We start from the raw sequence: 288,358 nt of genomic DNA on the forward strand, positions 1-288,358 counted from the left end.
AGTGAGTGCAGCTTGTGATTACTAGTGCCTAGGAGGAAAGGCAGGCTCCACTGCTGTGGGGATGGGCAGGGCTTTAAGTGGGATGAAAAACCTGGGGGTCTCTCAAAGGGGCGGGGTCAATGTAATTAAGGGCCTGGCTTAAAACACGTAAGCTAAAAATCTTTAGCACAGTGTGCCGCACGACTTGTATTTTGCTGTTCCTGCCTCATCATGCCTGCAAGTCAGGACTATTGGCTTTGTCAATGGTTGTTAGTTGCATAAGATAAATAAGCAGCAATTATGGCTTGTATATAATATTGAACAAAGTTCCACTTAAAGCCCTGGTGACACCACAACAATGTTGCTGCTCCTGAGTTTCAAAAAGAGAAGGGAAATCCAGAGAGAAAATGGCTCTCTTTAAAGGATTTTGCTTCCTTTACAAAGCTCACCTGGCGTGACGTCATGCCGTAACTTCTCCACTAGTGAGAAGTGAGCAGTGTGAGCAGCACACATTGATGTGCCGCTGTCACTGCAGTCCGCCTGTGCTTGGGCACAAAACAGAGGTGGATAGAGACCCGTTTGAGGCATCCTTAAAAAAACTGCCGGTGCTCAGACCGGTGAGACCCGGCACACTTAAAGCCCTTGGGCTGGGGTGGAGCAGGGTGCACAAATATTTACTCGGGACCACTCTGTGTTTTTGTGGCGGCTCAACTGGTGATTTGATTTGCCTTTTTATTTTGCTGAAGGTGAATGTCTTGTGGGGTTCAAATGGGAGCTGGAGTGTGTATGTTGATGTGTTTTGTTTCATTGCTGGTGGGCGCATGCATGTGGTAGTCGATTGTTTGTAGGAGGGTTGCAGTACTGAGATGGGTGGTTATAGGTTAGTTGAGGGAGTGTGGTTGTGGTTAGACACCATGTTGCCTTATCTGTGGTGACCTGTAATGGTCTAACAAAAATAACAACTGGGACTTTAGCTCAGAAAACTAATAAACCTTATTCGAATGAATACTTTTGTTGGCGACAGCTTGCAACGTGTCGTGTTCTATACCATCAGGAAGTATGCAGGACACGAGGTTTCATTTAAGGTACACTTTATTGGCTTCATCAATACAGCTCTGCAGTCCCCTGACCTCTCGCCCGAGGTCCTCCCTGGAATGTCCCTTGTCCCCTCTTGCCCCTCCCCTGCACCGGAAGCGGTGTCCGGTGTCATTTGGCCTCTGCCCTCTGTCCAGGGTCCTAGTGCCCCTGTCCAGGGCATGCCATCTCCCCCTTTGTTGCAAAATAAACATTTCGCCTGGATGCTGCCTGTGATCATGGAGAGATGTGTTAGAGATGGATAGAGAAAGATATAGCGATACAAAAGGGGGATGATGGACGGAGCGTTTGAGCAAATCAAACACTCACCCCCAGTCAACAGATCTGTGTTTAATCCATCACCATTCTTTAGCCCACTCAGCCACCCCAGTTCAGACATGGCTATATGCAAATCAGTCTGACCCTGTGCCTCATGGGAACAGTCCAGCCCGAACGGTTATTTCAGTGAATTTCAAAGGTTTTTTAAATGCTAATTCCTAACTATAACGAATGTGAAACCTATGGTTTTTTCAGTGAATTTCAAAGGTTTTTTAAAAGTTAATTCCTTTGTATATCGACTTTGTAACCTACGATTTTTAAAGTGAATTATTATTTTTTTAGTAGCTGTTTTTTATAACTATTATTATTATTATTTTTTCCCAAAATTTATTTTTTAATGTATTTTTCATGTAGGTTTTTTTTTTATCATTTTGTCTCGGAGCGCTCAGGGTACGCGAACCGGTAAGCTCAACCGGAGAGCGCAGCAAGAGCGCTATTCCCACGTGCGAGAAAAAAAAAATTTGTATTTAAAGTAAAAAATAATGCAAGACATTTAGTGGCATACTTATAAAACTAATATTTTTGATTTTAAATACCCGTATTTTAACTTTAAACGTATTTCCGAAAAGGTAGCAAAACGTCATTTAGACGCGCCGCGTAAGCGCCCCCGGAAGCGCCTACAATCTTGCTGCGTAAGCGCCCCCGGAAGCGCTCCGGTGCGCGCAGCGTAAGCGCGTCAAGTCATGTGACCTTAAAATAACACTTTTCATTGGTTCTTTACAGTTTTTTTTACAACTAATGAAAACCCCACTCATTTCCTTCACTACCTCTTTCACTTTGGAGAGAGAAAGACTTGTTCCCTTCTGTTCTTCAATTTAGTGGAAGGAATTGCTGCCAGACCACCCAGCAGCAGTGAGGACTCTGATGAGTTCATCCTGGAGGAGCCTCCTCAGCCCAAGGTGAAGGAGCACTTTATATGGAAATTTTTTACCATACCACCAGGTGAAAAAAAGGTTAATGCTCCAAAGGTGGAGTGTAAAATTTGCCAAACAGTTCTTTCACGGGGTGACCCTAGAAGAAAGTACAGTTTTGGCAACTCCACAATGATCAGGCATGTTCAGAGGAGGCACCCCCAGAACTATGCCCGGGAGAATGACAGGGACCTGGCACGTAATCCCCCAAGAGATGGCGCCTCAACATCCACTGGAGGAGCAACAACATCATCCGTGAGAGGAAGACCTGAGCAGCTGATCCCGAACATTCAGCCTGTTTTCAATGATATCACTATCAAGTGTAAGCAGTGTGATGAACTGCTTTGCTACGAAGAACAGAGTATCATGAACATTGTACAAGGAAGGGGAGACCGCCGCTGCCGTCCCCAGCCCTATTTGTTCCCCTTTTTTTGCTCCTGTTGAGCAGTTTGGCATTCCCTGTTTTTTTTTTTTTTTTTTTTTCAGAAAAAAAACCTAAAAAAGAAGAAAAAAACAGTTCTTTTTAGAACTACCTCCAATTCTCCAAAAAGAGCTGTATTCTTTACAAATTCAAAAGGAGTGAGTGAAGTGGAGTACAGTCAGAGAGCAAAGGAAAATGAGTGAGGGAGCAAAGAAAAGGACGAGAGGGGAAGGGAAGTGAACTAGGGGGACTGAAAGAAGGTGAGTGTGGGAGGTGAGTGAGGAGAAGGGGAGTGAACAAGGGGAATGAGGATAAGTGAAGAAACCGGAGTAAGGGAACGGGGGTGTGGAAGGGTAAGAGAAGAGCAGTGATGTTGAGGAAAGAGTGGTGATAGAGAGTGGATAAAGGCAAGTGAGCGTGAGACAAGGGGAGTAAGGGAGTGAGGAGACAGAGGAAGTGAAGGAAAAAGTGACAGTAGAGGACTGAGTGAGGGAGGAAAGAAAGATAAGTGAGGGAGTGTGGCTGAGTTATAGGGAGTAAGCGCAACAGAAGAGGAGTGAGAGACTAAGAGGACGGAGAGAATAGGGGTAACAGAGAGAGAGTGAGGGAAGTGGAGTGAGTAAGTTAGAGGACAGAGGGATTGAGAGAAGGAGTTACTGAAGTGGAGTAAGGAGAGTAAGGGAAGGGGAAAGAGTGAAGGACCGAATGATGGGAAGAGAGAGGAAGGAAAGTAAACGAGAAGGACTGAAAGAAGGTGAGTGTGGGAGTATGACTGAGTTATAGGGAGTGAGCGTGACTGAAGAGGAGTGAGAGACTAAAGGGACGGAAAGAATGAGGCTAACAGAGAGAGAATGAGGGAAGGAAAGTGTAGTACTAAGAGGACAGAGGGAGTAAGAGAAGGAGTTAGTGAAGTGGAGTAAGGAGAGTAAGGGAAGGGAAAAGAGTGAAGGAGCGAAGGAAGGGAAGAGAGAGGAAGGAAAGTAAAGGAGAAGGTTTGAAAGAAGGTGAGTGTGGGAGTATGGCTGAGTTATAGGGAGTGAGTGTGATAGAAGAGGAGTGAGAGACTAAGGGGTCGGAGAGAATGAGGCTAACGGAGAGAGAATGAGGGAAGGGGAGTGTAGAACTAAGAGGACAGAGGGAGTAAGAGAAGGAGTTAGTGAAGTGGAGTAAGGAAAGTAAGGGAAGGAAAAAGAGTGAAGGAGCGAAAGAAGGGAAGAGAGAGGAAGGAAAGTAAAGGAGAAGGTCTGAAAGAAGGTGAGTGTGGGAGTATGGCTGAGTTATAGGGAATGAGCGTGACTGAAGAGGAGTGAGAGACTAAGAGGACCGAGAGAATGAGACTAACAGAGAGAGAATGAGGGAAGGGGAGTGTAGAAGTAAGAGGACAGAGGGAGTAAGAGAAGGAGTCAGTGAAGTGGAGTAAGGAGAGTAAGGGAAGGGAAAAGAGTGAAGGAGCGAAAGAAGGGAAGAGAGAGGAAGGAAAGTAAAGGAGTAGGTCTGAAAGAAGGTGAGTGTGAGAGGAGTGAGGAAAAGGGGAGTAAACGTTGGGATTCAGAAAAAGTGAGGCAAGCGCAATAAGGGAACAGGGGTGTGGGAGCATGAGAGAAGAGTAGTGAGGTTAAGGAAAAGATTGTTGAGAAAGTACATTTTGTACGTCAAACTTACCTTATAAGTAATATAAACTTAATTACATATTTTCAGTAAATTTAATATCTGTGAAAGAGAAAAAAAAATAAGTTAGAATATTTATAATATATATTTTACAATACAAGAGACAAAGTAGGAGATTAAAAGTCATAAAAGGTTAGTAAGACATAAAGTAGGAGTGAAGGACTCAGAAAGAAAAACAAAGGAATGGTGAAGGTCAGAGAGAGTTAAAAAGAAATAGAGGGAGAGCAAATTACTAAAAGGATAATGACATGAATACATTCAGTGACAGAGTAGAAGAGCAGGAGAGAGAAATGAAGTGAAGGTGAGTAAGATACTAAAGGAATGTGCATTAGGAAAACTAAAGGAAGAAAGGGGAGTAAAGAAAGGGGAGTGAGTGACAGAGAAGCAGGAGTGAATAACGGTGGATTAATGAGAATGAGGCATGGAAGGTGAGTGAGGGTGAATGTAGGGTCGTAAGACAGTGAGGAGACAACGGAATAAATGTAACAAAGAGGGAGTGAGGGAAGACAAGTGAGAATATGAGAGAACAGAGGGAGTGAGAGAAAGAGTGAGTAAAGGGCAGTAAGGTGAGTAAGGGAAGGACGATGACTGAGAGAGCAAAGGAAGGGAAGAAATAGAAGAAAAGTGTAGCAAAGGGACTGGGAAATGGTGAGTGCCTGAGGAGAGAAAAAGGATGGGTAGTTAAGGATGATGAATGAGGATAACTGAGGGAATCAGAGTAAGGGAACAAGGGTGAGGGAGGGTGAGTGAAGGGCAGTGAGGTTGAAGAAAAAGGGAAGATAGAGAGAGGATAAAAGCAAGTAAGCATGAGACAAGGGAAGTGAAGGAGTAAGAACATAGAGGTAGTGAAGGAAAGAGTGGCAGAAAGGGAGTGAGTGAGAGAGCAAAGAAAGGTAAGTAAGGGAGTGTGGGTTAGTTTTAGGAAGTAAGCGTGATGGAAAAGGAGTGAGAGAGTGAGAGAATTGAGAGAGTGAGGCTAAGAGAGAGGGAGTAGAGAGAGGGAGTGAGGGAAGGAGAGTGAGGATGTGAGAGGACAGAGGAAGTGAGAGAAGGAGTGAGTGAAGTGTAGTAAGGTGAGTGAGAGAAGGGGAATTATTGAGGGAACAAAGAAAGGAAAGAAGGGGAAGGGGAGTGAAGTAGAGTGACTGACAGCTGGAAAGTGGTGGATGGGAGAGAGGGAAAGTGCCGTGAAGGAGTGGAGAATGAGGATAAGTGAGGAAAGTGGAATAAGGGAAGGGAGGGGAATGCTGCTTGATTCATCTATCAGTGTGATCTTAGGCACATGACCAGGATAATACATGTAATCTACCATGTCTTTAAAAAACATGTACTTCCATATTTTTAAAGACATCAACTAAGCATTTTATTCACCCAGATCCATTTAAAATCAAGCTTGACTCACAGTGTGATCTTAGGCACATGACCAGGATGTTACATATAATCTACCATGTCTGTCTCTGCAAGCAGTATGTGTATTTCTGCTCATATTATTTCACTGTCTCTACTAGCAAAAAACAGGCCCCCTATATATAAGCAAGGCATAACATTAATTTCTGATTACATGTAACATCCTGGTCATGTGCCTAAGATCACACTGTGAGTGAAGCTTGATTCATCCATCAGTGTGATCTTAGGCACATGACCAGGATGTTACATGTAATCTACCATGTCTTTAAAAAACATGTACTTCCATATTTTTAAAGACATCAACTAAGCATTTTTTTCACCCAGATCCATTTAAAATCAAGCTTGACCCACAGTGTGATCTTGGTCACATGACCAGGATGTTACATATAATCTACCATGTCTGTCTCTGCAAGCAGTATGTGTGTCTCTGCTCATATTATTTCACTGTCTCTACTGGCAAAAAACAGGCCCCTATATATAAGCAAAACATAACATTAATTTCCCATTACATGTAACATCCTGGTCATGTGCCTAAGATCACACTGTGAGTGAAGCTTGATTCATCCATCAGTGTGATCTTAGGCACATGACCAGGATGTTACATGTAATCTACCATGTCTTTAAAAAACATGTACTTCCATATTTTTAAAGACATCAACTAAGCATTTCATTCACCCAGATCCATTTAAAATCAAGCTTGACTCAAAGTGTGATCTTAGGCACATAAGACACATGTCATGACACACACACAAGGAGAGAAATGACACACAGAAAAAGAGAGATTATACACGTGCAAAGTGACATGAGACACAGGCACAGAGTACCTTTTAACCTAAGAGAGGCAAACTGTTACAAGGCACAGGTGACATTATTGAAAAATGTGAAAATATAATTCCTTATTTCACACAGACACTCAATGTGATCCTTCACCAAAATTTAAAAAACTGACTTTTTACCAGAAAACATTTTCCATAGCAAATCGTTTTGACACAAAGCACAGCTCATTTAAATGACCACTACAGAAACAAACCAGAAACCTAACTCATTTTCAAAATACATTTCCAATATGCACCATTCTATTTTTAAACAGCATTACAAAAAAGCATGACACAAAATGCAAGAATAAAGAAGCACAATATGCTTCTTAATGTTCCCCATAGTGCATACAGCAGTCTATCTTTATTAAAAGAATCATTACTCACCTTTAAAAATGCTTTGAAAGATGTAGAACAGTGTCAGTCACACACAACAGATTTTCTTAAGCAGAATCTCTGAATAATGCTTCTGTCACTGCAGCCTCAGAATAATGGCACAGATTCCCTCTCATTTCAGACCCATATTCTTGTACATAACCAATCAACATTCTTCCCACACAAATTCAAAACCAAACTGCACATTTTAATTGGTTGTACATTTGAACACTTTTGAAACTCACATAATATTCACCCATCCCCCCAGTGCCCATTCACCCTGTTACCATGGTAACTCCCTCCTAACCCACCACACAGTTCAAAAGTTCAGCATAGTATGTTGCAAAAGAATCCAGCAAGGGTGTTTGACCTCTCAATGTACTAGCTAATCATGTGCAATGTTTCTTTCAATGACTTTTTCTTCACCATTAAAATGACTTCTTTCAAGAAACAAAAGCATGCACCCTAATTTTCAGTGGAGAATGTAAAGAAAGAACCAATCATTTCTTGTTTTTCAAGTGCACTGAATCTCAACCACTTTTTTTCATAACTCGTACTTTCAAACTGCCATTTCATTTCCACAACTCATCTGAATACAAGCACATCTACCTTCAAGATGCCAAAAGTCTGGTTTGTGGGTCATAGCTTTGTCTACTGGAGTGAAAAATTTGCAAGTAACAGAGGTATTTACAACCGTGATTTACCAAATGTGGACATTGTGTGGATTGGACAGAGAGGATTGAGAAGTCACCAATTGATACCATTGATAAAATCCTTTATGCATCTACCACAGCCTGACCTTATAATTGTGCACAGTGGTGGCAATGACCTGGGCACTTTGACTGGGGTAGGTCTGGAAATGCTTTTAAAGGACATCTTTGGTCAATTGATGTCACTTTTTCCAAAAACTGCCTTGGTATTTTCTAATATATGCCAAAGGCAAAAATGGAACTGGTCCAACCAATTTTGTCCACAGATTGAGAAAGCAAGGAAACATGTAAATAAATCTGTTTCTGCTTTCCTCAGAGACTATGGTATGGGTTCCATTTACCACAACAACTTGCGTTACAACATGCAAGGCATCTATAGGAGAGAGGGTGTACATTTTACAGATGAGGGGAATAGAGTCTTCCTCTTGAATTTGAGACTCTGCATTGGTACCTACTTGCAGGTACAAAAAACACCCACATAACACAACAGCTCTTTTCAGAGCTACCCTACCTCTAAGCACTATAAATTATTTTTTTACTATATTTTTTTACACTGTTTTTTCCCGTGGTTCGCTCAGGGTGCACGTACCGGAGAGCGCACATAAGAACGCACCCAGCGCTTACCCCGCGAAAACTTAAAAAAAAAAACGTTTTTTTACCCTTCAGGGTCCTTCTAGGCCCCCCTCAGAAAACCTAGGGAGTCAGGGGGTGTCTACCCTGCCCCCTTTTAATCATTTCCCCCTTTTTATTTTCACCTCTTGTGTCTCGATTCTACCGAGACACAAGATGGCGGACTCTCAGGACTGTTTAGAATGTTGACAGACACCCGAGAGCCAATCAGCTTTCCACTCGCGCACTCCCGTAGCGCGCCAGGTGCGCTCCCTGGTACGCGCACCGGTGAGCGCTCGTAGCGCGCCTATAGATATATATGTGTTTTTGAAGTTAATTTTCATAAAAACCACTGGAGCAATTTTCACCAAATATAGCAAAGGCACATCTGCGTACCAGTCCCTACAATTTTGCCAAGTTTGGTGTAATTCCGTTCAGCGATTCGGGCTGTAGACTTGTCAGAACGTCCTATGGAAATTAACATGGGGAAAACACGTTTTGGGACCCCCCTTTTTTCTCAGCCCCCACTTCACGAATCCCCCTGAAACTTACAGGGAAGGAGCGGAGCGGAGCTGGCCAAAACTTTGGAAAATTACACGCACATTCCTCAACAGGCGCCAGAGTTATTCTCAATAGAATGTTCCTATGGTAGCTAGGTCCTAACTATAACTACCTGCTGGCGACCGCCAGTAGGTAATATATATATATATATATATATATATATATATAGAGAGAGAGAGAGAAAGAGAGAGAGAGAGAGAGAGAGAGAGAGAGAGAGAGAGAGATTGATACAGAGAGAGAGAGAGAGTGTGTCCACAGGTCTCCGTATCTTTACATCTCCTCAATAAGTCTCTTGGTCTTCTTGCATTCTCTTTTTGGTCTTTGTTCTCTTAGGTCTTCTTGTGCTGCTTCCGCTTGGGCGTCTTCCTTCAGCCCATGTTTCGGCAGCTCCTCTTCTTTTGTCCTCAATTGTCTAAAGTGCGCGATATTTCTGGTGATGTTGTATTGTCCTGCTGACGCCGTTATCATTGGCCCTTTCACTTCCGTCACTGTCAGTGCGTCTTTTGAGAAAGTACTGTCTGACTTCCGTAGTTGTCTTTGTCGGACTAACACAATATCTCCTTCTTTCACTTTCGCGTCTGTTGCATGTCTCCTCCGATCAGCATACGCCTTCATTTTTGTTTTCGCTTCTTTGTCTCTTTCAGCTATGTCTTTTTGTTCCACCCTTTCCACTTCTTTCACTTGGGGCAACCTCGTTCTACTTGATCGCCCCAACACCAGCTCTGCAGGGCACCTTTCTGTGGAGCTGTGAGGGGTGTTTCGATAGTGTCTCAGCACCTGGCATAGTGCTTGTCCAATTGAGATCTGTGTTAGCTTGGCCCTCTGTATTGCCTTTTTGATTGTTCCCATAAATCGTTCGGCCATTCCGTTTGCTTGCGGCCACAGAGGCGTTATTCGTTGATGGTGGATCCCAAGGTACTCCATGAACCTTTTGAATTCTTCACCAGAGAATGGTGGGCCATTGTCTGTTTTCAGTGTCTGGGGTGAGCCCCATGCTGCAATTATGTCATCCAGAACTGCAAAAGTTGCGTTTGCTGATGTTGATGCCACTTGTCTCACTATGGGGAATCTGGAGAATTCATCTATTATTACCAGTAGGTAATTTCCTGTTTCTAAAGGCCCATAGAAATCAGCTGCCAGCTCTGTCCACACTGCTTTTGGAAGTGTGGACATTTGCAGTGGTTCCGGCTTTGATGTGGGCTCCGTTATTTGGCAGATGCGACAGTGCATCACACTTTCTTCTACCATGTTGTCAAGTCCCGGGAACCATACTTTTTCTCGCAGCATTTTTTTTGTTGCCACAATTCCTCGATGTGACTCATGTGTTAATTCTACTGTCCTTCTTCTCAGCGTACGGAGTATTACTATCCTGGTGCCTCTCATCACTATTCCGTTCTCGCTTTCTGATAGTTCTTCGCTAATCTTTTTGAATGCCAACAGCTCTTCCTTCAGTATTCCTTCTTCCCAGCTGCTGTTGTTGTTTACGTGCCTCCACCTTTGCTGTTTGGTCACTTTCATTATGGTCTGCATGGTGAGGTCTTGCTTTGTCTCCTGTTCTAGTTCTTTCATTGTTATTGTTGCCGGTGTGTTGTGTTTGAGTGCAACGTTTAGATACTCCTCCGCCATGGTTGTTGCTTGGGACACTTGTGGTAGGGGGTGCCTTGATACATAGTCTGCTGGATTGTGTTCCTTCCCGGGCTTGTGTATTATTTTGAAGTTATAATCCATCAGCCTTATCCCAAACCTCTCTATCCTGGGTGGTATCTTTGCGTTTGGGTTTCCATATATCGTTATCAGTGCTTGGTGATCTGTTATGATTGTGAACAGCTTTCCGTAGATGAACATGTGGTAGTGTTCACACGCCCACACTACCGCCAAACTCTCTTTTTCCGGCTGGGAGTATCCTTTTTCTACGTCTGATAGACTTTTGCTCCCATATGCCACTATGTGTCTTGGGGAATCTTTTCCTGGTTGGTGTTGTGCCAATATTGCTCCCAGTCCCACTGGGCTGGCATCTACAGTTAGTTCGGTGCACAGTCTCAGATCAAAATACGCTAGGTGATCTACTGCCGTCAGAGCATGTCTGATCTCTTTGAAAGCTTTTCTGAAATCTTCGGTCCATGTGAAACCCTTTCCTTGTTTTGTCAACTCCCTCAGTGGTGCTCTTACAGTGGCAAAATCTAGGATGTACCTTGCACAGTAGCTTGCAAGGCCGAGGAATGACCTTACTTCTGCCACATCGCTTGGTTCATTCGCCTTTTCCAGTGTTCTGACTTTGTTGTGATCTGCCGCATTCCTTTCTTGGAGAAGATGTGGCCAAAGAAAACTAGTTTGTCCCGCTCCAGCTCACATTTGTCTTCATTTAGTGTCAGACCGGCCTGCTCTAGGTGTGAGCATACATCCCTCAATGCTTTGTCATGTTCCTTGTCTGATTTTCCAAAAACTAGAATGTCGTCGCTGTAGTTTAGACTGTTTTTCACTGGTCTTATTATCTGTCTTATGGTTTCCTGAAATATCTCCGTGGCGGACGATATTCCGAAACTCAACCGTTTGTACCTGAAGAGACCTAGGTGTGTAGAAAACGTCGTGATGTATCGTGACTGAGGATCTAGTTCTAGCTGGTGGTATCCCTTGCATAAATCTAGTTTCGAGAAACGTCTTGTGCCTGTTAGGCAGCGGATCATATCATCAAGATGTGGTCCGGGATGCCTCTCACATTCAATAGCCTTGTTTGTTATCCTCATGTCGACACATATTCTTATCTTTGACATGTCTTTCTTTGGCACGGCCACGATTGGTGACACCCATGGTGTTGGTCCTTCTGCTGGTTCTATGATGTCTTGTTTGAGTAGTGCTTCAAGTTCCTCCTCCACTTGTGGCTGCAGGTGTATGGGCACTCTCCGATGGTGTTGTGCTATTGGCCTGACTGTTTCGTCAATGTGCAGCGTTATTTGCCGCCCTTTCAATTTTCCTAGTCCCTGCAGCAGTTTGGGGTATTCTTTTAGGATGCTTCTTTTCTCTGACATGTTGTATGTCATGGCCATGAGACCCATTATCTGAGCTGTGATGTTGCTCAACAAACATGGCGCCGGGATGTCGCCCTTCAGCACGTGAATGTCCTCTTTGATCTTTTGGTCTTTGTATGTCAGTTCTTCTGTAAATTTCCCCATGTTTGTCACTGGTTTCCGTGACCCCCAAGTGAAGACCTCAACTCGGGACGGTCTCAACATCGGCTTTATCTTCATCTTTTCGTATTCCGATACACACATGATGTTACATGTTGCACCGCTGTCCCGGACAAACTTTGTTTTGTGTGATCCTACTCCTATAGTCACAGACTCTGTCTTTTTCATTTTGCTTTTGTCTACCAGGCATATTCTTTCTTCTTTTTCATCATCATCCATTGACTCTGTGGTAACATCTGTCATAAGATAGAGTCGTTCAGTCTTTTCTTCTTCTTCTTCTTCTCCTGATTCTAGTGATGAGCTCCTTGTTCCTGTTTCAACATATCTGACATGTCTGCTTGTTGACACTTGTGGTGTCCCTGTTCTTCCTCTGTCGTTCCTGAATTGCACTCCTTGGCACACGCTGGCATAGTGATTCCTCCCATTGCATTTCCTGCACGTTTGGCCCAATGCTGGGCATGGGCCTCGATGGGGAAATTCAAGTCCGCACCTGTAGCATGTTCCTTCAGGTTGTTTCCTTGTGGCCTGTTCATTCCTGTCTTTTTTCCAGCTGCCCGCGCGATTGTTATTTGTTATGCGGTGTGCTTGTTCCACTCGTTTTTGTCTTTTCCTTGCTCCATTTCCTTAGCGTGTGCTGTCGCTCTTGCCACCGCTCTTGCTAGCGACAAGATATTCTCTAGTGACGTTGGTTCTTTCAGGATCCTTGCACGGAACTCTATGTCGCGGCAGCCCTCAATGATACGCAGCCTGATTGCTTGTTCATTATCAAATTTGTCGAACTCATAGTGTGTCACAAGCTTTCTGAGTCTCGTTGCAAAGTCATCTAGCGTTTCGTCCAGCTGTTGAAACGCGATGGCAAAGGTGTATTGTTCAAAATCGACATTTCTCTGTGGGTCAAATTTGGTTGTTAAACACTTTTTTAGTCTGTCATAGGTGGCACTTTCCTCATGTGGCAGTGTCACTAGAAGGTCTTTAATGTCATCACCTACGAGATTTAGGAATAATCCTAGTCGCTTTGCGTCTATCACATCTGTCGCTTCCATGTATCTCTCAAAACGTCTGATCCATTTCTCCCATCTAATTCCTACTTGTGGCTCAGACAAGTTGAATGCTAGTGGTCTTCTGTATTGTGCACTTTGTCTTTCTGGTTTAGGTTCTGCCATCTCTTCTTTTCTGTGTCCTTCCTGGCACTCTTTTGTTGTTTCCTGTGCTCTTTCTGGCACTCTTCTATTGTTTCCTTTGTTTTCTATTTCTTTTGGCCTTCTTTTCTTTGTTGTTTCTCTTTTGTATCACTTTTGTATCCTTTTATTGCATTTGCCTGTGCTTTATTACTTCTTTGGTGCTTAAATCGGCACTTTTTAACTTTTTCTTTCGATTTTTCCTGACTCTAAAATGGCCGCCGCGCTGTTCTCTCTTCTCATTGTTCAGTTCGCCTGACTCTAAGATGGCCGCCGGAGTGAGACTTCGCGCCCAATCAGCGCTCTGCCTGGTTCCAAAATGCCGCCCGCTTTTCCCTCGCGTTGATTGGCTCTAGCCGCCTGATTCTAAAATGGCCGCCGCTCTTCTCGATATATCTCGCGTTCTAATCTTCTGATGCTCGCGCTTGTTTTTCACTTATTAGTCAGCTTACCGGGTGATGCAGACGAACGTTTCTTTGCTCGACGGCGGTCGGGGTGGGCTCCCACGCAGTTTCCTCTTCAATCCACGAGACAGGGTGGGCTCCTGATCTCGATGATGTCGGCAATGCAGCAGCTCTTCTTTTCTTCGGTCCTGGTCACACGACAGCACGCCTTCGTCGCCAGTTGTCGTGTTCTATACCGTCAGGAAGTATGCAGGACACGAGGTTTCATTTAAGGTACACTTTATTGGCTTCATCAATACAGCTCTGCAGTCCCCTGACCTCTCGCCCGAGGTCCTCTCTGGAATGTCCCTTGTCCCCTCTTACCCCTCCCCTACACCGGAAGCGGTGTCCGGTGTCCTTTGGCCTCTGCCCTCTGTCCAGGGTCCTAGTGCCCTTGTCCAGGGCATGACACAACGTAATATCAATTAAATTCAATTGAATTCAGTTAGTCTTTATTTCGATCATCAAATCATTAAAGACATTATACATCATTAAAGGAAATCTAAAAATTAATTATATTTGACCCTTAAAATCCGTCATGCACTGAAATATATAGCATTCATACAGATACTCTTGTTTATTCTCCAAGAAGTCCTTCGTCAAAGCAGGGCTCGTACTAGCCGGAAATCGTTTCATCCTAATCTTGTGCCAGTGAGCTGTCTTAAGCTCTTTCTTTGAGGGGGAAGTGGTGCCTGCGGGGTTTCCCCATGTCACTCAGGGTGTCTTTTATCCTTCTAAACCAGGAGATCTTACATGAGCAGTCAGCCCGCCTGGTTTCAAGGAGAGCTTGGGCATATAGGGATACCGTAATATCACCTTGCAGCAATGTGACGCCGTCTCTCATCTAAATGTAAACAAATGTAACACGCGGCAGTCTTGCGCTCTCGCTTATGTCCACACACGTTGCGGTGGGTGCGCCTCAGCATGACAGCACTTGAAACTCACACACAAACCTCTGCTGGAAATGTATCTTTTGACGCCTCTCAGTGCAGCCTCTTTGCATAGCACACCGAGCTGCTGCTTCCCTCGGGCTGACTTCAGTGTTTGGCTTTCTTTTGCCAAACGTACGCATACCTAGTGCAGTTCGTTTCGGTCTTTCCAGGACAAAAGGTTGGCACGTTTAAGCCTTTATCTGCTAGCCCAGATGGCCGCCAAAGGCTTCCCTGGTAAAGTGAAAAGGGCCGTTATCGGAAATGTGTTCCGGGTTGTGTCTGTGTGCATAGAAGTGTGGACAGTACGGATTTGTGTCTTAGCAACACTTCGGCATACATAAGGAAGGATGTCACGTTCTCCAATATGTCGACATTTGGGGAAATGTGGGGGGAGATAAAACTATCGCCCTATTTACAAGAGGGTGCGAACATGCATTAGCGCATGTTAGCACCCGTTGTCCCTATGCTTCGCTTTGCATCTCTAATGAGATGCAAAGTGGGCGTCACTGGGCAGTACTGCTTGTAAATTATCGCTGATGTGCACATTGTGATATTTACAAGGAGGCCCACGCATTTTAGCAGATGTTAGTTTTTGGCGAAAACCATGGTTTTTGCCAAAAACGAACGTCTGCTAAAATGCAGACTTACCTATACTTAATATTGGGGGTGGATTATGCTCATACAATCACAGCGTCGTATCAGCAAGGTTATTGCTGTTCATTGGCAAACACTGTTATTGCTGGAATAATTATTGCCATTGCTCTATGCGTTGTTAATACAGCGCTAGCATGGCGATCATTTCCAGCGATAGCAGGCGATAACAAATCTCATGCTAGGCGCGCCAGCGATAATTATCGCTGTTGCTTGATATTATGACCCGTGGAGTTTTGTGTTGCTCTGCTGTCCCCCTGCTCTTAACGTTTGTGTTTTAAAATCCCAAATTTACTCAAAATCATACCGTTGGTATTTGTTTTGGGCTCTAAATGATTATGTTTTGTAAGTCTAATTTTATGTACTGTAGCTTTAAGGTTACTACTTCGTTTTTCTTTCATAGAAGATTGTGAAGTTTTGCCTAAAGGAAACCCTTTTGCTTTGGAACAGCGTATCACGATCATTATCATCTTATTTCTCAACCATGCCACTATTTTACTAATTTAGGAAAATGGAGTTTGAGGCAAAGCTGACCTTCTTTGGCGTTTACATGCCCAGGACAAGTCATGTGTGGTTTGGATTGCTGATATTAGTGCCAAGGAGGGAACTAGGAATCAGATGGATTGTACCTCATTGAGGTGTTGTGAAAGCACTTAGATGGTTGCATTTATATATATTTCTTATTTTTAGAAGATCATTTGCGTCGTATTGTATTGGTCTCAGGATAATGTGCAGCACAGCTCAACACGTATAAGGTCCAAAAGGTGAGATCCATTGGCTATGCCAATGTTTGTTCCCTCTTGTACTCTCTGGAAATGTTGGATGTGGGAATATAATTTCCAGTCCCAAACAATAAGAACTGGTGGGCCTCATTAGCCCCAAAAATGAGTTGTGGTGGCCCCCGCTGGCTCAAATTAAGCACTGGCCTACTTTTTTAAATGAGGTCATTTGTAAATCATTGTTATTCACATGTGCTGTGAAACCTAACTAGAGCCAACCACCCCGGTACCACAGTGATTCTCTAAAAGCAACAACGTGCCAAGGTGAGTCCCCTCCCAACCGTAGGATGAGCGCGTTCATTCAGGGTCTACCAGGTGGGAATGTTAAAGTTCTAGGTCCAAGCCATGAACTAAAGCCCATGGTTTACACAGGCCCAGGCGTGAAATAAAGCCCATGGCTTCCACAGGCCCAGCTGTGAAATGAAGCCCATGGTTTACACAGGCCCAGCCGTGAAATAAAGCCCATGGTTTACACAGGCCCAGGCGTGAAATAAAGCCCATGGTTTACACAGGCCCAGCCGTGAAATAAAGCCCATGGTTTACACAGGCCCAGCCGTGAAATAAAGCCCATGGTTTACACAGGCCCAGGCGTGAAATAAAGCCCATGGTTTACACAGGCCCAGCCGTGAAATAAAGCCCATGGTTTACACAGGCCCAGCCGTGAAATAAAGCCCATGGTTTACACAGGCCCAGCCATGGAATAAAGCCCATGGTTTACACAGGCCCAGGCGTGAAATAAAGCCCCTATTTTACACAGGCCCAGCCATGAAATGAAGCCTATGGTTTACACAGGCCCAGCCGGGAAATAAAGCCCATGGCCTACACAGGCCCAGCCGTGGAATAAAGCCCATGGCTTACACAGGCCCGCCATTATATAAAGCCCATGGTTTACACAGGCCCAGCCATGAAATGAAGCCTATGGTTTACACAGGCCCAGCCGGGAAATAAAGCCCATGGCCTACACAGGCCCAGCCGTGGAATAAAGCCCATAGCTTACACAGGCCCGCCATTATATAAAGCCCATGGTTTACACAGGCCCAGCCATGAAACAAAGCCCATGGCCTACACAGGCCCAGCCGTGAAATAAAGCCCCTATTTTACACAGTCCCAGCCGTGAAATAAAGCCCATGGTTTACACAGGCCCAGCCATGAAACAAAGCCCATGGCCTACACAGGCCCAGCCGTGAAACAAAGCCCATGGTTTACACAGGCCCAGCCGTGAAATAAAGCCCATGGTTTACACAGGCCCAGCCGTGAAATAAAGCCCATGGCCTACACAGGCCCAGCTGTGAAATGAAGCCCATGGCCTACACAGGCCCAGCTGTGAAATAAAGCCCATGGTTTACACAGGCCGAGGCGTGAAATGAAGCCCATGGTTTACGCAGGTCCAGCCGTGAAATAAAACCCATGGTTTACACAGTCCCAGCCGTGAAATAAAGCCCATGGTTTACACAGGCCCAGCCGGGAAATAAAGCCCATGGCCTACACAGGCCCAGCCGTGGAATAAAGCCCATGGTTTACACAGGCCCGCCATTATATAAAGCCCATGGTTTACACAGGCCCAGCCATGAAACAAAGCCCATGGCCTACACAGGCCCAGCCGGGAAATAAAGCCCATAGCCTACACAGGCCCAGCCGTGAAATAAAGCCCCTATTTTACACAGTCCCAGCCGTGAAATAAAGCCCATGGTTTACACAGGCCCAGCCGTGAAATAAAGCCCATGGTTTACACAGGCCCAGGCGTGAAATAAAGCCCATAGCTTCCACAGGCCCAGCTGTGAAATGAAGCCCATGGTTTACACAGGCCCAGCCGTGAAATAAAGCCCATGGTTTACACAGGCCCAGCCGTGAAATAAAGCCCATGGTTTACACAGGCCCAGCCGTGAAATAAAGCCCATGGTTTACACAGGCCCAGCCGTGAAATAAAGCCCATGGTTTACACAGGCCCAGCCATGGAATAAAGCCCATGGTTTACACAGGCCCAGGCGTGAAATAAAGCCCCTATTTTACACAGGCCCGCCATTATATAAAGCCCATGGTTTACACAGGCCCAGCCATGAAATGAAGCCTATGGTTTACACAGGCCCAGCCGGGAAATAAAGCCCATGGCCTACACAGGCCCAGCCGTGGAATAAAGCCCATGGCTTACACAGGCCCGCCATTATATAAAGCCCATGGTTTACACAGGCCCAGCCATGAAACAAAGCCCATGGCCTACACAGGCCCAGCCGTGAAATAAAGCCCCTATTTTACACAGTCCCAGCCGTGAAATAAAGCCCATGGTTTACACAGGCCCAGCCATGAAACAAAGCCCATGGCCTACACAGGCCCAGCCGTGAAACAAAGCCCATGGTTTACACAGGCCCAGCCGTGAAATAAAGCCCATGGTTTACACAGGCCCAGCCGTGAAATAAAGCCCATGGCCTACACAGGCCCAGCTGTGAAATGAAGCCCATGGCCTACACAGGCCCAGCTGTGAAATAAAGCCCATGGTTTACACAGGCCGAGGCGTGAAATGAAGCCCATGGTTTACGCAGGTCCAGCCGTGAAATAAAACCCATGGTTTACACAGTCCCAGCCGTGAAATAAAGCCCATGGTTTACACAGGCCCAGCCGGGAAATAAAGCCCATGGCCTACACAGGCCCAGCCGTGGAATAAAGCCCATGGTTTACACAGGCCCGCCATTATATAAAGCCCATGGTTTACACAGGCCCAGCCATGAAACAAAGCCCATGGCCTACACAGGCCCAGCCGGGAAATAAAGCCCATAGCCTACACAGGCCCAGCCGTGAAATAAAGCCCCTATTTTACACAGTCCCAGCCGTGAAATAAAGCCCATGGTTTACACAGGCCCAGCCATGAAACAAAGCCCATGGTTTACACAGGCCCAGCCGTGAAATAAAGCCCATGGCCTACACAGGCCCAGCTGTGAAATGAAGCCCATGGTTTACACAGGCCGAGGCGTGAAATAAAACCCATGGTTTAGACAGTCCCAGCCGTGAAATAAAGCCCATGGTTTACACAGGCCCGCCATTATATAAAGCCCATGGTTTACACAGGCCGAGGCGTGAAATAAAACCCATGGTTTACACAGGCCCAGCCGTGAAATAAAGCCCATGGCCTACACAGGCCCAGCTGTGAAATGAAGCCCATGGTTTACACAGGCCGAGGCGTGAAATAAAACCCATGGTTTACACAGGCCCAGCCATGAAATAAAGCCCATGGATTACACAGGTCCAGGCATGAAATAAAACCCATAGTTTACACAGGAAGAGGCGTGAAATAAAACCCATGGTTTACACAGGCCCAGCCGTGAAATAAAGCCCATGGATTAAACAGGCCCAGGCGTGAAATAAAGCCAATGGTTTACACAGGACCAGCCGGGAAATAAAGCCCATGGCCTACACAGGCCCAGCCGGGAAATAAAGCCCATGGCCTACACAGGCCCAGCCGTGAAATAAAGCCCCTATTTTACACAGTCCCAGCCGTGAAATAAAGCCCATGGTTTACACAGGCCCAGCCATGAAACAAAGCCCATGGTTTACACAGGCCCAGCCGTGAAATAAAGCCCATGGCCTACACAGGCCCAGCCGTGAAATATAGCCCATGGCCTACACAGGCCCAGCCGTGGAATAAAGCCCATGGTTTACACAGGCCCGCCATTATATAAAGCCCATGGTTTACACAGGCCCAGCCATGAAACAAAGCCCATGGCCTACACAGGCCCAGCCGGGAAATAAAGCCCATGGCCTACACAGGCCCAGCCGTGAAATAAAGCCCCTATTTTACACAGGCCCGCCATTATATAAAGCCCATGGTTTACACAGGCCCAGCCATGAAATGAAGCCTATGGTTTACACAGGCCCAGCCGGGAAATAAAGCCCATGGCCTACACAGGCCCAGCCGTGGAATAAAGCCCATGGTTTACACAGGCCCGCCATTATATAAAGCCCATGGTTTACACAGGCCCAGCCATGAAACAAAGCCCATGGCCTACACAGGCCCAGCCGGAAAATAAAGCCCATAGCCTACACAGGCCCAGCCATGAAATAAAGCACCTATTTTACACAGTCCCAGCCGTGAAATAAAGCCCATGGTTTACACAGGCCCAGCCATGAAACAAAGCCCATGGTTTACACAGGCCCAGCCGTGAAATAAAGCCCATGGCCTACACAGGCCCAGCTGTGAAATGAAGCCCATGGTTTACACAGGCCGAGGCGTGAAATAAAACCCATGGTTTAGACAGTCCCAGCCGTGAAATAAAGCCCATGGTTTACACAGGCCCGCCATTATATAAAGCCCATGGTTTACACAGGCCGAGGCGTGAAATAAAACCCATGGTTTACACAGGCCCAGCCGTGAAATAAAGCCCATGGCCTACACAGGCCCAGCTGTGAAATGAAGCCCATGGTTTACACAGGCCGAGGCGTGAAATAAAACCCATGGTTTACACAGGCCCAGCCATGAAATAAAGCCCATGGATTACACAGGTCCAGGCATGAAATAAAACCCATAGTTTACACAGGAAGAGGCGTGAAATAAAACCCATGGTTTACACAGGCCCAGCCGTGAAATAAAGCCCATGGATTAAACAGGTCCAGGCGTGAAATAAAACCCATGGTTTACACAGGCCCAGGCGTGAAATAAAGCCAATGGTTTACACAGGACCAGCCGGGAAATAAAGCCCATGGCCTACACAGGCCCAGCCGGGAAATAAAGCCCATGGCCTACACAGGCCCAGCCGTGAAATAAAGCCCCTATTTTACACAGTCCCAGCCGTGAAATAAAGCCCATGATTTACACAGGCCCAGCCATGAAACAAAGCCCATGGTTTACACAGGCCCAGCCGTGAAATAAAGCCCATGGCCTACACAGGCCCAGCCGTGAAATATAGCCCATGGCCTACACAGGCCCAGCCGTGGAATAAAGCCCATGGTTTACACAGGCCCGCCATTATATAAAGCCCATGGTTTACACAGGCCCAGCCATGAAACAAAGCCCATGGCCTACACAGGCCCAGCCGGGAAATAAAGCCCATGGCCTACACAGGCCCAGCCGTGAAATAAAGCCCCTATTTTACACAGTCCCAGCCGTGAAATAAAGCCCATGGTTTACACAGGCCCAGCCATGAAACAAAGCCCATGGTTTACACAGGCCCAGCCGTGAAATAAAGCCCATGGTTTACACAGGCCCGCCATTATATAAAGCCCATGGTTTACACAGGCCGAGGCGTGAAATAAAGCCCATGGTTTACACAGGCCCGCCATTATATAAAGCCCATGGTTTACACAGGCCGAGGCGTGAAATAAAACCCATGGTTTACACAGGCCCAGCCATGAAACAAAGCCCATGGTTTACACAGTCCCAGCCGTGAAATAAAGCCCATGGTTTACACAGGCCCGCCATTAGATAAAGCCCATGGTTTACACAGGCCGAGGCATGAAATAAAACCCATGGTTTACACAGGCCCAGCCGTGAAATAAAGCCCATGGCCTACACAGGCCCAGCTGTGAAATGAAGCCCATGGTTTACACAGGCCGAGGCTTGAAATAAAACCCATGGTTTACACAGGCCCAGCCATGAAATAAAGCCCATGGATTACACAGGTCCAGGCATGAAATAAAACCCATGGTTTACACAGGAAGATGCGTGAAATAAAACCCACGGTTTACACAGGCCCAGCCGTGAAATAAAGCCCATGGATTACACAGGTCCAGGCGTGAAATAAAACCCATGGTTTACACAGGCCCAGGCGTGAAATAAAGCCAATGGTTTACACAGGACCAGCTGTGAAATAAAGCCCATGGTTTACACAGGCCAAGCCGTGGAATAAAGCCCCTAGTTTACACAGTCCCAGCCGTGAAATAAAGCCCATGGTTTACACAGGCCCAGCCGTGAAATAAAGCCCATGGTTTACACAGGCCCAGCCGTGAAATAAAGCCCATGGCCTACATAGGCCCAGCTGTGAAATGAAGCCCATGGTTTACACAGGCCGAGGCGTGAAATAAAACCCATGGTTTACACAGGCCCAGCCGTGAAATAAAGCCCATGGCCTACACAGGCCCAGCTGTGAAATGAAGCCCATGGTTTACACAGGCCGAGGCGTGAAATAAAACCCATGGTTTACACAGGTCCAGGCGTGAAATAAAACCCATGGTTTACACAGGAAGAGGCGTGAAATAAAACCCATGGTTTACACAGGCCCAGCCGTGAAATAAAGCCCATGGATTACACAGGTCCAGGCGTGAAATAAAACCCATGGTTTACACAGGCCCTGGCGTGAAATAAAGCCAATGGTTTACACAGGCCCAGGCATGAAATAAAGCCCATGGCTTACACAGGACCAGCTGTGAAAAAAAACGCCCATGGTTTACACAGGCCCAGCCGTGAAATAAAGCCCATGGATTAAACAGGTCCAGGCGTGAAATAAAACCCATGGTTTACTGAGGCCCAGGCGTGAAATAAAGCCAATGGTTTACACAGGACCAGCCGGGAAATAAAGCCCATGGCCTACACAGGCCCAGCCGGGAAATAAAGCCCATGGCCTACACAGGCCCAGCCGTGAAATAAAGCCCCTATTTTACACAGTCCCAGCCATGAAATAAAGCCCATGGTTTACACAGGCCCAGCCGTGAAACAAAGCCCATGGTTTACACAGGCCCAGCCGTGAAATAAAGCCCATGGCCTACACAGGCCCAGCCGTGAAATATAGCCCATGGCCTACACAGGCCCAGCCGTGGAATAAAGCCCATGGTTTACACAGGCCCGCCATTATATAAAGCCCATGGTTTACACAGGCCCAGCCATGAAACAAAGCCCATGGCCTACACAGGCCCAGCCGGGAAATAAAGCCCATGGCCTACACAGGCCCAGCCGTGAAATAAAGCCCCTATTTTACACAGTCCCAGCCGTGAAATAAAGCCCATGGTTTACACAGGCCCAGCCATGAAACAAAGCCCATGGTTTACACAGGCCCAGCCGTGAAATAAAGCCCATGGTTTACACAGGCCCGCCATTATATAAAGCCCATGGTTTACACAGGCCGAGGCGTGAAATAAAGCCCATGGTTTACACAGGCCCGCCATTATATAAAGCCCATGGTTTACACAGGCCGAGGCGTGAAATAAAACCCATGGTTTACACAGGCCCAGCCATGAAACAAAGCCCATGGTTTACACAGTCCCAGCCGTGAAATAAAGCCCATGGTTTACACAGGCCCGCCATTATATAAAGCCCATGGTTTACACAGGCCGAGGCGTGAAATAAAACCCATGGTTTACACAGGCCCAGCCGTGAAATAAAGCCCATGGCCTACACAGGCCCAGCTGTGAAATGAAGCCCATGGTTTACACAGGCCGAGGCTTGAAATAAAACCCATGGTTTACACAGGCCGAGCCATGAAATAAAGCCCATGGATTACACAGGTCCAGGCATGAAATAAAACCCATGGTTTACACAGGAAGAGGCGTGAAATAAAACCCACGGTTTACACAGGCCCAGCCGTGAAATAAAGCCCATGGATTACACAGGTCCAGGCGTGAAATAAAACCCATGGTTTACACAGGCCCAGGCGTGAAATAAAGCCAATGGTTTACACAGGACCAGCTGTGAAATAAAGCCCATGGTTTACACAGGCCAAGCCGTGGAATAAAGCCCCTAGTTTACACAGTCCCAGCCGTGAAATAAAGCCCATGGTTTACACAGGCCCAGCCGTGAAATAAAGCCCATGGTTTACACAGGCCCAGCCGTGAAATAAAGCCCATGGCCTACACAGGCCCAGCTGTGAAATGAAGCCCATGGTTTACACAGGCCGAGGCGTGAAATAAAACCCATGGTTTACACAGGCCCAGCCGTGAAATAAAGCCCATGGCCTACACAGGCCCAGCTGTGAAATGAAGCCCATGGTTTACACAGGCCGAGGCGTGAAATAAAACCCATGGTTTACACAGGTCCAGGCGTGAAATAAAACCCATGGTTTACACAGGAAGAGGCGTGAAATAAAACCCATGGTTTACACAGGCCCAGCCGTGAAATAAAGCCCATGGATTACACAGGTCCAGGCGTGAAATAAAACCCATGGTTTACACAGGCCCAGGCGTGAAATAAAGCCAATGGTTTACACAGGCCCAGGCATGAAATAAAGCCCATGGCTTACACAGGACCAGCTGTGAAATGAAGCCCATGGTTTACACAGGCCCAGCCATGAAATAAAGCCCATGGATTACACAGGTCCAGGCATGAAATAAAACCCATAGTTTACACAGGAAGAGGCGTGAAATAAAACCCATGGTTTACACAGGCCCAGCCGTGAAATAAAGCCCATGGATTAAACAGGCCCAGGCGTGAAATAAAGCCAATGGTTTACACAGGACCAGCCGGGAAATAAAGCCCATGGCCTACACAGGCCCAGCCGGGAAATAAAGCCCATGGCCTACACAGGCCCAGCCGTGAAATAAAGCCCCTATTTTACACAGTCCCAGCCGTGAAATAAAGCCCATGGTTTACACAGGCCCAGCCATGAAACAAAGCCCATGGTTTACACAGGCCCAGCCGTGAAATAAAGCCCATGGCCTACACAGGCCCAGCCGTGAAATATAGCCCATGGCCTACACAGGCCCAGCCGTGGAATAAAGCCCATGGTTTACACAGGCCCGCCATTATATAAAGCCCATGGTTTACACAGGCCCAGCCATGAAACAAAGCCCATGGCCTACACAGGCCCAGCCGGGAAATAAAGCCCATGGCCTACACAGGCCCAGCCGTGAAATAAAGCCCCTATTTTACACAGGCCCGCCATTATATAAAGCCCATGGTTTACACAGGCCCAGCCATGAAATGAAGCCTATGGTTTACACAGGCCCAGCCGGGAAATAAAGCCCATGGCCTACACAGGCCCAGCCGTGGAATAAAGCCCATGGTTTACACAGGCCCGCCATTATATAAAGCCCATGGTTTACACAGGCCCAGCCATGAAACAAAGCCCATGGCCTACACAGGCCCAGCCGGGAAATAAAGCCCATAGCCTACACAGGCCCAGCCGTGAAATAAAGCCCCTATTTTACACAGTCCCAGCCGTGAAATAAAGCCCATGGTTTACACAGGCCCAGCCATGAAACAAAGCCCATGGTTTACACAGGCCCAGCCGTGAAATAAAGCCCATGGCCTACACAGGCCCAGCTGTGAAATGAAGCCCATGGTTTACACAGGCCGAGGCGTGAAATAAAACCCATGGTTTAGACAGTCCCAGCCGTGAAATAAAGCCCATGGTTTACACAGGCCCGCCATTATATAAAGCCCATGGTTTACACAGGCCGAGGCGTGAAATAAAACCCATGGTTTACACAGGCCCAGCCGTGAAATAAAGCCCATGGCCTACACAGGCCCAGCTGTGAAATGAAGCCCATGGTTTACACAGGCCGAGGCGTGAAATAAAACCCATGGTTTAAACAGGCCCAGCCATGAAATAAAGCCCATGGATTACACAGGTCCAGGCATGAAATAAAACCCATAGTTTACACAGGAAGAGGCGTGAAATAAAACCCATGGTTTACACAGGCCCAGCCGTGAAATAAAGCCCATGGATTAAACAGGTCCAGGCGTGAAATAAAACCCATGGTTTACACAGGCCCAGGCGTGAAATAAAGCCAATGGTTTACACAGGACCAGCCGGGAAATAAAGCCCATGGCCTACACAGGCCCAGCCGGGAAATAAAGCCCATGGCCTACACAGGCCCAGCCGTGAAATAAAGCCCCTATTTTACACAGTCCCAGCCGTGAAATAAAGCCCATGGTTTACACAGGCCCAGCCATGAAACAAAGCCCATGGTTTACACAGGCCCAGCCGTGAAATAAAGCCCATGGCCTACACAGGCCCAGCCGTGAAATATAGCCCATGGCCTACACAGGCCCAGCCGTGGAATAAAGCCCATGGTTTACACAGGCCCGCCATTATATAAAGCCCATGGTTTACACAGGCCCAGCCATGAAACAAAGCCCATGGCCTACACAGGCCCAGCCGGGAAATAAAGCCCATGGCCTACACAGGCCCAGCCGTGAAATAAAGCCCCTATTTTACACAGTCCCAGCCCTGAAATAAAGCCCATGGTTTACACAGGCCCAGCCATGAAACAAAGCCCATGGTTTACACAGGCCCAGCCGTGAAATAAAGCCCATGGTTTACACAGGCCCGCCATTATATAAAGCCCATGGTTTACACAGGCCGAGGCGTGAAATAAAGCCCATGGTTTACACAGGCCCGCCATTATATAAAGCCCATGGTTTACACAGGCCGAGGCGTGAAATAAAACCCATGGTTTACACAGGCCCAGCCATGAAACAAAGCCCATGGTTTACACAGTCCCAGCCGTGAAATAAAGCCCATGGTTTACACAGGCCCGCCATTATATAAAGCCCATGGTTTACACAGGCCGAGGCGTGAAATAAAACCCATGGTTTACACAGGCCCAGCCGTGAAATAAAGCCCATGGCCTACACAGGCCCAGCTGTGAAATGAAGCCCATGGTTTACACAGGCCGAGGCTTGAAATAAAACCCATGGTTTACACAGGCCCAGCCATGAAATAAAGCCCATGGATTACACAGGTCCAGGCATGAAATAAAACCCATGGTTTACACAGGAAGAGGCGTGAAATAAAACCCACGGTTTACACAGGCCCAGCCGTGAAATAAAGCCCATGGATTACACAGGTCCAGGCGTGAAATAAAACCCATGGTTTACACAGGCCCAGGCGTGAAATAAAGCCAATGGTTTACACAGGACCAGCTGTGAAATAAAGCCCATGGTTTACACAGGCCAAGCCGTGGAATAAAGCCCCTAGTTTACACAGTCCCAGCCGTGAAATAAAGCCCATGGTTTACACAGGCCCAGCCGTGAAATAAAGCCCATGGCCTACACAGGCCCAGCTGTGAAATGAAGCCCATGGTTTACACAGGCCGAGGCGTGAAATAAAACCCATGGTTTACACAGGCCCAGCCGTGAAATAAAGCCCATGGCCTACACAGGCCCAGCTGTGAAATGAAGCCCATGGTTTACACAGGCCGAGGCGTGAAATAAAACCCATGGTTTACACAGGTCCAGGCGTGAAATAAAACCCATGGTTTACACAGGAAGAGGCGTGAAATAAAACCCATGGTTTACACAGGCCCAGCCGTGAAATAAAGCCCATGGATTACACAGGTCCAGGCATGAAATAAAACCCATGGTTTACACAGGCCCTGGCGTGAAATAAAGCCAATGGTTTACACAGGCCCAGGCATGAAATAAAGCCCATGGCTTACACAGGACCAGCTGTGAAAAAAAACGCCCATGGTTTACACAGGCCCAGCCGTGAAATAAAGCCCATGGATTAAACAGGTCCAGGCGTGAAATAAAACCCATGGTTTACACAGGCCCAGGCGTGAAATAAAGCCAATGGTTTACACAGGACCAGCCGGGAAATAAAGCCCATGGCCTACACAGGCCCAGCCGGGAAATAAAGCCCATGGCCTACACAGGCCCAGCCGTGAAATAAAGCCCCTATTTTACACAGTCCCAGCCATGAAATAAAGCCCATGGTTTACACAGGCCCAGCCGTGAAACAAAGCCCATGGTTTACACAGGCCCAGCCGTGAAATAAAGCCCATGGCCTACACAGGCCCAGCCGTGAAATATAGCCCATGGCCTACACAGGCCCAGCCGTGGAATAAAGCCCATGGTTTACACAGGCCCGCCATTATATAAAGCCCATGGTTTACACAGGCCCAGCCATGAAACAAAGCCCATGGCCTACACAGGCCCAGCCGGGAAATAAAGCCCATGGCCTACACAGGCCCAGCCGTGAAATAAAGCCCCTATTTTACACAGTCCCAGCCGTGAAATAAAGCCCATGGTTTACACAGGCCCAGCCATGAAACAAAGCCCATGGTTTACACAGGCCCAGCCGTGAAATAAAGCCCATGGTTTACACAGGCCCGCCATTATATAAAGCCCATGGTTTACACAGGCCGAGGCGTGAAATAAAGCCCATGGTTTACACAGGCCCGCCATTATATAAAGCCCATGGTTTACACAGGCCGAGGCGTGAAATAAAACCCATGGTTTACACAGGCCCAGCCATGAAACAAAGCCCATGGTTTACACAGTCCCAGCCGTGAAATAAAGCCCATGGTTTACACAGGCCCGCCATTATATGAAGCCCATGGTTTACACAGGCCGAGGCGTGAAATAAAACCCATGGTTTACACAGGCCCAGCCGTGAAATAAAGCCCATGGCCTACACAGGCCCAGCTGTGAAATGAAGCCCATGGTTTACACAGGCCGAGGCTTGAAATAAAACCCATGGTTTACACAGGCCCAGCCATGAAATAAAGCCCATGGATTACACAGGTCCAGGCATGAAATAAAACCCATGGTTTACACAGGAAGAGGCGTGAAATAAAACCCACGGTTTACACAGGCCCAGCCGTGAAATAAAGCCCATGGATTACACAGGTCCAGGCGTGAAATAAAACCCATGGTTTACACAGGCCCAGGCGTGAAATAAAGCCAATGGTTTACACAGGACCAGCTGTGAAATAAAGCCCATGGTTTACACAGGCCAAGCCGTGGAATAAAGCCCCTAGTTTACACAGTCCCAGCCGTGAAATAAAGCCCATGGTTTACACAGGCCCAGCCGTGAAATAAAGCCCATGGTTTACACAGGCCCAGCCGTGAAATAAAGCCCATGGCCTACACAGGCCCAGCTGTGAAATGAAGCCCATGGTTTACACAGGCCGAGGCGTGAAATAAAACCCATGGTTTACACAGGCCCAGCCGTGAAATAAAGCCCATGGCCTACACAGGCCCAGCTGTGAAATGAAGCCCATGGTTTACACAGGCCGAGGCGTGAAATAAAACCCATGGTTTACACAGGTCCAGGCGTGAAATAAAACCCATGGTTTACACAGGAAGAGGCGTGAAATAAAACCCATGGTTTACACAGGCCCAGCCGTGAAATAAAGCCCATGGATTACACAGGTCCAGGCGTGAAATAAAACCCATGGTTTACACAGGCCCAGGCGTGAAATAAAGCCAATGGTTTACACAGGCCCAGGCATGAAATAAAGCCCATGGCTTACACAGGACCAGCTGTGAAAAAAAACGCCCATGGTTTACACAGGCCCAGCCATGAAATAAAGCCCATGGATTACACAGGTCCAGGCGTGAAATAAAACCCATGGTTTACACAGGAAGAGGCGTGAAATAAAGCCCATGGTTTACACAGGCCCAGCCGTGAAATAAAGCCCATGGTTTACACAGGCCCAGGCGTGAAATGAAGCCCATGGATTACACAGGTCCAGGCGTGAAATAAAACCCATGGTTTACACAGGCCCAGGCGTGAAATAAAGCCCATGGTTTACACAGGCCCAGCCATGAAATAAAGCCCATGGTTTACACAGGTCCAGGCGTGAAATAAAACCCATGGTTTACACAGGCCGAGGCGTGAAATAAAACCCACGGTTTACACAGGCCCAGCCGTGAAATAAAGCCCATGGATTACACAGGTCCAGGCGTGAAATAAAACACATGGTTTACACAGGCCCAGGGGTGAAATAAAGCCCATGGTTTACACAGGCCCAGCCGTGAAATGAAGCCCATGGTTTAAACAGGCCCAGCCGTGAAATGAAGCCCATGGATTACACAGGTCCAGGCATGAAATAAAACCCATGGTTTACACAGGCCCAGCCGTGAAATGAAGCCCATGGTTTACACAGGCCCAGCTGTGAAATAAAGCCCATGGTTTACACAGGCCGAGGCGTGAAATAAAGCCCATGGTTTACACAGGCCCAGCCATGAAGTAAAGCCCATGGTTTACACAGGGCGAGGCGTGAAATAAAACCCATGGTTTACACAGGGCCAGCCGGGAAATAAAGCCCATGGATTACACAGATCCAGATGTGAAATAAAACCCATGGTTTACACAGGCCGAGGCGTGAAATAAAACCCACGGTTTACACAGGCACAGCCGTGAAATAAAGCCCATGGATTACACAGGTCCAGGCGTGAAATAAAACCCATGGTTTACACAGGCCCAGGCGTGAAATAAAACCCATGGTTTACACAGGCCCAGGCGTGAAATAAAGCCCATGGTTTACACAGGCCCAGCCGTGAAATGAAGCCCATGGTTTACACAGGCCCAGCCGTGAAATGAAGCCCATGGATTACACAGATCCAGGTGTGAAATAAAACCCATGGTTTACACAGGCCGAGGCGTGAAATAAAACCCACGGTTTACACAGGCCCAGCCGTGAAATAAAGCCCATGGATTACACAGGTCCAGGCGTGAAATAAAACCCATGGTTTACACAGGCCGAGGCGTGAAATAAAACCCACGGTTTACACAGGCCCAGCCGTGAAATAAAGCCCATGGATTACACAGGTCCAGGCGTGAAATAAAACCCATGGTTTACACAGGCCCAGGCGTGAAATAAAACCCATGGTTTACACAGGCCCAGCCGTGGAATAAAGCCCATGGATTACACAGGTCCAGGCGTGAAATAAAACCCATGGTTTACACAGGCCCAGGCGTGAAATAAAACCCATGGTTTACACAGGCCCAGCCGTGAAATAAAACCCATGGTTTACACAGGCCCAGCCGTGAAATGAAGCCCATGGTTTAAACAGGCCCAGCCGTGAAATGAAGCCCATGGATTACACAGGTCCAGGCGTGAAATAAAACCCATGGTTTACACAGGCCCAGCCGTGAAATGAAGCCCATGGTTTACACAGGCCCAGCTGTGAAATAAAGCCCATGGTTTACACAGGCCGAGGCGTGAAATAAAGCCCATGGTTTACACAGGCCCAGCCATGAAGTAAAGCCCATGGATTACACAGGGCGAGGCGTGAAATAAAACCCATGGTTTACACAGGGCCAGCCGGGAAATAAAGCCCATGGATTACACAGATCCAGGTGTGAAATAAAACCCATGGTTTACACAGGCCGAGGCGTGAAATAAAACCCACGGTTTACACAGGCCCAGCCGTGAAATAAAGCCCATGGATTACACAGGTCCAGGCGTGAAATAAAACCCATGGTTTACACAGGCCCAGGCGTGAAATAAAACCCATGGTTTACACAGGCCCAGGCGTGAAATAAAACCCATGGTTTACACAGGCCCAGGGGTGAAATAAAACCCATGGTTTACACAGGCCGAGGCGTGAAATAAAACCCACGGTTTACACAGGCCCAGCCGTGAAATAAACCCCATGGATTACACAGGTCCAGGCGTGAAATAAAACCCATGGTTTACACAGGCCCAGGCGTGAAATAAAACCCATGGTTTACACAGGCCCAGGGGTGAAATAAAGCCCATGGTTTACACAGGCCCAGCCGTGAAATGAAGCCAATGGTTTACACAGGTCCAGGCGTGAAATAAAACCCATGGTTTACACAGGTCCAGCCGTGAAATGAAGCCCATGGTTTACACAGGCCCAGGGGTGAAATAAAGCCCATGGTTTAAACAGGCCCAGCCGTGAAATGAAGCCCATGGATTACACAGGTCCAGCCGTGAAATGAAGCCCATGGTTTACACAGGCCCAGCTGTGAAATAAAGCCCATGGTTTACACAGGCCGAGGCGTGAAATAAAGCCCATGGTTTACACAGGCCCAGCCATGAAGTAAAGCCCATGGTTTACACAGGGCGAGGCGTGAAATAAAACCCATGGTTTACACAGGGCCAGCCGGGAAATAAAGCCCATGGATTACACAGATCCAGGTGTGAAATAAAACCCATGGTTTACACAGGCCGAGGCGTGAAATAAAACCCACGGTTTACACAGGCCCAGCCGTGAAATAAAGCCCATGGATTACACAGGTCCAGGCGTGAAATAAAACCCATGGTTTACACAGGCCCAGGCGTGAAATAAAACCCATGGTTTACACAGGCACAGGCGTGAAATAAAGCCCATGGTTTACACAGGCCCAGCCGTGAAATGAAGCCCATGGTTTACACAGGCCCAGCCGTGAAATGAAGCCCATGGATTACACAGGTCCAGGCGTGAAATAAAACCCATGGTTTACACAGGCCCAGCCGTGAAATGAAGCCCATGGTTTACACAGGCCCAGCTGTGAAATAAAGCCCATGGTTTACACAGGCCCAGCCGTGAAATAAAGCCCATGGATTACACAGGCCCAGCCGTAAAATAAAACCCATGGTTTACACAGGCCGAGGCGTGAAATAAAACCCACGGTTTACACAGGCCTAGCCGTGAAATAAAGCCCATGGATTACACAGGTCCAGGCGTGAAATAAAACCCATGGTTTACACAGGCCGAGGCGTGAAATAAAACCCACGGTTTACACAGGCCCAGCCGTGAAATAAAGCCCATGGATTACACAGGTCCAGGCGTGAAATAAAACCCATGGTTTACACAGGCCCAGGCGTGAAATAAAGCCAATGGTTTACACAGGCCCAGGCATGAAATAAAGCCCATGGCCTACACAGGACTAGCTGTGAAATAAAGCCCATGGTTTACACAGGCCCAGCCATGAAATAAAGCCCATGGATTACACAGGTCCAGGCGTGAAATAAAACCCATGGTTTACACAGGAAGAGGCGTGAAATAAAGCCCATGGTTTACACAGGCCCAGCCGTGAAATAAAGCCCATGGTTTACACAGGCCCAGGCGTGAAATAAAGCCCATGGATTACACAGGTCCAGGCGTGAAATAAAACCCATGGTTTACACAGGCCCAGGCGTGAAATAAAGCCCATGGTTTACACAGGCCCAGCCATGAAATAAAGCCCATGGTTTACACAGGCCGAGGCGTGAAATAAAACCCATGGTTTACACAGGCCCAGCCGTGAAATAAAGCCCATGGATTACACAGATCCAGGTGTGAAATAAAACCCATGGTTTACACAGGCCGAGGCGTGAAATAAAACCCACGGTTTACACAGGCCCAGCCGTGAAATAAAACCCATGGATTACACAGGTCCAGGCGTGAAATAAAACCCATGGTTTACACAGGCCCAGGCGTGAAATAAAACCCATGGTTTACACAGGCCCAGGGGTGAAATAAAGCCCATGGTTTACACAGGCCCAGCCGTGAAATGAAGCCCATGGATTACACAGGTCCAGGCGTGAAATAAAGCCCATGGTTTACACAGGCCCAGCCGTGAAATAAAGCCCATTGTTTACACAGGCCCAGCCGTGAAATGAAGCCCATGGTTTACACAGGCCCAGCTGTGAAATAAAGCCCATGGTTTACACAGGCCGAGGCGTGAAATAAAGCCCATGGTTTACACAGGCCCAGCCATGAAGTAAAGCCCATGGTTTACACAGGCCCAGCCGGGAAATAAAGCCCATGGATTACACAGGTCCAGGCGTGAAATAAAACCCATGGTTTACACAGGCCGAGGCGTGAAATAAAACCCACGGTTTACACAGGCCCAGCCGGGAAATAAAGCCCATGGATTACACAGGTCCAGGCGTGAAATAAAACCCATGGTTTACACAGGCCGAGGCGTGAAATAAAACCCACGGTTTACACAGGCCCAGCCGTGAAATAAAGCCCATGGTTTACACAGGCCGAGGCGTGAAATAAAACCCACGGTTTACACAGGCCCAGCCGTGAAATAAAGCCCATGGATTACACAGGTCCAGGCGTGAAATAAAACCCATGGTTTACACAGGCCCAGGCGTGAAATAAAACCCATGGTTTACACAGGCCCAGGCGTGAAATAAAGCCCATGGTTTACACAGGCCCAGACGTGAAATGAAGCCCATGGTTTACACAGGCCCAGCCGTGAAATGAAGCCCATGGATTACACAGGTCCAGGCGTGAAATAAAACCCATGGTTTACACAGGCCCAGCCGTGAAATGAAGCCCATGGTTTACACAGGCCCAGCCGTGAAATAAAGCCCAGGGATTACACAGGCCCAGGCGTGAAATAAAACTCATGGTTTACACAGGCCGAGGCATGAAATAAAACCCACGGTTTACACAGGCCCAGCCGTGAAATAAAGCCCATGGATTACACAGGTCCAGGCGTGAAATAAAACCCATGGTTTACACAGGCCCAGGCGTGAAATAAAACCCATGGTTTACACAGGCCCAGGCGTGAAATAAAGCCCATGGTTTACATAGGCCCAGCCGTGAAATGAAGCCCATGGTTTACACAGGCCCAGCCGTGAAATGAAGCCCATGGATTACACAGGTCCAGGCGTGAAATAAAACCCATGGTTTACACAGGCCCAGCCGTGAAATGGAAGACCATGGTTTACACAGGCCCAGCTGTGAAATAAAGCCCATGGATTACACAGGTCCAGGCGTGAAATAAAACCCATGGTTTACACAGGCCCAGTCGTGAAATGAAGCCCATGGTTTACACAGGCCCAGCTGTGAAATAAAGCCCATGGATTACACAGGTCCAGGCGTGAAATAAAACCCATGGTTTACACAGGCCCAGGCGTGAAATAAAGCCCATGGATTACACAGGTCCAGGCGTGAAATAAAACCCATGGTTTACACAGGCCCAGCTGTGAAATAAAGCCCATGGATTACACAGGTCCAGGCGTGAAATAAAACCCATGGTTTACACAGGCCCAGCCGGGAAATAAAGCCCATGGATTACACAGGTCCAGGCGTGAAATAAAACCCATGGTTTACACAGGCCGAGGCATGAAATAAAACCCACGGTTTACACAGGCCCAGCCGTGAAATAAAGCCCATGGTTTACACAGGTCCAGGCGTGAAATAAAACCCATGGTTTACACAGGCCCAGGCGTGAAATAAAACCCATGGTTTACACAGGCCCAGGCGTGAAATAAAGCCCATGGTTTACACAGGCCCAGCCGTGAAATGAAGCCCATGGTTTACACAGGCCCAGCCGTGAAATGAAGCCCATGGATTACACAGGTCCAGGCGTGAAATAAAACCCATGGTTTACACAGGCCCAGCCGTGAAATGGAAGACCATGGTTTACACAGGCCCAGCTGTGAAATAAAGCCCATGGTTTACACAGGCCCAGCCGTGAAATGAAGCCCATGGATTACACAGGTCCAGGCGTGAAATAAAACCCATGGTTTACACAGGCCCAGTCGTGAAATGAAGCCCATGGTTTACACAGGCCCAGCTGTGAAATAAAGCCCATGGTTTACATAGGCCCAGCCGGGAAATAAAGCCCATGGATTACACAGGTCCAGGCGTGAAATAAAACCCATGGTTTACACAGGAAGAGGCGTGAAATAAAACCCATGGTTTACACAGGCCCAGGCGTGAAATGAAGCCCATGGTTTACACAGGCCCAGCCGTGAAATGAAGCCCATGGTTTACACAGGCCCAGACTTGGAATAAAGCCCCTGGCTTACACACAGCAGGCACCAGAGAAATACTCTGAGGCTACATCCTCGCCCCACCAGCTCGCCTCACTGCAGCCATCACACATCTGGGCACTGCTCCTCACTCTGCCGCTCCACCTCCCAATGAGTTAATAAAGTCTGCTTGTACAGAACAAGTCTTTCCTTTTGGTGTATCACCACTAGAACATCCATTGTCTGTAAGTAAGCAGTGCACTTCTTGATTAGTGAAACACCAGGTACCCATACATACTTGAGATTCAAAAGGGAGCAGTTACCAGAATAATCCAGATCATCTACACCATGTTAACACTGTTAGCTGGTTAGCTCCCATAAAACATGTAAAGACCTATACTACTTTGTGGGAAACCTGTGGACTTGTGGCATTGCTCCCCATCATTGAGTGCATGTGCTGTGATAGGGGTGTGGAAGTTGTGAGTCCAGGTGCAAGTCAGCCAGCGCTTGAGTTGTTGAGGATCAGCGGGTTCGTGAGAGTGGCAACTTAGCTGCTGCCGCCTGGATACTCTCTAGCCTGGTAATCAGATATCCAGGTGATTCCAGTAACAGGGCATTGCAGTAGTACAGGCGACTAAGAATGGTACTCCTGACTACAGTTGTTCTTGCCTGGACCGGTAGCAAAGGTAGCAGTTTCCGGAGACCTCGTATTAGAGTGAAGCAACTGCCCACCAGTTTGTTAACGTGGGTCTCCAGATTTAGATTTTCATTGAACTGACCCCCAGATTCCGCACCGTATTCACTGGTGTCAGTGGTCCATCCGAGACTAGAGGCCATAAGTCTGCTGGCAGGCTTCTGGCAACCTTCCCAACATTGCATTGTAGGATCTCCGTTTTTCCGCTGTTGAACTGGAGCGAGTTTTCCTTTAGCCATGTCACGATTTCATGCATACAGGCATGGAAGCTATCAAAAGAATCCTCCTGGGCGCCATTAAGGGAGATCATGAGCTGTGTGTCATCAGCGTAGTTAATCACGCTGATGTCATGAGTTGAGATGATAACCAGCAGGGGTTGCATGTAAGCATTAAACAGGATGGGACTAGTGGATGATCCCTGTGGAACCCCATGTGAAACTTTGGCAAATTCAGATTGGTATGGAGGGAGTGCCACTGCCTGCCATCTGTCGGACAGATACGATCGTTGCCAGTTAAGAGCCATTCCTTTCACGCCAAAGGTCTCCAGCCTAGTCAGCAGAATGTCGTGGTTCACCGAATCGAACGTGGCGGACAGGTCCAGCAGAATTAAAATTGCTGACTCGCCCCTGTCCGCCCTTATTCGTAGGTTGTCCAATACCATCACAAGTGCTGACTCAGTCCCATGGGCTGGTCTAAACCCAAACTGTTCCTCCTCTAGATTGTTATTTGTCTCCAGAAAGAGGGACAGGGACCTGCTAACCAGGCGTTCCGTGATCTTGATCGGATATGGCAGGAGCGAAATTGGTCGATAGTTCTTGTAGCAGCCAGGGTCGAGAGTTGGTTTCTTCAGAAGAGGTGTAATAACGGCTTGCTTCCATTTAACCGGTACAGTTCTGTACTGAGGGACAGACCACATGTCTGTCGTAGAATAGGAAAGAATTTGGACCTAAATTCCTTCATGATTTTGTGGGGCAGAGGATCCAAGGGGGATCCCGAGGAGATGCTAAGGGCCACCTGAGCAAACTCTTTCTCAGAAGGAATTACAAAATTGTCCAGGCAGGTCCTGTGGGAGGGGTACTCAGTCATTCCATCTTCATCCTTACTTCTTGTCCCTGTGCTCTGATGGAGTGGTATGAGCGGAGGTGGGTCCTTCATACTCTCCACTATTTTATTTATTTTGTCCTGGAAAAAGGAGGCCAGTCCATCACACAGCTCCTGGGAGGGTTTGATGTTACTGCTAGTGCAGTCAGGGTGCGTCATTTCTCTCACTATTTTAAAGATGTCTCTTGATTTATTGGCGCTTTCCAGTATGATGGCTGGAAAGTGTTCTGCTTTGGCCGTCGCTATTTCCTTTTTGTATTTTATTATTGAGAGTCTCCAGTATAATCTTTCTGTTTCCGTGTAATCCCTCCTCCAGTGTCTTTCGGCCATTTTACAAGAGATCTTAAGATTTCTCAGGCTTTCAGTGTACCATGGTGCGGACGGGTTGCCTCGTTTCCTGATAACTTTCAGCGGGGCAATATGCTCAAGTTTCTCGGTTAAGTGTTCATAGAGAGTGCTGTAGTTCTCTGTGATGTGACTCTCTGGATTAGGGAGGGCTTCTAACTGAAACAGGTACTCCCCTGTTTTCCCCTTTCTTGATAGCCCTTTCCAGTCTCGGCTAAGGAAAGTCCTGATTTGTTTGGTCACAGGCCTTGCGTTGTTCCGGGTTTGGGCATTAAATGTAATTAAATGGTGGTCCGACCATCCCACTGGTAGGATTTCTCCCATGATCATAGCGTCCTCTTCTGCAAAAGTTACGTTTAAAATATGGCCTTCCCTAAGTGTTGGATTGATCACCCATTGTTTCAGTCCCAGATTGGCAGAGGACTGTGTGATATTGTGAAAGGCTGTATCCAGCTTCCCATTAGTCCACAAATTAAAGTCCCCCAGCAATAATAGTCTGGTGTGTGTGAGTGTCATATTGTTGATTGCGTCAATCAGTTCCTGCTGTTGCCTGGCATTGATGGCCCCTGGTGGTCTGTAGCACACCATGCCAGTTAGGCAGTGTCCTGACTCATTTTTAATTGAGAACCCGAGGAACTCTGCGCAGGAGATTTCATCTATGTCCAGCATAGTGATATTCAGCTCTTCCCTGAAAATGATTCCTGTTCCTCCCCCCCCCGTCCCCTAAGCCTGGGGTTATGATGGATCTTATATCCCACCGGGCAGGCTGGTCCCAGCTCTGACTCCAACCCAGCCACTGTCCATGTTTCTGTTAAAAACAGGACATCCAGGTTGTTGGACTCGATCAATAGCTGTGTCTCGGTTGCATGCTTGGGAAGGGATCTAACGTTAAGCAAGCCACAGCTTAAGCCGCCCTTTCTCCTTAAATCGTGTGCTGGCGCAGATGTGTTGTCCGCCAATGTATAATTGCATTTAACTTTTCCTATGTGTCACAGCTGCCGTATCTCCTAGAGACTTATGCTTTAACTGGTCAGCTCGTGACGGTGATTTTATTGGAAGAGGGTCAATGTGCGGCAGACGGATCAAGCAGTTTGGACAGGGATTTTCGTCCGTGGATTGTGTGTTTGGTGTAACTCGCGGGCAGGTTGCCTTTCCTTTTAGAGGGTCAAGTTCCATAAGTGAGTCCCTGTTATAGCGAAGGACCCCTTTGTCTGGGGTAGACCGACCAGGGTGGCCCTGAGCCCGGTCCAAGCGCGGACGGGCGCAGACGGGCTTGCCTTTGGCGCGCCTTTGGCGTCTTTACAGACTAATGCAAACAAGAGGTACCATTTACTATTAACTATAAATATGCTGGAACTACAACACCATTGGTATTCTGTGATTAATAAGATAGATGAGAGGCAACCACTTCAGTCAGACACCCTCCAGGCCAAAGCCTCCTTCGAGGACCTTCAAGGTGAGAAGAGTTCACTGCATCTACTGCAGTAAGTACTCAGAGAAGGGCAAGAAGACGTGGACTGTGGGTGTGAGGAATGCGCAGTGCGTCACAACTACCTGTGAATTGTGGGTGTCAGGAATGCGCAGTGCGTCATCAACAGCCTGCAGCAAAGAGGTTTACGAGATGAAATCCTAAATCCGATAGGGGCTCATAGAAAAGATGACTACCAGAGATGCGTTGTGTGAGTTGCATAACTTGTGTTGCAGCACAGATGTCAGTTACTCTGCCAAGTAAGTGGAGGCCTGAGGCAAGATGGAAGCTAATGACAACTTTTACACCAGCTGATAGCTTCTGTATCGACTAAAAATTCCATTAATAAGCAGGCGGGGATCACACTTTGCGCAAGAGAGACGTGTGTGAGTTTTGGGCAATAAGACTAAAAGGTGATACAAGAAGACTTCGGCAAACTATTCCCTCCAAGAGCATATTAAAGAATGCTCCTGTGATCTATGTACAACCTTCAGGCCATGAACTCCTGTAAGGTTAACTTGTCTTTATACCCCTATGAGGTTAATGTATTAGGTTCTAGTGCATTGAGTTGCAGAAACACCTTTTTATTAACCCTGGTCGGAGTTCGTGAAGTTGCACTAAGCAAAGCTATGCGAAGTGCAAAATAACCTCCATCGCACCACGTGGAGATCCGCAAGTGGTAGAGTACGGTAGAAAAATGTTGTTCGTGGTGATTGTGGTACCAAAAAAGGGTCTGGTTCATAAGCAGCAAGGCTGAGCACACTATAACGACTACCAAAGAACAATTGCCAATGCTGCTACTGTTTAATAAACTTAATCCAAAAAGATATAAGAACTGCTCATCACTATATCTTTAAGCTCATGAATTGCTTTTTATTTTTATTCGCTTTATCTCATTTTTTTGAAAAAGCTTTGTCAATTTTTATATATATACAAAATACTACATAACAACCTACAAATTAACTGTACAAAATACACTTGGTTTATCATTGACATCGTCTTACCTTCATCGACTTTGCCATTCGCTCATGCGCAGTACCACAAACACAAACTCCCCAATCAGTGAAGAGACACTTGGTTTATCATTGACTTCATATTACCTTCATCGACTTGGGTATTCGCTCATGTGCGGTACCACGTACACCATCTCTCCAATCAATAAAGAGACACTTGGTTTATCATTGACTTCATCTTACCTTCATTGACTTGGGTATTCGCTCATGTGCGGTACCACGAACACCATCTCTCCAATCAATGAAGGGACACTTGGTTTATCATTGATTTAATCCTACCTTCATCGACTTGGGTATTCGCTCATGTGCGGTACCACAAACACCATCTCCCCAATCAGTGAAGAGACACTTGGTTTATCATTGACTTCATCTTACCTTCATCGACTTGGGTATTCGCTCATGTGCGGTACCACGAACACCATCTCTCCAATCAATAAAGAGACACTTGGTTGATCATTGACTTCATCTTACCTTCATCGACTTGGGTATTCGCTCATGTGCGGTACCACGAACACCATCTCTCCAATCAATGAAGGGACACTTGGTTGATCTTTGATTTAATCCTACCTTCATCGACTTGGGTATTCGCTCATGTGCGGTACCACAAACACCATCTCCCCAATCAGTGAAGAGACACTTGGTTTATCAATGACTTCATCTTCCCTTCATCGATTTGGGTATTCGCTCATGTGCGGTACCACAAACACCATCTCTCTAATCAATGAAGAGATACTTGGGTTATTATAGACTTTTCCCTACCTTCGTCGACGTGCCATTCGCTCATGTGCAATACCATAAACACAAACTCTCCAATCAATGTAGTGACACTTGGTGTATCATTGACTTCATCCTACCTTCATCGACTTGGCCATTTGCTCATGCGCAATACCACAAACACAAACTCTTGAATCAATGAAGGGACACTTGGTTTATCATTGATTAAATCCTACCTTTATCGACTTGCCATTCGCTCACATGTGCAGTACCACAAACACAAACTCTCCACTCAATGAAGGGGCACTTGGTTTATCATTGGCTTTGTCCTACCTTCCTCGACTTGCCTATTTGCTCATGTGCAATACCACAAACATAAACTTTCCCATCAGTGAAGAAAAAGGTGATTCATCAATTTGCACATTGGCTTTGAAGCTGTTTTGCGTCAAGTATGACAGCACTTCTGGTAAACACCATTGTTCAATAAGTGTGAGAGCTGTCAGAAGTGTCAGACAGCTCCTTTGTAAAGGGTGTGCATCTACCAACCTGTGAGATTTGCAAAAGTGCTTCTAGTAGTGTGTGACTCCTACTCTGATGGGTGGGTGTGGAAGTGCTGCTAGTAGTGCATGACTGTTAGTGTGTGAAAGCTATAAAAATAATATTATGGTAGCGTTTGACTGGTAGTGTGTGAGAGGTGTGTGGATTTCTCTAGTAGAGAGTGACTGTAAGTAAGTCCAAGAGGTGCAAGAAGTGCATCTGTGAGTGTGTGGCTGTGAGTCTTTGGAAGGTATAAGAATGCTTCTGGTAGCATGTGACTGGTACTCTGTGTGAGAGTGCATCTGTGAGTGTGTGGCTGTGAGTCTATGAGAGGTATAAGAATGCTTCTGGTAGCATGTGACTGGTACTCTGTGTGAGAGTGCATCTGTGAGTGTGTGGCTGTGAGTCTATGAGAGGTATAAGAATGCTTCTGGTAGCATGTGACTGGTACTCTGTGTGAGAGTGCATCTGTGAGTGTGTGGCTGTGAGTCTATGAGAGGTATAAGAATGCTTCTGGTAGCATGTGACTGGTACTCTGTGTGAGAGTGCATCTGTGAGTGTGTGGCTGTGAGTCTATGAGAGGTATAAGAATGCTTCTGGTAGCATGTGACTGGTACTGTGTGTGAGAGTGCATCTGTGAGTGTGTGGCTGTGAGTCTTTGGAAGGTATAAGAATGCTTCTGGTAGCATGTGACTGGTACTCTGTGTGAGAGTGCATCTGTGAGTGTGTGGCTGTGAGTCTATGAGAGGTATAAGAATGCTTCTGGTAGCATGTGACTGGTACTCTGTGTGAGAGTGCATCTGTGAGTGTGTGGCTGTGAGTCTATGAGAGGTATAAGAATGCTTCTGGTAGCATGTGACTGGTACTCTGTGTGAGAGTGCATCTTTGAGTGTGTGGCTGTGAGTCTATGAGAGGTATAAGAATGCTTCTGGCAGCATGTGACTGGTACTCTGTGTGAGAGTGCATCTGTGAGTGTGTGGCTGTGAGTCTATGAGAGGTATAAGAATGCTTCTGGTAGCATGTGACTGGTACTCTGTGTGAGAGTGCATCTTTGAGTGTGTGGCTGTGAGTCTATGAGAGGTATAAGAATGCTTCTGGTAGCATGTGACGGGTACTCTGTGTGAGAGTGCATCTTTGAGTGTGTGGCTGTGAGTCTATGAGAGGTATAAGAATGCTTCTGGTAGCATGTGACGGGTACTCTGTGTGAGAGTGCATCTGTGAGTGTGTGGCTGTGAGTCTATGAGAGGTATAAGAATGCTTCTGGTAGCATGTGACTGGTACTCTGTGTGAGAGTGCATCTTTGAGTGTGTGGCTGTGAGTCTATGAGAGGTATAAGAATGCTTCTGGTAGCATGTGACGGGTACTCTGTGTGAGAGTGCATCTTTGAGTGTGTGGCTGTGAGTCTATGAGAGGTATAAGAATGCTTCTGGTAGCATGTGACTGGTACTCTGTGTGAGAGTGCATCTGTGAGTGTGTGGCTGTGAGTCTTTGGAAGGTATAAGAATGCTTCTGGTAGCATGTGACGGGTACTCTGTGTGAGAGTGCATCTTTGAGTGTGTGGCTGTGAGTCTATGAGAGGTATAAGAATGCTTCTGGTAGCATGTGACTGGTACTCTGTGTGAGAGTGCATCTGTGAGTGTGTGGCTGTGAGTCTTTGGAAGGTATAAGAATGCTTCTGGTAGCATGTGACTGGTTCTCTGTGTGAGAGTGCATCTGTGAGTGTGTGGCTGTGAGTCTATAAGAGGTATAAGAATGCTTCTGGTAGCATGTGACTGGTACTCTGTGTGAGAGTGCATCTGTGAGTGTGTGGCTGTGAGTCTATGAGAGGTATAAGAATGCTTCTGGTAGCATGTGACGGGTACTCTGTGTGAGAGTGCATCTGTGAGTGTGTGGCTGTGAGTCTATGAGAGGTATAAGAATGCTTCTGGTAGCATGTGACTGGTACTCTGTGTGAGAGTGCATCTGTGAGTGTGTGGCTGTGAGTCTATGAGAGGTATAAGAATGCTTCTGGTAGCATGTGACTGGTACTCTGTGTGAGAGTGCATCTGTGAGTGTGTGGCTGTGAGTCTATGAGAGGTATAAGAATGTTTCTGGTAGCATGTGACTGGTACTCTGTGTGAGAGTGCATCTGTGAGTGTGTGGCTGTGAGTCTGTGAGAGGTATAAGAATGCTTCTGGTAGCATGTGACGGGTACTCTGTGTGAGAGTGCATCTGTGAGTGTGTGGCTGTGAGTCTATGAGAGGTATAAGAATGCTTCTGGTAGCATGTGACTGGTACTCTGTGTGAGAGTCCATCTGTGAGTGTGTGGCTGTGAGTCTATGAGAGGTATAAGAATGCTTCTGGTAGCATGTGACGGGTACTCTGTGTGAGAGTGCATCTTTGAGTGTGTGGCTGTGAGTCTATGAGAGGTATAAGAATGTTTCTGGTAGCATGTGACTGGTACTCTGTGTGAGAGTGCATCTGTGAGTGTGTGGCTGTGAGTCTATGAGAGGTATAAGAATGCTTCTGGTAGCATGTGACTGGTACTCTGTGTGAGAGTGCATCTGTGAGTGTGTGGCTGTGAGTCTATGAGAGGTATAAGAATGCTTCTGGTAGCATGTGACGGGTACTCTGTGTGAGAGTGCATCTGTGAGTGTGTGGCTGTGAGTCTATGAGAGGTATAAGAATGCTTCTGGTAGCATGTGACTGGTACTCTGTGTGAGAGTGCATCTGTGAGTGTGTGGCTGTGAGTCTATGAGAGGTATAAGAATGCTTCTGGTAGCATGTGACTGGTACTCTGTGTGAGAGTGCATCTGTGAGTGTGTGGCTGTGAGTCTATGAGAGGTATAAGAATGTTTCTGGTAGCATGTGACTGGTACTCTGTGTGAGAGTGCATCTGTGAGTGTGTGGCTGTGAGTCTGTGAGAGGTATAAGAATGCTTCTGGTAGCATGTGACGGGTACTCTGTGTGAGAGTGCATCTGTGAGTGTGTGGCTGTGAGTCTATGAGAGGTATAAGAATGCTTCTGGTAGCATGTGACTGGTACTCTGTGTGAGAGTCCATCTGTGAGTGTGTGGCTGTGAGTCTATGAGAGGTATAAGAATGCTTCTGGTAGCATGTGACGGGTACTCTGTGTGAGAGTGCATCTTTGAGTGTGTGGCTGTGAGTCTATGAGAGGTATAAGAATGTTTCTGGTAGCATGTGACTGGTACTCTGTGTGAGAGTGCATCTGTGAGTGTGTGGCTGTGAGTCTATGAGAGGTATAAGAATGCTTCTGGTAGCATGTGACTGGTACTCTGTGTGAGAGTGCATCTGTGAGTGTGTGGCTGTGAGTCTATGAGAGGTATAAGAATGCTTCTGGTAGCATGTGACTGGTACTCTGTGTGAGAGTGCATCTGTGAGTGTGTGGCTGTGAGTCTATGAGAGGTATAAGAATGCTTCTGGTAGCATGTGACTGGTACTCTGTGTGAGAGTGCATCTGTGAGTGTGTGGCTGTGAGTCTATGAGAGGTATAAGAATGCTTCTGGTAGCATGTGACGGGTACTCTGTGTGAGAGTGCATCTGTGAGTGTGTGGCTGTGAGTCTATGAGAGGTATAAGAATGCTTCTGGTAGCATGTGACGGGTACTCTGTGTGAGAGTGCATCTGTGAGTGTGTGGCTGTGAGTCTTTGGAAGGTATAAGAATGCTTCTGGTAGCATGTGACGGGTACTCTGTGTGAGAGTGCATCTGCGAGTGTGTGGCTGTGAGTCTTTGGAAGGTATAAGAATGCTTCTGGTAGCATGTGACTGGTACTCTGTGTGAGAGTGCATCTGTGAGTGTGTGGCTGTGAGTCTATGAGAGGTATAAGAATGCTTCTGGTAGCATGTGACTGGTACTCTGTGTGAGAGTGCATCTGTGAGTGTGTGGCTGTGAGTCTATGAGAGGTATAAGAATGCTTCTGGTAGCATGTGACTGGTACTCTGTGTGAGAGTGCATCTGTGAGTGTGTGGCTGTGAGTCTATGAGAGGTATAAGAATGCTTCTGGTAGCATGTGACTGGTACTCTGTGTGAGAGTGCATCTGTGAGTGTGTGGCTGTGAGTCTATGAGAGGTATAAGAATGCTTCTGGTAGCATGTGACGGGTACTCTGTGTGAGAGTGCATCTGTGAGTGTGTGGCTGTGAGTCTATGAGAGGTATAAGAATGCTTCTGGTAGCATGTGACTGGTACTCTGTGTGAGAGTGCATCTGTGAGTGTGTGGCTGTGAGTCTATGAGAGGTATAAGAATGCTTCTGGTAGCATGTGACTGGTACTCTGTGTGAGAGTGCATCTGTGAGTGTGTGGCTGTGAGTCTATGAGAGGTATAAGAATGCTTCTGGTAGCATGTGACTGGTACTCTGTGTGAGAGTGCATCTGTGAGTGTGTGGCTGTGAGTCTATGAGAGGTATAAGAATGCTTCTGGTAGCATGTGACGGGTACTCTGTGTGAGAGTGCATCTGTGAGTGTGTGGCTGTGAGTCTATGAGAGGTATAAGAATGCTTCTGGTAGCATGTGACTGGTACTCTGTGTGAGAGTGCATCTGTGAGTGTGTGGCTGTGAGTCTATGAGAGGTATAAGAATGGTTCTGGTAGCATGTGACGGGTACTCTGTGTGAGAGTGCATCTGTGAGTGTGTGGCTGTGAGTCTTTGGAAGGTATAAGAATGCTTCTGGTAGCATGTGACGGGTACTCTGTGTGAGAGTGCATCTGCGAGTGTGTGGCTGTGAGTCTTTGGAAGGTATAAGAATGCTTCTGGTAGCATGTGACTGGTACTCTGTGTGAGAGTGCATCTGCGAGTGTGTGGCTGTGAGTCTATGAGAGGTATAAGAATGCTTCTGGTAGCATGTGACTGGTACTCTGTGTGAGAGTGCATCTGTGAGTGTGTGGCTGTGAGTCTATGAGAGGTATAAGAATGCTTCTGGTAGCATGTGACTGGTACTCTGTGTGAGAGTGCATCTGTGAGTGTGTGGCTGTGAGTCTATGAGAGGTATAAGAATGCTTCTGGTAGCATGTGACTGGTACTCTGTGTGAGAGTGCATCTGTGAGTGTGTGGCTGTGAGTCTATGAGAGGTATAAGAATGCTTCTGGTAGCATGTGACGGGTACTCTGTGTGAGAGTGCATCTGTGAGTGTGTGGCTGTGAGTCTATGAGAGGTATAAGAATGCTTCTGGTAGCATGTGACGGGTACTCTGTGTGAGAGTGCATCTGTGAGTGTGTGGCTGTGAGTCTTTGGAAGGTATAAGAATGCTTCTGGTAGCATGTGACGGGTACTCTGTGTGAGAGTGCATCTGTGAGTGTGTGGCTGTGAGTCTTTGGAAGGTATAAGAATGCTTCTGGTAGCATGTGACTGGTACTCTGTGTGAGAGTGCATCTGTGAGTGTGTGGCTGTGAGTCTATGAGAGGTATAAGAATGCTTCTGGTAGCATGTGACTGGTACTCTGTGTGAGAGTGCATCTGCGAGTGTGTGGCTGTGAGTCTATGAGAGGTATAAGAATGCTTCTGGTAGCATGTGACTGGTACTCTGTGTGAGAGTGCATCTGTGAGTGTGTGGCTGTGAGTCTATGAGAGGTATAAGAATGCTTCTGGTAGCATGTGACTGGTACTCTGTGTGAGAGTGCATCTGCGAGTGTGTGGCTGTGAGTCTATGAGAGGTATAAGAATGCTTCTGGTAGCATGTGACTGGTACTCTGTGTGAGAGTGCATCTGTGAGTGTGTGGCTGTGAGTCTATGAGAGGTATAAGAATGCTTCTGGTAGCATGTGACGGGTACTCTGTGTGAGAGTGCATCTGTGAGTGTGTGGCTGTGAGTCTATGAGAGGTATAAGAATGCTTCTGGCAGCATGTGACGGGTACTCTGTGTGAGAGTGCATCTGTGAGTGTGTGGCTGTGAGTCTATGAGAGGTATAAGAATGCTTCTGGTAGCATGTGACTGGTACTCTGTGTGAGAGTGCATCTGTGAGTGTGTGGCTGTGAGTCTATGAGAGGTATAAGAATGCTTCTGGTAGCATGTGACGGGTACTCTGTGTGAGAGTGCATCTTTGAGTGTGTGGCTGTGAGTCTATGAGAGGTATAAGAATGCTTCTGGTAGCATGTGACTGGTACTCTGTGTGAGAGTGCATCTGTGAGTGTGTGGCTATGAGTCTATGAGAGGTATAAGAATGCTTCTGGTAGAATGTGACGGGTACTCTGTGTGAGAGTGCATCTGTGAGTGTGTGGCTGTGAGTCTATGAGAGGTATAAGAATGCTTCTGGTAGCATGTGACTGGTACTCTGTGTGAGAGTGCATCTTTGAGTGTGTGGCTGTGAGTCTATGAGAGGTATAAGAATGCTTCTGGTAGCATGTGACTGGTACTCTGTGTGAGAGTGCATCTGCGAGTGTGTGGCTGTGAGTCTTTGGAAGGTATAAGAATGCTTCTGGTAGCATGTGACTGGTACTCTGTGTGAGAGTGCATCTGCGAGTGTGTGGCTGTGAGTCTATGAGAGGTATAAGAATGCTTCTGGTAGCATGTGACTGGTACTCTGTGTGAGAGTGCATCTTTGAGTGTGTGGCTGTGAGTCTATGAGAGGTATAAGAATGCTTCTGGTAGCATGTGACTGGTACTCTGTGTGAGAGTGCATCTGTGAGTGTGTGGCTGTGAGTCTATGAGAGGTATAAGAATGCTTCTGGTAGCATGTGACGGGTACTCTGTGTGAGAGTGCATCTTTGAGTGTGTGGCTGTGAGTCTATGAGAGGTATAAGAATGCTTCTGGTAGCATGTGACTGGTACTCTGTGTGAGAGTGCATCTGTGAGTGTGTGGCTGTGAGTCTATGAGAGGTATAAGAATGCTTCTGGTAGCATGTGACTGGTACTCTGTGTGAGAGTGCATCTGTGAGTGTGTGGCTGTGAGTCTATGAGAGGTATAAGAATGCTTCTGGTAGCATGTGACGGGTACTCTGTGTGAGAGTGCATCTTTGAGTGTGTGGCTGTGAGTCTATGAGAGGTATAAGAATGCTTCTGGTAGCATGTGACTGGTACTCTGTGTGAGAGTGCATCTGTGAGTGTGTGGCTGTGAGTCTATGAGAGGTATAAGAATGCTTCTGGTAGCATGTGACGGGTACTCTGTGTGAGAGTGCATCTTTGAGTGTGTGGCTGTGAGTCTATGAGAGGTATAAGAATGCTTCTGGTAGCATGTGACTGGTACTCTGTGTGAGAGTGCATCTGTGAGTGTGTGGCTGTGAGTCTATGAGAGGTATAAGAATGCTTCTGGTAGCATGTGACTGGTACTCTGTGTGAGAGTGCATCTTTGAGTGTGTGGCTGTGAGTCTATGAGAGGTATAAGAATGCTTCTGGTAGCATGTGACGGGTACTCTGTGTGAGAGTGCATCTGTGAGTGTGTGGCTGTGAGTCTATGAGAGGTATAAGAATGCTTCTGGTAGCATGTGACGGGTACTCTGTGTGAGAGTGCATCTGCGAGTGTGTGGCTGTGAGTCTATGAGAGGTATAAGAATGCTTCTGGTAGCATGTGACTGGTACTCTGTGTGAGAGTGCATCTGTGAGTGTGTGGCTGTGAGTCTTTGGAAGGTATAAGAATGCTTCTGGTAGCATGTGACGGGTACTCTGTGTGAGAGTGCATCTTTGAGTGTGTGGCTGTGAGTCTTTGGAAGGTATAAGAATGCTTCTGGTAGCATGTGACGGGTACTCTGTGTGAGAGTGCATCTGTGAGTGTGTGGCTGTGAGTCTATGAGAGGTATAAGAATGCTTCTGGTAGCATGTGACTGGTACTCTGTGTGAGAGTGCATCTGTGAGTGTGTGGCTGTGAGTCTATGAGAGGTATAAGAATGCTTCTGGTAGCATGTGACGGGTACTCTGTGTGAGAGTGCATCTGCGAGTGTGGCTGTGAGTCTATGAGAGGTATAAGAATGCTTCTGGTAGCATGTGACTGGTACTCTGTGTGAGAGTGCATCTGTGAGTGTGTGGCTATGAGTCTATGAGAGGTATAAGAATGCTTCTGGTAGCATGTGACTGGTACTCTGTGTGAGAGTGCATCTGTGAGTGTGTGGCTGTGAGTCTATGAGAGGTATAAGAATGCTTCTGGTAGCATGTGACTGGTACTCTGTGTGAGAGTGCATCTGTGAGTGTGTGGCTGTGAGTCTTTGGAAGGTATAAGAATGCTTCTGGTAGCATGTGACTGGTTCTCTGTGTGAGAGTGCATCTGTGAGTGTGTGGCTGTGAGTCTATGAGAGGTATAAGAATGCTTCTGGTAGCATGTGACGGGTACTCTGTGTGAGAGTGCATCTGTGAGTGTGTGGCTGTGAGTCTATGAGAGGTATAAGAATGCTTCTGGTAGCATGTGACGGGTACTCTGTGTGAGAGTGCATCTGTGAGTGTGTGGCTGTGAGTCTATGAGAGGTATAAGAATGCTTCTGGCAGCATGTGACGGGTACTCTGTGTGAGAGTGCATCTGTGAGTGTGTGGCTGTGAGTCTATGAGAGGTATAAGAATGCTTCTGGTAGCATGTGACTGGTACTCTGTGTGAGAGTGCATCTGTGAGTGTGTGGCTGTGAGTCTTTGGAAGGTATAAGAATGCTTCTGGTAGCATGTGACGGGTACTCTGTGTGAGAGTGCATCTTTGAGTGTGTGGCTGTGAGTCTATGAGAGGTATAAGAATGCTTCTGGTAGCATGTGACTGGTACTCTGTGTGAGAGTGCATCTGTGAGTGTGTGGCTGTGAGTCTTTGGAAGGTATAAGAATGCTTCTGGTAGCATGTGACGGGTACTCTGTGTGAGAGTGCATCTTTGAGTGTGTGGCTGTGAGTCTATGAGAGGTATAAGAATGCTTCTGGTAGCATGTGACTGGTACTCTGTGTGAGAGTGCATCTTTGAGTGTGTGGCTGTGAGTCTATGAGAGGTATAAGAATGCTTCTGGTAGCATGTGACTGGTACTCTGTGTGAGAGTGCATCTTTGAGTGTGTGGCTGTGAGTCTATGAGAGGTATAAGAATGCTTCTGGTAGCATGTGACGGGTACTCTGTGTGAGAGTGCATCTGTGAGTGTGTGGCTGTGAGTCTATGAGAGGTATAAGAATGCTTCTGGTAGCATGTGACGGGTACTCTGTGTGAGAGTGCATCTTTGAGTGTGTGGCTGTGAGTCTATGAGAGGTATAAGAATGCTTCTGGTAGCATGTGACTGGTACTCTGTGTGAGAGTGCATCTTTGAGTGTGTGGCTGTGAGTCTATGAGAGGTATAAGAATGCTTCTGGTAGCATGTGACTGGTACTCTGTGTGAGAGTGCATCTGTGAGTGTGTGGCTGTGAGTCTATGAGAGGTATAAGAATGCTTCTGGTAGCATGTGACGGGTACTCTGTGTGAGAGTGCATCTGTGAGTGTGTGGCTGTGAGTCTATGAGAGGTATAAGAATGCTTCTGGTAGCATGTGACTGGTACTCTGTGTGAGAGTGCATCTTTGAGTGTGTGGCTGTGAGTCTATGAGAGGTATAAGAATGCTTCTGGTAGCATGTGACTGGTACTCTGTGTGAGAGTGCATCTGTGAGTGTGTGGCTGTGAGTCTTTGGAAGGTATAAGAATGCTTCTGGTAGCATGTGACGGGTACTCTGTGTGAGAGTGCATCTGTGAGTGTGTGGCTGTGAGTCTATGAGAGGTATAAGAATGCTTCTGGTAGCATGTGACGGGTACTCTGTGTGAGAGTGCATCTGTGAGTGTGTGGCTGTGAGTCTATGAGAGGTATAAGAATGCTTCTGGTAGCATGTGACGGGTACTCTGTGTGAGAGTGCATCTGTGAGTGTGTGGCTGTGAGTCTATGAGAGGTATAAGAATGCTTCTGGTAGCATGTGACTGGTACTCTGTGTGAGAGTGCATCTTTGAGTGTGTGGCTGTGAGTCTATGAGAGGTATAAGAATGCTTCTGGTAGCATGTGACTGGTACTCTGTGTGAGAGTGCATCTGTGAGTGTGTGGCTGTGAGTCTATGAGAGGTATAAGAATGCTTCTGGCAGCATGTGACGGGTACTCTGTGTGAGAGTGCATCTGTGAGTGTGTGGCTGTGAGTCTATGAGAGGTATAAGAATGCTTCTGGTAGCATGTGACTGGTACTCTGTGTGAGAGTGCATCTTTGAGTGTGTGGCTGTGAGTCTATGAGAGGTATAAGAATGTTTCTGGTAGCATGTGACTGGTACTCTGTGTGAGAGTGCATCTGTGAGTGTGTGGCTGTGAGTCTATGAGAGGTATAAGAATGCTTCTGGTAGCATGTGACGGGTACTCTGTGTGAGAGTGCATCTGTGAGTGTGTGGCTGTGAGTCTTTGGAAGGTATGAGAATGCTTCTGGTAGCATGTGACTGGTACTCTGTGTGAGAGTGCATCTGTGAGTGTGTGGCTGTGAGTCTATGAGAGGTATAAGAATGCTTCTGGTAGCATGTGACGGGTACTCTGTGTGAGAGTGCATCTGTGAGTGTGTGGCTGTGAGTCTATGAGAGGTATAAGAATGCTTCTGGTAGCATGTGACGGGTACTCTGTGTGAGAGTGCATCTGTGAGTGTGTGGCTGTGAGTCTTTGGAAGGTATAAGAATGCTTCTGGTAGCATGTGACTGGTACTCTGTGTGAGAGTGCATCTGTGAGTGTGTGGCTGTGAGTCTATGAGAGGTATAAGAATGCTTCTGGTAGCATGTGACGGGTACTCTGTGTGAGAGTGCAACTGTGAGTGTGTGGCTGTGAGTCTATGAGAGGTATAAGAATGCTTCTGGTAGCATGTGACTGGTACTCTGTGTGAGAGTGCATCTGTGAGTGTGTGGCTGTGAGTCTATGAGAGGTATAAGAATGCTTCTGGTAGCATGTGACTGGTACTCTGTGTGAGAGTGCATCTTTGAGTGTGTGGCTGTGAGTCTATGAGAGGTATAAGAATGCTTCTGGTAGCATGTGACTGGTACTCTGTGTGAGAGTGCATCTGTGAGTGTGTGGCTGTGAGTCTATGAGAGGTATAAGAATGCTTCTGGTAGCATGTGACTGGTACTCTGTGTGAGAGTGCATCTGTGAGTGTGTGGCTGTGAGTCTATGAGAGGTATAAGAATGCTTCTGGTAGCATGTGACTGGTACTCTGTGTGAGAGTGCATCTGTGAGTGTGTGGCTGTGAGTCTATGAGAGGTATAAGAATGCTTCTGGTAGCATGTGACTGGTACTCTGTGTGAGAGTGCATCTGTGAGTGTGTGGCTGTGAGTCTTTGGAAGGTATAAGAATGCTTCTGGTAGCATGTGACTGGTACTCTGTGTGAGAGTGCATCTGTGAGTGTGTGGCTGTGAGTCTATGAGAGGTATAAGAATGCTTCTGGTAGCATGTGACTGGTACTCTGTGTGAGAGTGCATCTGTGAGTGTGTGGCTGTGAGTCTATGAGAGGTATAAGAATGCTTCTGGTAGCATGTGACTGGTACTCTGTGTGAGAGTGCATCTTTGAGTGTGTGGCTGTGAGTCTTTGGAAGGTATAAGAATGCTTCTGGTAGCATGTGACTGGTACTCTGTGTGAGAGTGCATCTTTGAGTGTGTGGCTGTGAGTCTATGAGAGGTATAAGAATGCTTCTGGTAGCATGTGACGGGTACTCTGTGTGAGAGTGCATCTGTGAGTGTGTGGCTGTGAGTCTATGAGAGGTATAAGAATGCTTCTGGTAGCATGTGACTGGTACTCTGTGTGAGAGTGCATCTGTGAGTGTGTGGCTGTGAGTCTTTGGAAGGTATGAGAATGCTTCTGGTAGCATGTGACTGGTACTCTGTGTGAGAGTGCATCTGTGAGTGTGTGGCTGTGAGTCTATGAGAGGTATAAGAATGCTTCTGGTAGCATGTGACTGGTACTCTGTGTGAGAGTGCATCTGTGAGTGTGTGGCTGTGAGTCTATGAGAGGTATAAGAATGCTTCTGGTAGCATGTGACGGGTACTCTGTGTGAGAGTGCATCTGCGAGTGTGTGGCTGTGAGTCTTTGGAAGGTATAAGAATGCTTCTGGTAGCATGTGACTGGTATTCTGTGTGAGAGTGCATCTGTGAGTGTGTGGCTATGAGTCTATGAGAGGTATAAGAATGCTTCTGGTAGCATGTGACTGGTACTCTGTGTGAGAGTGCATCTGCGAGTGTGTGGCTGTGAGTCTTTGGAAGGTATAAGAATGCTTCTGGTAGCATGTGACTGGTACTCTGTGTGAGAGTGCATCTGTGAGTGTGTGGCTGTGAGTCTATGAGAGGTATAAGAATGCTTCTGGTAGCATGTGACGGGTACTCTGTGTGAGAGTGCATCTGTGAGTGTGTGGCTGTGAGTCTATGAGAGGTATAAGAATGCTTCTGGTAGCATGTGACGGGTACTCTGTGTGAGAGTGCATCTGTGAGTGTGTGGCTGTGAGTCTATGAGAGGTATAAGAATGCTTCTGGTAGCATGTGACTGGTACTCTGTGTGAGAGTGCATCTTTGAGTGTGTGGCTGTGAGTCTATGAGAGGTATAAGAATGCTTCTGGCAGCATGTGACTGGTACTCTGTGTGAGAGTGCATCTTTGAGTGTGTGGCTGTGAGTCTATGAGAGGTATAAGAATGCTTCTGGTAGCATGTGACTGGTACTCTGTGTGAGAGTGCATCTGTGAGTGTGTGGCTGTGAGTCTATGAGAGGTATAAGAATGCTTCTGGTAGCATGTGACTGGTACTCTGTGTGAGAGTGCATCTGTGAGTGTGTGGCTGTGAGTCTATGAGAGGTATAAGAATGCTTCTGGTAGCATGTGACTGGTACTCTGTGTGAGAGTGCATCTGTGAGTGTGTGGCTGTGAGTCTATGAGAGGTATAAGAATGCTTCTGGTAGCATGTGACTGGTACTCTGTGTGAGAGTGCATCTGTGAGTGTGTGGCTGTGAGTCTATGAGAGGTATAAGAATGCTTCTGGTAGCATGTGACGGGTACTCTGTGTGAGAGTGCATCTTTGAGTGTGTGGCTGTGAGTCTATGAGAGGTATAAGAATGCTTCTGGTAGCATGTGACTGGTACTCTGTGTGAGAGTGCATCTGTGAGTGTGTGGCTGTGAGTCTTTGGAAGGTATAAGAATGCTTCTGGTAGCATGTGACGGGTACTCTGTGTGAGAGTGCATCTGTGAGTGTGTGGCTGTGAGTCTTTGGAAGGTATAAGAATGCTTCTGGTAGCATGTGACGGGTACTCTGTGTGAGAGTGCATCTGTGAGTGTGTGGCTGTGAGTCTATGAGAGGTATAAGAATGCTTCTGGTAGCATGTGACGGGTACTCTGTGTGAGAGTGCATCTGCGAGTGTGTGGCTGTGAGTCTTTGGAAGGTATAAGAATGCTTCTGGTAGCATGTGACTGGTACTCTGTGTGAGAGTGCATCTTTGAGTGTGTGGCTGTGAGTCTATGAGAGGTATAAGAATGCTTCTGGTAGCATGTGACGGGTACTCTGTGTGAGAGTGCATCTGCGAGTGTGTGGCTGTGAGTCTTTGGAAGGTATAAGAATGCTTCTGGTAGCATGTGACTGGTACTCTGTGTGAGAGTGCATCTTTGAGTGTGTGGCTGTGAGTCTATGAGAGGTATAAGAATGCTTCTGGTAGCATGTGACGGGTACTCTGTGTGAGAGTGCATCTGTGAGTGTGTGGCTGTGAGTCTTTGGAAGGTATAAGAATGCTTCTGGTAGCATGTGACTGGTACTCTGTGTGAGAGTGCATCTGTGAGTGTGTGGCTGTGAGTCTATGAGAGGTATAAGAATGCTTCTGGTAGCATGTGACTGGTACTCTGTGTGAGAGTGCATCTGTGAGTGTGTGGCTGTGAGTCTTTGGAAGGTATGAGAATGCTTCCGGTAGCATGTGACTGGTACTCTGTGTGAGAGTGCATCTGTGAGTGTGTGGCTGTGAGTCTATGAGAGGTATAAGAATGCTTCTGGTAGCATGTGACTGGTACTCTGTGTGAGGTGTGAGGGACCCTCTAGTTGCATGTGACTGTAAGTCTGTGCAAGGTGTGAGAGTGCATCTGTGAGTGTGTGGTGGTTAGTCTTTGGAAGGTATGAGAATGCTTCCGGTAGCATGTGACTGGTACTCTGTGAGAGTGGTGTGATGGTGCTTCTCGCAGTGTGTGAAGGTTAGGAGAGTTCATCTAGTAGTAGGTGACTACTAGCCTGTAAGAGAAGTGTAAGTGCTCATGGTAGTGCATTACCACTGCTCTGATAGTTGTAGAAGTGCTGTCAGTAGTAGAATGCTGCAAGTATTTGAGTTATAAAAATAATTTTGGGAGTCTGTAACCTTTGCTCTGTGAGGTGTGAGTTTGTTTCTGGCAGGGTGTGAGTACGAGTCCCACGACTAGGGGAGTCCTTCCACTAGTAAGTGAGTGGAGTGAGTGTTTAGGGTGGTGTGTGACTGCTACTACGATAGGTGTGGATCTTATCTTATGCTGTATTTATAAAGCGCACTGACACCGGAGGTTTCCTGGCGCTGTGATTAAGATTGAGGGTGGGGGCCATAGCTTAAATGAGGTTTGAGAAGAGCCATGTTTTTAGGCTCCTTCGGAAGCTTAGTAGGGTGCCAGAGGTTTTGATTTGAAGGGGGAGGGAGTTCCACAATTTAGGTGCTAGGTAGCTGAATCTGCGGCCGCCCAGTTTTTTAAATTTAACCATCGGGGTGGTGAGAAGGTGGAGATGGGCAGAGCGGAGGTTACGAGCCGGGCAGTGAGAGTTGATAAGGGACTCCAAAAAAACCGGGCCCTTGGTCTGCCGGGCCTTATATACCAGGCAGCCTATTTTAAAAGCAGCTCGCTGTTCAATGGGCAACCAGTGCAGCTTAGCCAAGAGAGGTCTGGCGGATTGCCATTTGGAAGTTTTACAGATGAGTCTGGCTGCCTGGTTCTGCATCAGCTGAAGGCGATGGAGAAGGGACTTAGTTAGCCCCCAGTAAATAGAGTTAGAAAAGTCCATACGGGAGAGGACAAGAGAAATGACGATTTGCACCAGGCATTCGTAGGAGAGTAAATGAGAGATTTTACGAATTTTTCGTAACTGGAGCATGCTGGCCGAGATGATGGTGCCAACATGAGTTTTAAGAGAAAGGTCGGTGTCGATGGTAACGCCCAGGCTTTTTACCGAATTCGAGGGACTAGGGGGGTGCCTAGCTCGTTTGGCCAGAAATGGAGGCCCCAATATGAAGGGCTTGTGCCGGGCAAGATGAGTTCCGTCTTCTCAGGGTTTAATTTAAGCTGGTTGGAGATCATCCATTGTTGGATGTGGAGCATTACTGCCTGAAAGTTGGATGCAGTGTCAGGGGTGTCTAAAGGAAAAATAATTTGCATGTCATCAGCATAATTGAGGACAGTGCAGTTCCAGGTGCTCAGTGAATGGATCAGTGGGCGACGATATAAAAAAAACAATAATGGGGAAAGGGAAAATCCCTGGGGGACTCCGCAGGTAGTGGGGACCTGGGTAGCAGTGAAGGGGCCTAGGTGGACTGTTTGAACTCTGCCCGAGAGGAAAGACTTGATCCATTCCCAGGCAGGTCCCTGGATGCCCGCTTGTCCGACACGGTGGAGAAGGATGTCGTGATCCACCGTGTCGAACGCGGCCGATAGATCCAGGAGGACCAATACCTGAGGGGACCCTCTGTCGGCATTCTCCCGAAGGGTGTCCAAGACTTTTAAGATGACTGCTTCAGTGGAATGTGCTGGTCTGAAGCCAGCTTGGTTGGGTTCCAGGAACCCGGAGCTCTCGATGAATGCCGAGAGGCAGGTGGTCACGTAGGCCTCCAGGAGTTTAGAGGTGTAAGGCAGAAGGGAGATGGGTCTGTAGTTGGCAGGATTGACGGGGTCAGCTCCCACTTTTTCAAAAGGGGAACCAATATGGCTTCCTTGAATGCCCTAGGGACCGTGCCGGTGCTGAGGGAGGTGTTCAGGAGGGGGAGGATGCTGTCAGGCAGGGCAGAAAAAATCACCCTGAGAACTGGAGGGGGACAGCAATCCCTGGGAGATCCAGATTTGACACGAGTGATGAGCTGAATAATGTAGGAATTGAGCGCATTACAGGTTTCTTGGGTGGGGGCCTGAGTTGGAAGTACTCTATGATCGGATGAGAAATCATTCAAGATTTTAAAAATGTCTTTAGATTTATTACTGGCTGTGTCAATTCTTTCCGTAATATGTGCGGCCTTTGCTTTGGTGATAGCGTTTTTATATTCATTGCGGGCCCTCACAAACTCAATGCGATCCTCCTTGGAGTAGCCCCGTCTCCAGTTGCGTTATAAGTGGCGTAGTTTGGGATGTTGGGAGTGCAAGATTGCAAGTATGTGCAAAGGTGTAAAAATGCTTCTGGTAGTGAGTGACTAGTACTCTGGGGTTCTGTGAAAATGCGTCTTGTAGTGCATGACTGTGAGTCTGTGAGGGGTGTGAGGCTGCTTCTGTGAGTGTATGACTGAGTTTGTGAGGGGAGTGAGGCTGCTCTGGTAGCATGTGGTTGGGTCTGTGAGGGGTGTGAGAGTGCTTCTGATAGCATAAGACAGTGAGTCTGTGAGGGGTGTGAGTGTGCTTCTGGTAGCATAGGACTGTGAGTCTGTGAGAGGTGTGAGTGTGCTTCTGATAGCATAAGACAGTGAGTCTGTGAGGGGTGTGAGTGTGCTTCTGGTAGCATATGACTGTGAGTCTGTGAGAGGTGTGAGAGTGCTTCTGGTAGCATGTGACTGTGAGTCTGTGAGAGACGTGAGGGTGCTTCTGGTAGCATAGGACTGTGAGTCTGTGAGGGGTGTGAGAGTGCTTCTGGTAGCATGTAACTGGGAGTCTGTGAGGGGTGTGAGAGTGCTTCTGGTAGCATGTGACTGTGAGTCTGTGAGGGGTGTGAGTGTGCTTCTGGTAGCATAGGACTGTGAGTCTGTGAGGGGTGTGAGAGTGCTTCTGGTAGCATGTGACTGTGAGTCTGTGAGGGGTGTGAGAGTGCTTCTGGTAGCATATGACTGTGACTCTGTGAGAGGTGTGAGAGTGCTTCTGGTAGCATAGAACTGTGAGTCTGTGAGAGGTGTGAGTGTGCTTCTGGTAGCATGTGACTGTGAGTCTGTGATGGGTGTGAGAGGGCTTCTGGTAGCATAGGACTGTGAGTCTGTGAGGGGTGTGAGAGTGATTCTGGTAGCATATGACTGTGAGTCTGTGAGAGGTGTGAGAGTGCTTCTGGTAGCATGTGACTGTTAGTCTGTGAGAGGCGTGAGTGTGCTTCTGGTAGCATGTGACTGTGAGTCTGTGAGAGGTGTGAGAGTGCTTCTGGTAGCATGTGACTGTGAGTCTGTGAGGGGTGTGAGAGTGCTTCTGGTAGCATGTGACTGCGAGTCTGTGCGAGGTGTGAGAGTGCTTCTGGTAGCATAGGACTGTGAGTCTGTGAGGGGTGTGAGAGTGCTTCTGGTAGCATGTGACTGTGAGTCTGTGAGGGGTGTGAGAGTGCTTCTGGTAGCATATGACTGTGACTCTGTGAGAGGTGTGAGAGTGCTTCTGGTAGCATAGGACTGTGAGTCTGTGAGAGGTGTGAGAGTGCTTCTGGTAGCATAGGACTGTGAGTCTGTGAGAGGTGTGAGAGTGCTTCTGGTAGCATATGACTGTGAGTCTGTGAGAGGTGTGAGAGTGCTTCTGGTAGCATAGGACTGTGAGTCTGTGAGAGGTGTGAGAGTGCTTCTGGTAGCATGTGACTGTGAGTCTGTGAGGGGTGTGAGAGGGCTTCTGGTAGGATGTGACTGTGTGTCTGTGAGGGGTGTGAGAGTACTTCTGGTAGCATGTGACTGCGTGTCTGTGAGAGGTGTGAGAGGGCTTCTGGTAGCATAGGATTGCGAGTCTATGAGAGGTGTGAGAGTGCTTCTGGTAGCATAGGACTGTGAGTCTGTGAGAGGTATAAGAATGCTTCTGGTAGCATGTGACTGGTACTCTGTGTGAGAGTGCATCTGTGAGTGTGTGGCTGTGAGTCTATGAGAGGTATAAGAATGCTTCTGGTAGCATGTGACTGGTACTCTGTGTGAGAGTGCATCTGTGAGTGTGTGGCTGTGAGTCTATGAGAGGTATAAGAATGCTTCTGGTAGCATGTGACTGGTACTCTGTGTGAGAGTGCATCTGTGAGTGTGTGGCTGTGAGTCTATGAGAGGTATAAGAATGCTTCTGGTAGCATGTGACTGGTACTGTGTGTGAGAGTGCATCTGTGAGTGTGTGGCTGTGAGTCTATGAGAGGTATAAGAATGCTTCTGGTAGCATGTGACGGGTACTCTGTGTGAGAGTGCATCTTTGAGTGTGTGGCTGTGAGTCTATGAGAGGTATAAGAATGCTTCTGGTAGCATGTGACTGGTACTCTGTGTGAGAGTGCATCTGTGAGTGTGTGGCTGTGAGTCTTTGGAAGGTATAAGAATGCTTCTGGTAGCATGTGACGGGTACTCTGTGTGAGAGTGCATCTGTGAGTGTGTGGCTGTGAGTCTTTGGAAGGTATAAGAATGCTTCTGGTAGCATGTGACGGGTACTCTGTGTGAGAGTGCATCTGTGAGTGTGTGGCTGTGAGTCTATGAGAGGTATAAGAATGCTTCTGGTAGCATGTGACGGGTACTCTGTGTGAGAGTGCATCTGCGAGTGTGTGGCTGTGAGTCTTTGGAAGGTATAAGAATGCTTCTGGTAGCATGTGACTGGTACTCTGTGTGAGAGTGCATCTTTGAGTGTGTGGCTGTGAGTCTATGAGAGGTATAAGAATGCTTCTGGTAGCATGTGACGGGTACTCTGTGTGAGAGTGCATCTGCGAGTGTGTGGCTGTGAGTCTTTGGAAGGTATAAGAATGCTTCTGGTAGCATGTGACTGGTACTCTGTGTGAGAGTGCATCTTTGAGTGTGTGGCTGTGAGTCTATGAGAGGTATAAGAATGCTTCTGGTAGCATGTGACGGGTACTCTGTGTGAGAGTGCATCTGTGAGTGTGTGGCTGTGAGTCTTTGGAAGGTATAAGAATGCTTCTGGTAGCATGTGACGGGTACTCTGTGTGAGAGTGCATCTGTGAGTGTGTGGCTGTGAGTCTATGAGAGGTATAAGAATGCTTCTGGTAGCATGTGACTGGTACTCTGTGTGAGGTGTGAGGGACCCTCTAGTTGCATGTGACTGTAAGTCTGTGCAAGGTGTGAGAGTGCATCTGTGAGTGTGTGGTGGTCAGTCTTTGGAAGGTATGAGAATGCTTCCGGTAGCATGTGACTGGTACTCTGTGAGAGTGGTGTGATGGTGCTTCTCGCAGTGTCTGAAGGTTAGGAGAGTTCATCTAGTAGTAGGTGACTACTAGCCTGTAAGAGAAGTGTAAGTGCTCATGGTAGTGCATTACCACTGCTCTGATAGTTGTAGAAGTGCTGTCAGTAGTAGAATGCTGCAAGTATTTGAGTTATAAAAATAATTTTGGGAGTCTGTAACCTTTGCTCTGTGAGGTGTGAGTTTGTTTCTGGCAGGGTGTGAGTACGAGTCCCACGACTAGGGGAGTCCTTCCACTAGTAAGTGAGTGGAGTGAGTGTTTAGGGTGGTGTGTGACTGCTACTACGATAGGTGTGGATCTTATCTTATGCTGTATTTATAAAGCGCACTGACACCGGAGGTTTCCTGGCGCTGTGATTAAGATTGAGGGTGGGGGCCATAGCTTAAATGAGGTTTGAGAAGAGCCATGTTTTTAGGCTCCTTCGGAAGCTTAGTAGGGTGCCAGAGGTTTTGATTTGAAGGGGGAGGGAGTTCCACAATTTAGGTGCTAGGTAGCTGAATCTGCGGCCGCCCAGTTTTTTAAATTTAACCATCGGGGTGGTGAGAAGGTGGAGATGGGCAGAGCGGAGGTTACGAGCCGGGCAGTGAGAGTTGATAAGGGACTCCAAAAAAACCGGGCCCTTGGTCTGCCGGGCCTTATATACCAGGCAGCCTATTTTAAAAGCAGCTCGCTGTTCAATGGGCAACCAGTGCAGCTTAGCCAAGAGAGGTCTGGCGGATTGCCATTTGGAAGTTTTACAGATGAGTCTGGCTGCCTGGTTCTGCATCAGCTGAAGGCGATGGAGAAGGGACTTAGTTAGCCCCCAGTAAATAGAGTTAGAAAAGTCCATACGGGAGAGGACAAGAGAAATGACGATTTGCACCAGGCATTCGTAGGAGAGTAAATGAGAGATTTTACGAATTTTTCGTAACTGGAGCATGCTGGCCGAGATGATGGTGCCAACATGAGTTTTAAGAGAAAGGTCGGTGTCGATGGTAACGCCCAGGCTTTTTACCGAATTCGAGGGACTAGGGGGGTGCCTAGCTCGTTTGGCCAGAAATGGAGGCCCCAATATGAAGGGCTTGTGCCGGGCAAGATGAGTTCCGTCTTCTCAGGGTTTAATTTAAGCTGGTTGGAGATCATCCATTGTTGGATGTGGAGCATTACTGCCTGAAAGTTGGATGCAGTGTCAGGGGTGTCTAAAGGAAAAATAATTTGCATGTCATCAGCATAATTGAGGACAGTGCAGTTCCAGGTGCTCAGTGAATGGATCAGTGGGCGACGATATAAAAAAAACAATAATGGGGAAAGGGAAAATCCCTGGGGGACTCCGCAGGTAGTGGGGACCTGGGTAGCAGTGAAGGGGCCTAGGTGGACTGTTTGAACTCTGCCCGAGAGGAAAGACTTGATCCATTCCCAGGCAGGTCCCTGGATGCCCGCTTGTCCGACACGGTGGAGAAGGATGTCGTGATCCACCGTGTCGAACGCGGCCGATAGATCCAGGAGGACCAATACCTGAGGGGACCCTCTGTCGGCATTCTCCCGAAGGGTGTCCAAGACTTTTAAGATGACTGCTTCAGTGGAATGTGCTGGTCTGAAGCCAGCTTGGTTGGGTTCCAGGAACCCGGTGCTCTCGATGAATGCCGAGAGGCAGGTGGTCACGTAGGCCTCCAGGAGTTTAGAGGTGTAAGGCAGAAGGGAGATGGGTCTGTAGTTGGCAGGATTGACGGGGTCAGCTCCCACTTTTTCAAAAGGGGAACCAATATGGCTTCCTTGAATGCCCTAGGGACCGTGCCGGTGCTGAGGGAGGTGTTCAGGAGGGGGAGGATGCTGTCAGGCAGGGCAGAAAAAATCACCCTGAGAACTGGAGGGGGACAGCAATCCCTGGGAGATCCAGATTTGACACGAGTGATGAGCTGAATAATGTAGGAATTGAGCGCATTACAGGTTTCTTGGGTGGGGGCCTGAGTTGGAAGTACTCTATGATCGGATGAGAAATCATTCAAGATTTTAAAAATGTCTTTAGATGTATTACTGGCTGTGTCAATTCTTTCCGTAATATGTGCGGCCTTTGCTTTGGTGATAGCGTTTTTATATTCATTGCGGGCCCTCACAAACTCAATGCGATCCTCCTTGGAGTAGCCCCGTCTCCAGTTGCGTTATAAGTGGCGTAGTTTGGGATGTTGGGAGTGCAAGATTGCAAGTATGTGCAAAGGTGTAAAAATGCTTCTGGTAGTGAGTGACTAGTACTCTGGGGTTCTGTGAAAATGCGTCTTGTAGTGCATGACTGTGAGTCTGTGAGGGGTGTGAGGCTGCTTCTGTGAGTGTATGACTGAGTTTGTGAGGGGAGTGAGGCTGCTCTGGTAGCATGTGGTTGGGTCTGTGAGGGGTGTGAGAGTGCTTCTGATAGCATAAGACAGTGAGTCTGTGAGGGGTGTGAGTGTGCTTCTGGTAGCATAGGACTGTGAGTCTGTGAGAGGTGTGAGTGTGCTTCTGATAGCATAAGACAGTGAGTCTGTGAGGGGTGTGAGTGTGCTTCTGGTAGCATATGACTGTGAGTCTGTGAGAGGTGTGAGAGTGCTTCTGGTAGCATGTGACTGTGAGTCTGTGAGAGACGTGAGGGTGCTTCTGGTAGCATAGGACTGTGAGTCTGTGAGGGGTGTGAGAGTGCTTCTGGTAGCATGTAACTGGGAGTCTGTGAGGGGTGTGAGAGTGCTTCTGGTAGCATGTGACTGTGAGTCTGTGAGGGGTGTGAGTGTGCTTCTGGTAGCATAGGACTGTGAGTCTGTGAGGGGTGTGAGAGTGCTTCTGGTAGCATGTGACTGTGAGTCTGTGAGGGGTGTGAGAGTGCTTCTGGTAGCATATGACTGTGACTCTGTGAGAGGTGTGAGAGTGCTTCTGGTAGCATAGAACTGTGAGTCTGTGAGAGGTGTGAGTGTGCTTCTGGTAGCATGTGACTGTGAGTCTGTGATGGGTGTGAGAGGGCTTCTGGTAGCATAGGACTGTGAGTCTGTGAGGGGTGTGAGAGTGATTCTGGTAGCATATGACTGTGAGTCTGTGAGAGGTGTGAGAGTGCTTCTGGTAGCATGTGACTGTTAGTCTGTGAGAGGCGTGAGTGTGCTTCTGGTAGCATGTGACTGTGAGTCTGTGAGAGGTGTGAGAGTGCTTCTGGTAGCATGTGACTGTGAGTCTGTGAGGGGTGTGAGAGTGCTTCTGGTAGCATGTGACTGCGAGTCTGTGCGAGGTGTGAGAGTGCTTCTGGTAGCATAGGACTGTGAGTCTGTGAGGGGTGTGAGAGTGCTTCTGGTAGCATGTGACTGTGAGTCTGTGAGGGGTGTGAGAGTGCTTCTGGTAGCATATGACTGTGACTCTGTGAGAGGTGTGAGAGTGCTTCTGGTAGCATAGGACTGTGAGTCTGTGAGAGGTGTGAGAGTGCTTCTGGTAGCATAGGACTGTGAGTCTGTGAGAGGTGTGAGAGTGCTTCTGGTAGCATATGACTGTGAGTCTGTGAGAGGTGTGAGAGTGCTTCTGGTAGCATAGGACTGTGAGTCTGTGAGAGGTGTGAGAGTGCTTCTGGTAGCATGTGACTGTGAGTCTGTGAGGGGTGTGAGAGGGCTTCTGGTAGGATGTGACTGTGTGTCTGTGAGGGGTGTGAGAGTACTTCTGGTAGCATGTGACTGCGTGTCTGTGAGAGGTGTGAGAGGGCTTCTGGTAGCATAGGATTGCGAGTCTGTGAGAGGTGTGAGAGTGCTTCTGGTAGCATAGGACTGTGAGTCTGTGAGAGGTGTCAGAGTGCTTCTGGTAGCATGTGACTGTGAGTCTGTGAGAGGTGTGAGAGTGCTTCTGGTAGCATGTCACTGCGTGTCTGTGAGAGGTGTGAGTGCTTCTGGTAGCATGTGACTGTGAGTCTGTGAGGGGTGTGAGAGTGCTTCTGGTAGCATGTGACTGCGGGTCTGTGAGGGGTGTGAGTGTGCTTCTTGTAGCATAGGACTGTGAGTCTGTGAGGGGTGTGAGAGTGCTTCTGGTAGCATGTGACTGTGAGTCTGTGAGGGGTGTGAGAGTGCTTCTGGTAGCATGTGACTGTGAGTCTGTGAGGGGTGTGAGTGTGCTTCTGGTAGCATAGGACTATGAGTCTGTGAGGGGTGTGAGAGTGCTTCTGGTAGCATGTGACTGTGAGTCTGTGAGGGGTGCGAGAGTGCTTCTGGTAGCATATGACTGTGAGTCTGTGAGGGGTGTGAGAGTGCTTCTGGTAGCATAGGACTGTGAGTCTGTGAGGGGTGTGAGAGTGCTTCTGGTAGCATGTGACTGTGAGTCTGTGAGGGGTGTGAGTGTGCTTCTGGTAGCATATGACTGTGAGTCTGTGAGGGGTGTGAGAGTGCTTCTGATAGCATAGGACTGTGAGTCTGTGAGGGGTGTGAGAGTGCTTCTGGTAGCATAGGACTGTGAGTCTGTGAGGGGTGTGAGAGTGCTTCTGGTAGCATGTGACTGAGTCTGTGAGGGGTGTGAGAGTGCTTCTGGTAGCATATGACTGTGACTCTGTGAGAGGTGTGAGAGTGCTTCTGGTAGCATAGGACTGTGAGTCTGTGAGAGGTCTGAGAGTGCTTCTGGTAGCATAGGACTGTGAGTCTGTGAGAGGTGTGAGAGTGCTTCTGGTAGCATATGACTGTGAGTCTGTGAGAGGTGTGAGAGTGCTTCTGGTAGCATAGGACTGTGAGTCCGTGAGAGGTGTGAGAGTGCTTCTGGTAGCATTTGACTGTGAGTCTGTGAGGGGTGTGAGAGGGCTTCTGGTAGCATAGGACTGCGAGTCTGTGAGAGGTGCGAGAGTGCTTCTGGTAGCATAGGACTGTGAGTCTGTGAGAGTTGTGAGAGTGCTTCTGGTAGCATGTGACTGTGAGTCTGTGAGGGGTGTGAGAGGGCTTCTGGTAGGATGTGACTGCGTGTCTGTGAGGGGTGTGAGAGTACTTCTGGTAGCATGTGACTGCGCGTCTGTGAGAGGTGTGAGAGGGCTTCTGGTAGCATAGGACTGCGAGTCTGTGAGAGGTGTGAGAGTGCTTCTGGTAGCATAGGACTGTGAGTCTGTGAGAGGTGTGAGAGTGCTTCTGGTAGCATGTGACTGTGAGTCTGTGAGAGGTGTGAAAGTGCTTCTGGTAGCATGTCACTGCGTGTCTGTGAGAGGTGTGAGTGCTTCTGGTAGCATGTGACTGTGAGTCTTTGAGGGGTGTGAGAGTGCTTCTGGTAGCATGTGACTGCGGGTCTGTGAGGGGTGTGAGTGTGCTTCTTGTAGCATAGGACTGTGAGTCTGTGAGGGGTGTGAGAGTGCTTCTGGTAGCATGTGACTGTGAGTCTGTGAGGGGTGTGAGAGTGCTTCTGGTAGCATGTGACTGTGAGTCTGTGAGGGGTGTGAGTGTGCTTCTGGGAGTATAGGACTATGAGTCTGTGAGGGGTGTGAGAGTGCTTCTGGTAGCATGTGACTGTGAGTCTGTGAGGGGTGTGAGAGTGCTTCTGGTAGCATATGACTGTGAGTCTGTGAGAGGTGTGAGAGTGCTTCTGGTAGCATGTGACTGTGAGTCTGTGAGGGGTGGAGTGTGCTTCTGGTAGCATAGGACTGTGAGTCTGTGAGAGGTGTGAGAGTGTTTCTGGTAGCATGTGACTGTGAGTCTGTGAGGGGTGTGAGTGTGCTTCTGGTAGCATAGGACTGTGAGTCTGTGAGGGGTGTGAGAGTGCTTCTGGTAGCATGTGACTGTGAGTCTGTGAGAGGTGTGAGAGTGTTTCTGGTAGCATGTGACTGTGAGTCTGTGAGGGGTGTGAGTGTGCTTCTGGTAGCATAGGACTGTGAGTCTGTGAGGGGTGTGAGAGTGCTTCTGGTAGCATGTGACTGTGAGTCTGTGATGGGTGTGAGAGTGCTTCTGGTAGCATGTGACTGTGAGTCTGTGAGGGGTGTGAGAGTGCTTCTGGTAGCATATGACTGTGAGTCTGTGAGAGGTGTGAGAGTGCTTCTGGTAGCATGTGACTGCGTGTCTGTGAGGGGTGTGAGAGTGCTTCTGGTAGCATAGGACTGTGAGTCTGTGAGAGGTGTGAGAGTGCTTCTGGTAGCATGTGACGGCGTGTCTGTGAGAGGTGTGAGAGTGCTTCTGGTAGCATGTGACTGTGAGTCTGTGAGAGGTGTGAGAGTGCTTCTGGTAGCATGTGACTGTGAGTCTGTGATGGGTGTGAGAGTGCTTCTGGTAGCATATGACTGCGAGTCTGTGAGAGGTGTGAGAGTGCTTCTGGTAGCATAGGACTGCGAGTCTGTGAGAGGTGTGGGAGTGCTTCTGGTAGCATAGGACTGCGAGTCTGTGAGGGGTGTGAGAGTGCTTCTGGTAGCATATGACTGTGAGTCTGTGAGAGGTGTGAGAGTGCTTCTGGTAGCATATGACTGTGAGTCTGTGAGAGGTGTGAGAGTGTTTCTGGTAGCATGTGACTGTGAGTCTGTGAGAGGTGTGAGAGTGCTTCTGGTAGCATGTGACTGCGTGTCTGTGAGGGGTGTGAGAGTGCTTCTGGTAGCATGTGACTGCGTGTCTGTGAGAGGTGTGAGAGTGCTTCTGGTAGCATGTGACTGTGAGTCTGTGAGAGGTGTGAGAGTGTTTCTGGTAGCTTGTGACTGTGAGTCTGTGAGGGGTGTGAGTGTGCTTCTGGTAGCATAGGACTGTGAGTCTGTGAGGGGTGTGAGAGTGCTTCTGGTAGCATGTGACTGTGAGTCTGTGATGGGTGTGAGAGTGCTTCTGGTAGCATATGACTGTGAGTCTGTGAGAGGTGTGAGAGTGCTTCTGGTAGCATATGACTGTGAGTCTGTGAGAGGTGTGAGAGTGCTTCTGGTAGCATAGGACTGTGAGTCTGTGAGAGGTGTGAGAGTGCTTCTGGTAGCATGTGACTGCGCGTCTGTGAGGGGTGTGAGAGTGCTTCTGGTAGCATGTGACTGTGAGTCTGTGAGGGGTGTGAGAGTGCTTCTGGTAGCATGTGACTGCTCTCTGTCAGGGGTGTGAGAGTGCTTCTGGTAGCATGTGACTGTGAGTCTGTGAGAGGTGTGAGAGTGCTTCTGGTAGCATGTGACTGCGTGTCTGTGAGGGGTGTGAGAGTACTTCTGGTAGCATGTGACTGTGTGTCTGTGAGAGGTGTGAGAGTGCTTCTGGTAGCATGTGACTGTGTGTCTGTGAGGGGTGTGAGAGTGCTTCTGGTAGCATGTGACTGCGTGTCTGTGAGAGGTGTGAGAGTGCTTCTGGTAGCATGTGACTGCTCGTCTGTGAGGGGTGCGAGGGTGATCTTGGTATTCAGCACATCATTTGTCACTTCTGATATCTATCACTGGAAGGTGCCAGGTGGGCCATCATTAATTCCACTGCTGTTCAAGTGCACTCGACTCCATTCATTCAATCCTAACACCTGCACAGGTAGCTAGAAGCACACAAAGTCACTTCTGCCTGCTGAACAATTACCAGCGTGAGAGTTGGACCACACCAAGGTGTGGTCAAGGCGCTGTGAAAATAAACACAACTCACCGAGCAGCCTAAAAGTCTAACATGCGTGGAGTTTAAAAATAGCAAAACAGCACAAGGGGTAATCATGAGACAATTGTCACTTCACGGACCAAGCTCTCACACCAGGGGCCAGCTGGAGCAGAGAAGGCGGAAACACATGCAGCTAATGTACAGCCTTTTTATACCTCTCTCTCAATGCAACTCTGTGGGATGTGTAACGCGTGGCAGAAACTTCTTACTACAGCCAGAGTTATCTAATGAGCAGGCGGCTGGGTCTTGTCAAAGAGAAAACACGAGACCCCCTTAAAACTTAGGAGGATATTCTCAAGAATATGTGATAACCATCGCAAAATTAGCTTAACGCAACTCTTCACATCGCAGTCTATCGCGACAAAATAACACTGTGTTAACGTTGTATTCCCAACACGGTGGCACCATGCAATTTGTCTTTGATCCTGTGCAGAGCCCTGCTGACCTTTCAGATAGGATCATGCTATACAAACACCACATACACATACTCACACATGCACACATGCCTTTGTACAAACACATACCGTTGTACAAACACCACATACAGACAATCACACACACATACTTGCCTTTGTACAAACACCACATGCACACACACTCACACACACACACAAATACCTTTGTGCAAACACATATCATTGCAAAAACACCACATACACACACATACCTTTGTACAAACACCACATACACTCACTCACACAAACACATGCCTTTGTACAAACACATAACATTGTACAAACACCATTTACATACACTCACATACACATGCCTTTGTATAACTACATACCGTTGTACAAACACCACATACACACATTCCCTCACACACACAGATACCTTTTTGCAAACTCATACAGTTGCACAAACACCACATACACATACACACACTCACATACACATAACTTTGTACAGATACATACCGTTATACAAACACCACATACACACTCTCACACACACACACATACCGTTGTACAAACACATACCATTGTACAAACACCACATGCACACACACACACATATACCTTTGTACAAACACATACGTTGTACAAAAACCACTGCACCACATGCAAACACACACCCTTACTGTTGTACAAACACGCACCACATATGAACACACACACATACTGTAGTACAAACACCGCATAGATACAGTTGTACAAACATCACATGCAGAAACACACACTTACCATTGTACAAACACATACCATTGTACAAATACCACATGCACACACACATACAGATGTACAAACACCACATACAGACAAACACACATACCATTGTAGAAACACCACATACTAGACACACACACACACATACTGTTGTGTCATATGTTCAGGCCTCTGAGACTTCTGAACTGGTGGAGATCTCTGGCCATAAAGGGACTTTAACTGATCTGTACCACATGCCAATGATGGCCATCATATGAAATGTACAGTGAACATATGTCAAGGAACACTCCCACATGCTAGTCAAGGCCACACACAGCATGGAGTCAGATAACAGACAAAGATCCAACATGCAGAGATGTTGAATGCCTCACCTAGTGAGTTCAAAGGTAAACCAAGCACCAGAGCCCAAGAAGAGGAACTGCAAAGGGGGCAGCACGCAGGTAGGGCTTGCAGGGGACAGTAAACTAGAGACAGACCCAAAGGGAAGGAGAGACACAGGCTGAGGTGACCAGCACATGCTAACCTGTCCATTCAAACCCTCCTCTCCTAAATTGCTGAGCCTGCAGGCCTGGTAACACCAGTGCTGATGGCTAATCAGTGCATGTACCAGTGTGTCCCTGCATGCTCCTTGTGGATGGGGAGGCAAGGGTGCTCTCCCACTAAATGATGACCTCAGATGGCTTCAGGCCCTCAGTTTACTTATAAGCAGTGGTTACTGGCATGACCGATGGGGCACTGACCTAGGCAGACTGGTGAGCTTCATGCTCTGTGGTTGCAAAAGGATTGCAACCACAATATATGCTGTGGTGCTTTAAACAAGCAATTAAAAACCCACATGAATAAATAAAAAAGGAAATAAATAAATGCCTGGCGCTGCAGAACTATATTCTCTAGAGTTTCCAGAGCCTGATGAGTTTGATTTCAACATCCTGAGTCACTAGCCAGGAAAAATATTTGTGCCCATTCTTTAATATGCCCAAAGGAGAACAACTGACACAATGTTTGTTAGAGAAGTGTATTAATATACACTTAATAATGTGTGAATTCTTCAAAAATATCCCAGGCACTGATTGTGGTGAGTGGCTTGTGCTGTGCCAACCAGGGTGTGGACTGTGCTGTGCCAACCAGGGTGTGGACAACCACAGCACTTTGACGTCACCAATGGCGTTTGGGGTGGAGTTTGGTTGATACAGGATATTGTGAGTCTGTGGATCCTGCCTCTGCAGTGAACAGAAGCCTGTGAAGCACAGTGTGCAATAACATGATGCTGTGCATATTTTGTGATATTATCTCACTTTACTTAAGCAAGAAAAGAAATGTAACTATAACAATACCAGTTTTTCTTATAATACAATGTTTATATTCCTGTCTAGATGTTTTTAAACACTTGAAACTGATGTCCCGAAGAAGGTGACGATCTAATTTGAACACCGAAATGCCGCGTCAACAGTCTTTTTCAAAAAATATTTTTAAGCATACTATGTACTGTATACTTTTAATAAAAGTCTTGAACAATTGTTTTTAATGTATTGTATTAATAATCATGACAAAAGAATTTACTGGTAAATAAAATAAAATAGATAAATAGCACATTCCATTTCACTTGTTTTTGGTTTTTCTAACTAAGAAGCACTGTATAAAAATGTTTTTGTAAATTAGGTAACCTGGCTAAGACTATATCCTATACTAAGTCCCCTTTTGAGAGAAAATAAAGGGTTGTAAGATATCGATCTTTCCCACCCATAACAAAAGGAAAAGGGAAGTTTGTTTCTTGTGCATATTTTCAGGCCTCATCGCTTGCTGCTATCAAGTGACCCCACACCCCTCTCCACACAAACAGCAGGAAGCCAGTGGTGGCACAGGGAGGGAAATATTTTATCCTATTGAACCTCTGTCTGTGTATTGTGTATTCATGTCATAAACTCTACAAGATTACCAAAGGTTTCTATAGCCAGATCTAATGGGGACTCCCACTTCACCTCATCTCTGTGGAGATAAAAAATAACCTACGTTACAACATCTAGAGTGAATCTGGTGTGGGGTCTTTGTGTGTGCTGTAGCTGTCACTGGCACATAGTCAGCAGGCCTTGCATGGGAGACACCGGGTACATGAGGCTTACCCTCAGCTTGAGATACTAGGCCTGCATGAGGTGAAGCCGCTTTGCTTCTGTCTACACTATAACTATAACTATAAGTATAACCAGAACTCGCACCCCCATGATTCTTTAAAAGCATGTTGCAACTCATATTTTTGTAGTATGTTTCTTTAAAAACCATCTTTCAGAGCTATTTTCTGTTTTTGCGGTTATTCGGGATGTCATCACGACGATTGCGCCTTTTCCATAAAGTCTAAAACAAATATCTCCACACATACTACAGTACTTTACACACTAGGGGTTACTTCCAGTATTCTCTAAACTCATGTTTTTCTAGAGACTTTCTATGAAAACCATCTCAAAAACCTATTTTATATTTTTGCATTGACTCCAGAGATCGCAAAGATGTCGGTAATCGGGATCCCCCCGGGTACGTTGTGAAAACAGAAAACAAAAGCAGGAATTCAATAACCACCACTACATTAAAAATGCATAACTATATAATTACTTCTAACCATCATAGTGGATATCTCACTATCTAAATAACTCTATAAAGCCATATATCAGAATCGCAATATGTCTATAACAATGCGTATTACTGATCAACTGATTTAAAAAAATATTTCACTAGTATTCGCAACGATGTTGATAGTCGCGACATCCCCGCCACAGTACAAGGAGGGGCCACGCTGGTGGTCGCAGCATTGTCATAAATATCACACATGATTAAAAACAATCAATTTAAGACACTTAACTTGTGTCACTAACACCCCCATTTCCCAACCATGGGGTCAGAGTATCTCCACCTGGCCCCTTATGTGGGCTTTCACACAAATGTTCAGCCCCTGAAAACATTCCTGATAGATAAAATGGTGGCCACAACTTTCTGTTCAGGTTGCTTCCAGCAAGTCAGAGCGTTCCCGTTGGAGCATGCATTCACAATTCATTTTTAAACCTCAGCATAATATCTACGGCCAGAGATAGTACTTTAGACTTTAATTTCTCAATAACTACTGAACGGATTTACAACAAATAAGCAAAAGGCACCAACATCTACAAACCTGCCAAATTGATATTTTTTGGGGAAAATTTCATGAAGGTTGGTCAAACAACACCAAAGTTATGTCCAAGTCAAAATATGTTTTTCCTAGGGAAACATGGTCCTAATTGTAACTACGTACTGGCAATCGCAATAGGTAATATATATTTATATATATATATATATATATATATATATATATATATATATATATATATATATATATATCCGTAATTAACCATGAATTGGTGAATTGGTGCAGACCCCACTGAAAGGTTGAAAAATAGCAGAAATAAACTAAGTGTTCCAGTATGCATTGCGAAAAATTTCCCAACAGGGAGGCACACCGGAGGCCTATAAAATGTATTAGCATATGGGGACTGTGGTTTTTGCTGACACTGCTGCACCTTCACGCTTGCCTTGAGAAAGAAGCAAACAGCTTCGAAATGCATTGGCAAAAGGACAGAATTATCGGAGGGGAATTGCTGTCTTCATTAAGAAAATAAAAGGCTGTACCTTATCTGATGTGGAGTGCGTCCTTAAATCGGGGAAACTTTGGAAATATAATGCTATCTTACATGCGCGCAGTTCTCACCCGACACATACCATTCGCAGCATTCCTTATGGCGAATTCATCAGAATTCACAGAATCTGCAGTGATCATGACTCTTTAACCACATGCCTTGAGGAATCCAGACAGCGCTTCATAAAAAGAGGCTATTCCAGAACCATCCTTGATCAAGCTTTAGTTAAAGCTTTATCAGTGGATCGTGTTTCACTTCTCACATCTAGCGACTCCATCACTGCTAGCACTAACAACACACAGGATACCACCCATTGTACAGTCAGATTGATCACTACTTTTTGCTCACAAGAGCGTAAGATTAGGCACATCATTGGTACTGAATGGCCTATTATTCTGACTGACTCTATTCTTGGCCCATTGTTACCTGAAACACCTACAATTACATTCAGACGTGCGCCTTCCATGCGTGATGCTCTGGATAGAGCAGCACCTGAAAATCCACTTAAAATCAGTAAAATTAACAAAATGGGCTTTTTCAAATGCACATCTTGTCGTGCCTGCAATTTTGCCACTAACACCACTCATTATGTCACTGCGTTTAGCGATGTACCCATCCGGATTAACGAATATCTAACTTGCAGATCTGAGTTTGTTGTTTACAAGCTCAAATGTACATGCAACTTGGAGTACATAGGTAGCACTAAGCTGCCTGTTCATCAAAGAATACTCCAACATATTAGAGCCATTGTAAACAGTGACAGTAATTACCCTGTGGCCAGACATTTTGAGGCAATTCATGAGAAAAAATTGAAAGACCTGCAATATACTGTTCTATGTTCGGTACCCCAACCGGCGGTGACAGCGAAAAACTACTGAGACAACGTGAATCCCAGCTTATCATGTCACTCGACACTAAGGCCCCAAACGGTTTAAATCTGACGGAAGATTTGAAAAGTTTCCTCTAATTTTGTTCTGTATTTGGTTCTGGTCTTGGTTCTTATCTGCCCCTTTCCTAGACTGTGATTACACTGTTTTCTTCATTTATTCCTGTTCAAGAAACTGCGGCATCTAGTGGTCTTGGTCTATTTGTGTTTATCTGCTCTGATGCCTTTCGCATCGGATCTATGGAATTCTCTTACTTAGCATCGGTGTTAGTTTAATCCTTGCTCCTTTCAGTACCTATCCTTTTGCCTCGTAGTAAATTTCCCTTGTTTTTCTCTGGACTTTTTTTTATCACTTAACATATTTTTCGGTTGGGCCCTTTGTTTTCATTTCTATTTTTCCATATCCACTTTAGGATTATTTCTTATACATGTATCTTATGTTCAGCACTTCTTTTGCATCACATGACTCATATTATTGTTGTTTCTTCTAGCTGATGTGGCAGTCCTCTATTTCTTAACAGTAATGTGGTTAATTTCATTCAGGCACTATGTCTTGATGTTCCTAACACGTGTGGTTCATTTAATGTTGTTGGCTTATATTTGCTCCTTCTGGTCTTTTTTTTTTTTGGCACTCTACACAGATTCTGGCACTATGCCATTATACTTGCTCGTTGCTTGTTGTGGTGCTTTTATTCCAGCATTTGATTATTTACAAGTCTGTTTTGAGCTATTTTTGCCAATGTCATTCATTTCGATGTGTTTTTTTACTACTACGTGTCAGATTTTTGTATTTATACCTATTTACATATTGTTATTAATTGTTTATTTTGCCACTTTCATCTTTCATGTTCGTATTTCACTGTCATGCCGTTGCAATTTTAAAAATAGTATTTTTTGCACTATTCTTCTATTTTCTTGTTTGGGCGTGTTCCCCCAATTAAGCCCCTCCCTGTGTTGTGTATAAATACCTTCATTTTTTTCTGAGTGCTTGTATGTGAACAAGCTCCCTTGCGGAGCGAAACGCGTCATTGTGTAATAAACGTTTTTCCTGCATACTCACATGAGTTGGACCGTTTGTGAGCTTTTTTGGCCGTTTGATGTGGCGTTCTGAGGTTTGCACCCTGCCGTAGCCTGTCGTCCATTGACGGGTTGGGATTTCTTCTTCATATATATATATATATAAATTACCTACTGGCGGTCGCCAGTAGGTATATATAGTTAGGATTTTTTCTCTATGGGATTTTTGAAAATTCTATGTCTAATAACTTTGGAGTTTGTGGACGGAATTGGCTGAAATTTTCAGGAAAATGGCACATTTTGTTTCTGAGCAGCCCTTGAAAATTTGGGGGGGTTCGTCAAGGGGGGGCCGAGAAAAAAGGGGGGTCCCAAAACGTGTTTTTAACATTGAGTTTTCCATAGGGCGGTTGGCCTCACTTTTAGCCCGAACGGCTGAATGGATTTGCACGAAACTTGGCAAAATTGTAGGGACTGGTAGCCCGATGTGCCTTTTGTAGGTCTCAATATATGTGCTACAGTGGATTTTGAGAAATTAACGTTTAAAAAAAGATATATATCTGTAACAGCGGACCGGGCAGCGCTCCAGGACGCGTACTTTTCGCGCAACGGAGCTTTGTGAAGCGAAGCTGATTGGTTCTCCGGCGTCTGTCAACATTCCAAACAGTCCGTAGCGGCCGCCATCTTGTCTCTCGGTAGGATCGAGAGACAAGAGGAGGCGAAAGCGAAGGGGCAAATGACCATAAGGGGGAATAGTAGATCCTCGCTGACCCCCTAGGTTTGATGTGGAGGTTTTAAAAGGGCCCCGCGGGGCAAAAAAAAAAAATAATAATAATAATCGAACGGCTGAATGGATTTTCACGAAACTTGGTAAAATATTAGGGACTGGTAGCCCGATGTGCCTTTGCTAGGTCTCAATATATGTGCTCTAGTGGATTTTGAGAAATTAACGTTCAAAAAAAGATATATATCTGTAACAGCGCTCCGCTTCGCGTAACGGAGGTTTGCGAAGCTGATTGGTCATTCTGTCACTGGGCTATAGTTGGGCTACATCTGGCTGATATTTGGGCTACATTTGTTTTTTTTGTCTCTGGCGGCCATCTTTGGGCTACATTGGGCTACATTGGGCTTCATTGGGCTTCATTGGGCTACATTGGGCTACATTTGGGCTCCAACATATATATAGGCCAATGTAGCCCAATATATATTTTTCAAAGTTAATTTTCGTAAAAACCACTGGAGCATATATCTTGAGACATAGCAAAGGCACATCGGGCTACCAGTCCCTACAATTTTGCCAAGTTTCGTGGAAATCCATTCAGCCGTTCGAGCTAAAAGTGAGTCCAACCGCCCTATGGAAATGAAGGAAATGAATGGGTAATTTGTAATTAGCAAATAGCTAATCGCAAACTAGGAATGGTAAAGAATCGCTATTTATTCCTTAAAGTTCGCTATTTAGGAAATGCAAAAAACTTTGATGATACATATGGCGGTTCATCTCGAACAAGATAAGAAGCATAGGGATAGATTTATGATGACTGGCGCATCACCAGGGATGTGTTAGTCATTCTGTGCCGCTGTTCCGTCACCTATGGTGTGCTGCATTTACAATGCGGCGCATCATGGGGCAAAAACAGCACAGATGCGTGATGTAACTGTGCCGTAAAGGTGGCGCATTGCTGGGGCGGAGCTAGCCGGCGTCCATGTAAGACGCGCGAGCGCGGAGCTCCTTACCGATGACCCGCAAAACTCCTACAAACCCATCCTGAAACGGCCCTGCCGGCATTAAAAACTGTGGGGGACCTTCGCGCGAGGCCTCGGTGGGACAGCGGCCCCTTTGTCCGGCTGAGAACGGACGCGGTGCGACTTGGTGCTGCAGTGCACGGAGCGTCACGGACCCAGGCCGCGATCCCCGGCCTGACCTGGAGGGCTGCCCGAGTTACGTCGCAGTGCGTGCGGCGTGTGTGACCGAGGTGGTCCCGGCCATCCGCAGAGGCACCTGGTCGGCTGTTACACTCGCGACCGGCACTGAGAAGCAGCGGAGAGGACTGACCCCTGTCCGGTATCGACGAGCGGAGGGGGCTGCAAGAGGGTGCGCTGAGCACGCATTGCCTGTGGGGGGGCCCTGAGGAGACTTGCGAATTTGACGGCGGGGAGTACTGTTCGCCGACTCCCGGCGTCAGGCTCCACGCGGAGGAAGGACCTCGGAGGAGCGGTGTGTAGCCTGACCCCAAGTACTGAAGCACTTTGACCGCCCACTGGGCGAACGGACTACGTGGGGTACTGCCCAGAGACACGTTCTGCGAAACGGCTGAATCTGCATTCTGGTGCTGGAGGCCGCCATCTTGGGCAACGGTCCCGCGACATTCCACCCTGGACGGGGGTGTCCTGCCCCGCTTCACCCACCGCTAAGCCTGACCACGAATCATAGGTGGTGGTTCCCACACCTCTGTGCCTGTCGGCTGTATGTCCACTAGACCTGCCATGGGGAAAGGGGACAGGTCGCAGCCCAAGCTGTCTTTCGACCAGAGGAGGGCGAAGGGGGCCGAGGGGGCAGCACAAACTTCCCCTCCACGCCCTACGGCGTCCGAGAACTCCCTATGTTCCGAAATACGGGACATGCTGGGGACCATGGAAAAAGGCCTACAAGTCAGCATGACAGAGATTAGCACCAAAATCGACGCGCTGACGTACCGGATGGACCGCATGTCCGAGAGGGTCGACAAACATGCGGAGAGGCTGGACATGGCGGAGAGACGGCTCACAGAGGCGGAAGAGGCTCAATCGGAGTGGGATAAGGACCGCAGACAGTTTGGTCGACTGCTCCAGGTAATCCAAGATAAGACAGAGGATTTGGAGGCGCGCTCAAGGCGCTCCAACCTACGCATTCCGGGGGTGGCGGAAACCACTAGCACCGGCAAAATGGAGCTGTTTGTGGAGAAACTCCTTCGGACCCTGTTAGGGGAAGATGTCTTCTCCCCTATGTTTATTGTTGAAAGGGCCCACCGCACTCTGGGGCCGAAACCACAACCTGGCCTCCCGCCACGACCGATCATAGCAAAGCTGCTAAATTACCGTGATAGAGACTTGGCACTGCGACTGGCCAGAGAAAAGGGGAAGCTACAGTTCGAGGGCATGAACATCTCCCTATTCCCGGACTTCACGGCGAGTGTACAGGAGGAAAGGAAGCGCTTTGCCCCCTACAAGAAGCAGCTGAGAGACCTGGGGCTCGACTACGCCATGCTGTACCCTGCGAGGCTTCGCATCAACAGGCAAGGTCACTCGCACTTTTTCACCGACCCAGTAGAACTTAAGAAATCCTTAAAGGAATGGGAGAAGGACAACCGCAACAGTCAGGGAAGTCGGCGAGAGGACCTGGACGCCTCCTCCCACTTGAGTGACCAGGAGTAACCGGACGCATAAGAGACGCTGCTGAACTGTTGGCGCTGGGCGGCGCAAAGACTTACATACAATCAGTGGGGACCCACCGAGCCATGTCTTTTGGGTGAGATCTACCTGTTTACTCCCGGTCTGATTTGTTGGCGCTGTGGATTGGGTGGGGGCCGCTCAACTCACCGAGGGGGGTCGGGGGGTTGGCCCCTCCGCATAAGGGTCTGGTATTGACGAACTGTGAAGACTAGAGCTGGCAGGGCTCACTACTTCTGGGCGGGGGGCGGGACGGGAGCACGCGAGAGGTTACTAGCTCTGGTTTCCCAGCTGAGCCGTTGGCTGGCTAGATCCCTCTGCCCCTGCGCTTTTGGCTTCTGGCTCCTTCGGGGGCTGTTTGGGGTTCTGTAGAGTTCATTGTTGATTAAGGGGGGGATGCTGGGTGGTGATAAGTCCTGTCTGACCGGGTTGGGGATGGTCGGCTGTGGGTGGGTGGGAGGCTGTTCTCTGATTGTTCGTGTTTTCTTGCTGTCATGCTGTTTGGGGTTCTGGGTTTGCCGGGTGGGGGGTTTGTTTTTGCCGACTACTGAACTGTGTCTGTCACACTGCCTGCTCTGTGACATTTTCCTTTCTAGTCCGCCATGTCGACTGCTGACTCTCTGAGTGCGGAGAGCTCTCTGGGCTCTTTGCGATTACTGTCCTGGAACGTAAGGGGGCTCAACGATTTCCGCAAACTCAGGAAGGTCTTAGCCTATTTGCAACGCCATCACATTGACCTTGCTTTACTGCAGGAGACACATTTGCCGCTTTCCAGCCCTATGTTGCAGGTGAGGGGCCTTGGCCCCGCTTGTGTCGCTGCGGGGTTCACAACGCATGCTAGGGGGGTGCTCATATGGGCTAATCCCAAATCCCGAATGTCGCTGACCCGGGTGGCGGTGGACCCGGAAGGGAGGTTTGTGGTTGCACGTTGTGTTGGAAAGGATCATGATCTCCTGCTGGTGAATGTGTATGGCCCTAACTACGACTCCCCGGAGTTCTACTCTTCGCTTGCTGACAGCTGCAGGCAGTTTGTGGGCTCTAGAATGCTGTGGGGGGGGGATTTTAACTTGGTGCTGAACCCGGACCTTGACCGATCTGCGGGCCCCCCTAGGTCCCCTGCAGCTTCCGCGTCCCTCCTTGTGTCGGAATGTGTGAAACTTGATTTACTTGATGTGTGGCGGCATAGGCACTCGGGGCGGGGTGGGTTCACTCACTACTCGGCCTATCACAACATTCATACACGTATAGATTATTGGTTTGTTTCCCGCGTTTTGCTAGATACGGTTAAGGGTTGCACGGTTTTCCCGCGCACGCTATCTGATCACTCACCCTTGCTCTTGCTGCTGGTGGCTCCTCCCAGGAGGATTCCCCCCTTCACGTGGAGGTTCCCCCCGTACTCCCTCTTAGATGAGGTTTTTAGAGGGGAACTAGCCGGAGACATAGAGGCCTATTTCGCAACCAATGTGGGCTCAGTGGACAGCGTTCAAGTTCTCTGGGACGCGTTTAAGGTTTACATCAGAGGGATGTCTATGGCGAAGCATTCTGGGGTGCTCAAAGCTATCAGGCGACGCCTGCGGTTGCTCGAGACGCAGCTCGCGGGTCTGGATAGTCGGGCGGTGGACTCGGGGGACGCAACTGATGCGGTCACGCTCAAGTCCTTGCTAGATGAATTTCAGGAGGAAGCGGACAGGGAAATTAAACATATGGGCAAATACGCGACGGCGCGTGCATATGGGGAACGGGAGCGGCCTGGTGCACTCCTAGCTAAACTTATGCGCAACAGTAGGCCCCCATTGGTTATCGAGGAGTTGGTGACAGCTGCTGGGGCGGTGGTCACGGAGGAGCAAGATATCTTGGCGGAATTTCATGCCTACTACACTGCCCTCTACTCCTCAAGGGACGCACGCCTCGAGGAGGAAATCGACGACTATTTGAGCTACCTTCAGATGCCCTTCCTGGCCGACTGGCAGAGGGAGTTTCTTATGGCCCCCATCCAGAAGGAGGAAATAACGGAAGCACTGGAGAGCATGAAATCTGGTAGCGCTCCTGGTGCGGATGGTCTTACGGTATCCTTCTACAAGGCCTTTCAGGCGCAACTGGTCCCGTACTTGATGCTCTTGTTCGATGATATTTGCCAGCAGGGCAGCATGTCGAAGTCCATGAGAGAGGCGTTGCTTATCACCATCCCGAAACCTGGCAAACCCCTTAATCAGTGTGGCTCCTACCGACCGCTATCGCTGATAAATGTGGACGCGAAACTGTATGCTAAGGTTCTTGCGAATCGTTTGGCGTTGCTGGTCCCGGACCTGGTTGCCCCGGAGCAGGCTGGGTTTGTTCCCTCACGCAATCTCACTTATAATATCCGCACGGTCCTAGGCACGATCCAGCATGTCAAACCCGAAAACAAAGCTGTGGCCATCTTCTTGGATATGGAGAAGGCCTTTGATTCTGTTGAGTGGTCGTTCATGCTGAGGGTCCTTCGTAAGTTCGGGGAGCCGTTTTTGCAAATGTTGGGAGCCCTATACTACAAACCTACTGCGAGGCTAAAGATAGGTAACCTGGTCACTGCTCCCATCGAAATTGGGAGGGGCACGCGTCAGGGTTGTCCCCTCTCTCCGTTGCTGTATGCCATGGTAGCGGAGCCTCTCGCCTGCGCTATACGAGAGTATCATCGGTTTGAAGGGGTAAACTTTCCGACGTACCAGATCGGTATCTCCACATATGCGGATGACACTCTGCTATATGTCCGGGACCCGGAGACTAACCTCTCTGCGGTGCTGCGGGAGGTGGTGAGGTTCGGGGCTCTCTCGGGCCTCCGCGTCAACTGGACTAAATCAGTGGCATTGCCCTTGACGCCGGTGACGCTCCCTTTCGACTCGGAGTACCCCTTGCAATGGACCACGGACTCTATTCGCTACTTAGGGATACGCATTCATACGGACCCGGAGGTCCTGATCCGCGAGAATTATGGAGTGGCCTACTCCAAACTGGTGGATGATGTTGAAGTGTGGTCCAGGCTCCCGCTTTCGCTCATGGGCAGGATTGCGCTCATGAAGATGGTGGTGCTCCCCAGGTTCCTTTTCCTATTCGTGAATCTACCAGTAGTCCTTTCCAAAGCCTTTTTCCGGCAACTTACCCAGACCCTTGTCCGCCTGGCGTGGGGGGGCAAACAGCCGCGGGTGCGGTGGCAAAACGCTCACCCTTCCGTACGAACAGGGAGGCCTTGGGGCTCCAGATCTGGAGCGATACTATAGACTTGCTCAGGGTGCGCACCTACATACGTGGATTCATGGGGATCCAGGCATCCCACATGTGAAATTGGAGCGGCTCTTTGCAAACCCCGTCCCGCTTCCGGCGACGGTATGTTATCCGCCTGATAGAAGGGTCGGCAATCTGGACTCCATAGCTGCCACGAATCAAGCTTGGCATGCACTGATTAGCTCCCGCGAGTGCACGCTGCTGTATTCACCTTTGCTTCGTGTAGAATGGGCGGCCTGGTTGGCTCCACTGACGGAGAAGGGCGTCCTGAAGGCGCTACGTGACCTAGGCATTGTTACCGTGGGAGATCTCTTTTCAAAGGGCACTCTGAAAACGCTGCAGCAGGTCCTTCACTCCTGTCCCGGGGCAACGCTGCTCCATAGTTTTCAATATCACAGGGTCCGTAGAGCGGCCCTGGCCGTTTTAGGCCCAGACCTAGCTGAACCGCCGGAAGTGCCGGAACTCACCTATGTCATCGAGACCCCCTCAGCTCGCAAACTGATCACGGCTCTTAGGTCACTGGGTGATAGACAGCGGCAATACCCCCCCTCCAAGGCCCGTTTGGCCTGGCAGGCTGACCTCCAATCTCCCATCTCAGACGACATGTGGCGTTATTGTGCGACTAATACTAGGAAAATCTCGCTCAACGGTAGGCACCGCCTGGTGCATTTTAAATTCCTACAACGTGTCTACTACACGCCCGAGAGATTGCATAGGTATGGCCTTCGGGAATCAGCGGAGTGTGAGCGATGCCACTTTCACACAGCAGACTTTCTCCATATGGCCTGGACTTGTCCTGCCATACATAAATACTGGGTGGAGGTCTTTGCGGACCTCAGCACTATCCTTGGTGAGGTGATCTTGCCTGACCCGGCGCTCGCCTTACTTGGTTTTTCGAAACCCCTTCCTGTAGCTTTGCGACGACTTGCGGACATGGCTTTACTGACGGCGAAGCGACTGATAGCACTGTGCTGGATGCGGGGGCCAGTCCCTACTAAAAAACGATGGGAAACAGACTTGCTTTACTGTTGCACGCAATCGGAGGTGTATAGTGAACTCCTTCCTCCAAAGAGTAGACCCAAAAACTTTTGGGGTATGTTTCGGGCGTTTCAGAGTGCGAAAGAGGATGGTGAGTCGGATCCAGAGAGTGTGGAGCTTGATGTGCTACAGGAGGGGGGGACTGCAGCAGCTGTGGATGAGGAGTGTGTCAATTGAAAGCCTTAACGTTGTGTCAGTGTGGTGTTTTGCGCCTGACTTTTGAGGTGTTTTGCGTTGGGGGTTGCTTGTGACGGCTGTTCTGGTTTGTGGCGACCGCTGTCCCCTTCCCGGAGTGTTATCCCCCCTTAGTGGGCATTTGCTTATCTCCCTTAGCCAAGCTGAGGGGTTCATGGTTGCGGTGCAGAGTGGGAGGTGGGTGGTGGGCACGGGTTTAGGTAGTCTGGCTTGTTCTTCTTTTGGGGTGGGTGGGTTTGTTATTGTCTGGGGGATCTCCCCCCTTTATTCACCTTTCCCTGGGTCCCTGATGGTGATGCCCTCGACTCTGGGTTTCTACGCAGTTCTTTCCGGATGGCTATTTCAATCCTGCCAATCTGGCACGCCTTGCTACGCCTGGGTCTGATTTTGTTGGCGTTGCGGGGTGTACACCCTGCTTATATGTTTTGGTCATCCAATGGTGGCTACTATGATCTATTGCCTCTGCACACTTGTTCCACACCTGCAGTTTCGCCACCAGGCCCTCGGGCTGTTGGTCTTTCCGGCTGTGTAACTTACCTTTACCCAGGGATTTTTGATGCCGCCGGCCTCCGGGTTGTAGGCGATGTCGGCTGTGTATGTGACTTGAGGGTGCAATAAAGTATAAATTTAAAAAAAAAAAAAAAAAAAAAAAGGTGGCGCATTGCTGGAGTTGTATCGCAAGTGTGATGAAGCTCCAGGAAGGGTCGGGGGTGCCCCTGTTGCAGGGTTTCTGTTCTCACACAGAACTGTGGACAGAGGATTGGAACCTCGGCGAATTAGGGTGCCCCAAAACTCACCTTAGTACTCAAAAACCCCTTAGCAAGCTAGGTACAGTGTCACCTTGGATATAACAAACTCTCAATGTTTAGACAATCCAGAATATGAACTTATAGTACCTCAGGATACGTGGAACTCATGAACAGTCGGTCGTTATATATTTCTTAGAAACCAGAACATGGAGTTAAGAAGAACACATGTGTATTTGAAATGTTTATTTACTAATGCCGTCTTCTCAGGCGTAGTATCTTAGATATTACAAGTACACATATTATCAGTAGCAAAATTACCAGCATAGTTAGTAGTACATAAAAAGCGAATGGTGACAGTATGTTAACATGCTGTAAATGAATAAGAGTTAGCAACACTTATAAGCAGCCACGGGCCGTGGAGGGAGTTACGGTGGGGCAGGGAGGCGGGGAGGGGGAGGGGCAGGGTGGAGAGGGCTCCACCCTGCCCCTCCCCCTCCCCGCCTCCCTGCCCCATCGTAACTCCCTCCACGGCCCGCGGCTGCTTATATCTCACCCTCCCTAATACACATATTATATTATTTGCTAAGAAGGTCTCTTTGTGTTGGTTTAGGGCGTGCCCATACTTTAGTGTCTTAGATTTGAAGGAATCACATCAGCATACACCAGCTCTCTCTTCATGTGAACCGCATCAAGTGTTGTGTATGTGTGTTCGGCAAAGCAATATAAAACCCGCCTCATGCCCAGAATTGGCAGAAGCTGCACTTATGTTATGAGTATGAAGTCGTGGAGATCAGACCTCATAACAATTCTGTATCGTGTTGTTCTTGAAACTTCAGCAGTCGCTGTACAGATATAGTTTAACAAGTAAAGCAGATAGTAGAGCAATAACATATTATTCTCATGTAAATCACGATGAACTATTAGGTTGAAAGCTAAAGCAACAACTAAGTGTCGTGTGCAGAAGTTGCAAAAAAGGAAAAATGGCTTTTAAACCGGTAATGAGCCCATGCTAACTTAACACGGTGTAAAGATATCCAGGACCTAGATGATACCTCCCCATGATCCGGAAACGAACTGAATAAGATAATAGAAGTGCCATCTCATGAGAGCAGATTGCAACTTTATATGTGGACGGTCCACAAGGTAAAATATTAAAAACTAGGAAAATTTAATGCTAAAGAAAAATAAAACAGCCAAGTACTTTATCGAGTCTTAAGCCAATAGGCAAGCTAAATAATAAAAACTTGACAAATAAGTCAATGAATTGTCAATGAAATGCTAGTACTCAGCATATCAAAAATGAAAAAGGTCTATGACATAACTGTGTATGCAAAATAAGCTGCAACAGCCTCCAATAGGAAGTCACCGTCTTCATCCGAAAAGAGTTCAGCCATCCAATTTAAAAGCGGAAAAGAACATACGTGCTCTCCCAGCACCGGATCCTCTATCACCATCAGAGGACAGCTCGGTGGGTTTTCAAGAAAGCTCTGTTCCAAGAAAGACTGTGTTGCCGCCAGTAAATTCCAGGGACCAATTAGTCCATGCATCAATGCCACAGCCATAATCCTTTCGCCAGGACAAACCAACTCGTGAGTAATGATAGGAGTCATCAGCTGATTAAAGTCGACGTCAGGAGAAACCGGTCCGCAGAGACACAAATCAATGGCCCAATCGAAATCACAGGTCAGGCAGTGAAATACAGGCTGGACACAGGTGAAGTAGGAGAATCGAAAAGATAATCCATATGCCGTGCTTAATATCGCCAACGGCATTGTGCCATAATATTCTAGCATGCGATTGCGTAACAGTGTCAGCAGCTGCAGGGCGGGAGGTTGCATAGGAGGGACATCCATATTTAAAAATGTAAAAAAGCACAAGAGCGTCCGCTGGTAATGCAAGTAAAAATGGCAATCCACGAAGCAGAGTGGAAAAAATAGAATGAAAGAAAGCAGGGATGACTCCAAAGATTTTCTCAAATGAAGTCACGAGACCACTGGTAACAACTTTAAAAAAGTGCGCCAGGGCCTTTGTGGAGGATGCGTTAAAGATAGTCCGAACCATCTTGCTGAAATGGAAAGGCAAATCTGAATTGAAAAGGGTCTGCACCTCTGTACGGGTGTTCGCTATGTGAAGCACGAAAGTTTCACGGGCCGAACTCAAGGCCACCTCTCTCTGAGACAAAAGAGCTCTTATTCTTGCCATGCCGTTGAAATCTGCTCCCAAGGTTGGTATTTGTGGCGAGATTGAAAACTCCCTATGTTCATGTGTGGGAGGAAATAGAACATTTCTGCAGCAAATAACCCGTTCACTTACTGTTACGATAAAAGGAATACTTTTAATTAACCCAGAACAATCTTCATTATTGAGCATCAAATAACTACCATTTTCCAACAACTTGAACGTGGGGATGATAGCAGGAACTGGCGTGCCTTGCAACACGCAAGCCATATTTGGTCGGTGTTTGTTGCATGAACCGTGTAACTGTATGTGCCTACACATTAGTGAATGATCTGGCGTCTCAGTGCATTCCTCTCCATTCAGATAAACTTCTTGTCATCTTTGAAACATCTGTATGTGTATGGAAGCGACCAGACCTCATGAAGAAAAGCACTACCTAAAGGTTCATAACGACCTATTGGTATATATTTCATACAATTTGAAAACTTATATAAAGCAAAAGGCAGCGTTATTAAACCCGCAATCCTCTGCTGATGATGTCACTGAGCATGTCATGAATGATGTAATATGTGACATCATCAGCAGTGGATTACGGGTAATAGTATCTCTAGTTTACTCCCCTATAGCTGTCTTTCTTTTAACATAAGTGTCTGTTTCCTTCCCTTATACTTACTGTTTTTGGTTCGCTTCCGGTTCGCGTACCGGCGAGCGAACTGGGAAGCGAACTAAGAGAAATAGAGGTTGGCACAGTTCCAAATATTGTACCAATTTTTTAATAACGGGGAGGTAGTTCTGAAAAGAACTTTTTTTTTATTGTTTTTGTTGTTTTATATTTTTGTAATTATTTTTCGGAACATTTTTTTACTTTTTTTGAATTTTTCTGAACAGTTTTATATTTTTTTGGGTTTTTCTTGGAGGGGGCAATGAAAACGATTCATTGTAAAGGGCTCAACAGGAGCAACAAAACAAAAAAAAAGTATTTATTATTTTGGGCGTTTCGTACAAACTTGCATATGATAGTCAATAGCTCTGTTGATCAGAGTGATGCTTCTTTCTCCGTAGCAAATGAATCCATCGCAAAATACGCAGATGTGTTTTACTTCACCAAATCTCATTTGTATATTTGGCACCATCTCCCTGCCCTCTGGTCCCGTTACTTCCGGTACAACAGATCTTCTGGCCATAATAGGGAGATTATCTAGGTCGTTCCGAAACTGTGCAGCACTGTAGTTGTTAGGATGCCACCTAGTCATATGGCAATGCATTGTGTAGTTTCCGAAACTGTATTTTTTGTCGGTCCCTCTGGACAGTCTATCTTGACATATAAGGCAAGTTACGTATCTTGCATTTACTTTTTTCTGACCTTTGGGAATTTAAAAAAATTGCCAAATGAAGTTTTCTTTCCGGTGAGACGTCCTGGGCTGCTCAGGCAAAAACTGCCTCTCTTCGTGCTCGTCCTCCTGTTCCTCTTCTTCCTCTTCTTGTTGAATTATAACTTGAGCAGGTGGTCCACTCTTCCTTGGATGTGGTGGAGGTGGTGGGGAAGCACCAGCTGAAGCTACTAAAGAAGCCATTGCTCAGTGATCACAAAGGGTCTTTCTCTCACAATGATGAAAGTCAGAGTGAGGAAAGAAGGAGGGATTTTCATCATTTGGGAAAAACAAGAGTTCTCAACCAATGAAAAGTGTTCATTTTAGATTATATGACCTAGTCTTACATCATTAGGAAACCAAAAGTGAAATGAACCAATGAAAAGTGTTATTACCAAGTCACATGACCTGCTGTGTTTACGTTAAGCGCTTTGCAGGGTCTCCCGGTTTGCTTCCAGAAACCTGCGCTTTGCGACTCGCTTCGCGTACCAGTTCGCTAACGTAGCACGTCATATGACGTATCACGCGACAACGTGAAACGTCATGCGGACGGGAGGCGTCACGATGTTGTTTTCTAACGCGGCAGTTGCGGTAAAGAAACGTTTACCGGCTCGCGGTCTATTTCGCGGCATCAAGGTCAGCTAACAGGAAGCTTCCCGATTCGCGAAGCGGGAACGAAGAAAAAAAAATATTTAAAAAAAAAATTATTCATAAACATATAAAATATATTTTTGGATTTAAAGAAGAATACATTTTACAGCTACAGATATTAGCTGTTAAAAAACCAATGAAATTCACTGAAAAAACCATAGGTTATAGACCATATATAGTTAGGAATTAGCATTTACAAAACCTTGAAAATTCACTGAAAAAACCATAGGTTATAGACCATATATAGTTAGGAATTAGCATTTACAAAACCTTATTTTACTCACACAAAACCATTGAAATTCCATATATAGTTAGTTGCACTAACTATATATCGCGCACCCGCAATCCACTGCTGATGATGTCACATATTACATCATTCATGACATGGTCAGTGACATCACTGATGATATCACTGATGACATCTCAAATGACTTCACTGATGACATCACTGATGACATCTGATTTGACATCAATGACCACATCACTGATGATATCATTCATGTGACAATACAATGCATCTCCTCACATTTTAATATAACCTCTGTTTCACCCAGTGTTAAATACAGAGTATAATTTTTGAAACCATTGACACACCAATACTAGTTACTACATACGCACTCACTGATTGCTATGTCTACACACACATTCACTCATTCACCCATACAATCATTCATACATACAATCACTCATCTTTACAACACTATCATATGCACTCATACACCTATACAGACACTCACAGTCTGCCACTCATCCATGGAGTTACTCACACACGTAGGCAGTCCTGTTAAAGAATCAATGACACTTCCATTTTCTTGTCTATACAGTTAAACATAGAGCACCTTACATTTTCAAACATATACTAACACATACTTACCTTCTTATAGAATCATTGATACAAGTACACATTGATCTGAACAGAGTCACACACCTCCCAGCCAGCCAGCCACACACACACTCAGTCTCCCATACAAATACTTGGACAATCAATCAGTAACCCATATAGTTAATCATATAGCTACTGATCAACACATGCAGCAGTTTACAGAACAACAGACATAATGATGCACACATTAAGACAGTTTAGTCACTAACCCATGCACTCAGTGAGACACATTTAATCACTCACTCATACATTCAGTCATGCACCTACTAAATCCTTTGTCCAGACACTTATACTTCCACTCATTCTTCAATATGTAAGACACATTTTAACTTTACAGAAACACACAGTCACTGGATGATGTCATCAGTGATGTCATCAGTGATGTCATTTGAGATGTCATCAGTGATGTCATCAGTGATGTCATTTGAGATGTTATCAGTGATGTCATTTGAGATGTCGTCAGTGATGTCATCAGTGATGTCATTTGAAATGTCATCAGTGATGTCATCAGTGATGTCACTGACCATGTCATGAATGATGTAATATGTGACATCATCAGCAGTGGATTGCGGGTGCGCGATATATAGTTAGTGCAACTAACTATATATGGAATTTCAATGGTTTTGTGTGAGTAAAATAAGGTTTTGTAAATGCTAATTCCTAACTATATATGGTCTATAACCTATGGTTTTTTCAGTGAATATATATATATATATATATATATATATATATATATATATATATATATATATATATATATATATATATATATATATATATAAAAGCATTTTAAGTTAGCTGACGCACAGGATCAGGCAACTAAAATAACTAAACTGATGCAACCTATATGTAAATTTCAGGTAGCAGATACAGATGCATTGAGGGTGGCTCAGGCCTTGGCCACCGACGATGCAAATGAAGGTATGTTCACACAGGAGGATCTGCATAATATGGTTATCAGCACCAATCTCCCCTGTGTCAGCCATTTTAAACCATCTTCCACTTTCATTCCGCTCATGCCAAAGGATACAATAGATGCTTTCAATGACATTGTAGTTGAGGACTTAAAGGAGCTACAATGTGTCACTGCAAGAAAAGTGAAAAGAAGCAGATATATGGAAAAACAATATGCAGCCCTCATGAAAAAACGACGTAACAACTCCAACCTTATAATAAATAAAGCGGATAAGGGAGGGAATATTGTTATCTGGCCCCGTACAATGTACTTGGAAGAAGCGAATCGGCATTTGAGCGATGAAGAATGCTACAAAAAGGGGACTTTTAATGACATCAAATGCCTAAAAGAGAATGTGCACAAGGAACTGAATTAATGGCAGAGGGATGGTTTATTGACTAAGCAGGAACATGGTTTCCTTAAAAATGATTATCCAATAACCCCTACCCTCTATTTCATTCCGAAAATTCATAAACGTATCACACCTATCCCTGGGCGACCAATCATCTCTGCTCAGAGGAGTATTCTGGAGGCGGTCTCCAGATATGTTGACCATTTTCTACATGATTTTGTTGAAAACTTGCCTTCGTATATTAAAGACACTGGACATTTTGTATCCAAATTAGGCAACATAGAATGGAAAACTGATTATGTTCTTATTGCTTTAGATATAAGTATCCTCTAGACGCGCATTCAACATGCAGACGGTCTAAATGCTGTTAAGTATTTTTTGGATCAGCGGAGTATTGCATATAAACAACATAATGCCATGCTTTTAAGAATGATTCATTTATGTCTTACGAATAATTTTTTCCTTTTTAATAAGGAAATTTACCACCAGCAGAGGGGTGTTGCGATGGGGGCATGTTTCTCCCCCACCTATGCATGTTTACGTGTAGGGTGGTGGGAGGAGCATGTCCTCAGGGGGACTCATAAATCTATGTTTGACTCTAACGTGGTTCAGTTTTGGAGATTCATCGATGATATCTGCATGATATGGAGGGGTACAGAGGAGTCTGCCAGGGATTTTGTGAACATCATAAATGTGAATAATTTGAATTTGCATTTCACGGCAGACATAAGCAAAACGAACATACAGTTTCTTGATTTTGAGATTTATGTGAAGAATGACACCATCCAAACTAAACTGCACAGGAAACACACGGCAGGGAATGCAACTTTACACGCCAGAAGTGCGCAACCGGGACACTTGATCAGAAGCATACCCTACGGGGAGTTCCTCAGGATGAGAAGAATATGTAGTTCTGATTTAGATTTAAAGGCATGTCAAATGGAGGCACATAGGAGGTTTCTGGCGCGAGGGTATTGTTCAAAAGAGCTAGAAGAGGCCAGAATTAAGGCGAACAGTCATAGTAGAGAGGACTGTCTGGCTGGGTCGAGTAATAAGATCAAGATGAAAGATAATTCAGACCCCACCCATGCTCAGAAACAGATTAGTCTCATCACCACGTTTAACACGGAGGAAAGGAAGGTGAGGGGGATTTTAAGAAAACACTGGCCCCTATTAAGAACTGACATTACCTTAGCACAACTAATACCTGAGGAACCAGCCATCACCTTTCGTAGGGCTCCCTCTATGAGGGATGCTCTAGTTAAATCTAGTCCCAAAGTGGTAAAATCTAAGAATTGGTTAACGAGTAGAACGGGGTTCCGCAAGTGCATCTCGTGTAGAGTGTGCACATTTGGTGTAAACACCAGCGAATATTGCACAGCGTTTGATGTTAATCCTATAAAGATTAAAGAATCATACACCTGCCGTACAGAATTTGCGGTGTATGTTTTGCAATGCACTTGCGGACTGAAATACGTAGGTAGCACTAAGTTGCAAGCCTACAACCGAATTCTACAACACTTGCGGGCAATTGTAAACTCTGATGAGAGCTACCCGGTGGCAAGACATTTCAAGCTGGTTCATGATAAGAACTTGAATGATTTGAAATACTTCATTATTGATTCAGTACCCAAAAATGTAAGGTGTGGTAATAGGGAGAAACAACTCAGGAAGCTTGAATCTAAAGATATAATTTTATTAGATACAAGGATCCCGAATGGGATGAACATGGGGGAAGACTTACATAACTTTCTTTAAGAAAGCCTTATAAATCTGTTTAGAACGTAGTACCCCTAACAATATAGATGGTACCTAAGTTGTACGCCATATGCACACTCAATAGAAATGCAACATGTGAGGTACACTGGTGCCCAAACATAATACCTGTTTGTCAGTCATTTCAGCTGCTGCCTGGAGAGTTTCACTGTAATCTGTCAAGTGGGGGCTGAGAAAAAAGGGGGTTCAAAAATGCATTTTCCCCATGCAAGTTCAGATAGGGATTTGAACATGACTACAGCCCGAACTGATGAACGGAATTACACCAAATTTGGCAAAAGCAGGATCTTGGTCCAGAAAGAGTGATTTTCGTAATTCAGTGTGTTCTGTAATTTTGGAGTTGTCAAAGTAAAAGTATTTATGTTTATCTAGAGACACAGATCCACCATTTGTTCTCCGCAGATCTGGGTGGATTCGCGGACACATGCGGCAACAGAATTTCAGTGATTAGCTGGCTGCAACCTGGGAACCTGAGACAAAGGTTGTGGGTGCCATTTTGTTTAGCAGAACATGGTTCCTGGGGGGGGGAAGAAACATTTCAAAGTGATAGGAAGGGTCTGGGTAGAGGTACCCTGACCCAATGGGATTGATGGAGGAGTCTATGAGGGACCCCCTCATGGGCAAGAAATTGTTTCAATTTTTTTTTTTTTTAGAGCTTGAGGATTTGTAGATCTACCAGGATCCACACAGCTTCAAACACATTCAGATGGATAAGCAGATTTAAACCCTAATTAGAAATACATCCACTCACAGACCCACACACCTACTTACACACTCATGTACAAACTCATGCACCCACTGACACCCCACAGAATCACTCACATACCTACTGTTAGAAGGGCCGATCTCAGGGGGGACAGAGGACATTCTCCTGACCACCCCGGTACCCACCTCTCTCAGGAGCGCTGCCGAGCACAGGCGTAAGACCCTCACAGGAGGGGACTTCTCATTTAAGATCGTACGCGCAGAGCTTCCACCGCTCTATAAATGGACACCACACAGTTGTGTATTGAGTAACAAGTTCTTTATCAAGCAGTAGTTATTACGTTCTTTCAGGTCCAAAGGTCATATATTTACACTTAGTTCAAGGGTTCGTAAGTTCCTGGTTGCGGGGGTGTGGGAAGCGGGACAGTCACAGTACTGGGGCCAGTACGAGCATATCCGGCGCACAGCTCTCAATCCTCGAGCCGGGGGATACGGGGCTGCTGTAGATGTTGATCATAGTGGGTGTTCCACTCACCCTCCTCGAGCTACGTTGTTTCAGTCGTGCCATCGGTCCAGCCAGACCAGAGTAGCCTCGAGCCGTGACCAGGTCAGCAGGGCTCGAGCAGTAGTGAGCGGAGTGTCCTTTAGGTCGTGGGGAGCCGCGACCAAGTCAGCAGGGCTCAAGCAAAGATGGTTACAGGGAGCCGCGACCATGTCAGCAGGGCTCAGGCAAAGGTGGTTACAGGGAGCCGCGACCAGGTCAGCAGGGCTCAAGCAAAGATGGTTACAGGGAGCCGCGACCACGTCAGCAGGGCTTAGGCAAAGGTGGATACAGGGATCCGCGACCACGTCAGCAGGGCTCAAGCAAAGATTGAGGCGGGTATGCTCCTTCCGCCAGGGAGCCGCGACCAAGTCAGCAGGGCTCTCTTCGTCCAGGATTCCTCTGCCCGCTAGTTCCAGAGCGGGCCTTGTTATAGTCCTTTTTCCCTTTGAAGTCCGGGCCCTCGCAGGCGGTTATCGCCCAGGGCTGATTGTCGGGCCTTTGATCTATTGAAGATGGGTCCGGGGGTTTCCAGACACCCAGCAGGGAGTGGGGCCAGCTCTCGGGGAGGCCGGAGGTGTGATAGAAACCAGTCCTCAAGGGGAGGCCAGAGGTGTGATGGAAACCAGTCTCCAGGGGGAGGCCGGAGGTGTGATCGAGACTACTAACTCTATCTCACTCAGGGGAAACCCTCTACCCCCCAGCCAGGCATGGCGCATCTGGAACCTAGGTTTTACTGGGGCTTGAGTCAGGGATCTTAGGGACGGGTGATGCGGGCTCTGGGCGTCCTGTACCGGGAGGATAGATGGTGGGATGCGGAGGTGGTCGTCCGTTTGGTAGGGTCATGTAGGGAGCGGGGCGGACAGGGGACGGGACGACCGGGGGTTTCTGCTGTGCAGGGGTAACTGTCAGGGCGCTGAGGGTCGGGGGAACCACGCCACGAGGCACGGTCCAACACCTACCCACACATCTACCAAACTACTCACATCCCCACTCATAGACACACACAGCTACTCTTACACCTACTCACAGACCCACAAAACCATCCACACAGCCACTCATACACCTACTTGCACATCCACACAGCTACTCCCACACCCTAATGCATACCACCCACAGCTACTCACACACCCACTCAAACACCCATATAGTCACTCACGTAGCCACTCACACACCCACACACAGATAGTGATCACAGAAATTGCAATAGCATATATTTGTATTAAATGTGTTGGTGTTTTAGTATTGAATGTTTCCAATATAACTGGCAGACCCCATTATTTGTCCAAGGATTTGTGACAGATCCATAAAATGAATTTAAAAAAAGGAAAGACTTGGTCCATTTCATTTATAGAAAGACTACCTAAGTATTTTTCCTTTATTTTAAATCCTTAATTTTAAAAAATATAAGAAAGAATTTGTGAATAAAATATATTTATATACTTGTGAAAATGTTTATTAGTAAATTGAAGTTTTGGGTAAAATCGTAGTAGAAATATATATTTAAGAAACCTGAAGTTCACTAAAAAAAACAAAAGTTACAGGGACGGTATAGTTAGGAACTATAATTTAAAAACCCTAGAAATTCACTGAACAAACCAAATGTTACAGGGACGTTATAGTTAAGTTCAGATTTTACACACACAAAACCATTGAAATTTGGCAGCAATATTTCAAGTCACTATAACTTGTGTCCCTGCAATGCACGATGTTCTCATCGATAAATTCACCTAATTATAATGTCCAAGTAAATTTGATGTAATTCCATTAAGATAAGGATAAGGATAATTTTATTTGCACAGTTAATTAAAACCAATGCAATACGATACAAAATATGAGTTAAGATAAAACACAATATAAAATCACATATATTTTAAAACCATCATAGTGTGTACATTGATGTTCTGTTCATTATAAAAATTGTATTAGCCTTGCATTTGATATACAGTATTTAAACAGTAGGCATAATTTGTATTATAAACAGGTTAAAATCAAGTGATTTCAAGATTCTAGTGCCGGCATTTTTTCCTTCACAGCCTTTAAAAATTTTACAAGGCTACAGCTCAGTTGAGGGTCCTGAGAAGAGAAACAGGTAAGTACTGCGCTCCTTCGTGTACGTGACCCAAATCGAATAAAATGGTGTTTCAAAAGTAGTTTCCTCTCCTTTCGCATTTTCTCGCAAGAGCATAGCAGGTGGAGCATATCTTCTTGCGTGTTACCACATAACCGGCATAGCAAACCTGCTTTCTTTTTTAACCAGTGTGGGAGATGCTGAATGCAGGGCAGCAACCCAAGCCTGTATCTTAAGAAGCACATTTTGGTCTTTTTGGCATAGCCCAGTCCAAGATAGTTCTGAGGAGCTTTTGACGAATATGAGTTCAAAATCATCCAAGCGTGCGTTGTTTTTGAGAAATCTGTTTTGTCTTGTACCCACGACTGATGTTTGATAGATATCTTTACCAGTTTGTTGAAAGTTTTGTGATCTGTGGAGGAGGCCCAAAGCTGTAATTCCATTAAGAGGTTCTGGCAGTAGTCATATTCAAAAACCCTATGGGAAAATTGCATGTGTGGAAAATGTGTTTTGGGACCACCCCCCCTTTTTTTCTCAGCCTCTGCTTTACGTATACAGCAGCTGAAGTGACAGCAGACTTGTTTTGAACATTATGTGAAGATTCATCAAATGCCACCAAAGGTATCAGCAATTATCAGCAAAAAGACAAACGCTTTCCCTATGGAAGCTAGGTCCTAACTATAACTACCTACTTGCAACTGCCGGTAGGTAAAATATATATACATATATTCACTGAAAAAAACAAATAGTTAGGAAATAGAGTTAGAAAAAAACTTAAACATTCCTTAAAAAAACAGGTTACAGTTACACTATAGTTAGGTTAAGATTTTTCCACACACAAAATCATAGAAAAGAAGCAGTTACAATTATCTCAAGTAATTATAACTTTTGCCCTAAATTAACTAAAACATGTGCCCTTGCCATGCACTGCTAACTACCCCACATATTACATCCCTTATGACATCATCTGTCATTAATAATATCACTGCAACATTTGAAGTGAAATTATGAGAGAACTGTGCATTGTGGGGCGCATTTGTGCAACTCCTGTTGTTGCAGACTCGAGTCTCTTCTTTGTTGTTTGATTAAGTATTCACAGATTTGAGGTTCTGTTGCCAGGGGTGCCCCTTAAATCCTACATTTAGGGGCATTCAGGGTGTTGGTGCCGGACTGTTCCCATGAGGAATAGGGTCAAGACTGATTTGCATCGTGCCCAGTCTATCATCTCCTCGTATTTGCTTTGTTCGCCCTAGGTTGGCAGGGTATGCCCGACGTGGATCCTTTGTTCACTTTGCCACTGGATTCCAGCTATCCTGGCTCATGTCCCAGGATGCTTGTTTCCGGTCCAGGGAAGATCTGGCTTGGCAGTTTGGCATGGACTGTTCCCACGAGGACTGATTTGCTTTTGGCTGGGTCTGAACTTGGGTGGAGAAGTGAGCTAAAGAATGATGATGGATTCAACCCAGGTGTAATAGTGACTGGGGTGAGTGTCTGAAACGCTTCAGCGCTCCGTCCATCATCTCCTTGTGATTGCTTAGTTGGTGCAAGTTGCCACCCAGCCATTGTATTCCCTCACCTCATCATCAGCTCCACCAAGCAAAGGGCCCTGCCTCTCCTCATCATTAGCTCCACCCAGAATATGGCCCACCCTCGCCTCATCATCAGCTCCACCAAACAAAGGGCCCTCACTTCCACTCATCATCTGCTCCACCCAGCAAAGGGTCCTGCCTGCCCTCATCATCTACTCCACCAATTCATGGCCCTCCCGCCCCTCATCATTAGCTCTACCAAACAAAGGGCCCTCACTTCCACTCCTTATCTGATCCACCAAGCCATGGCCCTCCCTCCCCACATCATGAGTTCCACCCAGCTGAGGGCTCTGCCTTGCCGCATCATCAGCTCCACCAGGCAAAGATCCCGCCCTCCTCTCATCATCAGCTCCACCAAGCACAGGGCCCACCCTCGCCTTATCATGAGTTCCACCCAGCTAAGGGCCCTGCCTCCCCTCATCGTTAGCTTCACCCAGGAAAAGGCTCTGCTTCACTTGAATTTTAAGCTGCAGCTGGTGATAAACAGATACTGCTATAACCCAGCCAGCTTTTTCATGGCTCGCATTATCTCACAGGACTCGCTAGTGGCTCGCATTATCCCACGGGACTACTTAGTGGCTTGTGTTATCCCACATAACTCGCTAGTGGCTCGCATTATCCCACAGGACTTGTTAGTGGCTCGCGTTATCCAACAGGACTCGCTAGTCAATCGCATTATCCCACAAGACTCGCTAGTTGCTCACATTATCCCACAGGACTCGTTAGTGGCTCGTGCTATCCCACAGGACTCGCTAGTGGCTCGCATTATCCCACAGGACTTGCTAGTGGCTCGCATTATCCCACAGGACTCGCTAGTGGCTCGCATTATCCCACAGGACTTGTTAGTGGCTCGCGTTTTCCCACAGGACTCGCTAGTGGCTCACATTATCCCACAGGACTCGCTGGTGGCTCGTATTATCCTACAGGACTTGTTAGTGGCTCGCGTTATCCCACAGGACTCGCTAGTGGGTCGTATTATCCCACAGGACTCGCTAGTGGCTCGCATTATCGGGCAGGACTCGGTAGTGGCTTGCATTATCCCACAGGACAAGTTAGTGGCTTGCATTATCACACAGGACTGGTTAGTGGCTTGCGTTATCCCACAGGACAGACTAGTGGCTCACATTATCCCACAGGACTCGTTAGTGGCTCATGTTATACCACAGGACTCGCTAGTGGCTTGCATTATCCCACAGGACTCGCTAGTGGCTCGCATTATCCCACAGGACTTGTTAGTGGCTCGCATTATCCTACAGGACTCGCTAGTGGCTCACATTATCACACATGGCTCGCTGGTGGCTCGTATTATCCTACAGGACTTGTTAGTCGCTTGCGTTATCACACAGGACTCGCTAGTGGGTCGTATTATCCCGCAGGACTCGCTAGTGGCTCGCATTGTCCCACAGGACTCGCTAGTGGCTCGCATTGTCCCACAGGATTCGGTAGTGGCTTGCATTATCCCATAGGACTGGTTAGTGGCTTGCATTATCCCACATGACTGGTTAGTGGCTTGCGTTATCCCACAGGGCTGGGTAGTGGCTTGCGTTTTCCCACAAGACTCGTTAGTGGCTCACATTATCCCACAGGACTCGCTGGTGGCTCGTATTATCCTACAGGACTTGTTAGTGGCTCGCGTTATCCCACAGGACTCGTAGTGGCTCGCATTATCCCACAGGACTCGCTAGTGGCTCGCATTATCCCGCAGGACTCGGTAGTGGCTTGCATTATCCCACAGGACAAGTTAGTGGCTTGCATTATCACACAGGACTGGTTAGTGGCTCGCGTTATCCCACAGGACTGGTTAGTGGCTCGCGTTATCCCACAGGACTCGTTAGTGGCTCGCGTGGTCCCTCTCAGACCGCAGTCCCTGGTTCTAGTCCGCTGCTTCTGATGCCACAGGGAGATCAAAAAACGTTTCCCAGGCTGTTCATATTTTAGCCCTGATATTTGTCGAAATGTTGTCTATAATAACTGTATTGTATTAACAACATGTGCTGCTATTTAATACAAAAGAGTTTAAGTAAAAAAAATTACGTTTCCCCGCTGGTCTGGAGAATGAGTAAAAATCTATCAAACATTAGGAAAAGTTAGCATTTAGCACTGACGCTGTGCGTGTGGTATCTCTTGGCGCTGTGGGGGAAATATCGCAAGATCCTTTTAGTGATGTATGTGGGTGCATGGGCAAACGCCTGGTCACAGGGCACATAGTCAAGCATCTGTTTCTGTAGAAAATCCTACCGAAATATATCTATTCCACCTTCCTGCCGTCAGGCTCAGTTTATTAGACCTCTATGTTCAAACTTCCTGGTAAACTCTCAATTAACAATTTTCAGGTTGGCTGTTCTTACCTTAGGGTTAATTGTTCATGTTTTCCTTTCTCAATTTACATACACACCCTTCGTTAATACATTACTTTATTCAATTAGCACTAATAAAAAGAATGAAATGAATTGTTTTACTTTGTGTTCATAGTAAACAAAGTCCATATTATTTCAAATGACGCAATGCGCGTCAAGCTGAGTTTGTGTTTCATCAGAGGTTAAATCAGAAAGGAAATCCAGATTGAGAAATGAACATTTCCTGTGTCATCACTCGTGTGTGTCTCTTTCAACATATTACTTAGTTAATTCAGCTAAATGCATTCTTCACTTTGTTTCGTACATAACGAGATGTCGATTCAAATTCATATTCATCGTCACATTTCATCGTAAGTCTTAACCCCGGCTCAAAGACCATCCTGTAGCTCAATAACATAACGGGGTTTCTCATAATTTGCTCAACATAATGTGTTTTAACCTCCTGCGCCCGCACTTATATAGAATGTTTAACATTTTATATTCTTTATGGTACTTGAACCTTCCCACACTATTCCCCTTTCACATCGACCTTCCCTCCTGTGCCTGGCGGTTCTCTCCTGATTCTCTTATTCTTCCATAGTTGCTTCTAATTTAACTGTTGAATATTTGCCCTTTTCCACATGTTCTATAACATGACTCGCTTTACTATAGTACATTCTACTTTTCTACACCATACGATGGGTAATCACCACATTCATAACTTACCAGTGATTAACTAGTTAGTGCCCCCATCTTCAATATCTGTGAAAACCATTTTCAGACCTGTTAAAACACCAATTATAAAAAAACATAATTTCAGTCCTGTCATTCAGTCCTGTTGTTCTCATCATGTTCAGACAGTGAATCCAGAAATATCTTCTCTTTGCCAGTAACATTTCAGGTTCTCCTCCTCTGTTAGGAGTCAAAACATGTTCTAAAAATTTTAATTCTATTTGATTGTTAATGTGTCCTTCAGATTTCCAGTCTATTTCCTCTGGTGCCTCCAGGAGGGGGTTCTTTATGTTACTTTTGTCTTTTTTATAAATCGCATTTTGGGTTAATGTCTTCTTTGTCCCACCTATGCCATAACAGAAGAGCACTTAATCATATACATGCAGTTAGTAGTGTCACATGTTGTATATAGTTTTAGTGGGATATTTTCACCGGTAGTAGTGTGATTAACTTGAGGACTGTGGAAAATGTTACTACAATGGGCACGATTTAAACACTGTAAGGAAAATGTTACAAACACTGTAAGGATCTGTTCGTGGTATGTAGTGCTGTAGATTCCCATGCTGCGCACACTCCTGCCATCTAGTTTTGGCCCCGAATGTCTGCAAGAAGTTTTTCTTCGAAGAAGACTTTCGAGTCACGAGGTAGTGTAACCCCTCTTGCTGGTATCGCACATTGTCATCGACCCCATTGTTAGATTGTTTTTCCGCACGGTGGGTGAGGGTGGAATGTGAAGCGAAGTGATAAATAAAGAGATGTCCATGCATAAGAGGAAAAAAAGATAGTAAGAGATACTGCAATGGCCGTCGGCACCCAGGTAGGTGGTTGGGTGCATGTGAATCTACAGCACTACATGCCACGAATAGATGCGTACAGGGTAAGTAACATTTTCTTTCAGGCATGTGTGATTGTAGATACTCATTCTGGGCATCGACTGCAAAAAAGTAATCCCCAAAAGTGGGGGCTGTCCTAAGGGTGTTAACGTTTATTCGAAAGTGTACAAAGAACTGCCTGTCCAACATTGGCTTGGTGGTGGGCTACAACATCCACACAGTGGTGTTTTGTGAAAGTGTATGGTCCGTTGCATATATCAGCTATTGAGATGTTCCCGAGAAGTGCCATTGAGGCTCCATTCTTTCGAGTAGAGTCTGCTCTAATAGGAGTGGGTAGAATTCTTTTGACTTTACCATAACATTTTTAAATGCATTTAACTATCCATCTGGTAATGCTAGACTGTGATGTGGGGTTTCCTTTGCAGAGTTTGTTGTGTCTTTCTAAAAGTCCTAGTCCTATCAATGTAGTACAGGAGGCCATGTTTTACATCCAAGGTATGGAGAGCCCATTCTGCAATTGAATCAGGTTGTGGGAAAAAACAAGTAGGTCAATTGACTAATTAAAATGGAATTGAGATAATACTTTTGGGAGGAATGCAATGTTGTTGCACAGGACATCCTTATCCTCATGTATTTGGAAGGAGGGTTCTTCCAGGGCTAATACCTGAAGATCATTGACGCACCTGAGTGAGGTAATAGCAACTAGAAATGCCACCATCCAAGGACGAGGGCAGGTGTGAAGGGGCCCAAATAGTCAGCCCATGAGTTGTGTGAGTAGCATGTTGTGATTCCATGATGGTGCTCACAGGAACCGGATTGTCCAAGGCTTATTTCAAGGACAGATGACATTTGGAGGATGGAGCAGCCGGGTCCAAATAATGTGGCCTGTGTGGGGTAGGATAACCAGTTTTTGTCTCAAGTCAAGCTGTTCATAGATCTTATGGAGGATGGACTCCGAAGGTGCCTTCTGTTTTGGCCCCAAGGTTTTGATCGGTGCAAAGGCAGATGAAGTCAATGCCGAGGGTCGGCTTGGCACCACTGTCCCCTGGGCCGGCGCCGGAGCACTCTTACTGGAAGGTCTGATAGCCTCTGAGTCAGAGCTGGGTAGGGCGTCCGAAGCAGATAGTTGGTGCCAACCATGGCCCGAAGGCATCGGCAGTCCGAAAGCCAGTTTTTGTTGCTCCAGAGGGACTGCGTGCCTCTTGGTGAAAGGCTTCTCTGAATGCATACGGTGTTGAGTTGCTGAGCAGGTGTGAGTGCCTCCATCTCAGGTCAGAGCCAATGGAGAGCATTTCTTCATTCACAACCGACAGTAGTGGGTGGTGTTCCCTCTCGATGCCCCCTGAATATAAAGGTCTGGTGTGTCTTCTCTGCTCCTATGCAACAAATTGAGTTGAAGGGTGTCTTTTTGGAGCAGAAGGAGCAGCAGGCCCCGCAAGCAGCCTCGTTGTGTTCTGGCGACAAACACAGATTACAGGCCTGATGGAGATCAGTCCATGGATATTTTTCATGGCAGCGAGGACAATACCGAAAAGGAGTCTGTTCTGTCACCTTTGAGGCATGGTGGAAACATGCAACATAGATCGGGGTAGGCCCCAACAGGCGAGGCCCAGCAGGGGCCACTGTCGAGCAGAATATTTGAACGTTGATCTGAAAGGATCTGCAAGGAAAGAAGGAGAAAGCAATCAAAGTACTATACCAATGGAGCGATTGTACCGTGTCAACTGAAAAGAGCACCGCAACAGTGTCGAACCACAGCAGAGGAACAATACGACTGACCCTGACAGTGGAAAGAAAACAATCTAACAATGGAGTCAATGACCATGTGCATTACAAGCCAGAAGAGGAGTGACACTATCTAGTGACTTGTAACACTTCTTCGAAGAAAAACAACTTTCACTCATCCAGACCCACAACTGTATGGCAAGAGTATGCATTGCATATGTATCTACAACCACACATGTCTCAAACAGTTCATTTTCCAGCCATTGTCAATGATTTTTGCATTATTTCTTGTGTTGGTTCAGCATTAAAAAAAAAAATTCTCATTATTTCTTTATTGTGCAAACATTGCCCTTTCTGGGAACAATCCTTTAAGCTATTGGTTACTTTTCATTAGGTTCCAGTTGTTCAAGACCACATGTTTAATTTTGCAACTCTCTAGTGAATATTTGTTAACAAGCACAATTTGTTTTTCTGTTCTTCCATTTTATGTGTATTTAGCCTCTCTTGGCCCTATATTTGGATTATTCGATCTTGTGTCTGTTCAATGTCCTTTCGTTATAATCTCTATTCATGAATTTTACCACAATTTTGGACTCCTGTTGAGAATACTCAATTGGATCTGAAACAATTGTCTTACCCTTTAACAACTAACAGTCCTCTTAATTAAGTCTTTATTTAGTCCAACTTAAGCTGGCTTGCATCACTCAGAAGGTGCTACACTTGAACTCACCGGCATTTCTCGCCCAAAAACTTGTAGTATCCGGAGGAGTCAGAAAGTCCTGATCTGCCAGAGACCTTTTGCTCCAACCTGACGATTGCGGAAAAAGAAAACGTACAATCGGGCCTTCTCTGGGGCCACACTAAGAATTTGGAATTCACTACCGCCCGCCATTCGAAAAATTCCGTCGCTGGCACGCTTTAAAATGGAGGCCAAAACTTTCCTTATGGGTAAATTCCTCTCCTACGGCTTCATCACAATCCCCTCAGCGACTCTGTGCTACCCTCCTGTTGGCTCTCACGAGGTCTGTATGACACCCACCTGGCACCTCTGGATATCACACCCTGGATCTGAGACCGCCTGTCTCTTGCAAAATGTATCTAACTGTTTCCGTCTATGTTATCCCAAATGTATCCACCCCTGGTAAGTCCCTTGTATGCTGCTTGTCATTCCTGTAAAGCGCTCTGATACCCTTACGGGTCTGGTTCGCGCTGTATAAAACACTAAATAAATAAATGCATTAAGACCTTTGTGGTAACTACACGCCTGTAGTAGAATATTTCTATGTGTGGTTTTGTGTACAGTGTTGCTACCCACTTATTGATCTTAAACTTGATTTTAAAACATAGAAAGTGCATTAATTGTTTCTTGCTGTCTGATGCTTGTGCACTTTATTCTCTCATGTCTTATGCTCAATGCTCTCATGCTCTCCCAATTTAAATTTTGGACCATGCCATGCCAGAAAAATACCATCAATGAATCTTAAAGCCAAAATGAAGAGTTTGATGTTACGCTTCCAGTCTTAATCACGTTAAATGTACTGTGTTTGAACCTATGTTTAAAAGGGTTCGCATAGGCTGGTGCGCATACGAGCCCATAGACGTTCCCAGTGTTTATAAATAGTACTTGTACAATACTCTAAAGCAATTAAGGCATCAAATAGAGTGCATGAATTCCATAAAAAAAACACCTGTGGATCCTAATTCAATTGTTCTACCTAAATAATACTCAATTGCTTCCAAACCTTCCTCGTTAAAGAGGTTTTGATGGTCAGAGAGTTGTAACATCCATAGGACATAACCACGCCCCCCCATGTCTAGACAAGACATCTCATCCAACCTGTGTGAACATGAGTGATGTGTTTTATATACATATCTCCTCCATCCGCTTACATAAGAGTCATCACCCACAGGAGGAAACATTTGGTGAAAGATGAATCAAGGGAGGGAGTTTGGGTATGTGAAACATTCAATTACAACTTGGGTGCAGAAGGCTTAAAGCATAATATACTCATAATACTTGGGAATCTTAATCCCTGTATAAACACCTGTCTCTGATTTCTTTATAATCAGCGGCTTGTGACACGCCCAGTGGCTGATTCTAAAGAAAAGACGTCAGAATGACGCTCCAGTGCCTGCTGCCAGCAGCCGAGGTGAAGGCAGGACAGGTCACGGAGGATAATTGAAGCAGCTGTCTAAAGCCACAAACGGATTTTCTTTTCTTTCTGCCGCTCTTGTATAATAGCTCACAGTGCCAAGCTTAGATAACATGTTTTTTGCACTCCATAGATAGAGAAACGCTAGAATCTGTCTGCATCTTTCGACACACCCTGTGCTACTGCAGATTTTCTTTAAAACTGACTTGCATTGAACTGTTTTTAATATCTGTTTGCCTCACATATATGTAACAGCTTTTTGATGTCTTTAATTTTGCACTAAAGGTTTTATTTGTATTCTTTATGTTTTCAAACATGGCCACTCTTTCATATGAAAGAGCTACGCACTAATGTTTTAAGTAGTTTGTGGGACATGTGACGGTGTGACCATGCATTATACGGTATAAAGTACCCCCTGGTGTAAATGATAAGTCCACTGGGAGTTACATAACCTTAGTCCCCTCTGAGTTCCTTAACCTTAAGAACAATCTTGGCCTTCGGTCTCGTTCCTCTATATGGTTATAGAACTCCTCAGAGACTTGCAATATCTTTATAAAGTATGGCAGGGGTTCCTTTATCGCTTATATACATTTTTTTGAAAAACTGCTATATTATTGTGATCCAGAAAGGTCATGTAGTTGTGATGTGTGATGAAATATGAAAGAGAATTTGAATGGAAATTGACGGCCACAGGGGGTAAAAATTCTTAGGGGCACAAAATTTTAAAATAAAAATAATTCAACATATTTTTTTTTTTTTTGCTCATGAGATTCCACGCCTGGAAGTGCTAATGGTCCACAGGTTAGGGGCCTTGTCCCGTGTGCTGGCAACCCACATTACACTGCTGTTTAAGAGACATGTCAGGCAGGTTGAAGAATTTCTGATCACTTTGGAGGTGTCAAGCAGAATCCATGCCTTCTCCCATCCTATGTTCCCCAATGCCGCCTGCTATGCCGCAGTGTTTGTGTGCCGGGGGCATCATACTTGGGTCTCGCTCCAGCATTCTCTTGAAGTTAGCTGGTCTGAGTGTTGAAATAACATGTCTAATTAAGTTACCTTTTGTTCTTTTGTGTAATTGTAAAGTAAAGACCTCAGCATAAGCTGCGGTTCGGTGATTTATTTTTAAGCATTAATGTCTATTGCATTGACTGAATGTTTCTACATATCTGAAGGCAGCCTGTCCCTTCCTCATTGCAAGGGCCTTTTAATTCGATCCAAAATTACTGGGCTCATGTAAGAAATGGGATCCCTGGCTGGCCAGGGCTTGCGCCAAAGTCAGTCAGAGACCACCACTTCCACGTCAGGGCAAGGGAGGTACACGCCAAGATAACCCCTGCTCACCCCCTTGGTAACGTAGCACGAGCAGTAAGGCTAAACTCGGAGGCAATGTGAGTTAAGTGTTTGCGCATGCGCATCAGGAACTACCAGGAACACATACATTCCCCATGCATTCCTATGGGAGGGCAGGCCTATCTCACCACACGCACGCACTTTACCCTGGGACACAGTGGTAAAGTGCGCAGAAACCAAAAATCACTAACACCATGTCACAATTAAAAGCAAAAAGTTCAGGGGTGAACCTGCCAGAAGGGCCAAGTCCAGCAGCTCATGATCTGCACCTGCGCACAAAACGGGCGCAAGTTACCTGCCCCGGACAACTCTTGTGAGAAAAACCTTCTCACCGGAGTAGGCAGGTGAGAAGGGTGGTACATTGTACTTGTGCTCTCTCCTTGCGCTGGCGCACTGTGTGCTGCCCGGGGCCAACAAAGACACCCATTCATCATGGTGCAAGGCTGCTTGTGTTGTGGGCAGGATTGTTTTTGTGCAGGAAGGGGCCCCGCCCACCATTCATGCATTATTTGAACCGGGCATTCACTATTACAACGGCAGACCTGTTGGCTTTGCCAGTGCTTACTGCAGCATGTATCTGCAATGCCACATGAGGCTTAGCATGCACTTGCCAAGCTCCCCTTGTCTGTGCTGAGGGTTCAGTGACACACAGCTGCATAATCACTTTCATCCCTCCTTATGTAACACCTGCCTGAGATCACAGACCGGTTCCATGCCATGAAACCCATCAGCAGGCTCTTCCACTGCAGGAGGAAGTGTGTGTCTCACAGCTCATTAGCATAGAAGGGCAGGCCTGTCATCTCCCAGGTGCAGCCCTTCCAAAGACAATGAACTGAGGTGAGCATCCGACTGCAGCTCCCAGAGGCAGGCGGGGACTCCTGGAAAGGCACCGGTCTAATTGTGGAGGCGTAGGCACCAGGACTTTAAAAGGGGGGGAGCAGTGCCCTGACCTCAGTTATCTCTGCATGTGTGTCTGTGTGTGTGTCTGTGCACCTGTTGCTGCCTGGCCTGCCTAGCATCCAGGCAGGCTTGTATGTGTGCCTTGGGGTGCCTGCCTGGCTGTGCCCCTGCTGCTGGCCTGTGAGTCTGTACTTGAGACAACTACAGGTGTGTGTCTGTGTGTCTGTGCACCTGCTGCTGGCCTGTGAGTCTGGGCTCCAGATACCCACAGGTGTGTGTCTGTGTGTCTGTGTGTCTGTGCACCTGCTGCTGGCCTGATCTCCAGATACCCACAGGTGTGTGTCTGTGTGTCTGTGCGCCTGCTGCTGACCTGAGCTCCAGATACCCACAGGTGTGTGTCTGTGTGTCTGTGTGTCTGTGCACCTGCTGCTGGCCTGAGCTCCAGATCCCCACAGCTGTGCATCTGTGTGTCTGTGCACCTGCTGCTGGCCTGAGCTCCAGATACAAACAGCTCTGCATCTGTGTGTCTGTGCACCTGCTGCTGGCCTGAACTCCAGATACAAACAGCTCTGCATCTGTGTGTCTGTGCACCTGCTGCTGGCCTGAGCTCCAGATACAAACAGCTCTGCATCTGTGTGCCTGTGCACCTGCTGCTGGCCTGAGAGCCTGAGCTCCTGGCACACAGATGAAGCACACTCACTGCACTGGAGAAGAGAAAGCAGCCATGGGGGAGAAAGACAAGCACCGGGCCATCATCAACGAAGGGGAGGAGAACGAGATGGTAAGAGCCCCCACTCACTGCTTTTCATCCACACTCTGGACTCAGGTCCTCGTTCTCTGCACCTGTTTCCCACAATCCCCCTCGTTTGTCTTGTGAAGAAGGTATCACTTCTCCAATGCAGGTAGTCCATCCTCTGGGGTCATTGAGTGTAGTATTCAGTGTGGCGCTCACTCATCAGGCTGGAGATACTCCATCCTCTGGGGTCATTTGATTGTAGTATTCAGTGTGGCGCTCACTCATCAGGCTGGAGATAGTCCATCCTCTGGGGTCATTTGATTGTAGTATTCAGTGTGGCGCTCACTCATCAGGGGAGATAGTCCATCCTCTGGGGTCATTTGATTGTAGTATTCAGTGTGGCGCTCACTCATCAGGGGAGATACTCCAATCTCTGGGGTCATTTGATTGTAGTATTCAGTGTGGCGCTCACTCATCAGGCTGGAGATACTCCATCCTCTGGGTTCCTTTGATTGTAGTATTCCGTCTGGCGCTCACTCATCAGGCTGGGAGATACTCCATCCTCTGTGGTCGTTTGATTGTAGTATTCAGTGTGGCGCTCACTCATCAGGCTGGAGATACTCCATCCTCTGGGGTCATTTGATTGTAGTATTCAGTGTGGCGCTCACTCATCAGGCTGGAGATAGTCCATCCTCTGGGGTCATTTGATTGTAGTATTCAGTGTGGCGCTCACTCATCAGGGGAGATAGTCCATCCTCTGGGGTCATTTGATTGTAGTATTCAGTGTGGCGCTCACTCATCAGGGGAGATACTCCAATCTCTGGGGTCATTTGATTGTAGTATTCAGTGTGGCGCTCACTCATCAGGCTGGAGATACTCCATCCTCTGGGTTCCTTTGATTGTAGTATTCCGTCTGGCGCTCACTCATCAGGCTGGGAGATACTCCATCCTCTGTGGTCGTTTGATTGTAGTATTCAGTGTGGCGCTCACTCATCAGGCTGGAGATACTCCATCCTCTGGGGTCATTTGATTGTAGTATTCAGTGTGGTGCTCACTCATCAGGCTGGGAGATACTCCATCCTCTGGCGTCGTTTGATTGTAGTATTCAGTGTGGCGCTCACTCATCAGGCTGGGAGATACTCCATCCTCTGGGGTCATTTGATTGTAGTATTCAGTGTGGCGCTCACTCATCAGGCTGGAGATACTCCATCCTCTGGGGTCATTGATTGTAGTATTCAGTGTGGCGCTCACTCATCAGGGGAGATACTCCATCCTCTGGGGTCATTTGACTGTAGTATTTAGTGTGACGCTCACTCATCAGGGGAGATACTCCATCTTCTAGGGTCATTTGATTGTAGTATTCAGTGTGGCGCTCACTCATCAGGCTGGAGATACTCCATCCTCTGGGTTCCTTTGATTGTAGTATTCCGTCTGGCGCTCACTCATCAGGCTGGGAGATACTCCATCCTCTGTGGTCGTTTGATTGTAGTATTCAGTGTGGCGCTCACTCATCAGGCTGGAGATACTCCATCCTCTGGCGTCATTTGATTGTAGTATTCAGTGTGGTGCTCACTCATCAGGCTGGGAGATACTCCATCCTCTGGCGTCGTTTGATTGTAGTATTCAGTGTGGCGCTCACTCATCAGGCTGGGAGATACTCCATCCTCTGGGGTCATTTGATTGTAGTATTCAGTGTGGCGCTCACTCATCAGGCTGGAGATACTCCATCCTCTGGGGTCATTGATTTTAGTATTCAGTGTGGCGCTCACTCATCAGGGGAGATACTCCATCCTCTGGGGTCATTTGACTGTAGTATTTAGTGTGACGCTCACTCATCAGGGGAGATACTCCATCTTCTAGGGTCATTTGATTGTAGTATTCAGTGTGGCGCTCACTCATCAGGGGAGATAGTCCATCCTCTGAGGTCATTTGATTGTAGTATTCAGTGTGGCGCTCACTCATCAGGCTGGAGATAGTCCATTCTCTGGGGTCATTTGATTGTAGTAGTCAGTGTGGCGCTCACTCATCAGGCTGGGAGATACTCCATCCTCTGGGGTCATTTGATTGTAGTATTCAGTGTGGCGCTCACTCATCAGACTGGGAGATACTCCATCCTCTGGGGTCATTTGATTGTAGTATTCAGTGTGGCGCTCACTCATCAGGCTGGAGATACTCCATCCTCTGGGGTCCTTTGATTGTAGTATTTAGTCTGGCGCTCACTCTTCAGGCTGGGAGATACTCCCTCCTCTGGGGTCGTTTGATTGTAGTATTCAGTGTGGCGCTCACTCATCAGGCTGGAGATACTCAATCCTTCGGGGACGTTTGATTGTAGTATTCAGTGTGGCGCTCACTCGTCAGGCTGGAGATACTCCATCCTCTGGGTTCCTTTGATTGTAGTATTCCGTCTGGCGCTCACTCATCAGGCTGGAGATACTCCATCCTCTGGGGTCATTTGATTGTAGTATTCAGTGTGGCGCTCACTCATCAGGCTGGGAGATACTCCATCCTCTGTGGTCGTTTGATTGTAGTATTCAGTGTGGCGCTCACTCATCAGGCTGGAGATACTCCATCCTCTGGGGTCATTTGATTGTAGTATTCAGTGTGGTGCTCACTCATCAGGCTGGGAGATACTCCATCCTCTGGCGTCGTTTGATTGTAGTATTCAGTGTGGCGCTCACTCATCAGGCTGGAGATAGTCCATCCTCTGGGGTCATTTATTGTAGTATTCAGTCTGGCGCTCACTCATCAGGCTGGAGATAGTCCATCCTCTGGGGTCATTTGATTGTAGTATTCAGTGTGGTGCTCACTCATCAGGCTGGGAGATACTCCATCCTCTGGCGTCGTTTGATTGTAGTATTCAGTGTGGCGCTCACTCATCAGGCTGGAGATACTCCATCCTCTGGGGTCATTTGATTGTAGTATTCAGTGTGGTGCTCACTCATCAGGCTGGGAGATACTCCATCCTCTGGCGTCGTTTGATTGTAGTATTCAGTGTGGCGCTCACTCATCAGGCTGGAGATAGTCCATCCTCTGGGGTCATTTATTGTAGTATTCAGTGTGGCGCTCACTCCTCAGGCTGGAGATAGTCCATCCTCTGGGGTCATTGAGTGTAGTATTCAGTCTGGCGTTCACTCATCAGGCTGGAGATAGTCCATCCTCTGGGGTCATTGAGTGTAGTATTCAGTCTGGTGCTCACTCATCAGGCTGGAGATAGTCCATCCTCTGGGGTCGTTTGATTGTAGTATTCAGTGTGGCGCTCACTCATCAGGCTGGGAGATAGTCCAGCCTCTGGGGTCGTTTGATTGTAGTATTCAGTGTGGCGCTCACTCATCAGGGGAGATAGTTCATCCTCTGGGGTCGTTTGATTGTAGTATTCAGTGTGGCGCTCACTCATCAGGCTGGAGATAGTCCATCCTCTGGGGTCATTCGATTGTAGTATTCAGTGTGGCGCTCACTCATCAGGCTGGAGATAGTCCAGCCTCTGGGGTCGTTTGATTGTAGTATTCAGTCTGGCGCTCACTCATCAGGCTGGGAGATAGTCCATCCTCTGGCGTCGTTTGATTGTAGTATTCAGTGTGGCGCTCACTCATCAGGGGAGATAGTTCATCCTCTGGGGTCGTTTGATTGTAGTATTCAGTGTGGCGCTCACTCATCAGGCTGGAGATAGTCCATCCTCTGGGGTCATTCGATTGTAGTATTCAGTGTGGCGCTCACTCATCAGGCTGGAGATAGTCCAGCCTCTGGGGTCGTTTGATTGTAGTATTCAGTGTGGCGCTCACTCATCAGGCTGGAGATAGTTCATCCTCTGGGGTCATTCGATTGTAGTATTCAGTTTGGCGCTCACTCATCAGGCTGGTGATAGTCCATCCTCTGGGGTCATTTGATTGTAGTATTCAGTTTGGCGCTCACTCATCAGGCTGGTGATAGTCCATCCTCTGGGGTCATTTGATTGTAGTATTCAGTTTGGCGATATATGTATACATGTGCATGAATCTGTGTGTGTATGAGAGAGAGCAAGAAAGTAAATTAATCCATAAGGTATGGTATGCATGTATACATGCACCTGTATGTGGAGTGGTGTGGCTCACTGGTTAGAGGCGGCAGACCCGTAAGCAGAGAACGGCCTGGGTTCAGGGTTCAATTCCCGACGCGGCAGGGTCGTGGACTAGGATCGAAACGGGCTCGATAGTTCTCACCTCGGTGCCTACTCTAACCAGGGAACACACTCGGCAACTCTGGGCATTAAGCTTGCCTCATCTCTACAACGGCCCCCCACATACGCCGGGGATGCCTGGTTTCACCTTGGAGATACCCAGCAGGGACCATCTCACAGGGAAAGCCAGGACGGGTTCCCCAGCGGTCTTCAGCGCCAGGTTACTCCATGGAGTCGCAGTGCACTTTACAAGTACACCCACATATGTGTGTGTGAAAGAGAGAGAGAGAGCACATGAATGCATCTGGCTTTGGTATGTATGCACCTGTATGTGTGCGTGGGTGTGCATGTGTGTTTGTGTGGGAGAGAGAGAGCAAATGAATGTGCCAGGGTATGGTATGCATGTATACTTTGTACCTGTACACATGTGTGTGAAAGAGAGAGTGAGTGAATGAGTGCATACCTGTATGTGTGTGTGTGATAGAGAGAGGAAATGAAGCACTGACTCAAGAGGCCTGAGGTTCAGGGAAGCGCTGACTTTTTGGGTGTCCAATGTCCAGCATCCACGTTTAGAAACAGTGAGACCCGAGTATGACTGATCGCGACAGCCCCCTCTACCAATGAGAGTTTCACAGCCCCCTCTGCCAGTGAGAGTTTCAGGGTTCCCTCTGCCAGTGAGAGCCGCACAGACCCCTCTACAAGTAAGGGTCTCAAATCTATCAGAATTTACTATGTCACTTTGAGGTCACCACTGCGTCAAAATCTTATGCCTGCCTCACAGCAGGTGTAAAACTGGTGCAGGCCCTTTTAAATGGGGCTTACCCCATGTGAAAGGACACATTGCTGGAGTTGTGTCTGTTTTGAGACTTTTGCACCTACAGACACGTCAGAAATACTGACGTATCTGTAGCTCCTTGTGACATGGAGCGCCGTACATTAAATACTGCGCATCCATTGTGTCACAATGAGTGTGCAGTGAAAACGATTGCATTGCTGTTTTCATGTAGCGATGCAACCGTAAATGTGGCCCTGCGTGTGGTGTAACACTCCAGTCAACACTGAGTGTTGTGTAACACTACAGTCAACACCGAGGGGATCATAAATTGTGAACTGCATGTACCATGATGCAAAGGAGCAAACGTCTGGGATGTGATGCAGTGTCTGGCCACACTCTTTTACCTGCCCAAACTAATGGCTTCAGCCGGAGAGAACAGCTTGAACCAGAGATTCTGGCCCGACTGTGGACGTAAAGATGCGACTCATAAATGACCTCTATGAACAGTTGTCAACTTGAATTTTTGTCTCAGATTTCCTTTGTGAATAAGGCCCTATATTTATACCACGAACTGCAGCGTAATTATGCGACAAAGCGTAATGGTGTCATTTAGCTTTTTTTACATAACAAGCGTAATATATAAAAACCTGAAATGATGCAAATCACTCCCAGAAGCAACTGCAATCAAGCAGGCCCTAAGGATGGAATTAGTCTGAGTGTGAGCTACCGAAAAGGGTATAATGATCTGGTTAAAATATAATCTCAAATCCCATTGACTTACATCCAACCATCTTTATGCATTCCTAATTTACCAGCCCCAAGCATGTAACATGCACCCACACACAAGCATTCATCCATCCACTCACCCTTGCATCAATTGTGCTACACAAGCACACTCATGCACCTCACTTTTATCGACTATGCACCCCTGGTTGTATTGTGTACACCCACACTGCCGGAATCCATCCATGAATCCAACCAACACCCACCTGTGTTTGCATGTGCCTGTGTGTGTCAGACAGAGGGAGAGCAAATGAGTGCATCAGTGTACGGTGTGCATGTATGCATGCACTTATATGTGTTGCCTGTGCGTGTGTGTGAGAGATAAAGAGAGAGAATGAGTGCATCATGGTATTGTATGCATATATTCATTCACCTGTATGTGTGTTTGTGTGTGAATGTTTGTGTCTGTATGTGTAGTTGAGAATGAGAGAGAGGTCGAGTGAGTGCATCAGTGTATCATAGTATATGGTATGCATGTACACATGTGCCTGTATCTGTTTGTGTGTGTGAGAGAGAGAGAGAGAGAGAGAGAGAGAGAAAGTAAATGAATGCATAAAGGTATGGAATGCATTTATATATGTGCATGTATCTGTGTGTGTATTGTGTGTGTGAGAGAGAGAGTAAATTAATCCATAAATGTATGGTATGCATATATACATACACCTGTATGTGTATGTATGTGTGTATGAAAGAGAGGGAGAGAGAGAGCACATGAATGCATCAGGCTATGGTATGTATATACCTGTATGAGTGCTTGTGTGTACATGTGTGTGTGTGTGTGGGAGAGAGAGAGAGAAAGAGAGAGAGAGAGAGAGAGATTCATGTATCAGGGTATGCATGTATACATGAACCTGTACATGTGTGTGTGTATGTGAGCATAAGAGTTTGTGTGTGTGCGAGAGAAAGAGAGAGAGATAAGGAGAGAGATAGAGAATGACTGCATTAGGGTACGATATGCATGTATACATGTACCTGTACAGGTGTGTGTGTGAGAGAGAGAGTGAGCGAATGTGTGCATGCATGTATTTATGCACCTGTATGTGTTTGTGTGAGAGAGAGAGAGAGAGAGAAAGAAAGAGAGAGAGGAAATGAATGTATCAGGTTATAGTATGCATGTACCTGTACGTGTGTGCGTGTGTGTGTGTGTGTGCATGAGTTTTTGTGTGTGTGAGATAAAGAGAGAGAGAGAGAGAGAGTGAGTGCACCAGGGTATGGTATGCACCTACATTTGTGCACAACACACATCAAACACTTGAAATCTTTTAGCAGCCCAAGTGACCCTTGCCTTCCCACTACTTTTTGAATTGAAAATTGGAACTTTGCATCTGCAAGGTGAGTGGGCCTGGCTGTGTGAGAGCAGGTCCCATGTGTCATGAATGACAGCTGTGGAGGCTAATGGATGTGCAGTGGGCTGACCAAAATATCTATGAGAATTGGATCAACCATGGTGGCTGCCCCAGAGCCCCTCTCTGGGGATTGTTGGTCAAAGCTTGGTGGGACAGTGACAAGCCCTACATACATGATTTGTGTGTCATTGATCAGTTGAGTCCTACGCGGGTTGCAGGCGTGGCGTGCCAGAAGGGACCAAGGAAGGAGGACAGTGAGGAAGAAAGTGGGATCATTTAGGAGATGTAAGGGGCAGGAAGAGAGCAATAGGGAAGTCAGGTGGGCAGGTGCGGGGCACGTGCTGGTGATGGAGCCAGCTACATCAGTGGGCTGAGGTTTTGCATCAAAATTGCAGTTTTCTTGACTCATTCACCCCCTCACTCATTCACCCTTCACTTATTCACCCCCTCACTCATTCACCCCCTCACTCATTCACCCCCTCACTCATTCTCCCCCTCACTCATTCACCCCCTCACTCATTCACCCCCTCTCCTGGCTCCCCCTCACTCATTCTCCCCCTCACTCATTCACCCCCTCTCCTGGCTCCCCTCACTCATTTTCCCCATCACTCATTCACCCCCTCACTCATTCACCCCCTCACTCATTCACCCCCTTACTCATTCACCCCCTCACTCATTCTCCCCCTCACTCATTCACCCCTCACTCATTCTCCCCCTCGCTCATTCACCCCTCACTCATTCTCCCCCTCGCTCATTCACCCACTCACTCATTCACCCACTCACTCATTCACCCCTCACTCATTCACCCCCTCACTCATTCACCCCCTCACTCATTCACCCCATCTCCTTTCGCCCTCATCCTCCAGGCTTCTCTTTTTTTCCCACTCTCTACTAAAGGCCGGCTTCGAGGCGCTTACTGTTAGCGGACACAGGTTTAAAGGACAGGTTGGAGTAAAAAGTCTTCAGGAACTACGCACAGTGAGCATCTGATTAGTAAATTGACAAAGTAAGTAGGTCCAGATTTAGTAACCGTTCACGCAACGCAGCACGGCTAGGCAGGTTGCTGCGCTGTGTTGCATCAATCAATGAATCAAGCGTTTGTTAAGCACGACTACTCACCCGTAAGGGTCTCAAAGTGCTGGGAGTGGTGGTGGGGGGGTTGCAGGTTCCAGTCCATCAAGGAGGGGTTATGTCGAAGAGCCAGGTTTTGTAGTTTCTAACGAAGATGGGAAGCGATGTTAGTCTGTCTGAGGTGTGCATGAACACACCTTGGTGCAGTGGGGCCTGCGTTGTGTGCAGGATCGTTTTTGCAGCGTTCCTGCACAAAGTCAATCCTTAGAGGCATAATCAGGCCCACTGGCACTATGCGATTGTGCAGCCACAGGGTTTTTAGCATAATTATAGGTTTGCCGCATTTGCAGCACAATCCATCACCTCCTGCCTAATCCACAGATTTCAGCAAGAAAAAAACTGTGCTTTGAGCTCAAATGGTTCAAAAGTGACTAAAAGTGCAGCAACACGTGTTGTGGCGTAGTCGAAGGTCCCTTGCAAAGCTGGACTGGTCACCTTTCTGATGCTTATTGCTATACTTTTGCATTAACCGGGTACTAGTGAGGTGCAACCATTGCCCAGGCTATGTTAACAAGTGTAAAAATGACAATATTTTGAAGTATTACACTCACAAAATGTGCCACCTTACGCCACATAATTCGCATTTTCTTGCCGCATAATTCCAGTGGCCCTGGACATATTTCTCTTTCTAGTGTGCTACAGAATGCAGCTCACATACAAAGGGGAAGTAACAAATGATAATAAAGATAGTTCTTCTCGCTTCACCAGCCTTGGGAATTTTCATAAATTTGGGTTTCTGTCCAAATACATCGGTCGATGCCCAGGGACGCCAATGCTCCACCATTGTAACAACTCCCGATGCCTTGAGCTGACTTGCGTTACCTTTTTTTACAAACCCACACAAATGTGGCTTTGCGTGGCTTTGTAAATCTCAAAATACATCTTCCGTTGTGGCTGCCCCAAGAGTTGCTGCACCCTCCATACAAAGGGGCCATTACGATGGCGGGTGGTTCGTCATACCGCCCGCCATCCGTCCCGGAATAAGCCCCCACCATATTAGTATGGCTGGGGGACCACGGCGGACAGAAAGACCATCCGCTGCTTTTCCGCCGCCGGTTGCCTTGCGATCAGGGCGGAAAAGGGTTTCTATGGTGGCGGTGTCTGTCAGACACAGCCAGCCATATTAGGATTGGCTGCATTGGCATGTGGAGTCTGCATTGGGGGCCCATGGACTACGGGGGGGGGGGTGCACATGGGGGGTACCTATGGTACCCCCCAGCAGTTCCATGCACAGCATGGCAGGCACCACGCGGAGCCTGCCATGCTGTGCATGGAAGTGCACAGCATGCCTTCCTGCGATTGTGGCGGGCGGTGCTGAATGCACCGCCCGCCACAATGGTAGGAATGCAGGATGCGCCCGCCACTGTGGTGGGTGCATCCTAATGCAATGCACAGGACCCCCGCCCTTATGGCGGGCGGTCCCTAGTACTGTGAGAATGGCGGGCGGGCAAAGTCCGCCCGCCATCCTAATGGGGGCCAAAATGTTAATCAATCTTGGCCTCAGAGAACAAGGGGTGACAAGGGATTTATTTATTGGTTCATCCCTGAGGGGATATCCCGTCGTATAGGATGGGGTGAGCAATGGTGTAAGGATTAGTTACATGCTATAGGACCCCTGGGATGGTACAAGAGTGTGCGTGGGTGACAGACCTGGAAGAATTAGAGCAGGAAGCCAGAATCTGAGAGCCAGAGGCTAAACTTTACCAAGGATTGTTCATCAGGAAGGGGTTTGAGAAAGGTGGATGAATTGAGAAAGCACTAGATGGCCTTGCAGCGCTAGAGGAAGGAAGCTGGTTGGAATGGTGCTGGTGATTAGATCTACAAGGCTGAACCATCAGGTTAAACAGTAATCTGAAATGTGAGAGACAGAGGCAGGGACTCATGACTTATTGGGACCAGGAGCAGTGACTGGTCCCCGTTCCCCCTCTGCAAGGCTTGCAGTGACAGCAGAAGTGTCCTCCACTCTGATGCACCCGAAGCCAGGGCGGGAAGCATTCCTTATCAAGAGACATGAAGTAGGCCATAAAAGACTAATGGGTGTTGGAAGCTTTCGAGGGCGGTGGAGTGAGCAAACCTCCACCCGAAGCGACAGAGCGAAGGAAGAGAAGAAATACCAGGACCTGGAATCTGGGGAGAGAACCAAAGAGAAGTGAAAATGAAAAATGTGCAAAGGAAAAAAAGTGATTTTTGATAAAGAGAAAGTGGGGCAGGGTGAAGCCCAGAATCACACCCACGAGCAAGGATGGACAGGCATGGAGGAGGGTGCAGAGGTCAAGGGGAGAGACATGCAGGAGTATCCCTTGCTAGAGGGAAACCCCACAGCAGCAGAAAGATGGAAACACAAAGTAAGTAAGAGTAAAATCTTTAAAAACATCGATGCCCTCTCTGCTAGTGGGCGTGGTAGCGACACTCGCACTGCCCGTCAAACCACTGTAGAGTAACACAACCTTTGACAACATCGGTGCCAACTCTAATGGTGAAGGTGGTGGTGACACGCTAACCGTCAAGCCCTTGTAGAGCAACACACCCTTTAACAACTCTGGCTCCCCCTCTGCTGGTGTACATGGTGGTGACTTGGATGCTGCCCATCTAGCCCTGGTAGAGTAACACAACCCTTGACAACATCGGAGAACACTCTAGTGATGGAGGTGGTGGTGACACTCACACTCCCCATCGAGCCCTGGTAGAGTAACACAACCTTTGACAACTTTGGTGTCCACTCTAATGGTGAAGGTGGTGGTGACACGCTAACCGTCAAGCCCGTGTAGAGTAACACACCCTTTAACAACCGAGGATCCCACTCTGCTGGTGTATATGGTGGTGACACTGACGCTACCCATCTAGCCCTGTTAGAGTAACAAAACCTTTGACAACATTGGTGCCCGCTCTAGTGATGCAGCTATCAAAGACAAGCCGGCATCACAAAGCTTCAACACACCTTTCTGTAGCCTGCCCTCATCTTCCTTACCATTAACACCAAATTTCAGGACTTCATCCTGATATACAATGACGGCTTTAATTACCCTAAGAATATGCTTCATCGCTCTCTGAAATACAGAGGCAGCTGGAATTAACCCAAAGGGCATTCTCTGGAACTTAAATGTACCAAAAGACATGACAAATGCTGTTGGTTTCTGGGTCTGGACTGGGCATGTATCTTTATTTGTTGGTGGGCAGAGGTGAGGTCTAAAGACACAAAATGGTTCGCACCATCAAGGGAATTCAACATTTCGCATATGTTTGGAAGTGGATAGTGGTCCACCACCACCCCTCTGTAAAGTTTGCTCAAGTCCATACAGAGCCGGGCCTCTCCATTGGCTTTGCAGGCCATGACCACCAAAGACAACTGATCTATAACTCCACCACCTGTCTAATACCACTATCAATAATTTGTTCAATTTAGACCTCAAACTTTCTTTCACAAGTAGCAGCACACTCCTCACTTTGGCCACTTACAGAGGAACACTCGATTTCACCTTTATGATGTGACAATAATTTTTTTAAGCAGATCAACTTGTTGATAAAAACTCCAGTAAATTCCTTTGTCTATATCTCACCCCCCTTTGACACAGAGTTGACTGATGGCATCTCGCTAATACACACATAGGGATTCTCATTAGGATCTAAGTAAACATACAGCCCCCGCCGATGAACCCAACTGATAAGAGAATCTCCTTTCACAAAAATATGCACTTTTCCTTGGATAATTATTTCATGAAATTCAGTTGTACCCCAGAAATAACTCGCAAAGTCAATTGGCTCCTCACCTTTTGTCAGAGGGATGGTGGAGGATTCGAGGTGGATGAGAGAGAGGCTGAGAGAGAGTGGAGACATATATAGTTGGAGGAGGGAGAGCCACGGGGAGAGACGAGGCTTGGAGGTGGAGGACAGAGATGCTGAGGGAGAGCAAAAACTCAGAGGTGGAGGAGAGAGAGGCGGAGGGAGAGCAAACAATTGGAGGTGGAAATGAGGGAGTCTGAGGGAGAGCTGAAACTTGGAGGTAAATTGATAAACAAAGAAATCTGTGAGGTACTCAGCATTGTTCTCTCAAAGTATGTTTTGAAGTTCTGTGGTTATTCTGAATACTCAGCTACCTACGTCTTTATCATATGAAATCGCTTTATTGATGTCATAACTACACTTTCACAATTGCTTTATTAACCTTCTTGCTTTCTCAAATTTGCTTTAACATGCATAATTTGCCACTCTTTTTAAATAAGTTTCTTGGGGGATGAACTGCCTCAAACACCCATTATGCCAGTCAGGCTTGATTTCTTGGGGGATGAACCGCCCCGAACACCCGTTATCCGGTCAGGCTCGTTTGCTAAGCTCGCTTGCCACGGGGCACTCATCCTGAACTTTAACACCCCACACCTTTCAAATGTCACCAGCGACCAGGATGTCATAGGGTCCTCAGTGCAAAATGGTGCAAACTTTAATGCAGTGCTGTGCTAACTGAGTGGAAGTGAGTTTCAACTAACTTACACATGTTGTTTGCAAGTAAATGATAACACAGACTAAAACTGTTGAATTTAATTTCAGGAGAATTGGAAAATACAAATATATGGGTAACGTCATCAGAGAGGGCTCACCAGATCTTTGCAGACCAGACTTCTTCCTCATCAGAGCCTCCGCCACACCACCGTCATAATCCGATAACTACACCTCGTCTCACGGCGACCGTCTGTACAAACACCATCATATTTGGATTAGCCTTAGTGTGTTTATTTTGGACTATGGTGCATTCTATTTATGCGTGTACCCTCCTGGTGACGCCTTACCCTGATCTTGAAAGTTGGTGAAGACAATGGCCTGCACTGTACCTCTTCAGCAGGTCCATGTCAGTGTCCTAACGTGGCCTCTTTGGCCTCTCACCCTGAGACGGCTGATCATTACTGCCCAATGATAAACTCAAACGCCCCTTTACCTCCAGGTCACTATAATCCGGTCCCAACAGGACCTCAGACCCTGCAGTGCCCCAAGTGCAGCTCCTCATGTTTGAGAAGGACTCAATTTGTATCCATTCATATTTGATTGGTTCATAAAACTCCTCATGACCATAAATAGGGCCTCTTGGCGCTAGAGATCCCGATGAGGTCCACTCAACTAGAGCCATTCAGAAAGCAGAAGTCTTTTCAGGGTTTCTCTAAGTTTCAGGGTATTGAGGCGGCTGGGAAGTGCATCCTAAGTCTGTCTGGAAGATTAGAAAAGGAGGGACCACCAGCTCCCCTCCTTCACATTTTGGGGACCATTAAATAGTTAGCAGAGGCAGACTGAAGAGCTCTGGTGGGGTTGTATGTAGAAGACTCTGGGGTATATTTAGTGAGTTCATACGCTATGTTTGATACAAATCAATGCAAAATCGTTTCCTACCTATTTATTTTCAAGTGCAAAACCTGTTTTGTGCTGGAAAGTCATTTGAAAGTAACACAAAGTCGCGCATAGTGCTGTTTGCACACCTTAGCACCATGGGTGGTTCATGGACATCCCAGGCAAACACCTAAGGTTTTTGATGTAAAACTGTATTTACTTATAAAAGTAGATAAGGTTTTGCAGCAAAAAACTATGTCTGCTTCAAATAGGCGCTATGAAGAAGAAATGCTTTCATTTCCGACTTTGCAGGTGTTCTGCAGTGTAGTGTACAGCACACATACAAAGTGGAAAAAGTTTTAAAGTTAGTCTAGGTATGGTATTTTGTACTGAACGGTCATCCTTCTAGTACCGAACATATGTTAGACTCACAGAGACACCCTTGCACTATGGTGTAAAGGCGTGTCCGTAGTGCACAGCTGCACATTTCTGCACTGGCGTTAGGGAGATGGGAGGAGCGTTGCATATTTCTTTAAATATGGCATTCTCCTGCTCCTACAAGGGCATTTAAACTCCTCTCTTTTTCTATAGGGACCAGTTCTGTTTTTTTCAGATTGTGGAACACGCAAGCTCGGCCTTTGTCCTATCAGCATCCTGGCTGATCACTTCCGGTTTCCTGATATGATGGTTGCATAGCCCTAGCTAGGGAGAGGTGCTCTAATTTATGCGGGATTCTACAGTTGCCCAAACCACAGTGCATCTGTTGATGGATGGTATAGAGGTAGGATTTTCTTTAGAAGTTTCACATAACAAAAACAGGCAGGTGGATTTAACGGTAGCAACAATTTAGGGCATTTGCCTAAGACATGTAGCGCCCGTGCATGCGGAGGGGACCCTCCCACGATCTGCAACGCTGGGTTGTTTGAGTTAAATTTCAGTCACCTCTGGCTGATCCAACCAGCAACCACACTTGTGCAGTTATGAAACATTTCCTTTGCTGCTGGTGTGTGGTGATCTAACTTACAAGGAGTTTGGGTGTCATCCGCGTATGTCACGAAGCCTAACGAGTTTAGCCGTCATGGCCGCCGATGTGTTAGTAGGACCGGGGGTAAGCGAAGATCCTTGTGGAACCTACACTGAGTCGCTGGAACAAGGGGTTAACCCCTTACATGCTCCCGTCGGCCAACGGCCGTCGCAAGCACTACCTCGCTAGTGCTGCGCACGTCCGTTGGCCGACGCTGACCCGCCTACTCATTAAAGCCGCTGAACCGCGGCAGAATTGGCACCGCGGTTAAGAGGAGGAATGAAGGCCACCTGTTCTCTTTCTTCTAGAACATGTTTTAGCCAATCAAAGGATTTGTCTCTGGCACCAGCCTCATTCTACAATGAAATATGCTCTTTATGAAGCTTTCCACCAATCCTTGGAGTCTGGACTGTGAGTCTGAGCTGTATCAAAGACTCAACAAAACATTCTAATTTAATTAAAATGAACCCCCTTCAGTCTTGACCCTCAGGAGCCCACATGGAGAACTTTGGTTGTGACCTTTAACGCCATCCCTTGCTCAGAGAGCGCTCTCCCACAATCCTCCCTCAGGGTCACCAAACGCGATTGGTTGAGAGGTTTCCAAGCCCGTTGAGGGTACGGCTTCCATCTGGAGCTGTGGTCCTCCGCGGTCCTGGAAGTCAGGTTCCAGCGAGTCGCCCACACCGCCTGGAGCTATCTAGCACCAAACAGAGAACAAAGACTGCGGGATTATGTAAATTCTAAAGCTTGCCGGAGATGACGTTTGAGTGTGAATGGGCCTTTGTTGACTGCCTGTGCCACCATACGCGGTCCAAGTAAAGGGCTTATAGATCCTTCAGGATCCTGGGACAGCAAAGGATTGAGGTGAAGTAAACTTCATTGAGGCCAACACTGACAGAGAGGAGGCTGGGAGGCCCTCTCAATGCCCCATTCCAATTGAAGAATTTGGGGAACATCACATGAGGTGCCGCGGGTTTTGCTCCTGAAGATTGAGACAATTAGACCCTCCCTTCTACGTTTAATTATATAATCCTGAAAGATGTCTTCTGTATAGTCACTTTCCCCCCTCTCCAGTGTGTGACAATATCTTGCACATCTGCACAACGATGGATAATTCCAGTGGACCATCAGAGGGCCTCCAGCTGCAGTTGTGGAAAGAGATCAACCTTCATTCACGTGTGTTCCTGAGCAAGAGTCTGCAAAGTTGTGATTTTTGTCTTCATCCTCCTATCTTTATGGCACACACAATGGGCCTGATTCACAAAAGCAACAGAGGGCTCGTAAATGACCTCTGTGAATTCCAAAAAACAGAAAGTTAGTCTTTTGTCTCAGATTGCCGTAGTGAATCGGGCCGGAATCTCCACACCGAGACGTACTCTCCGCACCCAGGCCGTACTCTCTGGCTCCAGCCGTACTCTCCGGCTTGGGCCAGATGAGGTGTAATCAATGGGTCAGAATACTTTTTTTTACAAAAAGGAACATTAGGAATGTGTGATGAATGGAGAGGAGGTTATGAAACTCAGTATGGACAGGGAAAGTGTGTGGCCGGACACTACATAACATCCCAGAAATGCTTGCTCCTTTGCATCATGGTACATGCAGTCCATGAGTGGCACTGCCCTCGGTGTTGAGAGGTCCATGAGTTGCACTCTTCTCGGTGTTGAGCAGTCCATGAGTGGCACTGCCCTCGGTGTTGAGCAGTCCATGAGTTGCACTTTTCTCGGTGTTGAGCAGTCCATGAGTTGCACTCTTCTCGGTGTTGAGCAGTCCATGAGTTGCACTCCCCTCGGTGTTGAGCAGTCCATGAGTTGCACTCCCCTCGGTGTTGAGCAGTCCATGATTTGCACTCCCCTCAGTGTTGAGCAGTCCATGAGTTGCACTCCCCTCAGTGTTGAGCAGTCCATGAGTTGCACTCCCCTCAGTGTTGAGCAGTCCATGAGTTGCACTCCCCTCGGTGTTGAGCAGTCCATGAGTTGCACTCCCCTCGGTGTTGAGCAGTCCATGAGTTGCACTCCCCTCGGTGTTGCGCAGTCCATGAGTTGCACTCCCCTCGGTGTTGAGCAGTCCATGAGTTGCACTCCCCTCAGTGTTGAACAGTCCATGAGTTGCACTCCCCTCGGTGTTGAGCAGTCCATGAGTTGCACCGCCCTCGGTGTTGAGCAGTCCATGAGTTGCACCGCCCACGGTGTTGAGCGGTCCATGAGTTGCACTCCCCCCGTTGTTGAGCAGTCCATGAGTTGCACTCCCCTCGGTGTTGAGAAGTCCTTGAGTTGCAATCCCCTCGGTGTTGAGCAGTCCATGAGTTGCACTCCCCTCGGTGTTGAGCAGTCCACGAGTTGCACTCCCCTCGGTGTTGAGCAGTCCACGAGTTGCACTCTTCTCGGTGTTGAGCAGTCCTTGAGTTGCACTCCCCTCGGTGTTGAGCAGTCCATGAGTTGCACTCCCCTCGGTGTTGAGCAGTCCACGAGTTGCACTCTTCTCGGTGTTGAGCAGTCCTTGAGTTGCACTCCCCTCGGTGTTGAGCAGTCCATGAGTTGCACTCCCCTCGGTGTTGAGCAGTCCACGAGTTGCACTCTTCTCGGTGTTGAGCAGTCCTTGAGTTGCACTCCCCTCGGTGTTGAGCAGTCCATGAGTTGCACTCCCCTCGGTGTTGCGCAGTCGATGAGTTGCACTCCCCTCAGTGTTGAGCGGTCCATGAGTTGCACTCCCCTCGGTGTTGAGCAGTCCTTGAGTTGCACTCCCCTCAGTGTTGAGCAGTCCATGAGTTGCACTCCCCTCGGTGTTGCGCAGTCCATGAGTTGCACTCCCCTCGGTGTTGCGCAGTCCATGAGTTGCACTGCCCTCAGTGTTGCGCAGTCCATGAGTTGCACTCCCCTCGGTGTTGCGCAGTCCATGAGTTGCACTCCCCTCGGTGTTGCGCAGTCCATGAGTTGCACTCCCCTCGGTGTTGCGCAGTCCATGAGTTGCACTCCCCTCGGTGTTGCGCAGTCCATGAGTTGCACTCCCCTCGGTGTTGAGCAGTCCATGAGTTGCACTCCCCTCGGTGTTGAGCAGTCCATGATTTGCACTCCCCTCGGTGTTGAGCGGTCCATGAGTTGCACTGCCCTCGGTGTTGCGCAGTCCATGATTTGCACTCCCCTCGGTGTTGAGCAGTCCATGAGTTGCACTCCCCTCGGTGTTGAGCAGTCCATGATTTGCACTCCCCTCGGTGTTGAGCGGTCCATGAGTTGCACTCCCCTCAGTGTTGAGCGGTCCATGAGTTGCACTCCCCTCAGTGTTGAGAAGTCCTTGAGTTGCAATCCCCTCGGTGTTGAGCAGTCCTTGAGTTGCACTCCTCTCAGTGTTGAGCGGTCCATGAGTTGCACTCCCCTCGGTGTTGAGAAGTCCTTGAGTTGCAATCCCCTCGGTGTTGAGCAGTCCTTGAGTTGCACTCCTCTCAGTGTTGAGCAGTCCATGAGTTGCACTCCCCTCGGTGTTGAGCGGTCCATGAGTTGCACTCCCCTCGGTGTTGAGCAGTCCTTGAGTTGCACTCCCCTCGGTGTTGAGAAGTCCTTGAGTTGCAATCCCCTCGGTGTTGAGCGGTCCTTGAGTTGCACTCCCCTCAGTGTTGAGCGGTCCATGAGTTGCACTCCCCCCGGTGTTGAGCAGTCCATGAGTTGCACTCCCCTCAGTGTTGAGCGGTCCATGATTTGCACTCCCCTCAGTGTTGAGCGGTCCATGAGTTGCACTCCCCTCGGTGTTGAACAGTCCTTGAGTTGCACTCCCCTCGGTGTTGAGCAGTCCTTGAGTTGCACTCCCCTCGGTGTTGAGCAGTCCTTGAGTTGCACTCCCCCCGGTGTTGAGCAGTCCATGAGTTGCGCCGCCCTCGGTGTTGAGCAGTCCATGAGTTGCACTCCCCTCGGTGTTGAGCAGTCCTTGAGTTGCACTCCCCTCGGTGTTGAGCAGTCCTTGAGTTGCACTCCCCTCGGTGTTGAGAAGTCCTTGAGTTGCACTCCCCTCGGTGTTGAGCAGTCCATGAGTTGCACCGCCCTTGGTGTTGAGCAGTCCATGAGTTGCACCGCCCTCGGTGTTGAGCAGTCCATGAGTTGCACCGCCCTCGGTATTGAGCAGTCCATGAGTTGCACTCCCCTCGGTGTTGAGCAGTCCATGAGTTGCACCGCCCTCTGTGTTGAGCAGTCCATGAGTTGCACCGCCCTCGGTGTTGAGCAGTCCATGAGTTGCACTCCCCTCGGTGTTGAGCAGTCCATGAGTTGCACTCCCCTCGGTGTTGAGCAGTCCATGAGTTGCACTCCCCTCGGTGTTGAGCGGTCCATGAGTTGCACTCCCCTCGGTGTTGAGCGGTCCATGAGTTGCACTCCCCTCGGTGTTGAGCGGTCCATGAGTTGCACTCCCCTCGGTGTTGAGCAGTCCAGGAGTTGCACTCCCCTCGGTGTTGAGCAGTCCTTGAGTTGCACTCCCCTCGGTGTTGAGCGGTCCATGAGTTGCACTCCCCTCAGTGTTGAGCAGTCCTTGAGTTGCACTCCCCTCGGTGTTGAGCAGTCCATGAGTTGCACTCCCCTCGGTGTTGCGCAGTCCATGAGTTGCACTCCCCTCGGTGTTGAGCGGTCCATGAGTTGCACTCCCCTCGGTGTTGAGCGGTCCATGAGTTGCACTCCCCTCGGTGTTGAGAAGTCCTTGAGTTGCACTCCCCTCGGTGTTGAGCAGTCCATGAGTTGCACTCCCCTCGGTGTTGAGCGGTCCATGAGTTGCACTCCCCTCGGTGTTGAGCAGTCCTTGAGTTGCACTCCCCTCAGTGTTGAGCGGTCCATGAGTTGCACTCCCCTCGGTGTTGAGCAGTCCATGAGTTGCACTCCCCTCGGTGTTGAGCGGTCCATGAGTTGCACTCCCCTCGGTGTTGAGCAGTCCTTGAGTTGCACTCCCCTCGGTGTTGAGAAGTCCTTGAGTTGCACTCCCCTCGGTGTTGAGCAGTCCATGAGTTGCACCGCCCTTGGTGTTGAGCAGTCCATGAGTTGCACCGCCCTCGGTGTTGAGCAGTCCATGAGTTGCACCGCCCTCGGTATTGAGCAGTCCATGAGTTGCACCGCCCTCGGTGTTGAGCAGTCCATGAGTTGCACTCCCCTCGGTGTTGAGCAGTCCATGAGTTGCACTCCCCTCGGTATTGAGCAGTCCATGAGTTGCACTCCCCTCGGTGTTGAGCAGTCCATGATTTGCACTCCCCTCGGTGTTGAGCAGTCCATGAGTTGCACTCCCCTCGGTGTTGAGCGGTCCATGAGTTGCACTCCCCTCGGTGTTGAGCGGTCCATGAGTTGCACTCCCCTCGGTGTTGAGCAGTCCATGAGTTGCACTCCCCTCAGTGTTGAGCAGTCCTTGAGTTGCACTCCCCTCGGTGTTGAGCAGTCCATGAGTTGCACCGCCCTCTGTGTTGAGCAGTCCTTGAGTTGCACTCCCCTCGGTGTTGAGCAGTCCATGAGTTGCACCGCCCTCTGTGTTGAGCAGTCCATGAGTTGCACCGCCCTCTGTGTTGAGCAGTCCATGAGTTGCACCGCCCTCGGTGTTGAGCAGTCCATGAGTTGCACTCCCCTCGGTGTTGAGCAGTCCATGAGTTGCACTCCCCTCAGTGTTGAGAAGTCCTTGAGTTGCACTCCCCTCGGTGTTGAGCAGTCCATGAGTTGCACTCTTCTCGGTGTTGAGCAGTCCATGAGTTGCACTCCCCTCGGTGTTGAGCGGTCCATGAGTTGCACTCCCCTCAGTGTTGAGCAGTCCTTGAGTTGCACTCCCCTCGGTGTTGAGCAGTCCAGGAGTTGCACTCCCCTCGTTGTTGAGGAGTCCATGAGTTGCACTCCCCTCGGTGTTGAGCAGTCCTTGAGTTGCACCGCCCTCGGTGTTGAGCAGTCCATGAGTTGCACTCCCCTCGGTGTTGCGCAGTCCATGAGTTGCACTCCCCTCGTTGTTGAGGAGTCCATGAGTTGCACTCCCCTCGTTGTTGAGGAGTCCATGAGTTGCACTCCCCTCGGTGTTGAGCAGTCCATGAGTTGCACTCCCCTCGGTGTTGAGCAGTCCATGAGTTGCACTCCCCTCGGTGTTGAGCAGTCCTTGAGTTGCACTCCCCTCGGTGTTGAGCAGTCCATGAGTTGCACTCCCCTCAGTGTTGAGCAGTCCAGGAGTTGCACTCCCCTCGGTGTTGAGCAGTCCAGGAGTTGCACTTCCCTCGGTGTTGAGCAGTCCAGGAGTTGCACTCCCCTCGGTGTTGAGGAGTCCATGAGTTGCACTCCCCTCGGTGTTGAGCAGTCCTTGAGTTGCACTCCCCTCGGTGTTGAGCGGTCCATGAGTTGCACGGACCTCGGTGTTGAGCAGTCCATGAGTTGCACCACCCTCGGTGTTGAGCAGTCCATGAGTTGCACCGCCCTCGGTGTTGAGCAGTCCATGAGTTGCACCGCCCTCGGTGTTGAGAGGTCCATGAGTTGCACCGCCCTCGGTGTTGAGCAGTCCATGAGTTGCACCGCCCTCGGTATTGAGCAGTCCATGAGTTGCACCGCCCTCAGTGTTGAGCAGTCCATGAGTTGCACCGCCCTCGGTATTGAGCAGTCCATGAGTTGCACCGCCCTCGGTGTTGAGCAGTCCATGAGTTGCACTCCCCTCGGTGTTGAGCAGTCCAGGAGTTGCACTCCCCTCGGTGTTGAGGAGTCCATGAGTTGCACTCCCCTCGGTGTTGAGCAGTCCTTGAGTTGCACTCCCCTCGGTGTTGAGCAGTCCTTGAGTTGCACTCCCCTCGGTGTTGAGCGGTCCATGAGTTGCACTCCCCTCGGTGTTGAGCGGTCCATGAGTTGCACTCCCCTCAATGTTGAGCAGTCCATGAGTTGCACTCCCCTCAGTGTTGAGCAGTCGATGAGTTGCACTCCCCTCGGTGTTGAGCGGTCCATGAGTTGCACTCCCCTCAATGTTGAGCAGTCCATGAGTTGCACTCCCCTCAGTGTTGAGCAGTCCATGAGTTGCACTCCCCTCAGTGTTGAGCGGTCCATGAGTTGCACTCCCCTCGGTGTTGAGCAGTCCATGAGTTGCACTCCCCTCGGTGTTGAGAAGTCCATGAGTTGCACTCCCCTCAATGTTGAGCAGTCCATGAGTTGCACCGCCCTCGGTGTTGAGCAGTCCATGATTTGCACTCCCCTCAGTGTTGAGCAGTCCATGAGTTGCACTCCCCTCAGTGTTGAGCAGTCCATGAGTTGCACTCCCCTCAGTGTTGAGCAGTCCATGAGTTGCACTCCCCTCAGTGTTGAGCAGTCCATGAGTTGCACTCCCCTCAGTGTTGAGCGGTCCATGAGTTGCACTCCCCTCGGTGTTGAGCAGTCCATGAGTTGCACTCCCCTCGGTGTTGAGGAGTCCATGAGTTGCACTCCCCTCGGTGTTGAGCAGTCCTTGAGTTGCACTCCCCTCGGTGTTGAGCGGTCCATGAGTTGCACGGACCTCGGTGTTGAGCATTCCATGAGTTGCACCACCCTCGGTGTTGAGCAGTCCATGAGTTGCACCGCCCTCGGTGTTGAGCAGTCCATGAGTTGCACCGCCCTCGGTGTTGAGAGGTCCATGAGTTGCACCGCCCTCGGTGTTGAGCAGTCCATGAGTTGCACCGCCCTCGGTATTGAGCAGTCCATGAGTTGCACTCCCCTCGGTGTTGAGCAGTCCAGGAGTTGCACTCCCCTCGGTGTTGAGCAGTCCAGGAGTTGCACTCCCCTCGGTGTTGAGGAGTCCATGAGTTGCACTCCCCTCGGTGTTGAGCAGTCCTTGAGTTGCACTCCCCTCGGTGTTGAGCAGTCCTTGAGTTGCACTCCCCTCGGTGTTGAGCGGTCCATGAGTTGCACTCCCCTCGGTGTTGAGCGGTCCATGAGTTGCACTCCCCTCGGTGTTGAGCGGTCCATGAGTTGCACTCCCCTCAATGTTGAGCAGTCCATGAGTTGCACTCCCCTCAGTGTTGAGCAGTCGATGAGTTGCACTCCCCTCGGTGTTGAGCGGTCCATGAGTTGCACTCCCCTCAATGTTGAGCAGTCCATGAGTTGCACTCCCCTCAGTGTTGAGCAGTCCATGAGTTGCACTCCCCTCAGTGTTGAGCGGTCCATGAGTTGCACTCCCCTCAGTGTTGAGCGGTCCATGAGTTGCACCGCCCTCGGTGTTGAGCAGTCCATGATTTGCACTCCCCTCAGTGTTGAGCAGTCCATGAGTTGCACTCCCCTCAGTGTTGAGCGGTCCATGAGTTGCACCGCCCTCGGTGTTGAGCAGTCCATGAGTTGCACTTTTCTCGGTGTTGAGCAGTCCATGAGTTGCACTCCCCTCGGTGTTGAGGAGTCCATGATTTGCACTCCCCTCAGTGTTGAGCAGTCCATGAGTTGCACCGCCCTCGGTGTTGAGCAGTCCATGAGTTGCACTCCCCTCAGTGTTGAGCGGTCCATGAGTTGCACCGCCCTCGGTGTTGAGCAGTCCATGAGTTGCACTTTTCTCGGTGTTGAGCAGTCCATGAGTTGCACTCTTCTCGGTGTTGAGCAGTCCATGAGTTGCACTCCCCCCGGTGTTGAGCAGTCCATGAGTTGCACTCCCCTCGGTGTTGAGCAGTCCATGAGTTGCACTCCCCTCGGTGTTGAGCAGTCCATGATTTGCACTCCCCTCAGTGTTGAGCAGTCCATGAGTTGCACTCCCCTCAGTGTTGAGCGGTCCATGAGTTGCACCGCCCTCGGTGTTGAGCAGTCCATGAGTTGCACTCCCCTCGGTGTTGTGCAGTCCATGAGTTGCACTCCCCTCAGTGTTGAGCAGTCCATGAGTTGCACTCCCCTCAGTGTTGAGCAGTCCATGAGTTGCACTCCCCTCAGTGTTGAGCAGTCCATGAGTTGCACTCCCCTCAGTGTTGAGCAGTCCATGAGTTGCACTCCCCTCAGTGTTGAGCAGTCCAGGAGTTGCACTCCCCTCAGTGTTGAGCAGTCCAGGAGTTGCACTCCCCTCAGTGTTGACAGCAGTCACACTGCAGTCAACACTGAGGGGAGTGCAAATCATGGTCTTCATGTACCAGAGTGAGTTGCAATGTGCAACCTGCTTCATTAATATTCAAGAGGTCTGCCAGATTATGACCCATACTTAACTGGTAATCAATGAACAAGTCTATTTGCCCATAGATCTGTTCATAACATGCCTTACTATTGACTTGAACACTGATCGCCGATTGTGAACAGTTCTTCGTGACCAGTGAAAAGGACACCTGGACCTTGATCCGCGATTGTGTGGCACGGGGCATCTGGTGCCAGACACTCTGGCAGGGATCCCAGCAAGAAGCTCACAATGCTGGCATCACAGGCAGGGTTGGTCTTCCTGGAAGAAGCGAGACACCAGGCTCCTTCTTGGGGTGCCAGCCACTGGCTGCTGTGCCAGTTTCTCAGGTGGATTTGGGCAGGCCCATCCCTGGTGCCAAGAATGTGACGCTTCAGCTCTCTTAAGTCTGTAATTGCATTGAAACTCCCCTACGCCGACTGCTTTTCTGTGAAAGCCTAATCCGGGGTGAGGTAGCCCAGACCCAGGGGTTGGCAGTGCCAACGCACCCGCTTGACCTCTTTCTGTTAATTTCATCCCTCTGGGCGGGCAATGCTGCCCTGTTTGGCAGGTGGGCACAGGGTGGAAGGTTTAATATTGACCTGTACTTTTGTTGGCTACCACTGTTGAGTCAAGGTAAGTAGATGTGGAGGAGTAAATCTATGCTTCAGGAGTATGCTTCCTTGAAATATAGAAAGGTGTCGACACTGGGAGCTGATATATGTGCGGCTCGATGTACACCTCGACGCTGTGACATATGACCCACCCTGGTCCAGGGGCCGGGCCCTAAAAGAAGGGAGATAATAGGTTCAATCTCATCGGATCTATGAAGCTAACTCTTCTTGGGTTGCCTCTGGATACATCTTTATCTCATCTTTTATTGTAGTCTCTGATGGACTATGTCTTACTAGCCCTTGGCTACTCCTCACTCGCCTCATTTGAGAGCCCGGTGAGCGGAGAGGCATCTATGGGACGGAGAGGGCTACTTCACAAGGACATTTCACACGCCGACAATGGTGAAAGTTTGGCTTCCTGTTATTAACTGGATGAATAAATACACGTGTCCTCGGATAGCTTAGAATCTCCTGATGAATGAATTTTGGGGCATTTTGCAAGGGAATGAGCGACGAGAACCTTCCGGTGGCACAATGCCCTACAGCGTATATATTTATTTGTGGCTTACTGCCACTTTGTAAATATCATACCTTTTCAAGTCGATGTCTGCGTGAAAGGGGCATGCGATGAGTGTTGCTGACGGCGTTCCAACACCCATTGCTTCTTGACTCTGCCCAAGATTTACAAGGATGTGCAAACCTGAGGCGGTGCCAAAAACTAACGCCACGCAAGAGCAGGCGTAAGATTGATGCAACAAGAGGAAACACTTTTATTTGTCCTCGTTTTTCCTCCTTCTTTGTGTACTGTATTCTGCAGCAGACATAGAAGCAGCAAATCACCTTTAAAGAGTGTCTATGTGCAGGAAGGTGTCCCTTCCTGCACATAAACGGATGTATGTCAGTACAACGCGATCTTTTAGATAGCGGTACTTTACAACGCGGTTTCTACAACACAAGTCGTTACAACGACTTGCGTTGAAGGGCGCGGATTGAGGATTATTATAATTTTATATTCCAACACCAGTCCCCGTAACAGTAGGGAAGATGTTGGAATATAAAATTACAATATTCCTTAACCAACAGCGCCAACCAGCGCAAGTCGTAGTAATGACTTGCGTTGTAATGACAGCGCGGTAAAGGTAGTGTGTTGTAAACACCGCGTTGTAAACGATGTTTCCCCACATAAACAATTATTCCCTGCAATGATGGGGCAAGTGCGTCTGCGTTGGCGCTAGACAGCTATTTTCAGTGCCAGTGCAACGGAAAACAACTGGGTGCGCTGTATTCTTGTGAATATAGCGCATCTCTGCATTTTTTAAATGCAGCAGCGCCATGCTGCACCATTTCCATGTGAATATTTCCCTTGATTTCCACCAATATCTTTGCAACCTGACTGCTGTGGGAAGCCTAAACCTTCAAGAATTTACTCCGGCATCTGCTTGAAATCTTACAATTCTTCACCTTTGCAACTTGTCAATCATAACTATTTTTCTTACATATATTGTGGATCGAATATGATCTTATTTATTACACATAGATTATGAATTAATCTTAAAACATCTCTCTAAAAAAGAAAGCGGAAGGAGTAAAGGGAACCAAAGGACGATGTGTATCATGGAGGAATGGTATATAACATTATGATGGGCGCAATTCACAGAACTAACTTAAGACAAAATCCTAAACTTACTACTTTTGGTATTCACAGAAGTTAGGAATTTGTCTTAAATTTGTCTGTTTTAAGACAAACTTAAGACAGACTTAAATTAGGATTTTGTCTTAAGTTTGTCTTAAGTCTGTCTTAAGCCTGTCTTAAGTTTGTCTTAAGTCTGTTTTAAGTCTGTCTTAAGTTTGTCTTAAGTCTGTCTTAAGTCTGTCTTAAGTTTGTCTTAAGTCTGTTTTAAGTCTGTCTTAAGTCTGTCATAAGTTTGTCTTAAGTCTGTTTTAATTCTGTCTTAAGTCTGTCTTAAGTCTGTCTTAAGCCTGTCTTAAGTTTGTCTTAAGTCTGTTTTAAGTCTGTCTTAAGTCAGTCATAAGTTTGTCTTAAGTCTGTTTTAATTCTGTCTTAAGTCTGTCTTAAGTCTGTCTTAAGTTTGTAGTAAGACAAACTTAAGACAAAATCCTAACTTCTGTGAATACCAAAAGTAGTAAGTTTAGGATTTTGTCTTAAGTTAGTTCTGTGAATCTGGCCCATTATGTGTATTTCTAGTGTACGACTCACCCGGGAGGGGATCGTAGTGCTAGTAGAAGCCAGTGTTTCCGAATGCCCCTTAATAAAGGTTTTGCTGTGACATGTTTTGGCCGTAACACGTGTGTGTGTCTTTCTTTCCGCAGGAGATCTTTGGGTACAGAGCCAGCGCCGGCTGGATTGCGCTGTGTGTTGCGGGGTACATCCTGTCTGCAGGCGTCCTCCTCCTGCTCTTCTACTGGAAGCCAGAGTGGAGTGTGCGGGCGAACTGCAACCCCTGCACCCTGAAGGAAGCCAATGTGGTCTTACTCAGGTCAACGGTAGGTGGCGCTGCCTCTTCCTCCATATCTGGACCTCCAGCCCTGATAGAGTAATTTATGTAATGTCAGAAAATGCAATGTGTTCAGTTAAAGGCCCACTCACTTGATCACTCACTCCCTTATGTATTGCCTTGCTCATTCACTTTTTTAATATCTCACCTGACTTGTTTGCTCACTGATTGACACCTTCAATCACTCACTAACTCACTCAGTCACTTACTAACATGCTTAATCATTCATTTATTCAAATACTCATTCCTTCACTCAGTTCAGTTCAGTAAATCTTTATTCAATGATTAAAAAACATCATAAAAGTACATATATACAGTTTTAAAAGAATTCAATAAAATAAAATATCTAAACTTCATTTAAAATCACCAATACAAATAAAAACCGGTTAACAAGGATTTTATCTGGGACCATTGATTAACCCTGTCCTCTTGTGTTTCTTAACCTCACCGAGACTTTTATAAAATTCATAATGCAGCATAATGTACGCATGTCAGTTGCTCTTTGTAAGAAGAGCAAAGCAGTTTTAGCATGGCGGAACTTTGCCTTTTTTAAAATATGTACCAATAATTTCCATCTAGGCATTTTATAAAAAGGACATAAAAGGACAAAATGAAGGGTGTCCTGCGGAGACGGATTGTCGCAGCCGCAGGCACCCTTCTGCTCAATTGTTAAAGTAAAACCTGGTGGGTCAGCCAGTATATTCGGTAATAAATTGAGCCTAAAACGACACATTAAAAACCTATCCTGGGAGTTATACATCAGGTACAAATAAGGTTCCATGCCCTCGCTATTCTTGATGAGACCATTCCTTCACTCATTAACCCACACTCTCATTCGCTCATTCTGTTACTTGGTCACTCATTCATTTTTCTCACTTAGTCAATTTCTTGGTCACTCACTGTATAGCACCCTCACTCACTTGCAATTAAACTCAGTCACACTTTGCCTTACACCCATCACTCATTTACTGGTTTGCTCATTCACTTATTTGATCACTTAGTCACTTGCCAATTGACTCAATTGCCTATTCATTCACTCACTGGCCAGTCTGCTCATCCCATTGCTTGTTCTTTCAGTTCTCTCCCCCAGCCATTCACTCACTTAATAACTCACTCGTTTCTTTGCTCATTCAATCACTCAAATGTTTATTAGGTAGTTTCCTTAGTAATTCACTTACTAATCCACTGACTCACTCATGTATTGCCTCCCTCAAAAAACATTCTGTCACTCCTGCTCTTGAATGCTCATTTTTCCTCACTGTACTCATTCAAACACTCGTTCACTCGGGTACTTTCTAACTTTGTCACTCATCCCTTGCTCAGTCAGTCAGTTGTGAACAATCTTGGTCCTCTTTGCCTCAGCCTGAGCTTGGCCTCCCATTGGCTGAGTCAAGTCAAGTCAAATCAACTTTATTCAGTCACATTGGAAAGACTATAAAAGTATATAAAATCAGTACATCATAAAATAAACATTTAAAGTAGAACCTCCATAATAAAATCACAGTGCACATAAAATACAGTCCTGAGGGTTCAGTTCCTAATGTAATGCTTGAAAAATAAGACAACAAGAATGCTAAAATACTTTGATTACAATGCAGTTCTGCAGTACAAAAGTGTGCAATCAATACAAAGACAGATTGACATGAGTCTGTGGCCTCAGTACACAAAAGATTCACTCTTACATTTCCTTGTCTTGAGCACCAGCCTCAAAAGGTAATGAACCCTAAAAGCAATCTCCTCTGATCCTCGGGATTGTAAAAGATGCAAGGCTTCTGTGCAAAAAACTATTGATTCCTGTGTTGAGCCGCTCACTCACACATCTTTTACCACTGGCGGCCCATGCACTGCATGTAATATAGCCTTATAGCCCACCGTAGAGGGCTATACCGGCTATTAAAGGCCTTCTCCAGCGTTAAAGGCCCGAGCCGAACGCGAGGGCCTTTAACAAGGGAGAGGGACTTTAATAGCGGTATAGCCCATCTACGAAGGGCTATAAGGCTATTAGAACATTCTGTCACTAGAGGACAGAATGTTGTAACAAAACAAAACAAAGCCTTTTGGGAGCGTGAGGGGATTGGAATCCCCTCAGGGTCCCTGAAGCCTTTGTTCGTAGCCAGAGCTGTGAACAAAGGAACATTGGAATGTTGGAGCTCCAGGCTTATACCAGCCATTATAGGCCCGGAGCATTCCATTGTTTTCAATGGAGCTCCCAACGTTCCAATGTTCTAATGAGGTGTAATGAGTGAGTGCTGGAGCTCAGTCAGTGATGTACATTCCCAGCCTCTCCCCACTGGAATGCAATGGTCCACATTCTCCACATGGCTTCAGGGTGGTTGCAGAATCACAATGTTCAGGCCGGCGGTCACACCTTTGTTACTATTGCACAACTTCAGACTCTATCCTCCACATAATAATTAAGCATGTGCTGTTTGTTTACCATTGAGACAGAGGGGTGCTGCATGCGCGTGTCCAGGTGAGGGCGAGTAAAGACACATAATAACAGGGCCCGCCCAGGGCAGACCTTGGATCAGTGCCCTGATGATGCAACCATGCCGGCAGGGGAGGATGGCAATCCCTGTATCATCGACCCTTGGCACACGGCTGCACAACGCCATACGCGTCTAAGGCTAGCTCCATACGCGTCTAAGGCTAGCTCCATACGCGTCTAAGGCTAGCTCCATACGCGTCTAAGGCTAGCTCCATACGCGTCTAAGGCTAGCTCCATACGCGTCTAAGGCTAGCTCCATACGCGTCTAAGGCTAGCTCCATACGCGCCTAAGGCTAGCTCCATACGCGTCTAAGGCTAGCTCCATACGCGTCTAAGGCTAGCTGCATGCGCGTCTAAGGCTAGCTCCATACGCATCTAAGGCTAGCTCCATAGCACCGTCTCATGCCGCTAACTGTCTACTGGCTGCTCTACCTGATTCTAAGTGTCACTGATACTAAGCTGACTATTGGCTGGTTGAAGAAAAATCTAGCTTATCTGATATCAGATTTAAAATATGCGAATTTTTCTCCATCCATAAAACTTGTTAAATATACATCAAGATGCACATATCTAGAAACACAAAATGAAACAAAATGAGCTGATGTATCTTTTGAATTAATCTATGATATGTAATCAAACAGGTGTTAAGCGTAGAATTCTTATAATTTCCTAAAACTAAACCTTACATAGAAAGTAAATTCGACATTTACAAACATAAAACCTCTGGCAAACACACAAGGTAGACAAAGTGAAGATTGAGCTCTACCATTGGTTAATAAAACACATTTGTGGTTTGTTAATAATGCTCATCTTCTGTTGCGTAATAACACACACCTGCTGTTCATTTGTGGTGGTTCTTTAATAGCACTAATCTTCTGTTGAGTAATAACACACACCTGCTGTTCATTTGTGGTGGTTCTTTAATAGCACTAATCTTCTGTTGAGTAATAACACACACCTGTTGCCCATTATTAACACACATTTGTGGTGGTTCATTAATAGCACTTATATTCTGTTGAGTAATAACACACAAATGCTACTCATTAATAGCACACATGTGTGGTTTGTTAATAACACACATCTACTGTACATTAATAACACACACCAGCTGTTCATTAATAACACACATTTGTGGTTTGTTATTAACACACATCTACTGTTCATTAATAATGCACACCAGCTGTTCATTAATAACTCTCATCTGCTGGTGAGTAATAACAAAAACCCACCGTTCATTAATGAGACACATTTGTAGTTTGTTCATAGCACATATCTTCTCTTCATTAATAACACACATCTGCTGTTTGTTAATAACACATCTACGTATTGTTAATAATAAACAGCTGCAGATAGATCGTAAATACCACAATCTATGCTTGGTTAATAATGCGCAGAGGAATGACAGACACCATTCTGCACATGGATTTGCTTAACTGCTCCTTACACATCCCCTTCAATTGCTTTTGAGACATCCCCTTTAACTGCTTCATCCACCACTCCTTTAACTATCCCTTACACCACTTCTGTAAGAGCCCCTTACTCCACCCCTTTAACTGCTCCTTACATCACCCCACTAACTGTCTTTCACACCGCTCTTTATCGCCTCCATACACTGCTCCTTTAACTGCTTCATACACAACCCCTTTAACCGCTCCTTACATAACTTCTGTAAGGGCCCCACACTATGCCCCTTTAACTGCTCCTTACAACAACACTTTAACTGCTTCTTACACTACCCATCTACTGCCTCTCACACCACCCCAATATTTGCTCCTTACATCACCCTTGTAATGGCCCCTTATTCAGCCCCTTTAAGTGCTCCTTACATCATCCATCTAACTGCTTCCCACGCTGTTCCTTTATCTGCTCCTTACACTACCCCTTTAACTGATTCATACTCCGTGCATTTACCTGCTCCCTACACTGCCTCGGTAACCACTCCTTACACTGTCTTTAACTGCTCGTTACAAAGTGTCTTTACCTGCTCCCTATACTGCCTCGGTAACCACTCCTTACACTGTCTTTAATTGCTCGTTACAAAGTGTCTTTACCTGCTCCTTACACTGCCTCAGTAACCACTCCTTACACTGTCTTTAACTGCTCGTTACAAAGTGTCTTTACCTGCTCCCTATACTGCCTCGGTAACCACTCCTTACACTGTCTTTAATTGCTCGTTACAAAGTGTCTTTACCTGCTCCTTACACTGCCTCAGTAACCACTCCTTACACTGTCTTTAACTGCTCGTTACAAAGTGTCTTTACCTGCTCCCTATACTGCCTCGGTAACCACTCCTTACACTGTCTTTAACTGCTCGTTACAAAGTGTCTTTACCTGCTCCCTATACTGCCTCGGTAACCACTCCTTACACTGTCTTTAACTGCTCGTTACAAAGTGTCTTTACCTGCTCCCTATACTGCCTCGGTAACCACTCCTTACACTGTCTTTAACTGCTCGTTACAAAGTGTCTTTACCTGCTCCCTATACTGCCTCGGTAACCACTCCTTACACTGTCTTTAACTGCTCGTTACAAAGTGTCTTTACCTGCTCCCTATACTGCCTCGGTAACCACTCCTTACACTGTCTTTAACTGCTCGTTACAAAGTGTCTTTACCTGCTCCCTATACTGCCTCGGTAACCACTCCTTACACTGTCTTTAACTGCTCGTTACAAAGTGTCTTTACCTGCTCCCTATACTGCCTCGGTAACCACTCCTTACACTGTCTTTAACTGCTCGTTACAAAGTGTCTTTACCTGCTCCCTATACTGCCTCGGTAACCACTCCTTACACTGTCTTTAACTGCTCGTTACAAAGTGTCTTTACCTGCTCCCTACACTGCCTCGGTAACCACTCCTTACACTGTCTTTAACTGCTCGTTACAAGGTGTCTTTACCTGCTCCTTACACTGCCTCGGTAACCACTCCTTACACTGTCTTTAACTGCTCGTTACAAAGTGTCTTTACCTGCTCCCTATACTGCCTCGGTAACCACTCCTTACACTGTCTTTAACTGCTCGTTACAAAGTGTCTTTACCTGCTCCCTATACTGCCTCGGTAACCACTCCTTACACTGTCTTTAACTGCTCGTTACAAAGTGTCTTTACCTGCTCCCTATACTGCCTCGGTAACCACTCCTTACACTGTCTTTAACTGCTCGTTACAAAGTGTCTTTACCTGCTCCCTATACTGCCTCGGTAACCACTCCTTACACTGTCTTTAACTGCTCGTTACAACGTGTCTTTACCTGCTCCCTATACTGCCTCGGTAACCACTCCTTACACTGTATTTAACTGCTCCTTACACTGCCTCTTTAACTGCTCCTTACACTACCTCTTTAACTGCTCCTTACACTACCTCTTTAACTGCTCATTACACTACCTCTATAACTGCTTCCTACACGGTCTTTCACTTCTCCTTACATTGCTTCAGTGTCTTTAACTGCTCCATACACAGTGTCTTTAACTGCTCCCTACACAGTGTCTTTAACTGCTCCTTACACAGTGTCTTTAACTGCTCCCTACACAGTGTCTTTAACTGCTCCTTACACAGTGTCTTTAACTGCTCCTTATAGTACCTCTTTAACTGCTTCTTACACTGTATTTAACTGCTCCTTACACTGCCTCTTTAACTGCTCCTTACACTTCCTTTTAACAGCTTCCTACAGTGTGTCTTTAACTGCTCCTTACACTGCCTCTTTAACTGCTCCTTACACAGTGTCCTTAACTGCTCATTATACTACCTCTTTAACTGCTTCTTACACTGTCTTTAACTGCTCCTTACACTGCTTCTTTAACTGTTCCTTACACTCTGTCTTTAACCACTCCTTACACTGCTTCTTTAACTGCTCCTTACACTTCCTTTTAACCGCTCCTTACAGTGTATCTTTACCTGCTCCTTACACCGCCCCTTTATGATTATGCTTACAGGATGATTTGAAGAAGTACACCAGGAAAAAGGTGCGTTGGATGCGCTTAACGAAGTTCCAAGGTTTACTGAGCACTGACCACCCCATCCTCGCTGACGAGAAGTCGATCATCAACCGCGCGATCAGGAAGCCGGACCTAAAGGTAAGTCACCTGGTGGGTATACAACAACCCGAAGAATGGAAAGAGAGGAATCCTGGTCTGAAGACACTGGGATGCTGTAGTATGTGCTTTCTTTCTTAGTGTCATGTGTAATTATCAAGGTACAACTATCCCCCTTTAGGGCTGTCCTGGGCATTGTTTCTGGAGAGGGAATGACAGTGAGCTGTCCTGTTTATCCTCGGAGGAGGGAGGAGTGCAAGGTGTGATGTCACTTCCACAGCATCTCCAGGCAATCACCTCTAAGGGGCAGAGTGGTGGCATGGTGAAGGTCCTGGGAAGCGGCCTAGCTATCATTGGTGCAATAGGTGCCTCAGGAGCGCACGCCTAAGGCAAAGCAATAAAGCCGTCCAATAATGAGCAAAGGCTGACCCAAAGCCCACACTAAGTATATGTTATATATTGGAATCAATAGGTCTGCCTCCAGAGCAGACGCATGAGACACAGCAATAAAGCCGTCCAATCATGAGCAAGGGGCGGACCCAAGGGCCACTCTAAGTATATGTTATGTATTGTAAACAATAGTTCAGTCTCCATCGCACACGCCTAAGGCACAGCAAGATAGCCACCCAATTACGAGCAAGGGTTGTACGCACTTTACTTCATGCTAAGTATTGCGATTGTAGCAGTTCATATCTCTTGCATGAGAAAGAAGACTGTTCAATAAATACTTTTGATTGAAAACGCCCGTTTCTCTATTTATCTGCACTTCTGGTGAAACGAAGCATGCACGATTGACTGAGTGAAATAACTATCTATTGTTTCCGCAACTCTAGAGATATATTTCTTATTCTGGGGAAACAAAGTTGTCATGTTTATGCGGTTGTCAGAAACTAATCCCTTCTTGTTTATTCGAGAAAGTTTCGAGTGACCTCTGAGCTAGCTGGCACTCACAATTAAGTTTAATACATTCGATAGAGACCTAGTTTACCTCAGTCCTACGTCTAAACTGTAGGATATATTATTCCAATGCGCAGAGCCTATTGGGAATATAGGAACTACACCACAACTCAAGCCTGCTTTAAGTGCATCTTGTGTACAGGAAACAATATGTCTACTAACAAACTCAGAGACCATCTACCAACTAAAAGCTTACCATCTTTCCCATTTGCAGGTTAAGTATATCCGAGTGCAGAAAATCAGGTATATTTGGGACACCACTTGGGAAATATTCCAGAAAATCGGGTGAGTCTAGACAACGCCTCTTAATTCTTTTTCAACTTTTTTTGTTAAAATATTGTCGTGTAAATTCCTGCAATTCATATTTCAGGACTCTGGAAGAGGATCACTCCTGCTCGGACATTCATTCCAAATTTGCATCTGGCTTAACAACAGAAGAGCAAGACATCAGGTAAAGAATAGAAGATGCCAGGGGTAGCTGCACAGAAACAGCTTGGTGATCAGTATTTTTTGGGGGAAAAACAACTCTTTTCCGCCATGCACAATTGTCAAAATGAACCCTGTGACAGACTTTATAGATCTTATATGGAGAAGAATTCACTTTGAAAAACTGCTAAAATGTGTTACACTTGCAGACTAGAGGAAAGGGGTCAAATGTAACTATTGGCAAAGAAAATGACCTGTGAGCGAGCTGCCCTCACCTTCCTGGACCGTACCAATAGTCAGTGGTGGTATGATCTAATCTAAGATGTGCACATTGGCTTCCAGAATACAACACCCACACCTTCACTGATTGGTAGATAGTGTGACCAATCAGGAATGCAGAGACAGAACGGAATATTGTTTTAGAATTGGATTGGACAATTTTCAACCAATCCGAACATAACCCTTTGTTAGGACCATTCCGATTGGCTGCTGGCAATAAGAATGCCTGTAGTGGGAACTGCTGAGAACTTGCCTCTGAGGCACCCCTCTCAAAATGGTCTGTGTATTCGGTAGGAATCGGTCCTTTATTCACATTTTTGTTCAGTGTGTGGTCAGCGGCAACATCACTAAAATCTGAGCAATATAAAGAGGGACCAGGGGCAAATAAAAGTTCAGCACACGCCCACTTAAAGGCCATGTATACAGAAGGTTTGCAGTTCCTATCAGGAAGGGGAGGTCGAAGGCTAACAGGGAGGAAGATCAAAGGATCTGCTCCCTTAGGCGCAAGGGCCCTCCCACACCCCGAGGGATGTCATGCTTCATCATCGAGCAGCTCCTCGTTGGGCCGGCGCTGCAATGCCCAACGGGCCCCCTACGGCTCTTTGCTGGAGTTCCTTTATTGTAGCCGACGTGAAGAGCGAGGAGTAGTCTGTGTGTGAAAATTGAGTAGACTTGGGGTGGAGCAACGATTGCTGGATACGTCTCTGTGAACGATCTCAGGACCTTCCTCAGGACTGAGATCGGGAACGTTGCGGGGTCCGCCGGCGAAGAGTTTGAGAGACCACTCCCTCAGTGCCGTGCGATGCAATGCGCTGCAATCATCACAAGTCTTTGGATCATGATCCTGCTCCAAAATCCATAGACAAAACAAATGCATGTCTGTCACTGACACCTGCCTTTGGTGGATATCCTTAACACCAGGCGACAAAGTCGCAAAACAAATCAGGGAAAAGGTCACAAAAGGGATAGTCAAAAAGTGACTAGTGGTAGCTCTCTCAGGATCCGTCCTGACTGACTGTCTTGGAAAGAAAAGAACTGAAAGTTTTCCAGAAAATCCGGCCAAACCTGCTCTTTTGCCAAGATTTGTTTGCTATTGAAATGTGAGGCGTGTTGCTTTGTTGGGAGTGTATGGGAACTCAGATTACGCTTGCAATGCCAGTACTGAAGAAACAGTCAAAGTGCAACAGTTTTTTTAGGCTAGAGAATTTAAAATCTTGCAGTCAGTTTGTCTTTGAAGCCTCACATGTGGTGCAAACTGCAGAGCTTGGCCAAGAGCTTTTCTTATAGTGTTCAAGCAAAGAAGAGCTTTTGTAGTAAAAGTAAGCTATACGTTTGAAATATAATCTGAATGCAGAATTGATTATCACCCCAGGGAGGGTTTCCTGAAAAGGAGGAAATGCGGAGCAGTAACCGATGATCTGTTTCTTTCAGGAGGCTGGTCTGCGGTCACAACATTATCGATGTGGAGGTGGCCCCGCTCTGGAAGCTCTTCATGCAGAAGGTAAGGTGGACCTCCTGTTAGAAACCTCCCGCTCACGCTTACGTGACCATCCTTTAGAGCTATGAGCAGCTTCCAAGACCTGCCCATTCCCCAGACAGTCGCTGACCTTGTTCTTCTCCGATAGTCTATGTGGAGGTGTCGGGACACCCTTCGGTATTCGCTGCGCTTCACCAGCTGTTGATGTGTACATACATGCTCGCTCATACAGGAGTTCTAGGACACTCCCCCTACTTACCTATACACACTTACAGTGACAGTCCACACCCTGCATCCCTTGTTGTTGCAGGTACAATTTATGTCACTAGATACTGTGGCATCCAACCCTTTACGCTCCTGCGATTCCCAAGATCCCTTTATCATAACTGATTCGACAAACATTTGCAAAAAAGACACAGAAATCATCAGTTCAGCAAATTATGAATGTAAATCAGGTATTCACTGGAATGCCGCATTCAAACAGCTGGATGATCCACACCTGCTGAGCCGCGGTGTCCAGTCTGCTATCTGCATCACCCCAGTGCATTGTTGGCCGCGTACAACACTGAGACCGCCACTGTGGTGGTGAAGCTAGGAGAGATCTAGACAGTGCAACGGTGGTCAATCATTCTTTGAAAAGAGGACCAGATTGTGCTTCTATTTCATTAGTTTATTTTTATTGTGATTGGACCTCAGCTTTGTACTCATTAGCTGACCACAGAACAGAAACGATGAAATCTGCTAAGGGTATGTTAGGGCATTAAGGGGGGCTTCAACGAGAACCCTTGGGATTGGATTGGAGTTGCAATGGGGCTTGGCGTAGAGCAGGCGATCACTTCGGAAGTTCATTACGAATGCTGTGTATTTACAGAGAGTCAGGTTCATCATTGTCCTGCGTCTGCTGTGGCTATGTTCTCATCTACAGACATAGCTCGGATTCACTGGTTGGATGAATGTATCTATAGATTCCCTTTTCCTGTATGATAATGTCAAGTTGAGAAGCTTTCAGACCACCAAGTTGAAGCATTTTAAGTACTCGCGTTGACATCTGGTGTGACCACTTCACATTCGTCCTTCTGAATTTGATAAGTTGTAGCCCTTAAATAGAGAAATATTATCCCCCATTGTGTAGAAGTATAAGACCCAGTTCCTTGTAGTATTATGCAAAGAACAATGAAAACACAAGTAGTTGCTTAATGCAGCTGGAACTAAAATGCATGTTGGGCCTTGTCAATGGAGGTTTGTTACTTTAGCATCTTAGTAAAAGGTCCATTTGACTGGTTATAGATGGATTCCACCTGCCTGAGTTTCATTATGATCCTATTCGATGAGTTAAGCGCTCTTCTCTGATACATGTGGTGATCTTCAGGTCTCGTCTTTCAATCCCAGCCTTGCATCCTTCCAAGGTTGCTGTTGTGAAGTTATGATTAATGGTATTATGAGAAAGAAAGTTCCAGTTCCACTTGTCATGAAGGACGTAAATAGGCTATTGACCAGAAATTTGTGTTTCAGCTAAATGATGAAGATACCAGCTGTGGTTGGCCAACAGAAGCTTCCAAGTGGAAGGGTTCAGAGCTACATGGGGCCTTTCTACAAACTGCACTCTGTAATAGATGAAGCACTACTCCTGCAGCACGGCTCATGTACAGCTTTTCAAACACATACATGCACACACCGCCAAGTGGGCTCAAAGGGCTTCAGCCCCTCCCGTTGTGTGTGTCAGCCCCGGCTGAGACAGCTTCCTGGGCAAACACAGACAGTTTTTGAGCTGCTGTGGGCTGGCTGGTCTGGCGTCCGTCTTACTGCAGCCACACACGAGTACTTCACAGGTCTTTAAAAGATCATTTACTTGTTAACGAAGCTTTGTTCTTCTTCCACCCCTTCTTAGAGCCCATGCATCTTCACTCTGCTGATTGCTGGAAGAATAGCCTCCCCCAAAATGTTAATTAGCCCCCATCCTGAAATTTGACTGTAGTTGCGCCTCTGCACACATCCACACACAGACCTCAGCCTCTCTTATCTGTTCTATGAGGAAAATCAGCCAACAGGATTTCCAAAGGTACATTTACATGTGTAAATTTACTCATACTCACTGTTTGTGAAGGGTGGGTTTATACCTAAGTTTAGATCTACATGTCTCTACCGCGGCGCCTCCTACAAAGAGATAATCGAGTGTAAAGTTACCACCAGTCGTTCTTCCACACATGGGCGGAGCTACCTGTTGCCATGGCGGAGAACGCCTTATTTCAAAGTATAAGGGAAATTAATAAAGTTTATTTTTTTTCAAATTATTAAAATAACCTAGTTTAAAACTTAAATGTAAATATTTATCAGAAACCAACACCCTATAACATAAAAGAGGACAGCATTATAACATATTAAATTACATATGTATTAAATGAAAAGTTCATTCAAAGTTATGTTCAGAATTAACTTATATTATTATTATTTTTTTATCAAAGGTTTAATCTGAATTTAGGTTTAAATTAAGTTTTCTATTAATATTTTAGATAATACATTTTTAAATATGTTTAACTACATTACATTTTTTATTGATTTTAGCATTTTTTTCTTCTAGGGTTTTATTGTAAGCCCTTACATCCATTAATGTTTATGGGAGTGTGTTCATATGTGGTGCAGGCCTTACTTCAAGTTCGAACTGGAGTACAATTACTGATGTTTTTGGGTCCATTTTGGCAAAATTAACTTTAGCAGTGCAGTTTGTGAATTGCAGTGGGCTTACTCTTTTTTGGGTGTGGGTCTGTCCCTCATTAAACCTCTTCCATTTAGTAGTAAGTATGCCCTTCTTTCCAGCCAGTCACATGGTTCCTGCACCCATTTACTACTAAATAGTACACTTAACTGTGTGAGGATGTCCCCATGGTAAAGTAGGGGAGGTGGAGGCAGTAATTTACACTACTAGATTTGTTAATTTGTAGTAAGTAATTAGTACTACTGTAGTGTAGTATTCCTTAAGGTACTGCAAAATGCAGTTTGTAAATTAGATCTTATAAGATTATTCTTGTTCTTACTATACTACTCCAAGTATGTATATATATATACACACACTCATATGGGTACATAGAGAACTTTGCTATGAATGTGGGTATATGTTTGTGGCGGTGCCAGTGCCTGTGTGCCTAATACACCCATACCTTATAAATCTATCTATCTATCGATCTATCTATCTATCTATCTATCTATCTATCTATCTATCTATCTATCCATCTATCTATCTATCTATCTATCTATCTATCTATCTATCTATCTATCTATCTATCTATCTATCTATCTATCTATCTATCTATCTATCTATCTATCTACCTCTCTATCTATCTATCTATCTATCTATCTATCCATCCATCCATCCCTAACACGCCGATACCCTTCTGTTCGCAGGTTATAAACCTCTTCTACATCTACCAGTTCTTCACGGTGGTTCTGTGGCTGGCGGAGGGATACCTGGGATACGCCATCGCTATCCTCTTACTCTGCACCGTGACCATCAGTCTGTCCCTCAATGAACTCCGGCAGGTGAGCTTCGAGGCTTTCAGTAGCGCCTTTATTCGTCGCAATGTCAAATGCATTGCGACGCTAGATTGTTAGTGTTCGCAGAACATTTAATCGAAGGCGAGGGAGGGGTGAGCTACCCCTCAATGATTGGCCAGCAGACACCCCAAGGAGGCGGTGGGAGTCAGATCCTGGTGGATTTTGGCAAACCTGTCCTTCACTGCTTCAAAATGAATTCCTGAAAAAAGTGTGGCAAACAATCCACTTTTTGTGTCCCCTCGTTAGCATTCATGAGGTAGGTCAGACTGTGACCCATTACGATACAATATTTTATGATTTGTCCTTTTAGTACATAGGTCAGTTCGCAAAATACCACAGTAATTACACAAATACTGGTCTCAAACTGCAACTAGTATTTTGCAACCTGTGTTTCGTAAATCTGGCCCAGAGTTTTTATTTATTTATTTAATGTGATTTTCTATCGCGCGAACATTACCCGAAGGTGTCAGTGCTTTACAAAAGAACCAGTTTCAATACATAAGGACTCAGGATTACATGAGTTACATAAAAGATACAAACAGGAAAATAATGCAAATGTACAAGATGTAAAGTAACACAGGGGAGAGATTCAAATGGAAACAAAATGCAAATGTACAAGTTGTAAAGTCACTCAAGTAAGACATACAAATGGATAAACTCTAAGAATCACATAGGAATGGAAGTGAGTACAAGGGTCTACTGCATAAACTAGTGGTTAGAGTTATCTCTGTATACATATATATACAAATATATCATTATGAGTATTTTGGACATATTCAATGACTTCAATCTATTTCTGTGTTGGTAGAATATAGTTGCAGCCTTTGTTAAATGGCTACAGATTTTGCTTTGCTCAGTACTCTGTGTTAATTAGGTATTTTTTTCTATTTTCCATTTTCAGCAAGCCGTCAAACTGTCCAAACTGGTCGAAGCGCACAACAATGTCAAGGTGTCTGTGCTGCGGAGAGACGGCGGTGAGTTCCCTTCGGCTATGATCTTTCATCTGTAACAAAGAGTGTTTGACAACATCCTGAGAGGCACAGATCTGACATGTGAATACTAGACTCTCAGGTGTCTTTAAATAAACAAACATTACATGTTGGGCGTTTTCCATGAATGAATGTCTCTGAGCCTAAACAGCGGCTCTTTTAAGAACCCACTCTACAGCTTCAGTGCATGGGACATAGGGCAACAGAGTTAATGTTCCTTTTTTGGGTTAATATTTTAATAATTATATTGGATATAATCAATTAATCAAGATATGCTAAAAATAATTAATTATAAACAGAGCACTAGAGTTATGCGGCAGGGTTGAGTAAATTACGCGGCAAAAAATACTCAATTATGTGGCATAATGTGACACATTTGTGATGGTAATACTTCAATTTATTGTCATTTTACATTTGTTAACACTGCCTGGGCATTAGTTGCACCTCATTGGTACCAGTTTAACAGACAAATGTAGCAATAAGCAACAGAAATATGAACAGTTAACCTTTGCAGAGGGCCTTTGACTGCGCGGTAACACGTGCCACAGTGTTTTTAGTAACACTTGGACCGTTTGAGCAAGAAACAGTCTTTTGGGGGGGAGAGGGGCGGGGGGGTAAAATCTGCAGATTAAGCAGCAGATTATTGATTATGTGGCAAATGTGAAAAATCTATAATTTTGAGAAAAACGTCCTGACCACACATTCTCATGATTCCAGTGGCCCTGCTTATTAACAGTGGTTTAAATGGGCGGGCACTTCTTTAGCTTGAAATACCTGCACTTCTCAGCACTTCAGCGATACATTTAGTGGGAGAGTACCAGCACTTGCCAGGAGTACGCAGGGAGTCTTAACAGCGAGTACCTGCACTTTTATATTTCCATTGAAAGCCATGCTTATAATCACTTTTTAATTAGGTCTATATTATAGACTGGAGTTAAACCCTTCAAGAATACCATATGGCGGCCACGCCTTGTGTGAAATGGTTCATTACATCGAAATGTAAATCTAGAATGAGCCCAGTAAATGTATAACACACCGCATATTGTACTGGACCGGTACCAGCTTTACATTTCAACGTAAGGAACCATTTCAATTCCAATTGTAAAGAATTATTACCTTAAAAGAAGAGAGGCAGAAGAGGTGCTTGAGTACACGCAGGGAAAGTACCAGTAGAGTATAAGAACTAATAGATATACATATAGACGTGGAGATACAGTGGTATATGTGGGGGGAACTATTCGTACACAGGTAGGAGGTCAGGCAGAAGGGAATAGTTAATGGTAGAAAGACCGGGCGCATACAGGGTTACCTCTTTTCAGTGTTTGGTTTTTGTGGACTTTAGTGGTGTTTTCTCGGTGCTTTACAATCTTTTTGAAATCAGTCTTTGTTGATGTTTATTCAACTGCCTTAACCCCCAAAATAGGCCAGAACTGTTTTTCAAAAACATGTTAATTTTTGGCAGTGATTGCTATAACTCACAAATTCAATTGTGAGTATTTTAGGGTCTGTGGTGTCTCCCGCAGGATGTGTGTCCTTTGCACTTAAGGAAGAGTGAGCTAAGCGTATCATTCACTCACAGACTCTCTCGCTTGCCCTGTCTCACATCTAAGAACCCCTCACACTCACTGGCTGCGTATTAGTGGATTAATAAAATAAGAAACATTATCCTTAAATATTTTATAATTATACAATTCATGGCCACAGTTGTGTTGTTATTAACCCTCTCATTTATTAACTATTATCACAATGTGGGATATTAACCTTGTCAACAGCATAATACTTTGCAGCGCTCCTATAAAGTGGAATTCCATCAGATTAGCCTGTAGCTCTGCACCTTTTTATTTTTTTTTAAAAATACTTTATTGATTTTCAAGAGGGAAGACAGAAAAAACTGCAACAGGGTTAACATAAGATATTTAAGGCAAAATTATCACATATACAGTCATAAAGTGAGGTTATTACGCCTAAATGGGTATCAAGAGACCAACCCAAGTGATCAATAATAAAAGAAGTAAAGACAAGCAGAAAAGAAGGAAAAGGGAAAGAAAGAGAAGGAAAGTGAGGGCGAAGGCTAGTCGAGCGATAACATTTATTTTCAAAATTATATGCATATGTTGGCAAAAGAGCAGTCCGATACTGATAGGCCTAACATATAACAGCTTAGTACAGGTAACAATAATTCAATACAAATTTTCACCGCAGATGTTAGTAAAAGGTCAAGTAGAGCTTTATCAGAGTTAGTTCTTAAATTCGCGCTCAAGAAGGCCAAAGGTAGGGTGGAGAATTCAAGGACCAAAGTACAATTCAACAAACCAGTTAAAAGGCTTTTATTCCCAAAATTATTTTACCAGTGAACACTGAAAAATAAGGTGGTCTAACTGCCAGATTCATCAAAGACCCGTTTTGCGAGTTTTTAATAGCGATTCATAAGGAATCGCTATTAAGGACTTGCAAAACGGGATTCATGTAGGAATTGCAAAAAATATTGCGATTCCTACATGTTCCTTATTTGCGATTAGCAAATTGCTAATCGCAAATAAGGAATAACTCCCCATGCATTCCTATGGGCCTAAAGGCGGGGTAAAGTGTCCTATTCGCACAGCAAATGTTCCCTGTCCTCGGTCACACCTTACGTCTGTCCTGACCCCACAAAAACATCTCATTGTATTCTGGGACGAGAAAGAATGTGGGTAACATTGTAAGTGTGGGCTCAAGACCCCAGCAGTGATTTGATTTGATTGCGGATTTATAGAGCGCGTAGCTACCCTCGGGCGTCCCAGCGCTGAAGTAACAGCCTAAGAGTACTCCTGTGAAGGGATTATCGGGGGAACAGCCAGGTTTTCAGTAGTCTGCGGAATGTGAGCAGATTGTTTTCTTTACGGATGCTAATGGGGAGACTGTTCCAGAGCTTAGAGGCATTGTAAGAAAAGCGGCGATCGCCCGTGCGAGGTCTTCTTATTCTGGGGACGCTGGCCAGACAAAGGGAGTCCGACCTGAGCTGTCTGGTGGATTTGTGTGGCTTGATGAGTGATCTTAGTATGGGTGGTCCTTTGCCTTGTAAGATTTTATGGGAGATACACAGGGTTTTCAATCTCGGATTTGAGTGTCTGGCAGCGAGGGGTCCGGGTTCAGGGTGGGGGTGGAGGCTATCAGCAGGCTGGTCCAGGCGTTTGTGTCTAGTTTGGGCCATGGGCGAGAGGGAGCTTGGGGAGGCAGGTTGTGGGTAATTTCGGTGGAGATTGGAAGTTTGAGGAGGATAAGGTGGTGATCAGTCCAGGGGATGGGTAGGGGTGAGAATGAAGTGAGTTCCGGGATGTTCGAAAAAATAGGGTCCAAGAGATGGCCCTTATTATGGGTGGGCTGAGAATTTTTCAAGGAGAGGCTGAGTGCAGCTAGGTCTTCTTTGAGGTCACCAGCTATTTTGTTCCCTGGGTCATTGAAGTGGATGTTAAGGTCTCCTAGTACCGTAAAGTTGGACGATAGACAGGCTAGGGAAGTGGCAGTCTCCACCAGGGAGTTAGGGAACTGTCCGAGTGAGCCCGGGGGTCGATATATTAACAGACCCGACAGCGTTTTCTCCGGGGAGAGATGTAGGGAGAAGTGAGTATTTTCGCAGTCAAAGATTGGGCTGTCCTTAAGTTGACAGGTGAGGTGGGCTTTGATGATGATTGCTATGCTGCCTCATGACCCTTGGGGTCAGTAAAGTACAGGTGGCTTAAACGCCAGATTTAGCTGAATGTGTGACACATGACGGTGGGGCACTTTACTGCTTGTTGTTGTGGTGCTGGTATGTGGAAAGTCTTGTGTAATGTTTTCACACTGTACCATGCACATGGTTTAAAGCCCGGCATGTTTGGGAGTTGATCTGCTGTCGATACTGATTTGAGCGCCAAGGGGCCCGGTCTACCATCCGGTTTGACCTATTCTGCGTCTATGAGAAAAAGCAATGGTATGTATTGGCCATTTAAGGAATCACTGGGAGAATTGTATACTGCCCCAAGATCAGATATGATTTAATCTTCCCAGATTCTCTGTAGTGTATGAAATAAAATCATACCTGAAAAGATACCTTTAAACTCTGCACCTTTGATCCAAGTGCACAAACTAAAAGAAACAAAGGAGTTGAAACAACTTTAAATGACAAACAAATGCAAGCAGAGTAATCTTAGACCAAACTCTCTAGCTGTTGCCTTGTTTAATCAAGGCACATTGATTTGACCCCTTCAAAAGAAATGTAAAGAACACACATTCTTTCTCATTTCATTTTCTTCCAATGGCATTATAGTTTCTTGATGTGCAGGTGTTTATCAGTGTTTATGTGTTTACACCGATAAAGGCTATTTCCCTTTCAGGAATCAATGTATAAAAGGTGTGTAGAGGTGCTGGTGTGTGGTATAGGAAGGGTTTAATGTACTAGGTGATTGGGAGTGGTAAAGGTACTATGGTATAGGTTGGGTGCAAGGATATAGACAAGTTTGAAAGGTCCTAGGTTATACATAAAGGTTCTAGAGTATAGGGCAGGTTGGAATTATTGAGGTATAATTAGAGGTACAAAGATATAGGAAGGGCAACATTTAGTTGATAGTCAAGGGTAGCCCATAATTATATAGTTAAAAACACAAAGGCGATGAACGATAGTGGAAGGACCGCCTTTGTTTTATGACAAGGAATAGAGAAATATGAATCAATGTAGATACAAGGGAGTACGGGTTAAAGAAGGAATTGATGCGACCCTAAGAAAAAGCGCTGCCAGGAATTTTGTTTTAACCATCTTAAGGCTACAATTTCCTTGAGTAAACCTTTCTCATAATCACTTACAATCAAGCACCACTGGTGGAAGCCATAAACAAAATGAGTACCATCTTCCTCTGTCCTCCTTTGGCCAAACATCTTGCATCTCTGCAAGCGATCAGCAAGCATCATCAGTGGGGATGCCGTGGTGCGTACAGGGTTGGAGCAATGTCCAACGGAGCCTATGGCATGCTAGCTTGTAATTCTTCAACCCGTCTGTATTGTTTAACAATTTCATACAGGCGCCAGTCCTAAGATCTGCCTGCCTATTGGACAAATAAAAGCCTTTACTAGCCTGTGGTCGGAGAGATAATCTTAGTGTAAATGTATAATCTTCTGTAGGTTGTAACCAAGTGGAATCACGACTCCTGGTCCCTGGAGATGTCATTGTCTTAACCGGAAAGAATTTCTTCCTCTCGTGCGACGCGATCCTGGTCAGCGGCAGCTGTGTGTTGAACGAAGGCATGCTCACAGGTGAGGAGCCCCGTTTCAGGCCAATGTTCACTGTTGTAGGGAACTGAGTTAGTGCCTGGTTCATCGTCCTCTGTTTTCACAAGTGTCGATTCTTCCTCTACATTTAACACATAGGGCGTCGAGTCAGTAGTGGTGATATCCTTGGAACTCTAAATCTAGACTGCGCTGGTGCTAGTGCAGAATTAGAACTCTGCTCGCACGACTCACATGGTTTAGAGCAGAACCGGCTGTGGCAAACCAGGTAAAACTATGGATGTTTTCACATTTCGCAGGTCTGTGAAGTTCCCAAACAAGTTGTGGTACCCCATAGAACTGCTAAGCCCTGTTTTCAATCTGTCCAAAGTATATATGTGCCATGAAAGCATCTTTAACACCTTTAAGAAGCAGCCCATGGGTGTGGCGCGATTGTTGATTCAGTACTACTGAACTGTTGCAAGAGCAAGTCTACAAATTCAAATGAAACATTATTAGGTAAATTATAACATTTGAACTCAGAGCCCTGGATTTAATCCCAGAGTAGTGTTCCTAACAAAGGGAAGAATTCCTCCTATGTGATCAATGCGCTCCGGTATATGAATATGTACATATGTATGTTATATATTTATATGTCTATACCCAAAAAGGACTACTTTTCATATTGCACTGCATACACAAATGTACTTCCAGTTAGACTGACCCAGATGTTAGAGTAAAATGGACACATGTGACAACATATGCATATTTGAATGTATGACTGTATAGCTCTAACCTAATGTATGTCTGGGCATATGCATCACATCCCTTGGTACCCAGAGAAGGTACATTCTTAGGCATATTGCACAACTGCAATCATTCATTCATTCCTTTACTCAGGTCTAACAGTATATACTTATATGACACACACACACATGCATGCATTCATGGCAGCAAACTAGAGCACTGAAAAAGGAGCGAGTACCACTCCTAACCGGGTGCACAGCTTAAGTGTTCATGGCATTACAAAATATGCCGCCAAATCAATCCTTTGTTCTCATCTTCTTTATTATTCATCACAATCATCAAAATATTTCATTCTTCTTGCTTTTGCGCATGTCACAAGGGGGAACGCTTACATTTTCGCTCAACTCTAAATGGAGCAAACTAGAGAATTCATGCAAGCTCATATAACACCAAACAAATGATTGCATAAGCATTTATATGACCAAAGACACATGTGTACATTGGCTTATATGGCAATACAAATACAGGATTCATCTACTGCATCTTCTCATCTATGCAACTTTACTTTGAAGCTTGTATTTCATTGGTTTGAGTGATATTTTGAAGATTTATTTTATTAAATGTAAAGCATTTGCAATATTTGTGTACAATTCTTGTGATTCTGCCTGTGCCAAATGCTATATAAAGACCAATCCTGTGGTGTCACATTCATGTGAGTTGCGCGCCAGAGCTGCCATCATGGTGGTCATAGCATCATGGTGGTCCTAGCGTCATGGTGGTCCTAGCATCATGGTGGTCATAGCATCATGGTGGTAATAGCCTCATGGTGGTCATAGTGTCATGGTGGTCATAGCATCATGGTGGCCATAGCGTCATGGTGGTCATAGCGTCATGGTGGTCATAGCGTCATGGTGGTCATAGCGTCATGGTGGCCATAGCATCATGGTGTTCATAGCATCATGGTGGCCATAGCATCATGGTGGTCATAGTATCATGGTGGTCATAGTATCATGGTGGTCATAGCATCATGGTGGTCATAGCATCATGGTAGTCATAGTATCATGGTGGTCATAGCATCATGGTGGTCATAGCATCATGGTAGTCATAGTATCATGGTGGTCATAGCATCATGGTGGTCATAGCATCATGGTGGTCCTAGCATCATGGTGGTCATAGAAAAATGGTAGTCATAGTATCATGGTGGTCATAGCATCATGGTGGTCATAGCATCATGGTGGTCATAGCATCATGGTGGTCATAGCATCATGGTGGTCATAGCATAATAGTGGTCATAGGAGGACAGGAGGTCCATACCTTGCCACTGAAGAGACTTCATGGAATACATATTCCTCTCTGTTTATCCTCTGAGTGTTCTACGTCATCACTGTTCAGATCCGTCATTAGTATTCTCACCGTCAGCAACAAGTCAACGCAGACCACTTTGGCTCTGTTGGAAGAAGCTTCTTTCGAATATGAGATGGATCCTACTTAGGCTATTGAGCTATTCCCAAATGCAGCAGAGCCAGGCTCTCAACTTTCAAGACACAAATCTCAGACACTGATCACACTCTTGATACTACACCTGTGGTAACTTCTTACCATCTTCTACCTGTAACCTGAGATGTTTATCCTAAAGAATGAAGCATCCTGTTATCACCTGTATTACCGGCCACCCTGAACCTTTATTTCCAACAAGACCATCCCAAGAAACAGCAAAAAGCAATTTATCAAACCCACTGCAGAGTATGCATGCTAAAACCAACAACTTGTACAAGAAAACAAGAGGCTAGAGAGGTGGAGATAAATCAACATTATTGACACACGACAATTACTGCCTTACTGGGAAGAGTTGAATCTTCCAATCTAATTGATAGTGATCTCTAGGACATGCCAAGAGAGTACTAGAGCTGTGGCCCCTATCATGTCTAACCGGCCCTTTGCCAATCAAGGATACCCTCTGCAAATTTCTGTTCATGTTATTTAATTAAAATCAATAAATGTAAGTCATATGTTGTCTTAACTGGAAGAGTAGACCCTGAGCCAAAAAATGATGGGAGCAACAAGTTCCCTCTCTTGGGTGAAGGTATCATGGGCAACAACCAATAAACTCGTGATGACATCAGGGCATCTTTCTGGTCATTAGACTTCTGCAAGCATCTCCCCTCAATGGATGAACCTGTTCTCACAGCTGAACATTAGGAGTAACAAATACCCCTTCAGCCAGAGACCTGTCTGCACAGGTCTAGTGGAGGACACATCACAGTCACACTTAGAGCCCCTCATTGGCTGTCACTCAAGTAGATCACTCTACTCAAAGCCATGACCCAACTCCACAAGGCACAATACTGGCAACTTGGGTCTCCTAGGTCAACTGGAACCATCCCAGTGGCAGACTGCTTCCTGCACAGCAGTTAATGTGTCAGGTGGCAAGATCCAAGACATAGAACCTCTGGGGAAGAAGCCATTTCAGTTCCAGCTGTAAGGGGATGGAACAAGCTTTAATTGCAAATTATTTTTGAACAGAGTCTGAAAAGTGTTCAAGCTGCTCAAAATAGTTCACTAAATAGCTTCTCCTTCCGTCTGCCTTGGGTCGGCTTCCTTTTGTAGAAACTAAATCAAATTTTAAGGTGGTATATCTTATTTAGTTGGTTATGTCAATTGCCATGGTGCCAAGAAGCCTCATTACACAACCCTTACACACAAAATTAACATAACATGACATAAGAAGGCAAAAACTAAGTGAAAATGATCCAGCTACTGGTTAGTGTCTAAACAAGGCCCCTTACCAGAGTAAGAACTTTCACTGTGCCATTCAAAAGGGAAGCTGCTGAATTCTGTTGCCTGAGAAACTTTACTACCCAATTCTTGCAGAGTTTTAAAACAAAAACTAAATGCTCTATCTGAGTCTACTAATTGTCAACATGCCCATGGCCGTTCTGATCTCGGTGCATATCGAACACTGTCTATCTGTTAGAAAGCAACACGTTAAGTGCAGCCATTTCACTCCCACCATGCTTGGGTGTCACCGATGGCTTTCTAAGGTTTCATGCGGCCCCTTCCTTTCAATTCTTCATCTCAAGCTATTGAATAACCTCTTTGAGAACCGTGGTCTGGGCTTCCGATTGTAAGTGGGTGAATCCCATGCAAATCTGTATGTGATCTAACCGATTATTCTTCTACAGAGGAAATGTATATATAAAATATAATAATCATGGTCCGGACAACCATAACAGATTCCCTATCCTTCTACTCCTCAGCCCTTTCCCATGAAACCCACCCATTCAAGACTGTCAACAATCTGGGAGCACTCCCTGGGCCCAATTCACAGAACTAACTTAAGACAAAATCCTAAACTTACTACTTTTGGTATTCACAGAAAGGATTCACGACTACTAACTTTACGTCCGCACTCGGGCTGGAAATTCGGGCCTAGAGGTGGAGCTTCCGGCCCAGAGGCGGAGCTTCCGGCCCGGAGGTGGAGATTTCGGCTAAATCTCCGCCACCGTCCGGAATCCCCACCTCCGAGCTGGAAGCTCTGCCTCCGGGCCAGAAACTCCACCTCCGGGCCGGAAGCTCCACCTCCGGGCCCGAATTTCCAGCCCGAGTGCGGACATAAAGTTAGTAGTCGTAAATCCATTCTGTGAATACCAAAAGTAGTAAGTGCATTCTGTCAATACCAAAAGTAGTAAGTTTAGGATTTTGTCTTAAGTTAATTCTGTGAATCGGGCCCCTTGTTTCCTGGCTCTCTTTCCGCCCGCCAGTGTTGAGGCAATAGCTAAGAAGGTGCCATGAAGATGGTCCAACCAGTTTAAAATGTGGATGTTGATGTGGGCGTCACTCCTGGTAGTCCTTACTCGTCCTAACTATTAGGAACTAAACGTCCTTTACAACTGCGTTGTCAGACTGTCCGAAGTGTTTGGGAAACCTTTCATGCCGATCTAGCTAAGGAGCCAATCACCGGCGTCAGGTAGGAAAGTGTAACTTTATGTACCCATCATACAGGACGAAGAATATGAGAAATGCCCTTTATTATCCAATACATCAACCAGACATGTGGTCAAAGAGCCAGCAGAGATCAGACCTCTGGCTAACAGACAGTGTGGAGGCAGGTAAGGAAGCAAGCAAGGAAGACAGAAACTGCTAGGGAATATGAGCTCAAACATTCATGCACCTGTTAAAAAACTCCCTGGGTGTGTCAACGCTCTAATTAAATAATTAAAGCCTTGTTGTGCAGGATCCGGACTGCCTGAGTCTTCACAAGACCCATTAAGTCTTTGTAAGATCAAGTCCTAGTACAAATTAATAACACCTTCACAAGCCAAGAATCCAGGTCCAACCCATGAAGGTTTATTAAAAAATAAGATCACTTATGAAGGCAAAGTGTTGTTAGTCAAATTAGTGGGAATTAGCAGTTATATAATAAATCTAATCAAATAACAGCCAGAACCAAAGTATAATTCAGCAGGAGAACTGACATGGAGTCTGCCTCAACAGAAGGTGCTAAGACCATGTATGAATCAAATGATGGACTGGAGTCTGCACAGCTACAAAGGCGGAAAAGTCTAAGGGGATTATTTTTGAGGCCTTGTGTCACTTTTACGCCGCTGGTGTGTCGCTTTTTGTGATGCACCAGCAGGGTGAAAAATGCACCGTGTTGCCCCATATTTACAAAACGATGCATCTAGGTAGATGCTTCACTTTGTAAACCCCTGCGCCACATTATACCTGGGCCAGGTACAAGGGGAAACAACCTTTACAACGCAACTTTTACAACGCACTACCCTTACAACACATTCATTACAACGCAACATCCCTTACAACGCATGCCATTACAACGCAACCATTACCATGCATGACACTACAAAGCATACAATTACAACTCATGCCATTACAACGCAGTCATTACAACGCATACCATTACAACGCATACCATTACAACGCATAGTACCCTTACACTATCCAACACTTATCCCACTGTTGCACCCCCTGGAGTTAGAATAGTAAATTTTACCCCTACACTATCCGACACTTACCCTACTGTTGCACCCCCTGGAGTTAGAATAGTAATTTTTACCCCTACACTATCCAATACTTACCATACATACAATATAATGGTATGCGTTGTAATGGTATGCGTTTTATAGGTAGTATGCGCTGTACTGGAATGCGATGTAAAGGTAGTTTTTTAAAAAATCGTTGTAGTGGCATGCGTTGTAATGGAATGCGTTGTAATGGATGTTGCGTTGTAAAAAATGTGTTGTAAAGGTATGCGTTGTAAAAGTATGCGCTGTAACATCATACAACCGGTACAATGTATGCAGGACAAATTTAAGACAAAATCCTAACTTCTGTGAATACCAAAAGTAGTACGTTTAGGAATTTGTCTTAAGTTAGTTCTGTGAATCGGGCGCATCTGAACTAACCGTTCATTTATTATTATGTAAATCACTTCTACAGATGCATAAAGAAGGCGACAACTCCCCTTTCCTGGGGCTATTCCCTATCGACAGAGCCCAACATGCCAATGCGATAAGGCACTCTGGACCGCTTCTAGCTGTGTGCTTAGACTCCTCTGTCAGTGTCCTCCTAAACCCCAATTAATAAGAATTAGTCAATAAGAGTTCTATGGCAGATCGCAGCAGAATGTTCTACCGCATAAAACAATGTAACAAGTGAAGTCATTGAAAAAAGACGCCTATGCAGCCAGGGTAAAATGCAACATAAATATTAGAAATTGCAGCTGTCTGAGTCTCAGGTATTCCAGGGGGTGTAATGGAATTCGCCTAAGTTTTTCCAATGGGTTTTGTGTTTTTATTAGTTCTCCGTAAGTGAAACAGAAGTGTCCAGGCATCAACACCTTGCTCCCCTAAATCACAGTGGCGGCTGCCTCTGGACGGGGTGGTGGGCGAGTAGCGGGTCAGGATGACAAAAAATAAACATGCCTGTTTTGCCGCCGCATTTGCCGCACGTCTCTCCTCGTCTTCTTGCAGCCTGTACCGGAAGCACCCAGGCTTCCGACTCTGCCAGCCAATCACGATGCTGCAGGAGCAGCGCCGTGATTGGTCTGAGCGCCCAGTTTGGCCGCTCAGGCAGTGCCTGGGGATGCTGGACATGTTCTCCGAAGGGGCGGTGCAACACAGCCCAATGGAGAACAGGCCAAGTGCGCATGATGGTTTGGCTGGCCTGCAAACCACTCCGGCTCGCTTTGTATCGGCTAGCCCCGCCCTGCCCCCCCTAGAGTCATAAAAGAAAAGAAAATGATAATAACATCTTGTTTTTATTGTTTTATTTTATTTTCTCTGCTCAAGGAGCAGTAGGGCGATGCTCCTCCGCCTTAGATGAGGAGCCGCCACTGCTAAAGCATTCAGGCTTCTCCCCAATGACCAGTCCTCGTGAGGCTGATCGGCATGGGGGTTCATTCCGGTCTCACACAGAGAGGATCTGACGTAGCTGATCAGGTCACACGTGTCCTTCTGAAAAGGGTTTGGAAGGTCTCAGGACGGGTGGTTTCTTTACTGCAATGGCTCATGCTGGTGAAAAAAACATAACAGAATTCTGCCCTGTGCTCTCCAAAGTGGTTCAGAAGCAAAGATATTTACAACAATGTCTGATCTCCAACAAAATACACGTCACATTGGATAATGCGGATTCCAAGCCTGCTGGGGAACCTTGCCTGCTAGTTTCAGGATTGAATTTCATGCGGTTGAATTATCCGTAAAATCATAACACTGACTTACAGCTTCTATTAAGCTACAGACCCCTCACATTACCACTCTGCAGCCCGCTGGACAGTAATGCTTGACTGCTTAGCCTTGGTTAGCGTTGAGTAGATACAACTGCAGGTCACACTCTTAGGGCTGCACACCGCCACTCACCCTATACCTCCCTCAGCGATCTAACCTTCAATGCGTCAACACATCTCGTCGAAGCCTTCCAAGCCTACCTCTCAAAACCCCACCTTTCAAGGAAATAATCACCCACCAGTGCTGCTAGACTACAAGACACCATCCATACTCAAATAAGACTAGCTGCTACCACCAGAGCCTAAAAACAATGGGCCCGATTCACAGAACTAACTTAAGACAAAATCCTAAACTTACTACCATTTTCGTATCACAGAAGACACATACTCATTTTGGTATTCACAGAAGACACTTACTCATTTCGGTATTCACAGAAGGCACTCACTCATTTTGGTATTCACAGAAGACACTTACTCATTTCGGTATTCACAGAAGGCACTCACTCATTTTGGTATTCACAGAAGACACTTACTCATTTCGGTATTCACAGAAGGCACTTACTCATTTTGGTATTTACAGAAGACACTTACTCATTTCGGTATTCACAGAAGTTAGGAGTCCTAACTTTAGGACTCCTAAATGCCTTCTGGGAATCCCGAAAGTCTTAAAATTAGGATTTTTCTCAGTTTAGTAGTAGTAAAGTTGAGAAAAATCCTAATTTTAAAACTTTCGGTATTCACAGAAGGCATTTAGGAGTCGTAAAGTTAGGAGTCCTAACTTTAATACTACTAAGTTGAGAAAAATCCAAATTTTAAGACTTTCGGTATTCACAGAAGGCATTTAGGACTCCTAACTTCTGTGAATACCAAAACGAGTAAGTGCCTTCTGTGAATACCAAAATGATAGTAAGTTTAGGATTTTGTCTTAAGTTAGTTTTGTGAATCGGGCCCAGGGTGCAAAATACCCTTTTACACCCAATTGCCGGAGACAAATGCGGGTTATCCTTCTCAGTGCGTCGCTCACAGACACCATCACCACCGCTGACCCTCTTATATGTGTGCTTTAGCTTGCTACAACTTTCTTTCACCTCCTTGGAGGAGAATGACATGATGTCAAGATGCTGTGTATAACTGCCTGTTATGTTGTCATTCTTAATACCTTGAGTTGCAATATGCTGCCTGGTGTGTCATTTCATTACCTCTGTAGCACTCATGTGACAGGTTTGGACTTCAAAGCGCTTTAACAAGTACAACAAATAAATAAAGACAAGAAATGATTGTGCACTTTATTGACCCAATATTGGTATTATCAACCTTCTTCAGGTGAATGCATCCCCGTGACGAAGACGCAGCTACCCCACATGGACAAGTCCATGCCATGGATGAAGTTCAGCGGAGAAGACTACAAGAGGCACGTGCTCTACTGCGGGACGGAGGTCATCCGAGCGGAGTCCACCGGCCAGGGTCCGGCGAAGGCCGTAGTGCTGAGGACAGGTGAGTGTGTGACCAGTATCTCACCCAAGTGGTTCACATCAACAGGACAGGAGCTTTCTTCACTGTCCACCAGAAAAAGAGGCTTGACCACAACCACCCAAGGGGTTAAAAGGTGAGTGACTCTCATAGAAAAGTGTGTCTTAGGTAGGTAAGTATACTTGTAAAGCGCACTGTTACCCCATCTTGGGGTGTCCTGGCGCTGTAGACCGCTGGGGAACCCGTCCAGGCTTTCCCTGTGAAATGTCCACTCCTGGGCACCCCAAGGTGAAGCCAGGCATCCCCGGCGTTGCTGGGGCCGTTGTGGAGATTAAGCAAGCTATTGCCCAGAGTTGCAGAGTGGGACCCATGGTTAGCGTAGGCACCTCGGCGAGAATTATCGAGTCCGCCGACATTGACCCAAGACCCTGCCGCATCGGGAATTGAACCCTGGTCCCGGGCCGACCTCTGCTTCAGGGTCTGCCGCTTCTAACCAGTGAGCCACACTTCTCCACAATCGTCAGATATTTTTATCACTATACGTCAGGGGTGAAGGGAGCCAACCAAGGAGATGTTTCTCCGGTGACAGAACATTGTAGCTTTACCACTAAACAACTGTCTTGGGAGAAAATCAGAACTTCAAAACCTAGCTCACAAGTGCTTACTTCAAGGAAACTGCCAGCCAATCACAGCCTGCCTGTTGGCTGAGGTGTGTGAGAGGGACTAGCCAAAGAGAATGTGACCCGCCCAGTCACTGCAGCCAAGGTGGACATGGGAAAGGGGGACTGCTTGCTTAAAACAGTGTGATCCATCTAATTACTAAAGAAGAGGCAACCACAGCCACTGCAGGAAGCGAGAAAATGAAGTGATTGTGGCCCCTTCATAAAACATTGTAAATACATCACTGCTAGATAAGTCATGAAAAGTTCAAAGACCAACTAAAGAAATATTGCAAACTTCAAAAAACATTGTAACCCTAGTACTCTAGATGGGTTTGGGTGGGCACCAGAAAACAGAAAGAAGTCCAACCCTTTGGGACTGTACTTTCTTCTTTGAAGATTGTGGCCCAGACCCTACCGATGGCTGGGGCAGATTCTCGTAAAGTGTAGACGATAGAAATAGGGCAAAATATGTCCATTACATAGAGTACGGGCACTGTACAAAACCGTCATGGTGCACAATAGTTTGGTGATGTACAGAGCTGAGCATTTGGAGATTCTTGTCTGGAGATGTTGGCCAAACGCTATTTGCACGCCACTTGACAATTCTTGATTTGTATTTGTGGGGTACTTGTGAAGCTTTGCCTTCCACACCCCAGCACAGTACTAGGGGTGTCCTTGCAAATGAAGAGAGATATCACGCAGGGGCAATGGACAACCACATTGAAGGTTGACCGGGGTCTTTGATGTAGAGGTCTGCGGCCCGTGGTTCACTCCCTGGATCCTTGCGGACTTGTTCTGCAATGGAGACCGCCCTGACCTGGATGGAAGCAGCTGCTGAGGATCCCTGGAGGTGGAGGGCGACAACTCTTGCTCTAGAATTTTCCTCAAGGATGAAGCGAGGCAGGACCTGAAGAAGGGACCGGTCCTGTCTCTCTTCAAAGAAACTGAGTCTTGAAGACGATGACGCCTCCAGCGACATCCTCACCTTGGTCAAACTGCAGAGCATGAAGTAATTGCGATAGTTCTGTGGATTAAAGAACTCTCTGCTGAGAACAGTGTGCGACGAGCACACAATGGCATCTAGTAATTAAAGGACTGACCAAAGGCTTGAAGTAGAGAAGGATAGTACCGGTAATTCTGCCTAAAAACGTCGACTTTCTGTCCATTTCCTCAATAGCCAAAGTATTTTCTTTGGTCTAGCTTTGGCAGCAGACCCCTGCAGCATAGCATTGCTTCCTGCCACTCTGTCGTAGGGCCATTGTGGTGCCTCTGGTACAGCCACCACCTCATCATCTCTGGTAGAGGGCAGTGTGTGTGAAACGATGGTGGAGAGTGTGGCGAACCTTCATCTAATCCTAAATACAATGTCCCCAACGCGACCGGGAACCAACGCCGCATATCTGTGGATGCTGACTGCCCTCAAGCAGTGCTTGAAGCTCCCACGTCTCTCACTGGCAGAACCTCAGCTGAGGGTTTCCATCTCCAAAGTGGTACATCCTAAAGCAGACACAGCTTTGAAGAGACGTCAAAATGCAGAAGAATTTCCACCACCAGTGGCGATAGAAACTTTGGAGCATTTTGGCCTCATATTAAGTTTGGTGGAGAGGGCCGTCCCTCACAAACATGGCGGATAGCTCGTCCTCCAAAGTTTATAGCCTATAAAACTTGTTATTCAGTGGGCGGCATTTACAACGCTTTTTGACGGACAGAAAGTTTGTCCCCCAAACTCTAGATAAGGCTCTCTTGATACGATCAATCGCCTGCCCTCTTCAGCTAAGCCTAGCAATGGCATTCCCTGGAAGTCGGAGTGTAGGTCATTGGTTGCACCCGTGTCCCCCAGTAATGCTCTCCTACCTTCTAAGGGATTTTGAAGTTTTTATGTTTCTTCCATCATCTTCTTCTAACTTACTCAGGGTTGACTGTCAGTTGATAGCGCTTCTTCTTGAGGCCAAAGGCCCCAGTGTTCCGTTCCCTGCTCTGTACCAACCACGCGGGATGCGCTTCATTGCACCCTTTCTGCATGAGGCCAACCTGGCATTTTTCCAATCAGGCTTTTCCATCATTTGTCTCCAGGCGATAATTTGTTTTCTGGTTGGTTATCAGGCTAATGGTGACTATTAAATTGGACCTCATGTAGAAGCTAGTGGAGTGGGAACCTCACCAAACTTATGGTTCCCTTGGGCTGGACAAAGTGCCTGGTGGAGGTTCCGCTAGCCCCACCATTAGAAATCTGTAACCTGAGGTCCATCCACTTCAGGGCTATTGGTCCATTTATGTCAGAAGGCCTACTTTATTTAGGGAGGTATTGCAGACAAATAATATACCTGCACATAGTATTCCTGTTCAGGACTGTCAGGAAAACTCAGGCTGCCCAGAAGAGGAAACACTGCAAATGGCTGCAAATGTTGGTAGCAAATTCCTAACACATCAGGCAGATTTGGATTGTAGATTTGGTTGGTGTATTTCAGGACCAACAGCCACAGTGGGAAATTGTTCCTCAAAAGCAACAAATCTTGGAAAGCAAACCAATCAAAATGGCAGACACTCAGAAAACTTCTCCGGCTTCCGTGCAAGCGCCGCAACGGTGGATCAGCCAAAGGAAATAAGATCTCTGCCAGATGAAGGGGGTGCTACAATATGGCAGGACGTCCTCTGTCATAGAAGCCAGGGCATCTGGGTGACCTGGTAGGCTTATGGGCCACCCATAGAGATCTGAATCCTCACCTATGTCATTTGTGCTCTTTTGTTCTACTTTAATCTTATTTTATTTGACATTGCATTTATTCATATTAGTTTCATGTAAATTCTTTGCTAAATTCAAATTGTTTCTCTCTGTGTTCTTTTGCATTTTTATAGAATGTGCAAAGTTGTATTACTCTTTGGTGGAGGTTACTTTTTAACACTTTATAACAAACATTAATGTCGGATGGCAGGAGGCTGCCCTAGGGTCTTGACAAAGCCATCAAGCTAAGGGACAGCATGGCAGGACTTTCACGCCCAGGGAGCTATCCTAGTGCTGCATGAAAGGATCATTATTCATTGTGGTCAGTGGCTTCCTAAAATGTAAGACTAGTCTCAGATTGCCCTCTTTTCACTCATTCTTCATGTTACTGTTCTTTGTTCACTTTAGGGTTCAACACCACCAAAGGGGACATGGTGAGGTCCATCCTGTACCCCAAGCCGGTGAACTTCAAGCTTCATCGGGACGTGGGACGGTTCTTCATGTTCCTGGCATTCCTGGCACTCATTGGCATCGTCTACACAATCATCATTTTTGTGCCTAGAGGAGTAAGTCTTTTTCTACTTCCTTGTTTTAAGAAAAAAAAGTGCATGTAGTTTCCAAGCAGGTGTGATGCCCCCTTCTGCTTGGCGTATCCTCAAACCATTTATATAAATCGAGAAACAACCTTTACAATGCAGTCATTACATCGCAACATCCTTTACATCGCATGTCACTACAACGCATGTCATTACAATGCATGTCACTACAACGCATGTCATTACAATACATGTCACTACAACGCATGTCATTACAATGCATGTCACTACAACGCATGTCATTACAATGCATGTCACTACAACGCATGTCATTACAATGCATGTCACTACAACGCATGTCATTACAATGCATGTCACTACAACGCATGTCATTACAATGCATGTCACTACAACGCAGGCATTACATCGCAAGTCATTACAACGCATACCATTACAACTCATAGTACCCTTACACTATCTGACACTTATCCTACTATTGCACTCACTGGAGTTAGAATAGTAATTATTACCCCTATTACCCCTATATTATCAAACACTGAACTTATATGCAAGGTAATGGTATGCATTGTAATGGTATGCATTGTAATGGTATGTATTGTAAAGGTATAATGCGATGCAATGGAATGCGTTGTAAAGGTAGTTTCTGAAAATGTGATGTAATGGCATGCTATGTAAAAGAATTAACCCTGGGCAAAGCACTACGCTACGCTCGCGTACTTTGCAAATTTTGCGCTACTTTGCACTACGCAAACTGCACGTAGCACAGTGCAAACACACGCAGCTTAGCATAGCACAGCAGTAATTTTTTGCTAACCTGCGGTCCTCAACGTCAAGTTGGCGACCGCGAGCAAGCAAAATGACATCCCGGCGAGACTTTTTCCTCATTCACGATCAGCAACATCAAGTTGCCGTTCGCGAGTGTGGAAAATAAACCTCCTGGCGAGATTCTCAACGTGGGGAGGTCAGGTTCCTCATTGCGAGTGGTCATGTATGCTCGTGACCGCTCACGATGAGAAACTACCAGTCCGTGTTGAGAAAGCTGCTGCTCGCACTGTGAAAGATGCCGTTTGCAATGATTGCAGAGTGCGTACAAGCATCCGGCACTGTGCAATCATCGCGAACAGGGTACTACTCAGTTTTCGTAGTGCTACGCGTAGCTCGCATAGTGCGAAATGCCCTTCGCGTAGCTACACCTAGCACTACTTCACAAACTACACCCAGGGTTAAAAAGAATGCATTGTAAAGGATGTTGCGATGTAAAAACTGCGTTGTAAAGGCATACGTTGTAACGTGATACATTCATATAAATCCCATAAAATACATCTAAGATTGTCCATGAAAGCTGTGGTACTCATTTCATGACCAGCCCTCCCCGAAAAGCAGGCAATCACTATGCCCCACACGAAAAGAAGACTCCACTTTTCATCACCTGGTCAAAGCACAAGAGATACGAGACCCCTTGAGACCGCCTGGAGCCAACGCTTAGGAAGATATCTACATTTGGCCATACCACAATGAATGCTCCACAGCGTGCTTCTTGTAGCGGGACGCCGATGATGAGAAGGGAGGCAGACTCGCAACAGCGTCATGCGTGACGAGGACCATATTGAATGAACGTGCAGCGACTGCGTGGCATCGGGTGGGGGGTAAACAGCGTCCCTGGGGAAAGGGGAGCGGTCTCATCCTGATGGCGCCTCCGGTGAGATGCAATATGGTGGACAGTGGAGGACAATAGTACTCATTCTCACTGCTCCTCATTAAAACAAGCTCTCTGCTATGTCAAGACAGTGTCATCCAAGGAGGGGTTATTGCTCCTAGGATGAATGCCCGGAGTACGGCCGTAGGTGAGTCAGTGTAACAGACAACGACGGTTCCTGTGGACAATCAACAAATGATACTTAATATATAATAGCTCAGTCACAATAATCAAAGGCAAAGAGATGTCTGAAAGAGGAAAGGCATATACCACAAATTTTGTATGAAAAGACGTTGTTTTATATAATGTAATCACATTATTTTAAATCCAGTGCATGGTGTCCCAAGTGATTGTGAACCCTATATATCAAGGTTGTGACTCTTTGTGACATAAAAACAAGGTTTCGTCAAAAATGTACAAAAGCGAACATTAAATCAATACATAATATGTGCTCTCAGTCTACTAATACAGTAATGCTGGCTGACAAATGGTTCGCTTCACTTAGTAGATGACATTTCGACCCACTTAACAATGTGGGGTCTCATCAGACCTAGCAATGAAGGGGCACCTGGGGATGACTGTCAGATAATGGGGTGTGCACCGTGGAGGGTTTAAAAGAAAGAAGCGTGCTCCCATAGGGTTCAGTCGGGCACCTCTAGTGGGGAGGGTACTGACAGTCAGGAAGGATCAAGGTTGAAAGCCTTAATAATTCAAGTCATACTTTAAGGTACAGGACTGAACTCCTTCATGTCACCCAGCGGGGTACAATACTGAACTTCAAGCCATACCTCAAGGTACAGTACTGAACTTCTAGCCATACCTCAAGGTACAGGACTGAACTTCAAGCCATACCTCAAGGTACAGGACTGAACTTCAAGCCATACCTCAAGGTACAATACTGAACTTCAAGCCATACCTCAAGGTACAGGACTGAACTTCAAGCCATACCTCAAGGTACAGTTCTGAACTTCAAGCCATACCTCAAGGTACAGGACTGAACTTCAAGCCATACCTCAAGGTACAGGACTGAACTTCAAGCCATACCTCAAGGTACAGGACTGAACTTCAAGCCATACCTCAAGGTACAATACTGAACTTCAAGCCATACCTCAAGGTACAGGACTGAACTTCAAGCCATACCTCAAGGTACAGTTCTGAACTTCAAGCCATACCTCAAGGTACAGTACTGAACTTCAAGCCATACCTTAAGGTACAGTACTGAACTTCAAGCCATACCTCAAGGTACAGTACTGAACTTCAAGCCATACCTCAAGGTACAGGACTGAACTTCAAGCCATACCTCAAGGTACAATACTGAACTTCAAGCCATACCTCAAGGTACAATACTGAACTTCAAGCCATACCTCAAGGTACAGGACTGAACTTCAAGCCATACCTCAAGGTACAGGACTGAACTTCAAGCCATACCTCAAGGTACAGTACTGAACTTCAAGCCATACCTCAAGGTACAGGACTGAACTTCAAGCCATACCTCAAGGTACAGGACTGAACTTCAAGCCATACCTCAAGGTACAATACTGAACTTCAAGCCATACCTCAAGGTGCAGTGCTGAACTTCAAGCCATACCTCGAGGTACAATACTGAACTTCAAGCCATACCTCGAGGTACAGTACTGAACTTCAAGCCATACCTTAAGGTACAGTACTGAACTTGTTCAAGCCATACCTCAAGGTACAGTACTGAACTTGTTCAAGCCATACCTCAAGGTACAGTACTGAACTTCAAGCCATACCTAAAGGTACAAAACTGAACTTCAAGCCATACCTCAAGGTACAGTACTGAACTTCAAGCCATACCTCAAGGTACAGTACTGAACTTCAAGCCATACCTCAAGGTACAGGACTGAACTTCAAGCCATACCTCAAGGTACAATACTGAACTTCAAGCCATACCTCAAGGTACAATACTGAACTTCAAGCCATACCTCAAGGTACAGGACTGAACTTCAAGCCATACCTCAAGGTACAATACTGAACTTCAAGCCATACCTCAAGGTACAATACTGAACTTCAAGCCATACCTCAAGGTACAGTGCTGAACTTCAAGCCATACCTCGAGGTACAGTACTGAACTTGTTCAAGCCATACCTCAAGGTACAGTACTGAATTTCAAGCCATACCTCAAGGTACAATACTGAACTTCAAGCCATACCTCAAGGTACAATACTGAACTTCAAGCCATACCTCAAGGTACAGGACTGAACTTCAAGCCATATCTCAAGGTACAGTTCTGAACTTCAAGCCATACCTCAAGGTACAGTACTGAACTTCAAGCCATACCTTAAGGTACAGTACTGAACTTCAAGCCATACCTCAAGGTACAGTACTGAACTTCAAGCCATACCTCAAGGTACAGGACTGAACTTCAAGCCATACCTCAAGGTACAATACTGAACTTCAAGCCATACCTCAAGGTACAATACTGAACTTCAAGCCATACCTCAAGGTACAGGACTGAATTTCAAGCCATACCTCAAGGTACAATACTGAACTTCAAGCCATACCTCAAGGTACAATACTGAACTTCAAGCCATACCTCAAGGTACAGGACTGAACTTCAAGCCATACCTCAAGGTACAGTTCTGAACTTCAAGCCATACCTCAAGGTACAGTACTGAACTTCAAGCCATACCTTAAGGTACAGTACTGAACTTCAAGCCATACCTCAAGGTACAGTACTGAACTTCAAGCCATACCTCAAGGTACAGGACTGAACTTCAAGCCATACCTCAAGGTACAATACTGAACTTCAAGCCATACCTCAAGGTACAATACTGAACTTCAAGCCATACCTCAAGGTACAGGACTGAACTTCAAGCCATACCTCAAGGTACAGTCCTGAACTTCAAGCCATACCTCAAGGTACAGTACTGAACTTCAAGCCATACCTCAAGGTACAGGACTGAACTTCAAGCCATACCTCAAGGTACAATACTGAACTTCAAGCCATACCTCAAGGTACAGTACTGAACTTCAAGCCATACCTCAAGGTACAGTGCTGAACTTCAAGCCATACCTCGAGGTACAATACTGAACTTCAAGCCATACCTCGAGGTACAGTACTAAACTTGTTCAAGCCATACCTCAAGGTACAGTACTGAACTTGTTCAAGCCATACCTCAAGGTACAGTACTGAACTTGTTCAAGCCATACCTCAAGGTACAGTACTGAACTTCAAGCCATACCTCAAGGTACAAAACTGAACTTCAAGCCATACCTCAAGGTACAGTGCTGAACTTCAAGCCATACCTCGAGGTACAGTACTGAACTTGTTCAAGCCATACCTCAAGGTACAGTACTGAACTTGTTCAAGCCATACCTCAAGGAACAGGACTGAACTTCAAGCCATACCTCAAGGTACAATACTGAACTTCAAGCCATTCCTCAAGGTACCTCACTAAACTTCAGGTCATACCACAAGGCACTGTACTGAACCTGCTCAAGCCAAAACTCTTCAGCAGATCTCAGTGCAGTGGGCCCCTGGTACCCCCATGGCCATCCCATCTGGTGGCCCACAAGAGTCACCCCAAACCCTTTACTATTCCACTTACATGTCTCCCCATCCTATCTACCATCTGTTGCTCTAGGCAACTGCATTTTCCTTGTTTGTTTGTCATTGTTCAATAGAATTACATAATTTCATAGCATTTGCACAGTGCTCAGAGAGTGACATATCCCTTAGGAATGCATTCTGCCCATCCCTGGAGAACTTTACAAAGTTGGATTTCTTCCAACTGAAGGAAAAGATGGCACGGAAATGTTCACTCCTTGGTGCCCCTGGGGAACCGCAGGCGAAAGCCTTTCAAGGGCGCTGTGGAGACGCTGTGCTCAGTTCTCATTGCTGAAAAACCGGTTCCTTTTATGAGCCTTCTCTCATGAAACCTTATTGTTGTTAAATATTCCTCTAATTCAGACTAATTGGGCTCACTCTTCCATAACATAAATCATGTTACCTGTATAAACAATGGTAGCTGAGGGCATGTCTGGGCGCGGCACCATGTGGAATGAACCGCGCGACCTTTGTGGAAGCTTTCGTGCAGATCAGTGCACGCGCTCTCACAAGTCATGATGGAGTAAGTTCACAACAAGAGCCAAAAAAATTAAACAAAAAGTTATAAAGTCATCTCTGAAGGTCGTCTGTTGATGCCAATAAGTGATGCAGGATGATAGATCAAAGGGCTGTTCTGTTGATGGTGTATTATAGTACTGATGAGGGTGTATTATGGTTCTAATGGTGGTGTATTATGGTTCTATTGATGGTGTATTATGGTTCTGATGATGGTGTGTCATGGTTCTGTTGATGGTGTATTATGGTTCTATTGATGGTGTATTATGGTTCTAATGATGGTGTATTATGGTTCTGATGATGATGGTGTGTTATGTTTCTGTTGATGGTGTATTATGGTTCTATTGATGGTGTATTATGATTCTATTGATGGTGTATTATGGTTCTATTGATGGTGTATTATGGTTCTGATGATGGTGTATTATGGTTCTATTGATGGTGTATTATCATTCTATTGATGGTGTAGTATGGTTCTATTGATGGTGTATTATGGTTCTGATGATGGTGTATTATGGTTCTGATGATGGTGTGTCATGGTTCTGATGATGGTGTGTCATGGTCCTAAAGATGGTGTATTATGGTTCTGATGATGGTGCATTATGGTTCTATTGATGGTGTATTATGGTTCTGATGATGGTGTATTATGGTTCTATTGATGGTGTATTATGGTTCTGATGATGGTGTATTATGGTTCTATTGATGGTGTATTATGGTTCTGATGATGGTGTATTATGGTTCTATTGATGGTGTATTATGGTTCTGATGATGGTGTATTATGGTTCTGATGATGGTGTATTATGGTTCTGTTGATGGTGTATTATGGTTCTAATGATGGTGTATTATGGTTCTGATGATGGTGTATTATGTTTCTGTTGATGGTGTATTATGGTTCTGATGATCTTGTATTATGGTTCTGATGATGGTGTATTATGGTTCTGATGATGGTGTATTATGGTTCTGTTGATGGTGTTTTATGGTTCTGATGATGGTGTATTATGGTTCTATTGATGGTGTATTATGGTTCTGATGATGGTGTATTATGGTTCTGATGATGGTGTGTCATGCTTCTAATGATGGTGTATTATGGTTCTAATGATGGTGTATTATGGTTCTATTGATGGTGTATTATGGTTCTGATGATGGTGTGTCATGGTTCTAATGATGGTGTATTATGGTTCTAATGATGGTGTATTATGGTTCTATTGATGGTGTATTATGGTTCTGATGATGGTGTATTATGGTTCTGATGATGGTGTTTTATGGTTCTGATGATGGTGTGTCATGCTTCTAATGATGGTGTATTATGGTTCTAATGATGGTGTATTATGGTTCTGATGATGGTGTATTATGGTTCTGTTGATGGTGTTTTATGGTTCTGATGATGGTGTATTATGGTTCTGTTGATGGTGTTTTATGGTTCTGATGATGGTGTATTATGGTTCTATTGATGGTGTATTATGGTTCTGATGATGGTGTATTATGGTTCTGATGATGGTGTGTCATGCTTCTAATGATGGTGTATTATGGTTCTAATGATGGTGTATTATGGTTCTATTGATGGTGTATTATGGTTCTGATGATGGTGTGTCATGGTTCTAATGATGGTGTATTATGGTTCTAATGATGGTGTATTATGGTTCTATTGATGGTGTATTATGGTTCTGATGATGGTGTATTATGGTTCTGATGATGGTGTATTATGGTTCTGATGATGGTGTGTCATGCTTCTAATGATGGTGTATTATGGTTCTAATGATGGTGTATTATGGTTCTATTGATGGTGTATTATGGTTCTGATGATGGTGTATTATGGTTCTGATGATGGTGTATTATGGTTCTGATGATGGTGTGTCATGCTTCTAATGATGGTGTATTATGGTTCTATTGATGGTGTAGTATGGTTCTGATGATGGTGTAATATGGTTCTGATGATGGTGTATTATGGTTCTAATGATAATGTATTATGGTTCTATTGATGGTGTATTATGGTTCTGATGATGGTGTATTATGGTTCTGATGATGGTGTGTCATGCTTCTAATGATGGTGTATTATGGTTCTAATGGTGGTGTATTATGGTTCTAATGATGGTGTATTATGGTTCTAATGATGGTGTATTATGGTTCTAATGATGGTGTATTATGGTTCTGATGATGGTGTATTATGGTTCTAATGGTGGTGTATTATGGTTCTATTGATGGTGTATTATGGTTCTGATGATGGTGTATTATGGTTCTGATGATGGTGTATTATGGTTCTGATGATGGTGTGTCATGCTTCTAATGAAGTTTGTATTATGGTTCTAATGATGGTGTATTATGGTTCTATTGATGGTGTATTATGGTTCTGATGATGGTGTATTATGGTTCTGATGATGGTGTATTATGGTTCTGATGATGGTGTGTCATGCTTCTAATGATGGTGTATTATGGTTCTATTGATGGTGTAGTATGGTTCTGATGATGGTGTAATATGGTTCTGATGATGGTGTATTATGGTTCTAATGATGGTGTATTATGGTTCTATTGATGGTGTATTATGGTTCTGATGATGGTGTATTATGGTTCTGATGATGGTGTGTCATGCTTCTAATGATGGTGTATTATGGTTCTAATGGTGGTGTATTATGGTTCTATTGATGGTGTATTATGGTTCTGATGATGGTGTATTATGGTTCTATTGATGGTGTATTATGGTTCTATTGATGGTGTATTATGGTTCTGATGATGGTGTATTATGGTTCTGATGATGGTGTGTCATGCTTCTAATGATGGTGTATTATGGTTCTATTGATGGTGTATTATGGTTCTGATGATGGTGTGTCATGGTTCTAATGATGGTGTATTATGGTTCTAATGATGGTGTATTATGGTTCTATTGATGGTGTATTATGGTTCTGATGATGGTGTATTATGTTTCTGATGATGGTGTATTATGGTTCTGATGATGGTGTGTCATGCTTCTAATGATGGTGTATTATGGTTCTAATGATGGTGTATTATGGTTCTATTGATGGTGTATTATGGTTCTGATGATGGTGTATTATGGTTCTGATGATGGTGTATTATGGTTCTGATGATGGTGTGTCATGCTTCTAATGATGGTGTATTATGGTTCTATTGATGGTGTAGTATGGTTCTGATGATGGTGTAATATGGTTCTGATGATGGTGTATTATGGTTCTAATGATGGTGTATTATGGTTCTATTGATGGTGTATTATGGTTCTGATGATGGTGTATTATGGTTCTGATGATGGTGTGTCATGCTTCTAATGATGGTGTATTATGGTTCTGATGATGGTGTATTATGGTTCTGATGATGGTGTATTATGGTTCTGATGATGGTGTATTATGGTTCTAATGGTGGTGTATTATGGTTCTAATGATGGTGTGTCATGCTTCTAATGATGGTGTATTATGGTTCTAATGATGGTGTATTATGGTTCTGATGATGGTGTATTATGGTTCTGTTGATGGTGTTTTATGGTTCTGATGATGGTGTATTATGGTTCTATTGATGGTGTATTATGGTTCTGATGATGGTGTATTATGGTTCTGATGATGGTGTGTCATGCTTCTAATGATGGTGTATTATGGTTCTAATGATGGTGTATTATGGTTCTATTGATGGTGTATTATGGTTCTGATGATGGTGTATTATGGTTCTATTGATGGTGTATTATGGTTCTATTGATGGTGTATTATGGTTCTAATGATGGTGTATTATGGTTCTATTGATGGTGTATTATGGTTCTGATGATGGTGTATTATGGTTCTGATGATGGTGTATTATGGTTCTGATGATGGTGTGTCATGCTTCTAATGGTGGTGTATTATGGTTCTATTGATGGTGTAGTATGGTTCTGATGATGGTGTAATATGGTTCTGATGATGGTGTATTATGGTTCTAATGATGGTGTATTATGGTTCTATTGATAGTGTATTATGGTTCTGATGATGGTGTATTATGGTTCTGATGATGGTGTGTCATGCTTCTAATGATGGTGTATTATGGTTCTAATGGTGGTGTATTATGGTTCTATTGATGGTGTATTATGGTTCTGATGATGGTGTATTATGGTTCTATTGATGGTGTATTATGGTTCTATTGATGGTGTATTATGGTTCTGATGATGGTGTATTATGGTTCTGATGATGGTGTGTCATGCTTCTAATGATGGTGTATTATGGTTCTATTGATGGTGTATTATGGTTCTGATGATGGTGTGTCATGGTTCTAATGATGGTGTATTATGGTTCTAATGATGGTGTATTATGGTTCTATTGATGGTGTATTATGGTTCTGATGATGGTGTATTATGGTTCTGATGATGGTGTATTATGGTCCTGATGATGGTGTGTCATGCTTCTAATGATGGTGTAATATGGTTCTAATGATGGTGTATTATGGTTCTATTGATGGTGTATTATGGTTCTGATGATGGTGTATTATGGTTCTGATGATGGTGTATTATGGTTCTGATGATGGTGTGTCATGCTTCTAATGATGGTGTATTATGGTTCTATTGATGGTGTAGTATGGTTCTGATGATGGTGTAATATGGTTCTGATGATGGTGTATTATGGTTCTAATGATGGTGTATTATGGTTCTATTGATGGTGTATTATGGTTCTGATGATGGTGTATTATGGTTCTGATGATGGTGTGTCATGCTTCTAATGATGGTGTATTATGGTTCTAATGGTGGTGTATTATGGTTCTAATGATGATGTATTATGGTTCTAATGATGGTGTATTATGGTTCTAATGATGGTGTATTATGGTTCTGATGATGGTGTATTATGGTTCTAATGGTGGTGTATTATGGTTCTATTGATGGTGTATTATGGTTCTGATGATGGTGTATTATGGTTCTAATGATGGTGTATTATGGTTCTGATGATGGTGTGTCATGCTTCTAATGATGGTGTATTATGGTTCTAATGATGGTGTATTATGGTTCTATTGATGGTGTATTATGGTTCTGATGATGGTGTATTATGGTTCTGATGATGGTGTATTATGGTTCTGATGATGGTGTGTCATGCTTCTAATGATGGTGTATTATGGTTCTAATGATGGTGTATTATGGTTCTATTGATGGTGTATTATGGTTCTGATGAGGGTGTATTATGGTTCTGATGATGGTGTATTATGGTTCTGATGATGGTGTGTCATGCTTCTAATGATGGTGTATTATGGTTCTATTGATGGTGTAGTATGGTTCTGATGATGGTGTAATATGGTTCTAATGATGGTGTATTATGGTTCTATTGATGGTGTATTATGGTTCTGATGATGGTGTATTATGGTTCTGATGATGGTGTGTCATGCTTCTAATGATGGTGTATTATGGTTCTAATGGTGGTGTATTATGGTTCTATTGATGGTGTATTATGGTTCTGATGATGGTGTATTATGGTTCTATTGATGGTGTATTATGGTTCTATTGATGGTGTATTATGGTTCTGAGGATGGTGTATTATGGTTCTGATGATGGTGTGTCATGCTTCTAATGATGGTGTATTATGGTTCTATTGATGGTGTATTATGGTTCTGATGATGGTGTGTCATGGTTCTAATGATGGTGTATTATGGTTCTAATGATGGTGTATTATGGTTCTATTGATGGTGTATTATGGTTCTGATGATGGTGTATTATGTTTCTGATGATGGTGTATTATGGTTCTGATGATGGTGTGTCATGCTTCTAATGATGGTGTATTATGGTTCTAATGATGGTGTATTATGGTTCTATTGATGGTGTATTATGGTTCTGATGATGGTGTATTATGGTTCTGATGATGGTGTATTATGGTTCTGATGATGGTGTGTCATGCTTCTAATGATGGTGTATTATGGTTCTATTGATGGTGTAGTATGGTTCTGATGATGGTGTAATATGGTTCTGATGATGGTGTATTATGGTTCTATTGATGGTGTATTATGGTTCTGATGATGGTGTAATATGGTTCTGATGATGGTGTATTATGGTTCTGATGATGGTGTATTATGGTTCTGATGATGGTGTGTCATGCTTCTAATGATGGTGTATTATGGTTCTATTGATGGTGTAGTATGGTTCTGATGATGGTGTAATATGGTTCTGATGATGGTGTATTATGGTTCTATTGATGGTGTATTATGGTTCTGATGATGGTGTATTATGGTTCTGATGATGGTGTGTCATGCTTCTAATGATGGTGTATTATGGTTCTGATGATGGTGTATTATGGTTCTGATGATGGTGTATTATGGTTCTGATGATGGTGTATTATGGTTCTAATGGTGGTGTATTATGGTTCTAATGATGGTGTATTATGGTTCTAATGATGGTGTATTATGGTTCTGATGATGGTGTATTATGGTTCTAATGATGGTGTATTATGGTTCTATTGATGGTGTATTATGGTTCTGATGATGGTGTATTATGGTTCTGATGATGCTGTGTCATGCTTCTAATGATGGTGTATTATGGTTCTGATGATGGTGTATTATGGTTCTGATGATGGTGTATTATGGTTCTGATGATGGTGTATTATGGTTCTAATGGTGGTGTATTATGGTTCTAATGATGGTGTATTATGGTTCTGATGATGGTGTATTATGGTTCTGATGATGGTGTGTCATGCTTCTAATGATGGTGTATTATGGTTCTAATGGTGGTGTATTATGGTTCTATTGATGGTGTATTATGGTTCTGATGGTGATGTATTATGGTTCTAATGATGGTGTATTATGGTTCTGATGATGGTGTATTATGGTTCTAATGGTGGTGTATTATGGTTCTAATGATGGTGTATTATGGTTCTATTGATGGTGTATTATGGTTCTGATGATGGTGTATTATGGTTCTGATGATGGTGTATTATGGTTCTGATGATGGTGTGTCATGCTTCTAATGATGGTGTATTATGGTTCTAATGATGGTGTATTATGGTTCTGATGATGGTGTATTATGGTTCTGATGATGGTGTATTATGGTTCTGATGATGGTGTGTCATGCTTCTAATGATGGTGTATTATGGTTCTATTGATGGTGTAGTATGGTTCTGATGATGGTGTAATATGGTTCTGATGATGGTGTATTATGGTTCTAATGATGGTGTATTATGGTTCTATTGATGGTGTATTATGGTTCTGATGATGGTGTATTATGGTTCTGATGATGGTGTGTCATGCTTCTAATGATGGTGTATTATGGTTCTGATGATGGTGTATTATGGTTCTGATGATGGTGTATTATGGTTCTGATGATGGTGTATTATGGTTCTATTGATGGTGTATTATGGTTCTAATGATGGTGTAGTATGGTTCTGATGATGGTGTAATATGGTTCTGATGATGGTGTATTATGGTTCTAATGATGGTGTATTATGGTTCTATTGATGGTGTATTATGGTTCTGATGATGGTGTATTATGGTTCTGATGATGGTGTGTCATGCTTCTAATGATGGTGTATTATGGTTCTGATGATGGTGTATTATGGTTCTGATGATGGTGTATTATGGTTCTGATGATGGTGTATTATGGTTCTAATGGTGGTGTATTATGGTTCTAATGATGGTGTGTCATGCTTCTAATGATGGTGTATTATGGTTCTAATGATGGTGTATTATGGTTCTGATGATGGTGTATTATGGTTCTGTTGATGGTGTTTTATGGTTCTGATGATGGTGTATTATGGTTCTATTGATGGTGTATTATGGTTCTGATGATGGTGTATTATGGTTCTGATGATGGTGTGTCATGCTTCTAATGATGGTGTATTATGGTTCTAATGATGGTGTATTATGGTTCTATTGATGGTGTATTATGGTTCTGATGATGGTGTATTATGGTTCTATTGATGGTGTATTATGGTTCTATTGATGGTGTATTATGGTTCTAATGATGGTGTATTATGGTTCTATTGATGGTGTATTATGGTTCTGATGATGGTGTATTATGGTTCTGATGATGGTGTATTATGGTTCTGATGATGGTGTGTCATGCTTCTAATGGTGGTGTATTATGGTTCTATTGATGGTGTAGTATGGTTCTGATGATGGTGTAATATGGTTCTGATGATGGTGTATTATGGTTCTAATGATGGTGTATTATGGTTCTATTGATAGTGTATTATGGTTCTGATGATGGTGTATTATGGTTCTGATGATGGTGTGTCATGCTTCTAATGATGGTGTATTATGGTTGTAATGGTGGTGTATTATGGTTCTATTGATGGTGTATTATGGTTCTGATGATGGTGTATTATGGTTCTATTGATGGTGTATTATGGTTCTATTGATGGTGTATTATGGTTCTGATGATGGTGTATTATGGTTCTGATGATGGTGTGTCATGCTTCTAATGATGGTGTATTATGGTTCTATTGATGGTGTATTATGGTTCTGATGATGGTGTGTCATGGTTCTAATGATGGTGTATTATGGTTCTAATGATGGTGTATTATGGTTCTATTGATGGTGTATTATGGTTCTGATGATGGTGTATTATGGTTCTGATGATGGTGTATTATGGTCCTGATGATGGTGTGTCATGCTTCTAATGATGGTGTAATATGGTTCTAATGATGGTGTATTATGGTTCTATTGATGGTGTATTATGGTTCTGATGATGGTGTATTATGGTTCTGATGATGGTGTATTATGGTTCTGATGATGGTGTGTCATGCTTCTAATGATGGTGTATTATGGTTCTATTGATGGTGTAGTATGGTTCTGATGATGGTGTAATATGGTTCTGATGATGGTGTATTATGGTTCTAATGATGGTGTATTATGGTTCTATTGATGGTGTATTATGGTTCTGATGATGGTGTATTATGGTTCTGATGATGGTGTGTCATGCTTCTAATGATGGTGTATTATGGTTCTAATGGTGGTGTATTATGGTTCTAATGATGGTGTATTATGGTTCTAATGATGGTGTATTATGGTTCTAATGATGGTGTATTATGGTTCTGATGATGGTGTATTATGGTTCTAATGGTGGTGTATTATGGTTCTATTGATGGTGTATTATGGTTCTGATGATGGTGTATTATGGTTCTAATGATGCTGTATTATGGTTCTGATGATGGTGTGTCATGCTTCTAATGATGGTGTATTATGGTTCTAATGATGGTGTATTATGGTTCTATTGATGGTGTATTATGGTTCTGATGATGGTGTATTATGGTTCTGATGATGGTGTATTATGGTTCTGATGATGGTGTGTCATGCTTCTAATGATGGTGTATTATGGTTCTAATGATGGTGTATTATGGTTCTATTGATGGTGTATTATGGTTCTGATGAGGGTGTATTATGGTTCTGATGATGGTGTATTATGGTTCTGATGATGGTGTGTCATGCTTCTAATGATGGTGTATTATGGTTCTATTGATGGTGTAGTATGGTTCTGATGATGGTGTAATATGGTTCTAATGATGGTGTATTATGGTTCTATTGATGGTGTATTATGGTTCTGATGATGGTGTATTATGGTTCTGATGATGGTGTGTCATGCTTCTAATGATGGTGTATTATGGTTCTAATGGTGGTGTATTATGGTTCTATTGATGGTGTATTATGGTTCTGATGATGGTGTATTATGGTTCTATTGATGGTGTATTATGGTTCTATTGATGGTGTATTATGGTTCTGAGGATGGTGTATTATGGTTCTGATGATGGTGTGTCATGCTTCTAATGATGGTGTATTATGGTTCTATTGATGGTGTATTATGGTTCTGATGATGGTGTGTCATGGTTCTAATGATGGTGTATTATGGTTCTAATGATGGTGTATTATGGTTCTATTGATGGTGTATTATGGTTCTGATGATGGTGTATTATGTTTCTGATGATGGTGTATTATGGTTCTGATGATGGTGTGTCATGCTTCTAATGATGGTGTATTATGGTTCTAATGATGGTGTATTATGGTTCTATTGATGGTGTATTATGGTTCTGATGATGGTGTATTATGGTTCTGATGATGGTGTATTATGGTTCTGATGATGGTGTGTCATGCTTCTAATGATGGTGTATTATGGTTCTATTGATGGTGTAGTATGGTTCTGATGATGGTGTAATATGGTTCTGATGATGGTGTATTATGGTTCTATTGATGGTGTATTATGGTTCTGATGATGGTGTAATATGGTTCTGATGATGGTGTATTATGGTTCTGATGATGGTGTATTATGGTTCTGATGATGGTGTGTCATGCTTCTAATGATGGTGTATTATGGTTCTATTGATGGTGTAGTATGGTTCTGATGATGGTGTAATATGGTTCTGATGATGGTGTATTATGGTTCTATTGATGGTGTATTATGGTTCTGATGATGGTGTATTATGGTTCTGATGATGGTGTGTCATGCTTCTAATGATGGTGTATTATGGTTCTGATGATGGTGTATTATGGTTCTGATGATGGTGTATTATGGTTCTGATGATGGTGTATTATGGTTCTAATGGTGGTGTATTATGGTTCTAATGATGGTGTATTATGGTTCTAATGATGGTGTATTATGGTTCTGATGATGGTGTATTATGGTTCTAATGATGGTGTATTATGGTTCTATTGATGGTGTATTATGGTTCTGATGATGGTGTATTATGGTTCTGATGATGCTGTGTCATGCTTCTAATGATGGTGTATTATGGTTCTGATGATGGTGTATTATGGTTCTGATGATGGTGTATTATGGTTCTGATGATGGTGTATTATGGTTCTAATGGTGGTGTATTATGGTTCTAATGATGGTGTATTATGGTTCTGATGATGGTGTATTATGGTTCTGATGATGGTGTGTCATGCTTCTAATGATGGTGTATTATGGTTCTAATGGTGGTGTATTATGGTTCTATTGATGGTGTATTATGGTTCTGATGGTGATGTATTATGGTTCTAATGATGGTGTATTATGGTTCTGATGATGGTGTATTATGGTTCTAATGGTGGTGTATTATGGTTCTAATGATGGTGTATTATGGTTCTATTGATGGTGTATTATGGTTCTGATGATGGTGTATTATGGTTCTGATGATGGTGTATTATGGTTCTGATTATGGTGTGTCATGCTTCTAATGATGGTGTATTATGGTTCTAATGATGGTGTATTATGGTTCTATTGATGGTGTATTATGGTTCTGATGATGGTGTATTATGGTTCTGATGATGGTGTATTATGGTTCTGATGATGGTGTGTCATGCTTCTAATGATGGTGTATTATGGTTCTATTGATGGTGTAGTATGGTTCTGATGATGGTGTAATATGGTTCTGATGATGGTGTATTATGGTTCTAATGATGGTGTATTATGGTTCTATTGATGGTGTATTATGGTTCTGATGATGGTGTATTATGGTTCTGATGATGGTGTGTCATGCTTCTAATGATGGTGTATTATGGTTCTGATGATGGTGTATTATGGTTCTGATGATGGTGTATTATGGTTCTGATGATGGTGTATTATGGTTCTATTGATGGTGTATTATGGTTCTAATGATGGTGTATTATGGTTCTGATGATGGTGTATTATGGTTCTGATGATGGTGTATTATGGTTCGGATGATGGTGTATTATGGTTCTAATGGTGGTGTATTATGGTTCTAATGATGGTGTATTATGGTTCTGATGATGGTGTATTATGGTTCTGATGATGGTGTGTCATGCTTCTAATGATGGTGTATTATGGTTCTAATGGTGGTGTATTATGGTTCTATTGATGGTGTATTATGGTTCTGATGGTGGTGTATTATGGTTCTAATGATGGTGTATTATGGTTCTGATGATGGTGTATTATGGTTCTAATGGTGTGTCATGCTTCTAATGATGGTGTATTATGGTTCTAATGGTGGTGTAGTATGGTTCTATTGATGGTGTATTATGGTTCTGATGGTGGTGTATTATGGTTCTAATGATGGTGTATTATGGTTCTGATGATGGTGTATTATGGTTCTAATGGTGGTGTATTATGGTTCTAATGATGGTGTATTATGGTTCTAATGATGGTGTATTATGGTTCTGATGATGGTGTATTATGGTTCTAATGGTGGTGTATTATGGTTCTAATGATGATGTATTATGGTTCTAATGATGGTGTATTATGGTTCTGATGATGGTGTATTATGGTTCTAATGATGGTGTATTATGGTTCTGATGATGGTGTATTATGGTTCTGATGATGGTGTATTATGGTTTGCATAAGCTAAACGGTGGACTCTTTTCTCTTTTTTAGGTTTCCGCATGGAGGATCATTGTAGAGTCTCTGGTTCTTCTGACGTCAGCGATCTGTCCCATTATCCCGGCAGCCTTGACTGTGGGGATCCTCTACGCCCAGAGACGACTAAAGCAAAAACACATCTTCAGTATCAGCCCCCATCGGATCAACATGTGCGGACAGCTGAACCTCGTCTGCTTCGATAAGGTACGACCAGGGTCTTCTAAGGGGGGTTCATGCTGCAGACGGTCATTCACTGGCTCAGTTCTAGACTCCTCCTGCCACACGCCCTGCCTTCTAGTGACGAAAGATCTCCCTGTGCTCAAGGCGTTACCAGCCTGGGCTTCGATAAGGTATAACCAGTGTCTTCTAAGGGGGTATGGTTGGGGGGCTTCATGCTGCAGACATCAATTCACTGGCCCAGTTCTGGAATCCTGCCGCCCGCCCGTCAACTGCCTTTGAGTTAAGAAAGATCACCCTCTGCTCAGGGCATTAACAGCCTGGTGTAGAAAAATGAGCCTATGAGCAATGCAACAGCATGTAATAAGTGGAAAGGCAATTGATAGCTTTTAATACCAGATAGCATATGAGCAACAAAGCAATATTAATCTTGCCTCCCAATCCCATTGAAGATAGACACTTACCCCAGTACAGCTTCATTTCTCACCCTCCACATTACCTTAAGTCCAAAGGCCCCGATGACGCTGTTCTAATCCTTGTCTAGTCCTAGTAATCCATATATATTTTACAAATGTAATTGTAAAATTATATTAGTTGTACAATACATGAGGCATTTTTCACTTTTTTAGGCTATATAGAAATTCTCCAGAGAGTATTCTCCAAAGCTATAATTTTAAATTTAGTCGGGATTTTCATAAAGCGCCACGTCACAATCTTGTGGCCTCTACAAAGCATTACAGATTACACTAGTGAAACCGTTAAAGTAATTCTATTTTCTGAGATTTTCTGAACCTGAGATGGTTAGGTTGTGCTGTCTTGATGTTATGTTTTATATATCATGGTGTGTTGTTTTTTATTTATAGAGCACACTCACGCTAGGTTCTTGGTGGAGATGAAGATAAAATAACAGTTCTAAATGGAAGAAAATATATTGGTTAGAAAGCAGCATTTTAAAATGGCGTTCCTGCATTTCATTTGGGTGGATTCCAAGTGGATGTCAGAGGGGGTGAATTTGTTCCACAATTTGGGGGTTGCAACAGAAAAGGATCTGTCTCCATAAGTTATCGCTTTGGCGTGTAAAACCATAAGAGTGAACTGGATGATGGAGCGAAGGGCTTTACTGGTTAGATGAACCGCAGACTTCATGGTTAGAAAGGAAGGGTGTTGTTGAAATAAGGTCTTATGTACAATCGTGAGAGCTTCAGACCCACTCTGGGTTTAATTGGCAGGCAAAAGAGGGATCTTACAGTGGGCATAATTCTGTTCTGTCTCCTGACACGCTTATAAGAGCGGTGGCTGAGGAATTATACACTGGATACATTGGTAACCTGGATTTTGGTGTCAATTTCTTAGGTGTGGAGTGGAAAGGTGTAACACAGTCATTTTAGCAAGTTCTGGCCCTGGATTTCAGGAGATCTGTTTCCATGTTTCAGTCAGCTGAGGTTGTGTAGGTGAATGAGATGTCGATTGTCTGATTGTGGGGTCCTGGCTGCGAGGTACTGGTAGGGCTGGCTCTGGAGGCAATCAGCGCTTTTGTTCCTGTATTATCTGTGGGTCACAAAGAGGTTTTTGTATCTGAAACTGGACTGCATTTGGAACCAGTTGAGCACTTTCAGTGCCAGATTGTCATGATACTAAGCCATTAGCATCAGGTAGGGTTAGACCACATGATTATGCAGTCTATCTGTGAGATTTTTTTGTAACCCTGTATGGTCTAATCAATAATAGTACAACCATTCTATTCCCTTGGCCCTTATCAGATCATGGTTTGAATTAGAGGTGCAATTGTTCAGATCAACGAGAGTGGAAGATTTAAATCTTTGACAACAGCATTCCGCAGAGTTAACCTGATGAAGCTCTCTTCCTTGAATTAGCCGAAACATGTATACATTGAACACTACATCTGAGAGAGGCCGCCCACAAAACTTCATGTCATCTTTTGGTTGCATGATTGTTCTCGTCCAATTAACACTTGTTGCCTCTGGTTGCATTAGACGCCCCTTGCGGTCGTTGCGCATTCTCAAAAGGATGTTGCGATCTTTGGTGGCTTAGGCTCCTGAAGGTTCAGTTGATGCCAGGTAGATTGTGTCCTTTCTTCGAGGTGATGAGTTGGATCCTGATGTTCACTAAAATCTTCTCTCTTCCCCGCATGGGCCTTAGACGTTATAGTAACTTGTTTTTGTATTGTCAATCCACTTTATTAAAAGTATTTGCTGATGTGAGGTTGGTGTAAAATTGAACCCTTACATATCCACATTTTCTAAAGGTTTCTCAATATTATTGCAATGAAATTTTTTTGCCTTTGGCCAAGAGACTCCTCTTAAGCAATCAGTGTCTAGGCGCTCTGGCCTCACGTGTCATGGTTCTCTAAAGATAAAGTTAACTTGAGAACGTTTTGCAGAAAGGACACACGTTTGGCAAAGAGACGTCAAAGCTTAAGGCCTTATTTAGAGTTTGGCAGACAATATACCATGTCACAAATGTGGCTGATGCCCCATTTGCCGTATTACAAGTGCATTATAGTCCACGACTGTTGTAATGCGGTGAACAGGATCTCTACGGCACTTTGCCGGCTATCCCACCCACTAAACTCTAAATACTGCGGTTGATCAAAAACGCCAGTTACCCCGCATTGAAAGCGTCCACCTCGCTAGCGGAACATCTTCGAAGAATGAGACTAGAACACGAGCGTCTGTTGTTCACAGCAATCATGTTTTAATTATATTTTTTAGTCCGAAATGCATGCTGGCATCAAAAATTGATGCATGGTCAAATTTTCCCACTAAAATAGAGTGCTGAAGGACAGCCTTGCATTTCGTGTAATTCTCCTAACGTGTCGCATATTTGCACGAAGGCAAATGGTGTGAATTTTGCACACACATCTTTATGAGCCACCCCTGCCCCTATACTGACTTATTTCCTGTAGCAACATTTTACTCTGCAATATTTTCTGTGTTGATGGTCCTTTCAAAATGTGTCCAGAAGGCTCAGGTGGAAGGAACAATCTTTAAGAATAGTAATTCATGAAAAGGCTGCGAAAGTAATGGAGATTTTCTTCCCTTTAGACTGGCACTCTGACCGAAGATGGCTTGGACCTTCTGGGCATCATCCCATCGGGGGGAAGCAGGTGAGTTTCTTTATTGTAATGGTTCTCTTTACGCCATCTTGATGACTTTAAGAAGAATTGTTGTGTATTTGCATAAATCAATAGAGTCTGGAGGCTTCGAAAGAGATGGAGGCAGCAGTCTGCAGGGGCGCAACGGAGACATCTTCCCATGGCCTATGTGGTAGGACTTAGGGCAGAGGTGTCACCTTTTTTTATAACTTTACCAGCGGATGCAACTATTCATCAGATAGCAGTGGGCAAAGTTGTAAAGCATGTCCTCCTAAATATTTGTGTGTTTTTATGATAGATAGATCTACACCTCAGACCCACTAATCCTGTGCCAAAAGAAATCTAGCACCCCAAGTAATGACAGTTAACATCCACCTGCTCACACTTAGCAAACACCACACGCCACACTCTTGTGCATGCTCCTGTTCACTCACCAAACAGGTCATGGAGATAAGGAGATATGACCCCTCACCAAACAGGCCTTTGTGATAGGGAGGTATCCCCACTGCTAGAAGATCAACCGCTCATTCACCAAACACGCCGTGGAGATAGGGAGATATCGCCGCTGCTGGAAGATCAACCACTCACTCACCAAACACGCCGTGGAGATAGGGAGATATCCCCACTGCTAGAAGATCAACCGCTCATTCACCAAACACGCCATGGAGATAGGGAGATATCGCAACTGCTGGAAGATCAACCACTCACTCACCAAACACGCCGTGGAGATAGGGAGATATCGCAGCTGCTGGAAGATCAACCAATCACTCTACAAGCACACAATGGAGATATCTCTGCTGCTAGAAGATCAACCGATCACTCACCAAACACGCCGTGGAGATAGGGAGATATCGCCGCTGCTGGAAGATCAACCACTCACTCACCAAACACGCCGTGGAGATAGGGAGATATCCCCACTGCTAGAAGATCAACCGCTCATTCACCAAACACGCCATGGAGATAGGGAGATATCGCAACTGCTGGAAGATCAACCACTCACTCACCAAACACGCCGTGGAGATAGGGAGATATCGCAGCTGCTGGAAGATCAACCAATCACTCTACAAGCACACAATGGAGATATCTCTGCTGCTAGAAGATCAACCGATCACTCACCAAACACCCCAGGGAGATAGGGACATATCGCCAGTGCTAGAAGATCAAACACTCACTCACCAAACATCCCATGGAGATAGGAAGATATTGCCGCTGCTGGATGATCAACCGCTCACTCACCAAGCACGCCATGGAGATAGGGAGATATCTCCGCTGCTAGAAGATCAACCGATCACTCACCAAACACCCCAGGGAGATAGGGAGATATCGCCGGTGCTACAAGATCAACCGCTCACTCACCAGGAACACCATGGAGATAGGGTGATATTTCTGCCGCTAGAAGATTACCAAGTAAGACCATCAGCACAAGCTCGGAAGTGGAGTTGCCGTTTTATTCAGACATACCATCAGCTGCACCATCTCCACGGACACCCCAAGCAGCTACATGGAACACCTTCCGTTTGAGATACGTATCACAGCCAACTTCTCAGTGGGTGTAACACTTGTTTAAACACCACTGCAAGCAACTGGAGTGTGAATGGAGACCAAGTCAAGACACCACAGGTAAAGACATCTTCAAGTCTGCCCTAAGACGCTACCACCAGCAAATACGGAACACCAAGCGCACAGCTCTTGCAGATCACATCGACGCTGGCACTAACAGCAATAGTGAAATCTTAGCCCTCATCAAAGATTTCACTATTCCTCCTGCCACCTCCAGCAGCATCACACACCTCACAAGACGTTGGAACAAGCTCCCAGAATTCTTCTGTAACAAAATCACCTCTATACACAGCATCATCGATCCTCAACTAAAGCCTGTCACCATCTCAAATTACTTTCTGATCCGGTCTAAAGAATGAACCTCAAACTTGTGGCCTGCCATCACCACCACTGAAATCGCTGCTAACATGAAAACCATCCACAAGGGCCCTCATCCAGCCTGTTCCCCACCAGCCTTCACCAAAGGACTCCTACTGATCAGCGAAGCACAAACACCCATTTGCAATGCCTTCATCAACTCAGCCACATTGCTGGACACCAGGAAACATGCCACCAACATACTCCTGCTCGAGAAACCATGCACTGACTCAGCCATACTTTCTAATTACAGACCCATTCCCCTGCTACCATACTTGGCAGACGTCTTACAGAAATGAATCAACAGATATCTCACCAACCACTTCAGCAACCACAAGCTCCTTGATGCCACACAGTCCAGATTTAGGCCCAACCACAGCACAGAAACAGCACTCATTGCCACCAGAGACAACTTCTGCATGATCCTTGACAGAGGCGACACGGCAGCCCTCATTCTCGTGAACCTCTCTGTAACATTTGATAACGTTTCATATCCCAACCTCATCAGGCTCCTGCACAAGATTGGCCTCCAAGTAGATGCTCTCAGCTGGGTCTGCTCCTTGTTAACTGATAGAACACAAGCAGTCAACTTGGAACCTTACTACTCGGAAGCCTGCAAAGGCATCTGTGGAGTACATCAGCTCAACTGTCTTTAACACATAAATGATCCTTTTGGCCAATTGCATCCATGCACACAACATCAACTCATCTCTCCAATGACACACAACTCATACTTTCCCTCTCAGATAAGACACCCAACACAGAAAACAAGTTCACCACCTGCATGACCGAAGTTGCCAAAAGGATGAAAGACAACTGTCTCAAGCCCGACAATACAAAGTAGTGATCTTTGGCAAGAACATCTCACCATGGGACTTCAACTGGTGGCTGGCCAAACTCAGACCTACACCCACACCCAGCACCCACACCAGGAACTTCAGAATAATCATCAACAGGAAACTGGACATGACCGCACAAGTCAACGCTGTTAATCCATTTTGCTCCCATACCCTGAAGAAGCTGAGAAAGAGCCTCAAACGTTTCCCAAGCAACACCAGAAAAACTGTCACTCATGCACAAGTCACCAGCAAGTTGGACTACAGCGACAACCTCTATGTGGGGATCGCCAAGCAACACACTAGAAGACTTCAAACTATACAGAACTTGACAGCTAGACTCATTCTCAACCTTCCATACGGAATTCACATCACACCACTCCTCAGAGAGCTCCACTGGCTCTCAGTACACAAGTGTGCTCATTTTAAACTTCACACATACCATTTTAAGGCCCTACACAACTTAGGGCCCCTTCTACTTGAACAGTCAAATCTCCTTCCACCACCTACATAGACACCTACGCTTTGCAGGACTCTTATCCGCACATATCTCATGCATGTACAGCACCAGATCAGGAGGATGTGTGATGTGTTTTCTTACATCACTCCAAAAGTGCGGAACCACCTCCCACTCCATATCAGAGGCAGCGCTAGGCACACACACCTGCTCAGCGTCAGGATACCTTTGCTGTTGATAGTGTGCCTTACAAATGCACATAACAAAACAATTTACAACAATCACAGTTTGAGCAGCCTCATGTATTTTGATTCTCAGGTGGGTTCAATACTTATTTTTGTCAATATTTCAGTTTTCAGAAAATGTTCAAATTCACTGCTGAGAACTCCTTGCCTTGGGGACCTCTCTTCGGGTCCATGGCGAGCTGTCACTCCCTGATCTTCCTCGAAGGCCGACTGCAGGGGGATCCTCTGGATCTGAAGATGTTTGAAGCCACCGGCTGGGTGAGTTTAATTAATAAATTAGGTAAATATGGTTCGATTGCCAATCGGGCACTCCGCACGAACCTAAATGTTGTAATGTGGAGATCAGTGAACATCATTACAATCTTCCATCTACACCTTGCTCGTCCCTCACTCATTTCATCCATTGCATTGCGTTATATCACTCTTCTAGCAATAAACATCTCCCATATGTGCCGCCCTCACTCCCTTCCTTCTTTCCTTCCTTCCCTCCCTCTCCTTCTCCCTCTTACTAAAAATCTGAGTTTAACATTGCAGTTCAACAAAATTAACATGAGACACCTTTAACTTCCTCCCAGATTGCAAATACCACTTGCTAGTTTATTATATCATATATTGAAATATGGAAAATATTTCACAGTTCCATGTGAACTATGGATTTCATATTCATATTATTATCATAATGACAGCCACCAAGCTACTCTGCAGGGCTATGCCATCTCAAGGCTACGAGGGGTATGTGGCAAAGAGGAACAAGTTATGCACCATAGTTATCTAAATTATTCAAGAAAAAAATTAATTATTCAGAACATTCTCAGACAGGATTCTTTTCATCCATTTGAGCAGGATATATTTTTGGGGGTGAAATCTAAAACCTTTGCTAATTATGTTGTCACCATTTTCTATTGTTTTATCAACAATTAATGGATTAAAGGTAAACCAAACCTATATATCTCAGTTCCAATCAATGCCCATTGTTAGTTGCACTTTGAAGAAAACAGCTGTTTAAGTTACTTATCTTAAAATAAACATGCATTACTTTAGCAGGAATATTATAAAAACATGTTGCCCAATATTTGCCAATGTTTCCCTGAAAAAAAAACAATGAATTATTAGTAGACAAATGGAGATCAGAATGTGGAAAGCAAAGTTTCTCAGCACAATTAGGGACACACTCCAGGGGGCAGTAGTGATCTAAGGCTTACCTGCCAGTATGAGGGTGGTATGGAAGATGATATGGTCATTAGTTATGGTGCTCAACCAAACTGTGAGTACGTGCGGAGACTGCTTCTCGGAAAGTCTTAATAGTGTAAAAAGTGCACTGAGGAGAATGGTCAAAGCTACAGTCAATGAGTGCTGCTGTTGTAGAAGTGCGGCCTTTGGAGTGAAGGCTTGATCAACAAATGCATCTGTAACCACCGGATGGGGTAAAGAGGATATAATAAGTTGTGTGAGTTGTTTTCCAAGTGGTTTCCTGGATACACCTCTGCCCTTCGCTAACACTTACATTTCTGTATTTCTGTCTGCTTTAAGGAACAGCACAATCCTGATGTGCTAGTAGCCTTTAAGTGAAAAAGAGAACAGCTTTGGCTAGAATAGCAAGCACCAGTTATGTAATGCAGGCAACCCCCACCAAGCACCTAAAGCCTTGTAACCCCTTCAGTCCCTTGTCTGGCTATTTGTTTTGTCTTTCATGGCTCAGATTGGGAAATGGGAAGCAGCTAAAGCTGTCTTGGGGGAGGTATCCACTGCCTGCTGACCCCTCCAGACTCTCTTCCTGTCGGTCATGTCAAAGATCAGGGGAATGGGAAGCAGATGAAGCTATCCTAGAGGAAGTCTCTACTGGCTGCAGCCCCTCCACACTCTCTTCCTGTCTGCCATGTTTCAGATTGGGAAATGGGAAGCAGCTAAAGTTGTCCTAGAGGAGGCCTCCACTGCCTTCTCCCACTCCAGACTCTCTTCCTGTCGAGCATGTCAAAGATTGAGAAATGGGAAGCAGCTAAAGCTGTCCTAGAGGAGGCCTCCACTGCCTTCTTCCCCTCCAGACTCTCTTCCTGTTGAGCATGTCAAAGATTGGGAAATGGGAAGCAGCTAAAGCTGTCCTAGAGGAGGCCTCCACTGCCTTCTCCCACTCCAGACTCTCTTCCTGTCGAGCATGTCAAAGATTGAGAAATGGGAAGCAGCTAAAGCTGTCCTAGAGGAGGCCTCCACTGCCTTCTCCCCCTCCAGACGCTCTTCCTGTCGATCGTGTCAAAGATTTGGAAATGGGAAGCAGCTAAAGCTGTCCTAGAGGAGGCCGCCACTGCCTTCTTCCCCTCCAGACTCTCTTCCTGTCGATCATGTCAAAGATTGGGAAATGGGAAGCAGCTAAAGCTGTCCTAGAGGAGGCCTCCACTGCCTTCTTCCCCTCCAGACTCTCTTCCTGTCGATCATGTCAAAGATTGGGAAATGGGAAGCAGCTAAAGCGGTCCTAGAGGAGGCCTCCACTGCCTTCTTCCCCTCCAGACTCTCTTCCTGTCGATCATGTCAAAGATTGGGAAATGGGAATCAGCCAAAGCTGTCCTAGAGGAGACCTCCACTGCCTTCTTCCCCTCCAGACTCTCTTCCTGTCGATCATGTCAAAGATTGGGAAATGGGAAGCAGCTAAAGCTGTCCTAGAGGAGGCCTCCACTGCCTTCTCCCCCTCCAGACTCTCTTCCTGTCGATCATGTCAAAGATTGGGAAATGGGAAGCAGCTAAAGCGGTCCTAGAGGAGGCCTCCACTGCCTTCTTCCCCTTTAGACTCTCTTCCTGTCGATCATGTCAAAGATTGGGAAATGGGAAGCAGCTAAAGCTGTCCTAGAGGAGGCCTCCACTGCCTTCTCCCCCTCCAGACGCTCTTCCTGTCGATCATGTCAAAGATTGGGAAATGGGAAGCAGCTAAAGCTGTCCTAGAGGAGGCCTCCACTGCCTTCTCACCCTCCAGACGCTCTTCCTGTCGATCATGTCAAAGATTTGGAAATGGGAAGCAGCTAAAGCTGTCCTAGAGGAGGCCTCCACTGCCTTCTCCCCCTCCAGACTCTCTTCCTGTCGATCATGTCAAAGATTGGGAAATGGGAAGCAGCTAAAGCTGTCCTAGAGGAAGCATCTACTACCCCTCCAGACTCTGGGAAGCAGGGGACGCTGTCCTAGAGGAGGCCTCTAAATCTACCCTCATGCGATCGTTTGAGGTACATGAACACGCTTGTGGGAATGAGGATACACTTGATCGATCAACAAACTGTCTATTCATGGAAATCTTTAGTTGAGCTTCTTGTGCTTACCTCTCGTTCCTCTAAAAGAGATTGATTTAAATTGTCTTTTCAATAAGGAACTTGAAGGAAGCGGTGCTGAGGAGGAAGGCGGTGGAGAATCTTCCAAATGCATGATTGTACGACCTGGACCAACAGCTGTTGTTGTGAGTTTTACATACTAATCCTGTTTATTTCTTGACCTATTTTTGGTTTAGCAAACTCATAGCTGCTATTTGTTGTATACTCAAGCAGATGAGGTAACAGACTCTTCTGTTCACGCAATATGTTGTGTTCCTTGCAAAGCCTCAACTTATCAATTTTTATTTATATTTCCTAAGTACTTACCTCTTCAAATTTAGAGCATTCGTCAGCTTTATTATTATTTTTTATTTGAAATAACATAAGTTGGAATCTGTCTGCAAAATGCCCTTCTCATGAAACAGAAGATTTTGTGATCTCTAAGTGTGCACTTGTGTCTTCGGATAGAACTCCTTGCCAGGCATGGAAGTCATTTTCCAGTATCCGTTCTCCTCCGCGCTCCAGAGGATGACAGTGGTCGCACAGGTCATTGGCGAGGATGAGTGCTCTGTTTACATGAAGGGAGCTCCAGAGATGGTGGCCAGTTTCTGCAGACCAGAAACAGGTGAGAAAGCATTAAAATCTGACCTGTTGAATCTGTTCATTTGGGGACTGAGGGCTCAGCATGCACTCTGTCAGAGGGGCTGCCATAATCTCATCAGATAGGTTATGTACGATGTCTCTGGGCCCGATTCACAGAACTAACTTAAGACAAAATCCTAAACTTACTACTTTTGGTATTCACAGAAGGCATTTAGTAGCTGTAAAGTTAGGATTTTGTATTAAGTTTGACTTAAGTCAAACTTAAGACAGACTTAAGACAGACTTAAGACAGACTTAAGTCAAACTTAAGACAGACTTAATACAGACTTAAGACAGTTTTAAGATAGGATTTTGTCTTAAGTCTGTCTTTGGTTTGTCTTAAGTTTGTCTTAAATCAAACTTAAGACAAAATCCTAACGTTACTGCTACTAAATGCCTTCTGTGAATACCAAAAGTAGTAAGTTTAGGATTTTGTCTTAAGTTAGTTCTGTGAATTGGCCCCTAACAGTCTGCCCTCCTGCACTACAGCAAGGATGTTGGGTTATTGATGTGTGTTGCATAAGGCATCAGTCAGCTCTGGACATCTTAGGGGTGTTGATGTACACTGCATAAGGCATCAGTCAGCTCTAGAAATCTTAGGGATGTTGATGTATACTGCATAAGGCATAAGTCAGCTCTGGACAGCTTAGGGATGTTGATGTACACTGCATAAGGCATCAGTCAGCTCTGGACATCTTAGGGATGTTGATGTATACTGCATAAGGCATAAGTCAGCTCTGGACATCTTAGGGATGTTGATGTACACTGCATAAGGCATCAGTCAGCTCTGGACATCTTAGGGATGTTGATGTACACTGCATAAGGCAACAGTCAGCTCTGGACATCTTAGGGATGTTGATGTACACTGCATAAGGCATCAGTCAGCTCTGGACATCTTTTGGATGTTGATATATACTGCATAAGGCATAAGTCAGCTCTGGACATCTTAGGGATGTTGATGTACACTGCATAAGGCACCAGTCAGCTCTGGACATCTTAGGGGTGTTGATGTATACTGCATAAGGCATAAGTCAGCTCTGGACATCTTAGGGGTGTTGATGTACACTGCATAAGGCATCAGTCAGCTCTGGACATCTTAGGGATGTTGATGTATACTGCATAAGGCATAAGTCAGCTCTGGACATCTTAGGGATGTTGATGTACACTGCATAAGGCATCAGTCAGCTCTGGACATCTTAGGGATGTTGATGTACACTGCATAAGGCATCAGTCAGCTCTGGACATCTTAGGGATGTTGATGTACACTGCATAAGGCATCAGTCAGCTATGGACATCTTAGGGATGTTGATGTACACTGCATAAGGCATCAGTCAGCTCTGGACATCTTTGGGGTGTTGATGTATACTGCATAAGGCATTGGGCAGCTCTGGACGTCTTGGGGATGCTTAATTTGTTGGAATTATAAACCTACTTTGCAGTCCCTCTTACCCCTGATTTAACTCCTGAATGTGTTCCTCGCAGTGCCGGCCTCATTCGCCAAAGAGCTGGAGCTGTACACATTCCAGGGGTTCAGAGTTATCGGCCTGGGGTACAAGCCGATCGGAGGTAGCACCCACGATGACTTCGACAGTATGCCAAGGTAAGAAGAGAGGTTCCATGGTGGCCAGGGCTAACTTGAGAAGGCCACGGCACAGGTCAACATCGGAAAGAAGAAAGAGGGAGTTCTTCAGATATAAATCAGGGCTACTTATATACCTATTTGACTTGCATTGAAGTAGAGGCCATTTTAGACATGAGAAAGCTCAAATTAAGCCAATTGGGCATGTGCAAACACCTGTTTCTCGCCTGAATCAAGGGTCTTGGCAGATGCGTCAGGCATGCAAACAGTTAAAGGTCTGTGGGTATTAACAACTCATGTTTTAGTACCAGATTATTTAGATACTAAAATATGGAAAGAAAATAGTGTGATGAAACATAATACCTGCACACATAACAGCATGGGCATATGATATTGAGCGTCGTTGAACCCATGGGTGGGACTTTTAAGGGTTCTCAGAGACCACTCCCACCTGAAGCCGGCAGCGCTACTGCAGGTCTGTGGCCGGCTGGAGGCACGGAGACCATGTCAACACTAGGTGGCAGATGTATCAAGCCGTTTGCGATTCGCAAAGGCCGGAATTCGCAGAATTCCGGCATTTGCGAATCGCAAACGGTCTTTCTGCATGTTTTGACATGTAACAAAATATCTCAAATGAAGGAATAGCAAAAATTTGCGATTCCTTATTTTGCTTAAGCATTTAAGGAATCGCAATTTTGCGATTCCTTAAATACTATGTATGTAGCATTTTGGATTTGCAAATTTAGGTTAAGAAATCGCAAATTACCACCAACTTGTAGTTGGTGGTAATTTGTGATTTCTTTTAAAAATGCCCTATTTGGCATTTGTGAGGGTGGCATGTGACATGTGTGTGCATATGGCGCACATACATGACCTATGGGCATGTATGTGCGCCATATGCACACACATGTAGATTTCAGGGGTGCAGCAGGGTGTCTTTGAGACACCCCTGCACCCTTGAAATTATTCTCAATTTGCGATTAGCAAATTGCGAACCGCAAATTGAGAATTATTTCACAATCATTCCTATGGGCCTCCTGGAAGACTAAGAAATCGCAAAAAAATAGCGATTTTCTACATACATTCCATTTTGCGATTCCTAAATAGCGATTCCTTAAAAATTGAATCTTGATACATCTGCCCCTAGGTGCCTGATTGTGATCTTGGCGGATGGGCTACTCAGTGACTTTTTAAGGCATGGGCAAAGTGGGCTTTGGCCCAGGTCCCATCCTTTTAGGGGGTACCCGATAGATCCGGCCCTGAAACTGTCCTGCTCTGATGACCTTGAGTGATTCATAAACAGAGATTGCTTTAAATGCCACTTTCTTTTAGTTTATTTTCAATGGGGGTGATGTGTGGGAGTCTTTTACAGACATGCAGAGAAACATTGTCTTTATGCTTTTCAACACCATGCCACAGCCATGAAACAAATTCTTTGAAGATTGAAACAGGATATCACTTTTGAGGCATGACAGTGGCTCAGAGAGATTATCTGCAACAGTACTAGTACTCTGCTGCTAATAACTCACATCTGACATCAATATCCCTGAATATTAGATGGAAGCACATGTAGAATTTGGACCAGTGTGCCTGTGCAGTGTCAGTGACCTGACCATAGACAACATGAAAAAGCTGAAATTGGATCATTAACTCAACACTGTTCCAAACAGGGGCCCCAAAATACATTTGGCCCAGGGCCCCCAAACTCTTTAAGATGCCTCTGGGGATACTCTGTCAGCAATGTAATGGATATCCCTTCCGCTGTATTACAAGTTCCATAGTATATAATGCATTCGTAATACGGGGGACGGGATTTCCGTCAGGTTTGTGATGGAGTATCCCTGTCCGCCAAGATCGTAATCAGGCCCTAGATTGTTAGTAAAACATGAAACTAAGCAATGAGGAGACTTAAGGCCTGAATCCCAAGAGCATTATCAGCCATGAGCATAATTATCGGAAGTGCGCAAATTATGCCGATGGTTGAAGGTGGGGCCAGCAGCACTCTCTTTTTGAGGACCAGCACTTTATAATCATGAGACTTTTACTGAGAGCAGAACAGAACAGAACAACATTTGCCTGTAGATGTTTACAGCACAGTATTGGTTGATAATGTTTACAGTGCAGCATTTGCCTGGGCATGTTTACAGAATGGCATTTACTGATAGATGTTTACAGAACAGGATTTGCTGATCATGTTTATAGTGCAGTATTTGACTAAATATATTTTAAACACAGCAATTGCCTTATCATGTTTATGGTGCAGTATTTGATTGGAGATGTTTATAGCCCAGTGTTTGCCTGATCAAGTTTATATTACAGTATTTAACTGGAGATGTTTACAGCACTGTATTTGCATGATCATGTCTACAGTACAGTAGTTTCCTGGTTATTTTAAAGAACAGCATTTGCCTGTAGATGTTTGCAGCACAGTATTTGCTGATCATGTTTATGAATCAGTATTTACTGAAGATGTTTACAGCACAGTATTTGCTGATCATGTTTATGAATCAGTATTTACTGAAGATGTTTACAGCACAGTATTTGCTGATGATGTTTACAGTGCAGCATTTGCCTGGTCATGTTTACAGAATGACACATGCTTGTACATGTTTACAGAACAGTATTTGCTGATCATGCTTATGGAGCAGTATTTGACTGGAGATGTTTACGGCACAGTATCTGCTGATTATGTTAATGGCACAGTATTTGTCTGGTAAAGTTTACGGTGCCGTGTTAATCTGTTAGTACTTATAATCAACAGCACTCATCAGCAGAATGGCCAGATGTCATATTGGGAGGTCATTGTGAAGGAACATGTCTTTAGAACATGCATGTCATGTCTTCCACCCTCTGTCTCCTGCTCTCTTCATGAAGGGACGTGTTGTAGACTTTCTTGGCACTCTGGTGGAAGGACTGGCACCTCATATCTTGCGACATGGAATCCAGGGTAGCTAGTTTCTGCCTAAATACCACTATTTGCTCAAACTTTTCAACATTTAGTCTACCTCCCAAAATTTAATTTATAACATCTATACATTGAATCATTCAGTTCACACTAGTTGACTTTGATATATTGAGATAGTTTATTTTCAACTTCCAGTATCAGACCTGGACCTCGGGGCAGGCCGGTTCTGGTTCAGCTTCTGAGTGGATTCACTGCGGCGGCCTGGAGTCTACGCTTGGTATCGCTTACGCTCTGGTGAACCTCATTGTGATCTCCTGGTGTCCTTGTGTTCACTCCTAGGGAGAGCGTGGAGTCAGACCTGCAGTTCCTGGGACTGCTGATATTGGAAAACCGCCTCAAGCCTGAGACCAGCGCCATCCTGAGGGAGCTGAACACGGCCAACCTCCGCACGGTGATGATCACAGGTACCGGCTCCGCCTGACCCTGGCGCTTCTTTCAACCTGGCTCCATCATTCTTTTTTTCTAGGTACTGGTGACAGTAGTGGTATTTGTCTACAGTGACATTAGATCCCCACCCCTTAAAAACAAATTCACAAATAGAGACCAAATGCTCTGAAAAAGTATATCCATGACTGAGAAAGACCCCTGATCTCAGGGAAAATTGACTGCTTATGAACAGAACTCAGAGACCTGAGACAGACGAAACTGACCAGAGACGGCGCCTCCCAGACGTGTAATAACCCCTGTCACTGGAGATAATCTGGAGCCCCAAAATGAGGCAGGACCATTCCCAAGACTATAGCAGAACCTACAGACCTGAGAATGAATATCCAAACAGCAGAGACTGGCTGAGGCAGCTCTCAATCAACTGAGGCAGCACAGACTGACCTGAGGCAGCTCTTACTCAAGTGAGGCAGCACACACTGACCTGAGGTGTCACACACTCAACTGAGGTGGCACACACTCACCTGAGGCAGCACACACTCACCTGAGGCAGCACACACTCACCTGAGGTAGCACCCACTCACCTGAGGTAGCACCCACTCACCTGAGGTAGCACCCACTCACCTGAGGTAGCACCCGCTCACTGGAGGCAGCACACACTCACCTGAGGCAGCACACACTCACCTGAGGTAGCACCCACTCACCTGAGGTAGCACCCACTCACCTGAGGTAGCACCCGCTCACTGGAGGCAGCACACACTCACCTGAGGCAGCACACACTCACCTGAGGTAGCATACACTCACCTGAATGAGGTTCCCTCACGTTAGGCTTGAAGACTGCCTGTTTTGAGGCAGCACTCACTACCCTGAGTCAATGTTCCCTGACCTAAAAATTCAATGAACTGAGAAGCCCATTGCAGCTGGGCTCCCCTCTACAGCTCAACAACAACTGGACCTTCTGTCATATGCACAAGACTTGTGTCTTTCAAGGTACATAAAGGGAGGGTGAGAAGTGGCCCATGCAGGTATGAGGCCGCGTGAGTGGGGTTGGCGGGTGAGGCTGGAGTTTTAGAAGAGGCCAATGCATGCGTGAACCTCTGTGGGCGGTGTTGGTGGGTGGGACTGGGATTTTAATTGAGACAGAAAGTGATAATGTGATGAAAAGAGGGTCGCCCAATGGTAGAGTCAGATGATGGGGAAACCAATACCCAAGTTGGTGGTCTGTGGTTCAGAAAAAACTTATCCCCAAAACATAAAATAATTGGTGCAACATTCCCTAGCAGTTGTTCTGCTTGTAACTTTCAAGGTCTCATGTTCTCTTGACTGCTGGTGACCCCAATTGACATTTAGAGTCTGACCCCATCCAGTGTTGTTGATGCCTTATGGATGTGATTATTGACCCAGGTGACAACATTCAGACAGCGACCACCGTTGCAAGGAAGTGCGGCATGATCCCTAAGCGCAGTCGAGTGATACTCGTTGAAGCGCGCGCCCCGGATGGATCCACCCCTGCGTCCGTGTCCTGGCAACCAATCGAATTCCCTGCGGAGGCTGAAGAGGACGACACAACTGTGAGTAGCATCTGGCTATTGTGCACATGGAGGCAATGGTACCTTGGAAACAATCCTTCACTTACCCACTCACTCTATCACACATTCAGTCCTTGCTCAAAGCAAACTCACCAGCTCACTGCTGCATACCTCAGATTCAATAGTTTGCAACCTCACTTCTTCATTCAATACTCACAAGCTCACACCTCACTCACCTGCTCACTGACTGATTGCCTCACTCGTTCACATATTCACCCCTCTCTCATTACTCAATCACTACCTTACTTCTTCTGCCTCCCGCACATTCAGTAATTTGCAATCGCACTCATTCACTCAACACTCACGAGCTCACACCTCACTAACCTGCCCACTGACTCATTGACTCACTCATTCACCCCTCTCTAAATTCTCACTGACTAGCTCAATACTTCTGCCTCCAACACATTCAATAATTTGCAATCTCACTTGTTCACTCAACAGTCACAAGCTCACACCTCACTGTCTTGCTCACTCACTCACTCACTCACTCGCTCACTCCCTCACTCACTCACTCACTCATTCACATTATCGCCCCCTGAGTCAGCTAGCCACCTAATCATCCATTTGTTCAACACTTACTAAATCACTTAAACAAGCATGTATTGAGTACTTCAGTCTCTCCTCCCCCTCACACTCAACACTCACTCACTTAGGCGCTGCCTTCTTCTCAATAATTCACTCACTCATTTAAATAAAATCCACAGTATTTCACTCACTCCTCTATTCACATATTCACACACTCATTTACCTTTATATACCCGTTTGTTAACGTCTGCTGTGTTTCTTGTAGGAAAACCAGATTAAAGCGGATGACAGCTACGTGGTTCATGATGAAAACGACTACCATTTTGCCATGAGTGGGAAAACCTACACAAACTTAGAGAAACACTTCTCCAGCCTGCTGCCAAAGGTAAGTGTAAAGACAAGCAGTGTGTAGAAAGTAACCCTACATAGCTCCAGTTTGCCCCCTGAATCCGAAGTCCAGCTGGTCCTTTAACATTACGACAGATGCTTGGCCCTGTACGGATGTTGCCCGGTTAACTTTGTGATCCCCAATTCCAAAGTGCGGAAATCAGAATGAGGTAATTCCCTTCTTGGTACATATCACACCAAGAGCACCCAGTGGTGTCAAGACTTCTCTGGTGTGGTATCCCCTGTCCCTTAGCGTGCATCCTGGAATGAGGTTCAAGCACCTTCTGAGCACCCAATCTTATGGTGCGAATTAAATCCGGTTCCCACTTAGGGCCTCCTTTACAATGTTTTGGCTTAGGGCAGCGCCGCAAGCCTTCCTGCTGCCCTACGGCAAAAGAAAAGGGCAGGAATGCACTCTATCTATCGGATACAGCGCTTTCCTGTCCTTTCTCCCTGCGCTGGTGCACAATTGGCTGCCGTGTACAACACAGCGACTGTCTGCGTTGTGGGAATTATTGTTTTTGTACACCTTCCTGCACAGAAACAATCAATGGAGGCAATGCCCTCCTCCTAGGTTTGCTGCTGAATGCTGCACACATAGAAAGAGGAAAAAACGAGGGGAAGTTGAGTAATTTCACCTCGTTGTGTCGTCCTTACCCCTCCCCTGGGAAGGCGTAGGCTTTTGACGCAGTCACAGGTCTAGATGTGTTGTAACTCTGGGAATGTGTCAAAATGCCATGGGTGTTACGCCCATGGAGTGCCCCCCCCCATGTAGTGTGAAGCAGCGCAGCGACTTGTGCTACGCAGGGTTTGCCATTTGTGTGCCAGCGCGGGGGGAAAGGACAGGAATGCGCCATATTCCTGCCCTCCAAAACCGGCCCTGGCAAAGTGCTCGGCCGGCCGCCCCCCACCACTCCCCCCCCCCCCACCGGGGGTTGGGAGTGCCGCCGAGCTCTTTGCCGAGGCCAGTTTTCTGCCGATTGTGTTACAGGGCCGATTTTGCAGCTATGCTGCAGATACGGCCCAGTAACAAAAGCAGCCCCCAGGGGCCCAAAACCGGCCCCCACCCATGCGGGAAGCCGGGGTATTGCCCGCTGCCCGCTACGGCCAGTCCGGGCCTGTCTGTAGGCCAGTGCAGCAGGAAGACTTGTGGCACTGCCCTGTGGCAAAATATTGCATAGTGTCTCTCCCTGTGGTAGATATCTACCGCTTGGTGACTCTCTGTATGGTTGAATCAGTCTTCTATTTCCACCCCTGTGAAGTTTCAATCTCTCATTGCTTCCTGCTATGGTGGATGTCTGCTTCCTGCTATGGTGGATGTCTGCTTCCTGCTATGATGGATGTCTGCTTCCTGCTATGGTGGATGTCTGCTTCCTGTTATGGTGGATGTCTGCTTCCTGCTATGATGGATGTCTGCTTCCTGCTATGGTGGATGTCTGCTTCCTGCTATGGTGGATGTCCGCTTCCTGCTATGGTGGATGTCTGCTTCCTGCTATGGTGGATGTCTGCTTCCTGCTATGGTGGATGTCTGCTTCCTGCTAATGTGGATGTCTGCTTCCTGCTATGGTGGATGTCTGCTTCCTGCTATGGTGGATGTCTGCTTCCTGCTATGGTGGATGTCTGCTTCCTGCTATGGTGGATGCCTGCTTCCTGCTATGGTGGATGTCTGCTTCCTGCTATGGTGGACATTTGCTTCCTGCTATGGGGGGTGTCCGCTTCATGCTATGGTGGATGTCTGCTTCCTGCTATGGTGGATATTTGCTTCCTGCTATGGGGGTGTCCGCTTCCTGCTATGGTGGATGTCTGCTTCCTGCTATGGTGGATGTCCGCTTCCTGCTATGGTGGATGTCTGCTTCCTGCTATGGTGGATGTCTGCTTCCTGCTATGGTGGATGCCCGCTTCCTGCTATGGTGGATGTCTTCTTCCTGCTATGGTGGATGTCTGCTTCCTGCTATGGTGGATGTCTGCTTCCTGCTATGGTGGATGTCTGGTGGATATCTGCTTCCTACTATGGTGGATGTCTGGCGGATGTCTGCTTCCTGCTATGGTGGATGTCTGCTTCCTGTTATGGTGGATATCCGCTTCCTGCTATGGTGGATATCTGCTTCCTGCTAATGTGGATGTCTGCTTCCTGCTATGGTGGATGTCTGCTTCCTGCTATGGTGGATGTCTGCTTCCTGCTATGGTGGATGTATGCTTCCTGCTATGGTGGATGTCTGCTTCCTGCTATGGTGGGTGTCTGCTTCCTGCTATGGTGGGTGTCTGTTTCCTGCTATGGTGGGTGTCTACTTCCTGCTATGGTGGGTGTCTGCTTCCTCCTATGGTGGGAGTCTGCATCCAAACACCTCTCACAAAGTCAGCCCCTGATGAGGCCTTCCATCTCTTTGCAGTTACTGATGAATGGAACCGTGTACGCCAGAATGTCTCCGGGGCAGAAGTCGACCATCATCGAGGAATATCGCAAACTCGAGTAGGTTCAGTCTCTGAAGCTCGCTTTATTCTCTTATATGTGCAGGTTTTTGTCTTTTGTTGTGAATCCAGGGTCCACGTCTCACTTATGTGAGTGCTCGAATCCGGGGTACACGCCATGCTTGCATGAGTGCTCGACTCCGGTTTACCCTTCGTGCTTGTGTGAGTGCTTGAATCCGGAGTACACGCCATGCTTGTGTGAGTCCTCGAATTCGGGGTACACGCTGTGCTTGTATGAGTGCTTGAATCTGGGGTACACGCCTTGCTTGTGTGAGTCCTCGAATCCGGGGTACACGCCTCGCTTGCGTGTCTTCTCAAATCTGGGATACATGCCTCGCTTGTGTGAATGCTCGAATCTGGGGTACACGCTGTGCTTGTATGAGTGCTCGAATCCAGGGTACACGCTGTGCTTGTATGAGTGCTCGAATCCGGGGTACACGCCGTGCTTGTGTGAGTGCTCGAATCCGAGTACACGCCGTGCTTGTGTGAGTGCTCGAATCCGGGATACACGCCTCACTTGCGTGAGTGCTCAAATCCGGGATACATGCCTCGCTTGTGTAAGTGCTCGAATCCGGGGTACACGCCTCGCTTGCGTGTCTTCTCAAATCTGGGATACATGCGTCGCTTGTGTGAGTGCTCGAATCTGGGGTACACACTGTGCTTGTATGAGTGCTCGAATCCGGGGTACACGCTGTGCTTGTATGAGTGCTCGAATCCGGGGTACACGCCGTGCTTGTGTGAGTGCTCGAATCCGAGTACACGCCGTGCTTGTGTGAGTCCTCGAATCCGGGATACACGCCTCACTTGCGTGAGTGCTCAAATCCGGGATACATGCCTCGCTTGTGTGAGTGCTCGAATCCGGGGTACACGCCTCGCTTGTGTGAGTGCTCGAATCCGGGGTACACGCCTCGCTTGTGTGAGTGCTTGAATCCGGGGTACACTCCTCGCTTGTGTGAGTGCTCGAATCCGGGATACATGCCTCGCTTGTGTGAGTGCTCGAATATAGGGTACACGCTGTGCTTGTATGAGTTCTCGAATCCAGGGTACACGCTGTGCCTGTATGAGTGCTCGAATCCGGGGTACACGCTGTGCTTGTATGAGTGCTCGAATCCGGGGTACACGCCGCGCTGGTGTGAGTGCTCGAATCCGAGTACACGACGTGCTTGTGTGAGTCCTCGAATCCGGGGTACACGCCTCACTTGCGTGAGTGCTCGAATCCGGGGTACACGCCTCGCTTGTGTGAGTGCTCGAATCCGGGGTACACGCCTCGCTTGTGTGAGTGCTCGAATCCGGGATACATGCCTCGCTTGTGTGAGTGCTTGAATCCAGGGTACACGCTGTGCTTGTATGAGTGCTCGAATCCGGGGTACACGCTGTGCTTGTATGAGTGCTCGAATCCGGGGTACACGCCGCGCTTGTGTGAGTGCTCGAATCCGAGTACACGACGTGTTTGTGTGAGTCCTCGAATCCAGGGTACACGCCTCGCTTTTGTAGATGATCGAATCTGGGGTACACGCCTTGCTTGTGTGAGTGCTCCAATCCGGGGTAGACGTCTCGTCTGTGTGAGTACTTGAATCCAGTATACTATAGTAAGAGGCTTGATGTAGCGGACATCTTGAATGCACATCAGTTAGGGACTTGAAGTGGCAGACATCTTCAATGTACCTCAGCAAGGGGCTTGGTTTACCGGACGTCTTGAATGTACACCAGTCAAGAGCTTGGTGTGACAGACATCTTGAATGTACAGTCGCAGGGGATTGGTGTGGCTGATATTTTGAATGTACAGGAGTCCGGGGCTTGGGGTGACAGACATCGTGAATGTACAGTAGTCAGGGGCGTGGTGTGGTAGACATCTTGAATGTACAGTAGTCAGGGGCTTAGTGCGGCAGACATCTTGAATGTACAGTAGTCAGGGGCGTGGTGCGGTAGACATCTTGAATGTACAGTAGTCAGGGGCGTGGTGCGATAGACATCGTGAATGTACAGTAGTCAGGGGGGGCTTGGTGTGGCAGACATCTTGAATGTACAGTAGTCAGGGGCGTGGTGCGGTAGACATCTTGAATGTACAGTAGTCAGGGGCGTGGTGCGGCAGACATCTTGAATGTACAGTAGTCAGGGGCGTGGTGCGGTAGACATCTTGAATGTACAGTAGTCAGGGGCGTGGTGCGATAGACATCGTGAATGTACAGTAGTCAGGGGCGTGGTGCGATAGACATCGTGAATGTACAATAGTCAGGGGGGGCTTGGTGTGGCAGACATCTTGAATGTACAGTAGTCAGGGGCGTGGTGCGGTAGACATCTTGAATGTACAGTAGTCAGGGGGGGCTTGGTGTGGCAGACATCTTGAATGTACAGTAGTCAGGGGCATGGTGCGATAGACATCGTGAATGTACAGTCGCAGGGGATTGGTGTGGCAGACATCTTGAATGTACATCAGTCTGGTGGAAGGGGGCTGGTACTAATATGTTTCTCTCTCCAATATTCCTTTCTAGTTACTATGTGGGGATGTGCGGCGACGGAGCCAATGACTGTGCCGTAAGTAATTCAACTACTAGTAATGGTAACACAAAGCTGAAATATCTGTTTATCCAGACAATGCTAAGCTCCAAATGGACTCTGGGGTGAAGCAGAGTTACTAAAGTGCTCTGCAAGTGGCTGCATTTATTTAACAAAAAAACCTCATCTGTTTCTATAGAGCCGGCAGATAGCGATAAAACACACGAGAATGTAAACTCAAAATTTTAGACTTATTTTTAAATTTTTCACAAAATTGCATTTTTAGTATCTTTAAATATTAAGCTTATAACATCTAAATATGGGCCCCTTTGATGTATTACTCTGTGTGAAAGGGGCGTTTCGTGGGTGTTACTGTAGGTGTTCCAACGCAGCATCCAAGGTACATGACTCATACCCAGACTTAAAACATTTAGTAAAACTGGAAATGCATCAGAATCCTGCGCCTCCCCAGGGGAGGTGTAGGAACGGTGCAACAAGCAGAAATGCTTTTTACTCCTCATTTTTTCCACATTATATGCGTGTTAAATTCTGCAGCACGCATAGAAATAGGAAAATGGCATTAATGATCGGTTTTGTGCACAGAAATAGTCATCAGCGCAGGCACCCTTGCAAAATGACGCAAGGGCGCATGGCAGCCAATTGGGCGCCAGTGCAGAGGAAAGCACAGGGATGCATTGCATTGTAGTTAATGCGACGCATCCCTGTGCTTCGAAAATGACGCAGCACAGCACAGGCAAGTGGCTTGTGGCGCTGCGCTGCGTCATTTCCTTGTAGATGAGGCCCTAAAGTGTCCAGGAAGAGCTGCGTGGTATGTAGTTCACTCTCCTCCAGATTGGCTGGGGTTGCTGAGCCCCCACTGCCACCACTCTCTGGGGCATATTTACAAGCCCCAATCACCACCGGAGGGTCACTTGTTTTGACGCTCCGGTGGCATAGTGCCATTTCCCATATTTTGAAGGTGGTGCTAAGCTACTTAATGTGACTTTACGCCAGCTTGTAACCCCTTCAGCGCTCATGACGAGTTCAGCTCGTCATGAGCTACGGCGCTACGGTTCTCATGACGAGCTGAGCTCGTCATGACCGCGCCCGTTCCGTGGAACGCTCGCATGCTGGGTTGATTCCCCTGCAGTGCTGAGTGTTCCATTGGAACGGGTGTGGCCATGACAAGCTCAGCTCCTCATGAGCACCGGAGCGCCGTAGCTCATGACGAGCTGACCTCGTCATGAGCATGGGGGCGCTGTATGCACCCCCTGCCCTCCAGCACAGCGGGGGAAACAGCCCCGCATGGAAGGGGCTAGATAAGCCCCTTTCGGCCACAGTGCACTGCAGCAAAGGGGCGTGCAATGGGGGTTGCGTTGGGCGTTCCACCACAATTCCTGTTGCTTTTTGACGCTGCCCAGATTTACAAGGCTGGGGCAGCACCAAAAAGAGCACCATCCTAACGCCATGCATTACGAGGCGATAGAATGTCGATACAAGGAGAAATCATTCATTTCTCCTCGTTTTCTCTGCAGCACACATAGAAAGAGCAGACCGCCACAAATGAGTGTTTATATGCAGTAAGGTGTCCCTTCCTGTACATAAAGAATCGCCCCTGCAGAGCCGGCACCCTTGCATCCCTGCATTTAAAAATGTCAGAGCGTGGCGCTGCTGATTTTAGCGCAGCTCCGCGTTCCAACATATTTTGTAGATATGCCCCTTATACTCTTAGCTGCAGGAATTATTTTATCACCAAAAGTACCTTGGTTTGGTGTTCACTAGGCGCAACACTTGACTTTGCGAACCGATCTGTCTTGCAGGCTCTGAAAATGGCGCATGCGGGGATCTCCTTATCCGAGCAGGAGGCGTCCGTGGCTGCGCCTTTCAACTCCAACATCACGAATATCAACTGCGTCTCTGACCTCATCAAGTGAGTCCACACCTTGGGACTCATCCCCTCCTCTGCTCAAGGAGTCAGTTCTCTCTTGTGACGCGTGTGATGGTTAATGTGTTGCATGTGCTGGTTAAATGCACAAAATGTGATTGGAGGACACAGACAGGTCTGATTGATTGACGTGGCTTCTGTAATAACCTTTATTCGATCTGGGAGAGAAACAAAGAGAGAGAGCGAGAGAGAGACAGACAGACAGGCAGCTGGGAGAGGCAGAAGAAAAGAGAATAGACACACACACACACAGGTAGATGCACAGTGCCTGTGCAGACATACAAGCATCTTTCTAGTGAGTAACAAGCGGAGAGGGAAGCAGGTGTACAGGCCAACACGCAAATATCTACCCAGGCCACAAGGACACAAGACATACTGAGCACGTGTACACAAATCAACAGACATACTACCCGGATAAACTGACCGAGAGGTATTAAGACCCACAAACATAGGGGCACCCACGTAGGCAGACTAAGTGACCCATGAGCACCCATGTACACAGAACGACAAACATACAGACCCCATTTACAGAGCTAAATCGACACAGAGACGCTCAGACCGGCAAACACACAGGCACGCATGCAGACCAGCATAAAGGCCTTCTAGGAGAAATCACTAGTAGTGTATCTACAGCTGTAGGAGGTCATGCATGTATCCATGCCTGCATGCACATCAGTGAGCAGGAGCTCCTGCATGTATACACATACTTATGTGTGCATATAAGAGAATAAAAGCAAAGGCTCATACACGCTAATGTGTATGCAGGCAGGCATGGAGACACACATGGGCTCATGTATACATGAATGCACTAACACATGTGTGTCTTCATGCATGCCTGCTTGCACATAAGCGTGTAGGAGCCCATGTGTGTATCCATGCCTGCATGCACATAAGCGTGTAGGAGCCCATGCGTGAATCCATGCATGCATGCACATAAGCGTGTAGGAGCCCATGTGTGTATCCATGCCTGCATGCACATCAGTGAGCAGGTGCTCATACGTGAATCTATGCATGTATGCATGCACATTAGCGTGTAGGAGCCCTTGCTTTTATTCTCTCATATGCGCACATAAGTGAAAAAGAGCTCATGTGTGCATCCATGCTCATCAGTGAGCAGGAACTCATGCGTGTATCCATGCATGTATGCATGCACATAAACATGTAGGAGCCCATGTGTGTATCCATGCATGCCTGCATGCACATTCACGTGTAGGAGCCTTTGCTTTTATTCACTCATATGCATACATAAGTGAACAAGAGCTCATGTGTGTATCCATGCATGCATGCACATCAGTGAGCAGGGGCTCATGTGTGTATTCATGCATGCATGCACACATCATTGAACAGGAGCCCACGCTTGTATCTATGCATGCATGCACACATAATTGAGCAGGAGCCCACGCGTGTATCCATGCATGCATGCACACATCATTGAGCAGGAGCCCACGCGTGTATCCATGCTTGTATGTACATCAGTGAGCAGGGGCTCTTGTGTGTATTCATGCATGCATGCACACATCATGGAGCAGGAGCCCACGCGTGTATCCATGCATGCATGCACACATCATTGAGCAGGAGCCCGCGCGTGTATCCATGCATGCATGCACACATCATTGAGCAGGAGCCCAAACTTGTATCAATGCTTGTATGTACATCAGTGAGCAGGGGCTCATGTGTGTATTCATGCATGCATGCACACATCATTGAGCAGGAGCCCACGTGTGTATCATGCATGCATGCACTCATCATTGAGCAGGAGCCCACGCGTGTATCCATGCATGCATGCACACATCATTGAGCAGGAGCCCATGCGTGTATCCATGCACGCATGTACAACAGTGTGTAGGAGCCCACGCGTGTATCCATGCATGCATGCACACCAGCGTGTAGGAGCCCATGCGTGTATCCATGCATGCATACACATCATCGTGTAGGAGCCCATGCGTGAATCCATGCATGCATGCATACATCATTGAGCAGGAGCCCACGCGTGTATCCATGCATGCATGCACATCATTGAGCAGGAGCCCATGCGTGAATCCATGCATGCATGCACATCATTGAGCAGGAACCCACGCGTGTATCCATGCATGCATGTACAACAGTGTGTAGTAGCCCACGCGTGAATCCATGCATGCATGCACACATCAGTGAACAGGAGCTTAGGTGTGCATCCTTGCATGCATGCACATCAGCGTGTAGGAGCCCATGCGTGTATCCATGCATGCATGCACATCATCGTGTAGGAGCCCATGCGTGAATCCATGCATGCATGCACACATCATTGAGCAGGAGCCCATGCGTTTATCCATGCATGCATGCACATCATCGTGTAGGAGCCCATGCGTGTATCCATGCATGCATGCACATCATTGAGCAGGAGCCCATGCGTGAATCCATGCAGGCATGCATGCACATCATTGAGCAGGAGCCCACACGTGTATCCATGCATGCATGTACATCAGTGTGTAGGAGCCCACGCGTGTATCCATGCATGCATGCACACATCATTGAGCAGGAGCCCACACGTGTATCCATGCATGCATGTACATTAGTGTGTAGGAGCCCATGCGTGTATCCATGCATGCATGCACACATCAGTGAGCAGGAGCTTAGGTGTGCATCCATGCATGCATGCACATCAGCGTGTAGGAGCCCATGCGTGAATCCATGCATGCATGCATACATCATTGAGCAGGAGCCCACGCGTGTATCCATGCATGCATGCACATCATTGAGCAGGAGCCCATGCGTGAATCCATGCATGCATGCACATCAGCGTGTAGGAGCCCATGCGTGTATCCATGCTTGCATGCACATCATCGTGTAGGAGCCCATGCGTGAATCCATGCATGCATGCACACATCATTGAGCAGGAGTCCACGCGTGTCTACATGCATGCATGCACATCATTGAGCAGGAGCCCATGTGTGAATCCATGCATGCATGCATGCATGCACATTATTGAGCAGGAGCCCACACGTGTATCCATGCATGCATGTACATTAGTGTGTAGGAGCCCATGCGTGTATCCATGCATGCATGCACACATCAGTGAGCAGGAGCTTAGGTGTGCATCCATTCATGCATGCACATCAGCGTGTAGGAGCCCATGCGTGTATCCATGCATGCATGCACATCATCATGTAGGAGCCCATGCGTGAATCCATGCATGCATGCATACATCATTGAGCAGGAGCCCATGCGTGTACCCATGCATGCACACATCCGTGAGCAGGAGCCCACGCGTGTATCCATGCATGCATGCACATCATTGAGCAGGAGCCCATGCGTGTATCCATGCATGCATGCATCTGTGTGTTTGAGCTGGAGCTGCATGTAGAAGTTGCTGTAATGGAATCCATCCTTTTGTCTCCGCAGGGAAGGACGGGCGGCCCTGGTCACCTCCTTTTGCATGTTTAAGTACATGTCCATGTTCGGCATCATTGAATACATCAACACGCTGCTGCTGTACTGGGTAAGGCTCTGGTCCAAGATGAATGAGTAATTGAATGAATGCTGTGGGGTATTATGGTGCCTGCAGCCAGGGACGCCCCGTGCCTGGTCCAAGATGAATGAGTTATTTAATGAATGCTGTGGGGTATTATGGTGCCCGCAGCCAGGGACGCCCCCGCGCCTGGTCCAAGATAAATGAGTTATTGAATGAATGCTGTGGGGTATTATGGTGCCCGCAGCCAGGGACGCCCCCGCGCCTGGTCCAAGATAAATGAGTTATTGAATGAATGCTGTGGGGTATTATGGTGCCCGCAGCCAGGGACGCCCCCGCGCCTGGTCCAAGATAAATGAGTTATTGAATGAATGCTGTGGGGTATTATGGTGCCCGCAGCCAGGGACGCCCTGTGCCTGGTCCAAGATAAATGAGTTATTGAATGAATGCTGTGGGGTATTATGGTGCCCGCAGCCAGGGACGCCCCCGCGCCTGGTGGGTGCACCTCTGCGTCCTCTGCAATGCGCAGAATTGAAAAGCTTGTGAAAGCAAACAATGCCTGTAGTGTCTTAGAAGTCAGGAAGAAATCTTCAATAGTGGAATGGGAATAGGATAGTAACAAGCATATGCAAATCACTGTGGGGGTGAAATGTCAGAGTTCAAAGGGAAGACCAAGATCTGGAGCCCTTGAAAGACACAGAATGGAGAAGACGTATGTGTGGAAGCTGTCGCGAGCCCCGCCTGGTTCAAGGTGATAGAGATTAAAGTTCAACAGCGGACACACCTAAACTACTCTGAAACCAGCACACAGAGTCGGACAAGGTCTCGTCCAGGGGGTCCTCGTCAATAGTCATAAGCACTGTATGACAGTGCTTATGACTTTGATGAGGATACCCCTGGAAGAGAACTAGGATTACAGGTAAGTAACTTATCCTTCCTGCCCCACGAATAGGGTAACCATACCAGATAGGACAAGCTTTTGTAGCGGACGTGGGGTAAATATACCCAGACATGGGGTGACTATACCAGGGCAGACAAACTCTTTACCCACTAACAGGGTAACTAACTACACCAGGACAGACAAGTTCTTGTCCCAAACGTGGGGTGACTATACCAAAAATTATAATCTTTTGTACTAGTTGTGGGGTAACTATACCAAGGGGCTGAGAAGCTCTTGCCCCAGACGTGGGGCCATTGGAAGCTGCTGGATGGAGACAAAAGGAAAGGAAACAGTGAAGCCCAAAACTGCATGATGCAAAAGTGTTGACTGCAGCCCTGTTTGAGAGGGGAGCCTGAGCTCTTCCCAGAAGCAGATACTGAACACTACAGATGGCTGGAAAGGCTGCATTTCACTCCTGAGTCCGCCACGCCCCGAGTGGGAGGATTCCTTTGCAGAAGCAACGCTGGACCCCACTGTGGTCCGACATCAGGACATTTACAGTTGACCCTGTTCTTCATTGTATCTTTCTCCTAAATGTGATGGCAGAAGAAAATGTTGGTCTTGCTGCCTCCCTCTGAAACAGAAAGGGGGTGAGAAGAATGCTTGCAATAGCCTCAGCTGCTGGGTCGCACACCAGTCCATCGTTTTTGTGCTCTGTACCAGTCCAGGCGAGGAACCAGCCATATGCAAATCAGACTCGGTCCTGCTTCAGCACAGAGTGTCAGCCCAAGCTGCCAGGCTCCATCTCCCAAAAGCAACCCCTGGCACGGTTCAGCCTCTTCGGGCCTCATCAGTGTGGTACGGCGTAGGCCTGACGCACCTGGAGCGTGGACCCGCATCTCTACATCCCTGGCACACTCAGGGCATCACACTGACACAAAGGGGATGGTGGAGTGCTTGGAAAAGTCTCAGCCACGAGATAGCGCTCGGGCCTCATTCAATTTCCACCATTTTTTTGCCCACTATGTTCCTCCAAACAGGGAGCAGCCTTAAGCAAATCTGACTTGGCCCTGCTCCAAGAGGAAAAGACTAACCTGAACTTCCATGCTTGTTCCATCTGAAGGGGAGCGCAAACAAGCACTGGCAGGTTCAAGCAACTGCCAGCAACAGAGCTCTTCCAAGCATCCACCCCTGGAAATATTTTGTGGACAGTGTCCAAGATGCCAAGACTTGGACAAATCCAGAAACGACACTTAGGGGCCAATTACGACTTCTCAACAAAACAGTGGCGTGGTGGTGCAAACCGCCGAAGGTCTCCCCACCCCCCACCAGATTACAACTTACAAGTAGTCTGGCGGGTAGGTGGTGTGGCGGTCCCATGGTGGTGCCTCTTTTAAAGCCGGCAGTGCCTTTGAAAAAGGCACCACAATGGGACCGCACTACAAGGGTCCTGCAAGGCATGGACTCGAAAGTCCACGCCATGCAGGAACCTATGGGCATGCACACAGGGGGGGCACATGTTAAGCCCCTGTCTGCATCCACATGCGTTGAAGGCACAGGAGGCCTGTAGTGCCCCCTTTGTTTCCTCTCCGCCAGGGTTTTCATGGCAGTGGAACCACCATGGAAATACTGGGAGAGAACCTCGTAATATGCTTGGCAGGACCGTGGCGGTACCACCAAGCATATTGCGGACTGTGACCGCCACTCCAATGCCAGGGAATTGTGGTCCCCTGACCGACCCCGCGGTTCCCTGGCAGAGCCAGCGATCCCTGGGCGGTCCAACTGCCCAGGTTGCAATCGTGTGGTCGAACCACTGGTGCAGCGGTGGCTGGAGGTCATCGGCCCGCCAGACTCATAACAGCGCCCTTAAAGGTTCCTGAAAACGTCATGGGGTAGAACTGTTATTAAAGCCCCTTCTGGAAGAGTAGCTCCTAACATAAGAGGCAGCGCTATACATGGAGTTAACTGTGGTGTAAAAAAGGCAGCTCTGGTTTGCGACATCACTGTAGTATGACAGGGGGCGGCGCGTCTTCTAAACAACACGCGGTGCAATAAGAGGACAACGCCCTGCGGCGATGATCTGGCATCGCGCTGTGATGTCTTTTCAGGGGATGCCAGTCTGTGATGGAAGTCAAGTGTCGTAGATCAAGGGTAATCGAACAATCGAAGCATGTGTGTAATTGTAAACAATATGAATGCTTGCTAGAATTACAAAAACAACACAGTGCTCTTTTTATTCCTTTCAGCACCGTAACATCTTTGGGAACAACCAGTTTCTTGTCCACGACTTTGCGGTTATGTTTGTCATCTTTCTAACAAGTAAGTCGTCTTCCAAAGAGCACACGTTTCATCTGTGGTGCGCTGAGATTGGGACTCACTTCTCTAAGTTACAAACCCCAAACACAAACATATAGCTTCTTCTGCCGCTGTATGTGTATCGACCGTTTGTATTCTTAAGTTTGCCTCTGCATACATTGTCAAGGTACATACATGTGGAATTATCTCTAGAAAACCCTTAATAACATGTACAAACTTACCTTCACAATACTGTGATGGTCAATATTTTGGTTACAATATTCTTGTTAGACGATTTTAAATCCCAAAGTTTCCGTTCCCGTACCGGTGAGGATTCTCCACCCGGTGATGTCCACGGCCATAAGGAGTGTCGCTGTGATGACAGCGTGTCGATGGTACTTCCAGTAAGCCTATGGGATGCCAATACGATCACCCCTTAATACCATCACGTCTGTCATTGGATTGCCCCCAGCTGGCGCTATAAGTCTGCCAGGGGAGGTATAATGTCTGTCCCTGGTTCTGTATCTCATTGGTGGTACGAGTCCATATTCCTTGTCTTCTGGGGGTATCTCATGAGTGTATGACGTCACACCACCTGACCCACTGTTCGGCTGAGTACGGTCATCCTTTCACCACTAAAGCACAGCCCCCCACATGCTGGCTGGACTGTGAGTCACTAGGGCCAGGGTACCACAGAAGGCACTTACTCATTTCGGTATTCACAGAAGGCACTTACTCATGTTGGTATTCACAGAAGGCACTTACTCATGTTGGTATTCACAGAAGGCACTTACTCATGTTGGTATTCACAGGAGGCACTTACTCATTTTGGTATTCACAGAAGGCACTTACTCATTTCGGTATCACAGAAGGCACTTACTCATTTCGGTATTCACAGAAGGCACTTACTCATTTCGGTATTCACAGAAGGCACTTACTGATTTTGGTATTCACTGAAGGCACTTACTCATTTCGGTATTCACAGAAGGCACTTACTCATGTTGGTATTCACAGGAGGCACTTACTCATGTTGGTATTCACAGGAGGCACTTACTCATTTTGGTATTCACAGGATGCACTTACTCATTTTGGTATTCACAGGAGGCACTTACTCATTTTGGTATTCACAGAAGGCACTTACTCATTTCGGTATCACAGAAGGCACTTACTCATTTCGGTATTCACAGAAGGCACTTACTGATTTTGGTATTCACAGAAGGCACTTACTCATTTCGGTATCACAGAAGGCACTTACTCATTTCGGTATTCACAGAAGGCACTTACTCATGTTGGTATTCACAGAAGGCACTTACTCATGTTGGTATTCACAGAAGGCACTTACTCATGTTGGTATTCACAGAAGGCACTTACTCATGTTGGTATTCACAGAAGGCACTTACTCATGTTGGTATTCACAGAAGGCACTTACTCATGTTGGTATTCACAGGAGGCACTTACTCATTTTGGTATTCACAGGAGGCACTTACTCATTTTGGTATTCACAGGAGGCACTTACTCATTTTGGTATTCATCGAAGGCACTTACTCATTTCGGTATCACAGAAGGCACTTACTCATTTTGGTATTCACAGAAGGCACTTACTCATTTCGGTATTCACAGAAGGCACTTACTGATTTTGGTATTCACTGAAGGCACTTACTCATTTCGGTATTCACAGAAGGCACTTACTCATGTTGGTATTCACAGAAGGCACTTACTCATGTTGGTATTCACAGGAGGCACTTACTCATTTTGGTATTCACAGGAGGCACTTACTCATTTTGGTATTCACAGAAGGCACTTACTCATTTCGGTATCACAGAAGGCACTTACTCATTTCGGTATTCACAGAAGGCACTTACTGATTTTGGTATTCACAGAAGGCACTTACTCATTTCGGTATCACAGAAGGCACTTACTCATTTCGGTATTCACAGAAGGCACTTACTCATGTTGGTATTCACAGAAGGCACTTACTCATGTTGGTATTCACAGAAGGCACTTACTCATGTTGGTATTCACAGAAGGCACTTACTCATGTTGGTATTCACAGAAGGCACTTACTCATGTTGGTATTCACAGAAGGCACTTACTCATGTTGGTATTCACAGAAGGCACTTACTCATGTTGGTATTCACAGAAGGCACTTACTCATGTTGGTATTCACAGGAGGCACTTACTCATTTTGGTATTCACAGGAGGCACTTACTCATTTTGGTATTCACAGGAGGCACTTACTCATTTTGGTATTCACAGAAGGCACTTACTCATTTCGGTATCACAGAAGGCACTTACTCATTTCGGTATTCACAGAAGGCACTTACTGATTTTGGTATTCACTGAAGGCACTTACTCATTTCGGTATTCACAGAAGGCACTTACTCATGTTGGTATTCACAGAAGGCACTTACTCATGTTGGTATTCACAGGAGGCACTTACTCATTTTGGTATTCACAGGAGGCACTTACTCATTTTGGTATTCACAGGAGGCACTTACTCATTTTGGTATTCACAGAAGGCACTTACTCATTTCGGTATCACAGAAGGCACTTACTCATTTCGGTATTCACAGAAGGCACTTACTGATTTTGGTATTCACAGAAGGCACTTACTCATTTCGGTATCACAGAAGGCACTTACTCATTTCGGTATTCACAGAAGGCACTTACTGATTTTGGTATTCACAGGAGGCACTTACTCATTTTGGTATTCACAAGAGGCACTTACTCATTTTGGTATTCACAGAAGGCACTTACTCATTTCGGTATCACAGAAGGCACTTACTCATTTCGGTATTCACAGAAGGCACTTACTGATTTTGGTATTCACAGGAGGCACTTACTCATTTTGGTATTCACAAGAGGCACTTACTCATTTTGGTATTCACAGAAGGCACTTACTCATTTCGGTATCACAGTAGGCACTTACTCATTTCGGTATCACAGAAGGCACTTACTCATTTTGGTATTCACAGAAGGCACTTACTCATTTCGGTATTCACAGAAGGCACTTACTGATTTTGGTATTCACTGAAGGCACTTACTCATTTCGGTATTCACAGAAGGCACTTACTCATGTTGGTATTCACAGAAGGCACTTACTCATGTTGGTATTCACAGGAGGCACTTACTCATTTTGGTATTCACAGGAGGCACTTACTCATTTTGGTATTCACAGAAGGCACTTACTCATTTCGGTATCACAGAAGGCACTTACTCATTTCGGTATTCACAGAAGGCACTTACTGATTTTGGTATTCACAGAAGGCACTTACTCATTTCGGTATCACAGAAGGCACTTACTCATGTTGGTATTCACAGAAGGCACTTACTCATGTTGGTATTCACAGAAGGCACTTACTCATGTTGGTATTCACAGAAGGCACTTACTCATGTTGGTATTCACAGAAGGCACTTACTCATGTTGGTATTCACAGAAGGCACTTACTCATGTTGGTATTCACAGGAGGCACTTACTCATTTTGGTATTCACAGGAGGCACTTACTCATTTTGGTATTCACAGGAGGCACTTACTCATTTTGGTATTCACAGAAGGCACTTACTCATTTCGGTATCACAGAAGGCACTTACTCATTTCGGTATTCACAGAAGGCACTTACTGATTTTGGTATTCACTGAAGGCACTTACTCATTTCGGTATTCACAGAAGGCACTTACTCATGTTGGTATTCACAGAAGGCACTTAATCATGTTGGTATTCACAGGAGGCACTTACTCATTTTGGTATTCACAGGAGGCACTTACTCATTTTGGTATTCACAGGAGGCACTTACTCATTTTGGTATTCACAGAAGGCACTTACTCATTTCGGTATCACAGAAGGCACTTACTCATTTCGGTATTCACAGAAGGCACTTACTGATTTTGGTATTCACAGAAGGCACTTACTCATTTCGGTATCACAGAAGGCACTTACTCATTTCGGTATTCACAGAAGGCACTTACTGATTTTGGTATTCACAGAAGGCACTTACTCATTTTGGTATTCACAGAAGGCACTTACTCATTTTGGTATTCACAGGAGGCACTTACTCATTTTGGTATTCACAGGAGGCACTTACTGATTTTGGTATTCACAGAAGGCACTTACTCATTTTGGTATTCGCAGAAGGCACTTACTCATTTTGGTATTCACAGAAGGCACTTACTCATTTTGGTATTCACAGAAGGCACTTACTCATTATAAGTAAGTGCCTTCTGTGAATACCAAAATGAGTCAATGGTAGTGAGTGTAGGATTTTGTCTTAAGTTAGTTCCATGAATCGGGACCTCTGTGATACGCAATAGTTACTGGTGCTATAACCCGATGGCTGCCTTGCATCAGGTGCTGGTTCAGACCCAAGTACGCATGTTACATAAATGAAACTGGTGATGGTGCAATCACTCCAACTTTTCCATATTGCATAGTGTACAAGTTACTCTTAAACGTTGATGACTCAGATTGCACTAGTGCTGTTGCACGTTGCACCAGCATCTCCACTTTACATACTGCATTGGGAACGTTGTAATTTGTAATGGCCTTGCCACATTACATCAGCTGCTCTGGTGAGCGTCCATGTTCACCAGAGTTTCAGATTTACGGAAATTGTACTAGTATTCTCTTGTATTGCAGCATTTATATAGCGCGTACACCCCCTATGTGTGGCGTTGAAGCGCTTGCCTCCATGAGTAGGGTGTTGTCTTTGTTTTGATCTTGTGTGGGAAGTGTTTCTATGTCATGTGTGAGGACCACAGAGGTGGGGTTATCGCGTGAAGGGACCACGGGGCATATGTAGGAAGGCGTTTGCGATTCGCAAACGCCGGGATTCGCAGAATTCCGGCGTTTGCGAATCGCAATCGGCCTTTTGGTATGTAGGTGCCACTTAGCAAAATAAGGAATCGCAAAAATTGCGATTCCTTATTTTGCTCAAGCATTTAAGGAATCGCAATTATGCGATTCCTTAAATGCTATGTAGGGGTGCCTTTAAAATTGGGATTTTCGGCTTAAGGAATTGCAAAATACCACTTACTTCAAGTAGATGGTATTTTGCGATTTCCTGTCATAATGCATTTTTTTAAAAAATTCAAAGTGCTATGTGATGCACAGACATGCCCTTAGGGCATGTATGTGCGCCACATGTACTTACAGGCACATTCAAGGGGTCCAACAGATGTCCTTCGGACACCCTGGTACCCTTGGAATTGCGATTCTCAAAGTGCGATTTTCTCATAGAAAATTGCAATTTGAGAATGTATCCCCATTCATTCCTATGGGCCTCTTGGCCCATTGGAATGAATGGGACACTCATTCCTTAATTGCGATTCGCAATTTGCAAATCACAATTAAGGAATTTTTTGAGATTCGCAAAAGAATTGCGTTTCTTTACCTACATTCCATTTTGCAATTCTCAAATAGCGATTCCTTAAAAATCGCTATATGAGAATCGCAAAATGTGAATTACGTACATATGCCCCTACGCCTTTAGCAGTGAGGGGGAGGAGTGTGAGCGACACATGTGTCGAGCCTGCTGGTAGCCCTGGGCAGCTCTGCAGGTCTCTTCAAGGCACTCCTGATGAAAGGCGCTGCTTGGCTGCTTCCTGCACTGGGTTGTCCTCCTGGTGATCGTGCAGTTCACATCAGCCTTTCAACAGCGCATGAATTATCTTGGTTAGGGATAGAATTGACAAGGAAATTTCCATATTACATCGATCGACCCGCACTGGTCAAGGTGCAATTTTGCTTTGATATTCGTACCACTGCGACTGAATAAATAGTGCAACATGTCATTTTTGCAGCTCATTTTAGTGCAAATGTCAGGGCAAAGTCAGAGCAGCTCCAGTTCAAGGCTTCTGACAAGTTGGTGCAAACCTGCCCTGGTGTTGATGTGAAATCCACCCCGTATTCCAGGCGCTTCGCAGCTTTACCGGGGGCCGACTTGGCCAACTGTGGAGCAGAACAGCCGAAGGATAAGGGAGCCCTGGTGGAGACCCCATCCTCTTGACACCCCCGAAACACCGCTTTGTTGCTCTTGGGACATGGGGATCAAAAGATGGTTTACATTGTTTCGTGAGTGAGTAAACGATGAACATTCCTCGTTTTCAGTGAGTTCGACTCCTCCGTGGCCAGTGTTGGCGCCGTACAGGCCCCCGGGTCAGCTGATCAGCCCCCCCATGTTCTTCTCCGTGGTCTACAGCATCCTGTGGAGTACCGCCATGCAGACGTACGCCTTCCTCATGGTCCAGAAGCAACCGTGGTACCACGCAGACGACATCTACAGGTAACGCGTGGCGGCTGTGTGGGGTGTCAGTGGCTGGGACACTGGGGCTGCTGAACAGGAACATGTTATTGATTTGATGAGCTGATCCTGGGAGGTGTCCTACCAGGATATCCAGCCCTAAATAACCACCTCTGGAAATGTTATGTATATTTATATATATATATATATATATATATATATGTGTGTGTGTGTGTGATACTGCAGATTTAGCATGCATAGCTCACTAACATCGACCTCAAAAGTGGTGGTAGCACTTGGCGTTCATTCTCCGTGTTACATCACTTTCTTGACAGTGGCATCAATTCCCATTCGCTGCAAAGTCTGTCTTCTGTGTCTTTTGTCTTGTTCTCACAGCTGATGCTCTGGCTCCCTAGGTCTGTGGTAACATTATTTCATATCTTTTGCAGACGTCCGTCACATTTTAAAACAAGCATTTGCAGTGCAATAGGACTCACATTTACGCAAGACATATTGCATTGCAAACAGGAGTGCGGGGACGCGGGTAGGGGGCGAGAAGGCATGGACAATGGGAGTGCGGGTGGGGTGAGAATGCACGGGTAATGGGAGTGCGTGCGGGGGGGGCGAGAAGGCACGGGCAATAAGAGAACCTCATTAAAGAAAATAGTGCTCACAATCTAAATAATACATACTGTGTAACACTCGAAGTCAAGGGGCCAGTAGCCAATGGAGGATACAAATGACGACATTGCCGTCATAAGGAGGGACTAACAAGCCTATAAACCAATCGGAAGGCAGCATTTACCAAGGTCACAAGCGGAGGAAAAATATGGGCGGGGGAGTTGGCGGGGCTTCCCTCATGTACTGAAATTAAACAGATCTTCCCTAGAGCAGCGCTTGCACGCTGACTCTAGGCTCATCCTTAAAATGCACGTATACGATTAGTAGCCACTGATATTACAATGTATTTCCTCAAAGAGTGACTTCTGTACAATTTTTTTCAGTGCATGTTACCCAGGAAATGCTACAGCCAATATTGAAAGGACACTTTATGAGCGCGAGCATCGGGGCAAAAAGAACTACGAAAGCTACGACAACTCAACCCTCTACCTTATCACTGCTTGCCACTTCGTGATACTCGCTGTTGTGTTCTCCAAAGGAAAGCCCTTCCGTCTGCCCGTGTACCGCAACTGTAAGTACCGCCTCGTGACTCAACGAAAGTATGGAAATAAACACAGTGAGGTGATGAACCCCTAGCCAAGAAACCTATAGCATTGCCTAACGTCCTGAACTGACTAACGTACGATGTGCAAAGAAAACTGATGTGGCGACCACCTGCGGCCTGTTCATGTACAATCTGTGAGCAGTGAATACTCACTGACAATAGCAGGATGCCTTACTAGCCAATGATGTCTATCCCAGGGTGTGTTACTGATTCCTGCTGACAGCTCTGGTATCACTTGTGGGTTCTAGTGACAATCCCAGGGTGTGTTACTGACTCCTGCTGACAGCGCTGGGATCACTTGTGGGTACTAGTGACAATCCTAGGGTGTGTTACTGACTACTGCTGACAGCTCTGGTATCACTTGTGGGTTCTAGTGACAATCCCAGGGTGTGTTACTGACTCCTGCTGACAGTGCTGGTTTCACTGGTGGGTTCTAGTCACAATCCCAGGGTGTGTTACTGACTCCTGCTGACAGTGCTGCTATCACTTGTGGGTTCTAGTCACAATCCCAGGGTGTGTTACTGACTCCTGCTGACAGCGCTGATATCACTTGTGGGTACTAGTGACAATCCCAGGGTGTGTTACTGACTCCTGCTGACAGCGCTGGTGTCACTGGTGGATTCTAGTGTCAATCCCAGGGTGTGTTACTGACTCCTGTTGACAGCGCTGGTATCACTTGTGGGTTCTAGTGACAATCCCAGGGTGTATTACTGACTTCTGCTGACAGCGCTGGTATCACTTGTGGGTTCTAGTGACAATCCCAGGGTGTATTACTGACTCCTGCTGACAGCGCTGGTATCACTTGTGGGTTCCAGTGACAATCCCAGGGTGTGTTACTGACTCCTGCTGACAGCGCTGGTATCACTTGTGGGTTCTAGTGACAATCCCAGGGTGTGTTACTGACTCCTGCTGACAGCGCTGGTGTCACTGGTGGATTCTAGTGTCAATCCCAGGGTGTGTTACTGACTCCTGTTGACAGCGCTGGTATCACTTGTGGGTTCTAGTGACAATCCCAGGGTGCATTACTGACTTCTGCTGACAGCGCTGGTATCACTTGTGGGTTCTAGTGACAATCCCAGGGTGTATTACTGACTCCTGCTGACAGCGCTGGTATCACTTGTGGGTTCTAGTGACAATCCCAGGGTGTATTACTGACTCCTGCTGACAGCGCTGGTATCACTTGTGGGTTCTAGTGACAATCCCAGGGTGTGTTACTGACTCCTGCTGACAGCGCTGGTATCACTTGTGGGTTCTAGTGACAATCCCAGGGTGTGTTACTGACTCCTGTTGACAGCGCTTGTATCACTTGTGGGTTCTAGTGACAATCCCAGGGTGTATTACTGACTTCTGCTGACAGCGCTTGTATCACTTGCGGGTTCTAGTCACAATCCCAGGGTGTGTTACTGACTCCTGCTGGCAGCGCTGGTATCAATTGTTGGATTCTAGTGACAATCCCAGGGTGTGTTACTGACTTCTGCTGACAGCGCTTGTATCACATGCGGGTTCTAGTGACAATCCCAGGGTGTGTTACTGACTCCTGCTGACAGCGCTGGTGTCACTGGTGGGTTCTAGTGACAATCCTAGGGTGTGTTACTGACTCCTGCTGACAGCGCTGGGATCACTTGTGGGTACTAGTGATAATCCTAGGTTGTGCTACTGACTACTGCTGACAGCGCTGATATCACTTGTAGGTTCTAGTGACAATCCCAGGGTGTGTTACTGACTCCTGCTGACAGCGCTGGGATCACTTGTGGGTACTAGTGATACTCCCAGGGTGTGTTACTGACTACTGCTGACAGCGCTGGTATCACTTGTAGGTTCTAGTGACAATCCCAGGGTGTGTTACTGACTCCTGCTGACAGCGCTGGGATCACTTGTGGGTACTAGTGATAATCCCAGGGTGTGTTACTGACTCCTGCTAGCAGCGCTGGTATCAATTGTTGGGTTCTAGTTACAATCCTAGGGTGTGTTACTGACTCCTGCGGACAGCGCTGGTATCACTTGTGGGTACTAGTGACTATCCCAGGGTGTATTACTGACTTCTGCTGACAGCGCTTGTATCACTTGCGGGTTCTAGTGACAATCCCTGGGTGTGTTACTGACTCCTGCTGACAGCGCTGGTGTCACTGGTGGGTTCTAGTGACAATCCTAGGGTGTGTTACTGACTCCTGCTGACAGCGCTGGGATCACTTGTGGGTACTAGTGATAATCCTAGGGTGTGTTACTGACTACTGCTGACAGCGCTGGTATCACTTGTAGGTTCTAGTGACAATCCCAGGGTGTGTTACTGACTCCTGCTGACAGCGCTGGGATCACTTGTGGGTACTAGTGATAATCCCAGGGTGTGTTACTGACTCCTGCTGACAGCGCTGGTATCACTTGTAGGTTCTAGTGACAATCCGAGGGTGTGTTACTGACTCCTGCTGACAGCGCTGGTATCACTTGTGGGTTCTGGTGACAATCCCAGGGTGTGTTACTGACTCCTGCTGACAGCGCTGGTATCACTTGTGGGTTCTGGTGACAATCCTAGGGTGTGTTACTGACTCCTGCTGACAGCGCTGGTATCACTTGTGGGTTCTGGTGACAATCCCAGGGTGTGTTACTGACTACTGCTGACAGCGCTGGGATCACTTGTGGGTATAAGTGATAATCCCAGGGTGTGTTACTGACTCCTGCTGGCAGCGCTGGTATCAATTGTTGGGTTCTAGTGACAATCCTAGGGTGTGTTACTGCCTCCTGCTGACAGCGCTGGTATCACTTGCGGGTTCTAGTGACAATCCTAGGGTGTGTTACTGCCTCCTGCTGACAGCGCTGGTATCACTTACGGGTTCTAGTGATAATCCTAGGGTGTGTTACTGACTACTGCTGACAGCGCTGGTATCACTTGTAGGTTCTAGTGACAATCCCAGGGTGTGTTACTGACTCCTGCTGACAGCGCTGGGATCACTTGTGGGTTCTAGTGACAATCCCAGGGTGTGTTACTGACTCCTGCTGACAGCGCTGGTATCACTTGTGGGTTCTGGTGACAATCCCAGGGTGTGTTACTGACTCCTGCTGACAGCGCTGGTATCACTTGTGGGTTCTGGTGACAATCCCAGGGTGTGTTACTGACTCCTTCTGACAGCGCTGGTATCACTCGTGGGTTTCTAGTGACAATCCCAGGGTGTGTTACTGACTCCTGCTGGCAGCGCTGGTATCAATTGTTGGGTTCTAGTGACAATCCTAGGGTGTGTTACTGCCTTCTGCTGACAGCGCTGGTATCACTTACGGGTTCTAGTGATAATCCTAGGGTGTGTTACTGACTACTGCTGACAGCGCTGGTATCACTTGTAGGTTCTAGTGACAATCCCAGGGTGTGTTACTGACTCCTGCTGACAGCGCTGGGATCACTTGTGGGTTCTAGTGACAATCCCAGGGTGTGTTACTGACTCCTGCTGACAGCGCTGGGATCACTTGTGGGTTCTAGTGACAATCCCAGGGTGTGTTACTGACTCCTGCTGACAGCGCTGGTATCACTTGCGGGTTCTGGTGACAGTCCCAGGGTGTGTTACTGATGCCTGCTGACAGCGCGGGTATCACTTGAGTCGGTCACCTGTTTTTATGTTGAGCACACCTTTCATCTACCCTCTCTTTGTGTCTCCACAGATCTGTTCTTGTGTGTGCTGGCCATCGAGTTCGCCCTCACCCTCTTCTTCATCTTTGCGGACATTCCTGGACTCTACAAAGTACTAGAGGTATGTATGGAGTGGAGAAGTGTGGCTCAATGGTTAGAGCGGCATACCCTGATGCAGAGGTCTGGCCCGGGACCAGGGTTCAATTCCTGGACTGGACTGAATTTCCTCGGACCTGATAATTCTCGCCTCGGTGCCTAGTCTAATCATGGGTCCCACTCTGTGACTCTGGGCAATAGCTTGCTTAATCTCCACAACGGCCCCAGCAGCGCTTTGATGCCTGGCTTCACCTTGGGGGTGCCCAGGAGTGGACACCTCACAGGGAAAGTCAGGATGGGTTCCACAGCGGTATGAATACAGCGCTACGAGGCCTCCGGGTAGAAGTGTGCTATATAAATACTCTACATTTACATTTACAATTTATTTATGCCATGTTGGAAAGCATATCTGCCTGTGGTGAATATTGGTGAATAATGACGAATAATGGTGAATAATGACGATTAATGGTGAATAATGATGATTAATGGTGAATAATGACGAATAATGGTGAATAATGACGATTAATGGTTAATAATGATGTTTAATGGTTAATAATGACAATTAATGGTGAATAATGACGAATAATGGTGAATAATGATGATTAATGGGGAATAATGACGATTAATGGTGAATAATGACGAATAATTGTGAATAATGATGATTAATGGTGAATAATGACAAATAATGGTGAATAATGACAAATAATGGTGAATAATGACGATTAATGGTGAATAATGACGAATAATGTTGAACAATGATGATTAATGGTGAATAATGATGATTAATGGTGAATAATGACAAATAATGGTGAATAATGATGATTAATGGTGAATAATGATGATTAATGGTGAATAATGACGAATAATAGTGAATAATGACGATTAATGGTGAATAATGGTGAATAATGACGAATAATGGTGAATAATGCTGAGTAATGTGTCTGGTAATCTGTGAAAACTATTTTCCAGTAATCTCTAAATGATCGGCATGCAACGTTGCAATGTTTTTTGATTTGTCACACTAATTGGTAAATCTTGAACGATCCTGCATTTTTGGTAGCACAATTCTAAATGTTACACTAATAGAATTGTTCTTCGTTGGAGACAATTTGGAGAACCATTTTAGGGCTTGATCGCATATTTATGTTTAGCACGCACATTTTTACGAGCGTGAAACACATATTTTAATTTCACCAAACGCGACATAACACAAGACTTCTGAAAGGTTCGGCTCAACTGAACCTTTTTGTGTGGCAAAAAATACTCAATGAATTCCCTCCAGTGGTGGGAGGAAGCCCCCTGTAATAGTGTCTGATTGTGTTTATGAACCGGAGTGAGTTCTGAACACTATTGTGCACAGAGAGTCCTTGCTGAGGGTACATTGAAGAACAGCTGCCCTACAGCTTCCTGCTTGTCTGGACATAATTCAAAATAACTCAAAATGGGGTAATATTATCTTCCAATTTCAAGAAAAGCTTGACAAGGTGAGGGAGTGAAACCAGGACACTTTGCATACACTGTGGAAGGTGCACAATGGGTCAATTCGCAAAGATTTTCAAGAGAAAAAACAATGTTGCACACATTAGTGAAACGAGGCAATCTTTGAAATAGAATTGATACCTGCAAAATTTGCTCCCAAATTTTAATTTACGCAAAATTAGAGAAACTGTCATAATCTTGCATTCACAGTTTTGCATTTTTTTTTGTGCAAAAAGTCGTGAGAGAAGTCTGTGAGACTTCATCGCATAGAAAAGTACTTTTTCCTCTTGAACCAGTAGCCTGCCAGTGTCTTGTAAGAACATCTTTAGCAGATATGGATTTGCATCAGAACTCACGATTGGTTGCACAAGAATGCTCACGTGCCACCCTTGGTACCGCCCTTTAATGCAAAGTAGCAGAAATGACCCCTTTGCATGTCTTTGGGGCTACTTTCTAGCACAAAATAAGGGGCATATTATCAAGAAACGGTGTTAAAATTAGTGCCGCAAAAGTGGTGATAATGGCCTTGATAATACCCCCTTGTGAATTCCCATAGAAGCCCATGTTTTGCTGTGAACATGGGCTTCAATGGGAATTCACAAGGGCGTATTATCAAGCCCATTATCGCCGCTTTATCTTCAGCTTTCTGCCACTAAAGAGGCGATAATCTTAACGCCCTTCTTGATAATATGCCCCTTACGCCACTTTTGCGTCACTTTTAACATTGGAAAAGTGATGCAAAAGTGGCGCGTGGGGCTTGTAAATCTGCCCAAAACCGACGCTCTGCGCTTCTTTTGGGAACAAACAAGCGCAAGTGTCTAAACATGTTTTTTTTACTCATTGGGAGAGGATTGTTTGCTATTATTACAGAGTACATTTGTAACTAAATGACTGGTGTGTAGAATTAATCTATGGAATGTGTGTTTTCTCTCTCTGCAGCTCGTGTGTACTCCAATCATGTGGCGGGTGCATATGTTTGTCATCCTGGTTGTGTGCTTCATTGTGTCAGCCTTTGTGGAGGTAAGGCGCGTTTACTTCTACTTGAGGAATACAGCTTACAAAATGGAGGTCAGAAATGACCCTACCAACAACATTCCTCTGTTTATGCACCCTATGTACATGCTTCACATGTATACGAGGGTTTACGTATGCATCAGGGGCGGCTCTAGGCTCATGGCGGCCCCGGTCAGGGAGCGTAGGTAGGGGGCCCCGGAAGAGGGGTTCCGGTCGGGGCAGAGCGCGGAGGCCAGTGAAGAGGGGGGCGGGGGGGGGGTCAGGGTGTTTGGAAGTGGACCAGAGCCGGAGGCCGCCAAATCCCCGCCAGGGGCCGCCACGCAAATATGTATCCATCCTCAGAGGATTATTATATTAAGGATATATATTGGCGTGGTGGCCCCTGGGGTTTGGCGGCCCTGTGCAGGTGCACGGCTTGCACATGCCTAAGGCCGGCCCTGTATGCATTTTACCTAAGCATTTCAGATCAGTAATGATAAGTGGTGTGGACTTTGCCCAGCAGGGACAGACAAAGAGGTAGGTTTCTGGCAAGAATGAAAAAGTGGAATGTTGATCAGTGTTCTATTATTTAGTGGTGCAAGGTTCATATTAGGAAACAGGACTGAAAAGTCGGTTGGACAAACTTTTATTTATGGCAGTGAAATTCATGAACGTTTTGAATTTCAATATTCTGAAATAATTCTCAAAAATTTTAAGGACAGAATGTTGCATAATGTTTTCCCAAGAGTGCACCGCACATAAAAAAGTATCTTGAGATGCCAGCGGTAGAATGGTTCACGCAGAAAAGTCACGCCAAGATCCGCCCGCCAGTATCGTAAGACTTGTTGGGGCATATTACCCAAAAAATAGCGATAATTTTCCCTAAATGCGCTTAGCGCATATTTTTTTATTGCTGCACATCACCGGATATTATCGTAGAGATAACATGCTATTAGCAACGTTTATCTCCAATGCAATAAAATATCCGGCAATAGCGGCGAAATGCGTGAATACCGCTGGAAATCGAGCGATATTCTCGCATTAACCCCAATGAGGACTTAATATGATAATTCACCCCCCCCCCCATTGACTGTACAGGTAAATCAACTTTTTACCAGGCGTTAGATTCTAGCGATAATCACGCTTAGCGTGATTTTTTTTATCGCTTCGCCTGCCTTGTTCATAGGCGATAGCTGTGTTAGCGACTGCTTTCGGTCGCTAACAGGTTGGGTACGCCCACTTTGCATGTCATTAGCGATAAATATCGCTGACATGCAAAGCGGACCCTAAACCGGTAGCTATCGCCTAAAAGCTGTCGCAAGCTGCTGTTAGCGACAGCTTGCTAATAGGGCGATGAAATTATCGCCGCTTTAGCGGGAAAAAGTCCCGCTAAAGCGGCGATATCGCGCTTGCTAATATGCCCCTTTTCTTTTTCCAGAAGGTGCAAGCTTGGGTAAAAAAAGTGACGTAAGAAAACAACAAACCACTTTTTGCTACAGAGTAGCAGTAATATTGCTTAATTTTTGTAGAATTTTACAATATTTTAGAAGAAACTGTTACATGATTTTAAATCCCCTTATGAAAACACTGGGCATGCTAACATTTCTCTGAGCAAGTAAGGAGCAAAGAGAAGAGATGAAGGGGAATGAGGCCAAGGGCTTTTCAAACACTAACCAAAGAGGATGCTGTCCTCCAAGAGATGAGGACACACTGGACATTTCTCAAGATGTCTCCTCTTCTTTGTCTTCTGCAAGGTTCTTCTCTTTTCATGCTTGTGCTGTAATAGTTTTCTTGATAGCTCACATTTGAGACAGTGCTGCCTCTCAGCAAACGAGTTACCGTTTATAATAACTGATGTGTCCCATGAAATGAACGACTCTTAAAATTAAACTAATATTTCCAATACGCAGGATGTGATCCTCGACAATCGGAGACTCTGGGTTTGGCTCAAAAAGTCTTTGAAGTTGAAGCCGGGCAGCAACTACAAAAAGCTGCGACTTGTCCTGGAAGCCGATCCTGAGTGGCCCCCGGTGAAGAGAGTAGAGTACGCGGAACCCGGCGACAAGGACATCAACTGCAACATGGAATCGTACACCAACCCTGCCTTCGACCACGACGAGACCACCAAAACACAGGCTGGAACCATGACCCGACACTAAGCCCGTTGCGTCTTTCATTGACTGAGAATGAAGTTGTTCGCCAAAATCTACCTATGACGAAGAAGGCATTAGCACTGGCGAAGCATTTCATTTGCCGCATTCGCACATTTTATTTTGACATTTGAAATGTTATTTTTGTATATTTGTAAATTACTGTTGGTATCATAGGAGAGTTCTTTATTATCTATCTTAGTCATTGGACAAGAATGCTAAGGAATGTTATCGCGACTAAGCTTATTCGTTGTAGAATATGAACAAGGATACTAGTGAATGGATTAAACTGAATGACTTTGGCTAGTATGATCTGCGAACCCAGTGGATAACCCTGTTTGGCTTGGACAGACAAATGGACCCGCACACATATATGTAGCAGTTAGGGGTTGTTTCCATCACAAATGTTCAAATAATGACCACGGTTTGTGCAAGAACCACAGCAGGGCCGCCTGGGTCGTCTTCTGTTTCAAAGGGATAACGGATTAAAAATGTCGGGTATGTTCACCCAAATCTTCTGTCCAACACCATTTGCTCAAAGAGTTCAATTTAAACCAGCTCTGTACCTATCATCCGGAATAAATTTACAGAAGTCTAGTTGGAGATTCCCGGAGGATCTCCAGAAACAACACTTTCAAGTGTGCTGCCGTTAGTTTCAGAGAATTTGTGACAAGAACCCAACACCTTCAAGCACTGTCAGTAAAATCAAAAGTCAGACTACCTATCCTCTGATATTTCCAAATCTTTGGCTTTTTGTAATGCTGATATCTTAGTCTATTATATTTGCTAACTTTTTTAAAATATATATTTTTTTAATATCACCAGAGAGAGGGACCTATATAAATCTTGAAAGTGCTGCTGTTTTTGTCATGTAAAGTCAATAAAGTCAATGATGGTCAAAATGATACATTATCTCTTTACGGATCACACAAATTGGGCAAATGTGCAAGTTAGACACCAGTTCCGGAGACCTTTAAGCCCTTAGATTTCAACTTCTCCCAGTACTCATCTTAGGCCTTAAAATGTCTTAGTGCGGTCGTCTGGAACCAGCCGTGGCCCGTGCAGTGAAGAGTGGTGGGACCTGGTTGGAAGGGGGTGGATTTTGACAGACGACGAGGGGAAATAAAATAACTAAATAGTTTTCCTTCAACGTTGTATGTAAAAATCCCCCACCACCCCACAACCCTTACCTGCACGGGCCGCAGCTGTCTGGAACTCCTGCTGGCTGTGAGGAACCCCCCACCTTTAATTAAAATTCTAGGGACTCTCTAGTCAGGAGGTTTCAATATTATTTTGAACTGATGTATTGGAGATCTGACCGATGCGACAAATATGGTAGAATTGAAGATTGCGGATCTGCGCTTGCTTGTTTTCAATCACCTGTAGGTGCAGGGCCTCACAAATCTGCAGCTGGGCTGCACGAAGGAGTTGAAGTATGTAGGAGACCTTTTGAATGTAAATAATGTACATTTTTGGAGTATCTTAAAATGGTATGAGATGTATCAGACGTGTAGAGGGTTTGGCGTACATTCTGAAGGACGCAGATATTAAATCTTTACCTTTGTACATAGTAACGTAAATACATATTCATGACCTGTTGATTGTCTCCCTTCCTCTTCCCTGATGTTTGTTCTGTGTCGCCTGCTACAATAAAGCATATTATTTAATACAACAAGACAGAGCGGTGCTTCCATCCAGAGGCGTGCGACCCTTGTACATAATTTGGATTCTGACGCCACTTGCGTGGCAACGGAAGGTGGACTGAAGGTCCCATAGAGTTCTCAAACACTTGAATTTTGTCTTCGTTCCCTCTGGTTCCTTGTGTGAGGCAGAGGACGTCGACCACTCATTGGCTTGGTCCATACAGTCACCCCCGTAACTCCTGGAGGCGTCAGTGAGCGTGACTTGTCTTTAGAACGTGAGAGCCATCTAAAGCGGTCTCCCTCAATGGAGCGTTCCCTTCGGTTTACCGTAGAGGGGAGTCAGAGAAAGTTTCTGTGAGGTCAGAGTATGGCCTTCTTCAGGTGCACGTCAAGACAGGGGCCTCGGATATTCTGAACGTGATCTGAGACCAAAAGTACAGAGGATTGTGCCCGAGTCTAGGAGTAGGTACTGGAAACATGGAAAGCCACATGGTAGATGTGCAGAGCGCGGCTCACAGGGCCTTGGGCAAGCCTTGCCGTTCATCGAATCCATGGATGTATGGTGGTGGACAGGATCCTGAGATAGACTTTGAAGAGTGGGGTTGAGGGAGGATAGGAGATGGAACGCTATCTTTCATATGACACTAGGAAGAAACGAAAGATGTGTTCTGATGACTCTATGATTGAAGTACCAGGAAGGACAGACAGTAAAGGGTGACCTATTCCCCAGAAAAAAATGTTGCCAATTTTCTTAAAGGGAGCGATGGCTTCTCTCACTGGATGCGTCCCTCGTGTAGACTGGTTTGCCGTGAACAAGGAGCGGATATATCTCTGAAGTGTGAGTCCTAGGGTTAGGAGGCATGTACGCCTACAGCTGGGGCTGTGACTGGTGGTGCCTGCTGGCTTGTAAAGGCCTGGGATCTGAGTGACTGCTCCTCTGACCTCACATCCTTCCAGAGCGGTGCTCTTCAACATTGGTTGATCATGCCTCGCAGCCCTGAGCAACTGTGGGACTGGCAAGTGAAGCGGCTGGTGGCCCAACCCACCCACTGTCTCTGCTAAATCCACTGAGCTTTGCATACGGCTTCCGAGCGACAGGTACCTACGGGTCTCCATTGCACGCTTTAATTCCTGCAGGGAGCCAAACGTGTTCCAACCAGTTATACTGTGGGCTGGTCTGAGAGCCAGGTGTGGCGGTGGGGGGGGGGGGGGGGCTGCACAGCCATAACATCTGTCAATTTCAGATCATATATTTCATTGAACTCTTATAAAAATAAAAAAATGTGATTGCAGGTCAAATGCAAGTATGTGTGCTTAAGGATGTGTCAAGGTGGCTACTGTGTTGGATAAACAAGTGTGCAACCCCTCTGCCTTTCAGGGGAGCACAATCCTTTAACTATGGCCCTTATTTGGATCTCAGAGGACGGGTTACTCCTTCACAATGGTGACAGATATCCCGTCCACTGAAATAAAAATCCCATTATATCCTATGGGACGGTGACAGATATCCCGTCTGCTGAAATATAAATCCTATTATATCCTATGGGACGGTGACGGATATCCCGACCGCCGAAATAAAAATCCCAATATATCCTATGGGACGGTGAAGGATATCCTGTCTGCTGAAATATAAATCCCATTATATCCTATGGGACGGTGACTGATATCCTGTCCGCCGAAATATAAATCCCATAATATCCTATGGGACGGTGACAGATATCCCGTCCGCCGAACTATGAATCCCATTATATCCTATGGGACAGTGACAGAAATCCCGTCCGCTGAAATATAAATCCCATTATATCCTATGGGACGGTGACAGATATCCCGTGCGCCAAAATATAAATCCCAATATATCCTATGGGACGGTGACAGATATCCCGTCCACTGAAATAAAAATCCCATTATATCCTATGGGACGGTGACAGATATCCCGTCTGCTGAAATATAAATCCTATTATATCCTATGGGACGGTGACGGATATCCCGTCCGCCGAAATAAATATCCCATTATATCCTATGGGACGGTGAAGGATATCCTGTCTGCTGAAATATAAATCCCATTATATCCTATGGGACGGTGACTGATATCCTGTCCGCCGAAATATAAATCCCATAATATCCTATGGGACGGTGACAGATATCTCGTCCGCCGAACTATGAATCCCATTATATCCTATGGGACAGTGACAGACATCCCGTCCGCTGAAATATAAATCCCATTATATCCTATGGGACGGTGACAGATATCCCGTCTGCCGAAATAAAAATCCCATTATATCCTATGGGACGGTGACGGGAATCCCGTCTGCTGAAATATAAATCTCATTATACCCTATGGGACGGTGAGAGATTTTCCGTCCGCCGAAACATAAATCAAATAATATCCTAAGGGACAGTGACTGTTATCTCGTCTGCCGAAATAAAAATCCCATTATATCCTATGGGACGGTGACAGATATCCCGTCTGCTGAAATATAAATCCCATTATATCCTATGGGACGGTGACGGGAATCCCGTCTGCCGAAACATAAATCCCATTATATCCTAAGGGACAGTGACTGTTATCTCGTCGGCTGAAATATAAATCCCATTATATCCTATGGGACGGTGACGGGTATCCCGTCTGTTGAAATATAAATCCCATAGGATATATTGGGATTTATATTTGGGCAGAAGGAATATCTGACACCGTTGTGATAGAGAAACCCCTCTGACGAGCTCTATATCAGGCCCTATGTCCATTATTCTTGTGAATCAGCCGTGTGGCTGTAGGATGCCTGAAGTAAGGAACAAGAGAAGGGAGTGATTGTGAAAAGCTGTATGGGTCTATGTATGTATGTATTCATGCATGCATGTATATGTGCATGTATTTGGTATCTGGGCGCAAACCGTGCCGAAAGGCAGCCGAGTGCTGCACAGGCTCAAAGGCAAAGGTACAACTAACGTGTTCTTGGAGGGAACGCTGATTTCTTAGAATCAAGAGTTGACTGTGACTGCTCGGTGGTGGAGCTCGGTGGAGGAAGAGAGAATGGGATGCTTGAAGACGAAAAGGAAGACGAAAAGAAAGGTTGGCATTAGTCAAAAGCTGTCGTAACACGGAGGTCGATCAAGCATTGATTGGGGGCATATTCGGAATGCTAGGGATGATGGTGGGTCAGCCTCATCAATCAGCCCCTATGGAAAAAGAGAAAGAAAGCAAGGTGGAGATAAAGATGAAACCATCTATGGGTGAGTGTCAGAAGACAACAGCGAATAATGGAAAACACCCAAAGGGGATGATCGCGCACACATCGAATGCTGAACCAAAAATGGACTCCAGAATAGATTCTGATTATTAGGACTTTTGTTTTTTCGCCAGACATTAGGTGATCAACCTAAAAAAGGCTTGAGGAAGCACTATGAGTAGAGGGGCTTTGGCTCCGCACACATGTTGGTTCCCGTGAGTACAGGATTTGATTGGACCAAATGTGTCTTGCAGTAACCAGACTGCTCATATTGCACTTTTCCGCTTTTGGCAAAGTTATACTCGAAACAGCAGGACTAAGGGCCATATGTATCAAGCAAATTTGCATTCGCAAACGCCGAAATTCTGGGAATTTTGGTGTTTGCGAATGCAAATTTGCCAAATGGTATGTATAAAGGAAAATCTGGTGCAAAACAAAGAATCTCAAAATTTGCGATTCCTTATTTTGCAATTGCATTTAAGGAATCGCAAATTTTGCGATTCCTTAAATGCAATGTATGAAGCAAAAAAAAATGCAAATTGTCCTTACGGAATCGCAAATTACCACCAACTTCAAGTTGGTGGTAATTTGCGAAATCCTTGAAAAATGCCAATTTTAGCATTTTTCAAAGTGCCATGTGATGCACATACATGCCCTTAGGGCATGTATGTGCACCACATGTGAACCCACGCTTATTTCAGGAGTGCAACAGGGTGTCATTTGGACACCCCTGCACCCTTGAAATTATTCTCAATTTGTGAATCGCAAATTGAGAATAACTTCCCATTCATTCCTATGGGCCTCCTGGCCCATAGAAATGAATGGGAAAGTATTCCTTAATTGCGATTCGCAATTTGGTCATCGCAATTAAGGAATACTAAGAATTCACAAAAAAATTGCGAATTTGTGCATACATCCCAATTTGCGATTCTGAAATAGCGATTTCTAAAAAATTGCTATTTCAGAATCTCAAATCTGGTTGATGATACATGAGTTGGTTGTAGTGGAAGACAATGATCGAAGCTATAGGCTTCATCTGCTTATTATGAAATGTGATCATAAATTCACTAGGGCTGATATATAAATTGTGAAAAGCATATGTTAAAGGCAATAGGCATTTTGCATGGATTGCAATTACTTTATGTTAAAGCCTGCAGAGACTTATTGGAACCTCACAGGGTACCGTAGCAGGCAGGGGTTTTGGAGTTGGTCACCGAATGTGACAAACTGTGAATTTAAAAGATTTTTACTGTCAGAATCTATGTTGGGCCGTCTTAGGAGAGATAGTGTGACTGATGGTTGCCTTGCAGAAAAGCCTACACTCAAGCCCGTCGGCCTGAGCTGGTTATGGTAAAAAAGCTGCCTATGGCTGTTTGGTGCAGTGGAATGTCCAATGCAATAAGTTGGGTCTTCTTATTTATGAAACATTATGACAAAGGCAGTAGGTATAGCTGCTTTATTGTGAAAAGCAAATGTTACAGCCATTAGGCGTTTAACAGTTGGGTATTACCACATCGTGCTTCCGGCAATAACCAGGTATTTTTATTACATGTTATCTTACAGATTATCATAGCAAGAAAGGGTTTTAGCATTAGCCCCCCACTCTGACAAACTCTGGGGTTTTCACTGCGATTATTATTTTTAGGTTCCATTCAGAGGGGCGTATATTGATTTCAAAGCAGTAGTTTTCTATATATTTGTAATTGTATAACTGTATGCACAGTGGCTACCAGTTTATGTAAAACAGGCCGGTGTTGGGTAACGTGTAAAGCCAATGCTAACGGCTTCATTGGTTCATTGGGAAAAGTCATGCCAGATTTCATAGCTTTGATTTGTTTGTTATGAAACATTATGACAAAGCCAGTGGACAAGACCTACTTATTGTGAAAAGCATGTGTTAAAGACAACAGGCTTTTAAGGATTGATTCTTGTTACACTGTGTTAAAGCCTGTAGGCAGGTATTACGTTACATGGCATTTCACAGATTAGCATAGTAGGCACAGGTTTTGGTGATGTTGACCCATTTGAACAAACCATTGAAAATAGACGATTTGCTGTATGGTAATATAGCCTTATAGCCCACCGTAGAGGGCTATACCGGCTATTAAAGGCCCTCTCCAGCGGTAAAGGTCCTGAGCCGAAGGCGAGGGCCTTTAACAAGGGAGCGGGGCTTTAATAGCCGGTATAGCCCAGCTACGAAGGGCTATAAGGCTATTAGAACATTCTGACACTAAAGGGCAAAATGTTCTAACAAAAAAGAACAAAGCCTTATGGAAGGGTGAGGGGAAAGGAATCCCCTCAGGGTCCCTGAAGCCTTTGTTGACAGCCAGAGCTGTGAACAAAGAAACATTGGAATGCTGGAGCTCCGGGCTTATTCCAGCCATTATAAGCCCGAGCACTCCATTGTTTTCAATGGAGCTCCCAGCATTCCAATGTTCTAATATGAATTAGGCTCTATTAGTAGGGGTTTTACATTGTTTTGACAACTGTATTTTGTTAATATTTGTAATTTTATTACGGTAAAGCTCACAGTTGCCTTGTGGGAAGGCCTATGACCAACACAGTGGGTCTAAGTTGCTTATGGGGACAAGCCAATGATTAAAGTTTATTCCTCTGATTGTTTATATTATAAGGTTATCTCAAAGTCAATAGGCTTGACATTTTGACTTTGATAAACATATGTTAAAGTCAATAGGCCTGCAATGGTAGGTTGCTAATATTTTGCATAAAAGCCAACGGATGGGTATTTTGTTAGATAACGTCTTATTATAGTAGGGAAGGCCTTGAGTGCTGGCTACCCCCTCTTACAGACCATGGGTATAGAAGATTTGTACAGCCAGAATCCTTTGAAGCCCCTCTGAGGAAAGATGATATTCTGCTTTGCCAACTGGGGTTTAGTATACTATGTAATTCCGTGACTATACGCCTGACGAATGGCTTTTGAGCAAGCTTGAGCTCAGTACGGGGGCCTCAGGTTTTTATGGTGACAAGTGCGGGAGCCCAAGGACTCACCTGGCTCTAAATAATATACAAACACTTACATATCTCGCCATAGAGAATCCATGTGGCTCCGGAGAGGTCGATGGATCTTTTCCACCATAGGTGAATTAGAGCTTCTAAATCAAATCAAAATATCAGTGACATTTAGAACTTGTGATCGGTCAATAATGAGAGGTTTGTAAAAGTTTCAACACCGTACATTTTTGCAAGGTTAGCATAGCTATCTCTTTATTTAGATTGGACGTTTACCAAAATATGAAATAGAATTGGTTAAGAGTCAGCATTAGGAACAAACAGACATTGGGCCCGATTCACAGAACTAACTTAAGACAAAATCCTAAACTTACTACTTTTGGTATTCACAGAAGTTAGGATTTTGTCTTAAGTTTGTCTTAAGACAGACTTAAGACAGACTTAAGACAGAATCCTAACTTACGTCTGTCTTAAGTCTGTCTTAAAAAAAACTTAAGACAAAATCCTAACTTTTGTGAATACCAAAAGTAGTAAGTTTAGGATTTTGTCTTAAGTTAGTTCTGTGAATCGGCCCCACAGTGTTTCATAAAGAAACCCTGTAAACGAAATAAAAGAACCCATGAAGAGTTCCCCTGGAAAATAGCAAATAAGAAATTAGCTTCTCATAAAGAGTAGTTCTGGAAACTCAGCCAAGTTACCTACAGCTGCAGTAATACTTGTATATGAGAGGGCGATCCTTGCAGTAACATTGATCAGTACGAATCCAGATGTAGTCCCCTTAGAGGAATAACAAAAGAAATCATCTCGCCATGAAGACGAGTTTCAGGATAAGGAAAGATCCGGTAGCAGGACCACTGGAATTAGAAGACTGAGTCCAAGTCGGAGAAAATCAGAGAGTCTCTCTCCCTGCCTAACTACCTAGAAACACTCATTAATACAGAGTCACGCTTTCGGAACATTTCAGTAGGCATCTTATGTCGATATCCAATAGAAGTAGTCCACGAGGTGGTGTCATCGGTCACACAATGCTCCTTCTTCCAATTCCCACAGTCTGTACCCTCGTTGCAATTAGTCGATACAATTTGTTCAACACGAGTTACATGAAGGAAGGTCCTCACGAGAACCCTCTTATATAAGCTAACGGATGCACTATGAGCTCGATGCGTGAACAATGGCTAGTTAGTAATATGAAAGCAACTATCAATGTTTTTCAGAAACAACATTCATAAAAGTCTCTAAGGCATCTTTAACATAAGCAGTTTTTAATAAGCTCTTTGTATTCTAACACGGGGCGAGGAGCTGGATTAACATGATCTTATAGTCAGAATATTTCTGAAACATGTCACTAATGTTAAGCAGTCATCTAAATATCTCATTCATGTAACTGTGAGCAAGAATCAAGTGGGAATTCTTTTGGGGATTGGTAATATACATGGTAAGAAATGGTTGTTTAGTACAAAAACCTTCTCTGAAACACACATTAATATGCATGCATTTAGTGAATGTATTTTCATGGTTTATTTTACTACGGTTCTAAACATTATACATTTTGTTTTTCTACAAGTCATTTCCTATCAAAAACGTTTGTACAACATTTAAAGCATTTTTAAGTGCAATTCTAGAAAGGAAAGTAAATCGGTTTTCTAAATTTGTGTTAATTCCTTCCAACATTTACAGCCCAGATTGGTTCACCAAGAAAAAAATATGTTGCTGCAGTCCTGATCTGCTCATAATGAAAAGTTATGATGAAGAACCTTAGGCTGACATATTGATTGGGAAAAACCATAGGTTAATATCTATAACCATTTTAGGGTGGATTGTAATTTCACTGTGTTAAATCCTACAGGTAGGCATTATGTTACATCAAAAGTCACAGATTACCTTTGTGGAGAAGTATTTTGCTGGTAGGTAACGCCTTTGACAAACCCGAGGGGAAGAAGATTTGCACTGTAATAATTCTTGCTAGAATCTCTTAGCTGGATGCCAGAATATTGTAATAAACAAATCCTTACATGATACGTACATCCATATATATAAAAAAGTATCGATATAGGTACTTAGAGGGCCTTTGGGTCTGCTCGGTTCTGCCATTGGTCAGTCTGAGGGTCATTACACTCTGCTTCCATCCGTGACAGCCGACGGCATGGGGTAATGGTTCAGTCCACTTCAGTCATTGTCTCTCAGGCTCCGCCACAATTCTCCTCGGGGCTGTGTTGAGAGACCTATACCCACACCTACGCAACCACCCCGTGGCCCGGTATATGTCACAGACCAACAGGATGATTCCGCGAGCGCGGGAAAGGAAGGGGACAGCGGGGAGGGAGATCTGAAACGACAAAGACAAGGTGTTTAGAATCACACCCCTCCCTATCTACTCTATAACTCTGAATCACTATCAGTGTGGTAATACTCCTTTCTTACAATGACTCACTCATACCTGAAAAGGAAAATGCATAATCTCTGTATACAGGAGAGGGAGGTAAGGGTCCTATCTGTGGCAGCAATCAGCTAAAAAGGAACAAGAATGAACATGAGATTAGATATCCTTCTCACCACGTGCATAATCTTCTGACAGCACCTCACATACCACTTTAAGACAATGTTCTGCCTTGCGCCACCTCTTCCGTTTACGTAGGCACCCCCCTTTGTAGTTCCTCTCCTGCACCGTAAATAAGCACAAAAGACGTTGTCGACAAACAAATAATAAGCAATATGCTGAAGGTTCACTGCACCTTCATATCCCGTTTTTTCCCAGCATTCAAAATGATAAAATCTTACACAGGGAAGAGTTAATACACCTCAGTCTTGAGTTATCAATGCACTCTTCCTTTGATACCAATTTGCTCCCACTCGGGTGAGACTTGGATAGGGAGTTATAATACCCAAAGCACAATAATCCAACTCGCTCCAAATGTTTCTGAAATTGTTCTCGCCAAATAGCGAGTATCCTAAAGGTTTCCCCCGCAAGAGAACGCAGCCGCGATTCTCCGCAAACGGGGAAAACAATCACAGGTATGACGAGGACTCAGAGGGTTCTGACACACACAGCCGTGTATATCTTCAGAAAGGGACACAGCGCAAGTTCCGCTTGTCCCGGGGTCCGTGTGCCTCCAGCCGGCAACCACACGGAAAACTTCCTACTCACAGTTACTCCGGTGAAACGTCCTCTACCAACCTCAAATCCACTGAGCATTGCATACGGCTTCTGAACGACAGGTACCTACGGGTCTCTATTGCACGCTGTAATTCCTGCAGGAAGCCAAACATGTTCCAACCAGTTATACTGTGGGCTGGTCTGAGAGCCAGGTGGGGAGGGGGCCCTGCACAGCCCTGACATCTATCAATTTCAAAGCAAATATTGCACATTTCATTAAACAGCTACAAAAATAAAATATTGTGATCGCAGGTCGAATGCAAGTATGTGTGCTTAAAGATGTGTCAAGATGGCTACTGCCTTGGAGAAACAGGTATGCAACCCCACTGCCTTACAGGGGGCAAAATCCTTGAACTATGGACCTTATTTGGATCTCAGCGAATGGGTTACTGCTTCACAATGGTGACATATATCCCGTCTGCCAAACTAAAAATCCCATTATATCTTATGGGACGGTGACGGGTATCCCGTCTGCTGAAATATAAATCCCATAATATCCTATGGGACAGTGACAGATATCCCGTCCGCCGAAATATAAATCCCATAATATCCTATGGGACGGTGACAGATATCCTGTCTGCTGAAATATAAATCCCAATATATCCTATGGGACAGTGACGGATATTCCGTCTGCCGAAATAAAAATCCCATTATATCCTATGGGACAGTGACGGGTATCCCGTCTGCTGAAATATAAATCCCATAGGATATATTGGGATTTATATTTGGGCAGAAGGAATATCCGTCACCGTTGTGATAGATTAACCCGTCTGACGAGCTCTATGTGAGGCCCTATGTCCATTATTTATGTGAATCAGCCAAGTTTTGGGGATTCAGTAGCCAGTGTGGGTAGGGTCTGTAACTTTCTGTAGGATGCCTGAAGTAAGGAACAAGAGAAGGGAGTGAGTGTGAAAAGCTGTATGTATCTATGTATGTGTGAGAACTGGGGTCACCAGCTCCACGGGGTAGCCTGGCGCGAGCAGGTAGGCACCCGAAAGCTTAGGTGTAAAGTAGCCGTACAGCACACACACCCACTGAGACAGGAAACGCACACAATAACTGACACCACACCAGCTGGTCTGTTAAAATCAATAAACTTTTACGTAGGTCAAAATCAGGCCTGGCTAATCATTCAGGATAAACCATTAATCAATTCAGCATTAACCCAATAGCACATTTCATTAGGGAAGCAAAGGAAACATTTCATTAGATAACTGTAGGCATTCATTCAACATTTCATTAGGCTGAAGTAAAACCCCTTATGCAGAAAGACAGACAACCTTTCATTAGATAACCATCTGCAATCCGATTCTCTTGGAAAACAAGTAACCTTTCATTGCATGGGCAAAGCCATCTCATGGGGACTCAGGTAATACTTCTTTATATAAACCCCTGCATTACTGCTCCTCTAGTAAGCAATCAACATGTCCTTCTAGGGGCCTACATCAGCAGTGGCTTAAGCAGAATCAATAAAACAGTGTTCCCGACTCATTTAACATAGTAACCTCCATCTGCATGGCACATTATGAACAGTAACCTGCTTCCTGCTTAAAGGCAGGCTGTAGAAAGCAGTCCCCGAGCCAGGGGTAACTCTGCCTCAAAACCAGTCACCAAGGGCCTTAGCAGGGTTCCAGCCCAGTTCAGAAGCCTTGCGGGGGCCAACGGAGCCCAACAACAGTCTCCCCATAGGGGGGGGCGGTCTCAGGCCCTCCGCCCATCCACCCGGGGGTTACCTCACTCTTCGGCCCGCCCGTGGCCCTTGCCGAGCGGTGCAGGATGATGGCACGTCGTGGGCAGGGGGAGGGGGCTCGCGCTTGCTCAAGAGCCCCCTCACCAGTATTTCCGGCCTACAGCAGATTGGGGGCCGGCACGCTCCTCGGAGCTCCCCTTGCGGCGTCGGAGCTGGTCCCCGGCCTCCCTTTGCCACCTCGGGCCCAGGAACCAGTCATGAAAGGCCCACACGAAGGCGCTCCCGCAGCCGCCAATGGCAGCGCGGCCTGCATGGACGCAGCGGCGGAAGGACCCAATGGGAGCGCAGCGGGGGCGGAGTCCCTAATGACGTCCCGTCACGTAAGGTGGGATGGTGACTTCAGGGCCTCGCGCTGCCCACTCTGAATTTCCGGCGGCCCTCTCCTGGCACCGAGGGCCGCCGCACCGATACCCACAGTGTGGGCCTCCCCCAGGCAAGCACTGGGTCGTGGCGGTGAAGACGGTGACAGGCAGCTTCCAGGCGGCATGAGACAGCGCCAGCAGTCCCCGGGCTGCGCAGTTGAGATCGGCAGCGCTCACGGTGTTGGAGTGCTTCTGGGGCTCACAGAGGACCCGGGCTGCGGTGGTGAGTCAATCAGGCAGCGCTTCACAGGACACAGCGCGATTAAAGTCAGGATGGCGCTTGCCGATTATAGCGCCTCGGGGGCCACAGCGCTGGGGACGTACAGGCAAGACCTTAACAGCACAGCGCTCAGGAAGCCCAGCACAGGGGCACAGGTCAGGACAGCGCTTGGGAGGGATAGCGCTTAGGGGGCGGACAGCAGTTCAGGGTTCTAGTGCTAAGAAGTGAGAGCGCTTAGCAGGCAGTTCAGTTCAGACAGTTTAGGCAGTTAAGGACCACACAGGGTCACAGGCTGAGCAGCGCAGCGCGTGATGGGTAGAGTGATGGTACCTGGTTGATCCCCAGTAGTCCTTCCTGCTGATAGGTGTTCTTTTTGGCGCTTGATGGTTCCTGCGCCCTTTTCGGGTAGGTTCTTGGAGGGGAATAGGCAATGAGGGGGCTGAGTTGGTGGCTAGAGGACAGGCTGGTTCCTGTAGGTGGATCCCTGGGTTCCCCCCACGCTGGGCCAGATCAGTGGGTTTGGTAGAGTTCCTTACACAGCTTAGAAGGCAGTGCCTAGGCCCAGTCACTTCCAGTGGTATAGGTTCCTCCCCTAGGCCCTACCGCCTGAGACTCCTGCGTAGATTCCCCCAGGTCAGTGATGCCCCAACTAACTAAAGGATTTCCCTCCTTTCCTTAAATAATCCCAGGTCAGGTGACCACTCTCTAAGGCGGCAAAAGAAGACCCCTCCCCTATTCCGGAAGGTTTCAGGAGCTTTCCCAGTCTAGCAATGGGCAGAAAAAGCGGGCTGGTGTTGCAACAGTATCTTAAAGTCCCAGCCAGCTCCTGGCTTCTAGGGTGCTACTAAAAAGACCACTCCGCAGTGGCAGGGGCCTGTGGCAGCCATGTTGGTAGGAGCGAGCACCTGCACCTTAGCACTGATTAGCAATGGTAAGGCGCCCTGAGACACAGGTCCAATGAAAAAGAGGGTGGAAAAAACAAGGCAAGGGCAAAAAAAACAGGGAAAGACCACCCTAGGGCTGACAGGTCTAACAGTATGTATTTATGCATGCATGCCTGTATGTATGCATTCATGCATGTATATAAGTATGTATGTGGTATCTAGGCTGAGTGCTGCACAGCCGCAAAGGTACAACGAAAGTGTTCTTGGAGAGGGAGCTGATTTCTTAGAATCAAGAGTGGAGCTGGGTGGAGGAAGAGAGAACAGGCTCTTGAAGCGAAAAGGAAGACGAAAAGCAAGGTTGGCATTAGTCAAAAGGTGTCGTAACACGGAGGTGGATCAAGCGAAGATTGGGGGTATATTCAGAATACCAGGGATGGTGGTGGGTCAGCCTCATCAGCGCTTCTGGAAAAAGAGAAAGAAAGCAAGGTGGAGATAAAGATGAAACAAGCTTGGGTCGTGTCAGAAGACAACAGCGAATAATGGAAAACACTCAAAGGGGATGATAACCAATTTTGCAACATTGAATGCTGACCCAAAAATGGACTCCAGAATAGATTCCTATGATTAGGCCTGGCTTCACAGCACATGTGTTTGCCAGACATTATGTGATCAACCTAAAAAGGGGCTTGAAAAAAGCACTATAAGGAGAGGGGCGTTGGCTCCGCCCACATATTGATAGCCAGGAGAACACATTTTGATTGGGCAGAAGTTGTGTGGTTGCACAAAATAGGTGTGTGCCTTCCATGCAGCATGATAATTTTGTTTATTTATTCAGCTGCCTGAGTAAGCAACAGTAAGGCTGCGTGAGCGTGAGGTTCTCACACGTGGCACCGTAATGCGATTATAGTGTCTTTGATAACTAGATCATTTACAGAGTGTCAAACACAAAAAAGGCCATGGGTCCAAGGAGGTGGAATGAAGGGCAATGAAATTCGATCAACCATGTACTTGAAGGGGACCCCCTTTAAGGACGGTTCCCCTGAAACACCAAAGGTGTCATGCTTCATCATAGGGGTGCCTCCTCGCATAATAAGACCTGGTCTCTATGCGGGCTATGATCCCCTCGCTACGAAGGAGGAGCATAGGGATGTTTTTGATGTAGGTGAGGAGGGTTGACTGAAACCCTATGTGAGCGTGGTGTGCTTGTTGTGCTGTGCAGTGCTAAGGTGAATGTGGTTAAAACTGGCTACAAGGTTAGCTATGTGGCAATTTTAATTGGCTACCCTGTGACAGGATTAAAAACAAATAGCTGAAAATACAGCTGCCATCATTTGAGGCTACTGTATTAGTGTATGACCAACATGTTTCGGCCGAGGGACCTATCAAAGTGTTGTGGCCTTCATCAGGGTAGAGCATACAACTACTGCAACAAAGTGAAGTACATGCACATGTGAAAAATAATGTGCAGTATCAACGGTGTGTTATACTGAACCAGTGGTCCTGTTGTTCAGTATGTCCACTGTTAAAACCTGTGTTGAGACAAAAAGCAACGTGCACTGTTTACAATAAAGCAAGAATGGTGTAAACGGTGCATGAAAGACATGGTTAAATCAAAGCACAGTGCATCCGCTCAATAGTAAAAACACTGGACAACATGTAACCACTTAGTTTGCATGTTAATGAATAAGGGATGCGTGACTCACCATGTTTGGTTAATGAATTCACCGCATCTGTCCTGGCTTACGAGCCAATTGGTACATGTGCCAATCCAACCTAACAGAAAAGGTGGTTGCGTTAGGGTAAAGATAAGATAGTTCAAGAAGAAGAGCATGTGTCTATGAGCGTAAACATATTCAGTAGGGGCTTAAGATAAAAGAAAAGATGTGCCAAGCTGGTAAGCATGTCAAATTGACACAATGTGCGCAAGAAACAGGTAATACGTATAACGGTACGCACAATGGTGCCAGTTTATGGGCGTTTGAATAGCCAGCGTTGGGTAACGTATGAAGCCAAGGCTAACGGCTTCATCAGTTCATTGGAAAAAGGTCATGCCAGATTTCATAGCTTTGATTTGTTTGTTATGAAACGTTATGACAAAGGCAGTGGACAAGATCTACTTATTGTGAAAAGCACGTGTTAGAGACAACAGGCTTTTAAGGATGGAATGTTGTTACACTGTGCTAAATCCTGTAAGAGGGTATTTCGTTACATGGCATTTCACAGGTTAACAAAGTAGGCACAGGTTTTGGTGTTGTTGACGCAAGTGAACAAACCACTGACAATAGATGATTTGCGCTATACTAATATTTATTAGGCTGTATTAGTAGGGATATTATATTGTTTGACAACTGTATTTTGTTCATATTTGTAATTTTACTACGGTAAACATCACAGTTGCCTTGTGGGAAGGCCTGTGACCATCACAGGGGGTCTAAGTTGCTTATGAGGACAAGCCAGTGATAAAAGTTTATTCCTCTAATTCTTTATAATTAAAGATTATCAATAAATCAATAAGCCTGACATTTTCAGCTAGATTCATCAAAGACCCGTTTTGCGAGTCTTTAATAGCGATTCATAAGGAATCGCTATTAAGGACTTGCAAAACGGGATTCATGTAGGAATTGCAAAAAATATTGCGATTCCTACATCTTCCTTATTTGCCCATAGGAATGAATGGGGAGTTATTCCTTATTTGCGATTAGCAATTTGCTAATTGCAAATAAGGATGCGATTTCAAGGGTGTAGCACCCCTGAAAAGCAAATGTAGCCAGATGTTGCGCACACACATGTCCAAAGGACATGTGTGTGTGTAACATGCCACTCAGAAAAATGCACTGAAGTGCATTTTTCTGAGTTTTCGCTATTTACCACGAAGTTACAATTCGTGGTAAATAGCGGCTAGAAATAGCGAATTCGCTAATAGAAAATGGTTAATGAATTGCATTTAAGGAATCTCAAATAGAGATTCCTTAAATGCAATTCCTCGCAAATATGCGATTTCGCTATTACCGATTTGGGATGATGAATCCCAAATGCAAAAATTGCACTCGCAAAGGGCCAGATTCTCAGAATCCGGCCCTTTGCGAGCCGATTTTTCTTTCATGAATCTAACTGATTGATTTTGAAAAACATCTGTTAAAGTCAATAGGCCTGCAATGGTAGATTGCTAATATTTTGTATTAAAGCCAACAGATGGGTATTTTGTTAGAGAAAGTCTTATTATAGTAGGGAAGGCCTTGAGTGCTGGTTACCCCCTCTTACAGACCATGGGTATAGAAGATTTGTACAGCCATAATCCTTTGAAGCCCCTCTGAGGAAAGATATTATTCTGCTTTGCCAACTGGGGTTTAGTATACTATGTAATTCCGTGACTATACGCCTGACGAATGGCTTTTGAGAAAGCTTGAGCTCATTACAGGGGCCTCGGGTTTTTATGGTGACAAATGCACACCGAGAAACAATTTGCTGCCCAGGATGGACAACCCATTTTTCCCATCAAAATGCACTGGATTTGGATGGCACGATTGACGCAAAGCCGTTCCACGATGCAAGTGTTCAGCGTTCTAGGCTAATTATTTCAGAATTTGTATTAGAATGCACTTAGAATGATATTCAAGACAACCAGGTCCCACAATGCGCCAACTAATATCTTACGCTTTGAGGCAAACATCAGCGTCTACTCTCTGAGGAAGATAGACTGACCATAGCCGGAGCTGTGATTTATTTTATTTAATAATTTATTTTGAAGGTTTTATATAGCGCGGACAAGATCCTTGCAGATATCAGAGCGCTTTACAATCAGCGAGGTGAGTTATACATAACAATGAAAGAGGGAAAAATCACGAGAACTATTGAATCTCAGAAAAACGTAGCTTATAATCAGGTGGATTTTGCCATGAGAGTTGCTTTAACTTCCATTTTGAAAGAGACTGATTACAGGAATGCTCTGCTCGCAGAAACGTTCAAGTCCAGTGCTAATAAGTTGTAGGGCTTGAAGAACTATCTGCTAGGGCGGTCAATGGTTTCCATGAGAATGCCCATGCGTCCACTGGCGTGCACAAGCTGCATTAGCCGTTCGTCAGGCAGGTCCTGCAATCTAATTCCATCTCTGACTGCTATGTGCCTTTGAGGCCCAATCCTGGTCTCATGAGGCTGTGTTTCCTCACACCTGGCTGCACCATTGGAGTACTCAGGTCACTTGGGAAGCATATTTTGGTTCCTCAGTAGAGACTTAAGAAAAAGGCAGCGGGTAAATCATTCTTTGTGGATACTGCAAACCTGACTCCATCGCCAACCATCCCCTGCGTTCTCGTCCTGACCCCCCCCCAACAACCTCCTCTTCCCCAAAAGTGATCTGAGCAGATACATCAGTTAAAGCCTTTCTGGAGGAGGCTAAAAACTCACTTGACTGATTCTCTATTGGAGGAAGTGTTTCAACCTTCTTTGTGGGGTCTCTGGTACTTCAGGAAATCGATTGACTACCGGTCTCCATCTGAAAGACAAGACGGACACGGTCTGGGTGAAATTGGAGGATTCGGATTCAAAATTTTGCAAAGCGCAATGTTTTATACAATTCATTGTATTAAGTTCAAAAGTAAAATTTCTCGCATTTCTAAAAAGGGCCATTATTGGGGAATATTGTGAAATGCACTGGAATACTGGCCTTATTAAGGAACCCAAGACTTTCTGCAGACTTGTGAGGCACTGGTGATGAGAGTAAGAGAAGCTTTGGTGGCCCTGCGATGCCAAAGCCCAATTGACATTCATTAAGACACGTATTCTCCCCTGAGGCGTCGGCTGCTGGGCCCCCAGTTCTCACAAGAGTTTGCTGGATGTGATCTCTTCATCTTCCAAGCATCCTCTGGTTTTCCAGCGATGTTCCCTGCAAAAGGGCGATAACCTTGCTGATACGACCCTGTGGTCGTATCAACATAATCCACCCCTATGTAAGGGATGGGTAAGGGATGTATGACGGTACAACATGTACCGTTTCAACGTGTGCCTTTACAACGCGTCTTTAACAACGCAAGTCGTTACAAAGACTTGCGTTGTTGGGCGCAGATAGTGAATAGTATAATTTACTATTCTAACACCAGTCCACGTGGATAGTAGGGAAGGTGTTGGAATAGTAAATATACTATTCTTTATCCTTTAGCGCCCTCCAGCGCAAGTCGTGGTTACGACTTGCGTTGTAAAGGACGCGTCGTAAAAGAACTGCAGGGTAACATCCGCGTTGAAAAGGATGTTCCCCATGGTTAAGTCTGCATTTTAGCAAACGTTAGTTTTTTAAGAAAACAGAAGTTTTCTCCAAAAACTAACGTCTGCTAAAATGTGGGGGCAGCCTTGTAAATATTGCGATGTGCACAACAGCGATATTTGCAAGGCTGTACTACCCAGTGACGCCCACTTTGCATCTCATTAGACATGCAAAGAGAGGCGTCAGGGAAAAGGGTGCTAACATGCGATTATGCATGTTAGCACCCTCTTGTAAATAGGGCAATAGTTTTATCTCCGCTTTTTGTCTTTTAAAGCCAAAAAAGCAGAGATAAAGCCCTTGTGAATATGCCCCATAGTTTTTTTTCCCTAAAGTTTTCGTTGGAGAAGAAAATGTATTCGTCTTTTCCTTGTGGTTGTTGTAAAACCGTGTGACACCAGTAACTTGATAAACTTTTCTGTGCCAGTCCCTACTTTTCTTGACTTTATTCTCGCGACAGACTAACACTGATGAGGGACAGGTATGTATAGTTACAGCTGCACAGAACATGGTTGTGAAAGTCCTGATTGGTATGCCAAACTCCAATTTGCATTAAGCTTAGGACCTTCCTAACGTCCTCAAATAATCAAATACATGAAAGTTGCAAGAAAAAGCTTTGCAACATTGTACACACCTACTCAAGACCGTAAGAAACTGGGGGCATATTAGCAAGAACCTCGTTAAAATGATCGCCGTTTTAGCAGCAGGAAACTCAGGACAATTTATAAAGTATATATACAGCATCAAAACAGAAAGTCAAGGCCCCCAGCAAAGAAAATCTCAAACTGACTTAGACTCAAAAAAACAAAACTCCAATAAGGGAAAACAGAGATATCGATTGTTTAAATATTTTTCAGATAGAAATAGTGCCAAGGAAAAGTAGAGTGCCAAAGTCAGGCAATAGTCAAGGTAGCCTGGGACAAGGAGAAGTTTTAGTCCAACTAATCTGGAGGAAAAACTGTTCAATGTTTTCAAACGTTGTTCTGGTGCCCAAACAAACACAGGGCCACACTACCCAAGGGGAGGCACTTAGACATTCAAAGCATGTCAAACAGAGGCCAAGAGAAGGGTCCACTCCAGGTCCAGTTGCTACAAGTCAGCTGGGTACATCCGGGAAAAGCCCTTCTGAGACATTGAGTTGTTGATTCAGGGGGGTTGTGAGCCATTCTGGAGCAGCAGCCACAATCGATGTCAGGGTGACCCACAACCAGCGCTAAATTAAACTCTACTTAACTCTTTGGTAACGTGCCACAAAAGCAATCAGGCTAAACCTAGAGGTAATAAGTAAAGCATTTATACAGCACTCTAGCAGCAATAAAGTTGAAACACTGTTGAAGAACCTCACACCATGTTAGAAAAATAAAGTAAAATGCAATAAATTATTTGACACCCAAATGACAAAAATACCACCAGTAAAAAAGGAGATATGCAATTTAAGGTTAGTGTTGAGCTTAAAAGCACAAAGAGCCACTCGTGGTTATCTGGTTATGTGCCACCGGGTGAAAGACACCAGTTCAGGCCGTCCACGACGGAGCGTGGCTACATACAGGGATTAGCTTAGCACCGCCGAAAAACGTACCTTCTAAAGACTAGCGCGAAGACTCCAGTTTGCGGCAGAGGAAGCCACGAGGACCAGGAAGAGAGTCATGGACGGCCGTCATGGTAGCACGAAGAGGTCGGGTGTAGCGTATTGTCATTGCTGAAGTGAGAAGATCCTGTCAGGCGTCGTGAGCAGTTGTTGGAGAGTCACGTTGGCCATCTCCACAGGCTGTCAATGCTGTAGAGCGAAGTGCAGATCTCACATTGTCAGTCGTCGTGGACGGTCACTCTAACGTGAAGAGTCCGGCTCACCGGAGCTTCAAATTGGTGGCCGGCACGGACAGAAATATCTTGGTGCAAGCAGACCCGTTATCGGTCTCGAAGCGCCGAAATCTCCAGCATTTATCCTTTTCTTCAAGGGAGAGTTGAACTGATGACTGAACAAGGGTCCAGGACCTCAGTGGCACCTCTTGGGGGTCAGGAACTCATTCCAGCAAAAAACAGCAGGGCTCAGGCAGGGAACATCATTTACAACGCAACTTTTACAACGTAGTGCCTTTACGACGCAACCATTACAACGCAACTTTTACAACGACTTGCGCTGGGGGGGGCTCTAGGATAGGGAATAGTTTCCAACACCTTCCCTACTATCCACGGGGACTGGAGTTGGAATAGTAAATTAAACTATTCACTATCCAGCGCCCCCCAACGCAAGTCGTTGTAACGACTTGCGTTGTAAAACTTGCGTGGTAAAGGCATGCTTTGTAATAGCATGCGTTGTAACGTCATACATCCGGCTCGGGTAGGTCCAGGCAGGTCCAGTGCAGCAGTCCAGCTGGGCAGTTGCAGGGCGGCCCCTGGAGCTTGTTATGTCCCTGTGGCTCTGACAGGAGGTCAGTTGGCCGACCCTTGGAGTCACTTCAGCCTGGGATGAAGGGTGCAGGTCCAGTCTTCCTTCTCAGCAAGCAGGGCCGGCCGCTAGCACAGAGCCGAGGGCGCCTTCTTCTGTACGGTCCACCGGTCCGAGAGTGCACTGAAGAGTGGGTCTGAGGGTCTCATTTTTTAAAACTGGTTCCTTCTTTGAAGTGGAAGAACACCTCCCGAGACCACACCCCCGTCCCCGCAAAAGCGTCTTGACATATCTTGCCTCTCTTCCCTGGATCAAGCCTGCCTGCAGGCTCAAAAGGCTGGTGTGAAATGCTTCGAGTGTGAGCAGGGCGGAGCCTATTGATGCAAAGGTGGGGCTGGGCACAACTCCACCCCCCACATCCATTTCTGGTGCTTTGCAGCAGTTCTAAGATCTTCTTAGGGTTTCTTGTTGCTCAACTGGATGTGCTTTCTGATATTTATACCTTTCCCTCGTCTTTATTGCTTGATTTTCTGATGGGAAAGTGTCATTCATAGTTGTTAAAATGTCACTCATAGTTATGCTATGATTATGATAAAAAGGGCAAATAAGCAATCTGAAACCTGAGGTGTGGATGCAATCCGGTGCTCTCAAGCACCCCCGCAATCTCTGGCACTTCAGAACACACCATGGAGCAGCGAGGCCTGAGATGAGGTGGCCTGCACCCCCTGAGGAAGAGGAGGCACTTTACAACACACCAGGGAGCGGCGAGGCCTGAGGCGAGGCGGCCTGCACTTCCAGAGGAAGAGGAGGCACTTCACAACACACCAGGGAGCGACGAGGCCTGAGGGGAGGCGGCCTGCACTTCCAGAGGAAGAGGAGGCACTTCACAACACACCAGGGAGCGGTGAGACCTGCAGCGAGGCAGCCTGCACCCCTGAGGAAGAGGAGGCACTTCACAACACACCAGGGAGCGCCGAGGCCTGCAGCGAGGCGGCCTGTACCCCCTGAGGAAGAGGAGGCACTTTACAACACACCAGGGAGCGGCGAGACCTGAGGCGAGGCGGCCTGCACCCCCTGAGGAAGAGGAGGCACTCACAACACACCAGGGAGCGGCGAGGCCTGAGGCGAGGCGGCCTGCACTCCCTGAGGAAGAGGAGGCACTTCAGAACACACCAGGGAGCGACGAGGCCTGAGGCGAGACGGCCTGCACTTCCAGAGGAAGAGGAGGCACTTCACAACACACCAGGGAGCGACGAGGCCTGAGGGGAGGCGGCTTGCACTTCCAGAGGAAGAGGAGGCACTTCACAACACACCAGGGAGCGGTGAGACCTGCAGCGAGGCAGCCTGCACCCCTGAGGAAGAGGAGGCACTTCACAACACACCAGGGAGCGATGAGGCATGAGGTGAGGTGGCCCGCATCTCCAGAGGAAGAGGAGGCACTTCACAACACACCAAGGAGCGGCGAGGCCTGCAGCGAGGCGGCCTGCACCCCCTGAGGAAGAGGAGGCACTTCACAACACACCAGGGAGCGGCGAGGCCTGCAGAGAGGCGGCCTGCACCCCCTAAGGAAGTGGAGGCACTTCACAACACACCAGGGAGCGGCGAGGCCTGAGGCGAGGCAGCCTGCACTCCCTGAGGAAGAGGAGGCACTTCACAACACACCAGGGAGCAGCGAGGCCTGAGGCGAGGCGGCCTGCACTTCCAGAGGAAGAGGAGGAACTTCACAACACACCAGGGAGCGGCGAGGCCTGCAGCGAGGCAGCCTGCACTTCCAGAGGAAGAGGAGGCACTTCACAACACACCAGGGAGCGGTGAGGCCTGCAGCGAGGCGGCCTGAAACCCCTGAGGAAGAGGAGGCACTTCACAACACACCAGGGAGCGGCGAGGCCTGAGGCGAGGTGGCCTGAAACCCCTGAGGAAGAGGAGGCACTTTACAACACACCTGGGAGCGGCGAGGCCTGAGGCGAGGCGGCCTGAACCCCCTAATGAAGAGGAGGCACTTTACAAAACACCAGGGAGCGGCTAGGCCTGCAGCGAGGCCGCCTGCACCCCCTGAGGAAGAGGAGGCACTTCACAACACACCAGGGAGTGGCGAGGTGGCCTGCACTCCCCTGAAGAAGAGGAGGCACTTTACAACACACCAGGGAGCGGTGAGGCCTGAGGCGAGGTGGCCTGCACTCCTCTGTGGAAGAGGAGGCACTTTACAACACACCAGGGAGCGGCGAGGCCTGAGGCGAGGCGGCCTGCACTCCTCTGAGGAAGAGGAGGCACTTCACAACACACCAGGGAGCAGCGAGGCCTGAGGCGAGGCGGCCTGCACCCCCTAAGGAAGAGGAGGCACTTCACAACACACCAGGGAGTGGCGAGGCCTGAGGTGAGGCGGCCTGCACCCCCTGAGGAAGAGGAGGCACTTCACAACACACCAGGGAGCGGAGAGGCCTGAGGCAAGGCGGCCTGCACTCCCCTGAGGAAGAGGAGGCTCTTCAGAGCACACCAGGGAGTGGCGAGGCCTGAGGCGAGGCGGCCTGCACTCCTCTGAGGAAGAGGAGGCTCTTCAGAGCACACCAGGGAGCAGCGAGGCCTGAGACGAGGCGGCCTGCACCCTCAAGAAGAGGAGGCACTTCAGAACACACCAGGGAGCGGCGAGGCCTGCAGCGAGGCGGCCTGCACTCCTCTAAAGAAGAGGAGGCACTTCAGAACACACCAGGGAGCGGCGAGGCCTAAGACGAGGCGGCCTGCACTCCTCTGAGGAAGAGGAGGCTCTTCAGAGCACACCAGGGAGCGGCGAGGCCTGAGGCGAGGCGGCCTGCACCCTCAAGAAGAGGAGGCACTTCAGAACACACCAGGGAGCGGCGAGGCCTGCAGCGAGGCGGGCTGCATTCCTCTGAGGAAGAGGAGGCACTTCACAACACACCAGGGAGTGGCGAGGCCTGAGGCGAGGCGACCTGCACCCCCTGAGGAAGAGGAGGAACTTCACGATACACCAGGGAGCGGCGAGGCCTGAGACAAGGCGGCCTGCACCCCCTGAGGAAGAGGAGGCACTTCAGAACACACCAGAGAGCGGCGAGGCCTGAGACGAGGCGGCCTGCACCCCCTGAGGAAGAGGAGGCACTCACAACACACCAGGGAGCGGCGAGGCCTGAGGCGAGGTGGCCTGCACTCCTTGAGGACTAGGAGGCACTTTACAACACACCAAGGAGCCGCGAGGCCTGAGGCGAGACGGCCTGCACTTCCAGAGGAAGAGGAGGCACTTCACAACACACCAGGGAGCGACGAGGCCTGAGGGGAGGCGGCCTGCACTTCCAGAGGAAGAGGAGGCACTTCACAACACACCAGGGAGCGGTGAGACCTGCAGCGAGGCAGCCTGCACCCCTGAGGAAGAGGAGGCACTTGACAACACACCAGGGAGCGATGAGGCCTGAGGCGAGGCGGCCCGCACTTCCAGAGGAAGAGGAGGCACTTCACAACACACCAAGGAGCGGCGAGGCCTGCAGCGAGGCGGCCTGCACCCCCTGAGGAAGAGGAGGCACTTCACAACACACCAGGGAGCGGCAAGGCCTGCAGAGAGGCGGCCTGCACCCCCTAAGGAAGAGGAGGCACTTCACAACACACCAAGGAGCGGCGAGGCCTGAGGCGAGGCGGCCTGCACTCCCTGAGGAAGAGGAGGCACTTCACAACACACCAGGGAGCAGCGAGGCCTGAGGCGAGGCGGCCTGCACTTCCAGAGGAAGAGGAGGAACTTCACAACACACCAGGGAGCGGCGAGGTCTGCAGCGAGGCAGCCTGCACTTCCAGAGGAAGAGGAGGCACTTCACAACACACCAGGGAGCGGTGAGGCCTGCAGCGAGGCGGCCTGCACCCCCTGAGGAAGAGGAGGCACTTCACAACACACCAGGGAGCGGCGAGGCCTGAGGCGAGGTGGCCTGAACCCCCTGAGGAAGAGGAGGCACTTTACAAAACACCAGGGAGCGGCTAGGCCTGCAGCGAGGCCGCCTGCACCCCCTGAGGAAGAGGAGGCACTTCACAACACACCAGGGAGTGGCGAGGCCTGAGGCGAGGCGGCCTGCACCCCCTGAGGAAGAGGAGGCACTTCACAACACACCAGGGAGTGGCTAGGTGGCCTGCACTCCCCTGAAGAAGAGGAGGCACTTTACAACACACCAGGGAGTGGCGAGGTGGCCTGCACTCCCCTGAAGAAGAGGAGGCACTTTACAACACACCAGGGAGCGGCGAGGCCTGAGGCGAGGTGGCCTGCACTCCTCTGTGGAAGAGGAGGCACTTTACAACACACCAGGGAGCGGCGAGGCCTGCAGCGAGGTGGCCTGCACTCCTCTGAGGAAGAGGAGGCACTTCACAACACACCAGGGAGCAGCGAGGCCTGAGGCGAGGCGGCCTGCACCCCCTAAGGAAGAGGAGGCACTTCACAACACACCAGGGAGTGGCGAGGCCTGAGGTGAGGCGGCCTGCACCCCCTGAGGAAGAGGAGGCACTTCACAACACACCAGGGAGCGGAGAGGCCTGAGGCAAGGCGGCCTGCACTCCCCTGAGGAAGAGGAGGCTCTTCAGAGCACACCAGGGAGTGGCGAGGCCTGAGACGAGGCGGCCTGCACTCCTCTGAGGAAGAGGAGGCTCTTCAGAGCACACCAGGGAGCGACGAGGCCTGAAGCGAGGCGGCCTGCACCCTCAAGAAGAGGAGGCACTTCAGAACACACCAGGGAGCGGCGAGGCCTGCAGCGAGGCGGCCTGCACTCCTCTGAGGAAGAGGAGGCACTTCAGAACACACCAGGGAGCGGCGAGGCCTAAGACGAGGCGGCCTGCACTCCTCTGAGGAAGAGGAGGCTCTTCAGAGCACACCAGGGAGCGGCGAGGCCTGAGGCGAGGCGGCCTGCACCCTCAAGAAGAGGAGGCACTTCAGAACACACCAGGGAGCGGCGAGGCCTGCAGCGAGGCGGGCTGCATTCCTCTGAGGAAGAGGAGGCACTTCACAACACACCAGGGAGCGGCGAGGCCTGAGCCGAGGCGACCTGCACCCCCTGAGGAAGAGGAGGAACTTCACAATACACCAGGGAGCGGCGAGGCCTGAGACGAGGCGGCCTGCACCCCCTGAGGAAGAGGAGGCACTTCAGAACACACCAGGGAGCGGCTTGGCCTGCAGCGAGGCGGCCTGCACCCCCTGAGGAAGAGGAGGCACTTCACAACACACCAGGGAGTGGCTAGGTGGCCTGCACTCCCCTGAAGAAGAGGAGGCACTTTACAACACACCAGGGAGCGGCGAGGCCTGAGGCGAGGTGGCCTGCACTCCTCTGTGGAAGAGGAGGCACTTTACAACACACCAGGGAGCGGCGAGGCCTGCAGCGAGGTGGCCTGCACTCCTCTGAGGAAGAGGAGGCACTTCACAACACACCAGGGAGCAGCGAGGCCTGAGGCCAGGCGGCCTGCACCCCCTAAGGAAGAGGAGGCACTTCACAACACACCAGGGAGTGGCGAGGCCTGAGGCGTGGCGGCCTGCACCCCCTGAGGAAGAGGAGGCACTTCACAACACACCAGGGAGTGGCTAGGTGGTCTGCACTCCCCTGAAGAAGAGGAGGCACTTTACAACACACCAGGGAGTGGCGAGGTGGCCTGCACTCCCCTGAAGAAGAGGAGGCACTTTACAACACACCAGGGAGCGGCGAGGCCTGAGGCGAGGTGGCCTGCACTCCTCTGTGGAAGAGGAGGCACTTTACAACACACCAGGGAGCGGCGAGGCCTGCAGCGAGGTGGCCTGCACTCCTCTGAGGAAGAGGAGGCACTTCACAACACACCAGGGAGCAGCGAGGCCTGAGGCCAGGCGGCCTGCACCCCCTAAGGAAGAGGAGGCACTTCACAACACACCAGGGAGTGGCGTGGCCTGAGGCGTGGCGGCCTGCACCCCCTGAGGAAGAGGAGGCACTTCACAACACACCAGGGAGTGGCTAGGTGGTCTGCACTCCCCTGAAGAAGAGGAGGCACTTTACAACACACCAGGGAGTGGCGAGGTGGCCTGCACTCCCCTGAAGAAGAGGAGGCACTTTACAACACACCAGGGAGCGGCGAGGCCTGAGGCGAGGTGGCCTGCACTCCTCTGAGGAAGAGGAGGCACTTCACAACACACCAGGGAGCAGCGAGGCCTGAGGCGAGGCGGCCTGCACCCACTAAGGAAGAGGAGGCACTTCACAACACACCAGGGAGTGGCGAGGCCTGAGGTGAGGCGGCCTGCACCCCCTGAGGAAGAGGAGGCACTTCACAACACACCAGGGAGCGGAGAGGCCTGAGGCAAGGCGGCCTGCACTCCCCTGAGGAAGAGGAGGCTCTTCAGAGCACACCAGGGAGTGGCGAGGCCTGAGGCGAGGCGGCCTGCACTCCTCTGAGGAAGAGGAGGCTCTTCAGAGCACACCAGGGAGCAGCGAGGCCTGAGACGAGGCGGCCTGCACTCCTCTGAGGAAGAGGAGGCTCTTCAGAGCACACCAGGGAGCGACGAGGCCTGAAGCGAGGCGGCCTGCACCCTCAAGAAGAGGAGGCACTTCAGAACACACCAGGGAGCGGCGAGGCCTGCAGCGAGGCGGCCTGCACTCCTCTGAGGAAGAGGAGGCACTTCAGAACACACCAGGGAGCGGCGAGGCCTAAGACGAGGCGGCCTGCACTCCTCTGAGGAAGAGGAGGCTCTTCAGAGCACACCAGGGAGCGGCGAGGCCTGAGGCGAGGCGGCCTGCACCCTCAAGAAGAGGAGGCACTTCAGAACACACCAGGGAGCGGCGAGGCCTGCAGCGAGGCGGGCTGCATTCCTCTGAGGAAGAGGAGGCACTTCACAACACACCAGGGAGCGGCGAGGCCTGAGGCGAGGCGACCTGCACCCCCTGAGGAAGAGGAGGAACTTCACAATACACCAGGGAGCGGCGAGGCCTGAGACGAGGCGGCCTGCACCCCCTGAGGAAGAGGAGGCACTTCAGAACACACCAGGGAGCGGCTTGGCCTGCAGCGAGGCGGCCTGCACCCCCTGAGGAAGAGGAGGCACTTCAGAACACACCAGGGAGCGGCGAGGCCTGAGACGAGGCGGCCTGCACCCCCTGAGGAAGAGGAGGCACTCACAACACACCAGGGAGCGGCGAGGCCTGAGGCGAGGTGGCCTGCACTCCTTGAGGACTAGGAGGCACTTTACAACACACCAAGGAGCCGCGAGGCCTGAGGCGAGATGGCCTGCACTTCCAGAGGAAGAGGAGGCACTTCACAACACACCAGGGAGCGACGAGGCTTGAGGGGAGACGGCCTGCACTTCCAGAGGAAGAGGAGGCACTTCACAACACACCAGGGAGCGGTGAGACCTGCAGCGAGGCAGCCTGCACCCCTGAGGAAGAGGAGGCACTTCACAACACACCAGGGAGCGATGAGGCCTGAGGCGAGGCGGCCCACACTTCCAGAGGAAGAGGAGGCACTTCACAACACACCAAGGAGCGGCGAGGCCTGCAGCGAGGCGGCCTGCACCCCCTGAGGAAGAGGAGGCACTTCACAACACACCAGGGAGCGGCGAGGCCTGCAGAGAGGCGGCCTGCACCCCCTAAGGAAGAGGAGGCACTTCACAACACACCAGGGAGCGGCGAGGCCTGAGGCGAGGCGGCCTGCACTTCCAGAGGAAGAGGAGGAACTTCACAACACACCAGGGAGCGGCGAGGCCTGCAGCGAGGCAGCCTGCACTTCCAGAGGAAGAGGAGGCACTTCACAACACACCAGGGAGCGGTGAGGCCTGCAGCGAGGCGGCCTGCACCCCCTGAGGAAGAGGAGGCACTTCACAACACACCAGGGAGCGGCGAGGCCTGAGGCGAGGTGGCCTGAAACCCCTGAGGAAGAGGAGGCACTTTACAACACACCTGGGAGCGGCGAGGCCTGAGGCGAGGCGGCCTGAACCCCCTAATGAAGAGGAGGCACTTTACAAAACACCAGGGAGCGGCTAGGCCTGCAGCGAGGCCGCCTGCACCCCCTGAGGAAGAGGAGGCACTTCACAACACACCAGGGAGTGGCGAGGTGGCCTGCACTCCCCTGAAGAAGAGGAGGCACTTTACAACACACCAGGGAGCGGTGAGGCCTGAGGCGAGGTGGCCTGCACTCCTCTGTGGAAGAGGAGGCACTTTACAACACACCAGGGAGCGGCGAGGCCTGAGGCGAGGCGGCCTGCACTCCTCTGAGGAAGAGGAGGCACTTCACAACACACCAGGGAGCAGCGAGGCCTGAGGCGAGGCGGCCTGCACCCCCTAAGGAAGAGGAGGCACTTCACAACACACCAGGGAGTGGCGAGGCCTGAGGTGAGGCGGCCTGCACCCCCTGAGGAAGAGGAGGCACTTCACAACACACCAGGGAGCGGAGAGGCCTGAGGCAAGGCGGCCTGCACTCCCCTGAGGAAGAGGAGGCTCTTCAGAGCACACCAGGGAGTGGCGAGGCCTGAGGCGAGGCGGCCTGCACTCCTCTGAGGAAGAGGAGGCTCTTCAGAGCACACCAGGGAGCAGCGAGGCCTGAGACGAGGCGGCCTGCACCCTCAAGAAGAGGAGGCACTTCAGAACACACCAGGGAGCGGCGAGGCCTGCAGCGAGGCGGCCTGCACTCCTCTGAGGAAGAGGAGGCACTTCAGAACACACCAGGGAGCGGCGAGGCCTAAGACGAGGCGGCCTGCACTCCTCTGAGGAAGAGGAGGCTCTTCAGAGCACACCAGGGAGCGGCGAGGCCTGAGGCGAGGCGGCCTGCACCCTCAAGAAGAGGAGGCACTTCAGAACACACCAGGGAGCGGCGAGGCCTGCAGCGAGGCGGGCTGCATTCCTCTGAGGAAGAGGAGGCACTTCACAACACACCAGGGAGTGGCGAGGCCTGAGGCGAGGCGACCTGCACCCCCTGAGGAAGAGGAGGAACTTCACGATACACCAGGGAGCGGCGAGGCCTGAGACGAGGCGGCCTGCACCCCCTGAGGAAGAGGAGGCACTTCAGAACACACCAGAGAGCGGCGAGGCCTGAGACGAGGCGGCCTGCACCCCCTGAGGAAGAGGAGGCACTCACAACACACCAGGGAGCGGCGAGGCCTGAGGCGAGGTGGCCTGCACTCCTTGAGGACTAGGAGGCACTTTACAACACACCAAGGAGCCGCGAGGCCTGAGGCGAGATGGCCTGCACTTCCAGAGGAAGAGGAGGCACTTCACAACACACCAGGGAGCGACGAGGCCTGAGGGGAGGCGGCCTGCACTTCCAGAGGAAGAGGAGGCACTTCACAACACTCCAGGGAGCGGTGAGACCTGCAGCGAGGCAGCCTGCACCCCTGAGGAAGAGGAGGCACTTGACAACACACCAGGGAGCGATGAGGCCTGAGGCGAGGCGGCCCGCACTTCCAGAGGAAGAGGAGGCCCTTCACAACACACCAAGGAGCGGCGAGGCCTGCAGCGAGGCGGCCTGCACCCCCTGAGGAAGAGGAGGCACTTCACAACACACCAGGGAGCGGCAAGGCCTGCAGAGAGGCGGCCTGCACCCCCTAAGGAAGAGGAGGCACTTCACAACACACCAAGGAGCGGCGAGGCCTGAGGCGAGGCCTGAGGCGAGGCGGCCTGCACTCCCTGAGGAAGAGGAGGCACTTCACAACACACCAGGGAGCAGCGAGGCCTGAGGCGAGGCGGCCTGCACTTCCAGAGGAAGAGGAGGAACTTCACAACACACCAGGGAGCGGCGAGGTCTGCAGCGAGGCAGCCTGCACTTCCAGAGGAAGAGGAGGCACTTCACAACACACCAGGGAGCGGTGAGGCCTGCAGCGAGGCGGCCTGCACCCCCTGAGGAAGAGGAGGCACTTCACAACACACCAGGGAGCGGCGAGGCCTGAGGCGAGGTGGCCTGAACCCCCTGAGGAAGAGGAGGCACTTTACAAAACACCAGGGAGCGGCTAGGCCTGCAGCGAGGCCGCCTGCACCCCCTGAGGAAGAGGAGGCACTTCACAACACACCAGGGAGTGGCGAGGCCTGAGGCGAGGCGGCCTGCACCCCCTGAGGAAGAGGAGGCACTTCACAACACACCAGGGAGTGGCTAGGTGGCCTGCACTCCCCTGAAGAAGAGGAGGCACTTTACAACACACCAGGGAGTGGCGAGGTGGCCTGCACTCCCCTGAAGAAGAGGAGGCACTTTACAACACACCAGGGAGCGGCGAGGCCTGAGGCGAGGTGGCTTGCACTCCTCTGTGGAAGAGGAGGCACTTTACAACACACCAGGGAGCGGCGAGGCCTGAGGCGAGGTGGCTTGCACTCCTCTGTGGAAGAGGAGGCACTTCACAACACACCAGGGAGCAGCGAGGCCTGAGGCGAGGCGGCCTGCACCCCCTAAGGAAGAGGAGGCACTTCACAACACACCAGGGAGTGGCGAGGCCTGAGGTGAGGCGGCCTGCACCCCCTGAGGAAGAGGAGGCACTTCACAACACACCAGGGAGCGGAGAGGCCTGAGGCAAGGCGGCCTGCACTCCCCTGAGGAAGAGGAGGCTCTTCAGAGCACACCAGGGAGTGGCGAGGCCTGAGACGAGGCGGCCTGCACTCCTCTGAGGAAGAGGAGGCTCTTCAGAGCACACCAGGGAGCGACGAGGCCTGAAGCGAGGCGGCCTGCACCCTCAAGAAGAGGAGGCACTTCAGAACACACCAGGGAGCGGCGAGGCCTGCAGCGAGGCGGCCTGCACTCCTCTGAGGAAGAGGAGGCACTTCAGAACACACCAGGGAGCGGCGAGGCCTAAGACGAGGCGGCCTGCACTCCTCTGAGGAAGAGGAGGCTCTTCAGAGCACACCAGGGAGCGGCGAGGCCTGAGGCGAGGCGGCCTGCACCCTCAAGAAGAGGAGGCACTTCAGAACACACCAGGGAGCGGCGAGGCCTGCAGCGAGGCGGGCTGCATTCCTCTGAGGAAGAGGAGGCACTTCACAACACACCAGGGAGCGGCGAGGCCTGAGCCGAGGCGACCTGCACCCCCTGAGGAAGAGGAGGAACTTCACAATACACCAGGGAGCGGCGAGGCCTGAGACGAGGCGGCCTGCACCCCCTGAGGAAGAGGAGGCACTTCAGAACACACCAGGGAGCGGCTTGGCCTGCAGCGAGGCGGCCTGCACCCCCTGAGGAAGAGGAGGCACTTCACAACACACCAGGGAGTGGCTAGGTGGCCTGCACTCCCCTGAAGAAGAGGAGGCACTTTACAACACACCAGGGAGCGGCGAGGCCTGAGGCGAGGTGGCCTGCACTCCTCTGTGGAAGAGGAGGCACTTTACAACACACCAGGGAGCGGCGAGGCCTGCAGCGAGGTGGCCTGCACTCCTCTGAGGAAGAGGAGGCACTTCACAACACACCAGGGAGCAGCGAGGCCTGAGGCCAGGCGGCCTGCACCCCCTAAGGAAGAGGAGGCACTTCACAACACACCAGGGAGTGGCGAGGCCTGAGGCGTGGCGGCCTGCACCCCCTGAGGAAGAGGAGGCACTTCACAACACACCAGGGAGTGGCTAGGTGGTCTGCACTCCCCTGAAGAAGAGGAGGCACTTTACAACACACCAGGGAGTGGCGAGGTGGCCTGCACTCCCCTGAAGAAGAGGAGGCACTTTACAACACACCAGGGAGCGGCGAGGCCTGAGGCGAGGTGGCCTGCACTCCTCTGTGGAAGAGGAGGCACTTTACAACACACCAGGGAGCGGCGAGGCCTGCAGCGAGGTGGCCTGCACTCCTCTGAGGAAGAGGAGGCACTTCACAACACACCAGGGAGCAGCGAGGCCTGAGGCCAGGCGGCCTGCACCCCCTAAGGAAGAGGAGGCACTTCACAACACACCAGGGAGTGGCGTGGCCTGAGGCGTGGCGGCCTGCACCCCCTGAGGAAGAGGAGGCACTTCACAACACACCAGGGAGTGGCTAGGTGGTCTGCACTCCCCTGAAGAAGAGGAGGCACTTTACAACACACCAGGGAGTGGCGAGGTGGCCTGCACTCCCCTGAAGAAGAGGAGGCACTTTACAACACACCAGGGAGCGGCGAGGCCTGAGGCGAGGTGGCCTGCACTCCTCTGAGGAAGAGGAGGCACTTCACAACACACCAGGGAGCAGCGAGGCCTGAGGCGAGGCGGCCTGCACCCACTAAGGAAGAGGAGGCACTTCACAACACACCAGGGAGTGGCGAGGCCTGAGGTGAGGCGGCCTGCACCCCCTGAGGAAGAGGAGGCACTTCACAACACACCAGGGAGCGGAGAGGCCTGAGGCAAGGCGGCCTGCACTCCCCTGAGGAAGAGGAGGCTCTTCAGAGCACACCAGGGAGTGGCGAGGCCTGAGGCGAGGCGGCCTGCACTCCTCTGAGGAAGAGGAGGCTCTTCAGAGCACACCAGGGAGCAGCGAGGCCTGAGACGAGGCGGCCTGCACTCCTCTGAGGAAGAGGAGGCTCTTCAGAGCACACCAGGGAGCGACGAGGCCTGAAGCGAGGCGGCCTGCACCCTCAAGAAGAGGAGGCACTTCAGAACACACCAGGGAGCGGCGAGGCCTGCAGCGAGGCGGCCTGCACTCCTCTGAGGAAGAGGAGGCACTTCAGAACACACCAGGGAGCGGCGAGGCCTAAGACGAGGCGGCCTGCACTCCTCTGAGGAAGAGGAGGCTCTTCAGAGCACACCAGGGAGCGGCGAGGCCTGAGGCGAGGCGGCCTGCACCCTCAAGAAGAGGAGGCACTTCAGAACACACCAGGGAGCGGCGAGGCCTGCAGCGAGGCGGGCTGCATTCCTCTGAGGAAGAGGAGGCACTTCACAACACACCAGGGAGCGGCGAGGCCTGAGGCGAGGCGACCTGCACCCCCTGAGGAAGAGGAGGAACTTCACAATACACCAGGGAGCGGCGAGGCCTGAGACGAGGCGGCCTGCACCCCCTGAGGAAGAGGAGGCACTTCAGAACACACCAGGGAGCGGCTTGGCCTGCAGCGAGGCGGCCTGCACCCCCTGAGGAAGAGGAGGCACTTCAGAACACACCAGGGAGCGGCGAGGCCTGAGACGAGGCGGCCTGCACCCCCTGAGGAAGAGGAGGCACTCACAACACACCAGGGAGCGGCGAGGCCTGAGGCGAGGTGGCCTGCACTCCTTGAGGACTAGGAGGCACTTTACAACACACCAAGGAGCCGCGAGGCCTGAGGCGAGATGGCCTGCACTTCCAGAGGAAGAGGAGGCACTTCACAACACACCAGGGAGCGACGAGGCTTGAGGGGAGACGGCCTGCACTTCCAGAGGAAGAGGAGGCACTTCACAACACACCAGGGAGCGGTGAGACCTGCAGCGAGGCAGCCTGCACCCCTGAGGAAGAGGAGGCACTTCACAACACACCAGGGAGCGATGAGGCCTGAGGCGAGGCGGCCCACACTTCCAGAGGAAGAGGAGGCACTTCACAACACACCAAGGAGCGGCGAGGCCTGCAGCGAGGCGGCCTGCACCCCCTGAGGAAGAGGAGGCACTTCACAACACACCAGGGAGCGGCGAGGCCTGCAGAGAGGCGGCCTGCACCCCCTAAGGAAGAGGAGGCACTTCACAACACACCAGGGAGCGGCGAGGCCTGAGGCGAGGCGGCCTGCACTTCCAGAGGAAGAGGAGGAACTTCACAACACACCAGGGAGCGGCGAGGCCTGCAGCGAGGCAGCCTGCACTTCCAGAGGAAGAGGAGGCACTTCACAACACACCAGGGAGCGGTGAGGCCTGCAGCGAGGCGGCCTGCACCCCCTGAGGAAGAGGAGGCACTTCACAACACACCAGGGAGCGGCGAGGCCTGAGGCGAGGTGGCCTGAAACCCCTGAGGAAGAGGAGGCACTTTACAACACACCTGGGAGCGGCGAGGCCTGAGGCGAGGCGGCCTGAACCCCCTAATGAAGAGGAGGCACTTTACAAAACACCAGGGAGCGGCTAGGCCTGCAGCGAGGCCGCCTGCACCCCCTGAGGAAGAGGAGGCACTTCACAACACACCAGGGAGTGGCGAGGTGGCCTGCACTCCCCTGAAGAAGAGGAGGCACTTTACAACACACCAGGGAGCGGTGAGGCCTGAGGCGAGGTGGCCTGCACTCCTCTGTGGAAGAGGAGGCACTTTACAACACACCAGGGAGCGGCGAGGCCTGAGGCGAGGCGGCCTGCACTCCTCTGAGGAAGAGGAGGCACTTCACAACACACCAGGGAGCAGCGAGGCCTGAGGCGAGGCGGCCTGCACCCCCTAAGGAAGAGGAGGCACTTCACAACACACCAGGGAGTGGCGAGGCCTGAGGTGAGGCGGCCTGCACCCCCTGAGGAAGAGGAGGCACTTCACAACACACCAGGGAGCGGAGAGGCCTGAGGCAAGGCGGCCTGCACTCCCCTGAGGAAGAGGAGGCTCTTCAGAGCACACCAGGGAGTGGCGAGGCCTGAGGCGAGGCGGCCTGCACTCCTCTGAGGAAGAGGAGGCTCTTCAGAGCACACCAGGGAGCAGCGAGGCCTGAGACGAGGCGGCCTGCACCCTCAAGAAGAGGAGGCACTTCAGAACACACCAGGGAGCGGCGAGGCCTGCAGCGAGGCGGCCTGCACTCCTCTGAGGAAGAGGAGGCACTTCAGAACACACCAGGGAGCGGCGAGGCCTAAGACGAGGCGGCCTGCACTCCTCTGAGGAAGAGGAGGCTCTTCAGAGCACACCAGGGAGCGGCGAGGCCTGAGGCGAGGCGGCCTGCACCCTCAAGAAGAGGAGGCACTTCAGAACACACCAGGGAGCGGCGAGGCCTGCAGCGAGGCGGGCTGCATTCCTCTGAGGAAGAGGAGGCACTTCACAACACACCAGGGAGTGGCGAGGCCTGAGGCGAGGCGACCTGCACCCCCTGAGGAAGAGGAGGAACTTCACGATACACCAGGGAGCGGCGAGGCCTGAGACGAGGCGGCCTGCACCCCCTGAGGAAGAGGAGGCACTTCAGAACACACCAGAGAGCGGCGAGGCCTGAGACGAGGCGGCCTGCACCCCCTGAGGAAGAGGAGGCACTCACAACACACCAGGGAGCGGCGAGGCCTGAGGCGAGGTGGCCTGCACTCCTTGAGGACTAGGAGGCACTTTACAACACACCAAGGAGCCGCGAGGCCTGAGGCGAGATGGCCTGCACTTCCAGAGGAAGAGGAGGCACTTCACAACACACCAGGGAGCGACGAGGCCTGAGGGGAGGCGGCCTGCACTTCCAGAGGAAGAGGAGGCACTTCACAACACTCCAGGGAGCGGTGAGACCTGCAGCGAGGCAGCCTGCACCCCTGAGGAAGAGGAGGCACTTGACAACACACCAGGGAGCGATGAGGCCTGAGGCGAGGCGGCCCGCACTTCCAGAGGAAGAGGAGGCCCTTCACAACACACCAAGGAGCGGCGAGGCCTGCAGCGAGGCGGCCTGCACCCCCTGAGGAAGAGGAGGCACTTCACAACACACCAGGGAGCGGCAAGGCCTGCAGAGAGGCGGCCTGCACCCCCTAAGGAAGAGGAGGCACTTCACAACACACCAAGGAGCGGCGAGGCCTGAGGCGAGGCCTGAGGCGAGGCGGCCTGCACTCCCTGAGGAAGAGGAGGCACTTCACAACACACCAGGGAGCAGCGAGGCCTGAGGCGAGGCGGCCTGCACTTCCAGAGGAAGAGGAGGAACTTCACAACACACCAGGGAGCGGCGAGGTCTGCAGCGAGGCAGCCTGCACTTCCAGAGGAAGAGGAGGCACTTCACAACACACCAGGGAGCGGTGAGGCCTGCAGCGAGGCGGCCTGCACCCCCTGAGGAAGAGGAGGCACTTCACAACACACCAGGGAGCGGCGAGGCCTGAGGCGAGGTGGCCTGAACCCCCTGAGGAAGAGGAGGCACTTTACAAAACACCAGGGAGCGGCTAGGCCTGCAGCGAGGCCGCCTGCACCCCCTGAGGAAGAGGAGGCACTTCACAACACACCAGGGAGTGGCGAGGCCTGAGGCGAGGCGGCCTGCACCCCCTGAGGAAGAGGAGGCACTTCACAACACACCAGGGAGTGGCTAGGTGGCCTGCACTCCCCTGAAGAAGAGGAGGCACTTTACAACACACCAGGGAGTGGCGAGGTGGCCTGCACTCCCCTGAAGAAGAGGAGGCACTTTACAACACACCAGGGAGCGGCGAGGCCTGAGGCGAGGTGGCTTGCACTCCTCTGTGGAAGAGGAGGCACTTTACAACACACCAGGGAGCGGCGAGGCCTGCAGCGAGGTGGCCTGCACTCCTCTGAGGAAGAGGAGGCACTTCACAACACACCAGGGAGCAGCGAGGCCTGAGGCGAGGCGGCCTGCACCCCCTAAGGAAGAGGAGGCACTTCACAACACACCAGGGAGTGGCGAGGCCTGAGGTGAGGCGGCCTGCACCCCCTGAGGAAGAGGAGGCACTTCACAACACACCAGGGAGCGGAGAGGCCTGAGGCAAGGCGGCCTGCACTCCCCTGAGGAAGAGGAGGCTCTTCAGAGCACACCAGGGAGTGGCGAGGCCTGAGACGAGGCGGCCTGCACTCCTCTGAGGAAGAGGAGGCTCTTCAGAGCACACCAGGGAGCGACGAGGCCTGAAGCGAGGCGGCCTGCACCCTCAAGAAGAGGAGGCACTTCAGAACACACCAGGGAGCGGCGAGGCCTGCAGCGAGGCGGCCTGCACTCCTCTGAGGAAGAGGAGGCACTTCAGAACACACCAGGGAGCGGCGAGGCCTAAGACGAGGCGGCCTGCACTCCTCTGAGGAAGAGGAGGCTCTTCAGAGCACACCAGGGAGCGGCGAGGCCTGAGGCGAGGCGGCCTGCACCCTCAAGAAGAGGAGGCACTTCAGAACACACCAGGGAGCGGCGAGGCCTGCAGCGAGGCGGGCTGCATTCCTCTGAGGAAGAGGAGGCACTTCACAACACACCAGGGAGCGGCGAGGCCTGAGCCGAGGCGACCTGCACCCCCTGAGGAAGAGGAGGAACTTCACAATACACCAGGGAGCGGCGAGGCCTGAGACGAGGCGGCCTGCACCCCCTGAGGAAGAGGAGGCACTTCAGAACACACCAGGGAGCGGCTTGGCCTGCAGCGAGGCGGCCTGCACCCCCTGAGGAAGAGGAGGCACTTCACAACACACCAGGGAGTGGCTAGGTGGCCTGCACTCCCCTGAAGAAGAGGAGGCACTTTACAACACACCAGGGAGCGGCGAGGCCTGAGGCGAGGTGGCCTGCACTCCTCTGTGGAAGAGGAGGCACTTTACAACACACCAGGGAGCGGCGAGGCCTGCAGCGAGGTGGCCTGCACTCCTCTGAGGAAGAGGAGGCACTTCACAACACACCAGGGAGCAGCGAGGCCTGAGGCCAGGCGGCCTGCACCCCCTAAGGAAGAGGAGGCACTTCACAACACACCAGGGAGTGGCGAGGCCTGAGGCGTGGCGGCCTGCACCCCCTGAGGAAGAGGAGGCACTTCACAACACACCAGGGAGTGGCTAGGTGGTCTGCACTCCCCTGAAGAAGAGGAGGCACTTTACAACACACCAGGGAGTGGCGAGGTGGCCTGCACTCCCCTGAAGAAGAGGAGGCACTTTACAACACACCAGGGAGCGGCGAGGCCTGAGGCGAGGTGGCCTGCACTCCTCTGTGGAAGAGGAGGCCCTTTACAACACACCAGGGAGCGGCGAGGCCTGCAGCGAGGTGGCCTGCACTCCTCTGAGGAAGAGGAGGCACTTCACAACACACCAGGGAGCAGCGAGGCCTGAGGCCAGGCGGCCTGCACCCCCTAAGGAAGAGGAGGCACTTCACAACACACCAGGGAGTGGCGTGGCCTGAGGCGTGGCGGCCTGCACCCCCTGAGGAAGAGGAGGCACTTCACAACACACCAGGGAGTGGCTAGGTGGTCTGCACTCCCCTGAAGAAGAGGAGGCACTTTACAACACACCAGGGAGTGGCGAGGTGGCCTGCACTCCCCTGAAGAAGAGGAGGCACTTTACAACACACCAGGGAGCGGCGAGGCCTGAGGCGAGGTGGCCTGCACTCCTCTGAGGAAGAGGAGGCACTTCACAACACACCAGGGAGCAGCGAGGCCTGAGGCGAGGCGGCCTGCACCCACTAAGGAAGAGGAGGCACTTCACAACACACCAGGGAGTGGCGAGGCCTGAGGTGAGGCGGCCTGCACCCCCTGAGGAAGAGGAGGCACTTCACAACACACCAGGGAGCGGAGAGGCCTGAGGCAAGGCGGCCTGCACTCCCCTGAGGAAGAGGAGGCTCTTCAGAGCACACCAGGGAGTGGCGAGGCCTGAGGCGAGGCGGCCTGCACTCCTCTGAGGAAGAGGAGGCTCTTCAGAGCACACCAGGGAGCAGCGAGGCCTGAGACGAGGCGGCCTGCACTCCTCTGAGGAAGAGGAGGCTCTTCAGAGCACACCAGGGAGCGACGAGGCCTGAAGCGAGGCGGCCTGCACCCTCAAGAAGAGGAGGCACTTCAGAACACACCAGGGAGCGGCGAGGCCTGCAGCGAGGCGGCCTGCACTCCTCTGAGGAAGAGGAGGCACTTCAGAACACACCAGGGAGCGGCGAGGCCTAAGACGAGGCGGCCTGCACTCCTCTGAGGAAGAGGAGGCTCTTCAGAGCACACCAGGGAGCGGCGAGGCCTGAGGCGAGGCGGCCTGCACCCTCAAGAAGAGGAGGCACTTCAGAACACACCAGGGAGCGGCGAGGCCTGCAGCGAGGCGGGCTGCATTCCTCTGAGGAAGAGGAGGCACTTCACAACACACCAGGGAGCGGCGAGGCCTGAGGCGAGGCGACCTGCACCCCCTGAGGAAGAGGAGGAACTTCACAATACACCAGGGAGCGGCGAGGCCTGAGACGAGGCGGCCTGCACCCCCTGAGGAAGAGGAGGCACTTCAGAACACACCAGGGAGCGGCTTGGCCTGCAGCGAGGCGGCCTGCACCCCCTGAGGAAGAGGAGGCACTTCAGAACACACCAGGGAGCGGCGAGGCCTGAGACGAGGCGGCCTGCACCCCCTGAGGAAGAGGAGGCACTCACAACACACCAGGGAGCGGCGAGGCCTGAGGCGAGGTGGCCTGCACTCCTTGAGGACTAGGAGGCACTTTACAACACACCAAGGAGCCGCGAGGCCTGAGGCGAGATGGCCTGCACTTCCAGAGGAAGAGGAGGCACTTCACAACACACCAGGGAGCGACGAGGCTTGAGGGGAGACGGCCTGCACTTCCAGAGGAAGAGGAGGCACTTCACAACACACCAGGGAGCGGTGAGACCTGCAGCGAGGCAGCCTGCACCCCTGAGGAAGAGGAGGCACTTCACAACACACCAGGGAGCGATGAGGCCTGAGGCGAGGCGGCCCACACTTCCAGAGGAAGAGGAGGCACTTCACAACACACCAAGGAGCGGCGAGGCCTGCAGCGAGGCGGCCTGCACCCCCTGAGGAAGAGGAGGCACTTCACAACACACCAGGGAGCGGCGAGGCCTGCAGAGAGGCGGCCTGCACCCCCTAAGGAAGAGGAGGCACTTCACAACACACCAGGGAGCGGCGAGGCCTGAGGCGAGGCGGCCTGCACTTCCAGAGGAAGAGGAGGAACTTCACAACACACCAGGGAGCGGCGAGGCCTGCAGCGAGGCAGCCTGCACTTCCAGAGGAAGAGGAGGCACTTCACAACACACCAGGGAGCGGTGAGGCCTGCAGCGAGGCGGCCTGCACCCCCTGAGGAAGAGGAGGCACTTCACAACACACCAGGGAGCAGCGAGGCCTGAGGCGAGGTGGCCTGAACCCCCTGAGGAAGAGGAGGCACTTTACAACACACCTGGGAGCGGCGAGGCCTGAGGCGAGGCGGCCTGAACCCCCTAATGAAGAGGAGGCACTTTACAAAACACCAGGGAGTGGCTAGGCCTGCAGCGAGGCCGCCTGCACCCCCTGAGGAAGAGGAGGCACTTCACAACACACCAGGGAGTGGCGAGGCCTGAGGCGAGGCGGCCTGCACCCCCTGAGGAAGAGGAGGCACTTCACAACACACCAGGGAGTGGCTAGGTGGCCTGCACTTCCCTGAAGAAGAGGGGGCACTTTACAACACACCAGGGAGCGGCGAGGCCTGAGGCGAGGTGGCCTGCACTCCTCTGTGGAAGAGGAGGCACTTTACAACACACCAGGGAGCAGCGAGGCCTGAGGCGAGGCGGCCTGCACCCCCTAAGGAAGAGGAGGCACTTCACAACACACCAGGGAGTGGCGAGGCCTGAGGTGAGGCGGCCTGCACCCCCTGAGGAAGAGGAGGCACTTCACAACACACCAGGGAGCGGAGAGGCCTGAGGCGAGGCGGCCTGCACTCCCCTGAGGAAGAGGAGGCTCTTCAGAGCACACCAGGGAGTGGCGAGGCCTGAGGCGAGGCGGCCTGCACTCCTCTGAGGAAGAGGAGGCTCTTCAGAGCACACCAGGGAGCAGCGAGGCCTGAGACGAGGCGGCCTGCACTCCTCTGAGGAAGAGGAGGCTCTTCAGAGCACACCAGGAGCGACGAGGCCTGAAGCGAGGCGGCCTGCACCCTCAAGAAGCGGAGGCACTTCAGAACACACCAGGGAGCGGCGAGGCCTGCAGCGAGGCGGCCTGCACTCCTCTGAGGAAGAGGAGGCACTTCAGAACACACCAGGGAGCGGCGAGGCCTAAGACGAGGCGGCCTGCACTCCTCTGAGGAAGAGGAGGCTCTTCAGAGCACACCAGGGAGCGGCGAGGCCTGAGGCGAGGCGGCCTGCACCCTCAAGAAGAGGAGGCACTTCAGAACACACCAGGGAGCGGCGAGGCCTGCAGCGAGGCGGGCTGCATTCCTCTGAGGAAGAGGAGGCACTTCACAACACACCAGGGAGCGGCGAGGCCTGAGGCGAGGCGACCTGCACCCCCTGAGGAAGAGGAGGAACTTCACAATACACCAGGGAGCGGCGAGGCCTGAGACGAGGCAGCCTGCACCCCCTGAGGAAGAGGAGGCACTTCAGAACACACCAGGGAGCGGCTTGGCCCTACAGCGAGGCGGCCTGCACCCCCTGAGGAAGAGGAGGCACTTCAGAACACACCAGGGAGCGGCGAGGCCTGAGACGAGGCGGCCTGCACCCCCTGAGGAAGAGGAGGCACTCACAACACACCAGGGAGCGGCGAGGCCTGAGGCGAGGTGGCCTGCACTCCTTGAGGACTAGGAGGCACTTTACAACACACCAAGGAGCCGCGAGTCCTGAGGCGAGGCGGCCTGCACCCCCTGAGGAAGAGGAGGCACTCACAACACACAAGGGAGCGGCGAGGCCTCAGACGAGGTGCCCTGCACCCCCTGAGGAAGTGGAGGCACTTTACAACACACCAGGGAGCGGCGAGGCCGGAAGCGAGGCTGCCTGCGCTTCCAGAGGAAGAGGAGGCACTTCACAACACACCAGGGAGCGGCGAGGCCTGCAGCGAGGCGGCCTGCACCCCCTGAGGAAGAGGAGGCACTTCACAACACACCAGGGAGCGGCGAGGCCTGCAGCGAGGCGGCCTGCACCCCCTGAGGAAGAGGAGGCACTTCACAACACACCAGGGAGCGCCGAGGCCTGAGGCGAGGCGGCCTGCACCCCCTGAGGAAGAGGAGGCACTCACAACACACCAGGGAGCGGCGAGGCCTGAGGTGAGGCGGCCTGAACCCCCTGAGGAAGAGGAGGCACTTCACAACACACCAGGGAGCGGCGAGGCCTGCATCGAGGCGGCCTGCACTTCCAGAGGAAGAGGAGGCACTTCACAACACACCAGGGAGCGGCGAGGCCTGCAGCGAGGCGGCCTGCACCCCCTGAGGAAGAGGAGGCACTTCACAACACACCAGGGAGCGGCGAGGCCTGAGGCGAGGCGGCCTGAACCCCCTGAGGAAGAGGAGGCACTTTACAACACACCTGGGAGCGTCAAGGCCTGAGGCGAGGCGGCCTGAACCCCCTGATGAAGAGGAGGCACTTTACAAAACACCAGGGAGCGGCGAGGCCTGCAGCGAGGCCGCCTACACCCCCTGAGGAAGAGGAGGCACTTCACAACACACCAGGGAGTGGCTAGGTGGCCTGCACTCCCCTGAAGAAGAGGAGGCACTTTACAACACACCAGGGAGCGGCGAGGCCTGAGGCGAGGTGGCCTGCACTCCTCTGTGGAAGAGGAGGCACTTTACAACACACCAGGGAGCGGCGAGGCCTGCAGCGAGGCGGCCTGCACTCCTCTGAGGAAGAGGAGGCACTTCACAACACACCAGGGAGCAGCGAGGCCTGAGGCCAGGCGGCCTGCACCCCCTAAGGAAGAGGAGGCACTTCACAACACACCAGGGAGTGGCGAGGCCTGAGGCGTGGCGGCCTGCACCCCCTGAGGAAGAGGAGGCACTTCAAAACACCCCAGGGAGCGGAGAGGCCTGAGGCAAGGCGGCCTGCACTCCCCTGAGGAAGAGGAGGCTCTTCAGAGCACACCAGGGAGTGGCGAGGCCTGAGGCGAGGCGGCCTGCACTCCTCTGAGGAAGAGGCGGCTCTTCAGAGCACACCAGGGAGCAGCGAGGCCTGAGACGAGGCGGCCTGCACTCCTCTGAGGAAGAGGAGGCTCTTCAGAGCACACCAGGGAGCGACGAGGCCTGAGGCGAGGCGGCCTGCACCCTCAAGAAGAGGAGGCACTTCAGAACACACCAAGGAGCGGCAAGGCCTGCAGCGAGGCGGCCTGCACTCCTCTGAGGAAGAGGAGGCACTTCACAACACACCAGGGAGCGGCGAGTATTGAGGCGAGGCGACCTGCACCCCCTGAGGAAGAGGAGGAACTTCACAACACACCAGGGAGCGGCGAGGCCTGCAGCGAGGCGGCCTGCACCCCCTGAGGAAGAGGAGGCACTTCAGAACACACCAGGGAGCAGCGAGGCCTGAGGTGAGGCGGCCTGTACCCCCTGAGGAAGAGGAGGCACTTCAGAACACACCAGGGAGCGGCGAGGCCTGAGACGAGGCGGCCTTCACCCCCTGAGGAAGAGGAGGCACTCACAACACACCAGGGAGCGGCGAGGCCTGAGGTGAGGCAGCCTGCACTCCCTGAGGAAGAGGAGGCACTTCACAACACACCAGGGAGCGGCGAGGCCTGAGGCGAGGCAGCCTGCACTCCCTGAGGAAGAGGAGGCACTTCACAACACACCAGGGAGCGGCGAGGCCTGAGGCGAGGCAGCCTGCACCCCCTGAGGAAGAGGAGGAACTTCACAACACACCAGGGAGCGGCGAGGCCTGAGGCGAGGTGGCCTGCACCCCCTGAGGAAGAGAAGGAACTTCACAACACACCAGGGAGCGGCGAGGCCTGCAGCGAGGCGGCCTGCACTCCTCTGAGGAAGAGGAGGCACTTTACAACACACCAGGGAGCGGCGAGGCCTGCAGCGAGGCGGCCTGCACCCCCTGAGGAAGGGGAGGCACTTCACAACACACCAGGGAGCGGCGAGGCCTGAGGCGAGGCGGCCTGCACTCCCCTGAGGAAGAGAAGGAACTTCACAACACACCAGGGAGCGGCGAGGCCTGAGGCGAGGTGGCCTGCACCCCCTGAGGAAGAGAAGGAACTTCACAACACACCAGGGAGCGGCGAGGCCTGCAGCGAGGCGGCCTGCACCCCCTGAGGAAGGGGAGGCACTTCACAACACACCAGGGAGCGGCGAGGCGGCCTGCACTCCTCTGCGTTAAAGCGATGAACACAGAAGCAAAATAATCCGTTTTAATCTTGTTTGCTTTTCGTCTTTTTTCGCTCACACAATTTTATTTATGTTTCCGCAAGACTTAAAGAAATGAGACGCGGGCAGAAGTCAGCCGTCTTTTAAAAAAGTGACATAATATGACAGCGTTCTTGGTTGAAAATCATAACTAGTCGCTCAGGTGCTTGCTTCATTAGTAATCCGTCCTTTCTGTGAATGTTCTTGCAACTAAAACCATCAAATGAGTGAACCATAGAAAACTAAGGAAGGCATGCCTGCAAGTTTACGAAGCGGCCACGCGATGGCGCCAGAAGATAAGGAACAGATATAAACCTCGCTCTAAGTGGCCTTATTTCACTAAACCAGCTGCAGAGAGAACTGCAAACACAGAGGGGAATGGAAGGCAGCAAAGCTGAGCAATCCATCAAGGGCCAGATGTATGAACAGTTTTTGCATGCGCAAACGGGTTTGCGACCGTTTGCACCTGCAAAAACCTACTTGGTCAATGTCCAAACACTATTTTGCGCTAGCAAAAAATTGCGACTCGCAAAATGGTGTTTTGAGACTCGCTATTAAGAAGGGGCGTTCCCTTCCTAATAGCGAGTCTCTAGCCATGTATGCATGTTTTGTGTCGCAAATTACTACCCTCTTCAAGAGGGTAGTAATGGAGTCGCCCAGGGGACCCCTTCCCCTTTGTGACTGGCTCTAAAAATATTTTTTAAGGGCAGGCAGTGGTCCCAGAGATTACTGCCTGCCCTTAAAAGCAGGCCACCATCCCAGGAAGGGCCTGCCCTTCCCAATGGGCTCGCAAATTGCGAGTGCCTCATTAATATTCATGAGCCTCGCAATTTTCAAAGCCATTGAGAATCGCAAACAGTGTCTGGGACACTGTTGTACATTGGATTTAGCGCCTCGCAATTTGCCACTCGCAATTTGTCCCAAATTTTGAGGCGCTGAATCCAATGGTCGTACATCTGGCCCCAAGAGTGTTATGAGAACAAAAATAGCATTTAGGCCCGCATTTACCTCACAAGGCACTAACCATCCACAACCCCGCTACCGCTCCTCTTAAAACTGGCGTAAAGCAAAATGACGCCCCCGCCCTGCAGAATGTCTTGAGGGCCTCCTGAGTCTCCCATATCTCACAGATATCCATTCACCTTGGGCTGAATGGGGCCCCCTAGAAAGGCTGGGGGCCTGAAGGCTTGGGGACCCTTTGCGCCGCAGGGGCCTGCGTTACACCCCCTTATGCGCTGACTTTGCGCTTTCACCTTGTACAGTGCTCCGCTGCCTTCTGGCTAGGTTCGTCTACAAAAATACAGTACACATCAGGGCTTTAAGTGGGCCGGGTCCCTCTGGGTGTCAGACCAGGCAGTAATTTAAAACTTGTCCCTGTTGGACCTTGTGGAGCGGCAAAGCAAGTGTCTGGTTATTTCAGGCAACAGCCCCCACCCACCCCTTCCCTGGTCCCCCAAAACACAGTTACAACCTGAGGAACAGCAGCCAAGCTTCCCTCGACCAGAGGACAGGTAACGTTGTGGGCAACAATGCAAACTTCCTTCCCCAAATAACAGACACAAAGCTTGTGGGGTACCAGTGAAAGCTGCCCTCCCGCACAGGCACAGCACAGAACTTGACCCAGCATCGAAAGCTTCCTCCCTTACAAAACGGATACAGACTGGTAGAGTCCTGAAGGCACCCACACCACAAAACAAATACTTAATAGCAGCAGCAGTGCAAGCTTCCCTCACTCACAGAACGCAGGCACCGTGACAGGTACCTAGGACTAGCAGTGCCAGCTTCCATCACTCACAGAAGGCCGGCCCCGTGACAGGCTCCTGGCAGCAGCAGTGCAAGCTTCCCTCACTCACAGAACGCAGGCACCGTGACAGGTACCTGGCAGCAGCAGTGCAGAGGCAGGCACTGGTATAGGATCCTAGAAGCAGCAGTGCCAGCTTCCCTCACTCACAGAAAGTCAGCACGGAGCTAGTTCCAATCCCTATAGAACAGATACCTCATGGCTTCAGCAGTGCAAGCTTCCCTCACTTACAGGAGGCAGGCACCGTGACAGATTCCTCCTTGCACCACTGCCAGCTTCCCTCACTCACAGAAGGCAGGCACCGTGACAGGTTCCTGGCAGCAGCAGTGCCAGCTTCCCTCACTCACAGAAGGTCGGCACCGTGACAGGTTCCTGGCAGCAGCAGTGCCAGCTTCCCTCACTTACTGAAGGCAGGCACCGTGACAGGTTCCTGGCAGCGAAGAAAAACCAAAGGTGGTGATGGATGGAGCGTTGACAATACAAACACTCACCCCCAGTCAACTGATCTGGGTTTAATCCATCACCGTTCTTTAGCTCACTCCGCCACCCCAGTTCAGACATGGCCATATGCAAATCAGTCTGACCCTGTGCCTCATGGGAACAGTCCAGCCCGAACTGCCAAGCCCTGTCTTCCCTGGACCGGAATCAAGCTTCCCAGGACCGGTTTCTGGCATTCCAGCCGTCTTCAGACGGGCTTGCTTGACTCCAGTGGCAAAGTGAGCAAGGGACTCACGTCTGAGCATACCCTGCCAACTTAGGGCGGACAAAGAAAAACCAAAGGTGGTGATGGACGGAGCGTTGACAATACAAACACTCACCCCCAGTCAACTGATCTGGGTTTAATCCATCACCGTTCTTTAGCTCACTCACTCACAGAAGGTCGGCACCGTGACAGGTTCCTGGCAGCAGCAGTGCCAGCTTCCCTCACTTACTGAAGGCAGGCACCGTGACAGGTTCCTGGCAGCAGCAGTGCCAGCTTCCCTCACTTACTGAAGGCAGGCACCATGTCAGGTACCTGGCAGCCGCAGTGCCAGCTTCGCTCACTTACAAAAGGCAGGCACTGTGACAGGTTCCTGGCAGCATCAGCAGTGCAAGCTTCCCTCACTCACAGAAGGCAGGCACTGTGACAGGTACCTGGCAGGCAGCAGCAGTGCCAGCTTCCCTCACTCACAGAACGCAGGCACCGTGACAGATTCCTGGCAGCAGCAGTGCCAGCTTCCCTCATTCATAGAAGGCAGGAACAGGGCAGGTTCCTGGCAGCAGCAGTGCACGCTTCCCTCATTTACAGAAGGCAGGCACCATGACAGATTCCTGGCAGCAGCAGTGCCAGCTTCCCTCATTCACAGAAGGCAGGCACCGTGACAGGTTCCTAGGACTAGCAGTGCAAGCTTCCCTCACTCACAGAAGGCAGGCACTGTAGGAGAGTAGGGTCTGCTTCCTATGGTCACCCCCACTTTTTGCTTTTGCTTTACTGGTTTTCGACTTATATATGGCTGCGGGCCTGCTAATCAGACCCACAGCCCAGATGCACTCTCTCTAAATTCACACCATGTACCCTAGGTACATCTAATTGTGAATTGGCTCACCTTATCAGCCCCTGTAGAAGTGTACCCTAGGTACTCAGGGCATAGGTGTAACCAAGGCCTACCAGGGGCTGCAGCATGTATTATGACACCCCTGGCTGGCCACTCAAACTGACACAACTGGCTGATCACTCAGCTGGGGCAAGGTCGTATAATCACCCCTTGCTTAGGTATAGTATTCCTATATCTACCCTTAAATATAGACACACAGTAACCTATAAGTCACTCCTATGGCAGGCCTTAACAATCCTGGAGGCAGAGTGCGTGGTTATGTGTGAGATGGTGCTCTAGCACTAGCTGAGCCTGTCTGCAGCTTTCGGAACAATGTCCTGATAGCTGTTCTATGATATTGCCATACCATATACTCTTAAGTGCATTATAATACTCACGGTTGAATGCTAACTTTGGTTTGGCTTTATCTAAACATGTCGTGTAAGGTGTCATATGCTTTGGAATACTACCCCCTCGCCAATTCTGGCGACGGGGGTAGCATTCCACCCTTCTAGAGGGAGAAGACATGTTGTTGCTGACTATCCCGGTTAAAGTTAACCAGAGCCCCAGCGTCACAAAATGGATGCTGCTGCCACAGACACAAGTCTGACCTCCTGCTGCTGGGAGTCCTTCTAGCGGGGGAGGCCTGGACAATAGGTTTCCTGCCTGGAGAGGTGCGAGCACCACCATTTTGTGTATTGGGACAGGGAGGGCTGAATAGAATGAGACATGCCTGGGGCACACTAGGTGCTTCATGCATACCCCAGTTCAAACCAGTTGCTGGGGCACTCCAGCCCCAGCTCTGGCGCGAAACTGCACAAAGGAAAGGGGGTGTAACCACCCCCCTCCCCCGGTCCCACCCATAGGAGGGACCTAGTGAGTAAACCAGCCCCCTTTAGTTGTATAAAGGTAGGAGCTGACCCAGGAGACTTTAGATTAATCCTGGAATTGAACTGAAGACGAAACTCTGGACCCTTCGACATTCAACTGAAGCTGAAGACTGAAGAATCTCCCTTGTGGCCAAGGAGTGACCACCCTGGGCAACCAGGCACCATCTATCAACTCGACAGCTTGCTTTGTTCCTGTTCCTGCCGGAACTCGAGCACAGAGCCTGACAAGACCTCGACCCCCGGACTCCTCTGACCCCACTGCACGACTCCAGCACAGCTGAGCTCCGTGGAAGGCGTCAGAATCCGTGGAAGCAGGCAACTTGGAAAGTCTTCCTCTTGCTAACAGCGCTGCTCCTGAGGCATCCTCGAAGCTGTGCACTTGGGACTGAGACACCCCGACACCAAGTTCCACCTGCACCGAAGACCAGCCCTCCACACTCCAAGAGATCTGCGTGGGCCCTTCTGCTTGTGTTCTGCTCGACGCGTTGTCCGGTTGCTGGCCCGTTGGCTAGTAGCCCTGTGACGATGATCCTTGAGAAGATCCATCGCTGGTCTGGTTGCTCCAGACTGGCCCTTGCTTCCCTGAAAAGGTGAAGTACCTCAGACCCTCCTGGTCTGCACCAGAAGCCTTGTGTGTATCCTGCGTGGGTTGCCTTTGCTTAGGCTTGTTGAGTCCAATCCGGGAGTCGACCCCTCCATTTGCGGGAACCTTCATGGGACAGCTCCTCTCCAGCACCTGGTCGTCCTCGACGCCTCCTGGTCCGCGTGGCTGCAACGACAAGCTACACAACAGCACCTGATTGCTCCTCGACGACATCTGGTTCCTTCCTGGTTCCACCCGGTCACTGGCTAGTGACCTAGACTCTGTCCCCTCTGCTTTCAGGTCTTCTTCAACTCCGATCCACCCTTGGATCCACCCGGACATCTTCCTCCTGGTCGCCTGCAGCATCTTCTTCCGCAGCTCCATAGGAAATGACGAGAAAACCCGACACACTTTGACACCTATGCACCCGCAGCCCGTGGGTGAGGTACTTTGGTGCTCCTGTAGGGCTTGACTATCCTAGTGTCCAGTTTTGCTAGTTGTGTAATCCTAGTTAGACTGGAAGTGTCCTAAAACTTCATTACTTACCTTTTTACGTTCCTATTGACTTTCTATTGACTCTCGCGTGAGAGTACTGACTCTGCACGCGCCGCCTGTGGGCCTCCTACTCTTAACCTAAGGGTCAGATAGTGTAGCCCTAGTGATTCCCTAGGTCCTAGGCCTTTTCCTTTCCAAATTCGTGATTCTTATACCACTTACTTAGTATATGGTTTTACGCGCCCCTAGGGCCTAACTGTAAATTGTGCCATTTAAAGTATTTCTGAGTATAACTTGTTATGTGCTTTTGCCTCTGATCTCATAAAGAGTTCAGAGGAGTGTGTTAGTAAATAAATACATATATATTTTATATATATCCGGTGTGGTGTCCTTTCATTTGGTATTCAAGGGGTTACATATGGTAAAACACCTGGCTTTACACGCCCTCAAGAGTCTTTTAGCCTAAGACTGCTCTGTCCACGCTACCACTAGGATAGCTGGTCTATAAGGTTGACTTACAACCATCACCATAAGGGTTGTTTGGACTGGTGCAAGGTGTTCACTAGAATAGTGAACATCATATACCAGGCCAACTTCTCACAGGCACCATGACAGATTCCTGGCAGCAGCAGTGCAAGCTTCCCTCATTCACAGAAGGCAGGCACAGGGCAGGTTCCTGGCAGCAGCAGTGCCAGCTTCAATCACTCATTAAAGGTCAGCACGGAGCTGGTTCCAATACCTATAGAACAGATACCTAATGGCTTCAGCAGTACCAGCTTCCCTCACTTACAGAAGGCAGGCACTGTGACAGGTACCTGGCAGGCAGCAGCAGTGCCAGCTTCCCTCACTTACAGAAGGCATGCACCGTGACAGGTTCCTGGCAGCAGCAGTGAAAGCTTCCCTTGCTAAAAGAAGGCAGGCACTGTGACAGGTACCTGGCAGGCAGCAGCAGTGCCAGCTTCCCTCACTCACAGAACGCAGGCACCGTGACAGGTTCCTGGCAGCACCAGTGCCAGCTTCCCTCACTCACAGAAGGCAGGCACCGTGACAGGTTCCAGGCAGCAGCAGTGCCAGCTTCCCTCACTCACAGAAGGCAGGCACCGTGACAGGTTCCAGGCAGCAGCAGTGCAAGCTTCCCTCACCCACAGAAGGCAGGCACCATGACAGGTTCCTGGCAGCAGCAGTGCAAGCTTCCCTCACTCACAGAAGGCAGGCACCGTGACAGGTTCCAGGCAGCAGCAGTGCCAGCTTCCCTCACTCACAGAAGGCAGGCACCATGACAGGTTCCTGGCAGCAGCAGTGCAAGCGTCCCTCATTCACAGAAGGCAGGCACCGTGACAGGTTCCTGGCAGCAGCAGTGCAAGCTTCCCTCACTCACAGAAGGCAGGCACAGGGCAGGTTCCTGGGACTAGCAGTGCCAGCTCTCCTCACTCACAGATGGTAGGCACCGTGATAGGTTCCTGGCAGCAGCAGTGCCAGCTTCCCACACTCATAGATGGCAGGCACAGGGCAGGTCCCTGGCAGCAGCAGTGCCAGCTTTCCTCACTCACAGAAGGCGGGCACCATGACAGGCTCCTGGCAGAAGCAGTGCAAGCTTCCCTCACTCACAGAAGGCGGGCACCGTGACAGGCTCCTGGCAGAAGCAGTGCAAGCTTCCCTCACTCACAGAAGGCAGGCACAGGGCAGGTTCCAGGCAGCAGCAGTGCACGCTTCCCTCACTCACAGAAGGCAGGCACAGGGCAGGTTCCTGGCAGCAGCAGTGCAGGCTTCCCTCACTCACAGAAGGCAGGCACAGGGAAGGTTCCTGGCAGCAGCAGTGCAGGCTTCCCTCACTCACAGAAGGCTGACACCATGACAGGTTCCTGGAGGCAGCAGTGCCCGCTTCCCTCACTCACAGAAGGCAGGCACAGGGAAGGTTCCTGGCAGCAGCAGTGCACGCTTCCCTCACTCACAGAAGGCAGGCACAGGGCAGGTTCCTGGCAGCAGCAGTGCAGGCTTCCCTCACTCACAGAAGGCAGGCACAGGGAAGGTTCCTGGCAGCAGCAGTGCAGGCTTCCCTCACTCACAGAAGGCTGGCACCATGACAGGTTCCTGGAGGCAGCAGTGCCCGCTTCCCTCACTCACAGAAGGCAGGCACAGGGAAGGTTCCTGGCAGCAGCAGTGCACGCTTCCCTCACTCACAGAAGGCAGGCACAGGGCAGGTTCCTGGCAGCAGCAGTGCAGGCTTCCCTCACTCACAGAAGGCAGGCACAGGGAAGGTTCCTGGCAGCAGCAGTGCAGGCTTCCCTCACTCACAGAAGGCTGGCACCATGACAGGTTCCTGGAGGCAGCAGTGCCCACTTCCCTCACTCACAGAAGGCAGGCACAGGGAAGGTTCCTGGCAGAAGCAGTGCACGCTTCCCTCACTCACAGAAGGCAGGCACAGGGCAGGTTCCTGGCAGCAGCAGTGCAGGCTTCCCTCACTCACAGAAGGCAGGCACAGGGAAGGTTCCTGGCAGCATCAGTGCACGCTTCCCTCACTCACAGAAGGCAGGCACAGGGCAGGTTCCTGGCAGCAGCAGTGCAGGCTTCCCTCACTCACAGAAGGCATGCACGGAGCTGGTTCCAATCCCTATAGAACAGATGCCTCATGGCTTCAACAGTGCCAGCTTCCCTCACTTACAGAAGACAGGCATCATGACAGGATCCTGGCAGCAGCAGTGCAAGCTTCCCTCACTTACAGAATGCAGGCACCATGACAGGTTTCTAGAAGCAGCAGTGCCAGCTTCCCTCACTCACAGAGGCAAGTACAGGGCAGGTTCCCTCCCAGCAACAGCAGTGCAAGCCTACCTCCCTCACAAAAGGGTGACACAAGGCAGGTTCTGATTCCTACAGAACAGGTACTTCATGACATCAGCAGTGCAAGCTTCCTTTCTTCACAGAACAAGCACAACTCATACACCCGTGGCATGCGCTTAATCCACTGAACGAGTGCGGAGGTGCGACGTTCACCCAGGATTCATGGCCTGTACCCACCTCTGCTGTCACTCAGTCTCACTCCTTCTTTTTCCTTGTGATGCCGTCAGCGATGCTTTGGTAATATCATGAGAGCCCCTTGTGCTACGGACACTCTTAATCCTACTGTCACTGCCTGCCTGGAGCCTGACTGCTGTCACTTCCTGCCTGGAGGCTGGCTGCTGTCATTGCCTGCCTGGAGCCTGACTTCTGTCACTGCCTAGAGCCTGACTGCTGTCATTGCCTGCCTGAAGCCTGACTGCTGTCATTGCCTGCCTGGAGCCTGACTTCTGTCACTTCCTGCCTGGAGTCTGACTGCTGTCACTGCCTGGAGCCTGACTGCTGTCACTGCCTGGAGCCTGACTGCTGTCACTGCCTGGAGCCTGACTGCTGTCACTGCCTGGAGCCTGACTGCTGTCACTGCCTGGAGCCTGACTGCTGTCACTGTCTGGAGCCTGACTGCTGTCACTGTCTGGAGCCTGACTGCTGTCACTGCCTGGAGCCTGACTGCTGTCACTGCCTGGAGCCTGACTGCTGTCACTGTCTGGAGCCTGACGTCTGTCACTTCCTGCCTGGAGCCTGACTGCTGTCACTGCCTGGAGCCTGACTGCTGTCACTGCCTGGAGCCGGACTGCTGTCACTGCCTGGAGCCTGACTTCTGTCACTTCCTGCCAGGAGCCTGACTGCTGTCACTGACTGGAGCCTGACTGCTGTCACTGCCTGGAGCCTGACTTCTGTCACTTCCTGCCAGGAGCCTGACTGCTGTCACTGCCTGGAGCCTGACTGCTGTCACTGCCTGGAGCCTGACGTCTGTCACTTCCTGCCTGGAGCCTGGATGCTGTCACAAGTTCTGCTGTAAATGCCAATGGTGAGCAGACTACTTACTTTTAAAGCTGCTGTTTCACCCCCCACCCCAGGATAATAGTGCAATCCATACTGCGAAATAAACACCTCGCTGCCTGGCTCCTTCAGCCATTCTTGGTATGGTCTCGATGAATTTGCCAATTGCTTGATTCTATTGCGCGTCTTAGGCCAGACCCATATGTGCCAGACCAGACTCTCCTCACAGCCCATGTACAGCACTGCCTCCTCTGATCACCATTGAAGGGGGGTAGCCCCCCCATGGACTGGAGGCGCGAGTGTAAGGGGATAGCTGCAGACGTACACCACTCCACCTCTCGATGCGTTTCTGTAGGAAAGTAGGATCTGCTTTCATGGTCACCCCCACTTCTTGCTGGCGTCATAACTGTTCTTCTGACTAGTCTGATCGGGATCCGGCTAATCAGGACCCTGGTCACTGTGCTTCACCCCCTAACATGGCTATGGTGAGTAACTGTTACAATCCTATTTCGCTACTGGGGCACCCTTGTAAGTCCCTAGTATATGGTAGATTATGTACCTGGGGCCTCGGTACCCCAGGGGTCCCCCGTGGGCTGCAGCATGTGTTATGCCACCCACGAGGGACCCTCCAAACTCTGACTACAGGCCTGCCATTGCAGCCTGTGTGAGTTGGTGCGTGCACCCCTGGCGAAAGATATGTTTCCTTTTATCTAACGTCACTACACATGGAACCTATAAGTGACCCCTCTAGCCGGCCTTACTGCCCCAAAGGCAGGGTGCTCGGTTATGAGTGTGAGGGTGGGCCTGCATGAGCGGGCCACCCCTAAAAACCCCGGAGTCCATTCTCCAGGCTTTGTAAGTGAATCAGCCATTATGAGATGGAGAGGCCATGCGTCACTACGCGGTGACCATCTCAGAACTGGCTGGAACGAACCTGGGCATGTTTGGTATCAACACTGCCTCTGGTGTTGGAGCTATGATTCCATCCACGGTAGGGCCCCTCCGGGGAGCCCTCCATGCTCCCAGGGCCGATATTGCAGAGCCTGACAGCAACCTAGAGCTGCTGCCGACCACAGACCTGATTCTGCCCTCCTGCTGCAGGGTCAAGCCTGAGAAGGAGAAGGTAGAACAATAGTTTTTCTGTCATAGGGACATGTGACCACCTCCCAGACAGGACTTAGTGTATCGGTCTGGGGTGGGGGCCTTTGCCAGTGCCACATAGTCTGCTGGAAAGGCACATTTGGTGCCCTTGTTCCTTAGTCCAGTTCAAACCCTAGTGCCTTGAGACCCTCACGGGTGAGTAGCGTGCTTTATAAGGGACAGCAAGACCACACCTGGGAATATCACTGCTGCTCTGGCCTCCTCATCCTGCAAGCTCGCTGTAACGTCCGTACCCATGCTCCGTACAGTTCCTCCCAAGACCTGTGGACATCAAAGACAACTGAAGGAATCTCCCTTGGAGTGAAGGAGTCACTCCCCTGCATCCACAGGCACCGCAACACACTCGACTGGTTTGCTAATCCTGGGCTCCCAAGAACTCCACACGGCTCAGCAACACAAGTGGTGATTCTGCCACTCCCTCGAGGCCTGGACTGTCCTCTCATCGAGTTTGAGGTCAGTGTCCTTCGTCAGACCCTCTACAACCGAACCCCTGTGCACAGAGTTGCTGCATCGCTTCACAGCACGGCAACCGCATCGGTTGCCACGACCGACTCGTACCAACAGAGTCAGATGCATCAAAATGTTCAGTCAACGAGTCTGTCCCCACTATAATGGATCTGTGCCAATGCAGTTATTTGGAACTGATGGACTCTGTCGACTTCAGCAGCATGGTAGCTCAGGCAGAGCTACCAACTCGGTTTCACAATGCTTGAAGCTTCTCATGTAATAACCTGTATTCTTGAACTCAAAGGAGCCTTCCGTGCCTCCTGGTCACTCCTGAGTGTTATAGACTCTGTCCCCCCTGCTTTCAGGTACTCTTTGACTCAATCCCACCTCTGGGTTCCAACAGACTCTTTCATCCTT

The 288,358-nt window shown here is 47.8% G+C and overlaps 1 protein-coding gene across 1 annotated transcript; it reads left to right on the top strand.

Annotated features, from left to right (window-relative positions):
- Nucleotides 1–107,041: 107,041 nt before the first annotated feature.
- Nucleotides 107,042–232,519, top strand: LOC144791022 (putative cation-transporting ATPase 13A4). Its single transcript, XM_078665650.1, has 30 exons — nucleotides 107,042–107,206; nucleotides 133,692–133,865; nucleotides 140,288–140,428; nucleotides 141,558–141,628; nucleotides 141,714–141,794; nucleotides 143,480–143,549; nucleotides 146,925–147,059; nucleotides 147,976–148,048; nucleotides 153,197–153,328; nucleotides 162,093–162,263; nucleotides 166,032–166,189; nucleotides 184,199–184,387; nucleotides 187,426–187,487; nucleotides 191,038–191,188; nucleotides 194,277–194,363; nucleotides 194,686–194,842; nucleotides 196,342–196,459; nucleotides 199,683–199,807; nucleotides 201,192–201,358; nucleotides 202,167–202,286; nucleotides 204,679–204,758; nucleotides 207,250–207,292; nucleotides 209,074–209,183; nucleotides 212,580–212,676; nucleotides 215,773–215,845; nucleotides 221,926–222,100; nucleotides 223,063–223,250; nucleotides 226,929–227,017; nucleotides 229,411–229,491; nucleotides 231,375–232,519. The coding sequence occupies exons 1-30, from the start codon at nucleotides 107,111–107,113 to the stop codon at nucleotides 231,621–231,623; spliced, it is 3,663 nt and encodes a 1,220-aa protein (XP_078521776.1). The 5' UTR covers nucleotides 107,042–107,110; the 3' UTR covers nucleotides 231,624–232,519.
- The last annotated feature ends 55,839 nt before the right edge of the window (nucleotides 232,520–288,358 follow it).

This window comes from Lissotriton helveticus, chromosome 11 (genome assembly GCF_964261635.1).
Source record: "Lissotriton helveticus chromosome 11, aLisHel1.1, whole genome shotgun sequence".
NCBI lineage: Eukaryota > Metazoa > Chordata > Amphibia > Caudata > Salamandridae > Lissotriton > Lissotriton helveticus.

Bases quoted from the DNA above. Each gene is read 5' to 3' on its own strand.
- LOC144791022 (XM_078665650.1), top strand. From the start codon at position 107,111: ATGAAGCACACTCACTGCACTGGAGAAGAGAAAGCAGCCATGGGGGAG. The intron at 166,190-184,198 runs GTAAGTCTTTTT...TCTCTTTTTTAG, and splicing joins TCATTTTTGTGCCTAGAGGA to GTTTCCGCATGGAGGATCAT. The intron at 194,843-196,341 runs GTGAGAAAGCAT...TGTTCCTCGCAG, and splicing joins TTTCTGCAGACCAGAAACAG to TGCCGGCCTCATTCGCCAAA.